The 288358-nt window shown below is 40.1% G+C and overlaps 1 protein-coding gene across 3 annotated transcripts; it reads right to left on the bottom strand.

The window, feature by feature from the left end:
• Nucleotides 1–72550: 72550 nt before the first annotated feature.
• zfpm1 (zinc finger protein, FOG family member 1) lies at nucleotides 72551–287895 on the bottom strand. Of its 3 annotated transcripts, none has more exons than XM_072279737.1 (10): nucleotides 287656–287895; nucleotides 232507–232638; nucleotides 216020–216115; nucleotides 130309–130445; nucleotides 107796–107898; nucleotides 93486–93731; nucleotides 91774–91998; nucleotides 85746–85841; nucleotides 78625–78768; nucleotides 72551–78330 (listed from the first exon to the last, which is right to left on the bottom strand). In XM_072279737.1, exons 1-10 carry the CDS (start codon nucleotides 287693–287695, stop codon nucleotides 75827–75829), a joined length of 3723 nt encoding a protein of 1240 aa, XP_072135838.1. In that variant the 5' UTR covers nucleotides 287696–287895; the 3' UTR covers nucleotides 72551–75826. The 3 variants fall into 3 exon arrangements, with proteins under 3 accessions (XP_072135838.1, XP_072135839.1, XP_072135840.1); XM_072279738.1 differs by lacking the exon at nucleotides 287656–287895 and adding an exon at nucleotides 235726–235785; XM_072279739.1 differs by lacking the exon at nucleotides 85746–85841.
• Nucleotides 287896–288358: the final 463 nt, after the last annotated feature.

The raw sequence follows: 288358 nt of genomic DNA, 5'->3' as shown, positions 1-288358 counted from the left end.
TTTTTGTAAAGCTAATCATTTTTCCATCTACCTCTTAATGACTCTTTTTATCTTTCCTTTAATGCAGACTTTAATTTCTGCACTTTATTTCCTTCTCTGTATATAATTTGACACAGAGCCCACCATTCTAACTTACAATTTCTTCAGAGTCCTTGTGTTGTTAGTTTCACACATCTTCAAACTGATTGGTTGTGTAGAGACATATTAGACACTAAGTTTGCGCAAGGCTCAGAGTGCCTTCTATTCTTGCTATCTCAGAATTGCACCAATTTGTAGGACAAAATATCCTGACATTCAGCTGGGCAAGGACGAATGCACTGAACAGCTTGACTCAGCAAATGATCCTTGTATCCAAGAGTGTGTAGCCCACAGATTTTACTTGTGCTATTTCATAATCACACGGTGACAGGCCTTGTGCTGAAGACTGATTCACATGGTGCTATGTCCTTACCACAATGGACATCGTGCAGACTGTAGCAAAGAAACTGAGTTAGTAAGCCTGAACAGAAGAATTTAAGAATAGAAGCAGGAGAAGCCTATTTGTCCCTTTTTGTGTACTTTGTCTTTTGATAAGATCATAACCGGACTTCATTCTCATGAAACAATTTCTGTATTAACCCACATAATTTAATTCCCTTAATATCCAAAAACCTCTTGAGCTCTGAGGTTCACTACCAGTTGGGTGAACAAATGTTTTCTCCCAATCCTGAATGGCTGGATATTAATTGGGAACACTTAGAGCATCTGCAGTCCCTTGTGTCTCCAAGGAAACAGTTATCCCTATATTTATCCTATCAAGCCCTGTAATAACTTTGTATGATTCAATGAGATTATTTTAATTTCTAGAGAGTGTAGGCTCAGCCTCCTTAATTTCCATACGAACACGATTGTAGCCATTATCTATACATGACCAATTCTGTTTAGCTTTTCCTTGTCTTAGTCGGGAAGCTAGATATTTCTCTTTCACTCATATTGTTAGTATTTTTCTTTAGTGATATTAAATATACAAATGAATTGGTTCAAGCTTTATGAATGACCTTTTAAGAGTATAGTGGAAGTGTGTCTGATGATGAATAGATCAAGGACAGGGGTTTTGAAGAGATGTGATTATATTATTAGGAACAGCCATTTTCATATTATGAAGTTTTGGATCGTGAAGCCTACAGCCATAGTTTTACCTATTCGAAGACATTGATAATAAATTATTGAAATCCACTGGTTAGACATCTTAATGCAATGAAAATTCATACCCATTAAAAACATGTATTCTCAATAATCACACAATGTAGTTCCCACCCACTCACCACCGATGGTTAAGATCTTAAAACTTGTTTGATTTTGCTCAAACAACCTAAATATCATGTGTAATGGGAATAGAAGCGTATGATGAACATGAACGTGAACTCTAAATTACTAACAGCACCAGCATCTACCAAATTAGTATATTTATCATGGTTACCATGGATACCGTGATTAGGACAATAAAAAAAATAAAGGAATCATGCTTTGCTAGCAGTAGAAGTGTTTAATACTTAAATATTTGTTTTTGGTTTTCTTTGGATCTTAATATTATTTCTCTGAAAGATTCTTCAGGCTCACATTTTAAATCCTATTATTTCCAAAGTCATTTGTATGTCATAGAGTTCTACAGCTCAGAAACAGGCCCTTTGGTCCAATATGTTCACGCCTACCTGAGCTAGTCCCACTTGCTTGTGCTTGGCCCATATCCCTCTAAACCTCCCCTATCCACAGACCTATTTAAATAACTTTTAAATGTTGCTTTTGTACCTGCCTCTACCACTTCACTGAAAGCTTCTTCCATGAGGCCACCATTCTCTGCATGAAAAGTTTGCCCCTCAGGTCCTCTTTGAAATTTTTGCTTCTTACCTTAAAGCTAGTTTTAAAGTGGGGAAAAGGTTGTAACCATTCACCTTATCTATGGGCCTCATGATTTTACACTCCTGTCTAAGGTCACCTCTCAGCCTAAGAAACCAGTGAAAAAAAGAACCAACCTGCCCAATCTCTGCTTAGAGCTCAAGTCCTCCAATCCTATTTGCATCCTTATAATCCTTTACTGCACTTTTTCCAGCTTAGTGATATCCTTCCAAAAGCTGTTACCAAAACTGCACACGTTACTTCAAGTGCACTCTCACCAATGTCTTGTATGTTATAGTAAGACATTGCAACTCTTGTACTCTCTGCATTGGCATTCATCAACTGTGAGATTGAGTTCAAGAGCTGTGACGTAATATTACAGCTATATAAGACCTTGGCCAGACCCCACTTGGGAGTGCTGTGTTCAGTTCTGGTCACCTCACTATAGAAAAGAAGTGGATACTATAGCGAGAGTGCAGAGGAGATTTACAAAGATGTTGCCTGGACTGGGGGCGTACCTTATGAGAATAGGTTGAGTGTACTTGGCCCTTTCTCCTTGGAGTGATGGAAGATGAGAGGTGACCTGATAGAGGTGTATAAGATGCTGAGGGGCATTGATCATGTGGATAGCCAGAGGTTTTTCCCTAGGATTGAAATGGCTAACATGAGGGGGCATAGTTTTAAGGTGCTTGGAAGCAGGTAGCGAGGGAATGTCAGACAGAGAGTGGTGGCTGCGTGGAATGCATTGCTGGCAGCGGTGGTGGAAGCAGATACAATAGGTTTTTTAAGAGCCTCTTAGATAGGAACATGGAGCTTAGAAAAATAGAGGGCTATGCGGTAGGGAAATTCTAGGCAGTTTATAGAGTAGGTTACAGGGTCAGCACAACTGTGTGGGTCAAAGGGCCTGTAATGTGCTGTAGATTTCTATGTTCCAAGCTCCAATCAAGCATGACATATGCCTTCTACTTGTGTCAAATCAAATCAAGTTTAATTGTTATTCAAACCATACATGGAGACAACCGAATGCGTCAACATTCATCTGGAGCCAAGGTGCAAAAACATACACATGCATTCAAAATAGCAAGAAAAGGAAAAAATAACATAGCCACGTAAGAAAACACATTTTTAGTCCAAGACCCTGAATGACAAGTCTTGCAAGTTGATGGATCCTGGCAGTCCAGTGTGTAATTCCCCTGACACAACACTGGAGGGCAGCACTGATGGGTGAGGCCACCCCGCTACCCCCCCCCCCCCCAACCGAGCTGGAAGCCTCACTACAATGCAAGCCCACGGCTTGAGGCCTAGTCCTTGCTACATCTGAGGCGACACTGCTGCCTCACCACCTGACTCCCCACCAACCAAGGGAAGAAGGCCTGCAGCAATCAATGTCCAGCAGGATCTTGCGATTGCAAAAGAAACATCCAAGACAGTCACTCACAGTTTCACTACACGCCACGTTCAGCTTAGTGATATCCTTCCTATAGCTATTACCAGAACTTCACCCAGGTCAGCTCTTCCGAACTCAACCCGACTTCACCTGCAGCCCAATGGCCTGACTCGAATCCTTGGCCCAACGGCCCGAGTCAACTCCCTTGGCCCAATGGTCCGACGTGACTATCTTGGCCTGGTGGTTGAACTCGCCTTCTCTGAATCACCAACTGGCTCCTATAACACCCTAGATGCCTACTCCACATATTTACAGAGAAATAAACCAAGTATTGCTTTCATGAACTAAAAGTAAGCCCATCATTTCTGGAAACAGAATGGAACTGATAAAAATAAAGCTAACTCTATGTCCGTAAGAATGGATTCTCCATTGTCCAGGAGGATACCTTCCTGTCAGCACCACTGCTCTAGTTAATCTTTTACTTTAACCCTTTCCTTACTATTTCCACATCATAGTTTTGGCATAATGACCAATACCCCACTTCAGAGTCTGAGCAGTTACTCTCACAGGTTATTCTTACTGCAATTACAATTCCAAGGACCTCAATGACCAGGAAGGACAAGGACAGTGGGCAAATGGAACCATTACCTCTTGCGGGCCTCTCTCCAAGTAATCATTAGAAATATATTGCTAATCCTTCATCATTACTAAGTCTCAGCCCTGCATCTCCCAACCCAATGCCACAATGGGAGAATGTTCACCAGAAGGACTGGTGGTTCAAGAAGGAAGTGCATCATCAGCTTCTCAAGGGAAAATAGCAATGATCAATAAACATTGGCCAAAATGCATTCTACACACGCTTTAAACAAAAGGAATTTGGAGCATCACCACCCAGCCCGATATACCTGAACCCACAGGATGTACAGTAAGATCAGTCTTCTAGATTGAACCCCTGGAAAGTACCCGCGTGGGTCCTTAGATCGTGTGTAGATCAGCCGGTGGGGGTATTTGCAGATATTTTTAACCTCCCTCTGTTTCAATCTGAGACTCCTTCCTGTTATTATCTTCTTGGTACTTAAAAAAAACCAAGATAACATAGCTTAATGACCACACGAAGTGCTTCAAGATGCTGGATTAATTCCAGCCTCCCAGACAACCTCGATCCAATGCGATTTACCTACCGTTTGATGTAGCCACCATCTCCCTGGTTCTTACACTCATCTCTGGAACATCTGGATAGTAAAGGCTCCTACATTAGACTTCTGTTGATTGACTATGGCTCCACTCCAATACTATAATTCCAAGCAGATTCATCTCCAAGGTCCAAGAACTGGACCTTCAAAACTGGATCTTTGACTGCCTGACACAGTGAGGATAGGCAGCAATACCTCCAGCACATTTAAAACAGAGAACTTTCTTTAGCCAGGGGGTGGTGAATTTGTGGATTTTTTTTTACCACAGGCAGATGCGGAGTCCAGATTGTTGGGTATATTCAAGGAGGAGATTGAAATTTTCTTGACTGGCCATGGCATCAAAGGTTACGGGGAGTGGGATTGAGAAGGGGAAAAAAATGGTGATTGAATGGCAGAGCAGACTCAATGGGCTAAATGGCCTAATTCTGCTCCTACGTCTTAAGGTCTTATGGTCTAACTCCAAACACTGACCTTTTCACTGATGCAGAAGACCTGCTGTACTCATTGTTATTAGAGGCAAGAGTAGTGTTACTATGTATAAAAACACATTAACAAAAAAAGCATCTTTGGTAGGCCCCTGAGAGGCTGGCTGTGTGTGTGCATGCGGCCATCTTACCAGAAGTCACCACTCCAGGGAACTTTGTGCTTTTATCTTTGGGCCTCTCTGGTCTACAAACTCTTCATGGCCCTGCCATTTACTGTGTATGTCCTGCCCTAGTCTTTGATACCCATCAACACAGTGCAGTTTTAGTGACTTACTAACCACGCCAACTAGATTCTTATCCAAATAGTTAATATTGATGATGTACAACAGGGGACCCAGGTATACCACTGGTCACAGGATTCAATCTGCAAACAGTCAGTCCTTCATCACCATCCTCTTTTTCCAACCAGCAAGCCAAATCAGTATCTAGTTGGCATCTCATATAATCTAACCTTCCGGTCCCGCTTTCTATGCGGGACCTTGTCAATGGACTCAGTAAAGTCCCTGACATTTACTACCATGGTCTTCTCAAACTGATTGGTCACCTCTTCAAAAAACTCAAATTCATGAGACACTATTTCCCATGCACAAAATCACACTGACTATCCATAGCCAGTCCTTGTCTTTCTAAATGCTGGTTGATCCTGTCTCTCCAGGAAATTTTCTACCACTGACATCAGGCTCACTGGCCTACAGTTTCCTGGCTTGTCCATAAAGCCCTTCTTAAATAAAGGCGTAACACACTCCAGTCACTCACAGCAAACAATGACATAAATATCTCCATCAAGGCTCCAGAAATCTATTCCCTGGCTTCCTATAATGTCCTGAGATACCCTCATTTAGGCCCTGAGGATTTGTCTATCTTTGTACTCTTTATGCAAATACTTTCCCTTTTGTAACGAGGATGTGTTTCCTGACGTCAAAGTGTCAGCCTAGTTTTCAATATTCCTAAACTGGAAGACGACACAAACACAAGAAAATCTGCAGATGCTGGAATTCGAAAGCAGCACACACAAAATGCTGGTGGAGTGCAGCAAGCCATTCAGAATCTATGGAAACAAGTACACAGTTGACTTTTCGGGCTGAGACCTGCCATCAGGACTAGAAAGAAAGAGAAGTTAGAGCAAGAAGAAGGGGGGAAGAGAGGAAGAAGTACAAGGTGGTAGGTGATAGGTCAAACTGGGAGAGGGGGAGGGGTAAAGTAAAGAGCTATGAAGTTGACTGGTGAAAAAGATAAAGGGCTGAGGAAGGGGGAATCTGATAGGAGAGGGTAGAAGACTATGGAAGAAAGGGAAGGGGGAAAAGCACCAGAGGGAGATGATAAGAAGTTATGGTGAGAGAGGGAAGTGGGAATGGGGAATGGTGAAAAAGAGTGGAAGGCAATTACCAGGAGTTAAAGAAGGTCAGAGGCTACCTAGATGGAATATAAGGTGTTGTTCCTCCAACCTGAGTATAGTCTCATCATGACAGTAGAGGGGGCCATGGATGGGCATGTCGGAATGGGAATGAGAAGTGGAATTAAAATGGATGGTCACTGGGAGATCCCACTTTTTCTGGCAGACGGACTGTAGGTGCTTGGCGAAGCATTCACCCAGTCTACATCGGGTCTCACTGATATACAGGGGGCCACACTGGGAGCACCAGGTACAATAGATGACCCCAACAGGCTCAGAGGTGAAGTGTCATCTCACCTGGAAGTACTGGATGTGGGCTTTAATACTAGTGAGGAAGGAGTTGTAGAGGCAGGCGTAGCACTTGTTTGGCTTGCAAGGCTAAGTACCAGGAGGGAGATCAGTGGGGAGGGACAAGTGGACAGGGGAGTCACCCAAAGAGAAATCCCTGTGGAAAGTGGAAAGTGTGGGAGGGTGGGTGTGAGGAAAAGACATACTTGGTGGTGGGATCCCAATGGAGATGGAAGTGGTTATGGATAATTATGTGCTGGACGTGGAGTCTCGTAGGGTGGTAGGAGAGAAATTGAGGAACCCCTATCCCTGGTGTGGCGGCAGGAGGATGGTGTGAGGGTAGACACACGCAATACGGAAGAGATTCTGGTGAGGGCAGTTTTGATGGTGAAGGAAGAAGGATGATATCTCAGTAGATCTGGAATAAAAAGCCTCATCCTGAAAGCAGATGTGGCGGAAGGGTGTTGTCCTGAAGCATCGACTGATTACTCTTTTCCATAGATGCTGCTGAGTTCCTCCAGCATTTCATGTGTGTTGCAAGAGGTCACATACCTAGTTTTTGCTTAACATGAAAGCTGAAGAGATGGATCACATCTTAATTCCTTCCTGAATCTGCACATCTACATTTGATGTGCATTTCTTAACTGCCATGCTGCTGCATTTAGCACATTTTATTTTCTTAATCTTCTGATGGGGCGGCATAGTGGTTTGCACAATGCTTTACAGTACCAGGGACCTGAGTTCAATTCCTGCTACTGCCTGTAAGGAGTTTGTATGTTCTCCCCGTGACTGCGTGGGTTTCCTCTGGGTGCTCCAGTTTCCTCCCACAGTCCAAAGACATGACGGTTGGCAGGTTAATCGGTCATTATAAATCGTCCTGTGAGTAGCCTAGGGTTAAATCAGAGTTTGCTGGGCGGTGAGGCTCAGGGGACTGGAAGAGCCTATTCCACTCAGTATCTCAATAACTAATATCCCTCTTTATTTCAAAGATGTGCATTTACTTCCTGTGTCTACAACTACGCTTTTGCCTGTTGGATACTCTAGTATAGTGATAGCAAATCTTTTTGAGAGTGTGTGCCCAAAATCAGCAATAATCTTCTGGAAAAAATTTTCTTGTGTGCCATGGTAATTTTGAGCAGAGATTACCATTAATTAACAAAGAATTAGCAACATTAATTGTGGACTTTAAGGAAAAGGAAAACTCCTGTTGCTTATTTACAGTACTGTTCAAAGGTCTTAGGCACATATACACAGTTAGAGTGCCCAAGGCATTTGCACAGTACTGTATTTGTCAACGTGGAGTGGAGAGCAAGTTTGTAAATATGGCGGGAGCGAAGGATGTTGGGAATAGTGAGGGTGGAGCACCACAGGAGGGGTGTGGGACAGGGGGACAGGCGACAGAGAAGGGGTGCCAGGGGTGCCAGGGGTAGGGGTGGTACAGCTGCAGACACACCTAGCCCTGAGACACCAGGCAAGGTCATTTAATTCCAAACAATTGGTTCATTGATCATTACAGAATGCCTCTCTGGTGCTTCCCACTCTCTCCCCTCTCCCTTCCCCTTTTCCCAACCATGATTCCCCTCTCAACCATTGCAGTGGTTAAGGCGTTCGTCTAGTGATCTTAAGGTCACTAGTTCGAGCCTTGGCTGAGGCAGCATGTTGTATCCTTGAGCAAGGCACTTAACCACACATTGCTCTGCAACGACACCGGTGCCAAGCTGTATGGGTCCTAATACCCTTCCCTGGGACAACATCGGTGGTGTGGAGAGGGGAGACTTGCAGCATGGGCAACTGCCGGTCTTCCATACAACCTTGCCCAGGCCTGCACCCTGGAAACCTTCCAAGGTGCAAATCCATGGTCTCATGAGACTAACGGATGCCTAAAGAAAAAGATTCCCCTCTCTCAGCCTCTTCCCCACTCTCAGTCCACAATAGAGATCCATATCAGAATCAGGTTTGTCATCACTCATATATGTCATGAAATTTGTTTTTTTTTGTGGCAGCAGTACGGTGCAATACATAAGATTGCTACAGTACTGTGAAAAAGTCTTAGGCACCTTAGCTATATATGCTGTATGGGCCCAAGACTTTTGCACAGTACTGTTTGTGTATTCATTATTTTCCTGTTAATTAAAGTATAACAGAACAAGATTGAAATAAATGAAGCATTTTAGAAAATGTTTCAAAAATTATTAATTACCAGCTCTTTCTTATCTGTCTCTATAGATGTTGCCTGACCAGCTGAGTTGAATAGGTTAGGACTTCATTTCACAAACAGTAGGAAAATGAGGGGAAATCTTATAGAGGTTTACAAAACTGTGAGGGTATAAATAGGGTGAATGCCTGCAGGCTTTTTCCACTGAGCTTAGGTGAGACTAGAACTCATAGTTTAGGATAAAGGGTGAAATATTTAAGGGGAATCTGAGGGGAAACGCATTCACTCAGAATGTAGCACATGCGTGGAATGAGCTGCCAGTGGAAACGATAGATCAACGTTCAATTGTAACATTTAAGGGAGGTTTAGATTGGTATATGGATGAGAGAGGTAGATAGGTCGAGGCAGAATACCAGAACTGCATGGACTAGATGGGCTGAAGGGTCTGTTTGCTCTATGTCTCTATGATTCTATGATGCCTGTTTATCAAATTGGCTCATTACATTCCATTCCACTACCTCACTGACAACTGATTAAGTTCAACCAAATCGGATAACTGAAAATGATTGGCCCCTGATTATGCCCTGGCTTGCTCCAATACGTTGTCTTTCACAGAGGAGGTATTATTGATACATCAAACATTTAGCGGCACGGTAACGCTTTACGGTACCGGTGACGCACCACTGCCTGTAAGGAGTTTGTACGTTCTCCCCATGACCATGTGGGTTTCCTCCAGGTGCTCTGGTTTCCTCCCACAGTCCAAAGATGTACTGGTTGGTAGGTTAATTGGTCATAGTAAATTGTCCTGTGATTAGACTGGGGTTAAATGGGGCAGTGTAGCTCGAAGGACTGGAAGGGCTGTATCACAATAAATAAATGAATAAATAAACAAACAAATAGATCATGACTCACAGTGATTCAAATTGACTGCAGAAGAGAATTATTGTGGTACTTGTTGAGATTTCAATGATACCAGTGCCTTTCCCCAAGCACTGTGAAACTCTATTAAGTTGTCTATTAAGTAGACAGTTATCTAACAGCAATTGAGTACTGAGCTTCTATATAGTTTGACATTGAGTTTTCATCTCAGATCAGTAGAGAGTAGAGATGAATCTGTTGTTCAGTGGAGAATAGAGATGAATCTGTTGTTCTACAGCACACAAACTAGAGGCCAGTACCTAACTTGTAAAGAAAACCAGAGAAAGTTAGAAACACACAACTGGGGAGGCAGCGTCAGTGTGGAGAAGAGATTCATGTCAGGGACCCTTCATCTGAAATGGAAAAGCAGTAGATAGGAGAAGGCGGAGAGAGAGGAAGCAATGTCTGTGACATGGTGCAGATCAAAGGTGTATGGGTAACAAGTACTTCACAATCTGTACAGCAATGTCTGTGCACAAAATATTGAACTTAGCGTTAAGTCTCAAGAGTTGTAACATGTCTAATCTGAACATGAGGTGCTGTTCTTCAAGCTCACATTGGGCTTTGTTGGAGCAACACAGATATCTGAAGACAGAGAGGTCAGAGTGGGAGGGTGGCAGAGAATTAAAGTGTCAAGTGTGGGTGTGGAGGCTCAGGATGGCCCTCGCTTACTGCAGGGGGTGTTTTGCTGTGCGGTCACCCAATCTGTTTCCAGTTTGTTTATTTTTCATTTATGGAGGAGACCAGATTGTGAACACTGAATGCATTATGGTTAACTGAAAGAAGTGCAAGTGAATTGTTGCTTAATCTGTCAACGAATCACTCACTTACTTACGAACTTACTTACTTAGTGAGTGTTTCCTGATACCTTCACTAGTGTGGAAGCTTTCCTTTTCAATTTTTGCCACAATGTTTGGTATGAAGAGGCATTTGTGGATGTGCTAGGCATTTATTTTTATGTGTTATTCAATGTTTAACGCATTGTTGCTTTCCTCAGACAAGAACGCTCTCTTGTACAATATGTCAAAAACACTTGTGATTGAGGCCTAACATATGGCACACACCTAGATTTTTAGGCCAAAATATTTGGAATGCAGGGTAGCTTAATCACAAATTCTCTGAAATAGAAGAAATAGACATTTATGACTTTAGGTCAAAAGCTTTAAGTTCCTCAGGGTCAATATCACAAATGACCTGACCTGGTCCAACCAAGCAGAGTCCACTGCCAAGAAGGCCCACCAGCGCCTTTACTTCCTGAGAAAACTAAAGAAATTTGGCCTGTCCCCTAAAACCCTCACTAATTTTTATAGATGCACCGTAGAAAGCATTCTTCTAGGGTGCATCACAACCCGATACGGAAGTTGTCCTGTCCAAGACCGGAAGAAGCTGCAGAAGATCATGAACACAGCGCAGCACATCACACAAACCAATCTTCCGTCCTTGGACTCACTTTACACCACACACTGTTGGAGCAGTGCTGCCAGGATAATCAAGGACACGACCCACCCAGCCAACACACTTTTCATCCCTCTTCCCTCCGGGAGAAGGCTCAGGAGCTTGAAGACTCATACGGCCAGATTTGGGATCAGCTTCTTTCCAACTGTGATAAGACTGCTGAACGGATCCTGACCCGGATCTGGGCCGTACCCTCCAAATATCTGCATCTGCCTCTCGTTTTTTTGCACTACCTTACTTTCCCTTTTCTATTTTCTATTTATGATTTATAATTTAAATTTTTAATATTTACTATCGATTTGTAATCCAGGGAGCGCGAAGTGCAGAATCAAATATCACTGTGATGATTGTATGCTCTAGTATCAATTGTTTGGCGACAATTAAGTAAAGTAAATCAAAGCTTTGTGACTATTGATTCCAAAGCTTTGGATAAAGTAGTAATATTGAGATATACTGTATATCCTGAAAAAAAACTTCACAAACAAAACTGTTTAATTAAAGTGGGTTCCCAACCTGTTTTTATGCCATAGACCTACTGCAAACCATTAAACAAGGGGTCCATGGACCCCAGTTTGGGAGCCCTTGATTTAAAATAATTAAAATTAAAGTTCTCCCACAGAATACAGCCTGGCCTGCTGAGTACTTCCATTAATTCATTTTGGCTTTTGCAAAGAGAGCTCTATTTTGAGGTGGATATCAAACTGTCAATGTTGAGCAGCCTGGGAGAGAGGATTCTCCGTGCTAATATCCGAGGGGCCTTGGGAAGGCTTCTGATATGTTGATGCCTTTACAGAAACCAACATCTTCCCAGTCCACTGCTACATGCCTGTTGCTTGGAATAAACTTCCTGGTATTATTCTCATGTTGTGATGCATCCTTTTCTGAGGCCATTAACACCTTGTTTGTAGCTTTACTTATCCATTCTCTCTCCTTATCTGTGAAACCCCCATGCCCTGCACTTTCAAGAAAGATGATAAATGTTAACACGAGGAAATCTTCAGATGCTGGAAATTCAAGCAACACACACAGAATGCTGATGGAACGCAGCAGGCCAGACAGCATCCATAGGAAGAAGCACAGTCGAAGTTTCAGGCGCCCAATACGCCAGCTGTGCTTCTTTCTATGGATGCTGTCTGGCCTGCTGCATTCTACCAGCATTTTGTGTGTGTTGCATGATAAATGTTAACTTCATTCTGAAGCTTTAAAACGACCAAAACATATTTTTTCATTATCAGTAGCTATTTAACCTTAGATGAAACCCCTTTTTCCTGGGCGTGTTTGGAAATGCAGCCCATTAACCCCTCGCTGGACTCCGCAGCGAGGAACCCACCCTTCTCAGACTCTACTATGTAGGGTGTATACTTTACTTTATACTTTATACTTTATTGTCGCCAAACAATTGGTACTAGAATGTACAATCATCACAGTGATATTTGATTCTGTGCTTCCCGCTCCCTGGATTACAAATATTAAATATTAAAAATAGTAAAAATTAGTAAATATTAAAAATTTAAATTATAAATCATAAGTAGAAACAAATGGAAAGTAAGGTAGTGCAAAAAAGCCGAGATGCAGGTCCGGATATTTGGAGCGTACGGCCGGGATCCAGGTCAGGATCCGTTTAGCAGTCTTATCACAGTTGGATAGAAGCTGTTCCCAAATCTGGCCGTACGAGTCTTCAAGCTCCTGAACTTTCTCCCGGAGGGAAGAGGGACGAAAAGTGTGTTGGCTGGGTGGGTCACGTCCTTGATTATCCTGGCAGCACTGCTCTGACAGCGTGTGGTGTAAAGTGAGTCCAAGGACGGAAGATTGGTTTGTGTGATGTGCTGTACAGTGTTCATGATCTTCTGCAGCTTCTTCCTGTCTTGGACAGGACAACTTCTATATCAGGTTGTGATGCAACCTAAAAGAATGATTTCTACGGTGCATCTATAAAAATTAGTGAGGGTTTTAGGGGACAGGCCAAATTTCTTTAGTTTTCTCAGGAACTAAAGGCAATGGTGGGCCTTCTTGGCAGTGGACTCTGCTTGGTTGGACCAAGTCAGGTCATTTGTGATATTGACCCCAAGGAACTTAAAGTTTTTGACCTGTTCCACTTGCGCACCACTGATGTAAATTGGGTCGAGCGGTCCGCTACTCCTTCTGAAGTCAACAACCAATGCCTTCGTCTTGCTGACGTTGAGAGATAGGTTATTGTCTTCGCACCATGCCACCAGGTTCTTAATTTCCTCTCTGTACTCAAACTCATCATTACCCGAGATACGGCCTACAATTGTTGTGTCATCAGCTAACTTATATATTGAGTTTGATGTATTGAGTATATGACTTTGGTTCCGCCAAGCCCGTGAGGTTGGGATGTCTCATTCATCCAAACCCCGGTTTGTGTGAATGCTGTGTGATTTACAGCCGCTGCAATTGCCCGACGGCAAGAAATAAAAGATTGTTCATTGCATATAATTATAAAGAAAATATATTCATGGATGTTAACTTAACCAAGCAGTTATTAAAGAAAAGAGAGAAAAAAAAGCAAAAGTCATAACCAAACAGAATTGTAAGTTGGAGCTCATCTTGCAGTTTTCATTAACTGACGCGCTGGACCCTCGGTCTGCATGAAAACGCACACCACCTTCTGAATGTCGCTCGAAATCCACCTCAAACAAACGGGCTCTCTCACGGGAGTATTGGCCCTTCCTCTTTGAAGCCATTTATCTGCACAAAGCACCTTGTACAACAGGGATGGCATCCTCAGCCAGTTTCCCTTGTCTTCTCCCTGCTCCCGCCAAAAAGACCAGTGTCCCTCACGGAAACCTCTCCACCCAGGATCTTCGCCCAATTCCACCATCCTGATTGGTTGAACAACAAAGCCCGTTATCTCATCTCAAACGCAAACAGGCTGAAAACAGAAAGGGCTTCTTTTCCAGAGCTGCTACAACGAAATACCTACAGCATAGTAGTAAAGCTGTCAGCCAGGGCGTTACATAAATATACAATGAAAAGTAGCATTTAATGTGAACACTACTAAGAGAGGAAGTGAAAAGGGAATAGAAGAGTTTGTGGATAGGTTGAGATGTTAAAGGAAGGGGTATGGTGGTCTGACCCAGTGCTGTAATTTGTATGTTCTTGAGTTGCTCTGTGCAGCTCTCAAATGTTTTTTTAACACACCTCTTTTGAGGCTGACCAGTGAGAAAGGCAAAGGCACTAACGTCATTAGATCACCATCATTACTGAGTCGTGTCCGGCAATGTGGAAAATTGCCAAGAAACAGCACAAGTCCAACCTAGCCAATTACTGCCCGATCAGCTACACTGAATAATCAGCAAAGTAATGGAAGGGGTCATCAACAGTGCTATCATGCAGCACCTGCTTGGCAATAACCTGCCTATGGATGCCCAGTTTGAGTTCCGTCAAGGCCACTCAGCTCCTGACCTCAGGAGAGCTAAATACCAGAGGTGAGAGTGATAGCCCTTGACATTGAGGCAGTATTTGACCAAGTATGGCATCAAGGTGCCCTGGCTAAAATGGAATTAATGGGATTTAGGGGGAAAACCTGCCGCTGATTGGAATCATACCTGACATAAAGGAAGATGTTTGTGGCGGTTGGAGGTCAACTATCTCATCCTCAGGACATCTCTGCAGGAGTTCCTCAGGGAAATATCCTAGGGCCAACCATCTTCAGCTGCTTCATCAATGCCCTTCCTTCCATCATAAGGTCAGAACTGGAGATGTTCGCAGATGACGGCACAATGTTCTGCACCATCCATGACTCCTCAGATAGTGAAGCAGTTCATACCCGAATGCAGCAGGACCTGGACAATATCCAGACTTGGGCTGACAAGTGGCAAGTAACATTTGAGCCATGCAAGTGCCAGGTCATAACCATTTCTGACAAGAGAGGCTCTAACCATCGTCCCTTGACATTCACCATCATTGAATCTCCTACCATCAACATCCTGGGAGTTACCATAGACAGGAAACTGAACTGGTCTAGTCATAGAAACACCGTGGCTACCAGAGCAGATCAAAGACTAGGAATCCTGCAGCATGTAACTCACCTCCTGACTCCCCAAAGCCTGCCCGCCAGCTACAAGGCTCAGGTCAGGAGTGTAATGGAATACTTGCCACTCGTCTGGATGAGTGCAGCTCCATCAACACTCAAGAAGCTTGACACCATCCAGTACGAGGCAGCCCACTTGATTGGTACCCCTTCCACAAGCATCCAAGCCCTCCACCATTGAGAAACAGTTGCAGCTATGCATCCTATCTACCAGCTGCACTGCAACAACACACCAAAGTTCCTAAGGCAGCACCTTCCAGACCTACGGCCACTACCATCTAGAAGGTTGAGAACAGCAGATACCTGGGAACACCACCACTTGGAAATCCCCCACCAAGTCACTCACCATCCTGACTTGGAAACATATCGCTGTTCCTTCACTGTTGCTGGGTCAGAATTCCTCCCTAATGGCACTGTGGGTGTTACCTACACTTCAGGGACTGCAGCGGTTCAAGAAGGCAGCTCATCACCAGCTTCTCAAGGGCAAGTAGGGATGGGCAATAAATGCTGGCTTAGCTGATGATGCCCATAACCTGTAAATGAATAACAAACAAGCAAACAAATAAATAAATAGAAGCAACAATCCTGATTTGGAAACAGAACATTCTTTTTCATTGAGATTTTTGTTTGAAGATTTGACAAGAAAGGATCCATTTATTTATTAGGCTTCAGAGTGCTCACTTGAAGATTGGTAAGGGAACCGAATCTCTACTCAATCTGAAGGATCTGAGACAGATTAGTGAGCAATGCAAAGGCTTCATTCAATGGTTCAACCAAACTGGTGTTAAACCCAGGTGATTTCTCCGTTCTAAAAAGGTCAAGGATTCATCTGATTCCTTTTCACTCCAATGTTCATTTGTTTAGCAGTTTAATTTGCCTGAAGTGTGAATTTAATACTGTTGAGTATAAATGGAAATTTTCTCACTCTTTCCTCAAATCTGATCATTTTCAGTAACCTTTATAAATAGGCTATCAATTTTACCTTTTGTCTTGTGATTCATTTTCTTACAGAATGATGGCAGAAGGAATCGAGAGAAAGATGTGCCATCTCTACAAGTTAGGGAGATACTTTGCTCTGTAAGGGTAAGGCATTTGTTCACTAATGATTGCTTGCACAGTGAATTTATTGAAATCAATATTGCCTGGAATAGTTCTGTTTGCATTAATTTCTTCAAAGATATGAGTATTTATACAGGACTGGCAGATAAATTATTTCAACACAAAGTGCTTTTCTTTTGCAAAAAAGGTATGTTTTATTTAAAATGTCTGATACTTGTGTCTTAACCTGTGACTGTATAGATAATGGTACAAGAACATGGATAGGAAATTTCAGAGGGATGGGGCCAAATGCAGGCAAATGAGGCAAGTTTAGATGGGAATCTTGGTCGAGATAGTCCATCTAAGCTGAAGAGCCCATTTCCTTGTTGTATGTCTATAAATAAAAGAGTCTAATGCAGAATACTTTCAATACATTTCAGCTATGTTGTTTCTGAATATCAGAACAACTGTATACTTATACAACTGCAGATTTAATCTAGATTAGATTAGATTATGAGGACACTCAGTCCTCGTTTATTGTCATTTAGAAATACATGCATTAAAAATGATACAATGTTCCTCCAGAATGATATCACAAGAAACACAGGACAAACCAAGACTAAAACTGACAAAACTGCGTAATTATAACATATAGTTACAACAGTGTAAAGCAATACCGTAATTTGATAAAGAGCAGACCATGGGCACGGTAAAATAAAAGTCTCAATGTCCCGATACTCATCATCTCATGCAGACGGTAGAAGAGAGAAACTCTCCCTGCCATGAACCTCCAAGCGCCACCAACTTGCCGATGCAGCACCCGACCGCAGCGGACTCTGAATCCATCCAAAAACTTTGAACCTCCGACCAGCCCTCTGACAGCCTCTCCGAGCACCATCCTCTGCCGAGCGCTTTGACTCCGCCCCAGCCGCCAAGCAACAAGCAAAGATGAGAACTCAGGGCCTTCTCCTCTGGAGATTCTGGACCACACAGTAGCAGCAGCGAAGCAGGCATTTCAGAAGTTTCACCAGATGTTTCTCCATGCTCTCACATCCATGTCCATCAAATCAGGATTGTGCACGGCACCCTACTTGACAAATAACAGACACCACCACCGGAGTGGCTGCTGCGAGCTGCATCGTGCCGCCATCTTCTCCTCGCTCTACACTGTTTATCAAGATAGCTGAGAAAGGTTACACTTTCAAAATATCTGTATTTAGTGTATTTTAATTGAAAGCTTTGTCTCAAGCCTGCTGATTTTTTGCTTTTAATAGTTGCAGAAATTTTACGCACCATAACAATTTATGTGTCATAGACTAGAATAAGGAGCTTTCATTAACACATAGAAATGCAAAGGTTTTCTCAGGACCAATTACTTAATTAGTACCTGTAGTTTGTATACAGTTTAAATATGATGATAGTTATTATTAAAAGTGTCAACTTTGTGTTTTTTCTAGATATGTTTGTCGTTTAGCTCTTTTATACCAAACAGTGTTAGATGCCCTTCCTGCAATTCTTTGGTTTTGCATTGGCAAAGCTTTAGAGAAAGTGTGGCGAAGATTTACCAGGATGCTGTTTGGCATTCTCCCAATACTTTCCACCAATCATCCTAAAATATGCCCTCTTGTAGTAGCCATTGTCGACCTCGAAGAAAGGTGCTGGCTGTCCACTCTAACTATCCCTCTTGTCATCTTACACATCTGTATCAAGTTACCTCCCATCCTCCTTTGCTCCAGAGAGAAAAGCCCTAGCTTGCTCAACCTTTCTTCATAAGACATATTCTCTTATCCAGAGGTAGGTTTTTACACAAAGATGGGTAAGTGCATGGAATGCATTGCTGGGGTGATGATGGAGGCAGATACGTTCAGGATATTTAAGAGATTTTTAGACAAATTCATGCATGAAAGAAAAATAGAGAGCTATGTGGGAGGGAAGGGTTAGATTGATTTTGGATTAGGTTTAAAAGTTGGCATAACATCATTGGCCATAGGACTTGTACTGTACTGTATGGTTCTGTGTTCTATGACGTGCAAAAGATTTCTAGTAAATTCAAAGAGAAGTTTGGTCTAGTTTAAAAGTAGATAGTGATTCATGATTCTCCACTCCAGGTGCTGTGTTGTTATATTTGTACATAATAAAGAACTTCATTTCCCAGGAGGCAATGTAGCTGCTTCCACCTGGAAGCAGAAGTGAAATTGGTGATCTGGTAGTCCCACGCAATCGTGTCGAGCTGGAGGACATTAACTGTAAATAAGTGTGTGCTAGCACTTTTACCCATGCTGTTTGTTAAGAGAAAACATAACATGGTGTCAGAAGTGGGAGTGAGGTCTGAACACGGAGCGTAAATGAATACTGTGCTCTACCGAGAAAGAGACGCTGGTTCTGACGGGGGAAAGACAAGCTGCAGCAAGGAGGCGACAGAATACATTCTGTCCAGAAGTTCACTGGATTCACCAAAGGAGATGCAGGAGAGAGAGCCTGAAAAGACCCATAATTGATAAGCTCAGTCCTGCACTCATGCAGTTTACTGGCAATCTAACTGATAACTGGAAAAAGCTTCAAATAGCGATTCAATATATATTTACAGGTGAGTAGAGCTGGCGGGGCAGAGGAAAAATTGAAAGGGTTTATCTTTCTACATGTAATTGATGAAGATGCTTTGGACATCTACAGCAGCTTTCAAATTGATGAGACAGCCTTGACATTGGATACTCTGATGACAAAATTTGCAGGTGTTTTGTCCTAAATAAAAACATCAAGTTTGAAGGATGTAAGTTCTTCTCCTGTGACCAGAAACAAGGTGTTAGCTTTGGCCAAAACTTAGCTGTGCTTCACATGCTGAGTAATTCCTGTGAGTTTGGAGATTTGAGAGACTCAATAGTTAAAGACAAATTCAAACAAGAACTAGCAAGCGTGGAATGGATAAATATTAAACAGAAAATTGAAGAGCCAACAGACTGGGTGAGCTCACCAGTCAGTGTGCAAAAGCGAAATGGAGCATTGCAGATATGTCTAGACCCAAGAGATCTCAATAAAACCATCAAAAGAGAGCATTTTAAATTGCCAACATGGGAAGAGACCACGTCCTGGTTTGCAGGTGCCAAATGGTTTAGCAAACTCGATGTGTGTTTGGATTTTCGCAGATGAAGCTTGATGAGGCAAGGTCGAGACTATGTACTTTTAACATAGAAGAGGGAAGATATCAATTTCTTTGGTTACCGTATGGGATCCTGTCTGCACCAGAAGTCTATCATAAAGCCATCCACATGATCTTTGCGGGCATACCCAGTGTCGAGACCATGGTGGATGACATCATCGCTGGGCATTCACCAAGGATGAACATGATGCACGACTGAGACAGGTGCTTGATGAGACATGGAATGTCAATTTGAAATTAAATAAAGAGAAATGTGAGTTTGGTGTTAAGACACTGACTTTCATAGGAGATGTTATATTGGAAGAGGGTTTGAAACCTGACTCAAGAAGGACATCAGCATTGAGAACATGGAGAGACTCCAAAACAAAGCGGAGGCTAAGTTCATCACTCTACTGTGTCAGCACCACCTAGTTATTGCATGAGCAGTGAGATGAGTGGATTTGGTTTAGAACATAGAACAATGTTGTGCCGACCATGTGACCTACTCTAGAAATTGCCTAGAATTTCCCTGCCACATAGCCCTCTAGTTTTCTAAGCTCCATGTACCTATCTAAGAGTCTCTTAAAAGACCTTGGTTTCACAAGCATGAAGAGTGTTTCCAGAGGCTGTAAAGAATCCTGACTGAAGAACCCATGCTGAAGTTTTATGACCCAGAAAGGTGTACTAGGATCTTGGCTGATGTGTCCCTGTACGGCCTCGGAGCAGTACTACTGCAGCAGCACGATGACACATGACAACCTGTGGCCTATGCATCAAGAGCCTTAGCAAGTGCGGAAGCAAACTATGCACAAATAGAGAGCGAGCTTCTCGCCAGCACGTATGCATGTGAAAGGTTCTATCAGTACATCTATGGACAAGCTTTTGAAGTGGAGACAGACCACAAACCTTTGGTCTCAATTCTGTTTAAACCACTGACTGGCAATCTCGTGAGGATACAGCACGTGTTGATAAGGCTGCAGAAATATGATGTGAAGATGATCTACACAATGGGAAAATATATGTTTGCTGCTGATGTGTTGTCTCGAGCAGTCAACAAGAAAGAAAAGAGTGACAAAGAGATTAATGCTGATAAACAGGCCTATGTTGACATGATTGTCACCTCCATTTCAGTATCTCCTGATAGGACCAAGAAGATTAGGAAAACAGCTGGGACAGATGAAGCAATGAAAGCACTCAGACAGTACAGAAAGGATGGCCAGCAACTAAGAATGACAGTCCAGTGTTTATTCGGATTATTGGGCATGCAGAGCTGAACCGTCAGTAGTGGAAGATATGGTCTTCAAAGAGAACAGATCTGTGATTCCAGTGTTACTACACAAGGGCATACTCCAGAAGGGCATCTTGGTGAGGGAAAATGTAAACAAAGAGCTTATGAAGTGATGTGCTGGCCAAGAATGAACCGTAACATCAGTCAGACCACTGCTTCATGTAAAATACGTAAACCAAAGCAGTAAGCAGAACTGCTTACACTAGACCCGTACCAGACAGGCCATTGTTCAAAGTTGGAGTGGATTTGTTTGATTGTAATGGGAGGAGTCATATTATTGTAACAGACTATTTTTCAATTACCCTGAGGTTGCAACACTGTAATCAACATCCAGCAAAGTGGTCATCCTTTTTGGGCCACGTGAAGCAGTTTCAGATAATGGTCCACAATTTTTGAGCTGTGACTTTGAGTCCTTTGCCAATGATTGGTGGTTTCAATATGTAACTTCATGCTCACATCACCGAAAATCTAATGGCTTTGCAGAGAGTTTGGTCAAGGTCGTGAAGGGCCTCATAAAGAAGGTGAAAGGTGGATGAGAGGATTTCCACAAAAGTCTGATGATTTACAGAAGTGTGCCACTGCAGAATGGCCTTTCGCTAGCCCAAATGCTGATGGGTTAATGCATACACACTAACCCTCCAGTGCAGGAAAACCTCTTGACACAAGGTCAAATTGGCTAAAGAGAAGGGGAAAGAAAAACAGAAACAGTATCACAACAAGACTGCGAAAATCCTGCCGGTCCTAAAACCTGGAGATTAAATGTGAGTCTGAGATCATGATTCTGGCACATGGTCCATGTAAGGATATGTGCAAAAGGAAGTAGCTCCACATTCCTACCAGATCCAGAAAGAGCGAGGAACACCTCTGAGAAGGAACCATGAGCATCTACGGCCACACATTCAAACACATAATCGTGACATGTCATCTGTTAGTACACAAAAGGGGCCTAGCAGATGAGAAAATAAATTTGTTGGTCAGAGTTTACAAAAAAGCACTAATACTAACACAGGTAATGAAAGCAATACATCTGTTAAGACAAACAGCAAACCAAAAAAGCTAATCAAATCACCTCCGAGACTGACTGAAAGTTGATGAGGGAATAAAGGACTGTATTTGCTCATTTAAATTTGAAGTTAATGTAAGTATCTTTGTTGCAATGCATTATTGTTTCTTGCAGGTATATGAGGATACAGTACTGTGTTTGTTTTTTCTTTAAAGAGGAGAGATGTGTTATTATGTGTGTACATAATAAAGAACTTCAGTTCCCAGTGAGCAAAACGGGTGGTTCACCTGGAACCTGAGGTGGCATTGGTGAGCTGGTAGTCACATGCGCTTCTGTCGAGCTGGAAGCTAATAACTGTAAATAAAGACACAAGGAAATCTGCAGATGCTGGAAATTCAAGCAACACACACAAAAATTGCTGGTGAAATGCAGCAGGCCAGGCAGCATCTATAGGAAGAGGTACAGTCGATGTTTCGGGCTGGGACCCTTCGTCAGGACTAACTGAAGGAAGAGATAGTAAGAGATTTGAAAGTAGGAGGGGGAGGGGAGATCTGAAATGATAGGAGAAGACAGGAGGGGAGGGGTGGATCTATGAGCTGGAAAGTTGATTGGCAAAAGGGATACCAGACTGGAGAAGGGAGAGGATCATGGGACGGGAAGCCTGGGGAGAGAGAGAAGGGGGGAGGGGAGCCCAGAGGGTGGAGAGCAGGCAAGTAGTGAGAGGGACAGAGGGAGAAAAAAGAGGGGGGGGAATATATATTAAATAAATAAATAAGGGATGGGGTGTGAAGGGGAGGAGGGGCATTAACAGAAGTTAGAGAAGTCAATATTCATCAGGTTGGAGGCTACTCAGATGGCATATAAGGTGTACTGACCTCTACCATGCTGAGGCACAGTGTCAACTTGCGGATACCTCCTCTTATTTACCCCTCGATTGTGACCCCACTAAGGAGCACCAGGCCATTGTCTCCCACACCATCACCAATTTTATCAGCTCAGGGGATCTCCCATCCACTGCTACTAACCTTATAGTTCCCACACCCCGCACTTCCCATTTCTACCTCCTACCAAGATCCACAAACCTGCCTGTCCTGGTAGACCCATTGTCTCAGCTTGCTCCTGCCCCACCGAACTCAATTCTGCGTACCTCAATACTGTTTTATCCCCCCCTTGTTCAATCCCTTCCTACCTATGTTCATGACACTTCTCATGCTCTGAATCTTTTCAATGATTTTAAGTTCCCTGGCCCCCACCGCTTTATTTTCACCATGGATGTTCAGTTCTTATATACCTTCATCCCCCACCAGGAAGGTCTCAAAGCTCTCCACATCTTTTTGGATTCCAGACCTAACCGGTTCCCCTCTACCACCACTCTCCTCCGTCTAGCGGAATTAGTCCCTACTCTTAACAATTTCTCGTTTGGCTCCTCCCACTTCCTCCAAACTAAAGGTGTAGCCATGGGCACCCGTATGGGTCCCAGCTATGCCTGCCTTTTCATTGGCTTTGTGGAACAATCCATGTTCCAAGCCTATACTAGTCTCTGTCCCCCTCTTTTTCTTCGCTACATCAACGACTGCATTGGCGCTGCTTCCTGCACGCATGCTGAGCTCGTTGACTTCATTAACTTTGCCTCCAACTTTCAACCTGCCCTCAAGTTTACCTGGTCCATTTCCGACACATCTCTCCCCTTTCTTGATCTTTCTGTCTCTGTCTCTGGAGACAGCTTATCTACTGATGTCTACTATAAGCCTACTGACTCTCACAGCTACCTGGACTATTCGTCTTCTCACCCTGTCTCTTGCAAAAATGCCATCCCCTTCCCGCAATTCCTCCGTCTCTGCCGCATCTGCTCTCAGGATGAGGCTTTTCATTCCAGGACGAAGGAGATGTCTTCCTTTTTTAAAGAATGAGGCTTCCCTTCCTCCACCATCAACTCTGCTCTCAAATGCATCTCTCCCATTTCACGCACATCTGCTCTCACCCCATCCTCCCGCCACCCCACTAGGAATAGGGTTCCCCTTGTCCTCACCTACCACCCCATCAGCCTCTGGGTCCAACATATAATTCTCCGTAACTTCCGCCACCACCAACGGGATCCCACCACCAAGCGCATCTTTCCCTCCCCCCCCTTTCTGCTTTCCGCAGGGATCGCTCCCTACACGACTCCCTTGTCCATTCGTCCACCCCATCCTTTCCCACTGATCTCCCTCCCAGCACTTATCCTTGTAAGCGGAACAAGTGCTACACATGCCCTTACACTTCCTCCCTCACCACCATTCAGGGCCCCAGACAGTCCTTCCAGGTGAGGCGACACTTCACCTGTGAGTCGGCTGGGGTGATATACTGTGTCCGGTGCTCCCGGTGCGGCCTTCTATATATTGGCGAGACCCAACGCAGGCTGGGACACCATTTCGCTGAACACCTATGCTCTGTCCGCCAGAGAAAGCAAGATCTCCCAGTGGCCACACATTTTAATTCCACGTCCCATTCCCGTTCTGATATGTCTATCCATGGTCTCCTCTACTGTCAAGATGAAGCCACACTCAGGTTGGAGGAACCACACTTTATATTCCATCTGGGTAGCCGCCAACCTGATGGCATGAACATTGACTTCTCTAATTTCCGTTAATGCCCCTCCTCCCCTTCACACCCCATCCCTTATTTATTTATTTAATATATATTTTTTATTTTTTCCCCCTTTTTTTCTCTCTCTCTTTTTTCTCCCTCTGTCCCTCTCACTATAACTCCTTGCCTGCTCTCAACCCTCCGGGCTCCCCTTCCCCCTTCTCTCTCTCCCCAGGCTTCCCATCCCATGATCCTCTCCCTTCTCCAGTCTGGTATCCTTTTTGCCAAACAACTTTCCAGCTCTTAGATCCACCCCTCCCCTCCTGTCTTCTCCTATCATTTTGGATCTCCCCCTCCCCCTCCCACTTTCAAATCTCTTACTATCTCTTCTTTCAGTTAGTCCTTTCGAAGGGTCCCGGCCTGAAACTTCGACTGTACCTCTTCCTATAGATGCTGCCTGGCCTGCTGCGTTCCACCAGCATTTTTTTTGTGTGTTAACTGTAAATAAACATGTGTTGCTTTACCCATAGCAAGTTTGTCTTTTATCAAGAGCAAACATGGTGTCAGAAGTTGGCATGAGGACCAAACACAGAGAGTAAATGTACTGAAGTGTCCTGTGAATAAAATATGCTAGCATTTTTACCCACGCTGTTTGTCTTTATTAAGAACAAACATAACAGGTTTTTCAACTCTCTTGAAGTATGGACTCCAAGCACAAAAAAAAGTTCAATGGAACATCTGTATGAATTAATCAGCCATCTCATATCCTTGAGGAAGCCATTCTGAAGGCTTTTCAAGATTCAGTAGCACAGAAGGAAGACAATGCTTAGCCTGACAACAGTCACTGATATCATTGGGTTGTTGCAGGTATTCATCGTCAATAACAATAATTGATTAGACACAAACAGAATCTCAAAGAATATTAACTGACAATTACTTTTATTAGTTCATTTAACACAAACATGTAAGACATACATATCTCTGTGCACACTCTCTCAGTTTCCCTGACCCTGCCTGAACAGTCAAAGAATTGAAAAGGTAATACTGGGGAATAGGGGCCTACTCCAGCCAGGAGTTCCCCTTGATCCTGATGTCATCTCCACACTTCCAACATGGGGTCATCCACTTCTGCTATGGTTGGTCTTCAGGTTTGTTGCTGCCTCTACTCTCAAAACCCTCCATTCGTATCCTCTTTCTTATCAGATCAAACTGTTGTGTTTCCAAGCCCTTCCCCACCATGTATCTATCCAAACACCTCTTTATGTTGCAATTGTACCTTCTCCTCCATCACCATCCAGGGACCTAGACATCACTTCCAGGTCAGGCAACAATCCACAGGCACCTCCTTCAACCTGGTCTTTGATGTGGTATTTGACAAGTATTTGATGTTTGTGATGTGGTCTCCTCTACATTGACGAGATCAGGGGACTGCAAAGCACTTGCACTCCGCTCACAGTGGCTAACCTGAGCTTCTAGTTGCATGGCATTACAATTCCCCTTCCCCTTCCTGCATCAAACTGTCTCCTTTGGTCTTCTTTGCTGCTTTCAGTGAAGCCAAATGTAAACCAAACCATACCTCACATACCACGTGGGCAGCCTACACATCAAGGACACGAACATTGAAGTTTCTCTACTCCAACCAATCCTCTCAGGTTTTCTCTCCTTACGTTTACTTCTTCCATCCCTCTCTGTCTCCCCGACCCAGTTCCATCTGCCCCTGTCAGCCCCTGTCTCCCTGCACTTCTATGTACATTTTCCTCTTCTCTGCTCTGATTCAAGTTCTTAACCTGAAATGGCAACACCTTCCGGCACCTTCACTGATGCTGCTTGACTTGTGGAGATCTTCTGGCAGTGAGTTTTTTGCGTATTAATGTAAAACAGTCAGCTGTCATTTTTCCATAAAACAAGTTAGATTAAGTTGCCTTCAATACTACACGCAGTTGACCTCATTGACCCCTCTTACAGGTATGGAAAAAAAACTCACTGTTTAGAAAGAGCACACCAATTATTCATTGAAGTGAATAGGAAAAGAACTGAAAATGGACAAAGCTGCCAGTTTACAATTGTCGATGTTACTCAGGCTGCAAAGCTCAATTTCACTCCTTTCATCTTTTATATTTCAGTCAAAACTTCATATCTATTCTGAATATTCTGTATCTGATCATACCCAGATTTCCTTCCACTTTTTCAGTTGCAGCTTCTCTGAACTTTAACCAGTTGCACTGGGACATTGAAACTCTTGCAATGCTAGGTTAACATTGGGATTATTTGCATAGAAACATAGTGTTCCACTGAATAATTCAGCCAGTCTCTACTGAAAACATTTTTTGAAGACAGAATCAATTAATTTTGGAACCTGGATGACAAGTCAAACCTGCTTGAAGTGAAAGTAAAGTATATAGGAAATGTGTGGAAAATTATGCTGCCTTTTATGAAATCAAGTATCGTGTGAACTGTGTTTATCTCTTCCCATTCAGGACAAGAGAAATCATTAACAGCACAATCAGTCAAGTATAAAAGCAATCATTGCCAACAGTCATAACTTTTAATATATTTCTTTTTAGACTAGAGATAGAATAGGAGATGTCAAACTCAATTTGATGTACATACATCTTGATGTATCCAGAAGTGTAATCATTTTAACAAACTAAATAGACTTCACACTGTGCTATCCATATTGCCTTTCTTACCCCTCTGTAATGTTTCACTTGGGTAATCACACGTACACTTTGATCCACTGGTGTACCATTGACTTAGCTTCTTTTTTTATCTTTTTCAATGCAGCCAGCGCACCACTTACAGAAACTCCTCCTCTCACACAGAATGGCATAGAAACCACAACAAGCGGCTGCTCAGTGCAATGAGTCAGGCCAGTGCTTTATCTTCTGAATGTTTTATCGTTGCCTTTCACTTTCTCCAAGTAAGTGTTAGCTGCATAATTTTCTGGTGCTCCCTATGCGGCCTCCTCTACATTGGTGAGCCCCGTTATAAATTCTGGAAGAAGATGGCACCAGCAAACAACGTGACCAAGGGCGACACCCTCCATTATGTTCATGAAACTACTTTCATTTCTTTTACGTCTTCTTTTTCTTTCAAATGTGGTTCTGCTCCTGTTGGAGCATGAGGTCTACATTTTGGTGGCGTGTTTTCAGGCCGATTGAGGGATGTGGCGCTCTGCTGTCTCTGAGGGTGTTTAATGAGGCTTCAAGCAAAGGGATGTGGCCTTCAGGCCAAGAAGGCTGGAGACGGGGTGCAAACCCATGATTGACTCCTTTTCTCACCAGTCTTGCTGATTAAAGCACTGAGAAAGATTGAAATCATCGAGGTGAGTGCAGAGGACGAGCAGGTGTTCAGCATCATCTACCGACCTCTTGCTCGCTGTTACTGGAGGAAGATATCTGTCTCTGCATGTGCTGGGCTGTTTTTTTTACACAATTAGACCATTCCTTGCATTTTTTTTAGTTCAAACATTTTGCTGCACTTCAACAGGTTGATAGTTGTCTCGGGTTTATTTTAAAAATACCTCATTGCCAATGTTATGTTTTGCAACTTCAAAACTTTAAACTAATTCAAAGGAAGACACAGGAGTTCAGGATTGTGGGTCTAACTTGATGTTTACTTTAAGTGAAGCATGCACATATCACCTGGTAGCATGATGATGTGTGCAAGTCATGTAAACATTTGTATTTGAAATATAGCCCATAATTAATTATTTAAATGAACAAGAATGCTTAATCAAGCTATATATATAGGCATCCGTTAATCTTGTGAGACCATGGATCTGCTCCTGGAAAGACTTCACTCTCCAGGGCGCAGGCCTGGGCAAGGTTGTATGGAAGACCAGCAGTTGCCCATGCTGTAAGTCTCCCCTCTCCATGACACTGATGTTGTCCAAGGGACTTTCCATTAGGACCCATACAGCTTGACACCAGTGTCGTCGCAGAGCACTGTGTGATTAAGTGCCTTGCTCAAAGACACAACACGCTACCTCGAACTCACAACCTTCAGATCGCTAGTCGAATGCCTTAAGCACTTGGCCACGTGCTTGGTCATGGTCAGAATTGTTACAGAGAGTAACAATTCCCTGATCTAGGAAATTCCTTCCCTGATCTAGAAAATTATAAGGCTAGCAGGAGGGAGCTTAAGAATGAAATTAGGACAGCCAGAAGGGGTCATGAGAAGACCTTGGTGAGCAGGATTAAGGAAAACCCCAAGGCATTCTACAAGTATGTGAAGGGCAAGAGGATAAGATGTGAAAGAATAGGACCAATCAAATGTGACAGTGGAAAAGTGTGTATGCAACCAGAGGAGATAGCAGAGGTACTAAATGAATACTTTGCTTCAGTATTCACTACAGAAAAGGACCTTGGTGACTGTAGGGATGACTTACAGTGGACTGAAAAGCTTGAGCATATAGACATTAAGAAAGAGGATGTGCTGGAGCTTTTAGAAACATAGAAGCATAGAAAACCTACAGCACAATACAGGCTCTTTGGCCCACAAAAATGTGCCAAATATGTCCTTACCTTAGAACTACCTATGCTTACCCATAGCCCTCTATTTTTCTAAGCTCATGTACCCATCCAAGAGTCTATTAAAAGGCCCTATCATTTCTGCCTCCACCACTGTCGCCGGCAGCCCATTCCACGCACTCAGCACTCTCTGCGTAAAAAAAACTTACCCCTGACATCTCCTCTGTATGTACTTCCAAGCACCTTAAAACTGTGCCCTCTCATGCTAGCCATTTCTGCCCTGGGGAAAAGCCTCTGACTATGCACACAATCAATGCCTCTCATTATTTTGTACGTCTCTATCAGGTCACCTCTCATTCTCCGTTGCTCCAAGGAGAAAAGGCCGAGTTTACTCAACCTATTCTCATAAGGCATGCTTCCCAATCCAGGCAACATACTTGTAAATCTCCTCTGCACCCTTTCTATGGTTTCCACATTCTTTCTTGAGTGAGGCAACCAGAATTGAGCACAGTACTGCAAGTGGGGTCTGACCAGGGTCCTATGGAGCTGCAACATTACCTCTCGGCTCTTAAACTCAATCCCATGATTGATGAAGGCATATGCACCATATGCCTTCTTAACCACAGAGTCAACTTGCGTAGCAGCTTTGAGTGTCCGATGGACTCGGACCCCAAGATCCCTCCGATCCTCCACACTGCCAAGAGTCTTACCATTAATGCTATATTTTGCCATCATATTTGGCCTACCAAAATGAACCACCTCACATTTATCTGGGTTGAACTCCATCTGCCACTTCTCAGCCCAGTTTTGCATCCTGTCAATGTCCTGCTGTAACCTCTAACAGCCCTCCACACTATCCACAACATCCCCAACCTTTGTGTCATCAGCAAATTTATTAACCCATCCCTCCACTTCCTCATTCAGGTCATTTATAAAAATCACGAAGAATAGGGGTCCCAAACAGATCCCTGAGGCACACCACTGGTCACCAACCTCCATGCAGAATATGACCCATCTACAACCACTCTTTGCCTTATGTGGGCAAGCCAGTTCTGGATCCACAAAACAATGTCCCCTTTCTTGAATAAGGGAACAACATCCGCAACCCTCCAATCCTCCGGAACCTCTCCCGTTCTCATTGATGATGTAAAGATCATTGCCAGAGGCTCAGCAATCTCCTCCCTCGCTTCCCACAGTAGCCTGGGGTACATCTCATCCGGTCCTGGTGACTTATCCAACTTGAGGCTTTCCAAAATCTCTAGCACGTCCTCTTCCTTAATATCTACATGCTCAAACTTTTCAGGCAGCTGCAAGTCATCCCTACAATCGCCAACATCCTTTTCTGTAGTGAATACTGAAGCAAAGTATTCATTAAGTACCTCAGCTATCTCCTCTGGTCCCATACACACTTTTCCACTGTCACACGTGATTGGTCCTATTCTCTCATGTCTTATCGTCTTGCTCTTCACATATGAGGGGTAATTGATAAGTTTGTGGCCTAAGGTAGAAGGAGTCAATTTTAGAAAACCTAGCACATTTATTTTTCAACATAGTCCCCTCCTACATGTACACATTTAGTCCAGCGGTCGTGGTGCATACGGATCCCTTCTTTGTAGAATTCGGCGTCTTGTACCTCCAGAAGTGGTTGACAGCAGGGGTGATTAATAAGTTCGTGGCCTAAGGTAGAAGGAGATGAGTTATTAACTTCAAACTTTCTGCATAGTCACTCAAAGAGTTGAACTGCACGTGCATGCATCGAGAGCTGTATAACTCATTTCCTTCTACCTTAGGCCACGAACGTATCAATCACCCCTGCTGTGGATCACTTTCTGGAGGTCCAAGACGCTGACTTCCACAAAGAACGGATCTGTATGCTCCACGACCGCTGGACTAAGTGTGTAAATGTAGGAGGGGACTATGTTGAAAAATAAATGTGCTAGGTTTTCTAAAATTGATTCCATTTACCTTAGGCCATGAACTTATCAATCACCCCTCCTACTTGTAGAATGCTTTGGGGTTTTCCTGAATCCTGTCCGCCAAGGCCTTCTCATGGCCCCTTCTGGCTCTCCTAAGTTCATTCTTAAGCTCCTTCTTGCTAGCCTTATAACCTTCTAGATCTCTATCATTACCTAGTTTTTTGAACCTTCCGTAAGCTCTTCTTTTCTTCTTGACTAGATTTACAACAGCCTTTATACACCAGTGTTCCTGTACCATACCATCCTTTCCCTGTCCCATTGGAACGTACCTATGCAGAACCCCACGCAAATATCCCCTGAACATTTGCCACATTTTTTCTGTACATTTCCCTGAGAACATCTGTTTCCAATTTATGCTTTCAAGTTCCTGCCTGATAGCCTCATATTTCCCCTTACTCCAATTAAATGTTTCCTAACTTGTCTGTTCCCATCCCTCTCCAATGCTATGGTAAAGGAGATAGAATTGTGATCACTATCTCCAAAGTGCTCTCTCACTGAGAGACCTGACACCTGAACAGGTTCATTTCCCAATACCAGATCAAGTACAGCCTCTCCTCTTGTAGGCTTATTTACATGTTGTGTCAAGAAACCTTCCTGAACACTCATAACAAACTCCACCCATCTAAACCCCTCACTCTAGGGAAATGCCAATCAATATTTGGGAAATTAATATCTCCCACCACAACAACCCTGCAACAACAATTACTCCTTTCCAGAATCTGTCTCCCTATCTGCTCCTCGATATCCCTGTTATTATTGGGTGGTCTATAAAAAACACCCAGTAGAGTTATTGACCCCTTCCTATTCCTAACTTCCATCCACAGAGACTCAGTAGACAACCCCTCCATGACCTCCTCCTTTTCTGCAGCCCTGTCACTATCTCTGATCAACAGTGCCACGCACCCACCTCTTTTGCCTCCCTCCCTGTCCTTTCTGAAACATCTAAAGCCTGGCACTTGAAGTAGCCATTCCTGCCCCTGAGCCATCCAAGTCTCTGTAATGGCCACAACGTCATAGCTCCAAGTGCTGATCCACCTCTAAGCTCATCTGCTTTATTCATAATATTCCTCACATTAAAATAGACATATCTCAAACCATCGGTCTGAGTGTGTCCCTTCTCTATAACCTGCCTTTCCTCCCTTCCGCACTGTCTCCAAGCTTTCTCTATCTGTGAACCAACCTCCCTTTCCTCCGTCGGTTCCCACCCACCAGCAATCCTAGTTTAAACTCTCCCCATTAACCTTTGCAAACCTCTCCACCAGGATATTGGTCCCCCTCAGATTCACGTGCAACCTATCCTTTTTGTACAGGCCACACCTGCCCCAGAAGAAAGCATCATATTGGATATGTCACCGGGTCTAGACGAAAGGTACCCCACGCTACTGTGGGAGGTGAGGGAGGAGATTACTGAGCCTCTGGCAATGATCTTTGCATCATCAATGGGGATGGGAGAGGTTCCGGAGGATTAGAGAGTTGTAGATGTTGTTCCCTTATTCAAGAAAGGGAGTAGAGATAGCCCAGAAAATTATAGAGCACTGAGTCTTACTTCAGTATTTGGTACAGTAAGTTGATGGAAAAGATCCTGAGAGGCAGGATTTATGAACATTTGGAGAGGCATAATGAAGGTAGAGCAGTAGATGTAGTGTATATGGATTTCAGCAAGGCACTTGATAAGGTACACCATGCAAGGCTTATTGAGAAAGTGAGGAAGCATGGGATCTAAGGGGATATTGCTTTGTGGATCCAGACCTGGCTTGTCCACAGAAGGCAAAGCATGATTGTAGATGGATCATATTCTGCAGGGAGGTGAGTGACTAGTGGTGTGCCTCAGAGATCTGTTCTGGGACCCTTTCTCTTCTTGATTTTTATAAATTACCTGGATGAGGAAGTGGAGGGATGGGTTAGTAAATTTGCTGATGACACAAAGGTTGGGGATATTGTGGATAGTGTGGAGGGCTGTCAGAGGTTACGGCAGGACATCGATAGGATGCAAAACTGGGCTGAGAAGTGGCAGATGGAGTTCAACCCAGATAAGTGTGACATGGTTCATTTTGGTAGGACAATTATGATGGCAGAATATAGCATTAATGGTAAGACTCTTGGCAGTGTAAAGGATCGGAGGGATTTTGGAGTCCCAGTCCATAGGACACTCAAAGCTGCTGTGCAGGTTGCCTGTGTAGTTAAGAAGGCATATGGTGCATTGGCCTTCATCAACCGTGGGATTGAGTTTAAGAACCAAAAGATAATGTTACAGCTTTATAGGACCCTGGTCAATCCCCACTTGAAGTACTGTGCTCAGTTCTGGTCACCTCACTACAAGAAGGATGTGGAAACTATAGAAAGAGTGCAGAGGAGACTTACAAGGATGTTGCCTCGATTGGGGAGCATGTCCTATGAGAGTAGGTTGAGTGAACTTGGCCTTTACTCCTTGGAGAGTCAGTGGACGAGAGCTGACCTGATAGAGCTGTACAAGATGATGAGAAGCGTTGATCGTGCGGATAGTCAGAGGCTTTTTCTCAGGGCTGAAATGGCTAACATAAGAGGGCACAGTTTTAAGGTGCTTGGAAGTGGGTACAGAGGAGATGTCGGGGTAAGTTTTTTGCACAGAGAGTGGTGAGTGCATGGAATGGGCTGCCAACAATGGTGGTGGAGGTGGATACGATAGGATCTCTTAAGAGACTCCTGGACAGGTACATGGAGCTTAGAAAAATAGAGGCTCTGGGTAACCCTAGGTAATTTCTAAAGTAAGTACATGTTTGGCACAGCATTGTGGGCCGAAGGGCCTGTATTGTGCTGTAGGGTTTCTATGTCCTATGTTCTAACCCTATGGTAAGAACATTAAATATTCCATATTCTTGGTAAACCATACACCTAGTGCTCCTTTCGCTCAATTCCCTTCTCCTCCCCAAGCCCCCAGACCCATCTCTCAGCCATGTTCCACACTTCACCTCGTTCCATCTGTCTATCACCCACACTCTATTCCTTCTGGTTTTCCTGCCCCCTCTCCACATATTCCATCTGCCCATCATTCCCCACTGTCTGGTTCAACATCAGGTTCCTTACTTATCAAAATCTAGCATCTGCAGCCTTTCTCCACTTTCCACCTTCTAGTCTTTGTGTCTACCTCCATCCTCCTCTTCCTCACTTGGCTCCATCAGCATCTTTTTTTCTTTCCCTCTTTTACCTCTAATAATAATTACTACTTATAATTATTATCATTAATCACACACAAGCCACCATCTCCCAACACCAAATCCTTCCACACCTGGTTCCATCACTCCCCTCCTTACCTTGTTCAACCCATCACCTACCAGCCCCCATCTCACCTCTCCTCCTTACCTCGTTACATTGGCTATCTATTCTCTTCATGTTCATTCCTTTTGCCTCTTCAGATGCTGCCTGACCTGCTGAGTTCTTCCAGCAGTTAGCATTTTTGCTCCAGATTTTCTTCCCTGGTGGATGTTAGTGGACCAGTTAGAGCTTTAAAGGACCCTCTGGTAATTCTCTGGATACTATTGCAGAGGATACTTTTCCTTAAGATTCCAGATTTATTTAATTATTGGCATTTACATTTCCCAGCTTCTGTCATGTGTATCAAACTATACCTCCGGATCAATGGTTCAGAACTATAAGGCAGTAAGACACAGGGAGTAGAATTAGGCCATCTGGCACATGAAATCTGTTCTGCTATTTCATCACAGTCCTAGTTGTTGGCTTAGTAACTTAACCACTCTGCTTCCATATCCCATCCTTGATGATGCTATGGGTCAGTTCTCAGACCGAGACCTCAACTTTAACAGCTCTTCAGGGAACACAATATCTTAGTGCCTCACTTCATGCTATTCCCCCATAGGGTTTGGCAATGCACACTACTAAATAATTAAACAAAATGTATTTTTATTTCATTCTCTGAGCCAAAACAAAAGAACTAACATATTGGTTTGATTCTTTGACTTCTACATCATTTAATGCAATGACAGTAACATAATTTTTATTGTTAAACTACAGCGGTGAAATAACAGTGTAGGAGGATTTTCGATACAAAAATAGGCTTATATTATTACTTTTTGCAAAAACAAAGGAGCTGGTTGTGGGCTACAGGAGGAATGGAGACAGGCTAACCCCTATAGACATCAATGGATCTGGGGTTGAGAGGGTGAAGAGCTTAAAGTTCCTCAGCATAACCATCACTGAGAATCTCACGTGGTCTGTACATACCGACTGTGTGGTGAAAAAGGCACAAGAGTATCTCTTTCACCTTATACGGATGAAGAAGTTTGATACAGCCCCCCAAATTCTAAGTACTTTCTATAGAGGCACAATTGAGAGCATCCTGACTGGCTGTATCACTGCCTGCGATAGGAACCGTACTTCCCTCAATCACAGGACTCTGCAGAGGGTGGTGCGGACAGCCCAGTGCATCTGTAGATTTGAACTTCCCACTATTCAGGACACTCACAGTGACAGGTGTGTACAAAAGGGACTGAAGGATCATTGGGGACCCAAGTCTCCCCAACCACAAACTGTTCCAGCTGCTTCCATCCAGGAAACGGTACTTCAGCATAAAAGCCAGGACCAACAGGCTCCAGGACAGCTTCTTCCACCAGGCCATCGGACTGATTAATTCATGCCGACACAACTGTATTTCTATGTTATATTGACTGTCCTGTTGTACATAATATTAATTACAAATTTCTATAATTGCACATTGCACTTTTAGACGGAGACATAACGTAAAGATTTTTACTCCTCATGTATATGAAGGATGTAAGTAATAAAGTCAATTCAATTCAATATAATGGGTTAAAACATTTTTATAGCGGTTAGATCTCTGCTATTTCTCAGTGATGACTATGAACTGACTGAAGCTCAGTAAATAGACAACAGTGAAACAGTATATTAAGTCTGTAGCTTCCATGGCCATGATTGAACTGTGACCAGATCTGCTTGTCTCTTGTTCCATACACTATTGTGCTATTAATGTTAATGGGGCAGCTGTGAAGAGGGTGGGAAGGGATGGGTAGGGAGGTGGCAGACTGCTGCTTTTCCCTAGCAGGGAGAATGTTAAAGGAACTGATTGTTAGCAGATAACTTTAATATATTTGTTAACTACCAGTTTAGGAAAATAAAAGGTGGATACTTCTAAAAGAAATGGAACACACTGGAGGAATTCATAGCTCAGGCAGCATGTATGGAAGGAATTGGGGTCAAGGCTCCTCATCTGGACCTGCAACGTTGACTGTTCATTTCCCTCTATAATTGATGCCTGCCCTGCTGAGTTTCTCCAGAGTTTTGTGTGGGATTCCAGCAGCTGCCGTCATCTGTATCTTCAGTTTGCAAGGAGGTACTAATGATGATGTAGATCCAAGAAAAACAGTATTAACTCAGTGAAACTCATTACGTCCACCGCAGAAAATAAATATTTGTGTAAAACTAATCAGTGTAGAGTATGTGGACCATTTACAATTCCATCATTGTTTTCTTCATCCACTAAAATCCTGAACAATAGGGATTAATATCTCTATCTGGAACTTTTCTGTGTACAATTTGGCTGTCAGGTTTTCTACATTACATTTAAAATATACTCCATTAGCTCCAAAATATTTGGCACGTCTAGACATTGACAGAAGCTCTAAAATAAATGCAAGCTCATCCTTCGCTGAATTAAGAGTCAATATTCTGGTACTTTCCAAATATTAATCTCAATTTCTATCTAGCAAGCAATGAGTGAAAAAGTTTTGTATTATGTCTGAAAACCTCTGTAATATTAGACCAAAAGGATGGTTAATTATTGCTCACTATAAAATAGACAGAGTCTTAACCGTAACAAAGAAATAATTATTGCACAATTATTTCAAGTTCCGTACTGCTTAACATTTCTGTAGGTACCTTTGGTGTTACAGTGGCAATTAACAACACCGCAAAAGAGATGAGAGAGTAAGAAATCAAACAGCACAGTTGTGCTTCAGTGATTAGTACTAAAAGCCTTTGGCTAAGCACAGAGATGGTCCGGGTGTGTGGATTCTGCATTTAATATCACTTCCTTGGATTTACATGTTTTTTTCCCTCAGTATTCCCAACTTTTTTGAAATCTGCATTGGTGCCTTTACTTTATCAGTCCTGATGAAGGGTCTCGGCCTGAAACGTCGACTGCACCTCTTCCTAGAGATGCTGCCTGGCCTGCTGCGTTCACCAGCAACTTTTATGTGTGTTGGTGCCTTTACTTTCAGTTTTTAAATTGAAACCATCTTTGCTTTCTGTGTGGATATAGATACCTGTAATTTCTATTTCACAACATGAATCAGAAAACCCTTCATAAATTGAACCCTCTAAGCTCCTCACCAGTCTTTTGTTCTAATCAGCAGCATTAAGCCCTCAGAATGGTTTTATAAACTGTTTTTTAAAATTGCATTCTGATATCTTCTATCACATCCAGCAGAACCTTGATTCCCCAGTAAAGTTCCCTTCAACTATTTTTGGATTGACAATAAATGAGAGAATGAGCAGACTGCGTCAATGATACAGCCGATGATGAAGAAATAACAATCGGCAATGTTCAAACACACACTGTAAACGTATGAAGCAATTACAGATCAAATTGCACTAATGTTCAGTGTTTGTCTCAATCATGGGACGTGTAACCTGCCCTAAGATGACTGAGTTAAACCCAGGAATCTTCACAACGGATATGGGCCGATTTTGTATCAGCAAAATGAATTATTTTCTTTTCATTTAGAAGTACCTCTGATGGAAAGAGACTTCTTAAGGAAAAACAGAAAGAGATAAATCTCGAACTGAGATATAATCGATCTTCTGTGATCATCCTTGAGCAAAGGGCACAGGATTTTTTGGACATTTAGGTACTTGGTAAATTTACTGAGTACAAACTCTGACATTGTGTGCTTTAATTCTATAGGATGATAAATCTAATGCACAAATTAATTTTATGCAGAGTGGAGGTACCTGCGCCTCTTCTCCCGGAACCGTGCATAGCAGTGTCGTTGTTGGAGGATGCCCAGTCCACATCCCATGCACTCACCCACGAAGGAAGGCTCCTTTCCAGGCCGTCCGTGAGCCAACTGCCTTTGAATAGATTTCAATCCTATTACAGTATTTGGTTCCATTTTCATGAACATTTATTTTGATCTTGGAACTTAAATAATAATAATCCTATTTAAATGTCAAAATGTCCATGATATCAAGTCAACGGTGAATTGCAGTGCTTATATTAGGATGTCTGTTCTGTGTTTGATGGTGTTACTGCCAGAATGATAGGATACTAATTATCTAGACTCTTTGGATTAGTTTCATGTGACCTTTACACCTACCTCTAGTACTTCATAATTAACATTTCTGGATACAAGTAGTGAGAACATTACAATGATATTTTAAATGGAATCTCCTGGCTGCAAGTATGCACAGTGTGAATGTGTGGGCCAGGTGAGCAGTGAAATTCATTGTTCAGAACTGCTGTCGGCATTATTCAGTGAAGTGCTGACAAGTTTCAAGACTCCCACACAAAAGTCCCCCAGTCTAGGAGGCAGTGTTGAAGCTTTTGATTGGAAAGATGCTGCTTCCTGCTCTCCCTCTGAACCAGGAAATTTTAATCCTTTGCTGCCATTTTTTGCCCTGAACTCACTTTTAACTGCTTCATCTCATGATTCATCTCATCTGGTTCACGGTTCCAAGGAAAATTGCAACTGTCACTCCACTCTGCAAGAAGGGAGGGAGGCAAAAGACAGGAAATTTTAGGCCAGTTAGCCTGGCTTCAGTGGTTGGCAAGATGTTAAAAGTCTATTATTCATGATGAGGTTTCGGGGTAGTTAAAGACTCACGATAACATAGGCCAAAGTCAGCATGGTTTCACTAAGGGGAAGTCCTCCCTGACAAATCTGTTGGATTTCTTTGAGGAAATAAAAGGCAGGGTAGACAAAGAAATGGATGTTGCTTACTTGGATTTTTAGAAGGTCTTTGACAAGGTGCCACACACAAGGCTGCTAAACAAGATAAGAGCCCATGGTATTACAGGAAAAATACTAACATGGGTAGAATATTGGCTGACTGGTGTCCAATTGGCATCTGGAATTGATTAGCAAGAGCAAGTTAAAGGAAGGCAGGGGCAAACGCAGCGGCTATTGGTGGAGTGGACATAGTTACAACGGTGATCTTGAGGCTTTAACTCTTCAAAGCTTCAGTCAGAGAAGGACAAAAATAGAAAAGCTCCAGGTAAAGTTTCCTTTTCCCTCCCTTCTTTACACCGACTCAGTTAGGGCAGTAGAGATGCCAGGCGGGATATCTGAATGCTCCTCTTGCGGGATGTGAGAAGGCAGGGAGACCTCCAGTGTCCCTGATGACTACAATTAGGAAAAGTGGATCCAGCTGCAGCTTCTAACAATCTGCGTTAAGGAGTTGGAGCTGGAACTGGATGAACTCTGGGAGGCTAAAGAGGTGATAGATAGGACATATAGAGAGGTAGTTACACCCAAGGTACAGGACTCAGGAAACTCAGTGACAGTCAGGAAGGGCAAAGTTGTTAAGGAGCCAGTGCAGAGTGCCCCTGTGGCCATCCTACTCAACAGCAGGTATATCACTTTGGATACTGTCAGGGGGATGACCTAACAGAGGAAAGTCACAGTGGTCGGATCTCAGGCACTGGGCCTGGCTCTGTGACTCAGATATGAAGTGGGGAGAAGAGGTGCACTGTTCTGATAAGTGATTCATCAGGTAGGGAAACAGAAAGGAGGTTCTGTGGGTGAGAAAGAGATTCCTGGATGGCATGTTGCCTCCCAGGTGCCAGGATCTGGAACATCTTGGATCAAGTCCTCAGCATTCTCAAGTGGGAGGGTGAACAGCCAGGGGTTGTGGCCCATGTAGGTACCAATGACATGGGTAGGATGAGTGACAAGTTTCTGCATGGGGAGTTCAGGGGCTTAGATGCTAAGTTAAGAGAAGAACCTCCAGAGTTGTGATCTCAGGATTGCTACCGGTGCCACGTGCTACTGAGACCAGAACTCAAAAGATTATACAATTAACATGTGGCTAAGGAGTTAGTATAGGAGGGAGGGTATAAGATTTTTGGATCATGGGGTTCTATTCCAGGAAAAGTGGGACCTGTACAGAAGGATTGGTTTGCACCCAAACTGGCAGAATAAAAGGTAAACACAACAAGCGTAGGGAACCTTGGTTTTCAAGAGATATTGAGACCCTGGTTAAGAAAAAATAGGAAGTGCACAGCAGGTATAGCAAGTAGGAACAAATTAGGTACTTACGGAGTATAAGAAATGCAAGAGAACACTTAAGAAAGAAATCAGGGTGGCTAAAAGAAAGCATGAAATCCTAAGCGATTCTGCAGGCATGTTAAGAGCAAAAGAATTGCAAGAGACAAAATTGGTCCTCTAGAAGACCAGAATTGTGTGGAGCCAAAACGGATGAGGGAGATCTTAAATAAATTTATTGCATCTGTATTTACTCAGGAGATGGACACAGAGTCTATAGAGGTGAGGCAAAGCGGCATCAACTTCATGGACCTTGTACTGATTACAGATGAGGAGATGTTTGCTACTCTAAAGTAAATCAGGGTGGATAGATCCCAAGGGCCTGACAAGGTGTTCCCTCAGACCCTATGGGAGGCAAGTGCAGAAATTACCAGGGTCCGAGCAGAGATATTTAAATCATCCTTAGCACAGGAGAGGTACCAGAGGACTGGGGGATAGCCAATGTTGTTCCACTGTTTAAAAAAGTCTTTAAACATAAACCAGGAAATTATAGACTGGTGAGTCTGACATCAGTTGTGGAAAAGTTATCTATCAACCTTTGCATTATCAAGACTATATCAACCTCTGTATTAAATCTACATAACTACTTGGCTTCCACAGCTGCCTGTGGCAAAGAATTCCACAAATTCACCACTCTCTGGCTAAAGAAGTTCCTCCTCATCTCCATTCAAGGCTGTGTCCTCTGGTCTTAGACTCTCCCACCGTAGGAAACATTCTCTCCACATCCACTCTGTCAAGGCCTTTCACCATTCAATAGGTTTCAATGAAGTCACCCTCATTATTCCAAATTCTTGTGAATACAGGCCCAGAGCCATCAAATGCTTCTTATGACAAGCCATTCAATACTGGAATCATTTCCGTGACCCTCCTTTGAACCGTCTCCAGTTTCAGCACATCCTCTCAAAGCTAAGGGGCCCAAAACTGCTCACAATACTCCAAGTGAGGCTTCACCAATGCTTTATAAGGTCTCAACATTACATCCTTGCTTTTATACAGTAGTCTAGGCCTCTTGAAATGAATGCTAGCATTGCATTTGCCTTCCTCACCACAGTCTCAGCCTGCAAATTAACCATTAGGGAATCTGGCACAAGGTCTCCAATGACCTAGCTTTGGGTCCCAGCCATGCCTGCTTGTTTGTCGGCTACGTGGAACAGCCTATGTTGCAAGCCTACACTGCTGACTGTCCTGCACTTTTCCTATGCTACATCAACAACTGCATTGGTGCTTCTTCCTGTTGAACTTGTCGATTTCATCCACTTTGTCTCCAACTTCCACCTGGCCCCCAAATTCACCTGGTCCATTTCTGACACTTCCCTTCCCTTTCTCGATCTCACTGTCTCTGTCTCTGGAGACAGCTTATCCACCAATGTCTATTATAAACCAATGGGCTCTCACAGTCACCTGGACTATATCTTGTCCCACCTTGTTACTTGTAAAAATGCCATCCCTTTCTCTCAGTCACTCCTCCTCCAAGTTTCACCTGTCACCTATCATTTCTCTCTCCCATTCCTCACCTTTCAAATATACTCCTCAGCCTTTTTTCTCCAGTCCTGCTGAAGAGTTCTGGCCCGAAACGTCGACTGTACTTTTTTCCATAGATGCTGTGTTCCTCCAGCATTTTGTGTGTGTTGCAAGGTCTGCAAAATCTCTTTTCACCATCAGAATTTTGTATTTTCTCTCCATTTGGAAAATAGTCAACCCTTTCATTTCTTCTACCAAAGTGTATGACCATACACTTCCTGACACTGTATTCCATTGGCCATTTTTTGCCCATTCTCCTAATGTCTCTAAGTCCTTTTGTAGTCTCCCTGCTTCCTCAGAACTACCTGACTCTTCATCTATCTTCATATCATCTGCAAACTTTGCAACAAAGCCATCATCCAAATTATTGACATACAGTATACTGTAAAAAGAATCGTCCCAACACAAACCCCTGTGGAACACCACCTGTAGACAGCCAGAAAAGGCTCCCTTTATTCCTACTCTTTGCTTCCAGCTGAACAGCTACTCCTTTATCCATTCTAGAATTTTTCCTGTAATACCATGGGCTCATAGCTTGTTAAGTAGCCTTATGTGTGGCACCTTGTCAAAGGCCTTCTGAAAATCCAAGTACACAACAACCAATTCTCCTTTGCCTATCCTGCTTGTTATTTCTTCAAAGAATTCTAACAGATTTGTCAGGCAAGATTTTCCCTTGAGGAAACCATGCTAACTATGGCCTATTTTATCATGTGCCTCCTAGTACACTGAGACCTTATCCTTAACAATCAACTCCAACATCTTCCCAAGCACCGAGGTCAGACTAACTGCCCTATAGTTTCCTTTCTCCTGCCTCTCTCCCTTCTTGAAGAGTGGAATGACATTTGCAATTTTCCAGTCTTCCAGAATCTAGTGATTTTTGAAGGATCATTACTAATGCCTCCACGATCTCTTCAGCCATCTCTTTCAAAGCTCTGGGGTGGGTGTACATCAACTGGTCCAGGTGACTTATCTACCTTCAGACCTTCCAGTTTCCCAAGAACCTTCTCTCTAGTTGTGGTCACTTCACACACTTCATGCCCCCTGACACCTGGAACTTCCACCATACTGCTACTGTCTTCCACCATGATGGCTGATGCAAGATACTTATTCAGTTCATCTGCTATTTTGTTGTCCTCCATTACTCCTTTCAAGCATTGTTTTCCAGCAGTCCGATATCCACTTGCGCCTCTCCTTTACACTTTATGTGCAGTTTTGGTCACCTACCAACAGGAAAGATGTAAACAAGGTTGAACCAGCACAAAGAAAATTTACAAGGATATTTCTGGGTCTGGAGGTCCTGAGTTATAAGGAAAGATGGAACAGCTTAGGACTGTATTCATTAGAACATGGACGATTGAGGAGAGATTGAGGTACACAAAAATTAGGAAGGGTTTTGAGAGGGTAAATGCAAGCAGGCTTTTTCCATTGAGGTTGTCAGGACTACAACCAGAGGTCATGGGTTAAGCGTGAATGGAGAAATGTTTAAGGGGAACATGAGCGGAAACTTCTTCACTCAGAGTCATGAGAGTGTGGAATGAGCTGCCAGCACAATTAGTGCATGCAAGCTCAATGTCAACGTTTAAGAGGTTTGGTTAGGTACAATGAACGGTAGGGGTATGGAGGGCTATGGTCCTGGTGCAGGTGGATAGGTGTAGGCAGTTTTAATAGCTTCAGCATGGACTAGATGGGCTGAAGAGTCTGTTTCTGTCCTATACTTCTCGATGACTCTAAGGCAGGAGAATGGGGGTTGAGAACGAAAACAAATCAGCTATGATCAAATGGGGAGCAGACTCAATGGGCTGAATAGCCTGTCTGCTCATACAGTATGTCTCAATGGGCTGAATGGCCTGTCTGCTCATACAGTATGTCTCAATGGGCTGAATGGCCTAAGTCTGCTTCTACAGTATGTCTTATGATCTTCTCTTCAACATTTCCCTTGCTTTCATCAAGTTCTCTACACTTATTTCAAAGTACAGCGTGGTCTCCAACCTTAGTACACTTAGTAACCTTAGGTTCACTAATATACACAGTAGATTAATTAGACCTCCTCCCACTCTACTACCCACTAGAGCTCCATTCTTTCCATTTCCGCCTCTCTGCAGTATAGATGTTTTGACAATACCTTCCACACTGTGCTCCCAATACAACTTCCTTTGTATTCAATTGTGTACTCCCAGGTTAGGGCCTGAGCTATGCCATTTCCATTCCCGACACTTGTCACCACACTCTCCTCCCAGCCAGAATTCCTATTGGATTATCCTTGTTCTCAGATTCCAGCCCAGCAGCCTCCACTCTCAGTGCATCATTACTGCAATGTCCCCGTGTCCGAAAGGTCGACTGTTTATTCCTCTCCATAGACGTGGGCTGATTGGCTGAGTTCCTCCAGCATTTTGTGTGTGTTGCTTTGAATTTCCACCATCTGCAGAATCTCTAGTGTTTATGATTTGTACCCATGATATATACCTCTCTTTCCTCTTCCCATTTTCTAGGCAATTGCGACCTTTCCAGGCAAACAAATGATTTGCCTTTACTTTTTTTCCCAATGTCATCTCTTCTACCTGGCCGAAATCAAGTATGGAGGGGGTAACTTCTGTCGTTCAGATTGAAAACTTTTCCAAAACTTGCAATTCACATTGCTGGCGCTCACAGTTACTTTGTTGTGATAGTTTTACTTGATAGTCTTCTCCTCCCTTTTTTTAAGCTTTCTTTAGTCACTAATCTCTAATTACAATCCATTCTCCCCCTACACAACTCACCCCTTCGTCATTTAATTAATCCTGTTTATTTATTTAATGCTGATCGAGAGATATATAACTCCCAGGAGGTGGGGAATACCTCCCGTGCCTTAATTTTCTATATCTCATCTAAAGAAATTACACCTCCAACAGTGTTTACCTCCCTCAGAGCTGCACTGTTTGAGCTCAGCTCAAATCACCGGGGAGATACCTCTGACTCAGAGACCAACCAAGCAACAACTGATAACTGTCTGTAATTTCAATTCTATAACCCAAATCATTTTCTGACTTATGCATATATTTTATGTCCATTTTTGAGAACCATTTTTTTTGTGAGATGATACAATGCTGGCTTTTGTAAGTAGCAGATCCTTCACAAAAATGCATACAGTTCTATTCCCTTGTCAGTATGTGCTCTGCTAATTAAGGGAGAATCCAACAGGAAAATTAGACTGTGGCATGCTGTGTGTAATTGAGACCTTGCTCTCTGGGGAGTTTTTATATTCCCCTAATTAGTCCATCTAATTAGCACTTTTACTTGTAATTGAGGGGCAGGGATGCAGGAGATCTTGAATAAATCTTTCCTAACCAGAATGAATACATCCTTTAGCAGTGATTGCATTGATACTTAATTACTTATGATTCAGTCATTCTGCTTTTTAAATATATTTTTCTCAAAGGACAATCAGACGTTATTTATGAAGGAAAAACAATATAAATATTTCTTAAAAATAAGGAATATGACATGAGAGAACACGAGAAAGTCTTAGGATTCTGTGTTCAGATATGTGGAATGAGCTGCCAGATGAGGTGGTAAATGCGGGTTATTTTTTAACATTTAAGAATAAATTGGACAGATACATGGATGGGAGGTGTATGGAGGGATATGGTCCGTGTGCAGGTCAGTGGGACTAGGCAGACAATGGTTCGGCACAGCCAAGAAGGGCCAAAAGGCCTGTTTCTGTGCTGTAGTTTCTATGGTTCTATGGTTTCTATGTCATTCTTGTTTCAGTCTAAACAAGAATGAAAGATCAAAGTAATAGAAGTATGTTATGCCAGGTTCTGTTTCTGAGGTAGACTTGCAGTAACCCAGGTTATTAGGATATTCAAAAACTGTACTTTAATCATGAACATATGTACTTGGGTAATTTCATGAACACATATTCTAATGGTCATTATTTACATTTACTTATTCATATTTTTCTTTTTGCAGAGGTATTACACTGCATGATTTGATGACTGTTTTTACAACTGTTTATATTTTCACCTCTCCTCCCTGAAGGCAATGAATTAGGTTAATGCTCCACATCTGTTGGCCAGCCTCTACTAATTTACCATATGGCAGCCCGTCATGTTTTGGTCTTAGTAGGGAAGGTTAGAGGGCTGCTTGTTTACAAACACTATTACAATACTTCTCTGCCTCCCCAAGGTGGCTTGTACATACGTGAAACTTTTCCTTTTGTAATCCAGAGCCAGTGAGGTCAATGTTATTCCAACCATGATCAGTGAATTCAGCATGGATGATGCTTCAAAACTTTAATCCCTCCCATCTGTACTTGTCAGTTATAATTAGATAATCTCACTGTGGTTCCTGAGGTTGTCATAGCCGGGGATAAGCTCCCACTACCTATAAAGTGCTCCAAATGGCACGCAACTGTAGCAGCCTGTGACAACCAGTTCTTGGCCTTCCCATGTGGCTTAGCTACTAGGCCCAGCAGAACTGTTTCACAGTACTGACCAGAGAAGGGGCAAAGGCAGATCGCTGGCACTTCAAAACCAGTTGCTTCCGGCAGGTGGGGCCTGTCAGCCTTGGACAGCAGCCCGCCTAGGAGAAGGAAAACTTTGATTTTAAACCTCTGCTGCCTTGCGGCCATACCCCCCCCATAGGGAAGGATTCAGGAGTAAACCCCAAGGAAGAAATCCTGAGCCAGGGTCCTTAAGGCAGTTTGATGTTGTTTACAACTTCACTCTGGCAACCTCTGTGACGACACAGGTGCTGAGCTGTATTGGTGCTTGCACTACATCAGTGACGTGGAGACGGGGAGCCTCTGCATGGGCAACAGCCAGTTCTTCAAATCTTCCCACCCAGGCTTGGGCCCTGGAGAGGACACAGTCCACCGGATGCGCAAACCCATGATTCCCTAGGATTGACAGCTGCCTACTACTAAACTCACTGAGTTATCAAAGCAGGTTAATAGATAGTTTGCTATGTCCCGATGAATAACTTTTGGCAATAAATGACTCAGCAATATTGGGTATCTTTCCTAAACCTAGGACATCCTAAAAGTGTGCACAGTGAGTGACATCCTATTGAATTCTAGCCAATGCTGCAATACAGTGGGGAAAAACAGCTAGTTCATATTGGTTGTAAAAAAGAATGTACAATTTTACAGCATCTATCTCTTGCAGTAAAGTGGCTGATTTCTGGGTTGACATCCTGTTTACAGAAGATAAGGAAGTGGGCTGAGGCAGTGAGAACTGTAGAGAAAGTCCACGGAGCGGAAATTGGTTTCTGTGACGAGCTGAGCAGTGGCCACAGCTCTCTGTGCTTTTGTTTTGGTGGTCATAGGCAGAGCAGCTGCCATACCTGGCTGTGATGCATCCAGAAAAGATGCTTCCTATGGTTTATCAATAAAAATTGGTGAGGGTAAAAGGAGACATGCCAAATTCCTTTAGTCCGCTGAGGAAGTAGAGGCATGTGCAAGCTTTCTTGGCTGTGGCCTCAACTTGGTATCTGATCTGATCATCTGAACATGTGGCCTGTCTATAGACTGGGGTGAGTTGTGTGGAAAATCTGTGTGGTTATTCCTGGAACTCTTCAAGGGTGGAACTTAAGTAATCTCCATGCCTGCTATTTTGGTCTGTTACATATACATATGCTGGAGGTAGTATCTGGGTTTGTTTACTAACCTGGAGTAGACCAAGATATTGAAAACATGGTTAATGCACGTTCAGCTTCACAAAATCTGAGGAGCAGGTGACAAGATAAGAATGAGGCAAGGAAAGGACATCTGAGTGAGATCTGGGAGAAATGATTGAAGATGAATTGCTGGTGGAGATCATCTGAAACTCCAAGAAGGTTATTAATTACTTGTACTTGTCTCTCATAATGTAGAACTGGTTACAACCTAAATCAAGTCACTGAAGATGCTAAGGAAGGTGTGATGGTCAAACACTGGTAAGTTGTACACAATGTTATGATTGGGAGATGGAGACCGATTAGAGTGAATCCTAGGGTGATGGTCAGTCAGCACCTAGGCTCAACGCCAGAGACACCTCGGCCACATTGACACTGCTGAAAGCGTCAGAGCCAGGGAGGACATGTGCTGAACCAGGACATTTGTAAACACGTTCTTTTAAGTTAAAGGGCAGCAGAGTGCACATCTATAACTAGTTGAGATTTTAAGGTGGTGACATCCTTAATTAGAGTGTCAGGTGGTTGATGTTACTCTGAGAGTAACATTGCTTTAAGTGCTTCCCAACATGCTCAAGAGAAGCCACTTTAATAGGCAATTGTATTCACTGGAGACTCTCCCACACTTCACATTTTGGTCAGAGAACTCAAACACCTTGTGATCTATTTTTACTTTATTGGTTGTAGGATCAATGTTGGTCAGACCTCCAAAGGGAATTCTGTTGCTCTTCTTCCAGAGGGGGTATGGGTTCTTAGTCAAGGCAGGAGGAGTTTCTGTTAACCAGATCATTGGAATTTTTATAGCTCTTTTAATAAAGTGCTGCTGCATCACTTCTCTGAAAACTCATTCATGACCTGACTCAGAAATGATAGTGTCCCTCTGAACTAAGGCTGATACTGATAATTAATTATTAATTAATTAAGAAACCCTGTTTTTAATTTAATAAAACTAAGTAATTCTCTTGATGTGATTATCCATTTTCTGTTCAATATGGTATTTATTAAGACATATGAATGTAAATCATTGGTTGTTCAGCTTTTTGTACAAGGTATATCTTTTCCCTTCACATACAAAGAATACATCATTCTGAGTTTCAAATCTTCTCAAACCTGTGATGAATATACTGTACACCTTTCGTTTTCAAATCCCATTTTAGCTCATGGGGAACTTTGCTACTACTCCCTGCTTCAGTTTTCTTCATTTCGATATAACTTCTGTGGAAATCCGAAATGTGAAGGGAAAGTGCTGGAAGTAGTCAGCAGACCAGAACCATTCTTCGTCTCTACAGACAGTACAGTCCTGGCACTTTCTGTTTATGTTTGATCGAAATAATTATTCACCTCCCGATTTCTCAATCTCATTCATCTGTGCATCTCCAGATATTCAAAGCTGAAATTAACTCCCGTGTTTGATCTTCACATGCTGAAGCTCTTACTAAGCTAAAAAAAAGGGCACTTTTAATTCCATGTACTGTACATACTTGTTACTTAATTCATTTTCTAGTGCAGCTTACTTGAGTGCTGAATGGAAGTGGTAATAAATGTCATTTGTGTGCTTCCACTTTATCACATTATCTCAGCCTTCTCGTCTTTGGAAGTATCACGTGGCTGAAGAGTTCTGCAATTAGATTCAAGCACGCGGGCAGCATAATCTTATTACCAAGCCAACTGAGCTTGTATAAAGCATGGGCTACATTAATATTTATGTTCAATTTCAGAAATATATTATCTTATCAAATAAAAATGATTTGTACTGAAAAAAATGAACTAACTGTTACCCATGTGTTTCTTCTTATCTTTTCAGAGTTTTGAACCAGGAAAATGCAGCGGCTCAGAAATCCTTACAGCTCCCAGGTAGACATTCTCAATGTGTGATACACACAGCCAGGCAGAGCTACTGCTGCAAAATCCAATTCCAGGCGAAGCGTGTGGAGGAGAACAGATAAGTCATTGAGATGGTGGCAGCTTGAAATGGTGGGGAGGGGCAATAGTGAGAGGGCTGAGTGTCACCTAAGTGAGGTTTGCACTTTTGGGATGGGATGTGATTGGGTGGAGAGGGACGTCGAGTGGGCGGGTGTAGTTGTAAAGTATGGAGTGGTTGGGTGGAAGCGAAGAGAGAAAGGCATAGTCTTTCACTTAAAGTGCCCATGTCAATGGCCAGCACCGAACTCCAGAATCCAGGGGCTGGTCCACACTCACATAAACCCACCTCCCATTTGCTGCACTGTATTGGTGCCTCATTCCAATGATAAGGTGTGGTGCAGACTCTGGGAACAGCACAGATGTCAAACTGTCTCCTGTGGGCATTGTCTGAAATGATAGGGAATTAATTAAGAAAAAACTGCCAGTCAGGTTCCAGGAATCGGACCATACTTGAAAACACATCTTAAAAATGGGCCATTACGTTCAGAGGTAAATCCTAAGGGTAGCACTCCAAGACCACATGCAGAAGAAAATAGAGAAACAACTAATTTTTTAAAAGTTGGCTGTTTGCACATTTCCTCTCAGTGACAAGCACTGCCCTAAGTCAGGAAGCTGGAGGCATTTTCTTCCTGTATACCCTCAATAACCATGACAGCTCTTAGCACTGGCTTTATCTGGGAATTCATCCCGTTTAAATGCATGTCCGTCTGTAACAACAGTAAAACCAGGAGGGAGGTTATCAAAGTATTTTCGAGCCCATTCTTCGGTACCAGCCCTACCTGAAGAACACTGTGAAATTTCAGTTGCTTCTGGCAAGAGACTGTCCCCTTTCCCCTACACCCCAGGATATCAGGTGATCAATTTGGCAACTGGCACTGTATTGTACCATCTGGTGACCATCTGGTACGCTTCAGAATGATGGCATTGTATATTTACACCAGGGCAAGACACCTGCTTCTAGACTTGGTTATGGATATAGATGCAGGTTCAGGCCAAAATAATACAAATGGGCACCCAACTAAGTTTGGGTGCACAGGGCCTCCCTGAGTTTGGGTGCATAGGACCTTCTTGTGTCTGGGAGCACAGGGCCACACCTCTCTCTGTGTGGGAGCACGGGGCCTCCCTGAATTTGGGTGCACAGGGGAAGCCCTGAATTTGAGTGCACAATACCTCCCTGAGTTTGGGTGCACAGGGGACACCCGGATTTGGGTGTGCAGGGGAACATATCAACACCTTTCCCAAGCCCAAATTGTCTTCAGATCTTTATAAAGCTGATGATTTGACTTTTGCTCAGTCCATTTTGGAATACTCTTCAGGCCCAGCCAATATGAATAGACCTGGATTTGCACGAACGAATCAGGGCACTGCTGATGAGCCACATGACCAGTCAGGGAGTGGGTTGAAGATGATGGAATAGGATCCAGCATGCTTTGAGGCAGGTAATCAGCCTACGTACTTTAAATTCCCTGTCCATTTAGCATTGGTGAGAGGAAATAAATCATTGTGAAATCCATGAATGCAGAAATGGATTGATCCATAAAGACATAAAGTGGATGTGAGCTCGGTAAAGGAGTCCTGTTGAAAGGCCACAGTCTAGAACATTGCTGCCATTTTGCTCCTTAGCTGCCTGACTTGCTGAGTTCCTCCAGCATTTTGTGTGTGTCGCTCAAAATTTCCTGCATCTGCAGAACCTCTTGTGCCTTGGTAAAGCTGTCAATATGCTCAAAATTGGAAGGTAGGAAAATAGTTTTCTCCTCTGATCTATTAAGACTTCATCACAATTTTGGTGTAAGCACAAACAAAAGGAACTTACTGCCCTTGACATCAAGTCCTTGGTCGATTGAGTGTGGCTTCAGGATCTTAGGTGAAACTAAATTCAATAGCAAGCAAGGAGAAAGCTGTCTGTTGTCTTGAACAGGGGTTCCCAACCTTTTTGGACTCCTCCCATTAACCGAGGGGTCTGAGGACCCCTGGTCTGGAATCATATCCAGCACATAGGTGTTTGTGGTTGTCAGTATCCTCAATCTTCCTCGCCTAAATTTCTCAGTGAACGAATATTGAGCTACAAGAGCAATGGAGAAGTGAACGACTTTACACAAGGCACAGGCCAGCAATTGAATCTGACCACTGTCAAACCTCAGATCCGAGTTGAGAACTGAAAGAGCAGGCAGAGGTAAACAATGAGAGAGTCAGGAATGGTTGGGAAGGTGGGGAGAGAGAAGCAGATGATGGGCTACCTGAGTAGTGGGCATTGCGAGGAATCTGTAATTAAACAGACAGGTGGACTGAGGGAAGAACTTGAAAACAAAAAGGAACTCTGGAAGTCTAAAATGAAAATACTAAAAACATTCAGTAGTCAGGCGGATTGGCCGTTTCTTGATGGTGCTGTTGGACCTGCTGAGTGTTTCCAGCATTCTGTGTTTCCCTCTAAGTGAAGTGCCACCATGCTGCTGCCCTAAGTGCTTCACTGAATTCCTGCCCCTGGAGACGAGAGATCGCCCAGCACGGTGAGCTTCAGACAATGACACAATAGCATTAATGTACAAATAAGCCTGTACGATACTTAACCCTTGAAATAAAGTTGCTGTTCTTTCCCCAGTAATCAAGCATCAAGAAAGAAGAATATTTTAAAACTAAGAAATAGTTCATTTTGCAACAGGTAATAAAGTAACCAATATTCAAATTCTTCCAACATTTGCAGCCATGGCTATGGACAGCCACAAGTTGTCAGTATTTGCTCATTTAACAGCTGTCTCTCACCTGAAACTTATGTCGCTTATCAGTTCAGTGCAGGCAAAGGAACAATAATCCCTAGTTCACGTGGGTTTCTAGACGTGACGTTCACCGATTGTTTAAATGGTGAAATGCCTCCTCAGAGCCATTCTGTGTTCTCACTTCGGTTTATCAACTGGCTGTTGACAGTAATAGTGTGATTTTATTTAGGCATCCTGTGGCATGGACTTTATTAGACACAGGTGCTAATGAACATTTATCTCAATATACCCAGCAACCACTATGTTGTGTTTATTGTCATCCTTGCTGAAGATCATGTTAAATTTTAGACAATTGCATATAAATGCTCTCAAGTTCATTCCATTATTTCGATTGCTCAGTCAACATTTTTAAAACTTGTTCTGGAGAAATATCTGTGCAAAACTCTTTTATTTGCTGCTGTTTGTTTGGGTTGTCCATTTGGTAATACAGGTGAAGTGTCAGGATCACAATCTATAACTGTGGTCTCATCAACAGGAGAGAATCAGGACATACCTGGAGCAGCTGAAATTCGGCAATTGTCTCGTTGACCTGTTCACAGTCCGGTTGATTCACACTATCAGAAAGGGTGACACTCTGTTCACATTGACTGTATTTTACTGATAATTGATGGGTACATGTATGTATCTGCAATACCACAATTTGGATGAGCCATCCGAACCACGATCGATCCTCATGCTCAACTATAATTCTCTTATCCTTTGGCAAGATCATGAGTGGTGGAGAGTGAAAAGCTATAAATTACTGGAAGTCTGATATAAAAAAGGAAAGTGATATAAAATCTCCTTCTTGGACAGCCCCTGTGGATTGAGGCTGACAACACTCTGCAGGACAGGGAGTAACTATGGGAATGAATCAACAGTCGATGTTTTGGGTCAAGACCCTTCTTCAGGACTGGAAGGGAAGGGGAACGACACCAGAATAAAAAACTTGGGGGGGGGGAGGGGAGGGGAAGGAGGACTATCTAGAAAGTGATAGATGAAGCCAGGCAGGAGGGAAAGGTAAAGGGCTAAGAAAGAAGCAATCTGATAGGAGAAGAGAGTGGACTAACTACAGACCTTTCATCTACAGCTGAAGTCTCATTGACGAGTCAGAATCATGTAGCTCTGATGAAATGCCAATGACCTTTCTATTATACAGAGTCAAAGAGTAACACAGCACAGAAGTGGTCCTATTCATCAACCATCAGTCATTTACTGTAGTTGTACATTAATTCCATTTTTAAAATTCTACCACACTTTCATCAATTTTGCTCTGATTCTATTGTGACGGTATTGGGTTTGCTGATCGCGAAGTTCTAAACTCAGATGAAGACATTAGGCCCTATCGGATGTAAATACCCACAGGTACTCTCACTGAAGGGAGATTATACTGTAAATACCCAATCTTCGCAGACCAATTTACTTCCCTGTTTATTCTCCACAGAAACATTCCCTCTAATATTTTTTACTGCTGCAAGGTCCAACCATTGCCGTACATTGAAAAGTTTTACATGCATGGCACTCTAATTTTTTTTTTAATATAATATGCATACTATGAATATTCAGAATGAAAACTGGAAAATCACATACCTCTGATTTTATTTATTAATTGAAAAGTACAATGAAATACAGCACAACAGAAATCTTTCACCTTTCATAAATTTTTTCTCATCTGTCTTTATCACAAGTTCATTGTCTATAAACACTGTCCAGGTTAATTTTGCATCCAGATTTCAGATACATTTTAATCCTCATTGGATCATCCAAAAGTTCCATTTCTGGTCTGCTTCTGGATGTACATTTGATTGAATTCATAAAACTGAATTCATGTATGCATTCAGCACTAGAAGCTTGAAGCGTCAACAAGAATTCTCAGTTCTTCAAATTCTTTGTATCTAAACATATAGTTCAATGTGAATGTCTTAATTGACCCAGTCTTAACTTTAACAGAAAGGACAGATTTGAAATCACAGTATCCTTGCAATATTTTTGAGGCAATGCTTTCATCATAATTCGTAATAGTAGCCGAGTGTTTTTTGTCAGTTGTACAAAATTCTCTTCTCCAAAATCAAAACTGGTTGTGTTCACAATAGCAGCAGCGTCAAAAGCTTGTCATTCTCCTAACTCATCATACACGTTGAAGGAATCAAATAATAGGCACAGTATCAACATCAGAACTTATACATGCAAGCAGAATTTTCACCTTGTCCCTCCAATAAACTGTATCGCCAAGATACTGTGACCGTGACTTGTTAATTTGTGCTTTTGCACGCTGCAGGGCTTCAACTGCATTCAAGCAGCTATTCTGAAGTAAATTACAGAGAGATGCCAAACCTTCTAGAACATCATCAAGGACCGGTAATGCTACTGGATATTGTGGAAAGGCCAAAATCTTCAGTAACAGAAGCAGATTTAAGTTTTATATCACCGGAAAAGTCATGAAATTTGTTGTCTTTGAGGCAGCAGAGCAATGCAATACGTACTAATAGAAAAAGGCTGTGAATTACAGTTATATATATATATATATATATATATATATATACACACACACACACACACATATATATATATATACACTATATAAAATAGTTAAATTAAACAAGAAGTGCTAAAAAAAAAAGTAAGGAAGTGGTGTGGTAGTGTTGATGGGTTGAATGTATATTCAGAAACTGGACGGCAGAGGGGAAGAAGCTTTTCATGAACCATTGAGTGAGTGCCTTCAGCTTTCTGTACCTCCTGCAACGAGAACAAGGCATGACCTGGGTGAAGGGGGTCTTTGATGACGGATGCCGCCTTTTTGAGGCATCACTCCTTGCAGGTGTCTTGGACACTACGGTGCTAGTGCGCATGAAGGAGCTGACTGAGTTTACAACTTTCTACAGATTAATTCAATCCTATGCAATCCACCCCCCATACCAGACGGTGATGGAGCCTGTCAGAATGCTCTCCATGGTACATCAGTAGAAATTTGCGAGTGTCTTTCGGGCAGGTGGGGCTCGTCAGCCTTGGACGGCAGTCTGCCTCGGAAAAGAAAAACTCTGATTTTAAAACTCCACTGCCTTGCAGCCAGGCCCACCCAGAGGAAAGTTTTCGGGAGTAAACCCCGAGGAAGAAATCTGGAGCCGGGGCAGTTTGATGCTGTTTACAACTTCACCCTGGCAACCTCTGCGATGACACTGGTGCCAGGCTGTGTCGGTGCTTGCCCTTCCCTTGCACTACATCAGTGACGTAGAGACGGGGAGCCGCTACATGAACAACAGCTGGTTCTTCAAATCTTCCCGCCCAGGCTTGGGCCCTGGAGAGGAGACAGTCCACCAGAGGTGCAAACCCATGATCCCCTGGAATTGATGGCTGCCTACTCACTCACTTTGGTGACATACCAAATCTCCTCAAACTTCTAATCAAATATAGTTGCTGTTGTGCCTTCTTTGTAGCTGCATTGATATGTTGGATCCAGGTTAGATCCTCAGAGATATTGACACCCAGGAACTTGAAATTGCTCACTCTCTCCACTTCTGATCCCTCAATGAGATTTCATGTGTGTTCCCTCTTCTTATTCTTTCTGAAGTCCCCAGTCAGCTCTTTGGTCTTACTGATATTAAGTGCAAGGTTGCTGCGACACCACTCAATTAGCTGGTATATCTCACTCCTGTACGCCTTCTCATCTCCATCTGAGATCCTGCCAACAATAGTTAGACCTCAGCAAATTTATAGATGGTATTTGAGCTGTGCCTAGCCACACAGTCATGGGTGTAGAGAGAATGCGTGGATCATTACCTTCATTAACTTGCTCTTTGCAATACTGGATCAAAACTTAGTAATTCCTCATTAAATCAGTAACAGCAAAATGTCTTGACAGCCATCTTACTGCATTTAGTGGCCTAAATGACATTAACTAATTCTTTGAGCATTCAACCAGACGTGAATAACCATGAATACAACCAAATGAAAGAGTGTTCCTCTGGGGCCAAGGTGCAAAACACAACACCAACAGTCATACACAGTACGAGGGGTAACATCATCATCATTATGTGCCGTGATGTACGACAATCATGGTTTTCCATCCGTCTTTAATCTGCCTGTGGGGAAGATCCCCTTCATGCTGTTGTTCTAACTCTTTTCGCTATCCATGGTCATGATTGTTCTTGGCAAATTTTTCTACAGAAGTGGTTTGCCATTGCCTTCTTCTGGGCGGTGCCTTTACAAGATGGGTGACCCCTGCCATTATCAATACTCTTCGGATATCGTCTGCCTGGCGTCCGTGGTCGCATAACCAGGACTTGTGACATGCACCAGCTGCTCATACTGCCTGCTCCCTTGGCTTCACGTGACCCAGATCGGGGGGAGGAGGGTTGGTGGCTAAGCAGGTGCTACTCATTGCCCAAGAGTGACCCGCAGGCTAGTGGAGGGAATGAGCGCCTTACATCTCCTTTGGGTGTGACATATCTCCGCCCTGCCACCCGAACAAGGCACATATAGCACATATAAGATAGCAAGTAAAAATATGGTCACACAAAAAATATATATCCAGCTCAAGTCCCTGAGTAACACGTCCTGTAAATTGATGGTGCATGGGTGTTATCGGCAAGAACAAGCGGTTCTCAGCAGTGCGCAGACGAACCTACACACGCATACAATCCAGCATGTCCTCCACCGAGTGAACATTGGAGGGCAGCACCAATGGGAGTGGCCAGCCCCCAACCCAGCATGGATGCCACACTACACCGCCTCTGGCGTCTTCTCTCCTGAACTGCAGCAATAGGCAAGCCCGCGGCTTGAGGCCCAGTCCTTGCTACAAACAAGGCCATGCAAGGCTCCCACTGCCTTTCTCTCCAAGAAACCAGGGAAATGGGTTTGCAGTATCATCAATGTCCAACAGGTCTTGTGATCACAAGGGAAACATCTAAGACAATCACTTGCTGTTAGACTGCCCTCGGCTTTCGATCACTGACTCCAATGTCTTCCTGTAGCAGGCAGTAACACGACCCGCACCATGTCCAGCTCCTCTGCCAAAAAGCAGCTCACTGACAGGGTAGACCTGCAGGACTTGAAATTTTTAATGTCCAGTGTTGTCTTGCGATCATAAATATGGCATGTAAAAGAGACAAAAACACTTTGGTTGGCCCCTGACTCAGGTGGCCAAGTCGTCTTTTTCCTGGTCCTAATTTGCATGTTTGTATAAAATGTGAAAGACAATGATATATAGAGGAGAAATAGCTTAAATATTAACTGCAAGCTGTTTGAAGTTTGACATCTTGCTCTTATTAACAGGTTTTTCCACAAGAACTGCAGTAAGTGCAGTTTAATTTTAATAGAACATTGCAATTATTTAAATAAGTCACTATTTTAAAAGTTAGATAACATAATGAAATAAAAATAGTGAAGATAAAATTGTGCTCTGCTGTTCAACTTTCTATGAAAAAACATTTCTGAATTGAATTAATCTTATACTGGAATATTGGTCTATTGAAATAATCTAAAAGAATGATTAGTGGGTGTTAATTAAAGTTCAGAATTAGAGAAAAACAGAAAGTAAAAAGGTCAGCTTGCAGCTCTAGTGCTAATCATTTGAAGAATTATTTGCCGCATGTACAAAAAAATTCTGTTTTCCTTCATGTTATCAGTCTTCACTGTGGAAGACACCAACAGTATGCTGGAAGTTCACAAGTGTCAGGGGGCAGAAGTGTGTGAAGTTGCCTCTACTAGGGATAAGGTTCTTGGGAAGCTGAAAGGTCTGAAGGTAGATATGTCACTGGACCAGATGGTGTACACTCCAGGGTTCTGAAAGAGGTAGCTGAAGAGACTGTGGAAGCATTAGTAATAACCTTTCAAGAATTGATTGATTCTGGCATGATTCCGCAGGAGTGGAAAATTGCAAATGTCACTCCGCTCTTCAAGAAGGGAGGGAGGCAGAACAAAGGAAATTATAGGCCAGGTAGTTTGACCTGAGTGGTTGAGAAGATGTTGGAGTTGATTGTTCAGGATGTGGTTTGGGGGCACTTGGAGGGATGTGATATAAACAGGCCGTTCAGCATGGTTTCCACAAAGAAAATCTTGCCTGACAAATCTGTTGGAATTCTTTGAAGAAATAACAAGCAGGATAGAGAAAGGAGAATCAGTAGATATTGTGTTCTTGAATTTTCAGAAGACATTTGACAAGGTGCTTAACAAGTTAAGAGCCATGGTTTTACAGGAAAGATACCTGGATGGATAAGCGAGTGGCTGATTGGCAGGAGACAAAGAGTGGGAATAAAGGGAGTCTTTTCTGACTGACTTCCGGTAGCTGACAGGGATCTGTGTTAGGACTGCTTTGTTTTATGTTACATGTCAAAGACTTGGATGATGGAATTGATAGCTTTGTGGCCAAGTCTGCAGATGATACAAAGGTAGGTGGAGGGGCAGACAGTTTTGAGGAAGTAGAGAGGCTACAAAAGGACTTAGACGGATTTGGAGAATGTGTAAAGACATAGCAGATGGAATACAGTGTTGGGAAGTGTATGGTCATGCGATTTGGTAGAAGAAATAAAAGAGTAGATAATTTTCTAAGTGGAGAGGGAATTCAAAAATCTGAGGTTCAAAGGTACATTTAATGTCAGAGACATTGTTAAACGTAAGAACCCCAAAGTCTCCCCCCAGCTCCCCTCCCTCCCATACATATGCGGCAGCAAGCAACGATACCCCCTCCCCCCACCGGCAAAAAAAAACATCGGCACCTGCCACCAAGCACTCGAGAGTGAGCAAAGCAACAGCAAGGACACAGACTTCACGTTTCACCTGGCACTCGACATACCACAGGCTCTCTCTCTCTCCCTAATAAGGGAGAAGGAGGTGTCTTCGTTTTTCCCAGTGAGACATAACAAGGAGACATAACAAAAACCTCGCTGGTTTATGATGTTAAAAGCCTATTACATCGCTTTTTCCAAGCTCTGTTCCCAAAGAGCTCAAAGGTCACAGGTCTTTGGGCACACAGCAGTAGATTTTTCGACTCCCCCAATGACACCTGGGTCTCCTGCTGTGACACTGGCCCTCGATCTGCCCATCTCCAGAGCCCCGAGATCTTAGGCTTCCAAATCCGAGTCGGACTCTCAGGCTGAACCCTTCGTGAGCCAAACAATGGCCAGTCCCGAAACCCGGGGAGCAGGTCCCATTACTGCAAAGAACTGTAGTCAGCGAGTAACTCCAGGTCAGGGTCTTCAAAAGAGCTCTGAAAGGGAAAAATAAAGATGTTAAAGATGGAAATAGAGCTGCTTCTGAAGATGCAAGCAAAAGAGTCACCGTTTAGTGTCATCTTAACTTCGCTCTGCCTCGCAGAATAAGGGAGGTGCAAAGGGATTTGGGAGTCCTCGTTCAGATTCCCTAAAGGTTAACTTTCAGATTGAGTTGTTGGTGAGGAAGGCAAATGCAATGTTAGCAATCATTTCAAGAGGACTAGAATATAAAAGCAACGATGCAATGTTGAGACTTTATAAAGCACTGGTGAGGCTTCACTTGGAGTATTGTGTGTAGTTTTGGGCATTTTATCTAAGAAAGGGTGTGCTCTTATTGGAGAGGGTTCAAAGGAGGTTCACAAAATTGATTCCAGGATTGAAAGGCTCGAATTATGAACAGTATTTCATGGCTTTGGGCTAGTATTCACTGGAATTCAGAAGAATGAGAGGTGATCTCATTGAAACCTATTGAAAGGTGAAAGGCCTTGACAGAGTGAATGTAGAGAGGATGTTTCCTATGGTGGAGGAGTCTAAGATCCAGGGACACAGCCTTAGAATAGAGGGGAGTCCTCTTAGAATGGAAATGAGGAGGAATTTCTTTAGCCAGAGAGTGGTGAATATGCGGAATTTGTTGCCACAGGTAGCTATGGAAGCCAAGTCTTTAGGTATATTTAAGGCAGGGGTTGGTAGATTCTTGATTAGTCAGGGCATGAAGAGATACAGGGATAAGGCAGGAGGTTTGAGCTGAGAGAGGAAATGGATCTGCCATGATGAAATGGCGGAACAGACTTGATGGACCAAATGGCATAGCCTAATTCTGTTCCTATATCTTATAGTCTTATGGTCTAAACAAATATAGTTGAGATTCAGGAAACTCAACAATTGGTGAGCAATGTTTCCTAAATCATTTAACTTAATTCAATTAAGTATTTTAACATCATTCCCACTTACATCTTTCATGCCTTTATAAATAGCAGTTCCTCTGAATGACAAAGTCTACCGATTGCTGATTTTTTTGCACAGGTTATGTGCTGCTGTTCAGAGAACCGAGTGCCAATCCCTGGTCCCAGCTGGTTCAACGAATTGCCCCATGGATTGTGGTGGAGAAGCTCCTTCTGAGGACCAGTCCAGTGGTGTGGCCGCTCATCGCCGAGGACCAGTCCAGCGGTGTGGCCACTCATACGGCTTAGGATTGCTATTTATTGGGGTTTGCTGCTCTCTGTGTTGACAGCCTGCTTAGATCCCACTGGCTGTCTCCCTCACCACTGCTGGATGTGATGGGAGCAGCTGTCTAGCTCTCCCTGTCTCAGTGTATGAGGTTCAGTGGAGAGCTATTTCCCTCATATCCAACAGGGAGAGTTCAGGATCTGAGGGTCCAGCGCTACCAGTACTTCACAATGGTCCCTGCCAGACAGGGTGCAGCCCTGAGACCCCACTTTACTGCTGCCCAGACGGGCTTGCCAACGGTAGCCCCTGCACAACACCGCCGGGGTGGATGGGGGGGTGGAGGCAGAGGTTTAGCACAGGTGCTTGACAGAATAGCATTGGCAAAATCATTAAACCGGTTTGTTTTTGTCACACGTATCGAGGCACAGTGAAGATCTTTGTGTCTGCATGCAACAGTGCATTGAAGTAGGACAAGGGCAATCCCAGTACAGAATAAAGTGTTACAGTTACAGAGAAAGTGCGGGGTGGGCAAATAGTAAGGTGCAAGGTCGTAATGAGGTCTATCTCATCAAACCAGGGGAATATTCAGTAATTTTCTAACAGCGGAATAGAAGCTGTCCATAAGCCTGGTGGTATGTGCTTTCAGGCTTTTGTATCTTGTGCCCAGCGGGCTGGGGAAGAAGAGGAATGTCTAAGTTGGGTGGGGTCTTTGACTCTTTGGTAATGTTGGATGCTTTACCAAAGAAGCAGTAAGTCTAGACAGAATCCATGGAGGGGAGGCTGTTTTCTCTGCAGTTCCCTGTGCTCCCAGGCAGAGCGGTTGCTGTACCAAGCCAAGGGGATGTCAGTAACATATCTCTTTACATTTCTACTATTATAATAACCCCACCAGTTCACTCACTCCTGGGAATGTATCCCGAGTGCCAAGTGAGCTAACGATATATTTTGTTCCAAATCCCAGCTCCTTGAGCCATGTTCAGATGAATAGATCGGTGCTTTTTATTTCTGTATTGCTCTTTTCCATGTTATATTTGAAAATTTTGTTCGTATGGTCTTTGTTTCTACTACAGGATTGAATTTATTTTTATAGCTTTACAATGAAGTTAGTTTTAGAGCTGTTCTTGGCAGCTCAGATAACCTAATTGCAATTGTTCCATTTTACTTATATCAGTCATAACCAAGGTGAATTTGGAGAAATATTTGGTAGCGGTATATTTGTCACAAGGTGAAGGAGGTGAGTCACAGATGGTCTCACATCTTCCTCTGATGCCACTCCACCGTTGTGCCTGTCAGTGCTGTGATAATGATATGCTCCTCATGTCATACAGTATTGTACCACCAGAGGGCAATGTTGCACCACAGGCAGAGATTTCTCACTGGAATACACTGTATCAGAGGTGCACACAATTTCCTTTGGTTATTAACTTTACATTATTAACGGCTAATGTGTAGCTACACCAGTTCACCACTAGCTCTCGCAGGGGCAGTGTTCAATGTGCAGCCATGGAACAGTTAGTACACACGACGGTAGAGAAGCTTCCATCCTTTGTGGTTTTGCAACCAGTATTTGCATTTACGTGGAGGCTTTAACATTGTCTAAAGATACTCCACAGAATGTTATCAAAATGAAACCCAGATAATGAGATATAGGACAGGTGTACAAAAACATACACTGGCTTTAAGGAATGCCGTGAAGGAGGGTAGGAAACAAAATCAGAAGGAGTTCCAGAGGGCAGGGCCAAGTCAAATGAAATCAGTGACAGTGTCACAGCAAATGTCTGATGAAGTAATATACTACTGAGCCCATGAGTTAAAGAACAGTTCTCCATTCTAACCATTCAGTCTCTAGCCCTGCAGGCCACGGCTCTTCAAATGTACATTCAGACATTGTTTTCTTCCTCTTCCAGACGTCCCACCTTTCACAGAAGTTCTGGGAGCCTCCTGCATATTGATAGTGGCTCCCTGACGCCTGGAAGTTATATACAATATCCCGGAAATCGATTTTTTTGAGAGGGAGAGCGAGAGCGAGCATCTTGATTGGTCTCTCTTCATGCTAAGTAGACCTATCAGTTTTCTCTGTGGGCGGGCTTTACAGTCAACCTCAAAAATAATGACAGTGTTGCTCGTTGCACTGTTTGCATCAGTGACTTTTCTATTGCCCATGGTGGGTTAAAATGTAGAAGACATGTTGATGTGAGTTTAACAGGTGTCATTGGTTCATTAGCGTAGCTAACGTTATTTAAACTAGCTGGCTAGCTGCCAAGGAGCTACTCTATTGATGTCCTACGTGATGAGGCCAAACTCTCTGCAGACTTGCTTAAAGCTATAATAGAATAAACATAATAATATAAGTACATATTTTAAAGTCCCAACTTGGTTTGCAGATTAGACAAAATCACTAAACAAAGTATTACATACACTCTTAGAGGTCGACCGGGGTGGGGGGGATATGGGGTTGCGGGGGGGTGGGGGTGCTACCTCCCTGAAATGAGTTTTTGCAGGGTGGGATGTCTGCTCTTCCCTCCACTCAGGTAATATTTTTCAAGTCCTCACCTCTGGTCCGTGAAAACATCCCTCAGCACTCCTTGAATCTTTGGATCCTTCCTATTATGCTTTTTAGGTCCTTCATAATTTTAAACAGCACAATTAGGTCTCAATTCATATTCCCCTGTTCCAAAGAAAACAACCTAGTCTGTCCTGTCTTTCCTCAGTGCTGATGGTGGAGTGACTTAATCTGGGGTTACATGGAGACTGGGTTTGGAATAGCTTCAAAATTAACATTTCTTTTAAACAGACATACACGGCTAGGGTGGAACGATAAGTGGGGGCATAGGTTATTTCATATTAAATTAGAAATTCATTGAGATTTTATAAACATGAGTCCACATATATATCCCATAATATTAATGACGTCACCACTCCCCTTCAACGGCTGGCAATTTAAAACACCACTGCCCACCGCAACACACACAAAACGCTGGAGGGATTCAACAGCTCAGGCAGCATCTATGGAAACGAATTGATAGTCGATGTTTCAGGCCAAGATTCTTCTTCAGGATTGAGAGGGAAGGGGGAAGGCGTTGGAATAAAAAAGGTGGGGGGAGGGGCAGGAGGTTAGCTGGAAGGTGATAGGTGAAGTAAGGTTGATGGGAAAGGTCAAGCACTGGTGAAGGAGGAATCTGGTTGGAGAGGAGAGTGGACCATAGGGGAAAGGGAAGGAAGAGGCGAAGTGATAGGCAGGTGAGAAGAGGTAAAAGATCGGAGTGGGGAATAGAGGAAGAGGTGGGGGATGGGACATTAGTTTACCGGAAGGAGAAATCGATATTCATGCCATCTGGTTGGACGGAATATAAGGTGTTCTTTCTCCATCCTGAGGGTGGCCTCATCTTGGCACAATAGGAGGCCATGGATTGACACGTTGTAACAGGAATGGGAATTAAAATAGTTGGTCACCACAAAGTCCACTTGGGGCAGACGGTGCAGTGGTGCTCGACGAAGTGATCCCCCAACTTACAATGGTTCTCATCAGCGTAGAGGAGGCTGCGTTGGGAACAGTGGACACAGTAGACGTCCCCAGCAAATTCGCAGGTGATGTGCTGCCTCACCTGGAAGGAGTGCCTGGGGCCCTGAATGGAGGTGACGGAGGAGGGTGGTTGGTTCTTTTGTCAAGAAAGAAGTGGAGAACTTTGAGGCCTTCGTGATGGGGGATAGAAGTGCATGGAGACTAAATGTCCGTGGTGAAAGTGAGGTAGTCAGGGCCAGGGAATTGAAAGTTACTGAGGAGATCAAGGACATGAGAAGTGTCACGGACGTAGGGACTGAACCAAGGGGGACAGAATGGAATCGAGATATGAGACCCGAGTTTAGTGGGGCAGGAGCAGGCAGGGACAAGAGGCCCACGAGGCCCACCAGACAATCCGGTTTGCGGATCTTCGGTAGGAGATAGAAGCGAGCAGTGCGTCTAAGGGAACTATTTTCTGTAGTAAAGGAACATCATTTATTGATTAATATCTGAGTTTAAATTGCACATTTATAAGCTCATGTATATTGTAGTAAACATGCATCGTAAATCCTGTGTTAGCATATTTAGAAAAATGATATGAATTTTTAATATTTATCTTCTAATTATTTTCTTTATTATATTAAAATAGTATCAAGATTACTTGCACAGCTTCTTCACATTAACTTAATTCTGCTCTTTTTTCCAAGAGGGATCTCCACTGATTTTACGAAACTATTAACAGGGAGTGAATCATATAGTTCTGCTGTATTAGTCATGAATATAAATAATATTTCCACATATTTCTTGTCCTCTAGAGTCAATGTGTTTTAGAAAAGCTGATATTCTTCTTCATAATATATTGCAGTACTTCCTAACTCATTTTCACAAATGTATTATTGTTGATTTGGTTATTTGCCGTTCACTCAGAGCCCATTGGAAATCAGGCTTAATAAATGGCAAGTTTCCCAGGCAATATTGTTTGAATAGTTCATTATGGGTTATAAGTAAAAATACATAAATCGCATATGTCGTGACAAGGCCATGTCATACGTACGTGTCTTGCTTAAAGTAAAAACAAAGTTAAACTCGCATTCTGGGCCCAGTGTTCTCCTTTCAATTAGTTTTTATGTTTTTGAGTTTCAAAACATAACATAATTGTGGCCACTCTTCTCTTGTACAACCTAATCTCCTTGTCTATAAGGAAGAGGAGTGCGCCAATAGGTTTCCTCATTGTCTGCCAGATTTGGTTTGATTATAACTTATTCTTTCAAACCGAAACAAGGATCATTTTAAAGGAATGGAAACTCTGGATAAACTTTTATCAAAACTAACACCTGCCTAATTCCATCTGGCTTGCACAGCCATTGTAATGACTGAAGCCCTTCAAGCAGAAAAAACATTAACGGCTTCTCAGGAGCAAGCAGCAAGTTCAGCTTTGGCAGGGTCACAAGTGGAGATGTTGACGGTTGGAAGTTGTAACTTTAACGAAAGGTCAAAAGAAATGACAAAGAGAAAGAGAGATAGATGCAAGGAAAACGATGCTGTGTGGATGAGCAAGAGGACAGGAAGACCTGGAGGTGACAATGCAAGGAGGAATGAGAAAGTGAGAAGATGCATTAACTAGGGTGAGATAATATTGAAATCATGCTTTCAAAATAGATGACAGAGAAGAGGCAATAGAGGATAGCAGGATAAACAACATGTTTCACAGTATGTTTCAATGTATGTACATGTGAAAAGTAAATCTAAATCCTTTTCCATTTCTTTATTGACCATTTCTAGAACCCCATGTTGGCTGAGATCATCAGTGATTCTCTGTTCTAGAGCAGCATTAATCTTCCTTTCAAAATAAAAAAAATCATAACTTCCATACACTTATATCTTTCATCCATTCCCCATTAATCTCCCTTTGTACTTAGCTCATTGAATGTAACATTTTCAGAGTCTGCATCCTTGTTTTTCAAAGCTCCCTGATATATTGGTCCAATCAGGGTACCTTCTTCACTTGCCTTTGTAACTTTTCAAGCTAAAGTGATATATGACAAATTTTGTGTCTTTGGCTCTGTTTATCCTCTGTGTTTATACAAATCTTCCCTCAGATGGCCCTGCAATTCTCCACCATCATCTAATTGTATAGTCCTGACCTCATATGTTCCAGATCTTACCTCAGCACATCATCAGTCATTATCTATGCCCGCCTGCATTGTCATCTCCTGAGGCTCTCAACAACAATCATCCCTTTCCTCATTAAAAAAAACATCCAGCAGCATCCATTGGCCCACCGTTAATTTTAAAATGTATCCAGCTCTCTCAATCTCCCAGTGTTTCTTTTGGCTCTTTTACTCCCTGTGCCATTACCCAGGATCTAATGATGGGCAAGCTGACTGGAACAGACAGTTCTTCCAGTTATTTCTCCCCCTTCTACTCTCATTCCAGTCCAGACCCATCTCACAAATTCCCCAGGTTGAACCAGAATTTATGAAGACTTGGTGCTCTGCCTGGATTGAAGTGGAACTTTACATTTAACTGGGAAGAAAGAACAGACACTTCCAGCTTAATAACAAAACCAGCACTCACCACCAATAACCTCTTTATCCATGCCTCTCTCCGCCTTACGGGAACTATCAACCAGCCTGTTTCATGTCACTTTGATCCTTATTGAACAATGTAGGGTTCCCACACCCTTGTGAATTAACCCGTCACTGACAGACAACACAGGAACACCCAAGGAAGTGTGCTCTCTACTCTCTCTACACTCCTGACTCTGTGGCATAGGACAGCTCAGAAGCCATCTGTAAATTTGCCAACGGCATCGCTGTTGTTGGTTGAACCTCAGATGGCGACCAGGAGGTGTACAGGCAGACGATTGGCTGAGTGATGTCAAGCAACCACCTCACACTCATCACCAGTGAGACCAAGGGATTGACTGTGGACTTCAGGAAGGGAAAGTTGAGACAATACACAGAGGGATCAGTGGTGGAAAGGGTGAGCAGCTTTGAGTTCCTGGCCATCAACTTCCTGGAGGATCTTTCCTGGGCCCAAGTCCATTGAGGAAGGCACGCCAGTGTCTCTACTTCATTAGGAATCTGAGGAGATTTGGTACAACACTGACGACTAGCAAATTCCTATATATGTACTATGCAGAGATTCAGACTGGAGGCTTCGATGTGCAGGATCAAAAGTGACTCCGGAGGGTTGTAGACCCTGCCATCTCCCTCACGGGCACAACCCTCCCTGCCATCAAGGACACCTTCAAGAGGCGATACTTCAAGAAGGTGGCATCTATTACTAAGCACCCTCACTATCCAGGGTGTGCCCTCTTCTTGTTACTACCATCAGGGAAGAGGTACAAGAGCCTAAAGATCCACAGTCAACAATTCAGAGATTCCCCTCTGCCCTCAGATTTCCTAATGGAGTATGAGCCCATGAGCAATACTTCACTATTCCTTTTATTACCATATTTGTTTATGTTTTGTAATTTATAGAAACTTTGTCTTTGCACTGTACTGCTGCCACAAAACAACAAACTTCACGTAGCCCGTCAGTGATAATAAAAATCTGACTCTGATTCCCTTTCCTCTTGCTGTCTTATTTGCTCCTTTTAACCAAACCCAAGTGTTGCCCCTCTTACAGCCTCTGGATTTGTTGCTGCTTAAATGAATTTTAAATTTAACTTCTGTGACTTTGGTTATGGAAGCAGGTTTTTACCATTTCTACTTCAGGCTGTAGTGGGTCATCCGAGATCTACCAAGTACAGAACTAATGGGTAAACTCCTTCACTACCCAGCAATCCTCCTGGGATCATTTTTCTCTCTGTTACAGGATGATCATTCAACACACCCAAGAATAGGAACATTATTTACAACTAATTTTATGACCCATTTCCCACAATTTGCTCCTTTAACTTAAGATATATATTTCTGAATGGCTATCTCAAGCACTAAAAATCTAATAATCTGTCTCAAATACCTAGACCGAGCTGCCATAGTCCTCTTATTTGGAAGATTCCAAACACTTAAAATCTATTGAGTGATGAAATTTCTTCTCCTCTTGGTCCTGAATTGTTAATGTCTTATTTTGAGACTGTAATCCTTGGTTCTTGTTACCACAGCTCAGGGAAGCTTCAACTCCACATCTTCTCTATTAAAACCTTCAAGATTTTATTTCATGTTTTAATGTGAACACCTGTCACTCTTCGAGATGCAAGAGACAACAGGCTGGCTCTACTTCAAAACTTTGCATTGGACAAATGCACTATCCCTGGAACCAATCTAGTGAACCTTGGCTGCACCTCCTCCATTTTGCATAGAGAAACCAGACCTGTACATAACATTTCAGACGCAGTCTCATCCGGGTTCTATAGAAATGGAGCAAGATATCTCTTGTATTCTAATTCATTTGCAGTATAATCAACAGTTACTACATGAACTTCTATCCTCCTAGTGATTGCTTTAATTTACGACTTTGATTTTGTTATTCCTTTTTAAATTTATTAGCACGGTCACTCATCATTCTGTCTCATTGACTTAAATATATCTAAAAGCGCCATCCCCTATGTTAACTAAATTTAAAAGTAGGTTGAGATGATGCTATTGTACCTTGGACATCAATCTGTTCCTGGGACGTGTCCAATGAAAGTTTCTGCAACTTTTGTTGCTATTATTCTTTGACAAGTTTTGGTTTCATTTTTAAAAGGCTTTAGCTCAGTCTCGCTGAATGATGTTAAGATAAAGGCTCTTCAAGTTAAATTTTTAATTGTCTGTTCCTATGTGCATCTTCCTATTCTATAACAAAAACAGAACTGTAAGATGTTTTTCTGAAGGTGATAACCAAATCTTGGTGAAGACAAAACACTTCATTGATAGAGAATTATTCTTTAAGAAACACAGAGTAAAGCCGGATTTAATTTGACCTGAGGAGAACAATTGGCAAGGTCTGCTGCATTAGATTGGGTGGGATTCTGTTGCAGAATGATTTAATCCTTTCTTGCTGCCAAGAAAATCAGTTAGCCAAAAATCTTCTTGCTCGAATGAGAAACAAATTAATAACACCTATAAATCTGTTGCTTAAATATTCTGCAGTGTATTTTTAAATGCTTCAAGTCCCCTTTTAATTACCAAACGGCATCATATGCACACAGTGTTCATTACAATCAGATGTTCAATTACATGCAGTCAACACAATGCCAATTTCACAATTTGACTGTTGTATGGAAATCCAGGCCTGAGCACGTGCAATCTGCACCAGAAAAGATGCTGCAGTGGTCCTAACTGGAGGATCATCAATTCTGTTGTATTAGCTGCACCTTTTGCTCAGAAACGTTACTGTTGCACTCTGGTTAATATTTGCACAATAAACAATACTGTTTGACAATCGTAATGGAAGTGTTGCCGTGAATGTTATGTCCTCTCACTGGAGTGGTCTCGTATCAATATACTGCAGCCTCCCCGGGTCACGATAGCATGATTCCAACCAGGCCCAGGGCTGCTTGAGGTTGTCCTTCAAAACTATCTCCCCTCTCCTAGCTTTCATGAGCTTTGATCCAGCCAGCATGCAATGCTCCCCAAGTAGCCGTAGCACCTCAAGGCTGCTGACTTTCAACAGGCCGGACTGAAGATGCCATTGCAGGGCAGGCTGAGGATGGATAGGAGGGTGCACCGGAGAGATCTACAGTCAGACAGGGCTGGGATAGAGGCAGTGCACGATACGTTTGAGTATGCAATCATGATTAGATATGGAGTAAACCTCTTAATATAGCCCAAGGATTTGGAGGTGGGGCATAGGGAGAGGAAAATAGGTGATTGTTGGGGCAAGTGAGAGAGAGGAAATCCGATTACGACTAGCAGGAAGGGAAATCATGTACATTTTAGGGGTGTCCTACAGAAATCTGTACTATTTATAAATGTGAGGAGAACTCGCTGTGCAGAAAACATCCGATCCAGCGATCCCAACCTGGGGCACAGATCCCTCAGTTAATGGTAAGGCTACATGGTATTAAAAAGGTTGGGAACCTCTGCATTAGAACTATTCAGATGTAAAGAGTTACACTTCCACAGCCTTTATACAATAATCTGATCCCCCTATTTATTTTGCATTGCTTCTGGAATCCTAAAGACCTAATCTCAATCATGTACATGTACAGTACAAAGTATGTTCTAATATACAAAGCTACTAATATCTCCTTCTGTACTGTTATTATGCAGCAAACACTAAAAACCAAGCTATCACTGAGTGGTAAACGCACATGATTACAATCTTTCTGTCCTCTTTTCTTCCTCACGTTTAGCACCTAGACTCATTTTTGAAGACCTGGTACCACTGACGTGACCTGAGCTTATTACACAGCCCTAATAGCTTCTGAAAACACAATAGCAAGTTTGAACTGCCAGAGGTCTTCTGGTGAAGGTGCAGTTGGGTAGGGAGCTCCAGGCACTGAGACTCAGCAATATCGAATAAATGGTGATATACACAGTGCAGAGAGATCTGCAAGTGGTGATATAAAATTTCAGCCCAGATGGAGGCCATTCAGCCCTTTGAGCTTATGCTGGCCCTAGATGAAGCTCTTGAGTCCTATTCCTTCCTTTTACCCCCGTGCAATCAATTCTCTGCGAATGCCCACCAAGTTGCTGATTCTACTGTCACTCACCAATGCTAGGGATGATTTAAAGCAACTGATTGATCTGCTCACGTGTTTTTGAGACGTGTGTGAAAACCAGAAAACATTGCTGGGGGGGGGGGTGTAAACAGTCACAGAGGAATTGTGCACACACATTGCTCAAAGGCAGCATTGGTCCTGAGATGGGACTGTGAAGCAGTAGCACCAACCACTGTGCCACTATTTCCTTCTTTGGGGTGGAGTGCTACAACAGGCAAGTTAACTGCAATGCATTTCATAGCTGGCATCTAAAACAGTTACTGTGTCAATGAGTATTTAGTATGGCAGAGGAGGTACCAACTAAACAGACAACTTTTTGAGAAGTTTTGTTTTGGCTAATAGAGCTACACTATTCAATGGAAGTGAAGGTAAGTCTTGGGGAGATGCTCGACTCAAAGCTCTTGTTGATGGTGCTCATTGCCTAGCAATTTTGTAGTGTGAATTTTACTTGACATCGTCAATCTGGGCTTGAAAGATACCCAGATTTTACTGTGTGAGGACAATTCTGTTCCTGAGGAGTTGTTAATGGAAATGCACCGTTTGGGAGTATCTGTGAATAACCCCAGTTCTGAAGTAATGGCAGAAGGAAGATAGGTTGATAGATAGATGTACTTTATTGATAGGCCATTGACGGTTGGGTCCAGGACGCCTACAGTAACATCCGAGGCTTGATCTTCAACAGCTGGAACCATGTTCGGCGAACTAACAAAGAAAGTCATGCTGGATATTTGTGATTACTGATATTTACAGATGGAAAGTAGGGCCCTTAGGATCCCTCCCACCCATTCCACAATCCCTACCAGCAGGCAGGAGGTACTGAAGCATTAGGGTAAGGACGGGTAGGATGGGAAACACCTTCTTTCCCCAGGCCATGAGACTACTGAACTCCCTGCCAGCACCCAGGTCTCATCACTTATGAAGCACCAGTAGCATTATACGGTTTACTTTTTGAGTTGTGTCTAAATGCATCTTACGCTAAGTGTCAATTTCCTGGAATACATTTTATTATTTGTGGTAATATTACTTTGTGTTGTGTCTGAGTTATATGTATTGTGACATGCACCATGGTCCAAGGGAAATTTGTTTCATTTGGTGGTATACATATATCTGGTTGAATGCCAATAAACTGGAACTTGATCATTCACTCAACAATCAAAATGGCCATATGCTTTAGCTGTCTTTTGTTTTCACACGCTAGGCCCGTCATTGCTGACAGTGGGAGGTTCTTGGATCATCCTCCTGCTACCCCCCCCCCCATTAGCTATTTAAGCATTGTCCACCATTTTATGACTGGATGAAGACCTGAGTACTGAGCTACGTCCTGGTCTCTTTCTGCATTGTGTGTGAGTCTTGCCCAAAATCTGTTCATCATGATCCCCTAAGTAAATGCAAAGTTGCTTGAATATCAGTACTGTAACCACAAAGTTACTGACACCCATAAAATCTTAAATCTTATAATGCATGGAAAGAACATCCAGGACTGTTTGGCTTATCCAACAAATGACCTCAAACAATGTAAGGTGTTAAATGCTTGCTATACATCTGCCACTTGAGGGAAAGACGTGGTGCAGGGACCCATGCACGATCCTGACCTCAACTGCTCGCTATGTGGAATTTCCCCGTGACCACATGGATTTTCTCCCGCTGTTCCAGTCTCCTCCTACATCTCAGAGATGTGCATTGTTGGTAGGTTAATTCACTGTGTGAATTGCTCATGGTACAACCTGGAGGGGTTGAGGGGAATGCGAAGCAAATTAAATAGGATTTAATGTAATATCGGTGTAGCTTGATTGTCAGTGCAAACTCAATGGACTAAAGAGCCTGTTATTGTGCTCAACGACTCTAACACCGATCACAATGAATGCTATTTTTAAAAGAATTAATATAGGAGTTACAAAGACACTGAAGAATAATTCCATTTCATAATATACTTACACATCATTATCATAAACAGGAAATTTATGCACCAGGAGGGAGGGAATTCCAACCAACTTTCAACAAAGGAAAATGTTATTGAAGAATACTTATGAAAACAAAATACAACACTGCCATCTTAAAAATTAATTAACCTATGGTATATAGGATTAACTTTGACATTAGCTGGGAAAATATCTGTGAAATTAGTCGGAAAATGTTCAAAGTTCAAAGTACATTTATTATCAAAGCATGTATACATTACACAACCTTGAGATTCATCTCCTTACAGGCAACCACTGAGTATTAAGCTATAGAATAATTTTAATTAAGACTCATTTTTTGAAAAGTGGAATTCTACATTTAAACTGCAGGTCAGTGCAAACCCATTATATCACTGAGAAATTTTAATGTGTTCTCCACTTTTGCCATAATTGTAAATTTTAACGCTCACATGTTGACATTTTTAAACATGTGATTTAATGTCGTCTTCTGAAAATCATTTTTGAAACATGGATCCAATAGCAAAACTGTTTTCCATTCAGAACTTTGTTTTAAACCAAAATTTAAACCTATTATTCTCCACCGAAAAATAATTGTGCTATTCTTTGTCTACATAATGTTCTTTAATAACTACATATGAAACTAAGTCTGTGCATAGTTTCCAGTAGCTGTAATCAATATGAATCATTTCAAAGCATTATTATGTTGTCACTTCACTCTTTTTCAAAGTATGGTGGCACAAACAAACTTATCCATGCGATCCATCACCAGACAGGGCTTACTACAGAGGCTGCATACATGAAAATGTCCAGATTTATTGATGTGACGTAGTTGCAATGATCTGCTTCTAAGTAATTAGATTTTTGCTCTGAGAAGTACACCAATTCAGAGAAAAACACAAGAAACCAAAGGACACACACAGACAAGGGAGGCAGAGTAGTGCTTCAAGATGTCCCATGGGACAATTTATTAGCATGCATAGCTCAAACTAGTGTGTAGTGGGTCAATTCCCAATTGGAAATTAAGAATGACATTCACTTTAATAGCACGATCATTTTCAGACATGGTTAAATCATCGAAGGCCACTTTCAACTCAAAGTTGAAAGTTATTGGTCACTATAGTAGGCAAATTCAGAGAGGTATAAAATTGGTGAATTGAAACATAAATATTCTGTAAATAGCTTCTAAACTACATCATTCAGCAGAATTTATACAATACAGTGCAAAAAGTGTAAAAATGGATTTATTAAACTGAACATCCATTAGCACTGCTTTGTAGAGAGAGGCTTATGCCAAGATTTATTCCACAGATCATAGTAAACACTGCTCTACAATATAAATAAATTAACAGCACCTTCTGGAAAAGTAAAAAATCTTGTATTTCATAAAGTTGTAGAAAGACACACATGCAACCAAAGCCTAGCTTTTCCAATTACATAGGAACAATCATGCAAACAACAAGAGTTTCAGAGACTATATACCTTTTGTTTGATTCAACTTCATTTAAATGTCATTGCTTTTATTTTTAATAAAATATTTGTAGTCTACAAACTGTATAGTCGCCCATTGAGTTTTATTAAATTTAGTGATGTAACAATGTTCTTGATGAATAAAGTCAAAATGATATTTAAAAATATACCACAATAAACCTTCAAAAAGACTAGCAAGGCATTGCAGGTAACAGTCTACAAATGTAATATTTGGTCAGTAACATGTTTTGACCCTCAAGAGAGAACGTATATCTGCCAGTGTGTGGATCAGATATTTGCATGACAACACTGCACCCTTTGGTTCAAGTACCAGTATTGCCTATTACTTTCATTCAGAACAGGAATAAATGTGTTTCTTAAGGTCCAAACAAGCCACAACATTCATGGGCAGAAATTGGTTGAAGAAAAGGGGAAGCAATTAAAAAGAGAAATTAAGGTTAAAAGCTATTGCTGGCAATCTGTTTAGGTTGGATAGTTTAATCATGTGCTCCATCTTCTATGATACTTATTCAAATAGAAATGGCAGAGGCAGATTGCTAACATTCTCTCCCTCCTTCCACATTGCTTTTCTCCCTCCCAAATTTAAAAATGTTAAATCATTTTTAACTAACATGAATTCCCTTGAACATTGTGACTTGCTCCTCTCTTCTAACATTACACCTTTTAGATGAGTATTATTAAATATAGTAATGGTGAATGTTATTCCTGAAAAACACCACATTGATAAAGATTAGGAATCATTCACATTTAAACACCAAGATACCATTTGATCCATTAAGCACATTTAATGTGCATTATAGCAATAAGCTACATCTACAAATAAAATGCAAAAAGGGGAAAGGGAATTAACCGCAGGGGGATGCATTGAACTTTGAAATCTTGTACAATCAAACAATTCAAATTACTGATTGATCAGAGCCCTGTTTTTAGTAAAATAATCTCAAAATTAAAAGAAGATGCATTTCTGTCAGCACTTTTAAAAAAAATTAGTGCTGGGTTTGCACATAAACCCTCATAATAAATACAACACTAATAAATAAAAATTAAAGACATTTCTATGTTTGAACTAAATGCACTGGAACAGAAGTCAAGAGGATTAGCATGCACTAAACAATTAACAAGATTATTAAGTCTACACGAACTAGCTTTAAATTATTCTACCCCCCCTAATTACTTGTTAATATCTCAGTAGTATTCAGCCATCAGTTTCATGCGATAAGTATTGCATGAAAATGTGAGCATACTTTTTTGGCATCACTGCCAATATTTTGACATATAAATACTGAATTTGTAAGTTCTGCCCATTCTGTGACAACCATGCCCATCTGAAAATTAAACTACATTTGATAACTAAAGTAGTTTGAAATTTATGGTCAGTTAGCTGTTTTTAATGATTATTAGGACTTTGTCAAGGCTGAAATAAAAATAGGAAATAGAGACCCTCTGTTAATAAATCCTCTAGTAGAAAGAGGTTTAACCACATGTACTGAGGATTTAATATAAATGTTTTCAATGAAAAAAAATTAGCGGGATATCTCAACTAACTAATCTTAGGATTTTCTTCCTAGTTGCAAGATCTGCAGGCTATTCTCCTAAATGGAAGACAAAAAGTGGATGCCAGGTTGTCAGAGTGATGAATTTCTGATATTTGTTTTATTTTATTGACTTGCCCAAAGGCCGCAAATGGGTATTTTGAAAAAGAGAACTGATATAGCAAAATTGCTTTCCAAAAGTTTACTAATAAAATTAAGTTATGCAACTAGTAAACACACTTTTTAACATGAGAGACGTGTTAAACCAAGCACATAAACGGAAAAACTATTTTGTTTTGGTGAATGAAATTTATCATCTAAGCATGAAGTTTCAAACTAATCCAATTTAAAGACAGCTTTGAAGCAAAAAAAAATCCTTCCACCCTGGGTCAATTCCACCGTTATTAAAATTGGAGTTTGGTTAACCTTTGAATGTGAGAAACCAATGTGTTTTCATGATTGTTTCTAAACTGCACGAAGGTATTGAGGTGTGAGATAATTTGTGTCAAACACCACAGCAAACATTTAGGATATAGTTCATAGCTGTAAAAACTCATTTAACATGTTCTGCAGTATGTGAAGAACAGTAATACTTCTTGTGAGCTATAAAAGTTGAAAGACTACTGAACTTGATGTTACACAAGCGACAGTATCTGCTGTTTCCATTCTGCACAGGGCTTGGGACTGACATAGCTGTTTGAACAGATTTGTCAACGTTATTGTGTGGACTGAGGGATTTGAAGCCTAGATCCCTGGGGCTATCAGGCACTGGTGAGATTTTAAGAGCAACATTAGGGGATGGCATTATGGAAGGTTTAGGTGAGATATTCTGCAGAGGAGATTCAACTGAAGATTGGGACGAGACAGATTCTCTTTGATCTTTGGCATTTGGGATATTCTTCTGTATTTGAGCACTCAACTTTGGAGATAGAGCAGGAACCCTTGAGTTTTGAGGACTGCTTTCAGAAATACTGTTTGTCATGAGTTTACCTTGTGATACTATGTCCTCCATTGCACCTTCTACTGTATACCCAGGTGAAAGTTGCTTGGTCAACAGCAAATCATGTGCATTTTTAAAATGCTCAATAAGGTCTCCTTCAATTGGTCCATTGAGTGGGCAATAAGGACAGATGACTGAGTGAGTACGCTTAGGTGTTGAGAAGGTCTTAAAGTGAGACGATAACTGAGGCCCAGCTTGCAGAGTATCTGGACTGCAATGGTACATTCCTGGTGAGTTGCTTGGAGTAATGGAGGCATTAACTAAGTTTGGACTTTCTGGAATACATTTAGTGCTTGTTTCTTTTTTCTTCAATTCCTCTGTTTGTACATGAGGATCTGCAATTTCCATCCTATTTTTCTTAGCTTTCACTGATGCAGGACTCTGCATTTTCACCCTGGCAAGAAGATCCGCCTTATTATGCTGAAGGGCAGTAGCAGAACAGTAATACTTCTTGTGAGTAAGATAATTTTCCACACTGTTAAAACTAATTTTACAGGACGTACATTCATGATAGTCTGTTGAAAAACGCAAAGCTGGAAGCAAAGGGGTAGTGGGAATTACTGGTTCTTCCTTAATACGAGGCTTTTTGCTAAGATCAATTGGTCCATCAACATCAGAACTTGAACCTGGTGATGAAGTTGCACTGGACTGAGTAGTTAACATATAACTTGTTGACAGGGAAAGGGATTCATTTGACCTTGAAGAAATCGAGAGTGTTTCCTGTTTTATTTTCAAAGCTTCTACATTGTTAGAAGCTCCAGCATTTTGAAGAATGCCAGCTGAGGGACTATGAATAGGCACTTCACTTGGAGAGGGAGGTGGAAGCGGCTGGTGGCCTGAGCCATGAATCTCATACAGCTTTCTACGTCTGCGTGTACGTACAGTTTGCTGAAGGACTGCCACTTTCCCACCATTTGGCCTCCGCAACGGAGGGTCATGTCTTGAAGCGCAATACAAACGTTTGTGCACAACATAGGTTTCATGACGTGTAAACCTTATATTACAAGCTTCACAAACAGTTTTTGAAGGGTCCAGATCAAAGTCTTCAACAGAGTTGCTAGGACTTCGGCTACCTTCACTAATTCTACTCACACTTTCTCCTTCAGAGGAAGTATCCTTCATTCCAATGTCTTCCGATTTGATTTCTGGTACTTTATTCTCCACAAGTGGAATCCGTACGTCTCTTTCAGAGTCTGTCTGTGAGGAGGAAGCAGCATGCTGATTTTCCATGACTAAAGTTGGACAATGAGATGTCTGTTCAGTTTTGTTTATTGATGCAGAATCCTTCCCGGTCTCATCAGCAGCTGGGTTATCTACCTGTTGATGCCTACTAGAACAATACAATCGTTTGTGTGCCAAGTAGTTGTTAATATTATTGAATGTAATGTCACATTCATAGCATGTGGCTCCTTTTTGAATGGGCGCTCCTGCATAAAGGATTGGATAGTTGTTAACCCCTTGTTTCAGTCTGCTATGGACCAGCTCAGACATTTTAGCTAAAATTTCTGAAGCTTGTGGAAATGAGGAGGTATCATGACTGAACATGTATGGAAGCAGAACCGTCCCTTCAGACATAATTGAGCCAGTCCCAGAATGGACCGGGCTAGAGGCTGGTGTTGGGCTTGAATGCTCTGACTTCACTTTTACTAATAGGGTGCTCCTTGGGGACAAAACGCTGGAGGAATGATCAGGGGTGCGATCTGCTTGACCTTCCATAGTTCTATCAACTTCAACATCAGCTTTCAGATTGAGGGGTTCTTCTTTGATTTTCACCATTACATTGAGTTCCTCAGGAATGTCTTTATTCACAGAAGGAGAACCTCCATCTTCCTTGCCCCTCGTTTCCTCCATATTGTGCTGTAGCTCATTGCCTTGGTGAATATCCATGTGTTTGACTAGGTCAGCTGAATTTTTTAGCTTTTCGTGACTTTGATTACATTGAAATGTATCCTGAGCTGCATGCAATGAGCTGTGTTGCTGTAAGCTTGATTCGGAATCCCCAGTGTACTCACACTGGTTACATTTAAAATTCGGGAAAGGGCTTGGGACATTCCCAACTGCAATGAAGAAATTACAAATAAAAATCAAAAAATATAGCATTATTTCAGTTTGGTTATTATACAGAATATCTCAAAACCATCAATTCTACACAGCTGGCACTACATGCAAGTGTGATGTCTTTTAAAACCGATCTCAGTATTTACAAATGGTTTTCCTTAGAATATGAAAACATGATTCTTTTGAAAGTCTATTTTATATAAATATTATATCAGATAGATCTATTCTAATGCAAACTTTTCCCATTTTCCACCAACACTAAGAGATGCAAATTTAGGATGATTCTTACTTACCTGTTAAAGGTAGTGCTGGTACTCCTGGCCCTGGAGAGTGTGCTTCACTCTTTGAACCGGGCTGGCATACCATATGATTGGTAACTAGATGACTATACAGGATGTCTCTTGTGGTAGAGACAAATCCACAGCCATGACAAACACCTATAGTAAACCACAAGAGTTTTAGAAATATTGGAAATCTATACCAACTCTATTAATTTTATATACAAAATATGCTATTTTGCCTTATGTACAGTATTTTAGAACTGATACCTTTTTAAAAATTAAGTTTACTGATGTGTTAGCATTAACAATTACATAGAAACATGTATGGATCATTGAGCTCCTCAAACTTTCTCTCCCATACGGATAAACTGTAGATAAATTATCTGTGCATAACGTAAATTACCTGACTTTTGGGGATGTCACATAACATATCCTGCTAATTAACCATTTCTTTTATTGCAACACTGTATTGCTTGTCTTCAACTAATCACAGATGCACACTTCAAAGTTATTTGCTATTTGATGAGTTCATATTTGAAAATTCCCCCTAGTACAGAACCACTCCACGTTCACTACCTCCATGAATACTTCCCAATTCACCATGCTAATAACTTTCTTAAAACAGTAATCTTTCTTTCCTTGTACAATACTCCTGAATAGAAACAAAAACAGAAATGTTGGAAGAGTTCAGCCGGTGAAGGGTAACATCTGTGGAAAGAGAAATCACTTAGCATTTTGGGTGAGGGACCCTTACTCAAAACTGGGGGAAGGGAGGAGGGTTGTCAGTTTTGAAAGCAGAACTGATAGGAGGAATGGAGCGCAAAACAAAAGAGTTTATGGAATTGATTAAGTCAGATCAGGTGATAAGCAGCACAAGTACTGATTGTCAGCAAGACAATTTATAGAAACAGTGAAAGGGACAGTGAGTGAGCTGTTTTGGTAGCGAGCCATCAGACAGACTGGGATAACGGACCCCCACCGTGCTGTAATCACTCTATCATTGTGTGCATTCACTTCCCTGAGTAATAAACAGTACTCTGTTAGGTCTCCTAATCTTACTGTGTTTTGATTTTGCCTGATTACATTGATTTTTTTCCTAACTGTCCAGGTATAAGATCCTGTTTCCTCTCGGATGTATTAAATTCGCCTAACAACGTTGACAATTTCTGAAATAGTCTAGCAAGCTACTCAATTCAGTGCATAATTAAAGAGTGACAATAAATATTAACCTCTCACAAATGACTGAATCATGTAAATGAATGAAAACTCTACTTGGAAAAAAAATCTGCTTCGTCTCCTGGCCTCAGTCGACTATTTTATATCTGAGAATTGGATTTTTACTTACAGATCTGCCATTGAAAACATAAATAGTAACTGTTTTCTCAAAAGTCAAAAATTGGAATGGAGAAAACAAGAGGACGATAGTCAGTCTGAGAGGCCCAATACAATCATGAGAAGAGATTAGCAAACACTGTTAATTGAAGTTATGCAATTCATTTATGCAGCTAGTCAAAGGGCTATTGAAGGGATCCATTGAGCAACTTTGTAAATGAGCATTTTTTAAGGTAGGCCAAAATGATCTATATTTACACACACGCATATTATATATATTATTATGTGTATGTATATATGTGTATATATATATATATATATATATATATATATATTTGCAAACATATATACACACACACATGCATACATATATAAATATTTTTATCATCAATTGTATCACAAATGAACTTTGTACAGGTATTTTAGTACCGTGTTCAAGATTATAAAGTATTATTTCATAAACATCAACTTAACTCTAAGGCAGCAATATTGTCTTGTCACATCTTGCCTTTAGACTGGAAGAGATCAGTTTATATCCCAATTCCCAAGGAGGGAAATGTAAAGGAATGTTCAAATTACCGAACAATTTCACTAATTGCACGTGCTAGCAAGGTAATGTTAAACATCATGCAAGCAAGACTCCAGCAATAGATGGAATGAGAACTGCCGGATGAACAAGCTGGTTTCGCAGAGAGGCTGAGGTACCAGAGAACAAATTGCTAATATATGCTGGATAATGGAGAAATCGAGGGAATACCAGAAGAGTATTTCCCTGTGTTTTACTGACTACGCTACAGCCTTTGTCAGTGTGGACCATAATAAACTATGGCAAATCCTTAAAGAAATGGGGATACCTGGACATTTGATCTGCCTTGTGAGAAACTTGTATGAAGATCAAGAAGCAACAGTTAGAACTGAACATGGAACAACAAACTGGTTCAGGATTGGGGAAGGAGTACGACAAGGCTGCATATTGTCACCCTACTTATTTAAGCTATAGGCTGAACACATCATGAGCAATGCTGGTTTAGAGGACTGAAATGGAATTAAGATTGCCGGATGAAATAATTACAACTTCAGATATGCAGATGATACTACTCTAGTGGCTGAAAGTGAGGAAGTTTCTAATCAGAGTGAAAGAAGAAAGTGCAAAAGCTGGCTTGTTGCTCAATATTAAGAAAACCAAGAATACGTCGATCAGCCCATTAACTCCGTGGAAATAAATGGAAAGGAAGTGGAAGCAGTGACGGATTTTGTCTTCTTCGCTTCAAAGATTTCTATAGATGGTAACTGCAGCCACGAAATTAAACTGCGTTTACTTCTCAGGAAGACAGCAATGGCAAATTTAGATAAAATACTGAAAAGTAGAGACATAATGTGTCTACAAACATCCGTATAGTCAAGGCTATGGCATTTCCACTTGTGATATACGGCTGTGAGAGCTGAACTATTAGTAAGGCTGAATACAAAAGAATCAACGCCTTTGAACTTGGATGCTGGAAAAAAGTGTTAAGAGTTCCTTGGACAGCGAGAAGATCCAACAAGTCAATACTTGAAGAAATACAGTCAGACTGCTCACTAGGAGGCTTGATTATGAGACAAGAGCTCAAACATTTTGGCCACATCATGAGAAGACAGGATTCCTTGGAGAAGACGCTCATGTTAGGTAAAACAGAAGGTAAAAGAAGGCGAGGACGACAGAGGCTCCATGGATAGATAATATTACTCAGACAATGCGTATGACCTTAGGGGATCTTAGAGAGGCAGTTTCCAACAAGAAGGCTTGGTGTGCAGGAGTCCGTGAGGTCACAAAGAGTCAGACTCGACTTAACGACTGAACAACAAACAATATTGTCTCCAAGTTAGAACACTGTGTGTTTGAAACTTAAGCACAAATGTAAGCACACATCACACACATTGTAGTACCAGAGGCATGCAACATTTTTTAAAGTAGACTCACATCATAAGATCTCTAAAGCTGACTTTAAAAATTCAAAGAGGCTACAATAAGCAAAGCTAATTTTTGTTGACATTGGAGAGAGTTCAAAGGAGGTTTATGAAAATGACTGGGATTAAAAGACTTTGTCGTATGAGGAGCGTTTGATGGTTCTCGGCCCCTACTCACTTGAATTCAGAAGAATGAAGGGTGAACTCATTGAAACCTATCGAATGTTGAAAGGCCTGGAAAGAGTGGATATAGAGTAAATGGTTCTTATGGTCGGGAAGTCTAAAACCAGAGAATACAGCCTCAGAATAGAGGGGGGTCCTTTTAGAATGGAGATGCCCTTGGAAGGGCTGCTGGTTGGTGTCACTGCCTTTTGAGGGTCTGCTGGTTTGAGTTGTTGCCCTCTGAGGGGCTGCTGGTTTGTGTCGCTGCCCTCTGAGGGGTTGCTGGTTCGAGTCGCTGCCCTCTGAGGGGCTGCTGGTTTGTGTCGCTGCCCTCTGAGGGGCTGCTGGTTTGTGTCGCTGCCCTCTGAGGGGCTGCTGGTTCGTGTCGCTGCCCTCTGAGGGGCTGCTGGTTCGTGTCGCTGCCCTCTGAGGGGCTGCTGGTTTGTGTCGCTGCCCTCTGAGGGGCTGCTGGTTTGTGTCGCTGCCCTCTGAGGGGCTGCTGGTTTGTGTCGCTGCCCTCTGAGGGGCTGCTGGTTTGTGTCGCTGCCCTTGCAGAAGAAGCTGGTTCGTGTCGCTGCACTTGGAGAGGCCTCAGGTTCAGGTTGCCTCCCTGGGTCCTGATGCTCTCGGAGGTGTTATCAAAATTCTGAGATTTATGGATCGGACTTTAGTTCAAACTAACTGTAGTTCATTTTGGTCTCTTTCAGTTCTTGTTGCCGGTTGGCTGGCTGGGAGTTTGGGGTTTGATGTTCTTTTTTCTCCACGTAGGTGATCTGTTAACTTTTTTGTGTGAGGGAGGGGTTGGGGTTTGCAAGTTTTTGTTTCTTTTTCTTTTTCATCTGGGGCAGGATTGATGTCTTTCTTTCAACTACTTCTATGGCTTTTTGTATTTTATGGCTATCTGGAGAAGACCAATCTCAGAGTTGAATTTTGCATACATACTTTGATAAAATAAACCTTTGAATCCTTGAAGATGTGGAGGAATTTCATTAACCAGAGAGTGGTGAATTTGTGGAATTCGTTGCCACAGGCAGCTTTGGAGGCCAAGTTATTGAGTATTTTTAAGGCAGAGTTTGATAGATTCTCGATTAGTCAGGGCATGAAGGGATATGGGGGAAAGGCAGGTGAGTGGGACTAAGAGAAAAATCGATCAGCCATGATGAAATGGCAGAGCAGATTCAATGGGCCAAATGGCCTAATTCTGCTCTTAAATCTTATGATCTTAATCTTTTGATCCTAATATCCCCAAAACAAAATAAAAACAGACTCATCATTCATCACATTACTAATTTTACTTATCTTACCATTTGCTAATATGCTTACTAAAGTAACCCTATTATGCCTACAATTGTTGCATATTTGCCGAAAATGAGATTGAAATGTCACAAAGGAACGAATAGGTGCTATATAAATAGGGTTTAAAAAATAATAAAGTTTAAATGTGGTGAATTATCACCTCCTTACTGCATAGATGAGAAATGGGAATTAGTCACTTTTGGTGACTAAAGCAGGCTGAGTAGAATAGGCATCAATAACTCATTCACTGAAACCAATGTTTTACAATTGTGGAAAATAGAAGATTATGAGGGAATACTGGATTGAACTAAGAGATTCCGTCATCATAACTCTATAAGCATTTAATTATTTGGTAACTGTTAAAGCAAAACTCTAGTTCAAATTTAAATTCAGATGACCACAAACCTGAATAATCTGTTTCTACAAACATGTCTTAAAAGTAAGCATATTTTTACCTCCTCCCCCCTCCCCATTTACTGCAGGAACCACTCCCACTGTGATTCCTTTATCCATTTGCCCCTCCCCACTAATCTCCCTCCAGGCACTTCTCTCTGCAAGTGGCTAAAAGTGCAATACGTGCCCATTCACCTCCTCCCTCACCTCCATTCAGGGGCCCCAAACAGTCTTTCCAGGCGAGGCAACACTTCACCTGCGAATCTGCTGGGGTCGTCTATTGTATCTGGTGCTCCCGATGCGGCCTCTTCTATATTGGTGAGACCCGTCGTAAATTGGGGGACCGCTTTCTTGAGCACTTCTGCTCCATCCACCAAAAGCGGAACTTCCCCGTGGCTCAACAATTTAATTCCGATTCCCATTCCTGTTCCAAAATGTCAGTCCATGGCCTCCTCTTGTGCCACGATGAGGCCACCCTCGGGGTGGAGGAGCAACACCTTATATTCCATCAGGGTAACCTCCAACCTGACGGCATGAATATCGATTTCTCCTTCCTGTAAAAAAAAATTCCTTTCCCCTCTCCTCTTCCTCTGTTCCCCACTCTGGCCTTTTAACTCCTATCAACTGCCTGGTGTCTCTCCTTCTTCCCTTTCCCCAATGGTCCATTCTCCTCTCCTATCAGATTCCTTCAGCTCCAGTCCTTTACCTTTCCTACCCACCTGGCTTCACCTTCTATCTATCCTTCTTTGCCTCCTCCCAACTTTTTATTCTGGCATCTTTGTCCTTCCTTTGCAATCGTGAAGAAGGGTCTTGTCCTGAAATGTCGACAGCTCGTTCATTTCCACAGATGCCACCTGGCCTGCAAAGTTCCACCAGCATTTTGTGCGTGTTTCTTAAAACACATCCTAGGTTACTAAAGTAGATGGAGACATGAGTACTTGCATAAATGACCAATTTAGATCGCGTTTACTTTGGACCGGTCTAAATCAGAGTTAAGAGTAGCAACTAAAATAGCTGTAAATTGAGATTTTTTTGCTTGGATAATCTGGTTATATGCCCACTGTTACTGATTTACATCCTTGCAACCCTATATGTCGTTCTATTGATTGTCTAGGACAACAATTAAATGGCATTCATTATTTTCTCTGATCTGTGATCCTTCAATTAAAAAATGCAAAAATTGAAGAAAGTAGAAGAAAAATTCAAGATTTTATATGGATTTCAACAAACAAAAATGGGATTAATGTTAATGTTAAGCATTTATGTCCCAAATACAGAGGTATCTTAATCTATTCCAATTACCACTGGAATAATGAAAGCTCTCAGGAAAAAAAGGACAAGAGCTCTAATGTAAATAAAATGATAGCACTTTAAAATTATCTGAGCTGTACATGTGGCTTGGGGTTCTCTAGAAGACCAACCAGTAAATAAAATCACTTGCCTCTCAGTTAGGGCAACCAACTTTTGATCTCATGCCTGCCCAACATATAAAAATGGTAGCTTGGCCAGAGACCACTGGCAACTAACTGAATCTTCATACTGAAATTCCATCATGAAAAGCTACACCCTATGAAATATGTAATTCTTTTGTCTTTGGATAGTTGGCAGAGTGCACTTATGCAAAATATTAAAAGTTATACCACATTGTATCCTATGTTATTTAGCAGTTTTAAAAATGTAGAATATTTACTTAAAGTTTTAAATGAATGAGCAGTTTAAATACCAAAGCTTTAGGAGGCTATGGATCAAGTGTTGGTACATGTGAGAAGTAAAGATGAGTACTAGATGGTTGTCTTGAATATAGTAGTCAGAAAGGCTTATTTCTGAGCTATATGACTATATAAGTATATATACTTATATCCTAACATCTCCTAACATGCTGTTTTTTTTACAGGGCTATATACTTAGTTACATTGCAAGAACTCACAAGAAAGCCCTACATTACATGTGGCGAATTTTATCCTAAAACTTCTTGTAGACTCTGAGGTTAAAAGATAAATTACCATTCAGGGTGTCCGTGTGCACTTTCAAGTGTCGCTCACAGTTTGCCTTTGTTGTAAATGCAGACAAACAGATTAGACATACAAACGGCCTTTCACCTGGGCAATAAAAGAACATCGATCAGTCTGAAAACCAAATCATTGAAAGGAATCACTTTAAAGAAAAGTGAATATGGAATGATGCTGTTCCCATCTCTGCATTTTTACTTTGTGCTTTGATAATATTGCAAATTGGCAATGATTAGCCACAGCCTGCCTATTTAATTCAGTTCATTCTGAATCGATACAGCCAAACAGCAGGAATATATTCCAATTTAACTTCTTTTCTGTGTTATCTCAGCACAATGCAATTGTATATAGATTCTCTTCATTCCCCTCATCCCATTCTCTCCCTATGGTAAAATGTAATAACTTTCGTTGTCATATTGTCTTGCCTCACATCTCAGAATTTTGAGAGGGCAAATGCAGGTGTGAGTATGGTGGGCAACTTGACCATGAGGTCCACAAACAACAACTAAAAGTCTATTAGGTTTACTACACGGCCAGACTCTTGTTTTCTTTAGCATTTCTCTAACACCTCACTTCCCATCTTGAGCCCTATTGCAAAATGGATTTTGCTGCCCCTTGCTAAACTCCTCTAACATGCACACCTGAGTCCAATAGAAATTCTGGACAAATTATACCCAATTCAATGTTTCCAGATTTTCCAATCATTGTGGGGAGAATAAATGGCATTAGTGTAATGCAAAAGTTCCCAACCTGGGATCAATGCTTAACGGTAGGGGTCCACAGCATAAAAGATCATGGGAACCGCTGACGTAATGGATAGCTGATGGTTGCATGGGCTTAGTGAATCACAGGGCATGTTTCCCTGCTCTCTAACCCTCAATATTATGAGAACAATTTGAGCTTTCTGCAACACCATGTTTGTCCACATCAAATGTTCTGCTATTGTTACATTATATTCTTTCTGCCTACGTCATCCATGCATATTTGTACCCTCCCTTCAATCATAAATTGTTTTAATTGGTCTCTCAAACACTATCCAACAATTCTTCTAGAAAAACTTGAATTAAAAAATTGCTGTAGGTAGACGTGATACAGGATTAATCCCTTGGATATGATTCAACTTCCCCGTTTGAAACTAAGGATTTCTTGTCTAAACTGAGGATGTGGCTTCCCTAAGGAAAATGATATCCTGATTATTGATGCATTTCCAGATGTAAACACTTCATTTTTACCAAGAGAAAGCTACAAGTATGAGCTATTCATTGATATTCTTGTTACAATTATAAACATAATTAAAAAAACAAATTTAAATAAAGACTGTATCAAATATAAATATTTCAATATATCAAAGCAAAATGTCCAGGTTTCCTTCAATGTTCAGGTATCAGATCTGTACCATAACACCTCGAATCCTTGGGCATTGCTACGATGAACAGCATCCCACTTGTTGTGCCCACTATGACTAATTTCTCAATGTTTTGACCATCTTTTTCAAACGTAAACACTAATCTGAAAGCAAGGAACTGCAGATTTTGGAAATTCGAAATGAAAACCAGAGAACACTAGAAATACCTAGAAGGCCAGGCAGCTATGTAGAAAGAAACAGAGCTAGCATAACGCTTTACAGCACCAGCGATTGGGGTCCAATTCCCACTGCTGCCTGTAAGGAATTTGTACCTACTCGCCATGACTGTGTAGGTTTCCTCCCACATTCCAAAGGCATACGGTGTAAGCTGTGGGCATGCTACTTTGGCACGGGAAGCACGGCAATACTTGTGGGCTGCCTCCAGCACATTCTTAGACTGTCTTGGTTGGTGACACAAATGATGCACTTCACTGTATGTTTCAATGTTTTGATGCACATGTGACAAACAAAGCTAATCTTTAATTTTCAGTCTGATGAATTTTCGAAGTTCCTCGAACACTAACTGCATCACTCTCCACTGATACTGTCTGATCAGCATTGCTCTAAGCTCTGATCTCAGACTAGCTTTTAAAAACTGCTTGAGAGACTGCTCCACTTGCTGTGAAATTTGTCTGAGATTATGTAAATGTGACTCAGTGTGGAGAGGCTACCTCTGAGAGGGGTGAGTGGTTTTGACCCCAGCATCTGCAGAGTATTTTGTGTTTACCATTGTAAGGTGAGGGCTAAGGGCTGGAAACTGGATGGCATGGATTGCTGATGGGCTGATAGTCACTGCTTCTCTCCGTTTCATGGCACAGCTCAATATTCCTGACCCAAACATTTCTTTTTAGCCCTGAACTCAAAAGTGCTTGGGGAAGCTACGTACAAAGAAGACAGTGGCAAAGTGTCAACACAACCAACATGTGGCGATGAGGGAGACAGTAGGTTTGGAGAGGTTTGTGAACACCTGGAAGAGACGTTCCCTGTCTCTAGCAATGGATGGCATACCGTGCCCGTCAGAAAACAACTCCAAGCTTCACACCTCACAATACACCAACATGCAGTAACAAAGAGGGCAGGAATTCACACCAGGTTTCTGGCACAACACGAGTGAATGCCTTTGAGGAACACGGGGTACCTACCGGCGAGTGCTCAAATTGGAGAGCACAGCCACAATCATGAATCGGTACTCTGTGGGCAGTCCTAAGCAGAGTACCAGAGTATAAAGAAAACACTAAAATATTGATACCTACAAGAATTTTCTTTTAAAATTTAACAAGTTTCAGTTGGGGGAATAAGGTTCAGGAACTCTGTGATGAATGAATGACTTGCATCAGGTTACAGGATTGTGCCAGCTTTCTCTGCTCTTAAACACAGCTCCATTTGATGCATCTTACAAGATTGCCATAGCAATCCTTACTAAGGGATAGCAATTTTTTCCAAAACTGCTAAGTTGAATTTTCAAATCAAATTTAATTTGGGTGAACAATATTTGAGTGTTTTACATCATTTCATTTAGAATTTAGATGAGTTCAGGATTGACTGTTGTTCAGCCTGAGAGCCCAGCTCAAATTCGGAAGCTTAAGATCTCGGGGCTCTGGATATGGGCAGATTGAGGGTCGGTGTCACAGCAGGAGACCTGTGTGTCATTGGGGGAGTCTGGATATCTGCTGTGGGCCTGAAGACCCAAGATCTTTGCAATCTTCGGGCACAGAGCTCGATAAAAGCAACGTAACGGACTTTTAGCATCGTAAACCAGCGAGTTGTTTGTTACGTCTCCCGGCTCGCTGGGAAAATGGAGACACCTTTTTCTCCCTTATTAGGGAGAGAGAGAAGCTGCAGTATGTTGAATGCTAGGTGTAACGCGAAGTCTTTGGGGTAACTGCAAGTCTGTCTTTGCTACTGCTCTGCTCATGGTTGAGTGCTTGGTGATGGTGCCGAAACCTGTTTTTTTTTGCCGGTGCGGGGGGTGGGGAGGGGGAATTGTCGCTCGCTGCCACTTACATGCGGGAGGGAGAGGAGCTGTGGAGGGGACTTTGGGGCTCTTACGTTTATCTGATGTTCACTCTTTGAGGCATTTCTCTGTCTTCATGGATGTTTGTGAAGAAAAAGCATTTCAGGATGTATATTGTATACATTTCTCTGACATTAAATTGAACCTTTGAACCTTTGACTGCTAATTCTTCCTTGTCAGATTTTCTACTTTTAGTGGTGAAATCTTTAAACTCTTTTCATGAACACTGTTCGGGCAATTGTAATTCCACCAAGGAGTGAAGCAAGAGAGCACAGTTTTGATTTCTGTAATGGCACAATTGATACATGGGGAGAGATTAAACAGACTAAACTTATTGTTTCTTGAGGTTAGAAGTGTGAAGGGTAATGTCATGGAATCATATAAAATTCATAAGGAGCTTGATAGGAAGCTGGTGCTTCCTCTTGGCTGGCACGTCTCAAAACAGAGGGAATGGTCTCAAAATGAGGTCTTCAGAGATGAGATAAGGAGCTCTTTCTTTACCCAGACAGAAGTGAATTTATGGAGCTCTCTACCCACGAGGACAATGGACATTCAATCACTGATTATATTTTTAGCTATTAAGAGAAACAAGGGACATGGGGAGGGAATATTATTGCAGGAAAGTGGAGCTGAGGTAAAAGGTCAGTCATGATTTTGTGAACGATTAAGCAGGCACCAGTGTCTAAATGTTTGACAATTTGTTACATTCCCATATCTATACCAGATGCCATCAACTTAGACACCTGTTCACAGGAAAGAACTCAATAATCTCTGCATTTTCTTCCTGGAATATTATTATTATTATTTGTGGGCACAGCAAGTGCACACAAAATTACCAGATAATCTTGGTTATGTTGATAGATGGAAAAAATGTTGATCAAGAACTGGGAGAATAACTCTGCTGTGCTGTATAATATCGCCATGGTTTATTTTTATACCCATCCAACAGAGGGACAGCTTAACAATTTAAAACTTCATTCATCAAATGGCACCTTCAACAGTCAAGCTGTGCTAAATTATTTTTACAAAGAGCTCTGTGGCTGACTAGAATTAGATATCTATGAAAAGACAATTACTGAACATTAAATGAGTAAGAAATAAGATTTAAATTTTAAAATATCTCACAAATACAATAGTTGATGGAAACTATTTGTGGACAGTTTTGGAAAAGTATGGCCCTGCATGTCCGTACGTATCTGGGAGCAATTTCATGAGTATCATATGAACATGGAAGTCAATGGCATGATCTGTAGTTTGCTGTCGTTTGCTGAATGCACTCTTGTACAAGGTTGCGATGGTTCCCTGACATTTATAGTGGGGTGTTCATGGGAATACCCTGTACCAAGTTAGATGGCGAAAAAGGGGCTAACATATACACAAGTAAACTGTAAATACTTCTAATACTTTTTAATATGTTGTTTTGTACAACCAAGACATTTAATTTTACAAATCTTAAATATTTGACAAGTATGACAATTCTGGTTAAGGAGATGATGTAGGTGGGGCTTGCTCTGCCACCCAGGTGAAGTCATTACATTACATTCTTTGATGATCGGGCTTGCATCCCCCACCTTCCCCAAATTCCCATGAACAGATGATAGTTAAAAGGAAAGTAAATCACTAGTTCTGCCTGAGCTTCACAATAGGTCAATGGTAAGCACAGTTCCACATTGGGTCAATGCCACAAAAGTTTCTATTGAAAAATAGGTAAATTGGAATTAATTTTATTATTTTAATTGTTAAAAGTGTGGATTCAGAAATTCTTTTACTGAATGATAACAAAATTGGATTAATTGTTTCAAATACTGTTAATGTTTAACTTCATATGGTATAATTTAACCATTTGACTTTATTTAGAATACAGGAAACTACATTATTCACAAAATCAGGAATGATTACTATGAAGACAGCATAAAAATTAAAAGGGACTTAAAATGTGTTTACTGTTGTGTACTAACTGCAATCTAGTAACACTTAGAAAATAAATTAAAGACAAGCATAACGCTAGCTTTAAATCTAATATATTATTATACGAAACACTCAATCCTTTCAGGAAATCAGTGTAATCCAAAGCACGGATTGGCTGCTTGTGAGAGAATTCTCAGTCATTCGGAATGTGACTGCCATTTTCTGATCTTTATTCATTAATCCCAGTATATTCCAGTGACCGTGGAGCCACCATGGGTTGCCAGAGTCTATGCCTCTCACTTATACTGGACATATGTCAAGCGCACTAATAAACCTGTATTTGGAATTTGGAATTTATGCTGTATTTTGGTCATTTTTAAATGGTCTAATTTACTGCATGCATTACAGACACAGCTAGCATCCTTCATTTCCTAAAGCAAACAAATTCTGGTTTGATAAAAATTCCCTGCCTGTCATTTTTGACTAGGCACGATCTGGCAGATTTCAAGTTGCAAAACTGCACAACAAACAATTTCATACTATCAATATGGAATAAAAGTACCCATTTCCTCACATTAACTAAGTGATCAGATTAGGTCTGCAATCTGGCTCCTTGACAGCACTGCTACTGGATCCATTTCAAAATGAAGCCTACTGAGTGAAAAGAACTTATTCACTGATGCAAGGCAACTTACCACTGTGACTACGCACATGAATCTCCAGTGAACTAGCACTGGGACAGCTTTTGTTACATTGTGGGAAGGGACATATGCGCTCGTGTGGGGATGGTTCCTTCAGTTTGTCTTCCTTGGGTGTGGATGGAGACTTCTGTCGACTGGCACAGTAGTACATCAAGTGAGCCTGAAGGTTCCTTTCACTCCGATACCAAATCCCACAAGATTTGCAAGGGAAGATGTCCTCTAGAATAATCACATTTAAAATAAATATTCAGAGGTAGCATGAAGACTACAAATTAAGCAGGTAATTAAATTTGTTTCTGATTGATTGTTTTTTTTTGTATTCTCCTGGTATTCTGAACCCAGAAACAGGACAAGCAAGTACAATGCAATATAAGATACCAATTAATGTTAAGTTCTTATCAGATGTGAGAAAATATCCTGTGCCACAAATATCCTATTCATTCTACATTCCAAGTAGATAGGCCACAGGAAGTTCAGGTAAGTGAATCCAGGATTGAACAGCATGTCATATGAGGAGTGTTTGATGGCTCTAGGCCTATATTCACTTGAATTCAGAAGAATAAGTAGTAACCTCATCAAAACCTATTGAATGGTGAAAGGCCGTGATAGAGTGGGTTGGAGAGGATGTTTCCTATGGTGGGAGAGTCTAAGACCAGAGGATACAGCCTCAGAATAGAGGGGCATCCTTTTAGAATGGAGATGAGGAGGAATTCCTTTAGTCCGAGAGTGGTGAATCTGTGGAATTTGTTGCCACAGGCAGCAGTGGAGGACAAGTCTTTATGCATATTTAAGGCAGAGGTTGGTAGATTCTTGGCTGGTCAGGGCATGAAGGGAAATGGGAAGAAGGTAGAAGATTGGGGCTGAGAGGAAAAATGGATCAGCCATGATTGAATGGTGGAGCAGACTCAATGGGCCCAATGTCCTAATTCTGCTCCAATATCTTATGGTCTTATGTTGGCCTTATGTAATGACTGGAATTCAATTCAATAACAGATGATCTTATTGATATACTAGATGGACCAGGCAGATACGGAGAAGATGTTTGCCCTCTAAGGTGAATCTAAACATAGAGGATGTACATGTTCAGAATAAGATATGGCCAATATAATTAAATGATGAATAGCAATCTCTTCTATTGGAGGATCATGAATTGTTAGGTATTTACAAAACAGGGAGCTGTAGAGACCATATAATTAAATGTTTTTTTAAGCCAGAACAGATAATTAGTGTAAAAGGGAGTCAAGTGTGAAGGAAAGCAGAAAGGAATGTGGAATCAAGTCCAACGTTAGAATAGCCATGATTTTATTTAAAGGTTTAGCAGGTTTGAACACTACATCACCTACCCGAGATTCTATTTCTATAAATTCAGACTTAAATGAGGAAGGGAAAGAAAGAAAAGCACTGGGTAAGGTATTTCATATTCAACACCTTATCCATACTTTAATTAGTTTTCTAACTTTCCCTGCTGAAATTTTTACCAAATTCCAGAACTTCTACTCATCCAGATTACTGTTTCAGTATCAAAAGATTGCAGACTATTGAAGGCAGCATTTCTTAGGACATTAAATCAAAATATTAAGGCAACAATAATCAGACATCAAGAATAATTATATTTTAGTTAAGCTTTCCTGCTAAACATTAAAACACTATACGAATATGTCAACCACAGCAATCACAGATTTTATTTTTATTTTACTGTAACTTACTGTTGACGACTGCGGTGGCTAATATTGCAGCCATTCCTGCCTGCTGGGGAAGCAGCTGGATGTCTGAATGCATTGAAGCTGGATACGTGGCTGCCTGCTCTGAGCCCTCTGCCGACTCCGCTGGCTCCACCTTAACACTGAGATTCAACACAGGAGTTTGGGTACTCTGTTCTGAAGGATCAACAGTTGCTTTTAAACATTCCCCTTCTACGATGGGCTTTGTGGTTTTGCACCAGATCTGATCATCTGTAGGAGAATACAGTATGCTTCTGTGAAATAAATTCTAAAAGCTTTTAACCATGCTGCTACCGAACGAACACAAAACACAGTCATGATTCCATAATCTGCAGCAAGTTACTCCCAAGAAATGCACAAATACTCTACAAACAGAATTATGTTTTAACAACTTACAAAGATAATTTTCTTTTTACGTTAAAACTTGTAAATTTGTTTTCCTTAGTTTCCACATTAAGACTCATTTCACCTTTACTGACTCACTATCAGCTGTTCTTTTCTTCTCAAAACATTTTTTTAAGAACATGGCCAAAAGTTTTTTTTTCCCCACAACTTTGTTACCTTTTGCTTCCCGATTTCACTCTGAAAATTTAAGATTATATTTCAAATAGTATTTCCTCATCCAGATTATCCAAACAGGAGAAAAAGCTTTTCCATATTTACTATAAAACCAAAACTACAGTTATGTAACAGTAATTTGTACATTGCAGCAATGAAAATTTCCAAGATCCAATTACACAGATTGCTAAAGTTATTGAATACCAACCTCAGGAAAAATGCACTTATAACCTCAATCTTTAAGAATTCTAAGGTCAAAATACCCTCTCTGAAGTTTGGTATAACTAAGAATAAAAATTATATTCCAGTTTCCTTGACATAAAGGTGATATCTATAATTATTATCTTTAGTCCCTCTGTAGACTAAACCTATGACTCTGTGTTGGTTAGCTCTAACGGCCGTCTAAAAATTTGCTGATGACACTATTGTCTTGGCAGAATCATAGAAGATGACAAGGAAGCATACAGGAGGGGTATGAGGTGTATTGTAGGGTAGATGCAAGCAGGCTTTTTCCACTGAGATTAGGTGGGACCTCAACCAGACACCATGGCTTAAGAGTGAAAGGTGAGAAGTTTAAGGAGAACATGAAGGGGAATTTCTTCACTCAGAGGGTCATGAGAGTGTGGAATGATCTGCCCCAGCCAAGTGGTGCATGCGAGCTCAAATTCAACGTTTGAGAGAACATGGATAGTAGGGGTATGGAGGACTATGGTCCTAGTACAGGTCATTGGGAGCAGGCAGTTTAGTTGGTTTTGCCATGGACTAGATGGGCCAAAGGGCCTGTTTCTGTCCTGACTCTATGACTATGACTCTAGACATTAGATACCGTAGACCAGTTGGCTGAGTGATGTCATAACAGCAATCTTGCACTCAAACATCATCAAAACTAGAAACAGACTGTGGACTTTAGGAAGGGGAAGGCAGGCAAATCAACAGCATTGTCTCATTAAAGCACCCGTGGTGGAACGGATGAACAGCATCAAGTCCCTGGGTGTCAACATCTAGGCCAAGCACATAAGCGCAATCATGAAGGAGGTCTGGCACATTTCTACATTCTTAGATGTTTAAGGAGATTCAGCAGGTCATCAAAGACTCTGATAGAGCTCTAAAGTTGGGCACTGGATTTCCTGCACATCTGTAAATGTTCATCGCCTAGTATGAACACTCCAACGCACAGGACTATTACAGGCTACAGAGAGTGGTAACTCAGCCAGTTCCATCATTGCTCCTCCCACCCCCTCAAGGATATCAACAAGAGGCGACATCTCAGGAAGCCGACATCCACTGATAGGACCCACCGCCTGGGTCATGCCCTCTTCTTATTGTTGTCCTCAGGCAGGTGATGGAGGACCCTGAAGATTCATGCCAAAAGGTTCAATAACAGCTCCCCCCCCCCCCCCCCCACCGGCATCAGGTTCCTGAAATGACTTGTAAAAACCTACTTCCTACTTGGACTATATTTCATTCGACTCACTAATGTCAATATGTTTATGCTTGTTTATTCATGCAATTTATGCATAATTTATGCTAATTTGTGTAATTTATATTGTCATATTTATAATATACTGTGCAGCTGCTGCAAAAAGCGTCTATAGACCATGACAATAAACCTGGTAGCGTCTATAGACCATGACAATAAACCTGAAGTTGAATCTGTGCACATAGAAAGATAATTGTGATAAAGCAAAGCAATTTATCTTAATGTTCTTAATTAGATTTAGGACTGTGAGTTGTTCAGAATTAAACTGTTTTTCAATGACACTTACAACCACTTCAATTCAAAAGGCTTTGACAATAGCTGGTGGTCAAGGGCTATTTGAGTATACTGGGGTAAGATTCTACTCATAGCCCACTCTGCCTCACATGACAACTACCAGTATATAAATCAACTCGGCTGGTCCCCATCGGGTTAAGAGTGGGCAGTTGCTGCAGCTGCTGTGCAGTGAGCCAACTTCAGGACAATCTAGCCCATGACGTCAACACGCAAAATAGTCTTGAACATAGCAGAACTCAAAGATTAGCTCTAATATCCCCCACATTAGTAATTGATGTATTCAAGTACATTGAGCGGCTTAGCAACTAAGCCCAGCGAAGCCATTTCTACCGACAGGAGAAGGGGCAAAAGCATGTTACTGGCACCTCAGAACCAGTCGCTTCGGGCAGATGGAGCTCATCAGCTATGGTTGGCAGCTGATCTAGGAGAAGGAAAAATCTGATCTCAAACTCCGCCGCCTTGCGGCTGTACCCACTCATGCGGAAGGCTTTGGGAGTGAGCCCCGAGGACAAATCCGGAGCTGGAGTCCCTAAGGCAGTCCGACATGGATTTCAATGGCGACTGGCAACTCTGGAGACACTGTAGATGCCAAACGGTATTGGTCTCTGCCGTTCTAATGGATTTATCAGCTGCATGGAGAAGGGCAGCCTGCTGCATGGGCAACACTTGCTGTCCACATTGTACTGCTCTAGCTTGCATTATCAGGTAGACAGCAAGAATGCAATATTCAGGGTCAAACCCGACCGAAGGAGTGCCCCCCACTAAAGCATAAAAATGAACCACTTTTGCTTTTAGCTTCCAGAACATGAAGTCCTTTTGCAAAGCCTGGAACATTCTGTGTTCTGCACTGTGTGGATAAGCAGCTACATTGGTGCTCATCTATTACCGGAATGTACCAGCGACAAAATGTACAATTACAAATGCAATTAATACAATAAAAGTAATCGATTAAACTGCTGACGATAAAAAATGAAAACATTGGGTTCTAGTTAATTTTGTTCATCAGCTCAAAGACACAAATTATGAATATAGACATTTAATGCTGAAAAAAAATTACGATTGCATGGAAGAAAACTATAAAGCATCGATATAAGTTATTGGCAGAAAGCATCTTGAGGGTGCTCATGTTAGCCACAATAGCAGACAGCAGGAACCTAGTTGCGAACAAGGTTTAAGCTGCTTTGCTGTGGGGCAGGGCCAGGAGAAACACAGAAGTCAGGGTATGTTGAAAGGAGGGGAAAACAGAGACAAGATCAAGGAAAGATGAAAGTAAGGGAAGAAAGAGGAGAACCACAGATTGTGGGGAGGCAGCGATCTGGTGAGGAGCAGATACATGGCAGACTGAAATGCCTATAGCAATGGATCAACCAGGGAGTAAGAAACGGCAAACACTATGCCACATGGACCAAGCAACAATATGAAAACACTACAACTATACAAAATTACAGCCAGACCACATCACACACAAATTTTCAATTAGGAATATTTTAATCTGAAATATTTTCTACCAATGTGAAACCCTACTCCTGCACAAAGAATACATTGTTTTTTCCCCCAAAACATCGTGACTGGAAATTTATGTTAGCAAACAAGGACCAAGTGTTTACATAAATTAAGGGATCTGTGGTGAGACAGTGCTTTTATAATAGGGAAGGAGAATGCATTCATGGGGAGCCGTGAGGGACAGAACTTTCTATTCAAAGTGGCATCCTGAGGCAAATGTTTAGCAAGAAGTTGTGTTGGGAGGGGGAGTCCATCTTCAAAGATGCTGACCTTGATTGGCTGAGGAACAAGGGAAACAAACTGCTTTCCAGTTCAAATAGCCTTCTTAATTGATGAAGGATTAATGAGAGCAGACCAAATCTCTACCACTCCATTTTAAATAAAGTAGAAAATTAGTTGTCTTTTTTTCCCTAAATAATTTCTTATCAGCCTGCTGACTGAGAAACACATTCGGCTTTAAGGAGAAACGGGAGGCTGGTTTGCCTGGAACCACACCGTGGTCATCTGTCATGTCATCCACACCTATAGTTCCTGGATGTGAAGACCCTGAACAAGCTAGCACTCTGCAACCAATTGGAACTGGTGAGAAGAAGCTGATCCTATGCCAAGTAGGCCCCAGGTAGCATATATAATCAAAGGGATCACACACAAACTTTAGAATTAGTGACCGTCGCTCTAATGAGTCATACCAGCCCCCGCTGTTCATAAAATTAAGGGATACAAGTATATCTGGACCCTCTCTTCAGCACATCACTCTCTTGTCACTGAGCTCAAAGGCAAGTCCACTGTCTGAGGTCTGATTGTTGGCTTCTGACTTTCAGGATGTTTTGGACATGTGTAACAGGCAGACGTGCTCTCTGTGAGAATTTGAGGCATGAACTTTTCCCTTCAGCTATCAGCTAGCAAGTCTTAGAGCTTGAAGTCTTAGGGAGATAACATTTGATAAATTTCACCATGCAAATAAAAAACTTTTTTTTTCTATGGGAACCACTATGGCATAGTAATGCAACTACAACAGCAAAATGACCACAGACAGTTTTATTCTGATAAATCATTATTAAAATCCTTCTAACAGACATCACATTATTGCCACTAATGAAATTACAGCTCAGGGCATCTGAGTTTGGAGTTCAATTCTGGCATCCTCTGTATGGAGTTTGTAAGTTCTCCCTGTGAATGCATGCCTTTCCTCCGGGTGCTACGGTTTCCTCCCACAGTTAATGTACCAGTTAGTAGGTACATTAACTGGTCATTGTAAATTGTCCTGTGATTAGGCTAGGTTTAAATAGATGGGTTACTGGGTGGTGTGGTTCATTGGGCCAGAAAAGTCTCTTCCATGCTGTATTTCTACATAAATAAACAGTGGTTGTATGTTTTTTTGTTCTCTGTAGGTCTGAACAGAAATCTTATTAAACAATAAGGAATCTAATATCCATTTTGTTAAATAGTTCTATAATCAAATTGAATCTATACTTCTTGTACATTTATATGATGTTTATACTTTAAACATTCAAATTGTGCTATTTATTTATTGCTGAAGCCGATTTCCTGTTCACAAAATGGTATCATTTTAATATTCTCCTGTGTCACTACTACCTTTTTATAAAGCACAGGATTATTTCTTTGAAATTTATTTTTATATATTGTCTTTCATAAAGCATTCTTCATGACATTGGCAATATGGTACACTGGCCTGTGGGTTATTATTGGAACAAAAAAGCTTCTCAATTCCTAAGGTCCACTGATTACACGGGGTAATTTCTCAGTCCATCAGGTCAGGGACCTTGTCTCCAGCTCTGAAAGTCTGCAGTGTGGACTACAACCTTGAAAATATAAACCAAGTACAGTTGTTAAAAACCTCCTGGTGGTACACCATGGGTGATCTTGGTCTGTTAAGCTTACTTGGTAAAATTAATGGGATAGAGAGTTAATTTCCCAAAGCTCGACTCCTGAAACTGGTCCAACATAGTTTTGCCTCCCTAAAGAGGCAATACATATTCTGATTAAATATTGGTTGCAGGAACTACCATGCTGCAGGAAAAATAGTAGGCCTAGAAAATGTTAGTTTCACCATTTGGGGGTTTCTCCTTTATAGAAGCCCTGTCACAACACATCTAATTTATGTCAGGAGGTAACCAAATTCAGAAAAAGGAATTAAATGGCTATCAGCTTCACAGAAACAAGTGTACTGCCCTATTTATTTATGTGACATAGCAGTGCCAGAATACCAACCACAGCTCAAAGCAATCTACCTCTGAGTTTCAGGTTCAGGTAATGCTGTGCTGGCCTAGCTCAGTACTTTACTGAGGACAGTTTGACTCGGTATCGGCAGGTAGAGACTGTGCCGAACTGACACTTCACTAGGAACTGGGCATGGGAATTGAGCAAGGGTTGAAGCATGATTTTGAATGTTGATCTTAAGGTTGGCCTGGTATTAACAACAGGATTTGATACTTGTCAAGAGACCGGACAGAGAACAGTGGCCAGGCTTTGATGAGGTTTCAGATAGACAGGGGAGCTGTGGGTCTTGGAGTTTACAAGGAATGTTTAACACCTTCAGAGTACTTTACAGTTTGGCTCAGTGCTGGTGGCAGGACGTGATACTTGGTGAAGGAGTCCAACTGTTACTTTGTTTGGAGCTTGGGGAGCTTATCCTTGGATATTAATCCATGCTTGTCCCAATACCACAGTCAGGTCGAGGGCTTCTCCAGGGATTGGATAGAGAACGTGCCTAGGGCTGGGGAGCAGCTTTCTCAGGGCTGGAATCATTTGTCTGAGTTCAACTGTGATCACATAATGGGTGGCAGCAAATCTTTTCACAGGCTCAGAATGTGGAGGTGGACATCAACCCCAACTCTGTGTCAGTGTCTGGGTGTGATGTTCTGCAAATGTCTGCAGGCTGTCAGGTATGGGAATCAGTATGGGTCCCTAGATTAGGGAAAGATTCAGATTGGCTCTGGTGGAGTTAGGTTTGGCTTTAATTTTGATCCATATCAGGCTGTCGTAACACAGCACTGCAGGCCTACAACAGATGTATAAATCCTCAGAAAAAATAAACAGAAAATGCTAAACACACTCAACAGCTCTTACAGGACCCATGCAAAGAGAAACAGAGTTAACATATAACGTCAAACACTTTACATCGGGAGCCAATACGTCAGTAGAGAAGGCGGTGAGAGGGAAAGACAGGATAAAGGGAATATATTTGGTATGAAAAACATTTTGGTTTGTATCAGAAATATTACAAGTCTGGTCTCTTTACCCAAGGAATGCAAGAGAGATTAACATTATTGTTTTCTGTGATGAGAGGTTTGCCAAATGAGGTTAGATTTGAGTAGATTGAGGTTGTATTCTATTGTCTTCAAAAGGAGAGCAGACCTCACTGAAACATACAAAATTCTTAAAGGATCTCACAGGCTAGATGCAGGAAGACAATTTTACCCTGACTGAAGAGGCACAGTTTTAGAAAAGGGATAAGCCATTTAGGATTCTGAAATTCTTATGTTCTTAAGTAAATAATACCTGAAGGTTAAAAGTGAACTTTATTCTTACTCCTAGATTTGTAAACTTAACTTCTCCCCAATCTACATCTCCTAACTATTGAGCTTTCCCCTAAATGAAGGGGGGTTTTTGTGTTAACTCTTTCTATGAGTTTCATAATTTCTTTACACCTTAATTAAACAGGTCTCCTTTGTTTAGAAATCGAGACCTGTTCCGGCAATATCTTCTCTCAACTATAACTCTCTGGCCGTCTGTGTCAATTCCCTCTGTGTCGTCTCTACCATCCCATTCTGTAGATTTTGCTGGGCCGAATTAGTGTTGCAGGATTCTAGCATGAGCACTCTGCTTTAGCATTATAAGCCTCAGTCAGTAAAAGTAAATATCCTGTATGTCTTCCTCACATTTGTTTATTCACAGAAAAACAAGGGGAATACAAATAAAATGTAAACTTGCAAGGTTACACCCGCTCTTATTATACACTGCATGGGACTTACTCCAAGTCAGTGAGAGTAAATGTCTTAATGCTAGAACATATCGTACTTCCAGTCAAACATATTCTGGTGCTGAAACCTATGGATGAGCAATCTCTTCCCTTCAGATTTTAATTATTGTTGGTGATTTTAAAACAATAGATTAAAAAGTGAATACCAGAAAATGCTGGGTTTAGTCACCAATTCAGGCAGCATATGTGAAGACAGAAACAGGTTTGTTCTTTCATGTCAATAATCTTTCATCATTATCTTTAAATCAATGACCTTTAGGTTACAGGAGGCAAGGTGGGTTGAATAGAACAAATGAGATATCTGTGATAGTGTGAGAGTTAGAAGTGTCCAGGTGATACAACTGCTGTTCATAGCATTTGAGAGAGTGATGAATGCATGTTAATCATAGCTGGTCTGTCTAGAGAAGTGCACAGAGGTCAGCGAAGGCGAAGAGTAGAAAATGCCAAAATAGAGGCGCAGAGCAAATAGTCGCTAGAAATCTGAAATAAAAGGGAATGCTGAAATTAATCAGATGAGGCAGCATCCATGAAGAGATAAAACTGAGCTAATGTTAGAAGTTGGTGACCTCATATCACAAAATTGTCAGTTCTGACACAATACAGGAAAACAATGTTTATCTAAAATTGTTGAATTTAGTACTGAGTCACAAGTACTGATAGACATGCCTAAATGGAAGATGAAAAGCTGTTTCTCAAATTTATTTGGCTTTGGTAGGATCATGCAGGAGGCCAAAGGCTGAGTTCAGGGTTGAGAGGGATAACAAATTACATTGAAAAGTAATTTGAAGCTTAGGGTGACCCTTTCAGACTAAATAGAAATATTCCTTTTCATAACCCTATACTTCTTTCCTGTGTTTCCTTTTCTACGCTTAATCTGTCATTGTTTTAAATATTATGTTAATTCCTAATTAAGTAGCATTTCTTCAGGATGACTAGCTAAGGAAATAAATGGTAGTATTTCCTTCCCAGTCCTGTTCAACACAGCTCCATGCATTCCATCCTACTAATCATAAAGTGACTCTGGGACAGTATATGTGCAATGAATGCACAGACTGTTGTCTACTGAGAACAAAAGCCAACTCAACACCAAATTCAGTCTGAAAGACAGAAAGGTGGAAAGAAAGAATGGATTGAAGGAGAAAATAACAAGCAAGTTAACCTGAAAAGAATAAAATCTACATATGATAATTATGTTTCAATTCACAGCAGTAGGAATGGCAATGATCAATGCCATCAAACTGTTAAGTATTTTTCCAAGTTGAAATGAAAACTTTCTTTGGCAAGTTTAGCTCATTCATAAATGGATAAAGACAAGGATTAAGTTTCTTTGTCATGTACATTGAAACGTACAGTGAAATTCATTGTTTTGCATCAAATCAAGTTTGCAAGGAGTGTGGCCATTGCATGCCCGCTGCTTACTGACCCTAACCCGAACTACATGTTTTTTGGAATGTGGGAGGAAACCGGACCACCCAGAGGAAACCCACGCGGTCACGGGGAGAGCGAACAGACAGCGGTGGGAATCAAACCCCAAACGCTGATTAGTGGCACTGTAAAGCAATTGCACTACTGTGTCGCCTGCAATGTTATATCATTCAAGGGGTTTCAAATGCGAAGAGAGAAAATAACAAGGTATTTCATTGAAGAAAATGGTGCACTGAAATAACAACTTTTTGATGTTTATAGCCAACAGTCCCTTGACCCAGCTGTGCGGTTTTCATATTTAGAATAGAGAGTGCTGTTTGCATCTGATTTTTCAAGAGCAAGATTGATGCTTAAAGCTAATGTTTTGCAGATGCAGATTTGAGAATAGAAAATTCCCTTTTCTGTACACAGGATTACAGAATATTTGGATACAATGGATTCTGGTTAATTCGGCCATTGGTTAATTGGGACAACTTATTTGGGACAACTCTTAAAGAACAAAAAACTAGGTAATGATAGAGATCTAGAAGATTATAAAGCTAGCAGGAAGGAGCTTAAGAATGAAATTAGGAGAGCCAGAAGGGGCCATGAGAAGGCCTTGGTGGACAGGATTAAGGAAAACCCCAAGGCATTTTACAACTATGTGAAGAGTAAGAGGATAATGCATGATTAGGACCAATCAACTGTGACAGTGGAAAAGTGTGTATGGAACTGGAGGAAATAGCAGAGGTACTTAATGAATACTTTGATTCAGTATTCACTACTGAAAAGGATCTTGGTGATTGTAGGGATGACTTACAGCAGACTGAAAAGCTTGAGCATATAGACATTAAAAAAGAGGATGTGCTGGAGTTTTGGGAAAGCATCAAGTTGGATAAGTAACCGGGACTGGACGGGATGTACCCCAGGCTACTGTGGGAAGCAAGGGAGGAGATTGCTGAGCCTCTGGCAATGATCTTTGCATTATCAACGAGGACGGGAGAGGTTCCAGAGGACTGGAGGGTTGCGGATGCTGTTCCCTTATTCAAGAAAGGGAGTAGAGATAGCCCAGGAAATTATGGATCAGTGAGTCTTACTTCAGTGGTTGGTAAGTTGATGGAGAAGATCTTGAGAGGCAGGATTTATGAACATTTGGAGAGATATAAAATGATCCGGAAAAATCAGCATGGCTTTGTCAAAGGCAGGTCGTGCCTTACGAGCCTGATTGGATTTTTTGGGATGTGACTAAACACATTGATGAAGGTAGAGCAGTAGATGTAGTGTATATGGATTTCAGCAAGGCATTTGATAAGGTACTCCATGCAAGGCTTATTGAGAAAGTAAGGAGGCATGGGACCCAAGGGGTTCTTGCTTTCTGGATCCAGAACTGGCTTGCCCACAGAAGGCAAAGAGTGGTTGTAGATGGGTCATATTCTGCATGGAGGTCGGTGACAAGTGGTGTGCCTCAGGGATCTGTTCTGGGATCTCTACTCTTCGTGATTTTCATAAATGACCTGGGTGAGGAGGTTAGTAAATTTGTTGATGACACAAAGGTTGGAGGTGTTGTGGATAGTGTGGAGGGCTGTCAGAGGTTACAGTGGGACATTGACAGGATGCAAAACTGGGCTGAGAAGTGGCAAATGGAGTTCAACCCAGATAAGTGTGAGGTAGTTCATTTTGGTAGGTCAAATATGATGGCAGAATATAATGTGAATGGTAAGACTCTTGGCAGTGTAGAGGATCAGAGGGATCTTGGGGTCCGAGTCCATAGGACACTCAAAGCTGCTACGCAGGTTGACTCTGTGGTTAAGATGGCATATGGTGCATTGGCCTTCATCAACCGTGGCACTGTGTTTAAGAGCCGAGAGGTAATGTTGCAGCTCTATAGGACCCTGGTCAGACCCCATTTGGAGTACTGTGCTCAGATCTGGTCGCCTCACTACAGGAAGGACGTGGAAACCATAGAAAGGGTGCAGAGGAGATTTAGAAGAATGTTGCCCGGATTGGGGAGCATGCCTTATGAGAGTAGGTTGAGCGAACTTGGCCTTTTCTCCTTGGAGCGATGGAGGATGAAAGGTGACCTGACAGAGGTGTACAAGATAATGAAGGGCATTGATCATGTGGGTAGTCAGAGGCTTTTTCCCATGGCTGAAATGGCTAGCATGAGGGGGCATAGTTTTAAGGTGCTTGGAAGTAGGTTCAGAGGAGATGTCAGGGATAAGTTGTTTTTATTTTTACACAGAGAGTGGTGAGTGCATGGAATGGGCTGCCGGAGGCAGTGATGGAGGCGGAAATGATAGGACCTTTTAAGAGACTCCTGGATAGGTATATGGAGCTTAGAAAAACAGAGGGCTTTGGGTAAGCCTAGGTAGCTCTAAGGTAAGGACATGTTCCGCACAGCTTTGTGGGCTGAAGGGCCTGTATTGTGCTGTAGGTTTTCTCTGTTCTATGTTCTAACAAAAACTAATTGATAAAATAGCCAGGATTCCCTTCATTTATTTGGGACAGGAGACTGTTGAACAGTTTCTTACTAGCGTCATTCGCATGCACTTGTGCAGCCGTTAGACCCTTTGCTGTGCGTAGAGCCACCAGTTTATAAATAGAGTCAGTTCTGTGTGTTTGTGTTCAAAAAGCAGTGATTTTTGTCACTGATAGTTGGTGAGAAATAAGCGGTCAGGCAATTCAGAACTTTTTTTGCTCATTGTGGTTTCAAGTGGAAGGGCATTCAGGACATCACCAACTACTGGACAACACCACCTGCCTGTGCTGGTCATGCCTCCCTCCCAGATGCGTTGAACAACTTCAACGCTCATTTTGAGGCGGAAAACGACGTGTTGGCCTTCCAGCCTTCCTCCAAATGACCAGGTGCTGTGTCTTATCGTGGCCGGTGCGAGGAGAACCCTATGCAGGGTCAACCCACAGAAGGCTGCTGGACCAGACAATATTCCTGGCAAAGTACTTAGAGGATGTGTAGACCAGCTAGTAGATATTCTCACTGACATCTTCAACATCTTCCTGAGCAGCGCCGTCGTTCCTACGTGCTTCAAGGCCGCAACCATCGTCCCCGTGCCGAAGAAGTCTTCAGTGTCCTGCCTCAACGACTACCATCCCATCGCACTCACATCCACCATCATGAAGTGTTTCGAGAGGCTTGTCATGAAGCACATCAAGACCCTGCTGCCCCCCTGCAGTTCACATACCTCCCAACCGTTCAACAGACGACACCATTGCCATCACCCTCCACCTGGCCCTAACCCACCTGGACAAAAAAGACACTTACGTTCAAATGCTGTTCATAGACTTCAGTTCAGCATTCAACCCAATCATTCCTCAGAAACTGATTGGAAAGCTGAGCCTACTGGGCCTGAATACCTCCCTCTGCAACTGGATCCTAGACTTCCTGACTGGGGGACCTCAGTCAGTCCGGATTGGAAGCAGCATCTTCAACACCATCACACTGAGCACGGGGGCCCCCCAGGGCTGTGTGCTCAGTCCACTGCTGTTCACTCTGCTGACCCACAACGGTGCTGCAACACACAGCTCGAACCACATCATCAAGTTTGCCGTTGACACGACCATGGTGGACCCCATCAGCAAGAACGATGAGTCAGCATACAGAGAGGAGGTGCAGCGGCTAATGGACTAGTGCAGAGTCAACAACCTGTCTCTGAATGTGAACAAACAAAAGAGATGGTTGTTGACTTCAGGAGGACACGGAACGACCACTCTCCGGTGAACATCGACGACTCCTCCATTGAGATCGTTAAGAGAGCACCAAATTTCTTTGAGTTCACCTGGTGGAGAATCTCACCTGGTCCCTCAACACCAGCTCCATAGCCAAGAAAGCCCAGCAGCGTCTCTACTTTCTACGAAGGCTGAGAAAAGTCCATCTCCCACCCCACATCCTCACCACATTCTACAGAGGATGTATCGAGAGCATCCTGAGCAGCTGCATCACTGCCTGGTTCAGAAATTGCACCATCTCTGATCGCAAGACCCTGCAGCGGATAGTGAGGTCAGTTGAGAAGATCATCGGGGTCTCTCTTCCCGCCATTAGAGACATTTACACCACACGCTGCATCCGTAAAGCAAACAGCATTATGAAGGACCCCATGCACCTCTCATACAAACTCTTCTCCCTCCTGCTATCTGGCAAAAGGCACTGAAGCATTCGGGCTCTCACGACCAGATTATGTAACAGTTTCTTCCCCCAAGCCATCAGACTCCTCAACACACAGAGCCTGGACTGACACCAACCTACTGCCCTCTACTGTGCCTATTGTCTTGTTTATTATTTATTGTAATACCTGCACTGTTTTGTGCACTTTGCACAGTTCTGGGTAGGTCTGTAGTCTAGTGTAGTTTTTGTGTTGTTTTACGTAGTTCAGTGTGGTTTTTGTATTGTTTCATGTAGCACCATGGTCCTGAAAAAAGTTGTCTCGTTTTTACAGTGTACTGTACCAGCAGTAATGGTCGAAATGAAAATAAAAAGTGACCTGACTCAACTCGAAGAATTCAGACTTGGCAATGCTAGAAATGGCCAGGAGTGTGATTTCACTACTTCATCAAGTTAGGAACCATGAAGAATTTGAAGGTAACAACAATCTTCTTGAAATGAAAACATTGTATGAAGGCAGCATGAAGATATTTGCACTGATTTTGTTCGTTTACAGATAGTCAGAAGAACACGGCAACATACACTGGATAAGTTCCTCTGTTGATAACTATTAGGAACTATTAGTTTTATAGTCATATAATTGTATTGGTAGTGTTCTAATTTGTTCTGTATTTCATTTAAATAGATAATTGTTATTCAAGTAAATGGTAGATCATCTTTTTTTAAAATACTTTTTTTAAGCATTTCCATGAAACCACTAATTGGGTAGCCACTTAATTGGGTCAAAATGTACTGATCCCAACGTGTCCCAATTAATCAGAATACACTGTGTCCTTGCTTAATTAAACGAAAACTGCCCATTTTCCAAGCAGGAGACATGATAAATTTAAAACAAAATTATATTAAAAATCTAAAAATTATGTAAAATGCACATACCTTTGCAATAGACGGTACAATTGGCTGTTTCTTCATGCCCTGTTATTTTCAGTTGCCCTAGCCAGCAACGTTCCTCTTTTAAATGCAAAGGTGTAGTAACAGGCTGTGACGAGACAAAGCATCCAGTTTAGTAAGCTGTTTATTATTCAACCATTCTTTCTTCACCTAAATTTGATACACTGCAAAATCAATTCAAGATTACACCAAAGCTCGAAAAATATGGTTAACAGTTCTGATTCATTTAAAGCTAATGACTCTGTTGCAATCAGTGCATCTACACATCTCTCATCTATGAGAAGAAACTTCATTTGCACAATTCCAAAGTTGTTATACTGAGTTCTGTTTAAGATAGAGATTCAATTGGTAAACCAAGAGGGATTATCACTCTGTTGCAGAGTGAATCTTGTTACAGATTTACAAAGCTAACATTGCTGTTAAGAGGAAATCGTTTTGTATCATCGTCAAATTGCGCAAAAAATGCACACTTAAATATATAAAATGCAATAAAGTAGTACATTTCTAATTACACAAATATTTTTGACAAAGAAAATTCATTTATACTATATTTTCTTAAGATTTTGTTCAGTCAAACCTTTTAGTAATAAATGCAGAATCTCATAAACTAGCACTTTGAAATGTGCAGAAAATTTAAGTAGGCACGTCGTAAGAAACATTGAGAAAATACTGGATTGTAAAACTGAATTATATTAGTATTTCACCTTACGTATGAACAAGTGGTTATCCAAACTTTTTTTTAAAACAATCATTCTGAAAAGTGCAGAAAGCAAACACTCTACGAAATCAAAATACGCTGCTGTTGAATGGAGACCCGGAGGTGGCCTGCTCTGTGTGTGAGAGTGAGTGGGTGGGGAGCTTGTTTTGCTGTTGTTGTCTTGTTTTGTTTTGTTGTTGCTGCTTGCGTTGTTCTGCTGAGTATTGTGGGTGTGCTACGTTGGCACCAGCATGTGTGGCAACACTTGTGTGCTGCCCCCAACATGTCTTTGGGTGTGCTGGCTGTTATGCAAATGAAGCATTTCACTGTATGTTTCAATGTACGTGTGATAAATAAATCTGAGCTTGGTTGAAGTCCCACGTGACGATCGGGAAGGCATCAGGGTGCACTGTCTCATGGCTTCTGATCAGTACTCAGTGCCTCTAGTGGCACCATTGTTTTAATGGGTTATTTACTTACAAGGTTATTCCTTCATCATCACTCCAATTTTAAAGAAAAGTTGTTGGCTGTTAGACATTACTAATGGAGTCTGCAGCTTGGTGCTAGTAAATGGTTATTAACCAAAGTTCCCACATTTTAAAAATAAAGCATGTTACAAAGTTTGTGATATTCTTGACCTTCCTTTGATAAATACTATAACCAAAAAAAATCCTCACTGTGTAAAATAAGCAACCAGCCACAAGATGGTGCCAGTGACGGACTTACCCTTGTACCCATTTCAGAATTTCTTTTCCTGTCTAAGCAACGTCACAAAATGTATAACTCAAAGTACAGTTGGAGCAGACCCAGATTTAACAATGAATTAACAACAGACAAATCATTTTTATGTTTAGACTATCAAGCTGGAATGATTGCTATGCAGCCAGATTTACTAAAATCATTTCATAGTAAATTATTGCACACAAAAAAAAAACTCAACATGGATTTGAATGGTACTGCTAATAAAAAATGCTGGAGAAACAGTGAAAAATGTTATTGCAAGAAAGTTATACAATAGCACTTTTCCTGGAGTATTCTTGCAACAGTAGTTCCATTGCAAATGTATTTAGTCATAACTAGATCATATCCTGGATCTATATTTGCACTGATCACAAGTGACGCATTAAAGGAAGTGACAGACAATATTCTTCAGGAACCATAGGGTGGCTAAAGTGAAATTGGCAGCATATCAGAGAAAACAGGGATGCTTGTAAGTGAGTGAGTTTGTTGCCATCAATAATATTCTAGGGAAAAAATATATTGTTATTCCACAATTTCACATTCTGCCTATTCCAAACCAAAGCAAAAACAATTTAGCTTCCACCTAGACATTTTACAACCTTTTTTCATGCCAATGAGTCTCATCATTATTCGAGGGGTCCGTGAACTCCAGGTTGGGAACCCCTGCTCTAAAATGAACATCTTATTTTCCACCCTCAGTGAAATTGCTCTTTCCTAATTTTTCATTATGCTAATGTGCTCTTTTCACCAAGTATCTTATTAACAGTCAGCTTTCATGCTCCTCATTACGAGATCATTCCCAACCTCTCTCATTACAGGCTCTGCTGTAAAACAGTAATCCCTACACTCTTCCTCTCCCCCACCATCGCACTCAGTTCTGAAGAGAGGTTGCTGACCCAAAATATTGACTGGTTGCTCGTTCCACAGCTGCTGCTTGCCTGGCTGAGTTCTTCCAGAATTTCCATTTTTATTTCAGGTTCCTGCATTTGCAAATCTATTTCTTTTTCAACTGAAATGCAAATCTTATGACACAAATCCTAAGTGCTAGAGGTTAAAAGGAAAGTGCAAGAAAACAAAGTTAGGCTCTTAGTGCTTTCAGAAAGTCAGTAAAGACAAAGAACTGCACAGCCCTTTGGACTATAAAATTTGACGATTCCCAGTGATTAGTGCACTAAATGTCTCAAATTAGTAGAATCTCATTAGTTATGAAGAACAGTCATCAAGAGAAGTTGCCTCTCCAAAATGCAATAATTTTTGCCTGTGCACTTGGCAAAAAAAAGTTTTAGTCCCTAGTCTTGCTGTTATATCTGCTTCTGAAATTACTCAATGCTTGACAATGATGCTGATGTCTGCAGTACTGAAATCTCTCACATCCTTTTCCAATGAATGTTAATGATGGTGAAAATTTTAATCTGGGATGATCCCCGAGCTGTTGCTGAGCTGTTGATATGAAATCCAATTATTCAGCCTCAAACCAAGAATTACAGTCATCACTGAGAACTCATCAGTGCAGTAGCTGGTGTTCAAATCCCGATGCAATATCCAACATTCACAGCAAAACCCAAGTTTAACCAAAAATAAAACATCTTATTTATGCATAGGAGAAAGCATGTCTTAGATTTGATATGCTCTAGTCAGCTAAATATGATTATATTTCAAGCTGCAAATTAAAATATATGGCCACCAAAATCCTTTTACTAAATTTGATACTAAAACTTGGTTAGAAAAGTTAGCAACTTTGTTTTTCTTAACTGTTCATCCATTTTGGGATGGTAAAGTGGGGAGAATGGAATTCAGTTGAAGAGGACTTTCTTGTAAAGTTAGATTGTTATTTATCTATTATGAGAAACCTCAAAAGCAAAACCAGTATAAGTACACTACATGCTACAGCAGTTAGTAAATATAGGTTGCATTAAGATCTATTGATAATCTGAAATCTGTGGAAGATAAAACTGAAACCAGACCCAATTTGCATTTTACGAATCCCATCCTACTGCTGGATTACCAAAGGTTGTCAGATTCTAGCCATATTAATTAACAATTCAGATGCTCCACTTGTAGTTACATTATGTAAATTTTCTATCCGATGAATTTCCCAATCTTTTTATGTTTGTTAACAGGCATGATTATGTTGTCAAATAGCAGAGTAACTGGATAATAGGTTTTATTATCACCACTAGAAATGGCTTCTCTCAATTTTTGATTTCAATTTCCACACTTCCAGCTTCTAATATTTTTCTTTAATTGCCTCTTCATGTGATCTTGTACAGTTACAGGAGCCAATAAACAAAACTGTGTCCAAAATGGGAATCCATGGCAAGCTAAATGAGCCACTGAACTAAAGAAACTTCTTGTAATCCAGCAAGTTTTAAAAATAATAAGAATGCGTGAGTAAGGGGGAGGGCACAAGTAAAATATATTTGCAGAAAAAAGATCTAAGGAAAGTACTAGAGTAAAAAATTGCAACTAATCTTGCTGGATCAAATATACTACAAGTGGATGGTTAGAGCAGTACAATTGAAGAGAGTGCATCTTTGAAAAACTGAATTTTAAATTCAAGTCAGCATACAAATGCAAATTAAATTCTTTGTTCAACATATGGGATAATGGCATGTTCAATCAAGATTAGAAATAACTCTTTAGAACCCAGTTTCAAATATGGATGCAACATATAGCTGCCTAAATAGAATTAAAGATTCAGAAAGAACAAAATATTCACTAGAATTCTAATACAGTATCATGTTTTCAAGATCACAGCACAAAGAAGCTTGTATAATTATTACAGTGCCGTGTTTTAAGAAAACAAAGCTGATTACTAAACCAGTGAAAGTTATCAACAATTGTCCATCTAGTAAAGTATTTGAAATACCAATTCCACATACATAACAACATTAGAGAAAATTATTCAAAATTTACTTTGCAAAAGTGTGCTCTCCTGAGTAAAACATACAAATTACACACTATTGGCAAAGTACATTTCGTTAACTATACCTTTAGTTTTGATATGTATTTTGGAATTTCTTGTATATTTGAAATTTAGAAACTGATCATTAAAATACTTGAGTATAAAAAACATGGTTCTGGTATCTCAACTTACAATGTATACCATACTTTTACAGAGATGAAGGAAAACTATGACAAGAGCTTAGCGCTGGTAATATTAACCAGACTGTCTCAAATACATATCATACACAAACATGTTCCATACCACATCTTTATCATCTACTTATCACTAATTTATCGGGCTTCTCCCCAGCGCACTAGAGGCTCAGATACTTGAAGCTTGCTGAGCTGTTTAATTTATCACACTTTGTAGTTCTGGAAAACATCCATCAAACTGTTGAGTTTCTTTAGAAGGAAAAGAAATTTTAAGAGTTTTTAGGAAACTTCACAGATAACATAAACAGAACACATAACTGCAGTGTAATATCAGAAAGTTTTAATACAAGCAACCAAGTTTAATTGCACTATCAAGGAATTCTAACAGGAAAATAGTTTGCCAAAAATACAATCTGATAATTGGAGAGTTTTAAATTCTGAACATGAAAAGAATTGTACATTCAAAATAGGCTGCTATAGAAACAAATATAACATGTGGAATAAGATTTACATAAGATAAACATTTAAATAACCTTTAATTATCTTGTGTCATTTTCAAGGGATTAAAGTCTCGGCAAAAGGTGCTATCATTAAATTAATGCAAGGTACTGTCGTTTTCCTTGTTTTGAGATTGCACGTTCTTTACAATAATCTATTGCCACTTGGTAGTCTGGCACCAAAAACAATAAAACTACATGAAAATGAGTCAATTTAAAAATATACATTCCTGTAAAATTCATAGTTCAACTACCTACCAGCAAAGATCGATCAAATTTTTAGAAGATGGCTAGCTGAAGCTGCAATTACACTATAAACCGGTCCCACAACCCACACAGAAAAGGGTCAGGACATTTTACAATGAAGTGACTATTTAAGCACAGCAGTGTTCCCTTCTTCCTTGCCATCACAAACTGGTCTTAATCACAAGCAAATACACAATGAACCTTAATGTGAAACTAATTATCTGCCTCCACAATGTTCAACCCATGATCAGTGAAAAGGAGAGAGAAAAAAATCACCCATCCATACTTGCATTAGCATCAGAGTTGGAGAAGCTCTCCTGTGATTTCTTACACTTCTTCACCTTTTGCTCTCAGTATCCTGCAGCACACTCAATTACTCTCTTTCCTGACTTTTACTGTTCTTCCCCCCCCCCACCCCACCCACTGATCTTCCTTTTGCAAATGACTTTGCCAAATTATTTTCAGGTCTTCCTCATTCTGCTAAGCCTGCCTTGCCTTACAAGTTCACCCTCTCCCCTGTTTAACAATGAAGACAATGCTGCATCAATGGGTCTGTTAGTTTATCCAACATGTGCACCAGGTACAGAAATGAGAAAATGTCACGGTTCAATCCCCTGCCTCTGCTGTGCTGCGTGATAGCACCCAGAGAGGGAGTTGGTATGATACTATTAGTATTATTACATTGGGGTTAAAAGTGGAAAATAGGGCAGCTGTCCTATTATTGATCATCAGGACAGTTGCCCATTTTAATAGTCTATTAAATCACTTTTGGAAGTATCTTGCAAAATCAGTTTTGATTGGTAGTTCTGATTAAATGTGAAAGTGACTTTTTGCAAGAAAAATAACAAGAGCTTAAATGCTAACAGTGGGCCCCTTTGTTTTTAAATTTCTTTTTCCACTGTGCTGTAATTCTGATCAGTGGCAAGTGCAAGCCTTGGTACTGTTCCCCAGGATACAAACGACATGGAATAGACAAATAAACTCCATCTCTAGTTACCCAGGAAGGGACTTCCTGCTGAAATTCCAGTTCTACCACTATGACTATAAGAACTACAACAGCAATACTTCAACATATGACACTGGACTCAGAGCAGGAGTGCCATCATGTATATGGATGACAAGCTTTAAAGAAAACCATACTGCCTGCCATTTCACAACTCATAGGGAATCATGTCTTTCTTTTGCATCAGAAGATCAAAATTGCGTTTGTAAAGTTGTACCATAACCAATGCAAAAGTAGCAGCTTCTTTCCATCTGCTGCTATGGTACATGCAGAGGATGGTCACATCAGCTGAAGGTACATAAAAATAGGAAACCAGGATATATAAAGGCAAATTATTATGGTTCTCAGAAAATGAGCTTCTCATTGTAGCTTCAGTTCTTTTAATTGCTTAAATAGCTACCAACTTAGTTAACATGATTATGATAATTCATCCAGATATTATGAATTTAGTCAGATGGTCATCTCTGAAAAGGAAAGCTTAGTTACCGTTCCCAAATTTTAAAAAGTATTAACTGATACAAAATAATCATACTACACCGAAGCAATTATTTTTGTTTTTAAATGTTTACATACTATTTTAAATTATAATAATGCAAATTCTTCATACATCAGGAAAAAGAAAATCCCAAAAGAATTACAGAAATTTAAGACAGAGAAGCAAGGTCATTCAGTCCAATGTGTCCATGATGGTCAAAGAGGTTTGATGTAGGATCATCTTTGTAGCACCCAGTTAATAGTCTCAAATAATCAGCTGGCAGCTGAAATTAGAACTTCCTATAGTTTCACTGTCATCATCACTAATACAAAACTTCTATTCCCAGTTTATTTAAATCCCCCAGCTGCAATGCCAGGGTTCAAGCTCATCACTTAAATTTGCTGGTCAGTTTTCCTTCAAGTAATAAATTATTTTACAACTATATAGCTTCCCACACTGATTTTATGTAGAAACTATTTTACAAAATGAAAAAGAGAATCCTTAAATTGCAGCATTACAAATCCAGTTAATGGTAATTATAACACGAGGCACTTTATCAGCTGCTTTAGAAAATCAAACCTTACTTTTGCTTGTTGAAGGTTGCAGATTTTAGTCAAATAGCTAGGTTAAGAGGAAGAGATATCATTACTTCAATTTGGCTCATCTTGGCATATTGAGGACAATGAGAAATATCTTTTTTTAAACCAAGATGCTTAATTCTTCTTTAAAATCCAACAGGCTATTTCATCAAAGCTTGTTTTGTTTCTAAACAGCTTATTTTTTCCCCGTGGCTACGCAGGCCTATTGACTCTTGCCCTTGACCCAATGATTTTGCAGTGATAGTTTAGAAACTTTCAAGTAGCTGATAAGGATTTGTATAGATTAACAGAACCTGTTATGACTGAGAGTAACACAGACCAAGCAGGAATGACGGCTTTATAGAATATTTTAACAATTGTAGAATTATACCATGAATTAGGCTTGCAGTAATATCTGGATCCAATAAATTGTTCAGGACTAACAGTCCTTTTAAAATACCATTTTCTACATAAAGAATATGCTGGAATGGTTAACACAAAAATCCAAAAAGAATTCCAAAGACTCCCTTATTTTTAATATTGAACAATTAATGTATTTACATTCCAGATATTGTCAAAACAGCAATTTCATTACTTATTTTTAAATACAACATTGTATGGCAAATACTCTACAATCAAGTCATATAGGGATTAGGTCAGTTCACACACTCTAATTACAGAGATTTGAAGTCCTAAAATAGAACGCATTTCACAGCTTTACAACAACCCAACCGATTCTCCAGTCATGAAGTTGTTTTAAAAGCCCAGTTTCTGTAACATCAGTAATATTTTAGTAAATATATTAGACCTTTTTTAATCAATTGTGATAACTTCACTTCAAAGGCAAGTACTGCATTAGAAATGCATTTGCCAAATTATGAAGAATTTTTACAGATTTTTGCTGCTTTGTTAATTGACTGATTAATGAACTCCTAATTGAGAAACTGTTGCATCTATAGTGAACTGAAATATTCTTCTGCTTATTATATAGCGGGAATGATAACCCTGCTGCCGGAAATCAACAAATATGTAGATAGAAGTCTAAATCTTGGAAATGAACAAGTATCAGCCAGAAATCAATCATTTTTGGACTTGGTGTACCAACAGCCTCCCAGAAGCATGGCGCCTGAGTGAGATAAAGTACAGACTAGAGAGATAAGGGTTAATCTGTATTTAATTCAAGGAGATGATGAACAGGACATTTAATGAACCCAGAAATATAGATGCTTTTATGTAATCATGCTATGTTCTCACAAACCAGACAACCATATAGTTTTGTTAATTACCAGTTTAACTATTTTCTCTTATCAGAAACATTTGTATGGCCAAAATTAAATTCAGAATGTCACCAAATCATACAAGTTTGTAAAACCCAGTTCTAAGTTGGTCACACACAATAAACATTACCAAGTAATCTGTTTATAATTTAAACTTGAAATGTTATATCCTTTCTTGCATTTGTACTGTATATTGTCCACAAGTTTCCAAAATTCTAATATATATGCAAGTAAAAGTGATTGTAATCCTGTGTGGAAAAATACTGTTATAAATAAAGATTTATTTATACAAAACCTGCTTATTAATGAAAACAACTGCTGGCTTTTCACTTTTAGAAACTGGGTTTGAAACTAAATCAAAGGAGAATAAATTTCCTCCCACCCTGGATGAACACACTCTGATAAGATTTCTTGATGTCAACATTGGTTCTCCAAATCAAAAATGTTCAATGTCTAATTCTAACAAATACATTTTTTAATAACTTGAGTGATGAAAATTGACTATGCAATATCTTATGTTAGATCTTGAGAGAAGATAGATTTCAGTTTCTTATTAAGCAGAGTGTCTTTACAAGTACAATTTATTCTAAGGGTTATTATCAGTCTGGTGAGAATACTAAGGGGGGTTGATTCTCAACCACCATTAACATTTGGTTAGTGGAATTTCATGGAAAAACAGACCAACTACCAAAAAACACTTTTATTCTCCTCTGTATAGGTAGCACATCTCAACTGGTCTTTGATGGCACCTGACTATATTCAAGATTATATTTCCAAAGTTTGCCATCACTTCAGTTATCTATCCCAGTCATATTCCCAAACTGTCCCAATGAAGCATATCAAGTTTGTGGAAAATTATCTCAACTTTCATGCAGCCACATTGCAATTTCAGATAACCAGCCTTTCCAGTTTGCATTAGAACGGCCAGTTTAGATGAAAGGTAATTGGTCTGAAATATTATCTCGGTTTCTCGCTCCACAGATGCTGTTTGACTTGTTAAGCATTTACAGCACTCTCTGTTTTTATTCAAGATGTCCAGTGATTCAATTTTATGTATTACTCAGTTCCAGCATCATTTTTCCATCTCTTCTAATTTTTATTCATCTCTATTTATTTATTTCTCTCTGAGATGGATTTTCTGCAATTAGTGTGATTGTGTGACTGTGGTGGCAGAGCCTGTTTCTGCTTTTCTTTTTACTTTCCACACTCCCTCTTCCCTGCAACATAACACTCACTTGACTTTAACCTTTTCTCAGTTCTTTGAAGGTCAATGTTTAACAGTATCTATCTCAATTGATACTGCCTGACGTGCGACAATTTCCAACATTTTCGAAATTGGGGGCATAAGAGTATCTGAATGCAGCTCCAAGGGTACAGCACAAATCTGTTGTAATTCAGACTAATTGTCAATCTCAAAGAATCGACAATATGGCTTGCATGGAATAACTTCATCACATTAATTAACATTGAGGATGTGGGAAGGACTGGTTAGAGGAACACAGCTGGAGTGAATTAAAGAAACCTTTACTCTTAGTTTTGCTTTCCTTGATCTGGGAGCAGAAGATACCCACACTGAACCATACCCTAGCATAACATACCTCACACTGATAAGCACCAACATGCTAGAATTGAATTGCTTTATTATTGCCACAGGTACTGAGGTACAGTCGTGCATACAGATCAAAAGTTTGCACAGTGCATCGAGGTGGTTCGAGGTAAGACAATAAAAGAATTCAGATTAAAGTGCAACAGTTACAGAGAAAGTGCAGTGTAGGTAGACAATAAGGTGCAAGATCAAAACAAGCTAGATTGTGAGGTAGAGTCCATCTTATCATACTAGGGAACCGGTCAATAAATTCACAATAGCAGCTAGTAGATGTCTGGTGGTATGAGCTTTCAGATTTTTGTATCTTCTGTCCAATAGAGAAGGGAGACAAGGGAATGTCGATGTGGTTCATTTTGGAGTTTACATAGATTGGCTCAATATTTTCAGTTAGGTGAGCTGCATGCACCCAATTTTTGACCTGCTAAAAGTATTGCACAGAGCAAGGGCAGGAGCTTGCTGATTCCAACAAGATGGGTTTCCTGTGATACTAATGATATCACTTTGATAGAGGGGCCATAATAAGCCCTGCTCTTCAATCACCTGAAGGGAACGAGCAGCTAACTAAAAAACATGGGAAAGCAAAAAAGCTGCCAGTGTAGGAAAACTGAAATAAAAATTGAAGCTACTGGAAAAACTGGGCTGGTCAAGCATCATCTGTAGAAAGTGAAACAGTTAACCTTTCAGATCAAAAAACCTTCAGCAGTTGAGATTTTACATTTTCTATTATGCGCAGGTTTAACAATTTGTGGAAGATGATATTCAGAAATATTCAGTAACAGTTTAAATCAAAAGTTTATACAAGTTATTAAAAAATAAAATATTTTCCATATATGCACTCCCCTCTGAGTGAAGGAAATATAACACAACTCCCTTTTAAACCTATGCATACTTACTGCCCGTTATGTCGCTGGTGCCGAGGGCAGCAATGAAGGTCCTCCCTCTCTGTCTGCCCTCAGCCATCTTCTCTACTGTGCCACAGCTGTGGGTCAGGGTCCTCATTTCTGCCCCTATGCTATGGCGCCATAGACCAAATTGTCTTTGATCTCCCGTGTTTCCTCGGCCCTTCAGGGGTCCATTGAAGTGCTGCCTTGATGATTGAGTTGGCCTCTCTTCTTATCACGTGCCCAATCCATCACTAACGTTTCCTTCCGATGGTTGTGGCCATGCCACTGAAGGAGTAGGGCCAGGCTAGGGACTTTTCTTGGCCAGAAAATACAGAGGATCTCCTGGAGGCTCAGGGTATGGAATGACGACAGTTTGGCAAGGTCACTCTCTGTCCTGCACCCGCATTCTGACCCATACAGGAGTGTGGAGAAGACGCAGCTCTGGCAGAGCTTCACCTTGGTGTGGACGCTGCACCTGGTTGATATCCATATGTTACTCATTGATCTGAAGATGTTTCTAGCTTTGTGAGTTTGCACTGGATGTTGTCCTTGGTCCCACCATCCTGTCGAATGATGCCGCTCAGCTAGGTGAATCTGCCAGTGCTGGGTAAGTCGACACCATATGCCTTGACGGGAGGAAGAGACTCTACATTGAGGGTCATGGTCTCAGTCTTTCTCTGGCTGACTCTGAGTCCAACTAAAGGAATGCATGTGATAGTAATCTGAGGTCACGTGCAAAGTCAATGTCTTCTAAAGTTGAGAATGTACCCTCTAGTATTTTAAATCCCTTTCTCTGGGAAAAAGTCTGTGTGCACTCACCCTATTGATACCCCTTATATCTCCAAGGTAATCCCTCAGTCTCCTACACTACAAGGAATCATGTACTAGCATATACCAGATTTTGGAACAAGCCATGAACCCATGAACACACATTATAGCTTTTCCACACTATTTACTTATGAAATTTATAAATGTTTATGTCTGCACTGTATAGCAACAAACTTTGTGACATATATCAGTGACAATGAATCTGAGTCAGGTTCTGAAATTATCCCAAAAATCAGGCCCTTTAGTCCGTGAGCCAGGACCCCAAATTTGGGCACCGGTACCAGCTGGGGGGAATAATTCTTATAGTGATTTTTGGCAAGGTATACACCCCTACTGCTAGAAAATATGTGATAGCATTGCAGCGGTGGTAGCTTTCTTGCTTGTAAGAAGAACCTGGTGTGGACACTTGGAAGGCGAACAGATCTAGAGAATCAGACAATCCCAAGCTGGACGGGTTTTAATATCAGCACCAGGGACCAAGAACCAATCTCACAAGACATGGTTGAGCACCAGCCACACAGCTGACCACAGCATTTGAAATCCTGAACCAATCAGAGCTAATCAGGAAGGAACTTCATCTAGAAACAATCGTGGTAGTCATGGATCAAGCACTCTATGCAAAAGCCACTGAAATTTCCTGGGAGCACAAAGAGCACTTCTCCAACATTCTTCTCAGGATGGGGACATTCCATACCATATGTAATGCCTTAGCCATCCCAGGAAAGCGATTTCGGGATGCTGGTCTAAAGGACGTATGCATAGAGGCTGGAACTGTCGCAGAGGGGTCCATCAATGGAGTCCTTGATGATAAACACTACAATCGTGCTGTCAGGGTCCACAACTACATCTATGAAGCACCGATGAGACTCGCATGGGCAGAGTTCATACCATGGGTTGAGGACAACGTTCCAGAGGAGTGGGATGATCAAATCATTCTTAGACCATGTGAACGACATGGCCAGTGACTTGATCCAACAGAAGTTGAACAATCTGCTGCAAAGTCCACTCTTAGCTGAGCTGATAACCCTGTGGACAGACTTTCTGGAACACCTCCGTCACAACAATGGAGAGCTATCCGCATTCTGGATATCATACGTATATGGTAGAGAACGTAGTACTTGGGCTTCTGCGCGCCTCTCGTGAGGGGGACTGGGTGTTGCACCTCCATGCTATAAGAACCATGATCCCATGGTGCTTTGCCTATGACAAGATGAATTATGCCAGGTACCTGTCCCTTTACTTTGCTCAGATGATGAACCTCCCAGAGAAGAATCCTTCTGTGTATGAGGCCTTCAAGACAGGCCAATTCTCAGTGCAGCTGTCAAGTAACAACCCCTTCGAGCAGATCTCTATAGACCAGGCTATTGAAGCCACAGTGAGCAAAAGCACACAGACTCCTGGAGGCACATCACAGTTCAGCCTGAAGGCTGGAGCTATCAAGCGTCACTAGTAACAGCTGAGCACCGCAGTGCATTCCTGGGACAGTTAAGGGAGATTGTGCAAGGCAACAAATCGGAGCTTTGTCATGCGGAGCTACAGCAGCCAAGAATCCAGAAAGATGAGGAAGCAGTCTCAGCAGTGGTTAGCCTCATACATGAATGGGTCAACCCATTTGCAGAGAAGCGGGACCTCATTAGCATCTCTACGGCAAAGGCAGCCCCCAAGGACATTGCCTCCGACCTGATGAAGACATATGAGATTGGTGAGCAATGCTATGCAACTTTCAATGATGCGAGACTAGAGGAAGACCTACTAGCAAAGAAGACGCGAGACTAGAGGAAGACCTACTAGCACGACCCAATGAAAACCAACAAGCTGAAACCATTCAGTGATATGTGTAAGAAGAGAGAAGTGAAATCAAATGGGAGGGCGATCATCTTGAAAGCAGACAGGTCTTCATTTGGACACATCATAGTGATGGCGCAAGGGCGCAGTCTACGTATGGAGGATATTCTTTCTCTCTTGTATGCCCCAAAAGCATCGACCACCAAGGTCAATAAGCTCAGGTATCACCTTTTCCGTGCCAAAAAAGGTGAAATCGAAAGTCATCAACTCCCACCATGCAAGGACTGCTTAACAAAACATGCACAGTGAGCCAACTACCAGGCTGGTATATGGAGAAGATGTTTGGAGAAGGACCCACACGTGCCAAGCCCTGTTGGTAGAGAATAGAAGATGGAGAGAGAAGAGGAAGCTGAACAGTTGGTGGTGCACTGGATGGAAGGCCAGCCAGCACCCGATGCTGTTCTGGATCTACTGGCCTGTAACTGTCCAAAAAAATGTTCACTCCCAAGATGTATGTGTGTTGCAAATGGCCTCAGGTGTACTGACATGTGTAGACTGGCAGACTGTGAGAACCAGGCATCCACCTCAGAGTGTGGAAAGTTCAGGTGAAGACGTGGAAGACTTGGAAAATTATTATGATTATCAATAGGTTATGAAAGTATGGAAAACAAAGCATGGAAAGCAGTCTTTGATTAAATATATTCACTTTACAACCAAATGGGGCCTAGGTTATGGCCGTGTGGAACCCCACATTTGAATTATTGTACTGTAATTCTGTATGCTATCACAAAACCTTAAGATTGTTTTGATTTGATAGAACAATATGGAAAATATCATGACATTGATAAAACTCCAGAAATCTCTCCAAATGAGGTTTTTTATATTTGGGGAGGGGGGTAACAATTTCGGCTGTACTGATGTTAATATGGAATATATACAAAAAGTGATTACTTATTTGAAGTAATAAAGCTACCACTGGTGCAATGCTATCACATATTTTCTAACTCCAGAGATGTACAAAGGGTGATTGATAAGTTTGTGACCTAATATAGAAGGAGTCAATATTAGAAAACCTAGCACATTTATTTTTCAACATAGTCCCCTCCTACATTTACACACTTAGTCTAGCGGTCGTGGAGCACACGGATCTTGGACCTCCAGAAAGCGTCCACAGCAGGGGTGATTGATAAGTTCGTGGCCTAGAGCAGACGATGAGTTATTAACTTCAAACTTTCTGCATAATCACTCAAAGCGCTAACCTGCATGTACATGTAATGAGAGCTGTATAACCCATCTAGTCTGTGCTGACCCAGTCTTCTGCCTAGTCCCATCCACCTGTATGTGTACCCTAGCCCTTTATTCCACTCTTATCCCTGAACCTATAAGAAACTTCTTATAAATGCTAGAATAGAACCCATATCTACCACATCCACTGTCAACTTGTATCATTCTCACATCCCCCTGAATGAAATAGATTCCTTCTGGTTCCTCTTGAATATTTTACCTTTCACTGAAAACCTACGACTTCTAGCTAAAGTTTCACCCAACTTGAGAAGAAAAAGCCTGCATGCATTCACCCTATCTATACTCCTTATAATTTTCTATACATCTATTAAATCTCCCCTCATTCTCCTGTGCTCAGAGAGAATAAAGTTTGAACTTACTTAGCTTTTTCCTATAACTTGGGTCCTCAAGTCTAGGCAACACCCTCGTAAATTTTCTCTGCACTCTTTCAAGCTTATTGGGATCTTTCCTGTAGATAGGTGACCAGAACGGTACTCAATATTGCAAATTTAGCATCAACAATGTCATATACAATTTCAACATAACATCCCAACTCCTGTACTCAATGCCCTGATTTATAAAAGTCAACATTCCAAAAGCTCCATTTACTACCCTAACAACAGGAATTCTGCAGATGCTGGAAATTCAAGCAACACACTTCAAAGTTGCTGGTGAACGCAGCAGGCCAGGCAGCATCTCTAGGAAGAGGTGCAGTCGACGTTTCAGGCCGAGACCCTTCTACCCTGTGATGCTACTTTCAAGGAATTATGGATCTGTATTCCCAGACCCCTTTGCTCCATGGCACACCTCAGAGCCCTCACACTCACTGTCAGTTTTACCCTGTTTTGTCCTTCCAAGTGCAACACCTCACACTTGCCTGCAATACAATTCCATCTGCCATTTTCCCAGCTGTTGAGATTATGCTGCAGGCTTTAATGGCCTTCCTTGTTGTCCACCATGCCCCCAGTCTTGGTATCATCCACAAAGTTGCTGATTCAGTTGACCACATTATCATCTAAATTATTAACACAGATGATGAACAACAATGGACCCAGCACTGATCGCTGCAGAATATCACTAGTCAGAAATTTCCAGTCAGAGTGGCAACCATCTGATACCATTCTCAGACCTGCCAATAATCTAATTTATTACTTCATCCTGAATGCCTACATTCTGGACCACACAGAACTTTGTCAAAGGCCTTACTAAAGTTCATGTAGACAATGTCCACCACCTTTCTTTCCTTCAACTGTCTTGCTAACCTCAAAAAACTATAAGGATGGTTAATCACGACCTACCTTGCACAAAGCTACATTGACTATCCATAATCAGGCTCTGACTATCTAATACTTATATATTCTTTTCCTTAGAATACTTCCCAATAATTTAGCCATGACTGACATCAGGCTCATGGCACTGACCTATACTTTCTTGGCTTATGTTTAGAGACTTCCTCATTGTCTTTGAACAATGGTAGAACATTAGCCATCGTCTATCTAGAGCAGGGGTTCCCGACCCTTTTTTTTTGCCATGTACCTTATCATTAACCGGGGGGGGGGTCTGCGGACTACAGGTTGGGAACCCCTGATATTTTGGATATTAGTTCGCTTGTCATCTAGCATCTCACATGTGCCCAAGGATGTTTAAAATATCTCTGCCAGAGCCTATTATTGTGTAATGAAACATTATTATTTTCAATCGAACTAACCCAGAGAAACAAGGATGCCTCTGACTAGGAGTAGTGGGTGGATATGGCCAGAGTGACAATGAAATAGGTCCAGCTGTTCAATTATGACTTTCTTCAATCTTTGTTTAGTGGTGTTCAGCTAGCTCAAATATGAGATACAGTTTCACATATGCCGTCAAGCAAGCATTGCACTCTGTTCAGTTTTAGTAAGCATATCTAGTAGTGTGTGTGTTTGTGCACAAGCTGATAAAGGATTCACAACAAAAAAAACATGTGTCTTCATACTATATAAAATGGTCTATTAATTATCATTTTCTTTCTCATTGTACAAATATCTAAGTCTCTGCTATATATCTGTTGCCCCAGGAATAGCACCTTAAAACTTTAAAAGCATATGAACCACAAGGAGCCAGTCTTTGGTCAACTTTTTAAAAATGTTTCTCTTGTTTTCATGGCACAAAATATTTCACCACTCATTCTATACGATGACTACATTTCAAATTAGGACATCTCTAAGGAATTGGCAAAGGCCCCTCCTGTAAAATAATGATTAAAATCTGACCTGGGGGCCTCATGGTGGTATTTCTTTTATAAGACAACAGCAAACTGCTCTATATTCATCAGCAACTTTAACTTAGATTTTGAATGTAACACTTACAATTCTTAGAGCATCAAGTCCGTTTTGTAGATTAACAGCAATGTGACACTTAGGAGAAGAGCTGTTCAGCTTGCAAGCAGGCCATCATATTCATGGTCACCACTGGACACTCGCTTGTATTAATCATAGCTTCCAGCACTTGATCCACAGTATTCTCTGCGCAGATGATACAAGCCCTCTTTCTAGATACGTCTTAAATATTAAATATGATTTTCTTGAACCAAAGGGGATAACTTCAATCAGCTTCACTTACCCCATAACTGAAATGGTCCCACAACCTATGGACTCACTTTCAAGGACTCTTCATCTCATGTTCTCAATATTTATTGCTTAGTTATTTATTATTATTATTTCTTTTTTTTTGTATTTGCGCAGTTTGGTGTCTTTTGCACACTGGTTGAATGCCCAAGTTGGTGTGGTTCATTGATTCTGTTATGGTTCTATGGATTTATTCAGTACACCTGCAAGGCAATAAATTTCAGGGTTGTATATGGCAACATATGTAGTTTGATAACAAATTTACTTTGAACTTTCAACCACTGTCTCACATGGTGTACTCAATCTCTGGAGGAAAAAGGTCCTCTCTCAGATCCCCTCTGAATCACTTACTCCTTAGTCTAAATCTATGTCTTCTGGTTTTATCTACCTCTAATCTGTGCAAGTGTTCCTTGAATATACCCCACCTATATCCCTCATATTTTACATAATTCTGTCATGTCCCTTCTTAACCTTCTCTGCTCCAGAATACACAGACCCAGCCTCTCCAGTCTCTGCTCACAACTGAAACACTCCATCCCAGGCAACATCCTGGTGAATCTCTTCTGCACCTTTTCAGATTCCTGGAGATAGTGGAGAAATGCATGTCAAGAAGAAGATAAAATAACTAGGCAATTAAGACAAGGGAGTTGATGCTTCCAGTTTATAAAGTTTGGTCAATGCGAAATGGAATCAAATATATTTATAAAATGGAGAAAAGATTGATGTTGAGTTATGAGCTGGTTTACTTAAAGTGGGGAAGAAAGAATCACTCAGGTTGTTCATCAATGATTACAGACCACAATGAAGTTCTTCTTGATCAAACAGCACAGTTATAAATTAACATGATGCTGTCAATCACCATCAGCATCCTTCACAAAAATATTGCTTGACACTGAAATCCACCAAAAGCAGTTTCTGAATCCCTAAACTTCGTACTGAATTATAATAATGGAACTATAATACTTCGGTAAATTTCAGAAACAGGAAAATGATCGCAAATAATTGAATTGTGTATCAAATTTATGCTTGGGTCTAGAATGCAGCTAGTTAGTAAACCAGTAAAATGAATCATTAAATTAAACATGGCAAGAAACCAGGGACGGAGTAAGGTCATCAACAACGGGATTGGATGAGGGCATAACAACTGATGCAGAGACTGAAAAATAACCTTGCAGTCATTTTTGATTAAGTAGTTACATACTTGATCTGGAAATAGAACCCATTTTACTAACTGTATTTATGTCCAACAGCTGCACATTTATAGTAATCAAGGGCCTAATAAGATGCACATGAGGATCTGAAAACTGAAACGCAATTTTCAAAATTCTATCAGTAATGTAGTGTATGGGTAAAAGGCAAGTACTGCTCCTATTGAGAAAAAAATACAGAAATTGTGAAGCAGTGAACTACAGACTGGTGATTTTGATATAAATCATGCATAAAGCACTGGAAAACCTGACTCTGAGAAAGAGCATGAAGCTGCTGAAACACTTGGTAAAATAGCAATGTATTCATTGAAATCATTTGCATAGAAATAGTCATAAAAGCCATCCAAAATAAGATTATGACAAGGTAGTTTTGTCAGTCTAATTTACTGGCTTACTTTGAGGTTGTGATAAAGGAGCTTAATAAATGCAAGGCAGTGGATATGACCCACTTAGATTGCAGCAATTCCTTTGAAGCAGTTCTCTGGAAAAGCTGGCAACAAAAATAATGAAAATAGAAAAGTGGTAGCATATTGCCATGGATTTGTCTTTGACTGGAAAATTCAACCCCAAGAATGCTAGTATCACATTTTCACCAATTGTTTAATAATTTCATAATCATATTCCAAGATCAATAGCCAAAGCTTGAGAGTACTAATTCAATGTTACCACACCCACCCTTGTAACACCCACAATTATACAAAGTTAATGAAGCAGGGAGGCTGCAAAGCTGAGGAAGATTTCACCATTATTGGGAGCAGAGCAAAGAAAAATATCAATACAGAGTGTGTTAAAGTACATCAGATAAAGCAAAATATCTAGGAAGGATTTATTAGTTAAATAGAGAAAAATGTCCCTGGATGAGCGTTCAAATGAAGCTTAACAGCACCCACGGTCAGTCATTACATTAAATATTCATTCCCTCTGTCACCAGCACATTCTTTGCAGTATGCACATCATGCACATCAATTACTTGGCAACGTTTCTCCCTTGTCAAGCAGCTTCCACACCTACAACCCAAACCCCATGAAGAATGTTGAAGGCAAAGTTTTAGCAACAGCACTTCCTGAAGTTTCTGCTCCAAGTCACTCTTCACCCTAACATGGAAATAAATTGTTGCTTCTTCATAGCTGGGATTAAATTCTGTAATTTCCAAATGAAAAACTTAGTGGGAAAACTTGGACCCTTAGAAAGATTCAGGAAGGCAGGTTTCCACCAACTTCTCACGTGATACTTGGGATGAGAAATAGACCTCAGCCCAGTCAATGATGCACACATTCTCTAACTTAACATCTATAGTATCCCTACGAACATAAAGACAAAAATTGTGTGTGTCATTGCACTGTTGACACAACTTGGGTACTAAACTCAGAAATTATTTGCTAATTCCCTGGAATGATGAAAATACATTAATACTTGCACTTCAAATGGCTACCAAACCTCTCCTCTCAGAGCATGGTGAACTGCTCAGCTGTATATCGGTGAGACTCGTCATAGATTGGGAGACCGCTTCACCAAGCACCCACGTTCCATCTACCAGAAAAAGCAGGATCTCCCTGTGGCCACCCATTTTAATTCTACTTCCCATTCTGATATGCATATCCACAGCCTCCTCCACTGTTGTGATGAGGCCACACTTAGGTTGGAGGAACAACACTTTATATTCTGTTTGGGTAATCTCCAATCTGATGGCATGAACATCGATTTCTCAAACCTCCTCCACACACCCTTCTCCTTTACAATTCCCCATCCCCTTTACCCTCTCTCACCTCATCTCCTTGCCTGCCAATTTCCTTCCTCTGGTGCTCTTCCCCCCTTTCTTTCTTCCATGGCCTTCTGCCCTCTTCTATCAGACTCCCCCCATCTCCAGCCCTGTATCTCCTGCACCAATCAACTTCCCAGCTCTTTACTTCATCCCTCCCCCTTCACGTTTCACTTGTCACCTTGTGTTTCTCTTTCCCCTCCCTCCCACCTTTTAAATCTACTCCTCAGCTTTTTTTTTCTCCAGTCCTGCAGAAGAGTCTCCACCCAAAATGTCAATTGTACTCTTTTCCATATGTGGTGCCTGGCCTGCTGAGTTCCTCCAGCATTTTGTGTGTGTTTCTTACGCTTAGTGACATTTCTATCCCCTAATACATACCCAACAACTTGTCCACACTGGAGCAGAACACGTGGATCCTTAAACAGCCATTACAGCCAGCTGAGGACCCACCAATAGACAACCCCTTAGGACAGGGGCCCCTAACCTTCTTGATGCCATGGACCAAGATTATTGAGCAAGGGGTCCATGGATCCCAGGTTAGGAACCCTTGCCTTAGGAGAAATTCATACTTGACTCGAGTGATTGCACTACTACTCAAAAGTGAAAAAGTTGGCTAGGCACATTGATCACATTATACCTGCACAGATATATTTATTCATCCAATCAACATCCTCTCCTTAAGTGGGACCATGGAGAATTTTACTGTTCAAGTATTCAAGGATGTATCATTTTTAAAAGCAATGAGTTGTATCATGCAGATTCACAGCAACCCAAAATAAACAATATCTGTAAATTACACCTGCTGGTACAGGTCAAGGTTGTTTTTTTTTCTCAGAAATTCTGAAAGCCATCCCACAATCAAATCCATCACAATATTTCTAGCATCCAGTCCTATTAAATAACTGCGATTTTTCTAATTCCAATTCAAAGGAATCTGTACCCCATAAGATGAAATGCACTAATAGTCCCTTGACCAAACAATTCAACGGCTTCACAACACCTGACTAGAAATCAAGTTTTTGTGCTATAAATCTGCATTCTCATTACTATCACATCAGACTTTTGAGACTGTGGTGTTATCCTTTTTCCATTCCAACACACCTAAGCAACGTCACTGGCATGGCCGTATAAATAAATTGCATTTGCAATTGAATATTATTTATATGAAGATTAAATCCATCCATCCTTGCTTTAAAAAAGCTTAGAAAGTTAGCTAATAATAATAATAATTTAAAAATACATATATCACCTGAAGAAAATGAGTCAAAGATGATGCTAAAATTTCAGGAAAGGATGTGATTGTTGCATGGCTGCAAAATCTGCAGCTTTATTTATTTGAATGAAAATCTCACTACATGCTACTTTATAAGCTCAACCTTAGAAAACAACCCTCTCACCATGAGCACAATTTCTGTGCCCTTCAACTGCAAATAAGTGCCAAATTGTGAACAATTAAATGCTGTGAAGCAGACAATTGGAACAAAATTGAAAGCAATACAATTAATTCAAAAAAAATTTAAACCACAACATAATCCATCTTAAGTACAATGAAAATTCTAACACTTTGAGCACCTTCTTTTAATTGAGAAAAAAACCTAGGTACGACACCAACAATGTGTTGACCATAGTGCTCATATATATCCACTGTCTTTGTGAAATAGCTTAGGAGTCATATTTACATCTAGAATAGTCATTGCAAATTATGTTATGGAGAAAGTTTTGAGAGCCCTCCAAAAATTGAGCATCTCCATCAGTTGCTTGACACACTCAACTTATGGAGATACAAGCAATTATTTTCTTAACCTGATTTGCAATAATCATACTACATACAGTATAAATCAAAGCTCATGCATTCAGAATTACCAGGTTGCCAGATAAGCACATCAGCATTATTCAGAAAGGAAAACAGAATATAAAAAAAAACCTACCGTCTTGTCACTTTCTGGAGTATTTTTGTTACTGCTGTTCATCGACCCCTCATATGGACCCCACGATAATCCTTTTGCCAGGTTATGACACGCGCGCACTTGCACTTCACTATCCAGGTGATGTAGTTCCAAAGACTCTGATGAAATGAAATTTAAATAGATTCATTTTAACATGTCTCATTTATTAGATGCAATCTACAAAAAGTATTCCTTCAAAGCAACACAAAATTGAAAGAAAGTCGGAAGATACTTTATAACAGTTTTCTACACCGCTTAAAAACAGCCTGAAACAAAATACTATTTTTGAGCTACCACAAGTAGAGACAGCATTTTAAGTCTCTCTCCACACTCTGCCATAATCTAATAATAATTAATGGGAATGGGTCATGTACTGCAGGTATCATACCTCCAAACACGCTTTAGAAAATGAAGATCGAAGGGATGAATGGCCTATAAATGATCACATCATTGTTTATTTCCTTTTAAACACATCATTAGAATTTACTACAAGATTTTGCAGTGTACGGGAATTTTGTTTGCTGTTGTATCCTGTACAGAAAACAGAGATTTAAGGATTGTTCAACTTTCATTCATTGAATTCACTAGAGACAGAACTTTGCTCTATACCAGTTTTGTCTGTTTTATATAAAAGAGAATACTTAGCATTAGTCAATAACATTTGCACCAGTTACAGAACCATTATGGCACAGAAGGAAGTTATTTAGTTCACAAACATAAGAGATTCTGCAGATGTTGGAAACCCAGAGTAACACAGACAAATTCAGGAACTTAGCAGGTCAGTCCGTAGAGCAGCCTTGTCAATCCCATCTCCCTGCTTTATTCTCAAAGCCCAGCAAGTTTAGTTTGTCATGCCCATCCTATTTTCTTCCAAAATCATTGATAATCTCCACACCCAACACCAAGTTCTAGATCATTACCACTCACTGCACAGAAACGCTCTTCTGCACTGTATCACTTCCCCTAAATCATGACAGCAGATCTGCTTTTCCTACTTTAGTTTAACTTATCAACCCACCCATTCCTCTCCTACTTACCACCCCCCACCCCTCCTCAATGTTTTCTGTTTCAAGAAGAACCAACCCAGCCTCTCCAACCAAACCATAGATAAAATCCTTCAACACGGGAACCCTTTTGGAAAATCATCTTGGGAGCACCTCAAAGATCTTCCTGGCGTTCCTAAAATGTGCCAACCAGAATCGTGATATAACCAGATCTTTATAACGATTTAGCGTAACTTTCTTGCTTTTCCATGTAATACCAAAATTACAAAGCCAAAGATGCCATACACACTGAGAACTAATATGTCCTGCCACCTTCAAAGACATAATTCATATTAACATTGTTACTGTTCCCTCAATAGGATTGTTTTATAGTTTATGACGGCTCGTTCAATCCTTTCTTCCAAAATGCATCTTTTTCACAATCTCTGTATTAAATGCTACCTGACTGCCATTCTGCTGGCCTATGCCATATTGTAAATCAATTGTTATCTTCCTCAATGTCAGTCAAAACTTTGATAGTATATTTTGACATTTTACATCTAATTCTGAAATTCACCTTATTTAGGTAAATATGCAAGAGCAGTGGACTGAGCAATAATTGTTGGAATTATACTGACCATCCCTCCTTCAGTCCACAAAATATTTTCAACTTCTGATTAAGGGTCTTTGACCTAAAATATTAACTGTTTCACTTTTTACCGATGTCACCTGATTACTGCCATTTTCTGGCTTTAGTTGAGATTTCCAGCATCTGCAGTATTTTTGATTTACATTTCCCACAGCTTACAACCTTGTGGTTAAGCCAATTTTTTTTTAATTGAAATGAATTAACTTTATTACTTACAACCTCCACATACAAGTAAAAATCTTTACATTGTGTCTCCGTCTAAATGTGCAATGTGCAATTTATAATAAATAATGTGTACAACAGGATAGAACATAGAACAGTACAGCACAGCACAGGCCCTTTGGCCCACAGTGTTGTGCTGATCCTTAAGCCCTGCTTCCCATATAAACCCCCGCCTTAAATTCCTCCATATGCCTGTCTAGTAGTCTCTTAAACTTCACGAGTGTATCTGCCTCCACCACTGACTCAGGCAGTGCATTCCACACACCAACCACTCTCTGAGTAAAAACTCTTCTTCTAATATCCCCCTCGAACTTCACACCCCTTACTTTAAAGCCATGTCCTCTTGTATTGAGCAGTGGTGCCCTGGGAAAGAGGCGCTGGCTGTCCACTCTATCTATTCCTCTTAATATCTTGTATACCTCTATAATGTCTCCTCTCATCCTCCTTGTCTCCAAAGAGTAAAGCCCTAGCTCCCTTAATCTCTGATCATAATACATACTCTCTAAACCAGGCAGCATCCTGGTAAATCTCCTCTGTACCCTTTCCAATGCTTCCACATCCTTCCTATAGTGAGACAACCAGAACTGGAGACAGTACTCCAAGTGTGGTATAGTCAATATAACACAGAAATACAGTTGTGTCAGCATGAGTTAAGCAGTCTGATGGCCTGGTGGAAGAAGCTGTCCCGGAGCCTGTTGGCCCTGACTTTTATGCTGTGGTATCATTTCCTGGATGGTAGCAGCTGAAACAGTTTGTGGTTGGAGTGACTTGGGTCCCCAATGATCCTTTGGGCCCTTTTTATGCACCTGTCTTTCTAAATGTCCTGAATAGTGGGAAGTTCACATCTACAGATGCGCTGGGCTGTGATTAAGGGAGGCTCCCATACCAGGCAGTATGCAGCCAGTCAGGATGCTCTCAATCGTGCCCCTGTAAAAAGTTCTTAGGATTTGGGTGCTAACACCAAACTTCTTCAATCGTCTGATGTGAAAGAAGCACTGTTGTACTGAGTATTGCACAAGTGTATTGTACAGACCAGTTGAGATCCTCTGTGATGTTTATGCCGAGGAACTTAAAGCTGTTCACCCTCTCAACCCCAGATCCATTGATGTCAATAGGGGCTAGCCTGTCTCCATTCCTCCTGTAGTCTACAACCAGCTCCTTTGTTTTTGCGACATTGAGGGAGAGGCTGTCTTCTTGACTTCACTGTGTCAGGGTGGTGACTTCTTCTCTGTAGGCTCATTATTATTTGAGATTTGGCCAATCAGCGTCATGTTGTCAGCAAATTTAATTAGCAGATTTGAGCTGTGGATGGTGACACAGTATACAGAGAGTAAAGGAGGGGGCTTAGGACACAGCTCTGAAGGGCACCTTTGTTGAGGGTCAGAGGGGCAGAGGTGAGGGAGCCCACTCTTACCACGTGCTGGCAAATCAAAGCTTACACAGAATCCCCTCTTCCATGAATATACATTTCTTTTGGTAATAACTCTTAAGTAAAGAGTGAAAGGGGATGAAAGTTTTATAATGAAACTTCTCTACTCACTATTCAGATATTTATAATGTTTGCATTGCTTGGGTTGTTTTCTGAACAGCTCTGATTATTTTACAGAAATCACTAAGTTTTACTGAATTTGACAATGGCTTCAACAGTATTTCTATTATAGCACTTGCTTTCATTTCATTCTTAAAATAGACAGCTGAAGCAACTATGAAAATTTGTTAAAGACTTCATGTTTATTTTATTGTCAGTCACTTGGGTACTTAGGTTACCCATTTCTCACAAGATGTGATAGGGGAAATGGTTCAGTTATGGGACCAGCAGCCAGAGTTCTGGGCCACTGATACTCGAGAAATCAGTTTAACTTCCACCTAGGCAGCTGGGGAAGTTTAAATGAATTAAATAAACCAAGGATTTAAAGAAAAGATTGGTGGCAGTAACAGTAAGTCTACTGAACTAGTGTTTTCACAACATTTAGGAATGGAACTCCGTCTTCCTTACCCACTCTGGCCTATATCCAAAATAAAAACAGAAAATACTAAAAAGCCTTCAGCTGGGCTGACCTGTGCTTCCAGTGTTTTCTATTTTATTTCAGATTTCCAGCTTCTGCAAATCCTTTATGGACTCTGCATGGACTAACGTTGTTGACTCCTTGTTGACTCCTCATTGTAAGGCATCTGGGAGCGGGTAATAAATTCCAACATTGCGAGTGACACACACACGTCAAGAATAAACAGCTACAAATATACCTTGTATGATAAGTGTAACACGCTGTAAGGTTTCACTGCTAATATAATGGCTTCTTTGTAATGTTCACTGCTGTGGTAACAGTTTCTCTGTAGCAGCAATGTTTGGGTTATGGCTGGAGATAACGGGATGCATGTTAGCCAATAAGAGATTGTTGCTGTGTCTTGTGAGTCTGGAAAGTTATTTTCTCGTGGTCTTTTGTCGAAAAGAGATGAAGAGGGAAGACACGTGTGGAGAGAGCTGGTAGACCACCAGACAGAGTGGACTGGGATCTGAGGGTCCGAAGGTCGGTGATGCTCGGAGGAGATCGATGGTGGAAGAAGGACTACTGAGTGAGCTCCAATGTGACTTTGAATTGAATTGGGACTTTTTTAAAATTTTTATTACTAACCCTATATTCATATTAAGATTCATAAAGTTCACTCATTTAATTGCACATGGTGTACTGTTTGATATTTTGCATTGTGCGTTTGTAACTAGGGGTACATTACACAGCATCCACACAAACGTGATTACCCAGTTTGGCAGGGCCGAAGGCTGATTCCCCTAGACGAACATGAGCTGGGCAAGCCTGAGGGTTAGATAAGGAAGTCTTCAGAATCTATTTATAAAAACTGAACCCCTACAAGGACACTAGTTTATAAGGACCCTTTGCTCCCAACAATTCTTACTTCAATTCGTCCCATTTCTAGGATAGATGTATTAACTTAGTTCTCAATTTAAAGTACCTAAACTAGAGATAGGAAGATACGACGTAGGAATAGATAATCCCTCCAGAAAGAATGAACAGAGTTCCTGGTAACAGGTAGCAGAGGTTACAGCTTTATTGTCGCTTGATAGAACTGCAACCACAGTTTGTTAGCCTATTTGACTCCAACAGGCAGCAATTACATTTCACAGGCCAATCGGAGGTATGATTGGGAAAGAGTGAAACTCACTTAACTAACATTTGAAAATGCAATCCACATGAACGGGACAGTCTTTACAATGCAGAACTTTACTGAGGCCTGATTTCAAGGTGGAGACAACTTCAGAAGCAGCTGCCACTTAAGGGAAAAAACTTTTCCAGTTTTATCTGCTATAAAATTTCTAGATGGTATTTCTGCAAGATTTACCACCCATTTCCCTTTAAAAATATAACCACTCCCTGTACAGCATTACATTTAATTCAAATGTGGAATTCTTCCCAGTTGAAACACTGGCTGAAAAACAGCCAGATTTACACTGATGAAAACAAATAGCCATCATGCCAGAGAAATGCAATGAATCAGGAATCGTTAGTCATCTCTAATCTGGTGCTTCAAAATATAAGTTTTAGGTTTTAAAGAATACCTCCCAATATTCTGTTCCATTTTAGATATGAGACAATTATTTTAGCACAAGCCCTGTTAGAATTTGAATACGAGCTAGGTGGGTCATAATGTCAAGGCTTTACTTTTGCCAATATGGCCGTGTTTCTGTCTTACTCTCTGGCACAAATGTCGTGTTTGATGTGCAAAGCCACTGCTTTTCAATGCTTTACAAACTATACCCAACACAAATGAGAGGACAAAGCAGTGCAAAAATCATGAACAGCTTCGATCAGATGCAGACGCAGGAGCTTTACCACCAAATGAACTCTAATCCATCAGCAGGAACGGGTAAGGACTTTACCAACACACTGTGAACAGCTATTTATTTTCAGCTACTTGGTCCAGTACGATACATAGCTTGCTCTACCTGAAGTATTTTAGTCGTTCTTTAAATAGCCCTTGCTTTTTGCTCCACTCCTGCTCTCAGACCTTGACCTTATATCTGATCCACTCCTCAGCCTGCACTACTATGGAAAATGAGTCAGCAGTTTTTTTAAACCAAATATCTTTTAAACTCACTGAAATGAAAGGAATGCCGTACTGACATAATGCTATTGCTACAGGGAACAAAAATAACTTGCGGCAGTTCATTACTTCACTGGAACAGCAACCACATGTTTCATTTTAGCCTTAAGTGCCTCAATGATAAACAGCGGAGACTGCATCACCCTGCAAGCCAACTATTAGAAATAATGTGCAAGGAATTGCAGGGACCCATTTTAATTTTAAGAGACATGATTAACTCTTTCTAAAGAGCTCCACTAAGTAACATACCCTTGAACTGATCACAACATCTCCTCCCGTGCTGCACCTAGTCCTGTCCTTAGTTCATCACTCATTTCAGGTCAGGATACTATGGTGCAGAGATAAGAATGTTTGTTCGACATGCTCCATGTCAAAACACTAATCTATCTTCCATATATCAAACCCCACCAGAGCAAAATGCTCTGTTAAAGATAAACAAGCCTTCCTGGCCAACAGAGAATGGTTCTCCTGCTACTGCAATGACACTTTAACCACTTTCCCCAACTGAGTTGTCAAACTGTTTTATGACCACTTGTGTGTCTTTGTTCTAAGAAAGCAAACAGGATAACTGTGATAAACAAATGAAATTTTCTAATGTGATCTCAAAATATTTTCACTGGCATTAATACAAAACTGAGCTAACAGTATTTTTTTTTGCAATGAAACAGCTCTCCATATTGTGCATTAGCTACAAACGTCAATTGTCACGTTAACAAAAATCAGCATTTGCAGAGGTGTGTTAACCAGTGTATCGACCACCATTTTGGTCACAGATTTACTGCTTCCAAATCAGTAGCAGCTAGGGCCCGACTACATCAGCTTTACACAAGAAAAGGCCAGTTGTGTGTGCTGCAGTGTTGTTAAACAGGTATGTACAGGGTCTACAGCTTACTTTGTACTGCTACTTGCATTAAAAAAAACAGAGGCAGAATTAAAATGGAGGATATCCTTTAATGAAGGCCATAATCTTCTATAAGTAGTGTTATTGTATCAAAGTCATAACTCATATTTCACTCAATTCTTAAATGCACACTGTCACGTGATAATATATAATGCTGCTTCACATTTAAAGATAAATAAAGTCAAACACAACATTAACTATAAAACTTGCATCACCAAGCTGTGAATTCCACCAGCTGTAAAGTCACTTAACCTTTTAACCACTTGGTTCATTGATCTCTTCTCCACAAGCTAAACTTGACTTCCCCGAGGTATCAACTCCAGGCACTGCTAAATCCAGTGGATCGCTTCCTCAGACAGACCTCATGGACATCTGGCTTCTGTTTAACAATCGCTGCTTCAACCTAACTGCCTGCCCAAATATTATGTTCTGAACTCTTAGCCATCCTGGATGTCATCTACTTGCACTAAACTGTCCACAAAAATTTTATGCAGAGACTCGTATCCCTTTACAACTATTCATTTTACCTGCCATGGTACATTAAGCAATACCATCAACTCAACACATCTTTCTTGCCTCAACAGAAAATAGATGTAGGAATTTATGAAGCACATCTTGGTTTACAAAAGACCGACTGTAATATTGATACAGGTATTTAAAAATTGCATTTTAAATATATTGACACTTTCTTCTACCGGGGTGTGTAACAGAAATCATTTAGCACTTGTGTTCCCACCAGCTCACAGTCTTATTCTACATTTGTATATGATATTCCACTAGTGCTGTTCTATAACAGTGCTCCGTTTGCTGAGCTATCTGGGAATGATCATGGGCAGTATGGTAGCATAGTGCTTAGCACAACGCTTTACAGTGCAGACGCAGGTTCATTTCCTGCTTGTGCCTCTAAGGAGTTTGTACCTTCTCCTCATGACTGTGTGGGTTTCCTCCCACAATCTAAAGACATATCAGTTGGTAGGTTAATTGGCCATTATAAATTGTCCTGTGATTAGGCTAGAGTTAAAGGTTGGGGATTGCTGGGTGGAGTGGATCGAAGGGCCAGGAGGGCCTATTCTGTGCTGTATATCAAAAAATAAATAATAAATAACATCTTTACTGGCTGTTACCTTCCTCAGGAAATATCACCCTTGTGACACATTCCCTACTCTGTGACCATTGTAACACTGAACCATCTTGAATGGGCGACTCTTGCAAAATCTCTGGAAATTCCTCCCATCTTTTGTACTTGCAGTATGACATAATGGTTTTCTTCTCAATCTACACAGCAGCTGTGTGAATTGGCCATAAAGATGTATGATCACACCCTCCTTACAGTCTCTCATTTTGTTCCCTGTTTTTACCTGAGTGAAAAAGATTGTGTTCCTCAGTGCTACCTCCAAACTGATGCCTGTTTTGTCTAAATTCTTCCATCTGTCAGTCAGCACACAAAGCAATCCCCTATTACCCAATCTAAGGTGGTTGAAAACTTCATCTTTTCATTACTTTGCCCTTTTTTTAGCCCAGCTACATGTATAACAACTATTTTATCTGGTTTGTGGTTGCATGCGCCAGACTTTTAGCTGTAAAAAAAATCTCTAAGGTGTTACATAAAAATGTCTCTTTCAAAGTTTTAACCATATCCTCATACAAGATCTGTAATTGGTATGTCATTAGACTCACAAACATCCCACATCTCTCTGGACCTACCTCCAGCATCTTTACTGCCTTTTCTTTGTTCTGGCCCTCCCTCAGGATTTATGATATCCTTTAATCTCAGGAACATTTCCATTTGTTCCACAGACGGAGCAGATGACCAAGTCACATATTCCCTGTCCCATCTAACACATCCATTACCAGCGCCTAACATGGGAAGTCAAAACTAATTTATCCAGTGACTGCTCGTTTTTCAAATTTGAAGGGACCAAACATAGCTTGCATAATTCTTGCAAAAATAACATGGCAGCTACTGCATACATTTTACATATTTTTGAAGAAAACAGCCATAACATACATTTCAGGTCAATTAATCAATTAAAAGCTAATAATGCCTGCCAATTTTAGGAAATGAAGCTCAGTTTCTCAGAGTAAATGAATGACAGAATGATTCAGATTACATGCAGATACAATGTGCCTCAAACAATTAAAAAGGCATAAAAGCTTTGTGTTTATATTAAAGGTCTTGCATTTCGCATTTAATATACAATCGTCTACTAAAAGGATGACATCTTTCAGCTCATCCTTATCATTTGTAGAAATTATATGAGGAACTTCTGCATCCATTAATAGCTAGGTGGTTGTCCATTTTGCTTGCAAAATAATGGGTCTTACTCTGATAGTATACGCTAAAGGTATATTTCATATCAGAGGGAAGAGAAGAATGTTTGAAGATTCAATAAGAATGTTCTGGAGTCACTCTCCCTTTGCTACATTTGCTTTCTATATAACCTGATAGGATATTTTATGAAGTGCTGAAGAAAAGACAACATGACAATGCTAACTGTACAAATTATGACATGTAAGACCTTTGTTCTCTGAAAGATTTGCAAAGGCAATGTCACCCCATTTTATATGTGAAGATTTGAGGAAGTAGATGAGATGAATTTTTTTCCCAAGAAAACTGTTGATTCTCTTTACTAGAAAACACTGTAAAATAGTCTGATCTTGGGAGATCGGGTGAATTTCTACTTTGTCTTAAAAATGATTGCCATGTTTAAAAGATAAAAAACAAAGAATGGGTAGAAATTTTCAAACAATTACCAGAAAATGGAAATAGATTTTTTAAAGTTCACACAAGCCATACATGCCTCAAAGTACTCCTGTGAAAGGATTTTCAGTTAAGTTATTTTCTGCATAGAGGAAAGAAAGACACAGGATGAGTGGAAATGTGAAACCAGAACTAGGGATATAATTGAACTTTATGCCATACACTGAGTTTTAAAAGATATGTTAACAGGGTCATGGAACTGCTGAAGGCAGCAAGAAGTCAACTGAAGTACAGATTTAAGAGAGAGATTGTGAGCAAAGGCACTGTGCTACCAGAGACATAATACTTATACATAATGTAATTTTAATTCCAATCAATGTATCTTACAGCACATTGTTTATTAATGATTTGTTGTTTTATTTTAAAAACTTTTAATAGTGAGCTTAACTGTACATATGAACACACACAGACTGAAGCATGAGAGTTAACAAACGAGGTAATATAAACCTAATCTAACTTTACAACTGGATGTTTTGCAATATTGTTTGTATAATATTCTTAAATTGTGAAATTGTGACTCGTATTCCTTAGAGGCAAAGTAGCGAAGCCATGGAAAATGAGGTTTAGTGTGCACCAGAGGTCATCAGTAACGTCACTATTTTATTGGTCCATATGATGAAATCACCCTGATTCCATCCATACTGAGTTTCTAACTCCCAGAGTGGCATCATTACTGCACAGCCCAACATGGAAAGCGGCTGTTCAGAATATTAACAATTTGTGGCAGGATGCACATGGTTCCTTATTTACTGTGGTGCTAATTCACTTGCAAACCAGTGCAATTGCATTCCATCTCAGTAATAAATGCAACATTTGAAACAGCAATGCAACTGAGTATTTGGGCCAAGGTATTTGGTATATGATGGCAGCACATTGGTTACTTCAGCAAAGCAGTTTCTGTCTGAGTATCTTTGCAGTTCAACGAATTATCATTGTGCAAATCCACCACGTCTTTCCAATGATCATCAGCATTTCTTTCAGTGCTTTCTTTACCTGAACATGTACAGTATGTTTTGTATAAAAACACAAGAGATTCTGCTGATGCTGGAAATCCAGAGCATCACGCACAATATGAAGAGGAACTCAGCAAGTCAGGCAGTATCTATAGAGGGGAATAAACAGGATGTTTCAGGCTGAGGCCCTTCATCAGGATATTAGGATGCATTTATTTCAAATTCTTATAAGATGCCAAGCCATGGCATCCAAGCATGCTTTGGGGTCAAAAGTAAAATTACACCAATACACAGTTCCTAATTTCACGATCCAATAAAGAGAGAGTTTCAACAAATACTGGCCTCCACACCAGATAATGTAACAGTGCCTTCAAAATGTTGTGATCATTGTTTCTAAAATTGAGGGCAGTGAACAATGCTTCTCCCAAATCCAATACAATACACTACAACAGGAATACAACTATGTATTCCACCATTTTATGATGCAGGAGGATTCAAACTATCAGGACAACCATCTAGTTGACAAGGTAAAAAGTTCTTAAGCTGCCTGTTCTGATAGAAAAATAAGGCGAATGCCACAAACATAAATCTCAACTTAATGAAAGCCGTTTGGTGGAAATGCAATGTTAATGCAAACATTCCGATTAAGATGATAAAGAAGCCTTGCTGTTGTATTATCTTAATTCTTCTAAATCAGTCCATAGGTTTGCTTGTCCAAGGAGTGTCAATTACTGATGAATATACATGTCAGCCTAACCTCTTATTTCTAATGGGAATGACACTTTGGAATGGCTGTAAACAGACCAACTTAACTTTGGGAAAGACTAACTGCTGCAGTCTGTTGGCAAAGACTTCCAGAGCTGGGAAGCTTTTATTTTGCTTCTAGGCTTACGAAAGATACCACACACAAACCAATGTAACACTGCAAGTTGTACAGCATCGCTCCCCCATACCACCAGAAAGACTAAAGGGGGGGGGGGGGGAGAGAAAAGATCAAAATGCCGTAATTTCCATCAAGAAAACTAAGCCTCAGCTTTTGATGCATCTTTCAAATTTCATCAAGAGTGTTCCAAAGCACTCTGCAACCAATCAGGTACTTTTGAAGTGTGTAACTATAATGCATAAAACAACAGAATCCAAAAATGAGCTTGAATTGATACAAAGTCATATTTTAGCAATACAGATGGAAAACTTTGTGTAGATAACTCCCCTGCACTCTTAAAATAATGCCTCAGAGACACTTAGATTTACTTGAGTGATCCATTGGGACTAATATCTAATACCTCATCTGAAAGATGGAACTTCAATATACCACATTGATAATATTTCACTGTAGTGAGAGCTCAGATATGTGTTCTGGACCGAGACTTTTAGCTTGTAAACATCTGACTCACAGCAAGTGCATAATCAAACAAGTCTTGCTTAACTTTTTTCCCCCTGAGAGTCAACTATACGTGTGACTGGATTTGTGCTTGTTACAAATATTACACAAATACTAAACTTTCAATTATCTTTATAAAAAGAAAGTTTGGGATTTAATCACAGACTTTTCCTAGTTCCTGACAGTTAAATCAAGATTTGCAGTTTTACAGAATAAGTTATGTAAAATTTTAAGATTTTTGGAAATAAAATGTTGATAAATAAGATTCCTTTATTAAACTCAAAAGATTTTTAAAAGTTGCTAAGGTATGAAATTATGTTTAAATTATGTTTAAGGAGAAAATAGGAAAAACTCATATTTTCAACATGCATTAAAACAGTGTACCTCTCCAATTACAGCATGTGTTGATTAAGTTGCAAAATCATAAATGCAAGTTGGTATTAACATTAACATCAGAATGCACCACACAGGTCTACAGATTTCATTCATTACTCAGTTTCCCATTATTATGTTCATATTCAATATGCTAAAACTAATAAACAAAACTGCTTAAAGAAAATGATGTATTAAACATGACATCCGGACAATTTCCTTTCGGGTAGCATCAATATCATTAGAGACAGAGACTTCTAAGTAATCCTGGAAGGCTGACTACTTTCATACCACCTATTACACAATCATCTCTGCAAGCCAGCACTACAGTCTGAACACTAGACTAAACTGAAAGGTCTCTTGTCAGACTTGGAAAATTGTTTAAGCATCTCCAATCAATCATACGTTGAACCACCCATCCCTTAATTTCCTAAGCTTTCCAAATTTCTACAACTGGTCAAACCCAGACTGCCCTTTCAAAGTGATTTAACAACTTTATTTTCCTGCTTCAAAAATCAAAAGCTCAGGTCAGCCTGCCAGATAAGCCTTCGCATTTTGCTGTAGGATTTAAAAAGGATATGATGCTTCTGAAGGTGCTATCATGTGGTCTAAAATTAATTTTACGTAACTTTCTCATTGAAAGGCGGCAATTACCTTCTTTGGTAATACACACTTAAAGTCAGCATGTTCCTGGCCTTTCCTAGTCAACACCCATGTTGTTTCAGAGGTCATAAGTTGTCAGAGTCCAAAAGGAAAATAGTAGACACCATAAAATAAACGTTTAATTGAGGTGTAACAGTTCATGAAAGAACCTTCCAAGAAAAGGACTCAGGAAGGAAGGATTTGACCCCAACAAGAGCAAGAATTAATATTAGTAGAATTCATAAACTAGCTATCAGAGAAAAATCAGATTTTATTAAGCATGGCAAGGATCAAAGCTACTAAGAGCATGAACCAACCAAGGAAAAATAAGACTATGGAATTTTGCAAATGGCTATCAAAATAATTCAGTAAATAAAATAATTATCTAAAAAATAAATATTTTCTAACTACTGTACTGCTGTTCAACATGGATGCCTGGCAAGCAACATCTCAGCACCTTTCACTGTTTCTATGCCTCACTATTCTCCAGAAGCGAAACTCAATGATCTATTAGAGACTAATAGTTCAAATGATCTTTCATTATCAGCTGTAACAAAGTCCATACTCCTGCCTATTCTGGTATCTATAGCAAGGGTGCTTTGTTTGCTGCTGTATCCACGTTAATGCAATTTGATTATCTTATCTTCACATCAGCTTGAGTTTCTAAATTTGATTGGACTTAGCTTGATCACATGACCTCAAATTTATCAGAATAATTCCTATCTACAGGATCATTAACCAAATTCTGTGAGGAATCCAGGCTGTTTGCTTTTGATAAAGATACAGAAAATAACAGTTGCTGTCAGCACCATTTATCTAACAAATGGATTTCTTTTGTTCCTACACAAGTTCAGCTCTCTACAACAAAAATATTTCAGATAAGTTCACTCAAAATCATTTTAAGGTACTTACATGAAGAAAGATCCAGGGACAAGATTAAACGGGGCACAGTGATCTCAGGGTCAGGCCAGATAGCACTTAATATGGGTCATGCCTTTTACAAGGGAAACAACTAAAAAAAACTACCATTTCAATAAATTTTTTCATGTGTCTCATAAAGCATTGTCACCTTCAGTCATTCTAAGTAATATATTTACTTTTATACCTTGCTCTATATGCCTGTGATAAAGATCGGAACTATAGTAATTACCCATTATTGTTTCTCAATTAGAAAGCATTATTGCAAGTGAGGGTGTGACAATGTCTCCAGGATAGGAAAGAGGGAAAGAACGTTAAGGTTCTATGTCACTATTGTACAAAGATTTCAGAAGGAAGTGCGTTTAGAATTTGGTGACTCACTGTAATACATCCTGTGGTCAAATGTCTTGTTGACATTCCCCATCTAACTCTCATATAAGCTACTTTTACATCATCAGTGTGAAAGGTAGCTCTTTAAATCAAAGGCATCAATCCACGGGTGAAGTGTAGAAAGGATTTTAAAAATATGAATACATAAACGTCTGAAATTGTTATTGATTTATGAAGTCGATCAGCATTTAGCGGTCCGTTTCCTGATGGGTTCAGCCTACTACCCACATTCCCTGATCACCGGCTCTCAGCTGGAAAAGACAGAGAGCTGATCTCCCTGACGCCTGTCTGCTATAGTCAGGATTCACGGCCTCAGTGATGATTAAGGCTCAGTTAGTGCAGTCTAGAGCTTCTAACAAAAAACATCCCTGCTAGGCTCGGATAGAAAACAAAAGCTTTGTCTCATCAAGATTTTTTACAGTTTAATTAAACGTTGCTAGCATTAGGGTGACATGTAAAACTATAAAAATCTTGTTACTAAAATGCAAAATTAAAAATAATCCAAAATATTAAAGTACAGCAAAATAAATAATAATTAGTTTCGCCTCCACTTCCTAACCTGTAAACCTAGAATTTGCATGGAAATTAATGGGGTCTGACTCAGTTCGAAGATAACGAGGCAACTTTTCCAGCATAGTGCTGGGGAACCCTGGTAAAACTGAGCTTCCAATTGGTGTGCACATGGAGACCAGCCATGGCACTCAGGGATAGTTGAGGCACCGTCCATCACTCAGTAAGTTTCAGACTAGAGTGTTGAACAGCACAATGTGAAGAAGCCCAGGACTAACTGAAGTTTAAACAGATGGACAACAGTTGCGATAGGAAGTGCAGATTCCAACCAGAAGAATTTCCCCTATTATCGATTTCTACACACTGTGCAGCTGAGTTATGCTGATGTTTCAGTTTATCTACAAAACAAATCATTGCACTTCACAATAATTCAGAGCTTGCGAAGCACTTGTGATACTTTGAAGAGACAACATAGCATGCTAGACAGCTGTAAAAGAGCCATTAATCAGATAGGTCCCAGGCTTTATCCTGGCTGTACTGATTGGCTGATATTACCTTTGAAGGGATATAGACAACACTACTGAAGAGTATGCCCTTGGAAAGGCAGTGGTCAGCCTCATGATACTCAGGCAAGACTCTTTCACAAATAATAATTTTATCGAGGCACTTGAAGCTGTAGCTGAGAGTCATGGACCAAGCAGGTGGATTGCATAACTGTATAAGGGGCTGCAATTTCAATGAAAAAATCATTCAAAAAGAAAAACATTGTGGATACTGCAAACTCTGTGAAACCTATGATTTCATTTCAATGGCCTCCAATACCCCTACGTTTATTTATTTATTCAGGGATACAGCACGGAATAGGCCCTTCCAGCTCAACGAGCTACGGCCCCCAGGAACCCACCTATTTGACACCAGCCTAATCAAAGGTCAGAATCAGAATCAGGTTTATTATCACCGGCATCTGTCATGAAAGTTGTTACCTTAGCAGCAGCAGCTCAATGCAATACAATACATAAAATAGAAAAAATATATAAATGTAAATAAGTAAATAAATTACAGTATATGTACACTAGAGATTAAAAATCATGCAAAAACAAAAATAATATATATTAAAGAAGTGAGGTAGTGTTCATGGGTTCAATGTCCATTTAGGAATCGGACGGCAGAGGGGAAGAAGCTGTTCCTGACTCACTGAGTGTGTGCCTTAAGGCTTCCGTACCTCCTAGTGAGAAAAGGGTATGCACTGGGTGCTGGGGTCCTTAATAATGGACTCTGCCTTTCTGAGGTGCTGTTGCTTGAAGATGTTCTCAGTACTTTGTAGGTTAGTCCCCAAGATGGAGCCAATTTACAATGACCAATTAACTGACTAACCGGTAGGTCTTTGGACTGTGGGAAGAAACCCATGCTGAAATGGGGAGATCGTACAAACTCTTTGCAGCTGGCGCCTGAATTGAACTCCAACCTCCAACGCCCTAAGCTGTAACAGCATCATGCTAAGTGCTATGCTACCCTAGTGCCACATGTCGATATACCATTTCAGACATGCGCAACATTTCTAGCAGTCTGCTACTTTCGCACTGAATACCAAAACACTGCCTGAACAGCTTTTCATCTGGAGATCAGCACTGAACACGGAAAGGTGGAGCTTAGGAGAATCAATGACGCCTAACGGCAACTCCTTTGCTTGCATCTTCGGAAACAGCTCTAGTTCCATCTTTAATATCTCTATTTTTCCCTTTCAGGGGTCTTTTGCAGGAATGGAACCTGCTCGCGGGGTTTCACAAATGTTGGTTATCCGGCATGGCAAGGGGTCGGGCCTGAGAGCTCCGCTTGCCTTCGGAGGGCTGAGATTCTGTGGCTCGAGAGACAGGGGGTTCGGAGGTCGGTGACAGGCGGGAGATTGCTGTGTCATGGGAGATGGAAGATCTAAGACCCAAGATCTTTGGGCACAGAGCTCAGAAAAAGTGACACAACGGACTTTTAACATCGTAAACCAGCGAGTTGTTTGTTATGTGTCGCCTCTCACTGTGAAACGGAGACATCTCTTTCTCCCTTATTAGGGAGTGAGAGAGCCTGTGGTATGTCAAATACTGGGTGAACAAGTAGTCTTTGGAGTACTGCAAGTCTGTGTCTTTACTTTTGCCTTGCTCACGCTGGAGTGCTCAGTGGCGGGTGCCGATGCTTTTTTTTGCTGGTGGGAGGGGAGGGTGCTGTTGCTTGCTGCCGCTTACACACGGGAGGGAAGGGAGCTGAGAGGGACTTTGGGGTTCTAACATTTAACTGTCATTCATTCCTTAGAGGCACTCCTCTGTTTTTCGTGGATGGTTGTGAAGTAAAAGCATTTCAGGATGTATATCGTATACATTTCTCTGACATTAAATGTACCTTTAATACCATTGTTCTGGCTTCAGCCCTTGCAGCCTTGCACGAAGTCCTGCCCTGGCTCCTATCAAAACCCTCCTACTGATCACAGACCCTTCATCCACAATCCCAACTTCAAACCAGGCTTACGAGTTTCCGACTGGGCCCTGACCATGGCTATGCCCCCCCATTGCCCAAATCCTTTCTGTTCACTGTTCAACCCTCACTTACAGTTTACTAATCCCGAGCAACCAGACCTTACTCCAACACCCCCACTGATCCCCACCTGGTCCTTTCTCATCTTCCGCATTGGCAGTGGGCATGAAAGAAATGCCTGTGATTGTACAAGGTCTGTTCAATGTACGAAAGAATAGATCACTCAGTCCCTTTCCTCCTCTACCCGCCTTTATTGATCTCTGTCTTGAATACAGTCAGTGACTGAGCTCTGGAGCCTCTACATCAACTCCTTATTTTCAGATCTTACCCCATGCTTTTAGACTTTCCAATGAAATGAAACATCATCCCTATCAAGTCCAGTATTTTGGGCCTAGTGCATAAATTAGAATTTGCTGTATAGCCATATTAAAAAAAATGTCATTATGTCATTCAGTAGCCGCTGAAAATGCCTATGTGGGCACCTGGGCGAATGCAGTCTGAGGAAGCAGTGACAAATTGACAAGAAAATATTTAAAAAGATCGCGAACTGAGAAGCAAAGCTTTCTAAAATTCAGCAATTTAATTTCATTCAAATTAGTTTCTACTATGCTTGCATGCCACTTTTACATTTATCACAAATGACCCCTGGTTTGACGCCAAGTTTTCACTAAAATATGATTTGATGCCTGATTAAAGATAGAAAGTTATTAAAATTCCAATACTATTTATTCTACAGATTTGCAAGTCAGATGTTAAAAACATGAATATCCACAGGCAGGCCTGTAAAGAAACTGTTCCTGTAAGGGCACATGTTTACTGACACTGTTTACTGAATGCTGCCAGTCCACATGACAATCAGGCACTCCTAGATCTCCTGCAGCTTAATGCTCCCAATGTACATGGAGGAAGGAAAGGGCATTATATTTGAATTTCCTCGATTTGCCTTTATATGGCAACTAACAATTCCTATGGCAACTAACAATTCCCATGGCACTTCACAGTTTGACAGCAAATCACAAAAGGAGAAATAAGAGGTAACCGAAAGCATGGCACTAAAGGTTTATAAGATGATCTTAAAGTGAATCGTGGAGACAAGAGTTGTGCAAAATCATCTCAACCTCAAAAAAACCTTTTTACGTCTGCACCTCTCCAAATATACTTTATCTTGCTGGGATCTGCTGTTGATACTTGCTTGGCAACATCTTAAATTGAAATGAATTTAGTCATTGTACCTTCCCTCATGGGTCCTCATTACTTATACAAATTATACATTTTGCTGCCTCAGATGCAACTAACAAAGCACTCTGTTCAGCCCCAGCTTCATCATTGGTTTAATTCACCTTCCATGCATTGAGCATTCCTGTCGGTAAAGCTGTTTTACACTGTCATCCTGATGTGCATCAATGGTCTCTCTCGCAGCTTCTTAACGCGTATGGTCATTTTAAAAAATGGAAGCAGTTTATATTCAGTATTGTTTGTACACATTGCTTGGTGGCAAATTACGTTATGCACTGGTGGATAAAACAATTGAGGTAGGAGCAGCCATTCACAGATTTACTCCACTCCCCCAAAAATTCTACCACCACCAGGCATCTGAAAAGGTTTTAAACATGGTTTGTGACACAAAGTAGAAATCCAAAAATAGGAGGAAATCATGTATTTCGTATGTTTGTAGGTTACATTCGGAATTACACTTAAATTTTTGTTTTGATATGACTTCACAATGAGATTATAAGAATAACTTTGTGCATTTGAGTTCAGAGTTCAAATCTCATTCCATGTTAAGAGAGTTTGTTTGTGTACAAGTTGAAGGACGTGCTACAGGGATGTGCTGGAATTGTCCTCCCTCATGATAAGTAGCCCGCTGGCCCTAATCAACACTTCTATATCTGCACATATATCTGTTGGTTGCCATTGGTGTTCATGATGGACAGAGACCAGCCTCTGCACACTGGCCAGGCCTAAATTGTGTAGACCTCTAGAGCTTTACAGCATAGTGGGCTGTGTACCCAGGCACACCTGGTCGTCAGGACGTGGTATTATAGATACTCAAAACTAATCAGAACTTAGATTTATGTATTATTAAAAATACATTTTTTCAGTTTTACATTTTAATCATTTATAATAATTAAAGCTGGTGAAAACAACAATTTATATAAACTTGTTAATGTCACTAATTCCAAAAATGACCTGAATCTAGTTTCTTCCAGATTGGTTAATGCCCAACGAAATGCAGTTACTGAATTACATTTAGCTTTCGTGATTCTCAATGCAAATGTTGAGGAAGTACATTTTCCACTATTGGACTCTAGTAGGAATTAACTTCATAGCACAGTGAGATTGAGGTTGACAACAAACCCTGCAAAAAGTTCAAGACTTCCATGTTCACGTGACAGGCCTTCGCATTTGTTTCAGGTTGTTACTCAGTCCCTCCCATATAAAAGCAGTGTCTCAATGTTCTCGTGGGTCACCAGGATAGTGGAACAGGTTACAGAAAAGCAGAAAGTGCTTTATCTGCCTGATTGGAAAACTAATAGAAGTTTGATTAATTGGTCAATTATCCCACCAGCTCTTCATAGGACCACCAAGACAACCGGCCTTATTGTTTGTACAGTGCATTCTAGTTAATTAGTCCATTGGTTTATAAGGGCAGCTACTGATTTGGGGTAACTCTTAAAGAACAAAAATTAATCAAGAAAATAGTGGTTTATTTGGGGCACCATACTACTTAATTGGGATAGGAGACTGATGCTGACTGGTATCGAACTAGCATCAGTCATGTAACTTGTGCGGCCTTTAAAACACTACACCATGCTTAGTGCGAACAGTGCGCCAGTTGTGTGTGCTTGTGTTCAAACAGCTGTGATTCTTGTCACTGAAAGGTGGCGAGAAGTGGGCAGCAAGACAACTCAGAATTGATTTGCTCACTGGGGCTTCAAGCATTCAGGCCTGGAATTACCAGAAATGGCTAGGAGTGAAAATGAAACAATTTTACTGCCTCAAAAAGTTAGGCACTATGAAGAGTTTGGAGGTATTGGCAATCATCTTGAATGTTACAATGAAAAATGAAGATCTGGAGGATGCAATCGTTGAAAGCATTGTATAAAGGCAGTCCGTTATCTGCGTGAGGTGTCTGAACTAATTTTGTTTATTTACAGTCAGTCAAAAGGCCACAGCAGCATGTGGGTTGTCCACTGTATCCAATGATGACAGTGAAACCTGTGCGGGAGAGTTTTTCCAAGTGGAGAAACCACTACATTGGGACAGTTCCACTCCTTTGACCCAAGTCCAGGTCCAATGTACAAGTAGTCGTCACAAACTGGGTTCTTCCTTGGTTGCACAGATGACTATGACTTCTTCTGTGCCTTATCATGGCCTTTGGTGTCCACGAAGCATTGCAGAACCACCTTATTGGTCCAAGACTCTCTAATAAAGCTAGGAAATCCGGTCATAGTGAAGACTGGCAAAAGTTTAAATCCTTGCACCGACTTATTGATAGAAACATCAGGAAAGCTTACCATCAGTATGTTAATGAGATAATAAGTGAGAGCTTAAAGAGTGACAACACCAAACCCTTCTGGAGCTTTATTAAATCTACAAGGCAAGAAGTTTTTTTGGAATTTCTTCTCTCTCATCCGGGGGCCACGTTGTATCTCTTGCTGCAGACAAAGCACAAGCACTTAACCAGCAGTTTTGCTCTGTGTTTACAAGGGAAAATTTGAATGAACTCCCCACTTTAGACCCCCGCAATACCCCAGACTTGCCAGATCTCATTATAAATGTAACAGGCGTTAAGAAGCTTCTCGAGGAATTACAGCCTAAGAAAGCACCAGGACCTGATCAAATACCAGCTATGGTTCTAAAGAGTTGTGCTTCCAGTCTAGCTCCCATTTTGCAAAAGATATTCCAGAAGTCTACTGATAGTGGGACATTACCGGGTGATTGGTTAATCAATAACTTAGCAAAGATCCTTGACCATAGAAGCCAAGCAGACTTGATCATGCTTGACTTCGGTAAGGCATTTGACACGGTCCCCCACCAGAGATTGCTACGTAAGCTTGAACGTGGGCATTAACAACAGCCTTCTACATTGGTTAAACATGTTCCTTAACAACAAACAGCAACGTGTGCTTCTTGAGGGGGCAGAGTCCCCTGAATCTCCAGTAACATCCAGAGTGCCTCAGGGGACCGTGTTGGGACCCTTACTTTTTCTCACTTACACCAACAACTTGCCAAATATAGTCAAGTCCAAAGTCAGACTTTTTGCAGATGACTGCATAATCTACTGTGAGATAAAAAATGACCAAGATGCTCGGCTGCTACAAAATGATATGTCAATGGTAGTCTCAATGGCAAATGTCCTTCAACTCATTTAAATGTTATGCTATGTATGTTAGTCACAAAGTTAAACCAATCAACACAACATATAACATGAATGGACAGATTCTTGAAACAGTCACCCAGCACCCACATCTTGGTGTTGAAATTAGCAAGGATCTTTACTGGGCATGCCGCAGCAATCAGATTACAGTCAAAGCAAATAAAATGCTGGGTATCCTGAGAAGAAACCTCCGCTCATGTAGTAAATCCGTCAAGGACACGGTATACAAGACACTCATCCGTCCAAAGCTTGACTAGTCAAAAAAGCTTATTTTACAATTTAACTTCCACGCCGTTCACACCAACTGCATGTTATAACAGCCGTGCGGCAGTGCTTGCGCAGTACCAAGCAGAAGCAGAATCTCACCATTATTTATTTATTTGGAGATATATGTGGAGGCCCATTGCCCATCAATCCCCAACTTAGCCCCAAACCTAATCATGGAACGGTTTACAATGACCAATCAATGTATGAACCAGTATGTCTTTGGACTGAGGGGGAGGAGAAACAGGAGTACCTGGAGGAAACCCACAAACTCCACGGGGAGGACATACAGACTCCTTGCCAAGGATGTCAGGATTGAACTCTGAACCCTGATGCCCTGAGCTGTAAGACCGTTGCACTAACCTCTACGCCACTGTGGCTGATCTCATTCGGCCAGGCTGTCAGAGCTGATTTAGCATGCTAGGAGAGGCCTGACCCTATTTCAATGCTGTACGAAGCCCACCGGCCACCCTCACCTGGTTTAACCTGCCTGTCGAAGTGGTGTACAGGGGTGTGGCAGTTGGGGCAAACAAACAGCTTCTTTGATTCACAGGTGAGAGCTGAATGTCGAGTGGGGACTAAAAGCGAGCATTCTCAGAATGGACATGACTAGCCCCCTTCAACAGAGGTACTACCCCTCCCTGGACAACCCATACACAGCGGTGTACACCAGATGAATTGCTCCATCGATAACTATTAGGAACTAATACGGAGTTTTACAGTACTGCAGTGGCATTGGTGTTGTTCGATTTTTTTTCTGTATTTATTTAAATACAGAATTTGATACTCAGTTAAACAACAGTTTATCTTATTTATACCTTTTTAATTATTTCCATTAAATTTTGGCTAATTGGGGCACCAACTTAATTTGGCCAAAATATACTGGTCCTGATGTATCCCATTTGACTGGAATCCACCGTACATGAAACACTTCAATACAACTTGAGGAAACAAAATTTAAAGTAAATAAAAATTTGTCTGTTTATGCTTAATCAAAAAGTCAATTTTAGTAATAAACATAAGGAACAGTCAAAGAAGCGGAGGTATGTAACCACACTTTTACTGATATGAGCTATATGTGGTCCCTCGTTCTTCCGGATAACATCGTAGCATCATTAACACACATAAAAGAACAGAGGAGCTCTTGGTTCATTGCCTGATTTGAAGGACATCTCCAGCAGTGCAGCACTCTCTCAATACTGCAGTGGAATGTTTTGTGCACAAGTTCCCAGAGTGGAACTTGAACCCATAACCTAACTCAAAGGTCAACTTGATACAAAGAAAACAAAATGTCAAAGTTGTTTAAAATGCATCAGTCTTCTTCTGATAAAGTTCAAATTCCTTTTTAAAGCAATGCTCCAGAGATTTTCCCCCCTCCCCACTCCCAGCCAGAGATACCAAATCACTTTAGTTTTAATCTGTCAATGATAACACACTCCAAGATACTCCTCCTTTTCCCAAATCATTTAAGAGCAAGATATGTAAGGAAATGCTTGGATGCCAATCAAAGAGCTCAAAAATTAACCTCAACTTTACACAAGTTGAATATTGCAAGCTGTAGCCATTATTGTAAAATGACAGGTAGGAATAACAACATTTCTTGTCTATATTTGGAACTCCTTCCTATCTAAGACAAATCAGATGATGTTAAGTAAATGGAATGAAGGAGCAGGTCCTTTTTAAAGCCATCTTGTTGATTAATCTGTGCAAATTTGAACAATACCCATTAGCGAACAAAGATATCACAGCACTGAAAGCACAACCTTCCAAACCTTTTATAAACTTAAAAGAAAAATACAGCACCTACATTGACTTTGTAATGACTATAATTACCAGTCAGTTAGATTAACTATTAACAGAATATCAAAACCATGAAGGAAAATTTACTTTTTGCAGGAAAAGAGATCACAAGCATTTCACACATTGCTACACATGACAGGAAGCAGGTCATAATTCTGCTGAAAACAATGATTTATATTTTCTCAATTCATCAACCCTCTCTAATTGCTATATTCTGTGTTGAATTTAACTTAATGGGTGATTTTTTTCCCTAATTAAGAAAATAATCTTTTTAAAAACATATTTGTACCTTAACTTTCACAGTCCCAGTCTGGATTTTGACATGACAACCTCCGCTATCAACAAGTGAGGCCCTTCTCTTCCAGCCTCACATCCTTCCAAGCTATTTTACAGCTGAGTCACTAAAGTTAATGCAAACTTTATCCCAAAATTCAGACATATTTTCAACAGTATATTCTTAGGGAGCAAATGCTAATTTCATCTTTCTTTTCCCTTTGCTAATGCCAATTGACCTTGATAGATACAATGAGCATTTCCCTTCCTCTGCATTATTTGAAGAACCATACCTAGAATTAATCTATTTAGCACCTTGTTCCTCAACCATAACCTTATCAGATAGTGGCGGGCTTATCTGCAACATTGCTATCATGAGAAAATAGAACTACCAAAAAATATCTTACTCTGGGAAGGAATCTCATCTGCCATCCTCCATAAACTTAAGTTCCTAAAATTGCAATTAATTGAACTTTAACTTGCAACAGGTTTTGTTCAGGCAACAGCTCATCTACATACAATTTCTTTACTTTTCACTGCTATGAATCAGTGAGCCTTTTTTAAAACAGCAAGCTGGCAAGGGAACAAGTACAAGACTAAACAAACTGTTCATAATTCTACACTTCAGTACAAGGTTCAACTGTAAAACTCATTTCATAAGAATATGGATTTCTTTTCTACCCAAAAGTTTGATTAGCTTTTGAAATGTTTGCAACCAAAGAATTCACCTTTCTTCCATTTCCCTCACTTACAGGGGAAAAATGATTAATCATCATTAAATCTTTCCTTTGTTATTTTCACTTGCAAGTTACAGTTCAACCAGTTGAGGAGCCAAAAATACAACTCAGAGCTAAAAAAAAGTATATAATCTATTTATGCCTTCTATTACAGACAATTACTTTTCAATCATATCAGCAAAAATTTAATCACAATCATCACCACGTAAAGAGTTCCTGATATTTTTTTGACTACCCTGCTGCTGATGAATCAGACAAGAGCAAGATGTACAGTACTGCTCAACAGATGACTGAGTCTGTAAACCACTGCAAATCATGGTCAATGCACAGGCATTTTTCTTGTGTTGTGGAAAAATATCAGATGTTAAGACATCCTTGTGCCAGTTATGACATAACGCAAGATTGTCTGGGGTCTTGAGATCACAAAAAAAACAGGAAATGGAAGATAAATGTTGCACGTCAAGGAAGGAAGAGATAGAATGTCAATGGGAATAAAGGAAAAGGAAGAAAAACATAATGCAAGAGATGAATACACATTTATAAATAAACTAATTATATCCATTTTTCAATTCTATTTACAATTTAGGAAAATACCTTTGAGTCTCTTTGAATAACCAAATAATTCTTCTGGATAAATACAATATAGTGGATGGCACAATAGAAAATTAAAATTTTTTTTTATCATGCCTTTAACTGCTTATCTGCTCCAACAGGAAGCCAATTGATAGTCACTTAACATTAAAATTTATCGTATTTTTTCTCACATTATAAACTAAATAAAGGTTATACTGCTCTACTCTCTAAACAATGATTTTTTTAAAGTCATGAACATTTTGAAACTCAAACAGGGAACATTTCTTACGAAAGTAGGCTGCATTTTAAAAATTATTATATAATACATTGGCAAGATTATCAGAAAACGTTGCCACTAAAACGGAAGTATAGAAGATAAGAGTTACAATCGTTTCAATATTATAATTAAAATTCAAACTGCAAAATGAAATTTCCATTTCATTCTAAAATGTGATGCCTCCTTACCATTCAAAATCTATTTTAATCTACCCAAAATGGCATTTGTTTTCTAAATCGCTGAGTGTATACTATTGTTTAAAGCATGTGGTGGTTCAAAATTTATGTTAATTAATTTGTACAACTGAAGGAATAAAATGAGTTACATATGTAGTATATATCTATGGTACTTTTTAAATGAGAATTTAGCAATGTGTCCACAAAATGAGTTTTAAAAACCCTACAAAGTACATGCAATAGAGATCTAAAGGTTATTGAAAATTCTTACTTTTGAAATTAGCAGAACCCTTGTAATGAAATCATGTACTAGGGTACGCTGCTATTTTGATCTCATTCAACACAAAATGGAAGAATGTTTTCTTTGTGTCTTTGTCCCTGTCTGTCACACAATCTCTTAATGTAGAGAAAATTGAACCTATATCCCTAGAACACATTAAACAACAGAAGCATTATTCCCAAACCTTATCCACTGCTTCTCATCTCTAACAGTTATCAAGTTTCAGACCCAGTCCCTCTCAAATTGAAACTAAAAATGACAGATCTATAATTTTTATTCTATGGATCTTTTCTTCCCCACCTTATCAACAGTTATGAATTCTAGATTGACCATTATATATAAATTTGAACGGATCATCAAGTCTCACTGCAAGCATACATCCGTTGCTACCATTGCTTAATATATGATCACCTGTCCCGAGAAATTCATCTGTTCATTCAGTGCTAGCTAGCACAGCTTCATCTCACTGTTCCAATTACCACAATACCTCAAAAAGATGGATCTTTGCAGCAAGGACTACCCCTCACTCAAATGGCAGGGCACTTTGCTCAAGAGATCAAATGCACTAAGTGAGCATCACCTCACTGAAGGTAACACTACCAAGGGCTTAGTTGAGACTACAGTCACCATCATCATTACGTGCCGTGTCGTATAACATGGATGATCATGGCCATGACCATGATTATTCTTGGCACACTTTCCTACAGAAGTGGTTTGCCGTTGCCTTCTTCTGGGCAGTGTCTTTACAAGATGGGTGACCCCAGCCATTATCAATACTCTTCAGAGATCATTGGCCTAGCATCAGTGGTTACATAACCAGGATTTGTGATATGCACCAGCTACTCATACAAACATCCATCACCTGCTCCAATGGCTTCACGTAACCCTGATCGGGAAGGGGGGGGGGGGTGCTAAGCAGGTTCTACACCTTGCCCAAGAATGACCTGCAGGCTAGCAGAGGGAAGGAGTGCCTTCCCTTCCCCCTCCTTTGGTAGAGGTGTATCTTCACCCCATCACAGTAAGCTACTGAAAATGTGCTTTCACTCTACGCTTTGCTTTGCACTGCAGTGCATTGCATAATTTGACCTATAGACAGATCCAGCCATTATCTCACAAGGTGAGCCATGTGAGAGCTCAGCGACTAAGACACCAGGATCTGCAAGTAAAGACAATTTCAGGATGACCAAGATCTGCCGGAGAGGAGGAGGTTCTCTATGTAAAGATGGGAGAAGCAGCCATTCAGTCCATAATTCCAATAGCAGGAGCTCCATGCCTGTCACTGAATGCCAAAGAGAACAACAATGTATCCAGTAGTTGCTCCAATGGCCCAGATTCAATCCTGGCATAATTTAGTACATCTCCATCAGATCTCACTCAGCTTCCTTAACACTATATAAAATAAATGCAACGTACCCAGTCTTTCCTCCTAACTAAAATGCTCCATCTCAGGCAACAAACTGGTGAATTACCTATGTACCTTAGCCAGTCGTGTACTTCCTCTGCTCTTTATTCTATTCAGAAACAGTGCTGTGACCCATGCCAAACAGCAATCCCCCAACTTTAATCCTAGCCCAATCACAGAACAATTTACAATGACCAATTAACCTGCCAACCGGTACATCTTTGGACTGCGAGAGGAAATTAGAGTGCCCAGAGGAAATCCACAGGGGTCATGGGGAGAACATACAAACTCCTTACAGGCAGCGGCGGGATTTGAACCTGGGTCACCGTGTGTACTGTAAAGCTCCTACGCTGCTGTGGTGATCGTGACTTCATACAATACTCTTTCAGCTGTGGCCTAATCGATCTTATGACATTTGAAAGGACATTATGGAATTTGCAGCTTTTCATTTTTTACAAAGCTACGGGCAATCAGCAAATGGGCCACTTTAGGAAACACGTACATCAATTACACCGGTGGATATTTCGGATGAAACACAAAACACTAGGGCTACTCACATGGGCATCTTACACCCCCTTTTTTGTTCAATGGATGGAAATGGTCAAGACGTATACACTTAAACCTTGTGATATTACTTGAAATCTCTAACAATGGCACACCAATCTATTCAGCTCAGAATTAATTTAATATTTTGACTGCGGCTCTCGGGTCGCAGCCCAGGAAGACTCTGTGAAGAAATGACACTGTAGTGGTGCAACAATGTGCTTCAAGCAGATAAATCTGTTTCTGGCTTTCTGTGATTCTTCAAGCAACAAAGAGTATTCCATGACAGACAGTTCTTGGACAGAAAGGCAAGAGTCACGGCTTGACTTTCTGTTTGATATCGGTCAGTCAATCACTAAACTGAGATTATCCTCCTTTCTAAAGGCACCTTAACTCACTGGCTACTAGCTCTGCATGTGGGACTACACTTATAATGATATCACTCCATACAACTTCAAAGGCATCTCCATGTAACTTGCCATCATCAGCCATTAAATTGCCCACGTGTGTCCACCGGTATTATTAATGTAAAACATTGTGCTGTAAAAGAGATTTAAAATAGCAGGCTGCAATTAGTAGTGTTGATTGTTCTCTAGGGTCAGAGCCCATAAAATAGCCCTGGATGTGACTTCATGACACACCACCTCAGATTGACCCCACACAACTTGAATCACTTACTTGTCAAAGCTGTGCAAGGAATGGAAAAAGATCACACAACAATGAGACTTCATACCTTTGTAGGTTGCATCTACTAAACAAGAATTTATCTTGTCCTGTGAGGTGACAGCTATGTAAAGGGTGTAACGTCTTGTGAAATCATGATGCGCTTACAGCGTTGATCAGCAGTGTGGAAAGTGTGGCTCCCTGGCATTTCCTGTCAGTATCGCCTGCAGGTGGCCCTGAAGGAACTTTGCAGTCCTGTCACAAACAGTGCATTCCCCTGCAGGTGATCTGGTTCACAATCCCCTCAAGACAAGCCTTGGATCATGTTCCCTGCTCTCAGGAACAAATGATTGAGCCTCAGTGAATGAAATAGCAGAGTCCAGCAATGGGGAGTGGTTTGCTGATGTTGTGCCTTTAAGGGCTGGTTGATGAATTCTCAGTTCCATGGCCAAGTGCCAGCAGCTACAACAAATTCAATTAGAGCTTGACAATGATGCCAGCTGTTTCTAAAACAATGTGATGTTACACAGGGGAGATCAACAATGCCAATATAAAATAGTTCCATTGAATTTCACAATCTTTTTAGATCTTTTTAAAATAGTGTTAAAGAGACATGGAACAATGTTTTAACACCAAAAGACATTAATAAGCCTTGGTGATTTTCAATGTTTGGATCCAGATATATGAAGCACCAAGCCTAAATTGTCCTTATTGGGTTTAGCCTTCATTTTTTTATTGCCAAAATAATACTGCTACACTGCACAAGGAAATCTAAGAGTTTCAGGACCTGGCGTGACTTCAAAAGATTTGCTCAACTGCACTTACCTCAGAGATCACATCTAATTACTTTTCTATTCATTTACAGAATACAGGGCCTACTGATAAAGGCCACATTGCCCATCCCTAATGCTTCTCAGTAAGGTGCAGGAAACTACATTCTTGAATTTTAAATAGTCTTTTTGGTGAATATGTTCCCATTGTTGTTGTGTGGAGGGTTCATGAATTCAGAACCAGTGATGAAGAAGCAATTTGTTCCTATCAAACTGCCAGTGTTACACACAATGGAGGAACTCAGCAGGCCAGGCAGCATCTACGGAAAAGAGTAAACAGTTGACATTGAGGGCCAAGACCCCTCACCAAGACTGGCACAAAGAGATGAGAAGTCAGAGTAAGAAAGTGTGGGAAGAGGAAGAGGAAGAGGAAGTACAAGGTAGTGGGTGATTGGTGAAACTGGTAGAGGGGGAGGGGTGAAGTAAAGAGCTGGGAAGTTGATTGGTGAAAGAGATAAAGGGCTGGAGAAGAGGGAACCTGATAGGAAAGGACAGAGGCCATGGAAAAATGGGAAGGGGAGGAGCACCAGAGGGAGGTAATGGGCAGGTACAGTTTACTCTTTCCCATAGATCTGCCTGGGCTGCTGAGTTCCTCCAGCATGTTGTGTGTATTATTTTGATTTCCAGCATCTAGATATCTTCTCTTGTTTGTGATTCAAAACTTCTAGTGTTTCCCTTTTTCTCACACATCTTTCATCTCTTTATAGCTTCTCTTATACTGTACATTCACTCATGGCCTTTCTGAAAGCATTTAGTCCAAGGGACTCAGTAGGTGCAAACTAAATCTTAATCTCTTAAATACCTGATCACCTCACCTCTTTGTGAACTCCACATTACTGATGTAAATTACTTTCTTTACTCACTCTCCTCATCTGTTTTAAATCTGCCAACATCATCCCATATCTCATTATACATGTAGTCTCTACATTCAGTAAAGCTGTTGTTTGTAAGGCAATCTCTTTGTAATTCAGAAACATCCATTTTCTATAGCTACCCACATCAGATTACTCCGTGTGCACAGACTACAAATCTTTCATTTCATCACCCTAACGCTACCCATATTTAAGGTAATGGAATATATAGTGTACCCAGGAATAAATGAAGACCATGAAGCATTTTATTATTATTTACTAGCTTGGAAAAACTCATTTTAAAAATGCAGGGGAGAATTTGTGTGAAGTCAGATTCCTGTAAGTCAGGTCAGTTGTGATCCGGGGAGCCCATGCTGCAGCCAAAAGCTGCCCCAAAGCCCCTGAGAACGTATTGACCTCACATGGAGTTCTGAGTTAGTTACAACTTTCTCAGACTTGAGCAGTCAATCTAGTGGAGGTCTGAGGGAGTGTGGCACCTTCTGGATGATTGAAGTGCAGACTTGTCCAGTCCTGCAGATGGATGTAATTGAAACATAGTTTAAGAACAAATAGAGACTATTGCCCCATTTTCTGACTAATATCTATGGGTCCATCAGCATCAAAGAAATATTAAAAACTTTGCTTTTGGTTTTCCACAGACGTAGCTGTACCTGTTTGTCCTTCTATCTTCAATTGCCAATTTTAAAAGTAACTGCCACTTTGACAAATTTGGTCTGTGCCCTGTCACAGAGATTCCCTTTGTTCTCCTGACACTGACCCCCCCACCCCCGCCCACCTGCCATAATCACAAGTGTTTTATAATTTTTCTAGTTCTGATTGATTCAGCTGTGCTCCCACTAAACATTATTTAGTCATGATCACATTTTTGGTTTGTGTGAGCTTGTTGTGCTAAAATTGGAATGTGGTAAATAACGATTTAGTCAGAAATGAGTGTGTAGATCCTTCGATGGAGAAGATAAAGGGCAGATGCAGTTGCGTGACAAAATTGGTGGAACGAATGATTGCTTCAAACAAAAAGGAGAAAATGTCAAATGTGGCATCATGTAGTGGGAATTACAAATGATAATAAATTCAATGTGGAGGCTGGTAGGGTGGAAGATCAGGACAAGAGGAATGTTAACCTTGTTCTGGAGGGAAAAAAGGGAATCTTAGAAGTACCTGTACCGCAGAAGTGAATGGAACAGGTATGATTGAGCTGAGGAAGTTGAATGAATGGAATGAAATCCACACAGGAAGCAAGGTGGAGGGCAATGTCATCCAGATGTATGTGGGTTTGTAATCGATATTGGTCACTCATCTATCTCCTTAAAAAGGGAAGGGAAGTATCAGAGATGGACATTGCGAAACTTCAATCCGGATGGAAGCAAAGGTAATAAAAAATATCGGCCAGAACAATGGGCATCAATGATCTGTTCATAATGAAGCATCAGCTGGACACCTGGTGAGTGGAAGCCCTCAAGAACACGGTAGAGGTCACATACAGTCATTGGCACTTTACGCTGTAAAAAAATGACTTCACTCTTAAAGCCACAATAGAAAATTAGAGTTAATTAGTTTTGAGTAGGGACTGTCTGTGACATTCCTTGGTCAAGTAAACGACAAACAGTCAAATATTACAAATATCTTTACATCGAGCTGGGAAGAACCCTGACGTGCACAAGTTAATCTGATGTTCATTGGACAGTTGCTGGCAGTGAGGCTCTTCACCTGCTTTGAGGTTGAGGAGTCTAGCAGATTGCAGAGAGATCATTCCTACAAAAGACAAACATTGCATTCTCATTGCTCTTAAAGGTTCAGGTCCAAGAATTGTTCTCCAAACACCCTGGCTAGGAACTGTTTTCTGCTAAGGTCTTCTCAGTTTTTTTTTCTGTCCCTTTTCTAGTTAGTAGTTTCTCCTGCTCTGCCTGTCCTCTTATCCTCTCAATCTTAATGGATTCCAAGGAAAATTCCTACTTTTCCAACTGCAGATTTTGAAAGCCTGAAATATAGATTGAACAAGTTCCCATTAGCTCTGAACATTAGGCCCACTCTTTTGGTAAGTTTGTGGCTGAATTTGGGAGTTGGAGACTGCGGCTGGGAGCATGGCAAGACGGTAGGCAAATGGACTGAGATGAAATGGGCAAGAGCACCTGAACACACATGTCTTATGCAAGTCTTATGAGTCCACTGTGTGGCCATTAATACCCAAGTGACTAAGCCTGATCTCTAGTGGTCTGTTTCCTCTTGTCACAGACCTTGGTCTCTGAAGCCTGTGTGCTAGCTACTGTGCAATGGCCACCCCATGTTTAAAAATCAATACAGGCAATTTCCATTTCCAAAATGTAATACAAGATCTAGAATGCCAGGACCCTCATGGAAGGAGAAAGAAACAGTAATGTTTCAGATTTCACCACACATTTCAGCAATGCTGTCTGACCCGCTAAATATTTCCAGTATTTCCTGCTTCTATTTCAGAATATTTTATAAAATGAAGCCTTGGAAATTCTGGTATAGCCCTTAGTTTTGCTGTTTAAATTATAACTTCATGCACCATTTGCACAACATTTTAATTTTCACATTTATAAACATCAATTCTAGTTGCCAGTACCACAAAACACTCACTCGCTTGTTGCTTTTTTGGAAATGGATAGATTTACAAGCTACAAGCAGAAGCGGGAATTAACAATCCAGAACTCAGAACTTAAATTCAGTTAATAAGTACAAAGTAAATTTATTATCAAAGTTCATATAATGTCACCATATACAACCTTGAGATTTATTTTCTTGCAGACAAACTCAATAAATCCAATAAGCATAATAGAATTAATGAAACATTGCACCAATAGGGCAATCAACCAGGGTGCAAAAGACAACAAATAGTGCAAATAGAAAAAGAAAAATAAATAAACAAACAGATAAATAAATAAATAAATAAATATTGAGAACACGGGACGAAGAGTACTTGAATGGGAGACATAGGTTGTGGGAAATTTTCAGTGATAGGGCAAGTGAAATTGAGGGAAGTTATCCCCTTCAGTCAATCGGCTGATGGCTGAGGGGTAATAACTGTTCCTGAACCTGGTGTTGTGGGTGTTGTGGGTCCTGAGGCTCCAAAACCTTCTTCCTGATGGCAGTAGCAAGAAGAGAGCATGACCTGGATGGTGGGGGTCCCTGATGATGGATGCTGCTTTTCTGCGACAATGCTCCATGTAGATATGCTCAATGGTGAAGAAGGCTTTATCTGTGACGGACTGGGCCATATGCACAACTTTCCATTCAAGGGCATTGGTGTTTCCATAGCAGTTTGTGATGCAGCCAGTCAATATACTCTGACAAACTTCTATAGATGTGTGGTAGAAAGTTTTAGATGTCATGAACTTAAACTTGAATAATCTTAAACTTGTAAAAGTATTCATTGGAAACAATTCAAAGGTTCAAAGGCTCATTTTATTATCAAAGTATGTATGCAGAATACAACTCTGAAACTTGCCTTCTCCAGATAGCCAAAGAATACAGAAAACGACATAAGTAGTTGAAAGTAAGACATCAATCCCCATTGCATAAAAAGAAAAGAAAAACTTGCAAACCCCAAACACCCCCAACCCCTCCTTTGTACACAAATAAAGAGATCGCCCAAACCCCCCAAGCCTGCCAATCCGCAGCAATTACAACACTACTTGAAGTCATATTAAAAAAAATCATCTGATTCACTAACGTCCTTCAGAGCAAGGAAATCTGTTGTCCTTAGCCATGTGAAACTCATTCATTCAATCTCTCTCATTCTAGTGTTTCCTGATTTTATTTCAGATTTCCAACATCTGCAGTATTTTTGTTAGACTACTTTTAAGATATAAGCTAGCTTATAAAGCAAAATCAGCTGAGAAAATATATAAATGGATTTATGCGAGATATTAAAATAGTATAGTTTTAATATAACATCTTACTTAATATGCAAAATAATACTCAAACACCATTTGTTACCACAGTGTAACTCAAGACTTGCAAACAAGTTTATTAGACTACATTTTGAAGTCAGCAGTGGAAGATTAACCAGTCCATGGATTTTGCTGCATTTTGCCTATGGCTTGTAGCAGAGAATTTAAAAACTTGGTCTATATGGAATCTACATGAACAGCTCAAACAACATCTCATTGATCCATTGTTGAAATCTTCAGTAAACTACTCATTTTTTAACCAGGAAGCATTAAGCAGAATAATACAATGCAATATCAATGTCCATGCTTGATTTTAAGTGGGAAAGAAAGACTGAGAGATGCGACAAAGTTTAAAAAAAACTTAATTTCACATATCCAATAATTATTGCAATCTCGAAGTATGAAACCTCACTTTTAAAGGTAGGTTCCCAGAGGGTTTACTTTAAGTGGCAAACAAAATCATGACCATTTAAAATTGAAGTGCATATAATATCCTTTACAACACTCAAGTTTTTACAAAATATAGCATTTCCATTGAACCATGCCAGCAGACATTAATTCACAGAAGAATAAAAAAAAGTTACCTCAGTTAAACTCTACACTGAAAGAGAATTTGAAATAAAAACAGGAAATGCTAGAAATATACAGCAAGTTGCTTAGCATTTTTCAGCAAGAAACACACAGTTAATATTTCATGTAAATAAAGAGCGCAGATTTCTTCCTCTGAAGAATATTACTGAATGAAATAGTTTTTATGACAATGCGGTATGCTCCCAACAATTGTATTTTAATTTGCGGAAATCCATGACCAAACAATTAAGCTTACCAAACTCAGATTGAATTAGGTTTTATGACCTAAAAGTATCTAAAGTAAACCTTAAAACATTAGAACATGCATCACTGAGCACAATAAGCTGCACTTATAAAAGATCGTTTACTAACTTACAGGGAACAAAATCACAGGAGTTAATGAAAATAACTATATACACCTTTTAAAAGTTACCTTCAGTCATATATTTCAAATGCAAATTTGTATTAAACCTGCTTAGCTTGCTCAATTTATTCATAACACATAATTACAAATTACAGGGTGAAAAAATTTAAACAAAAGAAATATGTATTAATACGTGACTTGCTAAAGGGTAAATCAAGTTTGAGTACTGTTGGGGGTGGCAGCCTACCTGGGGTAAGCAACAGTGGCCATGCAGGTTCTGGCCCTGTGGCTCAGAAGGGAAGGGAAAGGAAGGCGGCAGCAGTAATAGGTGACTCTATAGTTAGTGGGTCAAATAGGTGATTCTGTGGACACAGGAAAGAAACACAGATGGTAGTTTGCCTCCCAGGTGCCAGGGTCCAGGATGTTTCTGATAGCGCCCATGATATCCTGAAGTGGGAAGGTGAACAGCCGGAGGTCGTGGTATACATTGGTACCAACAACAGAGGTAGGAAAAGGGAGCAAGTCCTGAAAAGAGACTACAGGGAGTTAGGAGGAAAGAAACTGAGAAGCAGGACCTCAAAAGGTAGTAATCTTGGGATTACTGCCTGTGTCACGCGATTGTGAGTTGGAGGATAAGTGTGTGGCTGAGGGATTGGAGCAGGGGCAGGGATTCAGATTTCCGAATCATTGGGACCTCTTTTGGGGCAGGCATGACGTGTACAAAAAGGATGGGTTGCACTTGAATCCGAGGGGGACCAATATCCTGGCAGGGAGGTTTGCTAAGGCTACTGGGGAGAGTTTCAACTAGAATTGTTGTGGGGTGGGAACTGAACTGAAGAGACGGAGGAAGGGGCGGTTGGCTCACAAATAGAGAAAGCTTCTAGGCAGTGTGAGGGGGAGGAAAGGCAGGTAATAGAGAAGGGATATGCTCAAACCGATGGTTTGAGATGTGTCTATTTTAATGCAAGAAGGCACATGAAGAAAGTGGATGAACTTACAGCGTGGATCAGTACTTAGAGCTATGATGTTGTGGCCATTACAGAGACGTGGATGGGTCAGGGGCAGGAATGGCTACTTCAAGTTCCAGGCTTTAGATGTTTCAGAAAGGACAGGGAGGGAGGCAAAAGAAGTGGGGGTGTGGCACTGTTGATCAGAGATAGTGTCATGGCTGCAGAAAAGGAGGAAGTCATGGAGGGGTTGTCTACAGAGTCTCTGTGGGTGGAAGTTAGAAACAGGAAGGTGTCAATAACTCTACTGGGTGTTTTTTTTATATATAGACCATCCAATAGTAACAGGAACATTGAGGAGCAGATAGGGAGACAAATTCTGGAAAGGTAATAATAACAGGGTTATCGTGGTGGGAGATTTTAATTTCCCAAATATTGATTGGCAGCTTCCTAGAGCAAGGGGTTTAGGTGGGCTGGTGTTTGTTAGGTGTGTTCAGGAAGGTTTCCTGACACAATATGTAGATAAGCCTACCAGGGGAGAGTCTGTACTTGATCTGGTATTGGGAAATTAACCTAGTCATGCGTCAGGTCTCTCAGTGGGAGAGCATTTTGGAGATAATGATCATAATTCTATCTCCTTTACCATAGCATTGGAGAGAGATAGGAACAGACAAGTTAGAAAAGCGTTTAATTGAGTAAGGGGAACTATGAAGCTATCAGGCAGGAACTTGGAAGTATAAACTGGGAACAGATGTTCTCTGGAAAATGTACAACAGAAATGTGGCAAATGTTCAGGGGATATTTGCGTGGCATTCTCCATAAGTACGTTCCAATAAGACAGGGAAAGGATGGTTGGGTACAGGAATTGTGTACAAAGGCTGTTGAAAATCTAGTCAAGAAGGAAAGAAAAGCTTATGAAAGGATCAAAAAACTAGGTAACGATAGAGATCTAGAAAATTATAAGACCAGCGGGAAGGAGCTTAAGAATGAAATTCGGAGAGCCAGAAGGGGCCATGAGAAAGCCTTGGCGAGCAGGATTAAGGAAAACCTCAAGGCATTCTACAAGTATGTGAAGAGCAAGAGGATAAGACGTGAGAAAGCAGGACCAATCAAGTGTGGCGGTGGAAAAGTGTGTATGGAACTGGAGGAGATAGTGGAGGTACTTAATGAATACTTTGCTTCAGTATTCACTACAGAAAAACAACTTGGCAATTGTAGGGATGACTTACAGCGGACCAGATGAGATGTACCCCAGGCTATTGTGGGAGGCAAGGGAGGAGATTGCTGATCCTCTGGCAATGATCTTTGCATCATCAATGGGGACTGGAGAGGTTCCAGAGGATTGGAGGGTTGCAGATGTTGTTCCCTTATTCAAGAAAGGGAGTAGGATAACCCAGGAAATTATACAGCAGCGAGTCTTACTTCAGTGGTTGGTAAGTTGATGAAGAAGATCCTGAGGCTCAGGATTTATGAACATTTGGAGAGGCATAATATGATTAGGAATAGTCAGCATGGCTTTGTCAAAGGCAGGTCGTTCTTTACAAGACTGATTGAATTTTTTGAGGATGTGACTAAACACATTGATGAAGACAGAGCAGTAGATGTAGTGTATATGGATTTCAGCAAGGCATTTGATAAGGTACACCATGCAAGGCTTATTGAGAAAGTAAGGAGGCATGGGATCCAAGGTGACCTTGCTTTCTGGATCCAGAATTGGCTTGCCCACAGAAGGCAAAGAGTGGTTGTAGATGGGTCATATTCTGCATGCAGGCCAGTGACCAGTGGTGTGCCTCAGGGATTGCTTCTGGGACCCCTTCTCTTCATAATTTTTATAAATGACCTGGATGAGGAAGTGGAGGGATGGGTTAGTAAATTTGCTGATGACACAAAGGTTGGGGGTGTCGTGGATAGTGTGGAGGGCTGTCAGAGGTTACAGCGGGGCATCGATAGGATGCAAAACTGGGCTGAGAAGTGGCAGATGGAATTCAATCCAGTTAAGTGTGATATGGTTCATTTTGGTAGGTCAAATATGATGACAGAATAAAGTATTAATGGTAAGACTCTTGGCAGTGTGGAGGATCAGAGGGATCTTGGTGTTTGAGTACATCAGACACTCAAAGCTGCTGCGCAGGTTGACTGTGTGGTTAAGGCGGCATACGGTGCACTGGCCTTCATCAACAGTAGGATTGAGTTTAAGAGTCGAGAGGTAAATGTTAGAGCTATACAGGACCCTGGTCAGACCTCACTTGGAGTAATATACTCAGTTCTGGTCACCTCACTACAGAAAGGATGTGGAAACAATAGAAAGGGTGCAGAGGAGATTTACAAGGATGTTGCCTGGATTGGGGAGCATGCCCTATGAGCATAGGTTGAGTGAACTTAGCCTTTTCTCCTTGGACCGATGGAGGATGAGAGGTGACCTGATTGAGCTAAAATGATGAGAGGCTTTGATCGTGTAGATAGTCAGAGGCTTTTTCCCAGGGCTGAAATGGCTAACATGAGAGGGCACAGTTTTAAGGTGCTTGGAAGTAGGTACAGAGGGGATGTCAGGGGTAAGTTGTTGTTTTTTTTTACACAGAGAGTGGTGGGTGTTTAGAATGGACTGCCGGCGACGGTGGTAGAGGCAGACAGGATAGGGTCTTTTAAGAGACTCCTGGATAGGTATATGGAGCTAAGAAAAATGAAAATGAAGATTTGGAGATGTAATTGCCCAAAGCATTGTATGAAGAGGGCTATGGATAATCCTAGGTAATTTCTAAACTAAGTACATGCTCGGCACAGCATTTTGGGCCCAAGGGCTTGTATTGTGCTGTAGGTTTTCTATGTTTTTCTATGTTCTAAGTAAGAGCTGTCACCACAGCAATGGAAAAAAAACATTCGAAGTTAAGCCAACAAAATATCTCCAATTTATTTGGAAAATACTTTCTGGAGTTACTTTGCCTACTCCATGAATCTAATGCATTTGGAAACAGAGCAAATTTCAACATGTAACAGAAAATGATTAACCTCCAGTCCCCAACTGTACTTTGCAACCAAAATGTTTTAAATAATATCTTACATCAAAGACATGGCTAACCTGCAGATAAATGAAAATTTTGAATCCATAAGCTACTGTTCCCAGAATACTTCTAATAATGTACTATGACAGCGTTCAAGGTTGTAATGTTTGTAAGATAAAATAGAACCTCCTTAGTAAAACTAAAAAATTCAGGTCACCAAACTGAAGGCTTTTTCATAATTTACAGAAAACAAACTGAACGTCAAATGCCACATTTCAAAATGGAATTGTCCCATTAATAATGCAATCATTAATAGTTACAAAAGCTTGCTACTGGGTTTGGTATTCCCTTATACCAAGAACTCAAAGCAATTACAGTGGATTCCGTTTAATTGGGATACATTGCAATCAGTACATTCTGACCCAATTTAGCAGCTATTAAAAGGTATATATAAAAAAAGAGTCAAACTCTTTTTGTATGATGGACAGCCTTCATACAATGCTTTGGGCAATTACATCTCCAAATCTTCATTTTCATTGTAACATTCAGGATGCTTGTCAATACCTTCTAATTCTTCGTAGTTCGTAACTTGCTAAATTAGTGAAATTGTTTCATTTTCATTCCTGGCTGTTTCTGGTCTGTCTAAGCATGAATGCTTGTAACTGCAGTGAGCAAAAAAAAGTTCCGAAATGCCTTACTGCTCACTTCATGCCAACTAGTGTATCAGTGCCAAAAATCACTTTTTTGAAATATACATATATATATCTAGAGAAATACAGTGCACAATACTGTATTTCTCAATGTGGAGCGTAGAGCAAGTTTGTAAATCTAGCGGGAGCAAAATATGTTGGGAATAGCAAGGGTGGAGCACGGCAGAGGGGGAATGGAACAGGTGGCAGAGAAGGAGTGCACCCAACTCAAATTTGTATTAAAAAATCCTTTAAGACCCCAATCATCTGTGAATCCTCAATATGAACCTGAAGAACCCCCTTTCGGAAATTATTTCATCAAGATGTATAGCTATACAGTCCCTAATTTCATACAATGATGTAATAGAAACATAGAAAACCCACAACACAATACAGGCAATTCGGCCCACAAAGCTGTGCTGAACACATCCCTACCTTAGAACTACCTAGGCTTTACCCATAGCCCTCTATTTTTCTAAACTTCATGTAGCCATCCAGGAGTCTCTTAAAAGACCCTATCGTTTCCGCCTCCACCACCGCCGCTGGCAGTCCATTCCACTCACTCACCACTTTCTATGTAAAAAACTTACCCCTGACATCTCCTCCGTACCCACTTCCAAGCACCTTAAAACTATGCCCTCTCATGCTAGCCATTTCAGCCCTGGGGAAAAGCCTCTGACTATCCACACGATCAATACCTCTCTTTATAATATTTGGCTCACAATGTGAAATTTGAAAAAAATGAACGTATGAGCAAATAATGCTCAAAATATTCCCTCCATCTGAAAAGTGCTATTAAACTTTCTCTTAGCAAAATAGTGGGGATAAAGTATCAAAGTTGTGAAATTGGTGTAAATAAGAGAGTGGAGACACAGCTGGAGAGAAAGGTATTAATACTGGAAATGATAAACACAGTGTGACAGGAAGGGATAAGGAGTACAAATCTAAGAGAAAATCAGCAGATAAGGTTTGAGGTTACAAAAGTAATAAAGGACAAAACTAAAATCTCTGTATCCGAATACACATAGCATTTAAAATAAAACAGATGAACTGAGAGCACAAACAAACGAAAAGTACATGATCTGAAAGCTATGACAGAAAAGTGGCTGTGGAATGTCGTAGATTGGACCTGAATATTGAAGGTTATATGATATCTTAAAAGGACAGGAAGCCAGGAAAGGTTGGATTTGGGATCTCAACACAATAAAAATAAGAATTTCAGAAAACTAGGCTGCAGAGGTGGTATAGAAAAGGATGAAAATAATAAAAACAATGTGTTAATTATGGAAATGGTGTTCTGATACCTCAAGGGTAAATATACTTAGGATGAGGTATAAAAGAAATAATAGGCAATTGCCAGAAAGATAATGGTGATAATCATGGGGTATTTTTATCTACATAGAGGGGGAGGGGGGAAATTGCAGGAAGAGAAGGACAACAGTTACCCAGAGGTAGATTTCAAGTCATTTTCTTAGAAAGTCACATTCAGAAGCCAGAGAACAGGTTATACTAGCCCCAGAGTTATGCAATGAGGTAGGATTAATTTACAACTTCATAGTGAATGAACATTACAGAGTAGCAATCACAATATGATGATCATTCACATTCAACTTGAGGCAGAGAAGAATTGGTTAAGGACCAATATTTTAAACTTGTACAAGGGCCATTAACTATACAATCATAGACATAAAAGGGATGTTTCAGATTGCACAAGAGGAGGACCCACTATCCATGGGTAATTGAACCAGAAATAATATTAAATTTAAAAACATATGATTGCAGTAAGACAAGTGGCAAGTTATAAGATTGGACAGAACGTCAATAAAGAACGACCAAAAATTAGATAAAACTAGATGGAAATGCAAAAATGCAGTTTTTAACATATATTTAGAAAGGTATTTTACAAACCAATGATAGTCTTAGAGGGAACCTAGGAAATTAATAATGGAAAATAATACAATGGCTGCCAAGTTAAATGGGTGTTTGCATTACTACTCACAAATATTTGGAAGTCACATCCCAACAATAATTGTAGATAGAGATTAGGAGGAGGGGCTGGGGAGGACATGTGGAAGATTACATATCAGAAGCAAGTCATACGGAGCTAATGGTAGGAGTTCTTGGAAGCGAGTTCCCAAATCCAAAGACACTTAAATTTTGGGTCTTAAAAAAAGAGGCTGGTAAGATGGTTGATGCCCTGGCTTTAATTTTATAAAATTCCCTTGATTTGGGAAAATTCTTTCAAACTGGAAAATAGTAAATATAGTTCCTTCATTCAATATGGGAAAAAGAATAAAAACAGGAAACAGCCAAATAGCTTTACATATATCAGATGGAAAATATTACAACTATTTTTCTTAATGATGATATATCAAGACAATTATAAACATTCAAGGTAATCATGCAAAGTTCACATGGTAAAAGGAAAGCAGCTTTCTGGAGTTCTCTGAAATAGTAGCATGTGCTCTAGATAAAGGGGAGCAGGTGCATGTGCCACAGTTAGATTTTTAGATTAGATGACACTCAGTCCTCGTTTATTGTCATTTAGAAATGCATGCATTAAGAAATGATACAATGTTCCTCCAGAGTGATATCACAAAAAAAAAGGACAAACCAAAGACTAACACTGACCACATAATTATAACATATAGTTACAGCAGTGCAAAGCAATACCATCATTTGATAAAGAACAGACCGTGGGCACAGTAAAAAAAAAGTCTCAAATTTCCGATCGACTCCCGATAGTCCCGATAGCAGTCAGCAAAAGGGAGAAACTCTCCCTGCCATAAACATCCAGGCGCTGACAACTGCCGATAAATTGGAAGCACCCGACCACAGCCGACTCTGAGTCCGTCTGAAAATTTCGAGCCTCCGACCAGCCCTCCAACACCGAGCACCATCTCTGCCAAGCGCTTTGACCCCACCCCAGCCGCCGAGCAACAAGCAAAGCCCAGGACTTGGGGCCTTCTCCTCCGGGAATTCTGGATCATACAGTAGCAGCGGCAGCAAAGAAGGCATTTCAGAAGTTTCTCCAGATGTTCCTCCGTGCTCTCATGTCTGTCTCCATCAAATCAGGATTGTGCACGGCATCCTACTTGACAGGTAACAGATATTCATCACCGGAGTGGCAGCTGCGCGCTGCATCGCCCCGCCATCTTCTCCTCCTATTTCCAGACATTTGATGAAGTACTATATCAAAGGTTATAGGGGAAATAGAAGGTCACCATGCAGTAGAAAACAAATTGACATGGATGAAGGATTACCTAGCTATTACGAAACAGCAAGTATCCATAAATGGCTACCGGATGTCAAGGTATCACGAAAAATGTGCCACAAGGAAGTATGGCTTCTAAATTCATTGAGACGAGGGTAGGTAAGAAATAAATCAGGAAGACACAAGGTTGTTGCAAAGTGATATAGATAAAGGGCATGGGAAAAGATCTGTTGTAGATGAAATATAATTCAGGAAATGTGAAGTTTACCATTTTGTCAGGGGAAGTAAAAGTATTTATCTAAATAATGAGTACCCATGATAGAGTGAAATCTGAGTGACATGGTGTATGATTTATAAGGGACTAGGTATAAGTACAGTACAGCAAATATTTAGGGAAACTGGCAGAATTTTTATTTCGGGAACTGAATACAAAAGTATTGAGATTATACTTAAATTATATGGGGATCTGGAAATACCACATCCTAAGCACTGTGCCACCTCATTCATGGAAGAATACAAACGTTAAAAATTGTTCAGAGAAGGTCGATTAAATCAACAAACACCAGCAATAGGCAAGATGTGGAAAAGCTGAGAGACCAGGGTTATAAATGTTGAGAATTTTGAATAATTATTATAATTTATAGAGCCATTTTCATACAAATAATGTAGTTCAAAGTACAAACTTTGTAGTTTACAATAGGATAAATGTACAAATATGACAATAAAATAAAAATAAAAGACAAAAAGATGTTAGTTAAAAGCAAGGTTAAATAAATATACTTTGAGCTGGTGTTTAAAAGAGTCAACTGAGTCTGCACCCCTTATAATTTTAGGAATTGTATCCCACAGTTTAGATGTGTAGCTAAAAAAAACTGACCTGCCAATTATCTTTTGAGAGAGATTGCTTAAATTTAAGAAAACAGAGGCAGAAGATCGAGAGCTTAAGCAGGATTATAAAACAAAAATGATTCTGTGATGCATTCTGGTCCCAGAACATTAAGAACTTCAAAAACAAGAGGCTTAAAATCAATTCTAAAAGATATAGGAAACCAATGTAGATTAGTTAGTACAGGAGTGATATATTCCCTCATCCTGGTTTTGGTTAAAAGTCTAGCAATGGTGTCCTGAATGAGTTGAAGTTTGTCAATAGATTGCTTTGGAAAGCCAATAAAAAGTGCATTGGAGTAATCCAGTCTATTTGTTGTAAATGTGGTAAACCATGTATCTATGTTGTAACTCGGTTACCTGTCTGGACACACCCCTCTGCTGACTGCCCCTGTGGCTCCTCCCACAGAATCCTGTATAAAGGTGTTCGTCTTGCCCCTCCCCCTCAGTCCGGGGCAGACACTCACTGTGGAGGTCGTATGGTCGTATTGTACAGCGAATAAAAGCCTTTCAGTATTTTTACCAAACCTCAGTCTTTTGGAGTAATTGAAGGTGCTTCAATTTTATTCGCTGTACATTTTAAAACATGGAACAGGCCCTGAGACCAGAAAAATTAGACCTCCATCCACAAATGCCTGACGCTGGAAATGCTTTCGAACTCTGGCTGGCCTGCTTCGAAGTGTATCTAGAGGAGATTAAAGCGACCGACCCCGTAGCGAAGCGCAGAGTTCTACTCTCCAGGGTCAGTCCACGGGTTTATTCGCTGATCAGAGACCAGCCGAACTACGACAGCGCGATGAACGCACTCAAAAGACAATATCTGCGGCCGATAAACAGCGTCTATGCTCGGCATCGCTTAGCGACACGGCAACCACGGTCCGGGGAATCGAGTGCTGAGTTCGTCCAGGCCCTACGGACGCTCGTGCGGGCCTGCAATTGCCAGGAGCTGATGGCGGCGCAGCATGCAGAACTCCTAGTGAGAGACGCCTTCGTTACGGTGACCAGGTCAGTGTACGTGCGCCAGCGGCTGCTGGAAAAAGCCGATCTTACCCTAAGTGCGGCGATCAAGCTGGCTGATACGTTGGAGGCCGCTCTGCATAACTCCGAGGCTCTCCAGGTGCCCGATCCCCCGATGGCCTCGTGGGTGCCGCAGACCCCGCAACCTGCCGGCGAATCGACCTCGGCTGCCGCCAGTCGTGAGTCCGCGAAGTGCTACTTCTGCGGACTGGAGAAGCACCCCCGGAAACGCTGCACGGCCCAACAAGCTACCTGCTCCAGCTGCGGAAAGAAGGGCCACTTCGCCAAGGTCTATAAGTCAAAACCGCGAGCGGGATCGAGCAGCGCCACGTGCGAGACATGGGGTCGCCATCTTCCCTGCACACTGCCACCACGTGCGAGACATGGGGGCCGCCACCTTGCCTGCCGCCATCTTCCCTGCACGCCACCACCACGTGCGAGACATGGGGGTGGCCATCTTGGTCGGCGCCACCTCCCACCGCCTACGACCAACGGGTGCTCACGGGGCACCCCACTACGCCGGACCAAGACAGCGACGCCACCCTGGCTTCCGTGACCCTCGACCAAAGCGCTCCCCACCAGCTCGCAAGGTCAATGATGGACATCCTGGTGGAGGGGCACAGGACAAGCTGCCTGTTTGACACAGGCAGCACGGAGAGTTTTATCCACCCGCCCACGGTGCAGCATTGTGGACTCATGATACGGCCGGTAAGTCGGAGGGTCACCATGGCCTCCGGGTCGCATACAACAGACATCCGGGGGGGTTGTGTAGCGACACTAGTGGTGCAGGGCACAGAATATCGGGACTTTACGTTACTGGTCTTGCCTCAACTGTGTGCCCCTGTGCTGTTGGGGTTGGACTTCCAGAGCCACCTGAAAAGCGTGACAATGAAGTATGATGGGCCCCTCCTGCCAATTACTGTCATAAATCCCCTGTTTTGTAGAGATATGTCACGTACCCCGCTACTGACCACACACACACACCGACCCGCACATCCCACCCAACATCATGCCAACTGCCACACTACCGACACCACTTGCGGCCTCTCCACCCTCAGGATCCCTCCCCCACCGCTGTTCGCCAACCTGACCCCCAACTGTAAACCTGTGGCAACTAAAAGCAGGAGGTACAGCGCGGGGGACAGAGCTTTTATTAAGTCGGAGGTGCAGCGGCTGCTCAGGGAGGGGGTCATTGAGGCAAGCACAGGTCCTTGGAGGGCACAGGTGGTCGTTGTTCAGAACGGGGAGAAGAATAGGATGGGCATGGACTATAGCCAGACCATCAATAGGTTCACGCAGCTCGACGGGTACCCTCTACCCCACATCGCGGATATGGTCAATCAGATAGCACAGTACAAGGTGTACTCGACCATAGACCTAAAATCCGCTTACCATCAGCTCCCCATCCGCCAGGAGGACCGCCCTTACACTGCCTTCGAGGCGGACGGCAGGCTTTATCACTTCCTGCGCGTCCCCTTTGGTGTCACGAATGGTGTATCTGTCTTCCAGAGGGCAATGGACCGGATGGTGGACCAGTGCCAACTGAAGGCCACGTTCCCATATCTGGATAACATCACCATCTGCGGTCCCGACCAGCAGGATCACGACAACAACCTCCAAAAATTTCTCCAAGCGGCCAAATCTTTCAACCTCACCTATAACAAGGACAAGTGTGTATTTGGGACCACCCGACTTGCTATCCTTGGGTGTGTCATGGAGAATGGAGTCATTGGCCCTGACCCCAACCGTATGCGCCCCTTGTTGGAACTCCCTCTTCCCAATACCCTCAGAGTCCTCAAAAGGTGACTGGGCTTCTTTTCATATTACGCCCAATGGGTCTCTAACTATGCAGACAAGGCCCGCCCCTGGTCAAGTCCACCACATTCCCCCTCTCTGACAAGGCCCACGCGGCCTTCAGCCGCATAAAAGGGGACATTGCCAAAGCAGCAATGCATGCGGTGGATGAGGCCATTCCCTTCCAAGTAGAGAGTGACGCCTCCGACTTCGCACTGGCTGCTACCCTCAACCAGGCAGGGAGACCAGTGGCGTTCTTCTCCCGTACCCTTCAAGGCCCTGAAATTCGGCACTCTGCGGTAGAGAAAGAGGCCCAGGCCATAGTGGAAGCTATTAGGCACTGGAGACACTATCTCGCCAGCAAAAGGTTCACCCTGCTAACTGACCAGCGCTCAGTCGCATTCATGTTTAATAATTAGCAGCGGAGCAAAATCAAAAATGATAAAATTCTGAGGTGGAGAATCGAACTCTCCACCTACAACTATGACATCATGTACAGGCCTGGGAAGCTCAACGAGCCCTCCGATGCCCTATCCCGGGGAACATGCGCCAGCGCGCAGATCGACCGGCTATACGCCCTACATGTAGACCTTTGCCACCCGGGAGTCACCCAGCTTTTCCACTTCGTGAAAACCCAGAACCTGCCTTACTCCCTTGAGGAGAACAGGATGATGACCAGGAACTGCTAAGTCTGTGCACAGTGCAAACCGTACTTCTACCGACCCGAAAAGGCACCACTCATCAAGGCCACCCGCCCCTTTGAGCGACTGAGTGTTGACTTTAAGGGCCCCCTTCCCTCCACCGACCGCAATGTGTACTTTCTTAACGTAATTGACGAGTACTTGCGGTTTCCCTTCGCCATCCCCTGCCCCGACACCACTACCACGTCAGTTATAAAAGCCCTGCGCAAGCTCTTCACTCTGTTCGGATACCCATGCTATATCCACAGTGACAGAGGGTCCTCGTTTATGAGTGATGAGCTGCACCAATATCTACTGGCTAGGGGAACTGAAACCAGTAGGACCACGAGCTATAATCCCCGGGGGAATGGACAGGTAGAGAAGGAGAATGGCACGGTGTGGAAAGCCACACTCTTAGCCCTCAGGTCAAAGGGACTGCCGGTCTCCCGTTGGCAGGAGGTCCTTCCCGAGGCACTCCACTCCATCCGCTCCCTGTTATGCACAGCCACCAATGCCACCCCTCATGAGCGGCTCTTTTCTTTTCCCAGAAAATCAACCACTGGAACCACCCTACCATCTTGGCTGACGTCCCTGGGGCCAGTGCTGCTCCGGAAACATGCGAGGAGCAATAAATACTCCCCGATAGTCGAGAGGGTTCACTTACTTCATGCGAACCCCCAGTACGCCTACGTGGTTTTACCTGATGGGCGAGAGGACACGGTCTCCATCTGCGACCTGGCGCCTGCAGGAGCTCCAGGCCCCTACCCTGAACACTCTGTGGTGACTATTGACCCCGTACCCACCAATGTATGTACCTACGAGACACCGTGCACCCCAAACCCTATACAGACACCACACGACACTCCCATACTGGGCGCGACGTACACGCACGAGGGATTACCGACGCCTAACGTGCTGGCACCTGAAGTCAGGCCGGAGCCAGCACAACCGCCATCGCCGGTGCAATCACCGCCGGTGCTATGTAGGTCACAGCGACGGACTCGACCGCCTGATAGACTTAACTTGTAAATATACTTCTTGTAAATATTGTCAGTCACTTCACCCCGTGGGACTCTTTTTTAAAAAAGGAGGGGTGAATGTGGTAAGCCATGTATATATGTTGTAACTCGGTTACCTGTCTGGACACACCCCTCTGCTGACTGCCCCTGTGGCTCCTCCCACAGAGTCCTGTATAAAGGTGTTCGCCTTGCCCCTCCCCCTCAGTCTGGGGCAGACACTCACTGTGGAGGTCGTATTGTACAGCGAATAAAAGCCTTTCAGTATTTTACCAAACCTCAGTCTTTTGGAGTAATTGAAGGTGCTTCAGTAAAGGCATGAATTAGTTTTCCAACTTCATTACATGACAGAAATAGACATACTTTTGAAATATTTCTTAAGTATAGAAATGAGGCTCTGTTTTATGTGGGATTTAAAATTCAAATCTGAATTAAGGATAATGCCCAGGCTAGTTATTTCTGACTTTACAAAGGGAGTCAAGTTTCCAAGTTTATCCACAAGTTTCTCTCTTTTGCCTTTGGGATTAACTGGAAGTATTTCAGTTCTATCTATACTCGGCCAGGAACACTGTCTGGGCTAGATGCTTACTATGGATTCAGCCTCTTAAAGGATGCTCTCACACGGACTGCAGGGACTGAAATCACAGTGTCATTTGGGGCTGTGGGACTTTTGTGAAGGTTTTGATGGTCAAAGCATCTCCTGGTTCATCCAGGGCTTGTCCATTTTTTATTTAACTGCCATTGCAATGCTTGCCTTCTTCAAGCTCAACTAGAGACTGACCAAATCATCAATCCTAACCCCTCAGTTCAAACCCTTCAGGGTGTCATCCCTAAAGGCTGATCATCCCTCTGCCTACACAGATGTTGCCTCACCTACTGAGTTCCTCAAGCTTGTATTTTTTTGTTTTGCCGAATTCACTGTTTCATTTAATTTTCATGACTTTACTGCTGTTAAAGCTACTACGAACTTTTCCACAAACCAGTCTTCATTCCGCCCCTCACATACCATTTTTGTTAACGTTCTGAAGTATCTCACTCAAATGATAGATACAGAAAGAATTCAATTCATCACAGCTACTTCTTTTGGAAGCTCCAAAACAATGTCAGTCTAATAATTTCCCAAAAATAAGAGTTTTTAAGAGTACCCTTAAAGGTACCCCAGAGATCATGATAAGCAGTGGTCGAATTATTGAAACAACAAACTGGTCTTCTGGATCGGTAATGCAGAGATCATCATTAGACTCACATTCCAGACTCCCATGTATTCCTTTGAAATAGTTTGTTTGGAAGTTACAAATCATAGCAATATTGAATTAAATTAAGTAAAGTTGAAATTTTAAATTGTTACTAACCATAAACATGAAACTACTAGATTGTTATAAAAAAATCCACCAGGTTCTTTCAAGTATCTACCAATTTGATTGTCTCTTCTGTCCAGCAGATAACAAATACTGGCATTAATGAATAAAGTAAATTGGATTTACCCTTCAGTAGCACACTAAAAAAAACCCATATATAGTGTAATTGGATTTCCTGCAAATAAATTATGAAATTAGCCAAAAAGCATTAGAAAAGATGCTATGATAATTTACTCCCAAGATCACATGCTTCAACAGAACCTCACCCATCAGCACGACCAGAAATAACTTGCAATGCAAAAAACAAATCTGTCCTCAGAAGGCACACTCCCCATAGCAGCAGCAGCACCTTACAGCAACTGTGCGGTAGGGAGGTGCCGCAGAGGAGGAGGGAGATTCTCTCAAAGTGACGTCCTAGCGAAAGGGAGAGAAACACAGTGGAAGCTCACAGAGCCGAGGGTTCAGGAGACCTGACATTTGAAGAGCAGTGTGTTTCTTGTGATTTCCACCAGGAGTGAAAATCCCAGTTCAACAGAGCAATACTGGAAGAGATTGCGTTATCTCATATGACTAAAAACAGAAAGAGTCCAGGTTAGAGACCAGACCCTTCATCATAATGTTCTCATTAATGGGTTCTGAGCAGCAGCATTCATTTTATTTTTTATTCCAAAGATGCTGGCTGACTTGCCGAATATTTCCAGTACTTTCTGTTATTTTAGATTTTCAGCAACTGCATTTAAAAAAAAAATCTCATGAAACATCCAGGCATGCTTTGAACATCGAGGTAAACACTAGACTAGTAAAAATACCGTTCTCTCTCTCCCTCATACATATACAGAGATGTGACTGCACACATTGGAATTAGAACTGGTTTATTGTCTAATGGACTGAGATACAATGAAAAGCTTGTCTTACACATTGGTCATGTAGATCAAATCATTATACAGTGCATCGAGACAGAACAAGGTAAAACAAGGAATGTGGAATAAAGTGTAACAGCTGCAGAGGATGTCCAGTGCAGGTAAACAATAAGGTACAAGATCATAACAAGATAGAATGCGAGCTCAAAACTCCATCTTATTGTAATAGGAAATTATCCATTAGTCCTATAACAGTGGGGTAGAGGCTGTCCTACACTATCATCATTCCATTTCCTTTTCCACTACTACAACTCAACTCCACCAGACACACACAAAGTCAACATTCTAAACCAGGTTATTTGCCTCAAACCTACTTCACCTTTCCCGGTCGGCAATGAAGGGAATAAGAAGCAGCCTCTGCCTAGGACAGGGAGATCTTCATAAGTGGAATTGGAATTAGGTTATTACTGTCACATATGCCAAGATATAGTGAAAAGCTTGCCTCACATACTGGTCCTACAAATCAAATCATTACACAGTGTATTAAGGTTGCACAACGTAAAACAATAATGGAATGCAGAATAAAGTGCACGGCTACAGAAGAAGTGTAGCACAGGTAGACAATATGTTATTCTCATAACAAGGAAGGAGTGTGATGCCAGGAGTCCATCTTATTGTACTAGGTAACTATTTTATAACAGCAGGGTAGAAGCAGTCCTGGAGACTGGTGGTACAGAGTGCATGGAAGGGAGGCTGGCTTCTGTGATGTGCTGGGCTGTTTCTTGAAGGGAGGTTGGTTTCTGTGATGTGCTGGGCTGTTTCCACAGTCCATTGCAGTTTCTTGTAGCCACAGTCAGAGCAGGTGCCATATCAAATCCTGATACATCCAGATAGGATGGCTTTCTATAGTGCATCGATAGTAAGGGTTGACAAGGATAACAAAGAGTTTAATATGGGCCTCAAGGACAAAGGTTTCATTAAAACCACTAGATGAAATCCACAATCTGCCAGGAAGGGTCATCAGCAATGTTTCACTGTGATCACAACATTCTCTTTGACCTGATCACCAGCTGACATCTATTACCATGATACAGTAAGATAAAAGATACACTTAAGATAATTCTTACAACCAATGTTTATTTTTGTAATGTCTTAGGTTAGCCTACATGAACCCCTACCCAGAAACAATGAGACAGAGCAGGAGAGAATACAAGTGAGGAGGGGAGCTGGGAATGGTGGTAAGCAAGGGATATCATTGTACCCGCAGTATGTCAAAAGGGACTAGTACAATGCGCATTCTAGGTTTGAGGAATACAGGTCACTGGGAGATACAGCAAATGTGAGTAGATTACAGTCTTGCACCAGTAACAACTTCGGTTGTGCAGCAACTTGTACCATTGAGATCAGGGTGATCTTGGTTCTGAAGTAGAAGAGGTTTTCAGATCAAAGTTCAAAGTAAATTTATTATCAAAGTACACACGTCAGTATATACAATGCTGAGATTCATTTTCTTGCAAGCATACTCAATAAATCCATAGAATAATAACCATAACAGGATCAATGAAAGAGCACACCAACTTGGGTGCTTAACCAATGTGTAAAAGACAACAAACTGTGCAAATACGAAAAGAAAGAAATAATAATAATAATAATAAAAAAATTCGAGAATATGAGATGAAGACTCCTTTGAAAGTTAGTCCTTGGTGGTGGGAGCTTTTCAATGATGGTACAAGTGAAGTTGAGTGAAGTTATCCCCTTCAGTTCAAGAGCTTGAAGTTTGAGGGGCAGTAACTGTTCCTGAATCGGATGGTGTGAGTCTTGAGGCTCCTGTACCTTCTTCCCAATGGCATCAGCGGGAAGAGAGCACAACCTTGGTAGTAGGGGTCTCTGATGATGGATGCTGCTTCCCTGCGACAGGTCCACCAAATTAATAACACCAAGGAATTTAAAGTTGCTGACCCTCTCAATCTCTGTTGAGGACTGACTCATGGACCTCTGGTTTCCTCCTCCTGAAGTCAATAATCAGCTCCTCGGCCTTGCTGACATTCAGTAAGAGGTTGTTGTTATAGCATCACTCAGCCAGATCGCCCTCCTGTATGCTGATACTAATAAACAAAATCTTGACCATGCAATTTACCTTGCAACTTATTGTTTGCCAGTACAGTACTACATTTTCTCTGTAACTGTAACACCTTATTCTGCATTGTTATCGCTTTTCCTTTGTACTACTTCAATGTACTGATATGATGAAATGATCTGTAATTCGGCATGTAAAACCTAGTTTTTCCACTGTTTCACACTAAATGTGACAATAAACATAAAATCCAATAAACAAAACCGAGATTAAATCAGTGACAAAGGTGAGAGAACTGCTGGCATCACAGTAGGTCCTGCTATGCCACCGATGGAAAGAATGCAACACTGCCAACAGTTTAACAGTGGGGGATCCTGGCAGATAAGCATCACTTTAGGTAAATTCTGAAACAAAAGGTCTCCGCTATGAGTTGTGAAGCTGGACACTTAGCTCACAAACACGAGAAAATCTGCAGTTGCTGGAAATCCAAGCAACAGACAAAATCCAGCATCTTGTACGTATTGCTTGGCCACTTAGGTCAACCTGATGTCAGCACAGTGCTCCATTAAATGGGCAGAGACACAACAAGATAGCGCAATGTACTCCTAGTTGTACTTAAATTATTTATCAAAGGTTGCATTCATAATCTCCGATTTATTTTGGTAATAAAAAAATATGCAATATGTGACTTAAGTACATGACTGATAGTGGAAAAAAAACAACAGATGCACTAAAATGAATCTAGCCTGTCTATGACTATCTTTCTATTTGTTTTGCTGCATTCTATATATCAATTATCTTGCATTTAAAAGTCAAAAGCATTTTAATTTTTGTATGATCATCAATGAATTAAAGTGCCACCTGATATTGCAGAAGTTCTGCAGATGCACAAAAGACATCTCTCTTGCATAAGCAGAACTACTGTTTAAAAAAAAAGATGCACATTATATTCTGCTACATTCTACCTAAATGTTAGTTTACTAGCATAAAGCCAACCATCTCAACGTATGGAGCTGATAACATTTGTTAATCTGTTGGACCTTGTAACTGGAGTTGCAGCTTTAGATTCATTTAACCTAGCATTTAGTAAAGGCTGAAAGGTAATTAAGAAAATAAATTTGATGTAAATGATTATGAAAATATATGGCATTTTACAGAAGAGAAAAATGACATTCAGGCCTCAGCTTGTAATTATATTTTGAAATATGCAAGCAAAGAGCTCATACAGCATTATTTTATGCAAATCTTAAACACAGCAAGAACATTTTTGGCAGCATCTGTTAAGATGTTTCTGCTTCTTCAGAAAAGACTAAGGCAGCTCAATATTGCATGAGCACAATCTGTAGACTAAAGCTGCAATATGCTTTTGAGTGGTCTGGCAAGAAAATACAGTTGATTTCGGGGAGACACCATTTTCAAAATTTGATTATTCCTTGTATAATCAAGAACTACCATCACATTCAACCAATGACGTTGAAAAATCATGCGTAAGGCAAAAAGTTTCAATATTGCTGTTGTCACTGGAGTGAATTTCACCCCATGACTGCATTTCTTGCACAGATGAAAATCCTAATGGACATTAGGATCATATTTCCAAGACACCAGTTAGAGGTAGGACCAACTGGAGAACTTTGTGCTGCGCAGAACTTTACTGTAGGCTGAATCTATGTTCAATTGCATAACACTTATTTCAGTTAACCGACAATAAATTTCAGATACAAATGATTGCCTGAAGACCAATATCAATAAAATTTCTTGTTGTTGCTGGGCATCTAGAGCCAAGAAGGGGCAGAAAACTTGCAGGAAAGATAAAAACAGTGGGCAAACTCTTTGATAAACATATTACTGCAACATTTTTTATAAAAATTTCAGCACACCAGCAATTATTCCTTTAACCCAGAAAGCAAGAGGGCAAAGCCAATCTATTCCCTTTCAGCATGTTCAGCCTATTCTCTTTTCTACGGTAAGCAGTATGTATGAAATTACAAGCGAAAACTGAATTCTACATTAAATGAGATTGAGATGTTACATAAAGTAGAATAAAATTTGTACTGCAGTGTATTCAATTCAATTGTACTTTACATATGATCCAAGATAGAAATATTTTTCCACTCTACAGTTATGATAGTGGCTATATTTCATTAGGAGCTTGAGATCTAGTATGTCACCAAAGACACTTGCTCATTTCGACAGATGTACCACAGACAGCATTTTAACTGGCTGCATCACCATCTGGTATCTGGTATGGAGAGGGGCGGGGGGGGGGGGTGGTTGGAGGACTGCACAGGATTGAAATAAACCGCAGAGAATTGTAAACTTAGTCAGCTCCATCATGGGCATTAGCCTCCATCGTGTCCAGGACATCTTCAAGGAGTGATGCCTCAAAAAGGCAGCATCCATCATTAAGGACTCCCATCACCCATGTCATGCCTTGTTCTCATGGCTTCCATCAGGGAGGAGGTACAGGAGCCCAAAGGCACACATTCAATGATTCAGAAACAGCTTCCTCCCCTCTGCCATCCAATTTCTGATTGGACATTGAACCCATCAACACTACCTCACTACATTTTATTTCTATTTTTGCACTACTCATTTAACTACCTAATGTGTTAAATATTTGCTGCAATTCATGTTTGTTTTCTATTAATTTCTATTATTGTACTGCTGCCACAAAGACAAATTTCATGACATATGCCAGTAATATTAAATCTGATTCTGATCAATACTTATAGTTTTGATCTTTACCAATGTCTCCTTAAATTGAGAGTGCTACATAGAACAAAAAATGGATCTTTGTTGCAAGTATACAGTAAACAATGCATTTATAAAGATGCAGCCAACAGCTCCACTATGAGTAATGCCACACACTGCTGCCCATGACTGTGTGGCATGGCTCAAAAGTATTGATGAAAGCATATTGATAACATAAATTATTTAGAAAATATTGGCTTCAAGCAGAAAAATACAAGCTGCAGATTTCTAGAATTTGAGATAGAATTATGATCTTATAAACAAATGTATTCAGAGATCACTTTAAAAATATGCTTTCCTTTCTTGTCTGACAGATGGGACGTTTCATGCCATCACATTCATTGTTTAGTTCCAGGCATTTACTGGTCATCTGTAGTATTTCCCACTCTTAATCCATGTTGGTTTGAAATGCGTATCAAAAAATTTTGGTAAAATCTCCTGCAACACATGAGACTACAACATTACAAAGGAAAAACAAACTAACTGAAATTGTTTCCAATTGAAAATATAAATTACATTTTTGGTTAATCTAAAGCCAATAATAAAAAAAGCAATAGGAAATAGTATAGGAGCAGGGATGTGATGTTGAGGCTCTCTAAGGCACTGGTAAGACCTCACTTGGAGTACTGTGTGCAGTTTTGGTCTCCTTATTTAAGAAAGGATGTACTGACGTTGGAGAGGGTTCAGAGAGGATTCACTAGAATGATTCCGGGAATGAGAGGGTTAACATATGAGGAACGTTTGACCGCTCTTGGACTGAATTCCTTGGAGTTTAGAAGAATGAGGGGGGACCTCATAGAAACATTTCGAATGTTGAAAGGCATGGGCAGAGTGGATGTGGCAAAGTTGTTTCCCAGGATGGGGGAGTCTAGTAGGAGAGAGCATGACTTAAGGATTGAAGGCGCCCATTCAGAACAGAGATGCAAAGAAATTTTTTCAGCCAGAGGGTGGTGAATCTGTGGAATCTGTTGCCACGGGCGGCAGTGGAGGTCAAGTCATTGGGTGTATTTAAGGCAGAGATTGATAGGTATTTGAGTAGCCAGGGCATCAAAGGTTATGGTGAGAAGGTGGGGAGTGGGACTAAATGGGAGGCTGGATCAGCTCATGATAGAATGGTGAAGCAGACTCGATGGGCCAAATGGCTGACTTCTGCTCCTTTGCTTTATGGTCTTATGGTCTTTACAAATTCCAATTCAATGTGGATCAAGTGCACAGTGCAGCTGTCAAACTCATAGCAATTGTTACATCCTGAAATTGTATTAGTTCCTGCAGCTTCTTCTGGTTATTATTCTTTAGAAGCTTTGCTTTATTTGTTTTGGAAGCCAATTTTTGAATTTGGTTTATAAACTATATTTTAATTCAATGAGTCATGATGGCAGAGTCTAGGCAGAGAGCAAAATTACCTTACTATGATATTTTATCATCAATCTTTTCTTATAGAGAGAAAAAAATCATTAACAGCTTTGGTGAAACACTGTAAGATTATACTGGCCAGGAAATGATTTGGATGTCGCTCTTTTAAATCTCTTTTACCCTTCCCCACCATTCATCTTCCTCAAAAGCCCCAAACTCAATGAAAGCATTTCTGTGTTGTTTTACACCATACTGAAGTTCAACCAGGCATTTTCAGATATGGCACCAAACATGGTTACAATGCCATTATCCTGCTCACAGAAGCTCCACCAAAGCCCTTTTCAATTCTACCACGCTCTCCCCCACCTAATCATTATTGAGCTCTGGATTCCTAACCACATTGATCTCCCTAATCCAGGGATTCTCGCGCACTCCCTGGTCCACTCCATATTGCTATCCTCTCCCCACTGATAACCACCACCACCTCCCATTTGAATCAGAGTGTAGGCCCAAATCAACTTGTGGTTTTGGTCACCCTGAACAAACCCTCCAAGCACAGTGTTAAGGAGAACATTATTGATAATGAAAAAAGTATGAAACAAAATCAGATGCACCAAGGGTTTTGACAAAACTTAAGTTTGCATCAAAAGGCAAACAACTGAAAAAGCCCCTGAGCATAACAGAAAAGCAGAATATTTGCATAGTGAGAGACCAAGTATGGGTCATGTTTCAAGGGACAAGATTGCTTGCACATATTGGCAAATCCCAACATGCAAGTTCAGCAAACAATTCAGAGGGCAATGGTACATTAGTCTTTAGTATAAGGGAGTGTGAGTGTCAGAGCATGATAGTCTGTTACAATTTTCCAGGGTCTTGGCAAATCCAAGCCTAGTACATTGTGTGCAGTTTTGGTCTCTTAATTCGAGAAAGAGAAGGCAGAGAAGATTTCCTGGTCTTGTTCCAATGAAGGATGGTTTGATGCACAAGAAATTGAGAAGAATGAGACTGCATGCTCTGAGACTGCGTGCTCTGAGATGCCTCTTTTGAAACATACAGAATAGTCAAATAAATTAACAGACTAGATGTTGAAAAGGTCTTTCTTTTTCTTGGACTCTTGGGCCAGATGACATAGTTTCTGCACTTTAGGACTGAGATGATGAAAAACAATCATCACTCAGACAGTGATGAACCTTTGGAATCCTCTACCCCGGATGGCTGTAGACACCAAGTCTCATTCAAAACGTCGACAGATTTTTGAAGATTAAGGGAATCAAGAGATTTGGGGGAGGGGAATGATGCAGGAATAAGGGGCTGACATGAAATATCAGCTATGACCTTAATGAATGGAAGAATAGGCTTGAAGGGCTGTATGGACTATTCCTGCTCCTATTTCATATTTTCTTACACCCATCAGTTAAACGGATCTTCCTGAACCTCAGCACATTCTGCCATGACACTTAAAACTTGTTTCGTATCTTTTTCTATTTATTACATACAAGGTCAGGAAATAAAAACTTTAACTCTGCTTCTTTCTTCAGATGCTGCCTGGCCTATAGTTATTAACACAGATTTAGATGCCTTTTTTCTGATTCAAATATACCAAAATATTATAATAACCTTTGCAACATTAATGCCAAATGAATAAATTAAGTCAATTCTCTTTCAGTGCAATAATTATGAGGTAAAAACATGCAATGTGATAAAGAAATCCTCACATATAAAACATTTGTTTTGAAGTACAAAGTAGCATTGAGATTATGGCCAATAGATAGATTTTTTTTTTATAACTCTTAAGCTCATAATAATGAAAACTAAAAGATAAAGCTCCGAAAGAGAAGCTTTTAATTTCTGCAGACTGACTCTTATTTAAACCCCCACTCTTGATGAAAACAACCGTGAAATGAAAAGGAATTACTTCACTGATTTCTGTCCCACACATACCATGCATCTGGCAATGTATAAACGAAAAACATCTGAATAATCTAAATAATTTATCCCTCCTGCTGCATCAGAACAACAAGTACTACCACAGACTAGTGCTCACTGTGATAGCAGACCTTGGGCTTCAATTGAAAAAATAATGATTCAGACAGAACCTTATGGAAAAAAGAAGGGAATAGTAATGACAAAGTGAAAAATAATTGAATTTCATCACTCAATAAAATTTCTGTAGAGCTCAATGAATAGAATATTTAACATCTTTGAATATGTCCTAGAGAGCTTTTCCAACATGCAAATTGTTTTTTTAAAACAAATTGATTATAACAGGAAATGTGAATTTAATACAAATAGAAATTTATTTATTTGCTCAAAGTTGACCAACCATACCTGTTCCCTCAATTATGATAGTAAGTGATATGGTTGGGTCACAGATATTTTGGTATTCCCTAATGAATAACATCCCATTAAATTGGAACTGATTCTACTTCTCTCTTTTTCCAGACTGAGCTGAAAAGATTACAAGTTTCTGAGTTTCCAATCCAAATTTGAACCTAGTGGATAATTTTTGTTTCAGTGGTTGAAAGAATATAAAATAATCTCAGCCATGCATGATATATTGGAAAGAAAAAATAATCTCAAAGAATTGCCATATGTGTTTGTACAATAATGGAAAACAACGGTAACATACTGGCCCATTGGTTTGGAGTTTATCATGCTTGTTCAGAAAAAATGTTCAGAATGACCTATATGCTTGCATATTTCACAACCTAGTTTAAGTCATGACAGATTAATATTTGTGAATGGAGCAAAAGCAGATGCTCGCTCAGCAATGAAAATTTCCAGCATATGTAAATTTTACACTGAGTAGTTGGGACTCACTTCCAAATAATTATCAAGATTGAAGCAAATGTGTAATTATGGATAAAAGATACAATTTTTAATCCAAATTTTTCATCTCAACTTCACCCATTCAACACCTTAATATTTGAAAAGAAAAAAATTACATTACACATATATTTCATTTTACATATTTTCAGAATAGCCCAAAGCATTTCATAATCTTTGGATTACTTTTGACATGCACTGACTCTTATTATGCAGATAAGATATAGCAACTAATTTTGTATATCGCCAGGTTCGACAAAGCACGAAGGATTGAGTAACACTGGATTATTGTCGTGTAAGTTCAGAAAGTACTGTTAGGCAGTTAATAGTCCCTAATTTCATACACTACCCATGAACACACTAAAAATATATAGTTAGTCAATTCTAGCAAAGAATAGTGTAATGTTCACAGTGTTATGAGTTTATTTTGTTATTCCTAGACAACAGTAGCTGAAATCAGTAACTCAGAAAACAGTAGAAGAAAAGTTATCTGATACACGTGTTCCCTTTTACAGACGCTCTATAGAAGGAATGAGATTTTAGTGCAAAGTATTCTCATACCAACAACTAGAAATCAAATTCTAGAAGTCAGCACACCTTGTGTCTTAAACAGGAAGCATTACTGCTTTGTGGAATATAGGAGCAGTGATGTAGAATCAAACAAACTCAGTTCCTTTGCTGGAAAAAAATCAGTTTGGGTAAAAGCTAACATTAACCGCCAACTAACCAGTATTGTACTAGGATCTTAAAATTTATTCTATACTTGATACTGAACTCACAAAAATATAGACTGGAAGTTCAAATTGACTTCTAATAACAAAATACAGATGAAATTTACTAGAATGATGCCAGGGATGAGGGACTTTGTTTATGTGGAGACACAAAAGTTGTTAAAGCAGAGAAGGCTAAGAGTCAATTACTTTATTCAGAATTACGGAGAATTTTGATAAAACAAATAAGCTATTTCTAAAAGCTGCAGGGTCAGTAACCAGGCGGACATAGACTTCAGATAATTTATAAAAGAGTTAGGGAGGAAAGGAGAGGAGGCAGGATGCCTAACGAGATATAATGATTTGGAATGCATTGCTGGATATAGTATATGTAAAAGCAAGAGTAACTTTTAAAAAGCAATTGGATATACATTTGAAAAGGAAGTTATAATTGGACTACAGGGAGTGAGAGGCAGTGGAGCTTGTTGAACGAGTCCTTTAATGAATTGGCACAGACACAACAGACCACTCGGACTTCTCATGTTACATCTGTGATCGATTTTGATTTGAGTTGTACATGTCAACACATACAGCAGCATGCAAAAGTCTGGGCACCCCAGTCAAAATTTCTGTTACTGTGAATAGATAAGCAGGTAAAAGATAACCTGATTTCCAAAAGGCATAAAGTTAAAGATGACACATTCCTTTAATATTTTAAGCAAGATTACTTTTTTATTTCCATCTTTTACAGTTTCAGAATAACAAAAAAGGAAAAGGGCCCGAAGCAAAAGTTTGGGCACCCTGCATGGTCAGTTCTTAATAACACCCCCTTTGGCAAATAACACAGCTTGTAAACGCTTTCTATAGCCAGCTGAGTCTTTCAATTCTTGTTTGGGGGAATCTTTGCCCATTCTTCCTTGCAAAAGGCTTCAAGTTCTGTAAGATTCTTGGGCCATCTTGCATGCACTGCTGTTTTGAGGTCTATCCACAGATTCTCGATGATGTTTAGGTCAGGAGACTGTGAGGGCCATGGCAAAACCTTCAGCTTGCACCTCTTGAGGAAGTTCACTGTGGATTCTGAGGTGTGTTTAGGATCATTATCCTGTTGTAGAAGCCATCCTCTTTTCATCTTCAGCTTGCTTTTTTTTTTTAAACAGACAGTATAGTGTTTGCTTCCAGAATTTGCTGGTATTTAACTGAATTCATTCTTCCCTCTGTCAATGAATCGTTCCCTGTACCACTGGCTGCAACACAAGCCCAAAGCATGATCGATCCACCCCCGTGCTTATCAGTTGGAGAGGTGTTCTTTTCATGAAATTCTGCACCCTTTTTTCTCCAAACATACCTTTGCTCGTTGCGGCCAAAAAGTCCTATTTTAACTTCTTCAGTCTACAAGACTTGTTTCCAGAATGCATCAGCCTTGTTTAGATGTTCCTTTGTAAACTTCTGATGCTGAATTTTGTGGTGAGGACACAGGAAAGGTTTTCTTCTGATGACTCTTCCATGAAGGTCATATTTGTGCAGATGTCGCTGCACAGTAGAACAGTGCACCATCACTCCAGAGTCCACTAAATCTTCCTGAAGGTCTTTTGCAGTCAAACGGGGGTTTTGATTTGCCTTTCCAGCAATCCGACGAGCAGTTCTCTTGGAAAGTTTTCTTGGTCTTCCAGACCTCAACTTGACCTCCACCATTCCTGTTAACTGCCATTTCTTAATTACATTACGAACTGAGGAAACGGCTACCTGAAAACGTTTTGCTATCTTCTTATAGCCTTCTCCTGCTTTGTGGGCATCATTTATTTTAATTTTCAGAGTGCTAGGTGGCTGCTGATTGTTGGGACAAGGTTTGAAGAGTCAGGGTATTTATAAAGCTTTGAAATTTGCATCACCTGGCCTTTCCTACCGATGACTGTGAACAAGCCAACAAGCCATGGTCCTAACAAGCTAATTAAGGTTGGAGACCTTGGTAAAAGTTATGTGAGAGCTCAAATCTCTTGGGGTGCCCAAACTTTTGCATGGTGCTCCTTTCCTTTTTTCCCCACTCCAAAATTGTACGAAACAAAAATAATACACTAATCTTGCTTAAAATATTGAAAAGAATGTTTCATCTTTAACTTTATGACTTTTGGAGATCAGTTCATCTTCTACTCACTTAACTATTCACAGTAACAGAAATTTTGACCGGGGTGCCCAAACTTTTGCATGGCACTGTAAATACGGGAATTAATCTCCTGAAGACAACCTACTTATATTCCTTCTGATTATAAATTAATGAACAATCTCAAAATTTTTTTAAAAAAAAGAGCAGTACAGGAATTAGAGGAATAACCTTAAAAGCGTCCCAAAAGCACCTTTGGTTCAGGATACCAAAATTTAAAATATTTTTTGTATGATTACATTTTACTATACAGGTGCAATTTAATAATAGAACGCAGTGGTTAAATTATTAAATCAGTAGCATTTTAAATAATTACCTAACCTGTTGCAGTTAAATGATGTGAAAAGACAATGTAACCTCAACCAGTGTGGGAAATGTGGTTATTGTATTTCCCTAGTTAACTCACTGCTTTCTGAGGATGATTTTGAATTGTTCTTCTGTAAAACATACAAGGTGATTAAAGTTTCTAATATAGATCAGGCTTGTTAAAAAGAAAAAAGTACTGGAGAAAGTGAAATTACTGTTGTTTGTGAGTGATGCAGTAATTAGTGGTTGAAGTCCAATTGAACTTAACAAAAACTGTCTGTAGCTGTCAATTAAAAATTTCACCAAATACAATTAAGGGACGATCTTCCTAAGAAACATACAGCACAGTTAGTTTATGAGAGAGCTACTTTCTTTGACAGTGATGTAAACTGGGAGCACTGAGTTATATATTTCTGGTACATACTGCTTTCTAATCAGTGAAAAGCAGAGCTCTGTGCATGCATACTTAAAGAACCCCATTCTTGGCTGTCTGAATCCCAATTAAATTTTCATATTAACACCCATTTATAATACCACTTAGCCATTTAAAGAAGTCAGGTTGTACAATGGCCTGAATCCCAGTTATCCAACAAGAACGCACAGCTGTCTTGCTTCTTTGCATGGTGCATATTTTTCAATCAGTGCTCCATTATCATTGAGCTATCCACTCATTAGACTATCCTGGAGCTTTCTTTCAAGGTAGAACAATTCAAGCATGAGTCATATCATACAGATCTATTCAAGATAATTTGTTTTTGTGAATCAAAGGGAAAAGAGTATGCAGTTTTCGTGAATAATGCAGATCAATAATTCATTCTGTGAAGGTAATATCTGAACTGTTAAAATAGCACTGCATTTAATTTTATGAGAGCACATTTTCATTAAAGTGGTTTCTCTAGTCTTTAATTTAGTAGATTGCTAAATTATTTAAAAAAGCACTTCAATAGAATAATATTACAGTGAAGAACTTTGCATTTATCATTAAATGCCTCCTTTACTATTGCTGTTCCCATCGTCTTTAATCTACGTAATGAATCTTGGAAACAGAAGTTCAAAAGACAGCTAATGAATATTAATACATCGATTAATGATTAGAAAATGTAACAATAATTGATTTGCAAATAGTCATACTATGGTACAGTTCTTTTTGTCATTTCCATCAGGAACTCAAGAGTAGTAGCTTTCGCAGTGAAAACAGATGTACCTGGATGCAACCCATGTGAGACTGGAAATATTTCCCTCCCTTGGTTGCAATTAGAATATTTCATATTTTCATTAAAAGGTCCATATGTTTCTAGGTGTGCAGCTTTGGTTGTTTAGAAATACAACCAAGACTGAGTCAAGACCTCTCCAATTATAAGCGGTTTGCTAGACAGATTCTCCAAGTCTAATTGAAAGAACCATTATTATAAAACATCTGAAGAAAACAGAAGCTGAAAGAACAATTGTGCTGAAGTCAACTATATGATAAGATTCTTCTTTACCCTTTTGAGTGCCTGTCAATTCTTTTAACTTTGCTACATAAACAAAGATATACATTTTGAGTAAATTGCATTCAAACTATTTTTCAGATTACTCCTTTGTTACTTTCACCTGCGTACAAGCCTCAACCAACTATTCAATCGGTAAACATGTTTACAATGAACAATAATTACTTTTATCCTTAATGCTAGATATTTATTTTGAAGTAAATTTTTTGCAGATGAGAAACAGCCTAACAAAAAACTGCCAAAAAGATACGTTTACACAGAAGATAATCACATGATATAAGTATATCAAATTCTTTTCTGATAAGGATTACTTTGTTCTAACTGTTTTCCTGTACAGGCCAAAAGAGCAGGCTCAACGGCCCAAGATACAAGATGGTCTTGAAGGCCGCTTCAGTTCTCTCACGGTGCTGATTATACTTATCAGTTTTTTGCATATCAAAGTTCTGAAAAATATTGAACCCTCTGGCATACAAGGTTATTTTGAAGATTAAAAGGAATACTTCAACTCCGTTTGCATAACTAAGCTAATATTTTCATGGATGCATACAGAGACTGGATTATTCACTCAGTCTCAATCATACTTCAACTTTTGTGTTGCATTGCTTCAGGGTTTTGGTCTTCAGGAAACCATCCTGCTTAAACAACAGAGCAAACTCAATGACAGAAAACCTGATGTGCGCTAGGGAAAATAGGCTGCACATCGGCCTGAAACAAAAAAAGAAACACTTATTTGACTATTTGGAGATTTTTGATACCTTAAAGGATAGAAAATATCTCAGCTTGTAATACCTATACCACTGATATGAGAATACATTCCAAGGTCTACTAACAACTCAGACCTTTGGAAGTGCATGGCAGTATCTTGTCCACTTCTGCAGATTACATAGTTTTTAAAAAGTAGACAAAGAGACTTAAACTTCCAGTCTATATCTCTCCCTCTTTGACTTAATCGCTCTAAATTTATGCCTTGGCCCTCCTCTGGCTGACAAGTAAATGGATCTAATTCACTTCTTTCTTCAACTTTAAATTCTTAATCCTGGAATTTAATTCACGCTGTGTTGTCACCAACTTCCCAAACCCCAATTCTCCGGCCTTCATTCCATCACTGACTGTAAAAGCTCATTCTCGAATTTTCACCCTAAATACCTTGATTTCAGTAGTATTCTTATACCTCCCTTTGAAAATTCTGCTTAACCTCTGTTCATTGCTTAAGCTTCTGGTTACCTCATTACCCATTTCTTTGATATCAAACTTCTGTTATAAATGTGGAACTCTCTGTGCTTGTTTACATCTAGCACCATTTCTTTTCTCTACTGCTTCCTTTTTGATTTAATGTTCAGTTTCTTCTCCTTCTGCATCTCCTATTTTGACAGCTTTCCCACTTCTTCTCTGTACTTATCAATGTTTATTATGCCAAGCAAATAAATAAATTTGTTAAATCCTGTTAAACCCTTGTGCCACAGCCTACTGGAGAAGAATTGTATCCATATCTTAACTTTCTACTTCCCACACCAATTATGCCAGGGTACCATTGACATTGCTGATTCATCAGTATTTCATACATGTAAACTCAGACAACTGACACCCCACAAAGCAATGCTTAACTGAAAAGTTACCAAATGGTAGGGGTATCAAAAGCAATATGATAAAGGTTTAAGGTGAAGGCAAGGAGCTTAAATAGGATCTGAAGGACAAGTCACACAGAGTGGCTTATGTTTGGAACATGCTGCCGAATGAAATCGCAGAATCAGATGCAATTAATGTTTAAGAGACATTTAAACAGACACCTAAATAGGCAATGCACAGATGGATACCATCCTAATGCAGGAAAGTAGGACTCATGTAGAAGAGTAAAGCTGGTTAGCATGAACTTGATGGGCTGTAGGGCCCATTTTTCTGCTATACAGCTCTATGATTCTAAGTGACCAAGATTATTGCTGTAATTAAATTAATGTTAAATTCATTGTGACTTCTTATGTTCCTAGGTTTAGGATATATTCTGCAAATAAAGTTCGTTCTTCCAGGTAAACTCAAATGCATGACAATAGATCAAATTAGTTCTAATAGGATTCTGAATTCATGAATGGAACTGTAGCCGAGGACACTGTATAGTTCTGGTATTTTTTACACTGCATACGCAATTCTGTCCATACAAGAGGGTGTGGATCGAAAGTTAAACTGAGATCGTAACTGCAAGAGCTGGCTGTAAATCCGTTCGTTTTATTTTGCGACCCTCTTCTGGCACTTAAACATCTAAAACAGATAAAGGAATTAAAACCCGAAAAAGTATTTGTTGTGTCCTGAGTGTGTACTTTTCCCCAGGCTACAAAATAACAATGAACTTTTTAAAAGGTATAATCTACCTGAAAGACAACAGATGGCAGACTCTCTGGCAAACAGACAGAATCAGGGGTCTGTAGGTATCACTGAAACAGGCCACAATCTTCCAGTTAGCACCTGCTTCAATATTCAGAGATACTCTCAGACCACAAACGTACAAACATTTGACTCCTTGTATAGGGCAGTAACCTTTATCATTGTCCACTCATAAGGAAAGAGGAGCCGATGAAAAATCTGTAAGTGTACTAGTGATGTACAAAGTTATCATGTTTTTTTAAAAACCAGAAAAAAACAAAAGCAGTGCTACAAGACAGAATTTCTCAGCCTTTGCAGAGAATATGCAGTATTACTGTGTAACACTATCCTAACTAGACAGCCCCTCCTGTACTGATAGCAAAAATGAAGCAGACGGATGCTGAGTATTTATTCTCTTCCTTTAAGCACTTTTATTCATCATTTTACAGTAACAGGAACAGATCTGTAGTTGGAATAAATGACTTTTCTAGCCATGATGGAGCCAGCCACTCTAAGCATGGCCCTGGTGATTCAACAGAGTATTGATATGCACACCAACGATTCCCGAGTAGAACCAGGTCATGGTAGGGACAACACACTGAGTCATTAACTGCCTTCTTTGACATGTAATGATTGACCTTATACAGTTTTGAAAGTTAATGCTGTGCATACAATTTGTTTGCCACAGTGCTGGGAGAGTAGGGAACTCAAGGATGCTCATCTAGAAATCCTATACATTTTGATTTTCCATTATGACCAGCAATTTGGCCACACCAAGAATTTACTAGATTGAGATTTATTGAGAGTTTGGTCAATATGGTTGATGTAATATCATTAATAATCAAAAGTGCAAAGAGATGTTGCTTTTTAACATTGGGCGCACTTACTTCCAGGCTCAGTGTGTCCAAGGCAATTGTGTCTGGAACTACAGACATCAAAGAAATTAAACTCATGGTTCACCATTATCAGAACCCAGCCAAACCATACTTTCCAAATCCAGGACTTAGGCTGATCATCTTCTGAATTAATAGTGTAGCTGCCGACCAAAGAATTGAGAATTTTATTGTCCATAAGGAAAGGCCTGAAGTGATAGCAATTTGATTTGACCTTCCAGAATATCAAGTATTTTCATTTTGGCTTTCGATATAAATCGGAATAAGTACATTGAATACTCAAGTAAAACTCAAATTGTTTATAAATTATAAAATATAGACCATAAGACACAGGAACAAAATTAGGCTATTTGGCCCATCGAGTCTGCTCCACCAGGTCCTTCAGAAGAGGTGCTTCATAATAAAATTAACTCTTCAAGTCTTCAATGTGAATCAGTATTCTTTGATAACTTATCATGAGCAGCTGCTTCATAAATTAGAAGTTACACAAGTTATTACCAAATTTGGGTCTTTTGTTTATGGACCTATGCATATTGGGATCTGAACTGAAGTTCATGAACCTCGGGTCAGATTATGATCTTTACAATCAGCTAAAGGACTTTCACCCATTAGGCTGAGCTGAATTCAAACTGTTAGCACCTTATCCTATTTCCAAATGTGATAAGGAGCGTAGGTAGTGACTTACAACAGCACACACAACTGCATATTGAATCTTGAACATTAGGTCCATTACAAAGGATGCAGTTAAGAGGTAACATTAAACACATACTCCAAAAAGTAATGGCTGAGATGTACTAGAGCAAAAGAAAAACTGACAGTCTAAAGCCACTTATAATTCGACAAATATAATTTAAACTTTTGTTTTGAGTAACCTTTCACTTTTAGCTCCTGATGCAAACCAAAAGATATGACCTTTCTAATAAGACAGCAATGCATGTTTGATAGCAGCGGCTTCCACAGTGTTACCGTCCTCTTAAAAAGTGTTTTTTTATAATCTTAAGACCATGCTGAACTTAAAAGTACTGTAGATCTACCCCATCAGTGAGATGCCCGTTGGTGGAGAAACCGAAGGAGCTGGACTTGGTGCGGATCGTGCTGCCACCTGCATCAGAGAGGTGTTGGAGATGTCAGGGTGCGGCCTAACTGCAAGTGATTATCTTAAGTCGCTTTTCTTGTGATCGTAAGACACTGTTTGAAATTGTTAATGTGGAATGCTGCAAGTCTGACTCACTAATTTATTGGCGGGAGGCAGGGGCGGATGGCAGGGGAGCTGTATGACCTCAGTTGTAGTGAGGACTAGGCCCCAAGCAGTGGTGTTGCCTGTTTACTGTTGCCCAGGAAAGGGGTGGAGTCGGTGCGCTCCACTGGAGGTGATGTGGCACAGCATCCAAGCTGGAGACAGCACTGCCCCCAGTGTTTTCTCAGCAGATGACGTCATATTGTGTCCTTTTGCAGATTGCTGCAACATTCATGGACTCAGGATCTTAGGCCATTTTTTTTTATGTGACTGTATTTTCCTTGTGCTAGGTGTGGCTGTTGACACCTTGGCCCCGGAGTAATGCTGTTTCATTTGGCTATACTTGGACATGAACTATAACATGAAAAGAACCAATAGTTACAAACTAAAAGAATTAGGATACAATAATATTGATCCAAGGGGTAAAAATCTATAATTCAGCATAGCAAACATGAATTTAATTGAATCATTAATAAAGAAAAGCTTCTGGATTTAACAAAGATTAATAATATAAACATTAAGTATTAAGAGAGGAAGAAATATTCTATAAACATTCTAAGTAATATCCTATGAACAATGAAGTGAGCTAGAAAGTAAGTCACCTGTAACAACGCTGCTATAATTTAGAGCAACACACAAAGTGCTGGAAGAACTCAGCAGGTCAGACAGCATCTACAGCAGGACATAGACAACTGATGTTTCAAGTTGAGACCATTCATGTTGACCGAAAAATCAAGGAGAGACAGCCAGTAATTTACCCTGGCCAACTTGTATCCATGTTCTTGGAATGAGGCAACTTGTCATTTTGTCTGGGACCTTCTATACCTTTTTGCAACCACAAGATATACCATAGCTCAGAACAGCAAACAAACTACATTTGCAACATAGGAAATGGGGCAGCCAATTTGTGTAAACACCAATGTAACAATGGCCAGATAAATCTGTTTCATTGATGGTGGGAGAGGGAACATGAATGAACAAAATACCATGACATGTTAAGACAAGGCTCTAATTGATTCATTTTCCACACAAGTACACTATTAAATTGAAGGAAAAATATAGTTGCCCATTTCTAAACTAAGTCTTCTAATTTTGGTAAATGCTGCCAAATGTCCGTACATTACAACACAAATGATATTAAAATATAGTACTTGCATAAAAATACATATTACATACATTGAAATAATTGTGATTTCCATAGATGTTGCCTGACCTACTGAGTTCTTCCAGCATTTTGCCTGTGTTACTCTGCAGAATCTTGAGTTGAAACGATATTTATGGCACCAGTTGCAAGGTACAATTTCTGTCTACAGGAAAATTGCTCAGTTTTCATCACATAAATCATTGTCCAAGTTATTTAGACCTGCAATGTGACAACTAATTCCAGTTCATGCTCCATAACTGCAAAGTAAAGCAGAAAAGCAGTTCTACAGCGATATGCTATACAAATGGCACTTACTCAAAGTTCATTTTTAATCACTGTTTTTCTGCTCTTGGCAAGGAGCCAAACTGTATCACAGGGCAGAGGTCCACTTCCTTACCTGAAATCAGTTCTTAAGTTATATTAAGAGTTAGGACTGCAAACGCTGCACCATTGTCAAACTGCTACTCTGCTCAAGCTGAGGGCAGCTCAAACAGGGAGATGTACAAAACAGTCATCAATGGAAAAGAATCAAATACACTGGAATGCAAAAGAAATACCATTCCTGAATGACCAACTTTAACAGTTAATATCCACAAAGCAGGAAGAGCAGACCTAAACCAAAAATGCTTCCACTTCTGTATGGGCCGGCTGGTGGCGCAGTGGCATCAGCGCCGGACTTTGGAGCGAAGGCTCCCGAATTTGAATCCAAGTCAGGCCACCCCCCCGAGCCCGGTTAATCCGAAAGGAGACCAATCCTGACACTATGTGCCAGACAAGAATGGCTGACTGTCTGGTGCTACATGCTAGGAAGGGACTTCTGTCTATATACCTTGTGGTCACGACAAACAGTAATCGCATTGCAATCTTTCAAAGATCAACACTTCCAAAGGCAAAGGAAATGTAATCTCTCTCTTCACCCTCCTAGGTACTCTTCTTCTTGAAGAACTCTATCATCCAGTCTTTGAAGTGGGATTTTTAATGCTGATCATCAATCTAAGGTGATTTCCATGCCTATTCACAGAGTAATCCCAATCTACCAATAATTTTCCTCATTACTTATTCTCTCTACATTCCCATCAAACCTCCCCCCGGCCACAGATTTTATCATTTACCTATATACTAGGTGCAATTTAGAATTCCTACCTTACCTCCCAAACCATGACTTAGGACATGGGATGGAATCTAGACAGCTACAGGATAAATGTGCAGTCTTTACTCAGACTGTTGGACCTGTTAGCCTGACATCAGTGGTTGGAATCGATTGTTAGGAATGAGATTATGGCGTACCTGGAGGCACATGACAAGATAGGCCAAAGCCAGCATGTTTTCCTGAAAGGAAGATCCTGCCTGACTGACCTACTGCAATTCTTTGAGGAAGATACGAGCAGGGTAGACAAAGAAGATATAGTAGACGTGGTGTACTTGGATTTTCAGAAGGCCTTTGACAAGGTGCCGCACATGAGGCTGCTTAGCAAGATAAGATCCCGTGGAATTACAGGGAAGTTACTAGCATGGGTGGAGCATTGGCTTTTGGGCAGGAAACAGAGAGTGGGAATAAAGAGATCCTATTCTGGCTGGCTGCCGGCTACCAGTGGAGTTCCACAGGAGTCGGTGTTGGGACCGTTATTTTTCACAATGTATGTCACTGGTTTGGATTACGGTATTAAAGAGATTTGTGGCTAAATTTGTCGATGATACAAGGATAGGCGGAGGAGCGGGTCATGCACTTTGGTGGAAGAAATAACTGGGCAGACTATTATTTAGATGGAGAGCGAATTCAAAATGCAGAAATGCAAAGAGACTTGGGAGTCCTTGTGCAAGATATCCTACAGGTTAACCTGCAGTTTGAGTCAGTTGTGAAGAAGGCGAATTCAATGTTGGCATTCATTTCTAGAGGTATAGACTACAAGAGCCAGGATGTGATATAGAGGCTCTATAAGGCACTCGTGAGACCACACTTGAGGTATTGTGTGCAGTTTTGGGTTCCTTATTTTAGAGAGGATATACTGACATTGGAGAGGGTCAGAGAAGATTCGCAAGAATGATTCCAGGAATGAAAGGGTTACTGTACGAGGAACATCTGGCAGCTCTTGGGCTGTATTTCCTGGAGCTCAGGAGAATGAGGGGGGAATCTCATAGAAACATTCTGAATGTTAAAAGGCCTGAACAGATTAGATATGGCAAAGTTATTTCCCATGGCAGGGGATTCGAGGACAAGAGGGCACGACTTCAGGATTGAAAGACGTCCTTTTAGAACTGAGATGCAGAGAAATTACTTTCGTCAGAGGGTGGTAAATCTATGGAATTTGTTGCCACGAGCGGCTGTGGAGGCCAAGTCTTGGATATATTTAAGCAAAGACAGATAAGTTCTTGATTAGCCAGGGCATCAAAGGGTATGGGGTGAAAGCAGGGGAGTGGGGATGACTGGATAAAGTGGATCAGCCCATGATTGAATGGCAGAGCAGACTCAATGGGCCAAATAGCCTACTTCGCCTCCTAAATCTTATGCTCTTATGGACAGTATCAAAAGTCAGCATCAACCCCAAATCATCGATGCATTGAGAAAGCAGCTCTAATTGCTGCTTTTTGTACCACCCACTGTGCCAATGTATGGGCTTATATTACTGACATTTTATAATCACATAAACACAAAGAAACAGGACCATCTAGGAACTTTTTGGAAGCACTTAATTTCTGTAGATGCAACTTACTGAGCATACTTCACCATGTCTTCAACCTGAGCCTGAGTCTCCAGAGGGTTCCTGTGCTGTGGAAGACGTCCTGCCTCGTCCCTGTGCCGAAGACACTGTGTCCCAGCGGCCTCAATGACTACAGACCAGTGGCTTTGACCTCCCACATCATGAAGACCCTGGAGAGACTTGTTCTGGAGTTGCTCCGGCCTACGGTTAGGCCACACTTAGAACCCCTCCAGTTCGCCTACCAGCCCCGACTAAGAGTGCAGGTGGATGCTTTCCTGGATTATTGATTACCTGACTGGCAGTCCACAGTACATGTGCTTGCAACACTGTGTGTCCGACAGAGTGATCAGCAGCACTGGGGCTCCACAGGGGACTGTCTTGTCTCCCTTTCTCTTCACCATGTACACCTCAGACTTCAACTACTGTACAGAGTCTTGCCATCTTCAGAAGTTTTCTGATGACTCTGCGATAGTTGGATGCATCAGCAAGGGAGATGAGGCTGAGTACAGGGCTTCAGTAGGAAACTTTAACACATGGTGTGAGCAGAATTATCTGCAGCTTAATGTGAAAAAGACTAACGAGCTGGTGGTGGACCTGAGGAGGGCTAAGGCACCGGTGACCCCTGTTTCCATCCGGGGGTCAGTGTGGACATGGTGAAGGATTACAGATACCTGGGGATACGAATTGACAATAAACTGGACTGGTCAAAGAACACTGAGGCTGTCTACAAGAAGGTTCAGAGCCGTCTCTATTTCTTGAGGAGACTGAGGTCCTTTAACATCTGTTGGACGATGCTGAGGATGTTCTACGAGTCTGTGGTGGCCAGTGCTATCATGTTTGCTGTTGTGTGCTGGGGCAGCAGGCTGAGGGTAGCAGACACCAACAGAATCAACAAACTCATTCATAAGGCCAGTGATGTTGTGGGGATGGAACTGGACTCTCTGACAGTGGTGTTTGAAAAGAAGATGCTGTCCAAGTTGCATGCCATCTTGGACAATGTCTCCCATCCACTACATAATGTACTGGATGGGCACAGGAGTATGTTCAGCCAGAGACTCATTCCACCGAGATGCAACACTGAGCGTCATAGGAAGTCATTCCTGCCTGTGGCCATCAAACTTTACAACTCCTCCCTTGGAGGGTCAGACACCCTGAGCCAAAAGGCTGGTCCTGGACTTATTTCCTGGCATGATTTACATATTACTATTTAATTATTTATGGTTTTATATGGCTATATTTATACTCTATTCTTGGTTGGGGCAACTGTAATGAAAATCAATTTCTCTCGGGATCAATAAAGTATGACTATGACTATAATTTGGAAGGAATGTTCAAGAAGAAAGGAAGGCAGTAGTAGCAGCAAAGCTTAAGCCTCATTTCAACCAATCACCAAATCTCAGAGTCTCAAATCATTAAAGTGGGTCATTTGGCCACCAGCTCTATGCAGGAACAATAAAACCAATCTCATTCCCCATAAGCATTCCATTTTTTTCCCCTTTTGGATGTACATCTAATTCTCTTTTGTATGCTCTAATTGAATCTACCACTGCTACCACCATTGACAGTACATGTTAAAAGAATCCTTATGTTAATTTATGATCTTTTTGCAAGTCACTTCTTTTTGAGCTATAATCCACACACGGGAATGTATTTTTTCCCCTCCACTTATTCTGTCCCTTGCCTAATATCTCTATTAAATATTGTGTACGCTCCTCTGTCCAAGGAGAACAATCCCAGATTCCCCAATTTAGCCACGTAATTTTAGATGCATTTCCCAGGAAATATTTATGGTAATTTGTTTCTGCACTCATTTTATATCCTTGGATCTTTCCTAAAGTCTGGCATCCAGAACTGAACAAAACTCTAGCTTTGACGTAACCACTACTTCCCTACAACCAATTGGTTCTTGAATCACCAGCAAAACCTTAATCACTACATTTTAGAACACTATTTCTACTTTAATCACTTTGTGTTAAAATAGACTTTGTTCTTGTTTGATCCAATTGTATTACTTATTGTAAAAATTGGGTATAATTTATGATTAATTTTTTTTTCTTATGAATGCTGTTAATATAATGCTATGTGACTGCAATGCTGCTGCAAGTAAGATTTTCATTGCGTATGTGCATTCATGGACGTGCATATGACAATAAACTCAACTTTTGAACCAGTGTTTTACAAGGACATCATAATTTTCTGCCCCTTCTTCTTCAGACTTCTATTTATAAAACTAAGGATCCAACTTACTTTTTTCAGAAACAATTTTTCTCAACTTGCTCTACCATTTTCAGTGAACTGTGCATTTATACCTTCAAGAAGGGGTCTGTTCTTGTCCTCCTTCTTAGCCTATCTGCCTCTTCTCATTCTTCCCACTAATATATAATTGAACTACCTATCTGCCATTTCCCCAGCCTCTACATCCAAATAAACTTCTAACAGATATAGTGAATTAATGAGCCACTTGAACTTTGTTTGTGCTAATTGAATACACACGCTGAACAATGATGCAAACTTTCAAATATTAAACTTTTTCAAATATTCTTCAAGTATTAAAATTTGTACCATAACACTTGTTCCCGCGAGATCATACAAAAAACAATGAATGGAAGCTAGAGAAAATACCTAAACTTCTTAATTTTTATTAGTATTTTGAACAGGAACCAAAATGACAAAAGAAAGAGAAAAATGTCTGCAACATTTAGACAACAAAGTGTCCTGGCCATATCCCTCCCATCTCTGTGGTTATCCAGTTGACAGCTGCAGACACTGAGACAGCTACCTCAAAAACGCCAACTCTTGCTTCCCCGAATCTCTTTTGCTGATAAGCAAAATAGCTGGAATGTGTCTGATAGTCAGTCTATCACAGAAAGGAGTTTCGAAAAACCCATAATCATCCCACGTATCGTCATCCTGCCATCAACTCCAGACCACAGAACAATTAATATTCTCAACAATTGCTGCTCCAATGACAGCCTGTAAGATAGTGATAGGATTCTGCAATACAGTATCTTATTAATAAACACTACTCCTTTCACTGCCACAGTTCTTTATGATTGCCTTGGAATTCCATTCTGATTGCTGAGAAACGCCAAACTTTCATTATGTGTGAACCCAGTGACTAAAATTAACAAAGTTGATTACCGAAATCAATGTGTAACACAGCAAAAGCAAAAGGTAAAGAAAATGCAAAATTCAGCTCAGAATCTTACAAATAAAAATGATTAAAAGTTAAACTATATTAAAAAGCAATCATGCCAATTTAGATGTAAATTAAATTCTAAGTTATAGTCTACAATCAAAACTAAACTAGAGAATATGCATGTTATATATTATTAAAGTACAGTAAAAAGGTAACAGTGTAATTAAACAAAGGATTTGGTAGACATCACAAAGAATCCTGCATTTCTGCACAAAAAAACTACTTAAAATGAATTTTACCCTTACTCAAATAAATGTCATTTGATAACCATGCCATTATGTCTCCTGGGAATATGCCCAATGCAGTTTTAATGCAGAAGTTCCTTGCATAGAATCACAAAATGTGGAGAAAATAGCTTAGTTTAAATGGACTCAGTATCCCTCTACACACAATGATGCTGTTAGCAAATACTTGACATGGTCCTGGTGGCATATATAACTTTATACAAAATCCACTCTACCCTTCCGTGTTGGGAAGTTTCCAAATACCATTCATCAACTCCTTAATGGGAATGAAGAGCAAACTGATGTGACTTAGTAACACTAAAGTTTTCTTTTATTGAAGCATTCATATTTAGCAACATAATGGGCACAACAAAAGACTTTAGGCCAGCCTTTAAGCAAGATGTTGAACTTGCTTCACGTTGCTAGTGAAGTTTGTTCGGCATTGTACCCACCGAAAATATAGCGCAGTATGGAACTTCAAACCACACATCTTGTCAATATGACTCCGTTTTCACGTTTATATCATTATACCTTGCAAATTTCTGTCTTAATTTCTTGATTAGATGACAACTCATTCAAATCACCACTATCCCCACTATGCCACAAAATCATTTGAGTGCATTCCAGCTCTTCACCATACTTTTGTGTATCCTACTACAAACTAATGACACTGCAATTCGGATTTGCCATGTAGTTGATATTTGCAAACTTCACCACACCCCAATTTTACCCAATTCAAACTCACTTTACACTGCACTTCATCCCAACCATCAAACCTCATTGCACATGTTATTTTGGTTAATTCTCCAAATACTGTGGAGAAACACAAAGGTAATTTGTAATTAAATGAAGCTTTTAGCTCTGTGCTGTGTAGTAGTTTAAGCTACATATACCTTGCAAAGGCACCATGGAGAAAAAATTGAAGGTACTGATATTAGATATAATGTTTGATTATGTGGAATAGAAGCCTTTTGGCTGCAACACACCAAAAACCATATGCAGCCTCCTTATAACTCCTGCAAAGACCAAGCATCCACCATGAGGAAATCTATAAGTGAGGAAATAGAGGATCCAGTTGCACAAGAAAGTATTGAGGCCAAAGTCTTGAAGCTTATTGATTAGTTTTGAGGGGATGATATAATTGAATGCTGAGCTGTAATCAATGAAGAGCTCGCTCTTCAGATGTTCCAGGCTTGACTGAAGAACATCTACTGTTGACCTGTTGTGATGGTAGACGAATTGGAGTAAATTCAAGTTGCTTCTCAGGCATTAGTTGATGTGGTTCATCAACAAATTCTCAATGGACTTCATCAACTGTGTGCAAGTGGATAGTCACTGAAGCAGGTTACCATGCTCTTCTTAGGCACAGGTACAATTAAAACCTGCTTGAAACAGCTGGGTACATCAGATTGCCAGAGCGAGAGGTCAAAGATATTGGTGAAAATCACCAGTTGATCAACAGCACAGGTCTTTAGTACTCAGCCAGGTACACTGTTTGGGCTGGATGCTTTCCATGGGTTCATCCTCCTGACTGATACTTTCATATTGGCCTCAGAGATTGAAATCACAAGGTCAACTGGGGCTGGGGGAGTTCGCTATGATTCCTCCATGTTTTGATGGTTAAAGTGACCATAAAAGGCATTGAGCTCATCTTGGAGCGGAGCTTGTTGTCACCCCTGTGACTTGGTTTCACTTTGTAAGCACTTCGCACACGTGATGGTTTTCAGAAGATTGCACCTGGACCAAGTATTTTACTTGGTCTCCAGACCTGAATGCCTCTGACCTGGCCCTCAAAAGTCTCATGGTTCATCCAGAGCTTCTGGTGGGAGAAAACTCAGAATGATTTTGTGCAGATACACGTATCTACAACTGTTTTAATAAAGTTTATGGCACCCATAGAGAATTCATTCAGATCCTTGAACGTGGCCCAATCCACCGACTCGAAGCAATCCCGTAGCTGTTCCTCTGCCTCCTGTGACCACCTGTTTGTTGTCCTCATCTGTGGAGCCTTGCTCTTCAGCCTCTATCTGCATGCAGGTATCAGGAGGACAGCCAAGTGATCAGATCTGCTGAAATGTGGTCTAGACATGGAGCAGTAGGCATTCCTGATCTTAGTATAGCAGTGGCTGAGTGCATTAAACCTCCTGGTGCTGTAGGTGATATGTATCCAGACCATGGCCTCAACTTGTGCAACAGGATCCTCGGTTTCCCTACTTGCAGAGCCCAGTCAGTTCAGATCAGCAACAGCATCTCCTCCACAATCTCCATCAGCACAGGTGCACCACAAGGCTGTGTGCTTAGACCTCGGTCTACTCACATTATAGTTATGACTATGACTATAGGCAAAGAAAGCACAGCTCCAATATTATAACACTAGCATGCTGATTTCAGCACTGTCGTTGGCTGAATCAATGGTGGTAACAATTCAGCATACAGAAGGGAGATTGAAAATCTTGCTGAGTGGTGCCACAACAACTACATCTCACTCTGTGACAGCAAGACCAAGAAGCTGATGACTGACCAGGAGGAAACCAGAGGTGCGTGAGCCAGCCTCATTAGGAGATCAGAGGTGGAGAAGGTCAGCAACTTTAAATTCTTTGGTATTATCATTTCAAAGGATCCGTCCTGGGTTCAGCATGTAGGTGTCATTATGAAGAAAGCACGTCAACACCTCTACTTTCTTAGAGATTTGCAAAAGTTCAGCATGTCATCCAAAACTCTGATAAACTTCTATAGATATGCAATGGAGAATATATTGACTGGTTGCTTCGTGGTATGGAAACACCAATGCCCTTGTAGAGAAAAACACACAAGTAGTGGATACTGTCCAGTCCATCACAGGTAAAGCCCTGGCCACCACTGAGCACATCTGCATGGAGTGCTGTCACAGGAAAGCAGTTCCTTCATCAAGGACCTCCACCATCCAGACCACGCTGTCTTCTCGTGGCTGCCACCGGAAAGGTGGTACTGAGCCTCAGAACACAGGCCACTAAGTTATTACCGCTCAACCATGAGGCTCTTGAATCAGAGGGGATAACTTCACTTGCTCCATCACTGAACTATTCCCACAACCTGTAGACTCACTTTCAAGGACTCTTCATCTAATATTCCCACAAGTTATTATTTATTCATTATTATTATTTTATTATCTCTCTATAATTGCAGTTTGTTATCTTTATCAGATTAGCTGTTTGTCCATCCTGTTGGGTGTGGCCTTCCATTGATTCTATTGCGTTTCTTGCATTTTCTGTGAATGCCCGCAAGAAAATGAATCCCACTGTGGCATACATGTACTTTGATAGTAAATTTATTTTGAACTTTGTACTTTGAAGTGCACATTTACTTGAACTTTTTACTTTGAAGTGCACATTTACTTCAGCATTAGTTACAACCTTTGAGATCTTCGAACCATGCAAATGACACAGGAAATTCAAATGAATTTCAAAGCCATCATATTGAAAGCATCCCTGATTTACTGAATCAAAGGTAGCTTAGGTAGTGAGTACAGTCATTGCCAAATTTAATATGAAGAAAAGTTATAAGATGATGAAATGAAATCATCACCTGATCTGATAGAAAGGAGAATACTTCAGTAATAGAATACTGAGATGGAAGTGGTAAAATCCCACACGGGGGTGGGAGGGGTGCTGCAGGGAAATGCATCAGGTTTGTATAACTCTGGGAAGGTTGAGGATGATAAACAGAAAGACTTTCTTCACTAATTTTCAAATCATTAATACCTCACATAACCTGCAGGCACAAAACTATGAAAGTTTGGCAACAAACCTAATATACTAAGCTATAACTTAGTTGCATTACATAACACCACATTTCAAACTAAAACAAAATATTTTTTGATGCATTCCACTCTCAAAAGGTCACAGCTCATGAGCACCGGATTAAATTTGCAAGTTATTGATTGACTATTCAGAGTAAACAGCATTTAGATGTCCTTAGAGATGCAATAATGGTTCTTTTGTTATGTCAAAAAGAAATCAAGGTGACATTTCTCCTGAAAAATTAATTTTCTATTAACTTTGTCAAACATAAGATGTTGAAAGTTACAAGAAAGCCTATGCCAACTTGTCCCTTAGATGAAAATTAATATGCCGTGCACCAGAAGTGTATAAGCAATTTAAGTGCACAATGTATCACAAATAGTAACCATAATCCATAAAATAATTTATAGTTTTTAATGCAACATTTGAAATAAATAGCTCTCCTTCTGGCCAACTTCAGCATGTGTTGCTTCCCAAGCTACATTAATATAATTAATTGCAATGCTTATCAATATCTTAATCTATAAAAGCAACAGCAAACACATCTAGATCCAGGTACTACATTTGTTAATAAGCATCTGTTGTTTTCTTTTCATCCACCTGTTTTCCAGCTAATCAGTTTATTGGAAAACATGATAGCTCTGTTGCGAACATTGCACACAATCCACAGCAGCTCTGCATAACAACTTGGCAATATTTCTGAAGTTACTTTATGAAGCCATATTTTCAATGGAATACAACTATCTGCTCAGTGGCCCCAACAGTACAACCAGCAATATTGTTAATATAACAACACACACACACAAAGTGCTGGGGGAACTCAGCAGACCAGGCAGCATCTGTGGAAATGAGTAAACAGCAGACATTTCAGGCCAAGACCCTTCATCAGGACTGGAAGGGAAGGGGGAAAGAGTTACACCAAGAACATGGGGGGAGGGGAGGAAGTCATACAAGGTGTTAGGTGATAGATGAAACCGGGTGGGGGGGGGGAGAGAAATAAAGTAAAGAGCTGGGACGTTGATTGGTGAAAGAGATAAAGGGCTGGAGAAGGGGAATCTGGTAGCAGAGGACCGAAGACCATGGAAGAAAAGGAAGGGGGAGGAGCACCAGAGGGAGATGACGGGAGGTAAGGAGAGAAGGTGTGATTGGGAAGGAGGAATGGGAAATGGTAAAGGGTGGGGAGATGGGGAGTTCAATAAATCGATATTCATGCCATCAGGTTGGAGGCTACCCAGGCAAAATACAAAGTTGGCTTCTCCAACCTGAGTGTGGCCTCATCATGGCAGCAGAGGAGGCCATGGACTGATCTGTCAGAATAGGAATGGGAAGTAGAATTGAAACGGGTAGCCACTGGGAAATCACACTTTTTGTGGCAGGCTCAGCACAGCGGTCTTCAAATCTACGTCGTGTCCCACCGATATACAGGAGGCCGCACTGGGAGTACCAGATAGAGTAGATGAACCCAGAGCCACAGGTGAAGCGTCACCTCACCTGAAAGGACTGTTTGAGGCCCTGACTGGTAGTGAGGGAGATGCGGCACTTGCTCCACTTGCAAGGTTAAGTGCCAGGAGGGAGATCAGTGGGGAGGGACAAATGGACAAGGGAGGCACATAGGGAGTGATCCCTGCAGGAAGTGGCAGTGGTAATAAATTCACTTTGAACTTTGATTTGACATCAGACCTTGAGACTCTTAGCAATAAAATTACATTTACTGCTCCTTTTATTCTTTCTTAATATTAAAAAATATTATTCATAATTTCCCCATTACAGGAAGCAGATTTAAAAAAGGGGACAAAGCTTTATCCTTTTCTACATTTATGTACTTCAGACAACATTTGTACCAAGATTTAAAACTAGAAAATTACCAACTCCTTACAGTATACAGTCGATTCCGGTTGGGCCATTGGTTAATTGGGGCAGCCTCTTGCTTGGTCCAACTCTTAAAAGAACAAAATCTAATTGAGAAAATTGCTGGGATTCCCTTCATTTATTTGGGACACTATTCCCTTTAATTAGGGCAGGTGACTGTTGCTGAACAGGCTCCAACTAGTAACAGTCACATATGTGGCCATTAGATGCCACACTGTGCTTCAGGCGAACATCTTTTAAATCGCGTCTATTGCGTTTGTTTGTTTTCAAAAAGCAGTGATTTTGTCACTAAAAATTGGTGAGAAATAAGTAGTAAGACAACTTAGAACTGTCTTGCTCACTGCAGTTTCAATCATTCAGGCTTGAAGATGCCAGGTACAGCTGGGAGTGAAAAAGAAAGGATTTCACTACTTCAACAAGTTAGGGACTATGAAGAACTTGAAGGTATCGATGAACATCTTGAACATAACAATGAAATTGAAGATTTGCAGGATACAAACAATGATAGCATAGTACGAAGACGGTCCATTATCTCCACTAGGTGTTTGTGCTTATTTTACTTATTGCGTACACTGGATGAATTTCTCCGTCGATAATTATTATAAACTAATACACAGTTTTATAGTACTGTCATACTATTGGTAGCGTTCATTTAAATATATAATTTGTTACTCAATTGGTCTTATTTTATACTGTTTTAATTATTCCCATGAAACTTCCGCCACTTGAGCCAAAATATACCACCCCCGAGGTGTCCCAATTAACCAGAATCCATGGTATTTGGCAATTTTAAAATGGCAGCTTTGAATCTATTTTATAAACTATAAAAATACATCAACACTGTTTACTAGCTAATGCGAAGTCTTTTCCTATCTCCCAAATGTCAACAATTCCCATCTTCACATAAGGAATGCAAACTTTATAGACGAGTAATTCAAAGTGTGGCTAATGAAGCTGTATCTTATCCGACTTAAATAAAAGTCAAGACTTTCATTTCACTACTATGAAGTCAAATAGATATTTTCTACATTTGAAATTAAATTTATATTTGTTTCTTCACATTTTTCAATTTATAGAATTAAAAAAAAAAGATGATTTTCAAAAACTGAAATTGTTAATATATAACATTTCAAGTAGTTTATAAATTCAGCTGATATCCAAGATATTTATTACTCAAAGTGGAACTATAGAAAAGGCCAAAAATCAAGGGTATCTTGTAAAGAGCAAAAGCAAATATTTTAGTAATAACAATTTAAAAATTACCAAAATAATCTTTGTGAATACTAACATATTGCTAGGATACTAAATGTTGTGAAAACCATGTCCATGCTGAGATTTGATGTTTTGTTTTAATTTAAATACAGCCAAGAATCAGAGTGAATTTAAGTTGACACCTTTTTTGTTAAATAACGTTAAATATTACGGATAATTGGTGGTTTAAAACCCTGGTGAGTAAGCTTTATCTTGGTCTTCCCCTATCACTCCCAATCTTTTGCTCACAGCATATGCTTCCTTTGAGCAGTGATACATCACATGATTTAGAGAATGGCTGATGCTGTGCAGAGAGCATTGACAGAATTTTCAGCAAATTGCAACAGGGGCTAAGATACTCCAAGGGCAACAGAATTGGAAAACATGAAGGTTCAACATAAGACCATAAGACATAGGAGCAGAATTAGGCCATCTGGCCCATTGAGTCTGTTCTGCCATTCAATCATGGCTGATCGTCTTTTCCCCTCCTCAGCCACACTCTCCAGCCTTCTCCCCATAACCCTTGATGCAGTGTCCAAACAAGAACCTATCAAGCTCTGCCTTAAGATCTGGCCTCCACAGCTGCCTGTGGTATCAAATTCCACAAATTCACCACCCTGTGGCTAAAGAAATGTCTTTGCATTGCTGTTTTAAATGGACACCCCTCTATCCTGATGTTGTGCCCTCTTGTCCTAGACTCAACTACCATAGGAAACGTCCATTCCACATCTACTCTGTCCAGGCCTTTCAACAGTTGAAGGACTCCCCCCACCCCCCCCACCCCCATCCTTCTAAATTCCAACCAGTACAGACCCAGTGCTATCAAATGTTCCTTGAATGATAACCCTTTCATTCCCAGAATCATCCTTGTGAACCTCCTCTGAACCCTCTCCAATGCCAGCACATCTTTTCTAAGATAGGGAGCCCAAAACTGTTCACAGTACTCAAAGTGAGGCCTCACCAGTGCCTTACAAAGCCTCAGCATCACATCCCTGCTCTTGTACTCAAGACTTCTTGAAATGAACACTAACATTGCATTGACCTTCCTCACCATCAACTCAGCCTGCAAGTTAACCTTCAGAGTGTTCTACACAAGAACTCCAAAGTCCCTTTGCATCTCAGATTTTTGGATTTTCTCCCCATTTAGAAAATAGTCCACACACCTATTTCTACAACCAAAGTGCATGATCGTGCATTTTCCAGTATTGTATTTCATTTGCCACTTTCTTGCCCATTCTCCTATTCTGTCCAAGTCCTTCTGCAGCCTACTTGTTTCCTCAACACTACCTGCCCTCCACCAATCTTCGTATCATCTACAAGCTTGGTAACAAAGCCATCTATTTCATCATCTAAATCACTGATTTACAGCATAAAAGGAAGCAGTTCCCAACACCGACCCCTGCGGAACACCACTAGTCATTGGCAGCCAACCAGAAAAGGATCGTTTTATTCCCACTGGCTACCTCCTACCATTGAACAATTACAGAATGATTTTAGAAAATTTTTAAGAATAAAGATGAGAAACTGAGGGAGGCTGGTTAACTATATTTAATATTTGGGTAGTTGGGGAACAAAATGGCATGGTGGGATCAGGGCTTTGGTGGGCTGTCCACATGGAACTTGCGGGTTCTCTCGGCGAGTGCGTGGGTTTTCACAAGATGCTCTGTAGAAGTGCCAGTAGATTAATCAGCAGCTGTAAATTATCCTTTGTATAGGTTAATGGCAACAAGGTCTAAAGATGAACAAGTGTGAGACAGAGCTAATGGGATTGCCTGCTTGGTAGGTGGCAGGGAGCGGAATTGCCAAATGGCTCGCTCTGTACTAACACACACAAAACGGTGGAGGAACTCAGCAGGCCAGGCAGCATCTATGGAAAAGAGTAAACAGTCGTAATGAAGTGGTCTCGGCCCGAAACATCGGCTGTTTACTCTTTTCCATAGATGCTGCCTGGCCTGTTGAGCTCCGCCAGCATTTTGTGTGTAATGCTTGGCTGCTCTCTGTATTACTTAGTTTATTTATTGACCGATACACTATGGAGTAGGCTTTTCCCTCCCTTTGAGCAAAGCCGACCCAGTGACCCCCGACAAACCCAACTTAACCCTAACCTAATCACGGGACAATTAACAATGGACAATTAACAATGACCAATTAGCCTATCCGGTACATCTTTGGACTGTGGGAGGAAACCAGAGGCTCCGGAGCAAACCCACACATTCCACAGGGAAGATTTACAGAGACTCCTTACAGAACAGCACTGAATTGAACCCTGGTACGGCCCAAGCTGTAATAGCATCGTGCTAACCACTAAACAACCATGGTACCAGATACGCATCAATTTAAAATTTGCTGATTACCAATACAGGTTAATGGATTACCTAGTCTGGCTAAAAGCAAGATGGAAATTTATTCATCAGGTGTTTAACTACCAATCACTTGTACTGCTTCACACAAGTTTACACAAGTCCATACACAAGTTTATATTTAATTCCACCAGGCTTGCATATTCTCCATGGAACTTTGGCAAGAAATTCCCAAGATGCAAGAGTAACATAAGCAAAGTGTAGGATATATACCTCAGTAGGTGCGTATAGTATGTACCTAATAAAATGGCCACTGAGTGAAAATTCAGACCATAATTGGCACTCCTTTCTGTAAAAAAAAACACATCACAGTTACCTGGCAGGTGCCATATTTCAGAATTCTTCTGATCATCTGTTGGGTACTTTACTTCCGTTTCTTCAGGAGTCTTTGGTACATCTTGTAACCATTGGTCTAAAATGGCAAAAAAACACCTGTTAATGGCAAATTCATATAAAGCAACCTTCAAGCATGTATTAAGAGAGACCTAATACTTAGGATCTCTGCATATCTATCAGTACTAATTTGCTTAAAGGCAGATTGCTACATGACTAGAATATACAGCAACAGAATGGGAATGAAATTGAAATATTTAAAGGAATTTGTTGCAGAGGTCCTAGAATTGGTAAAGCACAGATGGATGGTATTTCCTTTTTGCAAGAACAAACTTACAGCTGCATTCCCCAGGTTTTTCCCCTGTGGCCCGGTAATTCAACTGGGTATCCAACTTTTTGAATTTTTGAAACCAACAACTGAAGCTACATTCACCAGCTTCTCAAACAGTGAATGCTATTCTCAGAGTACTTGTTGCATGAGAAAGCTTTTCCTGTAGATATTTTGCAACTAACCTAAGCTAATGTCTTCTGACTTTTGTTCTCATTCTTCCAATGCTCCTTTTTATTTATTTTGCCAAGAATCTTAACGATTTGAACACTATCAAATTGTCTCTCAAATTTTGATAAATATTTCATATTCATCAACCAACTGAACAAAGATAATACCATGCTAAAATCCCCCAGTCAAAGATCAGCAATCCTTTGACGGTATGAGCATTTAACAACTAGACCCAAGCCTCAACCAGCTCAACCACATTTAGAGGTCATGTATCACAAAAAGTTTGTACGTCTTAAGGCACTGGTCAGACCATACAGGTTCCACTTCAATGTTTTGGGATGTTACTTACATTAAAGCTTAACCTATGTAGCCAGTAAACCACTCAATTTAGAGAAAACCAGGGTACCCACGGAAAACCCATGCACTCATAAAATGAATATTAAATCTCTTTGCAGGGCAAACCCAACTTCATGGTTGAGCATAGGTCCCCAGAGCTGTGAGACATCATCCTGAAGTACAGTGAGCGCTGCCCTGTCACATTTTATGTTAGTAGCTGAGTTGAATTTTAGCAGCTGCATTGCAAGCAATTTAAGCAATTGTGGAACACAACAATCATACACAGGTACACATGAATTATGAATGGTTTTGTAGAGAACTGAAGACATTACTTGATTACTGTCCTTGGGAATACCCGAGATTTCTAGGAATATTTCAAGTTGAGACTTTAGAAAATGATGAAAAGTAAGTTAATATTTGAGACTGAAATTAGATATTGATGACCATGGAATTAGAATTGACACTGGTTCCAAACTTTGGCTGTCCTGCATTGGAAGATCAAAACCATCATTAAAGAGAGCAAAAAACAAACTGCTGGTGGAACTTGACAGATCTCAAAGCCTCTGTGACCGCAAAGATATAGTCAATGTTCCACATCAAGATCCTACAAATGGTGTTCTTTTAGTTTGCATTTGCACAACCTAAGAAAAATACACCTCATATTCCACTGATAGCTCCCAACTCAATGGTATGAACATTGAATTTCCCAACTTCAGGTAACCCATGTTTCTTTCTCTCTCTTGCTGATCCACCTAGGCTCCTTCACTCCTCATTTCTAAACCCTCCCTGCCCCATTACCTAATTCCATTCCCCTTACCTACCTGATTCCATCTGTCTGTCACCCACACACTTATCCAACCAGATCTCCTAGCCCCCTCCTTCATCTGCCCATCATCCCTCCCTTACCTCATTCCAACTATCACCTTGCTTATCAACTTTCGCATTTTTACTATCTCATGCCTCCACTCTTCACTTTTCAGATTGTCTTTACATTGCTCATCCTCTCACCTTACCTCATTCCATCTACTCTTTAATTTCTCTCCTCATCTGTCTCTGCTTACCATCCACCAGCTAATGTCTCACAACTCCATTCTTTCATCCTCTATAAGACCATAAATTCTCTCTCATCCACTTCCACCTATTGCCTGCCAGCCCCTGCCTAGCCCATTCCTGTCATCTCTATAGCGGCTACCTCCCCTCTACATTGTCAATGCTGATGGAAGCTCTTGATCCAAAACACTGCAATCCCTTTTCTTCTACAGATGCTTCATGATCGGCTAAGTGCATCTAGCAGGGTTTTTTTGCTCCAAATTACAGCATCTGCAAACTCCAGAAATACTGAGATTTGGTATTCAGCTTTATTCTACAATAAATCATTTCTGCAATGAAGTACTGAAAAACTATATTTGAATTAAAATAACTTCCTCTTTAAGTGCAATATTACATCATGTCTCAATGAAAAAATGCTCATTACATCCTTTAATACAATTTTTAAAAATTTTTGCATGACTGAGATTTCTTCTGCCAGATATTGTAGAAGAGAAAACAAGGAATGCAAGGGAATATTATTGGGTGTTTTGTAAACTGCTACCACAGTCCATTAATACACAATTGTTCTTTTCAGAGTATGCTTGCAGAAAAAAAAAAGTTTAGGAAAATTATTTGGATGTGGTCCAAAAAAGGCAGCTTGCTTCACCAGACTTTGCCCTCATTGTATAAAAGGGAAGTGTATGCTTATCAGATGTGAGCTGGGATGGGAATTATGCTTAGGGAGTTTGGAAGCAGAATGTATGTTACACCTGGTACTGGCTTGTTTGTCAAAATGATAAGTTGATAAACAATATTAAGGTTGGACAAGGCCTATATTCCTAATTGACTATTTCTTTTAAAAGGAAAAGATAAGAATTTGAAGGGAGAATAATCTTGTTTATTACTACCTCTATAGCTATATTTTGAAAAGTTTTCTATCTTTATTAATATGATTTTGTTATCTTCACAATATTGATAATCTAAAAGTTAATGACATGGCAGAATAGAGGTGTATGACAGTTAATGATTTGAAATATTAGTTATCACGGATTCAATATAAAGACAAACATGTACTTTGGGCAATAACTTGTAACACTGTCATACGGAAAGTAAATAGGTAAACTTATCAAATAAGTCTAGCTGCCATAAACTTAGGAAAATATCTTTATCAAATTACTATGAAACATATGTAACAGTTAAGGCACATCAGTGTCTGTCATACAAATAATTCTAGCAATATATTATATGTATTTTCAAACAGAGACAGGATGAACCCATTGACCCATTGTGCTTATAATTAACTGGTCATTGGTTAACAACATGGCCCCAAGTTTTCTGCTTTTGGTTTAACTAATTGGATATCCAATCCATTTCATTTAACTTCACAAAGTTGTGTTCCAGCCCAGTCTTGCGTACTTGACAGAGAATGGGAAGTAAAAGTTAATTTCCTTTTTTAATTCAGTTTAATTAAATGTATTTCATTGTCTTTGTCAATTAATTTATTCATGAATTTAGCTTTCAGCAGTGTAACTGTCATCCAAGAGGACCTCAACCTTGTCGTAGGGCTTAGAGGCTTGTGTATCTCAGTGACCTATGTTGGCTGGAGTCAGAGCTTTGGCTCCTAATAGGGTCACCCATGCCAAACAGGTCAAAAGGTAGAAGCCAGACTCCAGGTTCAAACTGGTATGTATTGCTTAACTCAAACTACCCTTGAGAAGACACATAGATAATCTTCTAGAATTTTTTTGATCCAAAGATGAAGGAGGAGGGGCAATGGCATATTCAATTAATATTCAATTGCTTATCAGATTAGTGTGTGACATTTATACAATGTTTTCTTGAAAACAATCTGTAAATTATTATTAGATTGGAAAATTACTCTTGCATGCATCTGCTCCTCTTCTCAGAGGCAACAAGATTATGCGTTTGTTAGAATTGGTATACACTTGCACCATGAACACATCATTGGGCGCAGAAGGTATGCAGGGTGCAGACGACAATGTGCATTATAGTCACGATGCTGCAATGTTTGACCATGTCTGCAGGGATCAGAATCATGTTGAGTGGATTAGGGACAGGGAAGTGGGGGAGAAACTTGGGGTATAAATATCAATAGATCATGCTACAAACAAGAATCTACCAATCGTATGTGGACACAGTAATTATAAATGTTCTTAACAGTAGATTTTAAAATTTACTGAAATCAAGTAACATGCTCACAGATTTGACTGTTGTAAATATGAATCATATTTTGAAGATAGAGCTACTGTTAATGATCTTAAGTTATATAGCTCTATGACATATTTCAATTTTGACCAAAAGTAGTGATCGCCTTGATCCAGTCAGGAACCCTTAGATTAACATAGGGTTTCTGAATTCTGGCTTTTGTTGGGTTATAAATCTAGCAGATAATGCTTAAGCAGTAGATATTACTTACTTCAACTTGATAAGGCATTTGCCAATCTTCCACATAAAAGCACAGAGGATGACAAAATATTAAGGCTGCATCGATGCATGTCTGCTGGTTATATAAAAAGCCTTAGAATGTAAACCAATTTTACTAAAAAGCTTAAAAAAGTGAATTAGATGACTATAGGGTTAAGTCACACAAGGATCAATGATCAAACCCCGTTTGTTATTTTTATAAATTGCTTATTGCTTTTGGAGGGCAAAATTTTTCAAGTTTGCTGATGACAAAAGGTAACTCACGGTGTTGATGAATTTCTGAATACTGTATTGAGATAAATCTAAACTGGTGGTGATATGAACAGAGAGATGGCTTCTCTGTGAAGTGTGAAAGCATGAGAGGAAACAATGTGGAACACATTAACTGATAATGTAGTTAAGGTTACAGAGCAGAAAAGATTGAGGCATTTTGTTACTTTATTATTTATAGGGCCAGTAGAAAACAAAGAAATTGTTGGCAAACATATGCAGGCCTTTAATTATAAGTCAAAATTGCATACTAATTTGGTACCATTCAGAAATGTATAATCAGATCTGGAATTGATTACAAAATGAAGAATTTTTACAAGGATCCATGCAGGCCTCATCAGTGGAAACATCACACTGAGGAAAAGTGATAATCATGTCTCTTCTCTAGAATACAAGTAATATTATAACTTGACATATGAAAGAGAAGGACTTTAGCATTTTCAATGGTATTGAAAATTAGTTTCCAGGGAAGCTTTCCTTGCGGCTATACAACTGAAAGATTTGAAAGCGGTTTAAAATTAAAAAAGAAAAACAAGAAATCTAGTTCATTTTCAAAGATAATAGGAAATTGGAATTATTGAAAACATAAACACATTGCAAAAATAATCATTGGTACTGGTTCTAAAACTGCATCAAGGAAACTGCTGGGTCACTTGAAGCTCAAATAACCGAAGTCTTACCCTGCTTGGAAAATTGTGATACTACAAGGCTCTTAAGATCTGATATTTTATCTTCATCTTCTTAACCTGATTATTTAGATTTTTAACCTTTACCCTACAGAAAGTAAAACAATAATATATCAGATACATTTTGAACAATCTAAGATGCTTCCAATATGATTACTGACTCTAAACATTACGGACCAAGATGAGAAATTGAATTAGCCTGTACAAAGAAATGCATGTTGAAATATAAAGAGAGTAATAAAATCACACAATGACTACCCACCACTGAGACAAAGATCGGACAGATAGTCAATCTTCTTTCCTGTGGTGAGGCATAGGTTTAAAGTAAGAAGGAGTTTTAAAGGAGTTTTGAGGGGAATTTTTTTTTTAAATAAAGAGTGCCTTTGATATCTGGAACGTGCGATCAAAGGAAATCAGATACAATCACTACATTTAAGAGACATTTAGACACGGACTTCACCAGGGAAGGCATAAAAGATGCAGATCTAATGTGGGCAAATGGAATCTGTGCAGATGGGCAAGGTGGTTGGCATGAACATCGTGAAGCTAAGAGCTCATTTCTGCACTGTGCGACTCTGATCCCTCACAAAACATAACAATCATGGACAAAAATCAAGAAGCGAAACAAAGACGATAAAATGCTGGGTGATCCAGATGAAACTGTCAAATCAACACAAGGGTCCTTTCCATGGAATTTTTGGTCTGCTAAAATAATAAAAACTGATCAACTAAACTCCAGTAGATATGAAAATCAAGAAGAAAAGTTTTATTTGCATATTCAGATTCCAAAGTAAATGTCCATACTTGTTGGGTCATTTTATCCGAACTGAAATGTAATATCCTAACTAGAGAGAAAAAAAAACCATCTAAATTGCCTTTGTTCAGAAAATCATTGAACCAAGCCTGATATGGATGCATGATGATATGCCCCGACAGAGCATGAAAGACGATTTCAGATCAAACATCGAATATAGGCACAGTGCCAATTTATTATGTACCTCCTGTACCTAATAAAGTGGCCACTGACTTTTTGTTTATGGTATTGTGCTGCTGTAGCCCATCCACTTCAAGGTTTAAAGTGTTGTGTCTTCAGAGATGCTCTTCTGCACATCACAGTTGTAGCATGTGGTTATTTGAGTTACTGTTGTCTTCCAGTCAGCTTAAACCAATCTGTCCATTCTCTAACCTCTTTACACTTCATTGTGATTGCTTTACACTTATGATATACTTAAGTTTGCTGACAACATCACTGTTGTAGGCTGAATCAAAACTGGTGACGATTCGGCATATAGGAGGGAGAGGATCAGAGGTGGAGAGGGTCAGCAACATAAATTCTTCAGTATTATCATTTCAGAGACCCTGTCCTGGGCCCAGCACGTAGGTGCTATAATGAAGAAGCCACTGCAGCACCTCTACTTTCTTAGAAGTTTGCAAAGGTTCGGCTTACATCTAAAACTTTGACACACTTCTGTAAATGTGTGGTGGAGAGTATGAGGCTATATCAAAGCCTCGTGCTGAAGCACCAATGCCCTTGAACAGAAAATCCTACATAAAGTGGACATGGCCCAGTCCATCACAGGAAAAGCCCTCTCTCCACCATTGACCATATCGACTCGGAGCTTTGCTGCAGGAAAGCAGCATTCATCATCAAGAGCCTCCACTACCCAGGTCATGCTCTCTTCTTGCTGCTTCCATCAGGAAGAAGGTACATGAGCCTCATGACTCATACCACCAGATTCAGGAACAGTTATTATCCCTCAACCATCAGGGGCTTGAATCAGATGGAATAACTTCATTCACCCCATCACTGAACTATTCAACTGAACCTACTGACTCACTCTCAAGGACACTTCATCTCATGTTCTTGATATTTATTGGTATTTATTTATTATTATTATTTCTTTATTTTCTTTCTTTTTGTACTTGCACAGTTTGTTGTCTTTGCACACTAGCTGTCTACCTTGCTGATGTGGTCTTTCATCGATTTGATTATGGTTATTGGATGTACTGAGTACATCTGCAAGAAAATGAATCTCAGGTGACACATGTACTTTGATAATAAATTGACTTTGACCTTTGAACTCATTAACAAGGCATTTTTGCCCACAGAACTGCTGCTCACTGGATGTTTTTTGTTTACCACACAATTCTCTGTAAACTCTTTGACTATTGCACATGAAAACTCCAAGAGATCAAGTTTCTGAAATACTCAAACCATACACCCTGGCACCAATCCATTCCACAGTCAGCGCCACTTAGATCACATTTCATTCCCATTCTGATGTTTGGTCTGAACAACAACTGAACTCCTTGACCATGTTTGCATGCTTTTAGGCATTTAGTTGCTGTCACATGATTGGCTGATTAGATATTTGCATTAACAAGCGAGTGTACTAGTGTACCAAGTATACTGAGTGTATACTTGTCTCTGGGCACAAGGGGATGATGTTAGTATTGAACATGCTGCATTTGCAGCAGGACTTAGACTATAAATTTTACAGCCAAGACCTTGGCAGCTTACTATAAAGCCATAAATATATAATGAATCGAGAAATTTCAGTTTCAGAGACCAGTAATGGAGAGGTATAGGCACTCTGGAGCATCGCCAAGCTAAAGGAGGTGGTAGTGAGATATAACTGGTTACTGGCAGCTTACAATGAAGAAAAGAATGCTGTTATCAGGCATTACTGATGGATTTGCAGATGGGAAATCAGAAGGGAGCACAAATCATGATTTAAAGAATAAAGGTAATGAGATGCCTATGGAAAATGCCAGAGACTCCTTGTTATGACTCAGTAATTGAGAATGGATCCAAGTGTGGTAATAGAGCTGGATAACGTCAAACAGAAGGATCATTTATTTTTATCAGAATTGCAGGAAGTGTCATTAGTAACTTTGATAAAGTGTGTTTTAATGTTGAGGACTGGAGACAAACTTAATGACCACGATTCATACATAGAAATTGAGAAAAAAAAAACAGCAGTGATCTTTGGGGCAATAGCTTACTTAAAGCTTCAGAGCAGAATACAAGTCAATGGATGATGATGTCACAGGACATTTTAATTGAGGAGAGGGATGATGATGATAGATTTGAGGCAATGGACCAGTAGCTCTCAAGAGAGAACTATTAAAAGCATTAGCTAACATTAAGATAATTGGATAGTCAGCAGTTTAATGGACTAGTGTAATAGAGTAGGAAGTGATTCTCGTGGGTAGTAATGAGGTCAGATGGTACTTGACAGGTGACAGCAAAGCTAGAGAAAGATATCGATTCAGCACTTGGGAAGTTTGGCCTACTGGGTCACACTAAGAAAGTGAAGCAGCATTGGAAGTTGATTAGGCAATTTTGATCTTATTGAAGACCTCCCCTCACATAAATTGCCAGTGAAACTGGAGGACCCAGGAAAGAAGGGTTTACAACAATGGCTTGCATCAAAAATAAAATGTTAACAGTTAATTCTGTATTACAGATTACACTATGCTGTTGATTGTAAGAGTAAGACCACAGTCCAGTACAACTAAACCAGTTGTTGACCAATTTTATTCATATATTAGAGCTCAAGGAGCAGATATGTACAGGAGGCCAGGTTGAGAGATGCCAATGGATGCTGCAGCAAAGGTGAGAAAGGAGCATGGGAGAGCAGATCAACAGCAGCTGTAAAGTTTCCGTGGAAGATGAAGCAGGATACGAGAGACAGGAGTACTCAAGGCTCAAGATAGGGATTTGGAATGGTAGAATTACTAAGTTAAGAAAAGTATGTTCATTTGTAGATTGGAAAGAACTCATAAAGTTAGAGAGAAAAGACGGTCTTTGGGAAAATGTGTTCTTTTAAAAAAAAGAATAAAAAATTCAAAGTAGACATGATGCGCCCATGACTGGAGTGATAGCAAAACCAACACAACAATAAGTACGGGGAAACTTAATAATTACATGGGTCTACTTACACAGAAGTTAATATGATACATATATCCTGAAGTAAATGGAGACATTGAAGGGAGACAATGGGAGATTAGGGTGAGAGGGAGGGAAGGAGGGGGCAGGGGAAGAGTACGGCAGGGAATTAGCTCCAGTTGCTTAATTTCTTCAACTGACCTTTTTGAAAGATATATTCATAGCTCCCATTCTATAGATTTCCTCATCCTTCTAAACAGAATGTGGTTTCCATGCTATCTAAAACAGCTTTATTCCCTATTGTTGCAAGATAAGCCGTGCCAGTCCAACATTCTTGACTGCTGCATGAGCAAGGAGGATACCATCTTAAAATAGAGTGGGTGGAAGGAGAACTTAATCACACAATGGACTTGAAGGGTGATTTAGTCAAACAGAGATATCAGGTGTCTCAGAAAAGTCGCTGATAAACTTTTCTTTAAAGGAAGTTGAATAAATAAAACATTATTAAATTAAATGAGAAAAAATGTAAACTACCTAATGCAGATATTACATTTAAGAAATAAATGTAATTTCTTAATTTAGGAGAGGAAATCAATGTGACAGGTAAGAAAATTGCCTCCAGACAAAACTGAGTACTTTTCTAAATATTGAATCATGCTACCATTCCCCATACTGTCTAAAGAATGCTTACAACAACCAAACTGAAATTCTATTACAATTTCAGAAAAACAGGGTCACCATAAGTCCATTCTTAAATGGTTCCATCGTTCCATCTACAAAGACACACATTGAAAGCCAAATGGTTTTCTAATATCTTTGCTGTACAATTTGGCTGGGCAAGTGTTCAGTTACTATCTCCCTGTGTGGCACAATTATTTCTCTGACTCTACTCTGCAGCCCCTCTCGATTCAGTAATATGGATGATGAATATTGACTCAATTTAAACATACACCGAGGATAACCAATTCCAACTTTCTGATATTATCTATTGGGCTGCTTTCCAAATAAAGCTCTAGTTGAAGGGAACAGTCTTCTAATTTAAATTCAAAGCCGTATAACTTTACTTTTCTCTGCACCACTCCACTTTTCAACCTTCCATCCGGACCATTTTAACTTGATTCTACCACCAACTGAAGTTCCCATTTCATACAGTAAACTCACCAGTGCACACAATCAACCTTCTGTGCATATTTCTTGTGGCTGAATCGGTTCACAAACATCTTACCCTTGTCTTTGTCACTCACATGTTGGGCTCTGTTGTTATTTAGGTTAAGAATAGCTTTATCCTCATTATCTCTTCACTATCACCTTCCTTCTGCCTTGTGCATTACTGCGATGGTCCCCAGAAAAGTAAAGCAAGAATCTATGAACAGATCAGTGCTGTCATTTCAAAATGAAGGATCCAAGAAGCGGAAAATTGCTTCACTATGAAGTTCACAGGAATGACAAAGTGCAAGTGTTCTGTCAAGATTCCACTGGCCCCATTATTTCTACAGGCAGACACCAAGTGACATGAGCTCACCTACACAGCATGTTTAATGTAGTTAATTTCCCTAAGGCACTATATTGAAAAATTATCAAAGCAAACAACATTTTGAGTTAAGACCCTGCCTCGGGAATGAAAGTGGAGAGGGGAAGTATTGGCTCAAAGAGGAGAGGGAAATTGGTGAGATGAGGATCAGCAGGACAGGTGGATCCAGGTGGGTGAAAGATGATGGCAATTAAGAGTCAGATTGAGAGGGGAGGATGAAGGTGGACACGCAGACTGGAGAGGGACGCAAAGGCTAGAAGTGCTGAAGTTTGATAAATAAAGGTGATAGTGGTATCTATTCAAGGGAGGGCTGGGCAGATGTTACCAGATGGTTTGGTTAAAGTGTATGGGTAGTAAATGGATGGAACCAGGATAGAGAGGGATATGAAAATGGGCAATGCGGGGGTAGAAGAGTGTGTGGAAAACAAACAAAAATGGGAGGAACGGTGGTAGATCAAAGAAGAGGGAGTGAGGGCAAGGTGAGGGTTAGCTGAAATTGGAAAGTTCAGTGGTCATACTATTGTGTGTAGACTACCCAGGCAGAACACAAAATGTTGTTCTTCCACTTTGCATTTTAGCCTTGCTCTGGCAATGGAAAGTCCAAGGACAGTCAGGTCAGTGTGAGAATGGAAAGGGAATTGGGAATGGCTTACAGCCAGGACTACTGGATGGTCATTGTGGACAAAGCACAGGTGCTCTGAAACTAGTCACCTAGTTTGTGTTTGGTGTTGCAGACGTAGAACAGGCTATGTCAAAAGAACCAAATGTGTGCTTTTTCTCCTTCTGATCCACGTCTGCTCCTTGTATTTTTGTTCATTTTCCCTTGCGCCCCTTCCAGCCTCCCTCATCCAGTTTCACCCCTCCACATTCTTGGTTCCTTCCACCTACTATCACATATACTTTACCTGCTGGATCCTTTCCCCGAGGGTAAATGGATCCATCAACTCATTTTGAATGGTTCCTATTATCACCTTGCTTATTTATCAGATACCAGCACTTCTAGCTCTTGTGAACCTGCTCATCGCCCTCCAGCCTCTGCTTCTACGTTCACCCTCCCCCTGTCCCACCTGTCTCTGCCATCCCTCCCTCATAAAATGAGAGTACAACAAGCTGAAGAATCTGAATCATGGCACGAGACAGGAGATGAAGAAATGTGCTGTGAGAAGTTTCCCAGTTCTGTAACGAATTGATGTGAAATGAACTGGCTAACCATTGTGCAAGGTGTAAAGTTGAAGTCCTCCTGAAGTAATAGGTTGACTTAGTTGAATGTTAGTTGCTGAGGTAAAGTTTAAAGATGACTAGGTCTGCAAAGTGGAAAAGAGTGCAGTCGAGAATGCAAACTTGTTTAAAATATGGAACTCCTTTCAGCTCTGCTCTACAATGCATGGGAGACTGAAGACAGTTGAAAAAAAAGCTGCTGGTGGAACTCAGCTGGTCAGGCAGCATCTCTGGAGGTAAGGGATGTCCAGCATCTTGGGTCGAGATCCTGCACTGTGTCAGAGTAGTCAGTTTGAACACCCTCCCAGCAACAGAAATGAACATTCCTGGTCATCAGATGACAGCTACATCAAGGGATTTGTTTGCTCCATTTGCAAAATATGAGCAGGGCTCAGATATCAGAATGAGCCAAGTTGAGCATTCTTTGTATCTAGCTAAATGCCATTGTTTTGCAGTCCTCTGGGCACAGAGTAGTTTGAAATGTTGTTTCATTCGAGAATATATTGCTAAGCCATGTTCCAAAGTTAACGGAAGGGGGATACACTGGGAATGTTGTTTCATTACTACACGCCTTCAGTCTGCTAGAGAGTGCAGACTAAAATGTCTAAAAGTTGCAAAGTCACCACGAGTTAAATTTTGTCTGGGGTTCTCTCTGCTATCACATGTTGATTATAAATTGTTCATGTCGAATTTCCAAAGATATGGCTAGGGAGCTGAAGCAGCTCAGAGGAAACTGTGTCCTCGTGCTTCTGCAAAGGAAATTCTGTTCCACCGATTAAAGCACCAGTAAGATATATCTTTTGATTTGCAAGTCTGACATCCATCATCCATAGGATTCAGAACAATTAAGGAAGTGACATTTTCAACCAAACCTCATGCCAACCAGTTCCTGCATAAATAAAAGGAAATGAGAACCTTAAACTATTAATAGACAGTAATTCACCTTAACAATAATCTTGAAATCTGCCTAAAATGTAATCTCTATAAGTTTGGAATCCCATGCATATAATTCTTCAAAAAAAAATACAGTAAAGAATGTAATTAAAGTGAACAAGCAACATTCTGTTTCCAGAAAAAAACAGTTTCTTATCTAGATTATCAAGAGATTATACACAATAGTTTAGAACTTTTCTATATAATCAGAGGACCCCTGATAAAAACATATGCTTGGATTTGATGTTGCAATACCATCCCTTCACCCTATCCATTACCTTGGCACCCTTTGTAAATGGTGGCAAAAAATTGTTTCAACTGTGAGACGGACAACCAATGATTTTGTGTGCTTGGCATCCTTTATTTGTTACTGTATTCCAAGCATGTACTTCCACAACACAGACTTAAGTATCTATCCATTGCTCACTGGCCTTCAAGGATCTATTCACTAAAATTGCTGGACAGCTTTCTTCTCAATTTCACTGAGTTTTTTTAAAAAATTTGGTGCCACTTGTATTATTTTGTTGTCAATGTTAGCTGGTCTTTAGAATGTCATTTGGATCAAGGATTTAAGAACCTTGGGAGCAGAGTAATTCACGTAAAACTCAGAATAAAGCACTGGAGAAATCACTCCGAGCACTCTTGACATTACGGATCAGCACTGATACATTGGCCATGAACCAAGTGCAGTGTGGATTTACCAGAATGAAATTGACTCCTGGGAATAAATTGCAAGGGTAGACAGTGCAACTTTGGATAAGACGGCAGAAGGTTTAATAATATTAAAATTATAATTAGGAATTATATCATTTCCTTCTGCTGACTCCCATCACTTATCATTAGCTAAGTTTGCAGATGCTTCTTTCAGGATTCAGCCAGTTTGATCAATAGTAGTACTTCTGAGGCTATTTAAATGATGATCGCTCTTACCCAACGTTCAAATATGTACTTGTTACTTTCAAGCTACCCCCAAATAAATGTTTGACATAGAGAAGTGCTGTTTCATCGACTGGAGGGCAAGAGGCAGAAATCAGCCAGAATTTTCTAGCTTTGTTTAACTTGAGCCATAACAATTCCTGATGCAAAGTCATAGACTCCCAAAGTCATTCCCATCTCTTATTACACCATCTCCTCTAGTGGCGACATTCTGTGAAATCATCACCCAATCTGATTTTATTCTCTTGAATGTAAAGGTGACCATATCTCAAGGAGAGAAAAATGTGCCCAGAGGAGAAATTTTGTTGAAGATTGCAGAAATTATAAAAGATCATCTATTGAATGTGCGGGCTACTGGAGTGACATATAAACTCCAGAAATAGAGGGTGTGACAGCGAAGTGTGGGAAACAAATAAAATGCATTTAAGAACTTTTTCAACTATAAAAGTAAGGAAGACATGGCCAAGTAAAAAGGAAAACATCTCAGACACACCTTTGTGATAAGACTCAATACATTTAAGAAGATGTGACAGAGAGGGAGTATTCGTGGAAAGCACTGTTGTTGCAAAAGTGGCAGGGATAGAACAATCCATAAAAGGAAAGAAAGAGTCAGACTTAGAACAAGAGAAAGTGAGAGCAGATGGAAATTCATTGCAAAAAAATCACAAAATTAATGAGTTGTGTCGCAGGATCAATGTATTTGTCAGTATACCAGAGAATAAGCAGAGGGATGGGGCTCAAGCAGAACTGAAACAATGAGAGTTCCATCTAACCCACTAAAAGACAGAGGGAAATTAGGCCCATGTGAGTTCCCATAGCTTTACATTTGATCTGGAGAAAGAGAGTTAAGTTCGTGGGCAAGTTGTTTAGTGTGAGAATGTCAACATACCCAGGCAGGCGATGAGGTGTAGTTCCTCTTGGAGTAGGCCTCAAAAAAAAAAGTTTAAATGATGGAAGTCTAAAAATACTCAGGCGGTTAGGCACCTTTCTCCTTCCATAGATGCTAAGGTTTCATGTCCAAGAACCTTTATCAGAACTTGGGGAGGTGAGGGCTGGATGGAAGACATTAGTTTTAAGTTATCTCATTTTACTAATGACATTTCCTCTGTCCTATGCTTCTCTCTCCCACCCTTTCTGCAATTTAAACGCAACTTCTTTTTCCCCTTTTTAAAGATTTGAGGAGAGTCTTCAACTCGTTTTTCTTTCCACTGACACCGCCTGACCTGCTGAATACTTCCTGTATTTTACACGTTGGACCTCAATGGAACAATATTGAATTTAACAGTTTCAGGCATCTCATTTTCTCTCTTGCTCATTTCTGCTGTAGATTATCCATTTGCAACTGCTACTCAGCTTTTTCTCTCTTCCCACTAATACCTGACCTGTTGAGCATTTCCTTTGCCTCTGACCTGCACTGCATAGCTTTTGCAAGTCCCTTTGTTCTCCCTCTCACAGCCCTCGTTAATCTATCAGCCAGATGACTTCATCAAGTGCTGATCACCACGGCAATGCTGGACCCACTTTACAGATATTCCCAAATCCTATTCATTCCTCCCCCACACTATTTGCAATTTAAAACTACTTTGTTTTCTCTCTTTTCCTGTTTTGATGAAGGGTCTTCAACCTAAAATTCAAGTTTTTTGTCTCCCACAGATGCTGCCTGACCTGTTGAGCTTTTCCAATATTTTGTTTTCTTTATATCATATTCCCTCCATTTTCAGTTTTTCTGTTTTCATCGCTTCTTAATATACATATTTTAATAAGTGTATGAAATAAGCAGATGTATTCAATATTTAATTCAGATTTTGAAAATTACGATGGATGCACATCTAAAAGCAATTCACATGTGAAAACTTTTTAAGGCCCTTTTCACTGCAATCTCCTCAGCAGGCATGTCACCATAATTATGCGCTGATTTGGCAATAAATAGTAAATGACAGTTTACAATCTTTCAATTGCTGCAGTAAATATTGCACTTCAAATACATTTATAGATTGCTGAAGAATCTATGTTCAAACCACCAAACTCTTTTACAGACTATGTAAAAATATTATTTAATCACTGTATTGGTAAATTACTTAAGCATGACATGAAAAAGATCTCACTGAAAATGAACAAAGAAATTCATGTAAGCAAAGGGAAAATATTCAATTAGTACATGAAGTAAATGTTGCTGAAAGTCTATAGATAATTTTGTGCTGATGTATTTAGTGTTTATTGTTCGAGTTACATGATGAGAAATCAAATGAAAATAGAACAGTTCCTTCTTGTTACTTCCAAACATTATCAAATAAAATATACTGTTCACAATTACATTCTACATACATAGCATTTGAACGTTGTTTAATTTTGATAAATAAATATGGTTGTAACCAAGATACTTGAGAAAGGCTTATGAAAGGAGCTGTGATCTTTGATCTCCTGGCAGTCTGAAGGAAGATGCATGGTTGGAACAACCTGCACTGTGTAAGATTTGCCTGATTAGAGCTCAGGAGCCATAGCGGTTTCAAATAGGAAAGGAAAGTATAATAAGTTGGTAAACCGATATGTTAAAACTTCTTGATTTTTGTAACTTGCTTATGACATCATATGTGGAATAGATGTATTAAATTTGGGATTTCAAGAAATATATGTGTGTCCCTAAATCCAACTTGCAACAAAAAGATGAAACTTGATAACCGTAACATCATATTACCTTCACTATAAAAAGAACTTGATGTATCACAGTCTGCTGATTCATCGTGGTTTGAAGCTACTGTTTCCCTTTCAGACATATTGTTGTCATCAGTTAGATTCTCCTCTCCTTTCTCCATTTCATCAACGGAACCTTTAAACAAAAATAAATTTCTTCACTAAATCAGAAAGAACATGGAGGGTGAGAAAGCTTTTCTATTTAACATCAAAGTCCTTTAGCTACAACTGTCTCCTGTAAATCCACATAAAAATTATTTCCATAAAAAATACTTTGCAGTAGTGTCTGATCATCGTGATTATGATTCTGAAAGGAAGCACAGAGCACATTAAATCTGAGTTTAAGCTAAAGTTTTCCATTGAATGTGTCAATTAGAAGACCACATGAATTTAATTAGTAGATAACTATTACTGTCTTTCGAGAATCAGGATTAGGATTGTATGAGAAAAACATTTACAGGTGTGTAGATGATTATGGAAGTATATAGCATTTATTATTTTTAACCAAAGTTATGAAAAATTAATTTTAGCGCCAAGAATTACATTTTCTTAATTTTGTACCAGTTCACTCAATAACATGGGGGGGGGGGGGAGAAGTTAACATCAGGATAATTTAACTATGCAACAAAACCTTTGTTTTTCAGCTAAGATTGGTCTACACACTTTATTAAGATTGTCAGAATCTCATGACTTTGGATTTTGCAAAGGATGACCAAGTTTTTGTCAGGCATTTAATTCCTTAATGTAAATTTCAAGAAAAATTAATTTATTTCTCATACCAATTTTAACTGAGATAATTGGTTGTACATGGTTTATAGCAGAAATGGAAAGCACAAAGGGAGTAGTGCAAAACAAGGCAACTTTGAAATTGCCATTACAGCAATGATTTGAATTTGCAATTTACACCAAATAAAAATCGGTTGTCAAATTAATGTAATTAATGCTCTTAGAATTTTCTATTCTTAAGATATGACTTAGTAGATTCATTTTGCAAACAAAAGTAAAGCTGCTGTGAGAGATTATGTGAAATACAATTTATATTTGTCAATTGAGGTGGTTTCCTGATTAAATAATTGCTTTAACAGGTATATTTCTGTCATCATGAATAAGGCAACTCTGCATCACTGCTCTGCAGCTCAGCTTGCAGAGAGCTGTCATTCAGTGCTGTTTGGGGTGCACCATTGAAGCTTGACCCTGTTTTCACCCGGTCAACTACTAGAACTTTGTGGCTGAACAGCAATCAAGCTCAGAAACCATATTTAACTTTCCCCACCTTCATTGCCCGAGAGGCAAAAGGGGCAAATGCAAAAACCCCGCTAACATTCAGATTAGAGCAGATAATTCATTTTCAACAGGCAACTAAACCTGCACCTTCCTTGCATACGTGGCGTAATGTTACCCCCAGAGGCTTTTTAAAGATTAATAAATTGCAATCTTGTTACATTTAAAATATCAAATCAAATAATCATTTTTACCACAGTCTTTGGGTACAAAGCCAATGGACAGATTGCACTGTGAAGAACATCAGATTGCTGGACAAGTCCCACAATACCGCTTGAATATTTCCCACAGTGCCATGTGGATTAGGTCCTCACAGGGCAATTACCCACAACATATTTTACAATGCATCGGAACAAAATACAAATACTAGTGGTGAATTCCCATTGATTTGCTAAGAATCAGTATTATTTTAAAATCACGTTTGCTTTTAGATTCAAAACTTGAACTAGGCTCTGCTTTCTGTTTGTATGGATATTGGAAGAAAGCCGTGGAATGTTGGTTGTGTGATCTGTCTATTTCAATCTACTCCTAACCAACCTCAATGAACATAAGCTTCTAAACCTCTGCACTTCTATCCTAACCACTATTAAATTCTTTTGCAGTGCAATGTCTGGTCTACATGGCCTCTCATTTAACCTATCTTTTTCTTTCAATTTTGGAACATAATTTCAAACCCTGACCTGGCTTTATCCCACCTCCTTTACTTCAGATAATAATCATCCAAAATATCTGTGCAAGTCAGAAACGCAAGGGGAAACAAAATTAACACTACTTGTTTTTCCTGTGGAGATCAAGCATGAAAGACAGATTTAATATAGTCCACCAACTATCAAGCTGATGGTTCTTTTAATTCAAAATCCCATCTCCAGTTCCATTCCTACCTCTCTTCCCTGAGCTTCTTACATGCTTTCAATGAAGTTCAACATCCCTTCTGCCTTAAAACATACCTGATCTTGTCTTTTCTTCCCTGCCTCAGCTTCCCTACCTCTCCACTTCCCTCAAAAATAAAAACACAAGAAATAAGAGCCAGTGTAGACTAATGAGGCCTTTTGAGCTCTGCTTGGGTATTTATCAAAATTATGACGAATTTTCTACCTCAGTGCTATATTCCTGTACTATCCCTATATACCCCCCGATTCCCTTGATATCCAAAAATCAATCGACCTCTGTTTTCAATGAATTCAGCAAGCCTTCACAGTAAGTGAAGTAAATGCTAGAAACATTGAAGACAAGCAGCAGATGTGAAAGGAAACACAGCTTTAACACTTCAGTTTGAAGCCCCTACATGAGAACTCTGCCTTCTCAACCTCAAGGACAGAGAATTCCAAAGATTCATCACCATCTGGCCAAAGAAATGTTTCAGCTTATCCCTCGGCATGCTATGTCTTGGTCTGCGACTGTGGCCTTGCTTCTAGAGTTCAGTCAGGGAAAACATCCACCCCATTTCCACCTTAAAGGAATTTTTAAAAACTTTAATGAGATCTTCTTTCATTTCCTCCAAACTCAAGAGAATTACATCTCCAATGTTTGCCAATTCCAATGAAAGGTCATTGACTTGAAACACTAACTTTATTTCCATTTCCACTGATGCTACTTGACCGAATGTGACCGTCAATTTCTCAGATATACTGTTCAAGCTGTACCCTGATTGGTACATATTTTTAAATCAATAGAAAGATGAGATTAATATAGATTTGAGTGGAACTGCACAATTTTGGCACTAAATTTGAATAGCTTCATGGAACCCATGTCACCTGGAGGAATTAAAATGTCACTGACCATTGGAATTTAAATTGGCAGAACAGCTATCCAGTTGTCAAACCAATCGGCACAATCCTAACCACCACAGTATAGTGAGCACTTTGGTCACTTTGCACTAAAAATGGATTGGGTTTTTTTGTCCTAATTGTGTTCTTTCTTGTAGAAACTTTGTACAACTTACATTCAGTGGCCACTTATAACAGGTACCTCCTGTACCTAGCAACGCACACAAAATGCTGGAGGAACTCAGCAGGCCAGGCAGCATCTATGGAAAAGAGTAAACAGTCGATATTTCAGGCCGAGATCCTTAATAAGGACTACCTAATCAGGTACTTCCTGTACCTAACAGTATGGCCACTGAGCGTATGTTCATGGTCTTCTACTGCTGTAGCCCATCCACTTCAAGGTTCGATGTGTTGTTCCTTCACAGATGCTCTTCTGTACATCCCTGGTGTAATGTGTAGTTATCCGAGTTACCGTCACCTTCCTGTCAGCTTGAAGTAGTCTGGCTATTCTCCTTCTCATTAACAAGACACTTTCACCCACACAGCTGCTGCTTGCTGGATGTTTTGTTTTGTTCTTCACACCATTCTCTGTAAACTCTCTAGACTTGTGGATGAAAATCCGGGAGATCAGCAGCTTCTGAGATACTCAAACTACCCCATTTGGGACCAACAATCACTCTATGATCAAAGGCAATCAGATCACATTTCTTCCCCATTCTGATGATTAGTCTGAAAGACAACAGAATTTCTTGACCATGTCTGCAAGCTTTCATGCATTGAGTTGTTGCCACATGACTGGCTATTGGCATTAACAAGCAGGTGTACAGGACTTCTGGATGATGTGGCCATTGAGTGTAGGTTTAATATATGTATTTCTGGCATATTTTGCGTCTAGCAGCTTACATCATGCTATGTGCCTGTGATACCACTGTAAATTTTAATTGCACCAGTGCACACATGTACTTGCGCATATGGCAATAAACTTGACTTTGTTTGAGAAACCAATGAAGTTTTTAGCACAACGATTTTCACACCATTTGATTTATCCTACCCAGCTACTGATACCTGTAAGTCTAGGATATGATTATTAATTACAATTTAACAGCCTGGGGGGGGGGAAGTAAAAACATTTTTTTGTGCAAGGCTTGCATACTATGCTTTAAAAAATACATATTATACTCCAATTTTCACTGGAATTTTATAAAATGAGGTAAAGGTGAACCTCAAAACATGCAAAATAATTAAGTTATTTATGTGGTTAAATTGTAAATTTCTGTATGCTTCAGGCATAAAATATCGCTATTTATCATAGTACATCAGAAATTACAGAACAAGATCTTGGTAAGATCTCGAACTGGAGCAACATAACCCAATATTAGTTTGGAAGAAGGGAAATTATTTTGTAGTTAGGAAAGTTAGACTGAACAATCCTCAGATATAAAATTTAATTTTCAAAACTCTCAAAGACTGTGGGGAAGTAGAGATCAAAAAAGGCGTTTTGAATGTCCTGAAGTGGACGTCAGAAAGATCTTTAATGGTCATGTCAGAGACCATTGCCAGGGAAAGACTAGAAAACAGAAGGTGGAGGACGAGATTAAAATTTGAAGAGCTGCCAGAATATAATATTAATTGGTAGTGTGGAGGATCAGCATGATCTTGGGGTTCATGTCCATAGGACACTCAAAGCTGCTGCGCAGGTTGGCAATGTTGCTAAGAAGCTTTATGTTGTGATGGCCTTCATCAAACGTGGGATTGATTACGTGAGGTAATGTTACAGCTACCTTAGTTAGACCCCACTTGGAGAACAGTACTGTGTTCAGTTCTGGAAGGATGTTGCCTGGATTGGAGGGAGAGTGCAGAGGAGATTTTCAAGGATGTTGCCTGGATTGGAGGACGTACCTTACGACAATAGGTTGAGTGAACTTGGCCTTTACTTCTTGGAGTGATGGAGAATCAGAATCAGATTTATTATCACCGCCATGTGACGTGATATTTGTTAACTTAGCAGCAGCAGTTCAATGCAATACATAATATAGAAGAAAATAATAATAAGTAAATCTTATTCTGTATACTTCATACAGTATACGTATATTGACTAGATTATGAATAGTGCAAAAATCAGAAATACTATATTTTTTTTAAACGAAGTGTGATAGTGTCCAAGGGTTCAATGCCTATTTAGGAATCGTCTGGTAGAGGGGAAGAAGCTGTTCCTGAATCGCTGAGTGTGTGCCTTCAGGCTTCTGTAGCTCCCACCTGATGGTAACAGTGAGAAAAGGGCATGCCCTGGGTGCTGGGGGTCCTTAATAATGGACGCTGCCTTTCTGAGACATCGCTCCTTGAATACGTCCTGGGTATTTTGTAGGTTAGTACCCAAGATGAAGCTGACTAAATGTATGACCCTCTGCAGCTTCTTTCAGTCCTGTGCAGTAGCCCCTCCCCCCCCATGAGGTGACCTGATAAGAGGTGTACAAAAGAGGCATTGATCATGTGGATAGCCAGAGGCTTTTACCCAGGGCAGAAATGGCTAACACAAGGGGGCATAGTTTTAAGGTGCTTGGAAGCAGGTACAAGAGGGATGTCAGGGATAAATTATTCCACACAGAGAATAGGGTGCATGGAATGCACTGCCGATGACAGTGGTAGAGGTGGATACAATGGGGTCTTTTAAGATCCTCTCAGATAGGTACATGGAGTCTGGAAAAATAGGGGGCTATGCAGTAGGGTAATTCTAGGCAGTTTCTAGAACAGGTTACATGGCTGGCACAATGTTGTGGGCTGAAGGACCTGTAATGTTCTGTAGATTTCTATGTTTCTATGCCAAGCAAGATCTAGCAGAAGTATGTGGCAGTAACCAGAGACTCACGTCCTGTAAAACTGCTGGTCAACACCAAAGTAATAAATATCCACATTGTCTCCTCTAAGTAAGTAAGCTGTCAACCCCTTGGGTGGTAATGAGGATAGGTCAGTTGAGAGAGGAGAAGGGGGCAAGGTAATGAGATACAGTGGGGAGAAGAGAAGAGCATCGGTGATGGATCGCAATGTTGAGAAACAAAATTTCAGAGCTACCAACCATGATCGAGAGCATTGTTGCAAATGATGGAGCAAGGCAAGAGGACCCTTGAGTCCTACAGTAGGACTGGAAGTTAAAGAAATTAAGGAGACGGGCAGAGAGTAAGACCACAGAAGGATTGAATCATGATAAATATGTTGAGTTGATCCAACACAAGTCACTTTAGATCAGCAAGCACAGTAATGGTGAATAAGCCACAAATGAACAAAGACCATTTATTCTGAATGTAGAATGAGGAATGGATGATTACCAGCAGAGCATCAGACCGATTAAATCAGGAGGGGAGCAAAAGCATTAATGAGAGTTTAAACAGTCGGTGGGTTGGGCCAAAGGCAAGGCTGGGACTTAAGCAGTGTTTGGGATGGAGCGTGAATCAGGATCACAGCTCAGGAAACACAGATTTGTAGGGTAACATCATTTGGTATCTCGAGAGAAGGAGAGGGAGCGTGGCAATTTGTTAAGACAGAAGGCCTGAAAATAAAGTTTTTGAAGTGACGTGGATAGTATAACGATGCTAGATTTCCGAAAAGTTGAACTACACAGCATCACTCAAAGTGTCAGCTGATGTAGAACCTGCATCTTCATTAGTTTGGTGGGAATAGGGACCTCGGTACAAAAATGGATTTGGTAAAGAAGATGGAAAGAGAGACAGGGGTGTATAACATGTGGAGGTGGGGTGATGCCGAAGAAACCTTGCTTGCTGGGTAGAGAGTTTGTTGAGATGGTGGGGGGGGTGACAAAGGCAGCCAATATCTTACAAGAGGAGAAATGTTGCAAGAGGAGAAAGGACGTTTAAAATAAATTTAAGATAATGAAGAGTAGAGAAATTTTGCAAAGGGCTTTTCACCTTCCAGGTTGTTTCTGGAACATTAAGCAGTTTTAATAGAGAATAGGCACTGATAATGTTTGATGAGGTCTAAGTAACATTGGATATTGGCTCATTGAGTTATCCCCTACATACATTCCAAATTTTCACTAGGGAAAACAATACCAAATTAACTTAGACTTGTAATGGATTTCCACCTGTGGTTTATTAAAAACATATGTTAAATGTGAAGAAAATCTCATGTACTAAATATGGAAGCAATCTTTTCCTGCTGCAGAACAGATAAAGAAAGTTCAAGGTAGCGGTATCAGTTGTTGGTTTACACTTATTAAAAACTCATATTTCTCATCATTGACCAATAGGGAGAGAATTGTTCAAAGAACCTGATATGATTCTAGTGTAATAGTGTAAGATCAATGCATTGGTATCTATTTGCATTAAACTCAAATATTAACCATATGGTTTGATCTCAAAATATTAGGGGGAAAAAACCTCTTCCTGATCTAATTTCACTCAGTTGGCTAAGCAGCATATAAAAATAGACCAGTCCACTCCCAAGTAGTGCAGTGTTGGTATCCTGGTCACGAGATTTATTCACTCATTTTTTTGTGCTAAAGCTGCATCATGGGTCTCTGGCAGATATATATTGACATGAGATGATGCATAATAGTTCTTTTATTTTTATTGTCAGGCAAATTTACAATTTGCAGAGTAAGATTTAGGACACATCAAACTCTAAAATGCATACTAATCAACAAAGGTAATTTCACTGTCCTCAAAGAAAATTTCATGCTCCTCAAAACTAAAACTTTACATTTGGTTTACTGTGCTTCAGCTATCAAATGAATGGTAGTGACACTACCTCTCTCAACCCCGTCATTGCCTTTAACTAGAACTGAATTACCAGTAACATATTCCAAACATTGGGGTCACTGGTCTCTCAGCAGCCTCTCCTACCAGTGCCTGCCTCTTGCACTCAACTCTCCCAAACTCCATCACATAATTTATATCATTTACTATTATCACCTCATTATTCCATGCTTTTATTTCATGCAAACACAACTACGTCAATGTGCTCCTGTTCATTATCTGACCCTCTAATTTCCATAAATTTGGCTCAAACTTTTAACCTGAAAAAAGCTAAACTCATCTAAATCCTGAATTGCAATTCCTGTGTCCTTATTGCACAAGTTCACTTGTTATTCCACGCTAGCTGACCTACGATGACTCACTGTATTCAAGTTTCTCCATTGCTCTACATTTCCCAACCATTGTAAACTTCCTTGCTCCTATAAAGTTCCAAATAGTGTTTCTGCCCTTCTGTGCTTGCAAATCCATTGACACCTGTGCCTCCATGCTTCCAATTTTCTCTTTTAAACCTCTTGTGAAACGTTCCTCAAAATTTGTTTCAAAAAGTAAACCTCAGTATCTCAGGACCCTTTTCCAGGCTAAAGGTGCCACACAAATACATCTTGACAATGTTATAAATATGTATTTTTATTTCACAACTGTTCTCAATGTCTAGTATGTTGAATAATGAGAAGATCAGTATTGATTCGTTTTCATTGGTTTGACAACAGTGTTTTGTGTCACCTGACTATCTAAACACAACCTAATCATGACAACAGCAATGCTAATCAGGATCCAATACAAAACAATCTCATTGAAGAATGATTTAAACTCCCAAAACCTATCTGAAAAGTTAACTGAATGAGTATGTCGCTTTGTGTTCTAGTGGCCGGATCCAAAGATCTGCAACTCATAAAATGGCAGATATCAAATATCTTCATTCAAAAGATTTCCATCCATCCATTCAAATAAAGCACATCTCGTAGTTTCTTTGGTTGCTCATAACCCCCATTGTTCAAATCATGGCACTTATTATAATTTTAAATGATGATGGTTTTTGCTTCCGTTTTCCTGACAGTATGTCTCAAGGTTTAATGATGCATTCAGAAATGTCTCTCATACCAGTCATAAACTTACCTTTTATTAATGTCCTGTTGCATCAATACAACATTCCAGGTGTACAACTTCTGTGCCAAATCAACATGACTCCAGATCTTGTTTGAGTAGCAGGCCAACAAAATCAAAGTTACCCACGATTCCTAGAACTAGCCAGTATCAGGAATTATCAGGTCAACCTCCAAGTGCACTGTTTAATATAAATTCTGTGTTTAATATTTTATATGGTTATTCACACACCTCCTCACCTTTCTTCATTTATATTTTCCAGCTGTCAAAAGAAATGAATGCAAAAATGGCAAGCTTATTTGCAATCTTGCCATTGCTTCAATTACATAGAAGTTCTCTCAAACCACAAATGGTGCAGAAGATGGTCACCTCAGCAGATGAGCTCCGCGAGTTTCAGTTACAGACTGGGAACTGGTCTAGGCAAAGTCTGGGGGATCTTTGAAGACAGGACAGTGACCGAAGGCCAAGTACTGGGTGGTGGGGCTTAGGAACTTGGGTCAGAAATAGATGCGGGTAGATACGGAATGAGTAGTGGTGGGTAGGTGGGAGTGGCTGATTAGGCTGGCACATGATACATAGCGCAACCTGGGGCCTGAGATCATCGATCAGGTAATTGGCTGAGATCAGCACTAGGTCAGGTAGGTGACTGAGGGTCAGCATGCATGGGATGCTGGAAGGATGGCAAGTAATGGGAAGGCCTAAAGGATCAAAGTTAAGCATGGATCTCAGTCTAGCATTCTGTTCCTAAAACATGTTTGTCTTGGGACTATACTGCTACAGTTGTTCCTGGAATCGCTCGAGTCAAGTTCTCCTGCAACACTCCAAAAGGAGCAATAATAACTTCCATGCATGTTGGCTGCAGGAATTTTGTGCAAGGGGTGACCCAATTCTAGAAATGGCTACACAAGTTTCTACCAACATAAAATGACATAGATATAGTCATGACTGACTGACTCTGGCCAACCTAAATTTTCTACAGCGTAATGCAGGAAAGCACAATGTTTCTGAACTTCTTGTTAAATGCTTCTGAGTAAGGATATGATAACCAATGCCTGTTGACTCAGAATACAACTTTACCAAAGGTTCTTACTTATTTGCGACTGCTGTATTTCTACAAGAGCGTCGTCACTTTGGACAATGTTTGCTTCTCCTGCAGGTACTGCAAATATCTGGGAATTACACTGCAATGCGTCACAGTCCAACTGACTTTAGTTACATATCCAGTAATGGAATAGACTCCTTTTCCAAATACCCCTTAACGCAAAAGCACTCTCTCTAAATTGGAGTTCAATTCAAATAAATATGAAGAAAATTTTAAATGACAAGTTAAAAATCCATTTTAATTATATTTAAATTATGAACATACGAATGTAATTTTCCAAAATCTTTAGTTAACTTAAACTTCAAAGGATTCAGAACTACTTTTTTTTTTCGTATTATTGAACTTTTTTGCTTTAATTTGTTGTCTTTAGCTCAGTATCTGCGGGCATATATATTTACAGCAAGAGAACAAAACAGCTGGTAATCTCTACATAGCACACAACAATATCCATGAATAATGAGGCTCCAAGCAAGAGAAGGTAATTTTTCTAATTCTACTAATTTCAGCTCGACTCCAATTAAAAGAATGCCTGATAATATTCTGAAACAATTGGCAGCTGATAAAGAGCCATCCTGTGCAAATGAAACAGCAATAGGCTCATCTGTCCTTCCACAGCTTCACAGCTCCATGTTTCCCAGATAAAATTAAGCCAGCACTTAAGACTGATTTGACTAGTGGCATCGTTTCTGTGGATTGCTGGAAGCCTTGCTTGGTTATCAAGTCGAACAGGCACGGCCAACCAGTCTGATCTTTCTATTCTTCATTAAGCAAATACGCAGGAATGGAAATGAAAACATAATAGCTATTTGATTTCCATCAAGATATTTTGCATATTGGTTCAGGACTGATAGTGGAATTTCATCAACTCTTTTCATGCTTTAAAAAAATATTGCATCACTGAGCGGAGGCATCTGCAGATTTTTTTACAACGCAAGATGGAGTATTTTTGCAAAAAGGACAACTTAATGATAAAATGCCCTTTCTAAAACACCTCCCCAAAATTTATAATTTAAGATCAATATAATTGCAATTCAAAAAGGTCTTAGGATCAAGAATAGAATTAGTCAAAATTAACAATTCTAAATGGAAAGGAAATATTTTAGGAAGAAATAATCTAAAAAAATATAATCTTAGCCAATAGCAAATCTCTTTTTAAAAATTAACTCGTTAATGGGCAGAAATTGTGAATTTTCTGAGGGAAAAGCTGTTAATGATAATATATCAGGAAAAATGATAATTAAAGCATTTTTTCCAAAAACATCTACTAAATTGAAATAATAAGCTTACAATTACAGCTTCACAGCAGTAATTTACTAGGTTCATACAGATTTGATAGTGTAGTAATGGTCATAATTCAGACACCCAAATATACAGATTGTAACAACGGTTCTATCACCATACCCAAGCAAACAAAGAACAATGCAATCATAAGTAATTACGGTAGCCATTTTGTCCTTTCTTTGATAAGAATAACATCTTCCCATCATAAAATTGAACTAAGTTTTCCAAAGAAAGCAAAATTTTACCTTCAGTACACCATTCCTTCCTGGAATAGCATACAAAGAAAGAATAAAAATACCTCTCCACTCCACTCCTTTAGCCTGCTCCACTATTCAATGAGATCATGGCTGACCAGTTTCTAACTTCAGCTGTTCACTTCCACCTGCACTCTGTGACTTTCCTTCTCTTTGCTCATCAAGTACCTCTGCCTTAAACCCATTCAAAGACTGCACTTTCGTGGTTCTTTGAGAAGAGCACCACAGACACGCAGGTCCGAAGAGAAATAACATGTCATCTGCCTTAAATGAATGACTCCTTAGATCTTTTTTGAATAGTGATCTCTGGATCTAAATTCTTGCACAAGAGGAAATATCCATACTATATTTACTTTATCAAGACTTATCATGACCTTGTACGTTGGAATACCTGATTAGGTATAGAATCAAAAAAACAATGAAAGAGGGAAGAAGTTCATAGGAACAGATGGCTTTTACTGGTAGAAGAATGCAAAACAAGACAAAATAAATACAAGCTTAAATACAAGGTACAGTATTCAATAGGTCCTGGAGAATATCATAGGTCAGAAACCTATAGGTAGACATTTCCATGAAATTGACAATGCAGGAGATAGGGTGGTTAAAAAAAAAAGGCATTTGGCATACTTGTCCTTATCAGTTAAGTCACTGAGTACAGAAATTGGGATGTCATGTTAGAATTGTACAATCAACAAGATCACTCCTGGGGTACTGTGCACAATTCTATTCACCCAGCAATAGGAAGGACGTTGTGAGGCTGGAAAGCATGCAGAAAAGATTCACAAGGACGTTACCAGGTCTGGAGGTTTGAGTTCCAACAAGAAGCTTGACAAGCTGGGACACGAGAAGTTGAGGGGTGACCTTATCAATGTACAGTATTTAAAATCACTTGGGGAGTAGATAAGGTGAATGGACACAGTACGTATTTCCCCGGAGATTGGCGAGTCTAAAACTAAAGGGCACTGGTTTAAAGTAAAAGGAGAAAGATTTTTAAATAATTTTCACTCTGAGGGTGGTGGGGATATGGAATGAGTCACCTGAGGAAGCTTTAGAGGTGGTACAATTACAATGTTTAAACACCCTTTGAAAAGGCACATGAATAGAAAAGGCTTAGATGGAGATCAGCCAAATGCAGGCAAATGGGACTGGCTGAGATAGACATCTTGGTCAGTATATACGAGTTGGGGCAAGGAGCCCGTCTCTGTGTTCAGCAACTCTATAATTTGCTTATACTGTATATACAGCCTGTACAGGAAGTGTGTTAAAATGCATCACTGCATCTCCAAATAGATATCTGAAGCAAGTTACACTGGAAAAGCCAATGGGAATGAGAAATGTATCAACTGGCTAAGCAGAGGATCATACTGAATGGTTATTGCATGAAAGATCAGTTTTGTAAAGTGTTCTTTCCATTTTTATCTGTATGTATTAACTTAAAGTGGAGGTTGATAGGTTCTTGATAAGTAACAGGTTCAAAAGTTATGAAGGCGCAAGATTGGGTCTGAGAGGGAGTAATAAATCAGCTAGGATCGAATAGTGGAGCAGACTCAATGGGCCAAATGACCTGATTCCACTCCTGTATATTATGGTATATCTACAATATTGTGGATATATATCCAGGATGGGTAGCAGACAAGGAGTGTTTGGGGCTGGGGCGGAGATGGGGTGTGGGTGCAGATACACCCAGCCCAGAGACACCAGGCAAGGTAATTTGTTTTCAAACAATTGGTTTATCGATCATTACAGAATGTCTCTGCAGTGTTTCCTGTTTCTTCCCCTCTCCTTGCCCCCTTCCCAATAAACACCCATGTCAGAATCAGGTCTATTATCACTCACACGGGTCATGAAATGTACATGTTTGTGCTCAAGATTCATGCACAGTACTGTATGTGGGGCATGATTACAGAAAACTCAAAATTTGTGAAATGGAGCAAATGGCAAGACAATGGACTGGTGAATCGTGTGTACACACAGCAAACAAAGCATGACAAAAGAGAATTTTGAAGTAAAGCATTTTGGAAGGAAAAACTAAGAGAGGCAGTATAACTTAAAAAGTGCTCAATTTTTAAAGGGTTGCAAGGACACAGAAAATTAAGAATCCAGAGCCAGGAAATCTTTCATGTTGGCAGGACTATTGATAAGGCTGTTGAAATGCACAAGATGTTTCTTTCTTTATTGAAGATATAAGTATTTTTAAAAAAGCCTTAAAATAATTTTCTCTTTATTCCAGTGCAAATTCCCCAAGGCGTCTGAAGCCAGACAGTTACATAACACGCTCCTCCCTGCTCCCCTGAATTTTGGGAAATAGCCTCAAATCAACATGTGACATTAGGGAGAGTTCAGCATAAAACTTATTTTTCTATCTGCCTTCAACCAAAGCTATACAAACAGAAGATGGAAAAAGCATACTTATAAGAACATTGGCTCAGCCAGTACACTTTGGTGCCTATCTAACAATATAGCTCAAGTCTTAAAGTGAAAGGAAATTGCAAGGGGGTAAGCAGGTGAAAAGGGTTGAGACCAGGAATGGGTCAAAAGTGGACATTCAAGAGGTAGTGGACACACTCACACACATCTCCACAAGCTCCTCTTCCTTCCTCAACCCCCATGTTCTCCTATTCCTCTCTTTTCCTCCAGCTCTCTCTTTCTCTTCCTTCCCTCCACTCTATACCCTTTCCTTCTCCTCTGCACCCCCTCCCAAACACACATTCTTCACCACACACTATCCTTTCAAGACAATCTGCGCTGTTACTCCATTATCGTTGCATTTAAAACCATGGATAATATCAATTAATTGTGATTTTTCCATAATCACTCGGCATTCCTAATTATACTGACATATTGTGACAAGCCCAATATAACTGTGCAATTATTTTGTTACATCACATACAAAGACGCTTAAAATTTTGTTGTTTAATTGATTTTGCACAGAATTTGAGAAGATGAGAGCATCTAATTTACTGAAATTTATCTAATTCACTGAAATTTATCTAATTTACTAATTTAATTCAGAGGAAAATTACAAAAACTAATCTGACTTTAACAAATCATCAAGGTTTCATTCAGTTTACAGATTAAGAGCTGCGGGGCTTTATTTCTGTTATTTTTCACAAAATGTTTAAGCTCTTTCGAATCTGATAAAATGTGTTATATAGTTGTACAAATAAAATAATGGCATCCATTCCTAAAGAAATTTCAAATGGTGCTTTCATGCTTACAAATTAAATACAAATCAAAAATTGTACAGATTAATTAATTAGTTTGCTGTCTGATTTCCTGAGGGTTAATATTTTTTCATCATAGTTAAACCAAATATTTCTCCAGATCTATTTTCACTACTCAATTTGTATACCTTGTACAGCTCAATTAAACTCTCCTTTGCATTGTTATTTTTAAATGTGAGATGATTTGCTAAGTTGTCCCTTTTGTCAGCTTTCCCACACACAATCTTACAGAATCCTGAACTATCCAAAAGGCTTAATATAAATACTGGGGATTACACGTGACTTGTCTGTTTAAGTAAACTTTAAACTCTGAACAGGCAGGCTTCACCTTGATTAGTACAGCAATCTGCTCCTTCTTCCACTGGAGGTACATCACCAGCTGTACATCATCAGTTTAATACTTTTCACCTAATTTTTCATCAATACTTTTCGGCAGGTGGCGCAGTGAGATCAGTGCTGGGCTCGGGAACGGAGGTTTCCGAGTTCAATCCAGTGACAGACCACTCCCGAACGTGCTCTCCATCCGTGCCGGGTTGATGTCGAGCTCGCAACTCGACCTCGTAAAAAAAAACACTGCCACCTCCAGTTTAAATTCCCACACGGAATATTGTGGAGGATCAAATACCCAAATACCCAGATTATTATCATTATTTCTTCTAAAGTATAATATTTTTCTGCAGTGAATTTAATTGTATACTATTACAATATGATTTGATCCTTGGCTACCAAGTCATATTTGATTGTTCAATTGCTTTTTACATGAATTTTGCTCAAATTAGATTTCATTTTTGAATTCATAGTGTTCATCTAGATTAGGGATTTCCAACCTTTTTTATGCCATGGACCAATACCATTAAGCAAGGAGTCTGTGGACCCCAGGGTGGGAACCCCTGATCTGGATCAGAAATACATAAATATCACACAAAGCATCAGGCAGTCTATTTCATTCTTGAATCTGTATCCATTTTAAACAAGTCCCTTACCTAGTGACAGCTTTTTATCATGCTATGAATATGTGAGCATCACTTCAGCAATTAAAAAGCAGCTGTTGTCCATGAAATGGCAAGTAGATTAAACAAGAGCAGTCTCACCTTCCAAAACAATACTAATTGCAAGTTAGTACAATTATTACCCTATTGATTCTACATTGGTTTATGGTGAAATGGATTGTAGAAATAGAAAATACCAATTAAGTTATTAAAAATCTTCCTTCACTTCATTCACGTTTCTCTCAATTTTCCCAAAATATGATCTTCATGGAATACTGTGGATAAGTGATACAGGAATTCAATAAAAATGTTTGACAATTAATCTTTTACTCTAACAAAAGAACAAAACCATTGCTCAATGTTCAATAAGCTCCACCACAAATCAACTTCACCATTGAAATTATAATGATGTCTTGATCACTATTTATCTGTCTGTCTTCAAAGTGGTTGGTTAAAGGAAAGCTTGAAAATAAAATGGAGACACAAAAAACTTCAGATGCTGATTCCAGAGAAACAAACAATCCTGCTCCAGCAGATGGGTTGCTTTTTGAACAAAATGATTTATCAATATTTTTTTAAAGCTGTACATAAACTTGAGGCTACTTCTCAAAACTTGGGATACAAAGAGAGTTATGTGAAATGTTGTCAGGAGGTGAAGAAGGTTTTTAAGCAGAGTGATGAAATGTGACAAGACATATCAATGATTAAATACAGAACTTGCTTCATAGTAAAGGGATACATTTGCTAAAATATATTTCCATCAACAAAAGAGAAATTTTCACTATTCAGTACTTCAGAAATTTTTATTCATCATGAGTTTTCAGGTAGATTAAAGCAAATAGAAGCAGAAGGAAATATGCAAATTCCTCTGAATTTATGTAACAGTTCCACTTCTGCCCCCTTGTTTTCTATTGGCATAGGCTTTCCACCAGACTGACATAAAATGAAAGCTTATTTCAGAGTTTACAGTTCAAAAGTCAGCTTATTTTTCAGGTAGATAAGAACCTGCCTTGCATTTCCTACCAGTTTATTATAAAATAGATCAAAAGGTTATATTTGGTCTAAATTTATATATACCATCATCATAAAGGATGTGACAATATGAATCTATATATTTGGATCTGGTAAGCTGACAATCCTGATAGTAAGAAAACATGCATTTTTGCTTTTTATCATACAGACAAAATATACACAAAAGCTTCAATATTAAAATACAATGGATTCTGGTTTATTGGGCCATTGGTTAATTGGGACAACCACTTATTTGCAACAACTCTTAAAGAACAAAAACAAATTGGAAAAATTGCTGGGTTGTTTATTTGGGACACTACGCCACTTAATTGGGGCAGCAGACTTGCTGAACAGGTTTTAACTGGAGTCAGTCTTGCACACTTGTGTGGCTGTTAGATGCTACACCATGGTTATAACGAACAGCTTCCAAGTAGCGTCAGCTGTATATGCTTGTGGTAAAAAACACACAGCGACTTCGGTCACCGATGGCCGTCATGACATACGACAATTCAAACCGTTTTGTTCACTGCAGTTTCAAGCATTCAAGCTTTGAGATGCCAGAAACGGCCGACAGTGAAAATGAAATGATTTCACTACTTCAACAAGTTAGGAACTACAAAGAATTTGAAGTTATCGATAATCATCTTGAATGTTACAATGAAAATTAAAAATTTGAAAGGTGTAATTCAGTCAATAGCATTGTACGAAGGCAGTCTAGGTGTCTGCATTGAATTTGTTCATTGCGTATACTAGATGCATTCCTCCGTTGATAACTATTAGGAACTAATAGACAGTTTTATTAACAATAACACTGTAGTACTATTGGTTGTGTTCTTACTTGTTCCTTATTTCATTTTTAATACATAATTCATTACACAGTTTGTCTTTTATATCTTTTTAACTATTTCCATGAAACTTTGGCTAATTGGGGCAGCAGCTTAAATGGGCCAAAATGTACTGGTCCTGATGTGTCTCATTTAACCAGAATCCACTATATTTATTTATATTGAGATGCAACATGGAGTAGGTCATTCTGGGCCTTCGAGCCACATTACCCAGCTCTCCCCAGATTTAATCCTAATCTAATCATGGGGCAATTGACAATGAGCAGTTAACCTACCAACCGGTACGTCTTTGGACTGTGGGAAGAAACCAAAGCACCTGCAGAAAACCCACGCAGTCAAGGAGAGGATGTACAAACGCCTCACAGGCAGCAGCCGGAAATGAACCTGTGTTGCTGGTACTATGCAATAGCATTGCCCTTATTATATTATAAAGGGGCAGGTAAGTGAGATTAACATTGAAAAGGGCAAGTCTCATGTGCGAGTTTCACTTGGGCCAGTAAGGAGAAGTTAGCAACACACATAAAAGTTGCTGGTGAACGCAGCAGGCCAGGCAGCACCTCTTCCAAGAGATGCTGCCTGGCCTGCTGCGTTCACCAGCAACTTTTATGTGTTTTGCTTGAATTTCCAGCATCTGCAGAATTCCTGTTGTTTAAGGAGAAGTTAGGCTTAAGTGAAGCAGACATTGTGAGAATGGCCATAGTAGACAGGGTTAGAGCAGGAAGCTGAGGCTTTGGCGCAAGAAGGGACAGAGGCCAAGATGAGCTTCTGGTACATTTATACTTTACACTTTATTGTCATCAAACAATTGATACTAGAACGTACAACCATCACAGCGATATTTGATTCTGTGCTTCCCGTTCCCTGGATAACAAATCGATAGCAAATTTAAATTATAATTCATAAATAGAAAATAGAAAAATGGAAAGTAGAGTAGTGCAAAAAAACAAAGAGGCAGGTCCAGATATTTGGAGGGTACAGCCCAGATCCGGATCAGGATCCGTTCAGCAGTCCTATCACAGTTGGAAAGAAGCTGTTCCCAAATCTGGCCATACGAGTCTTCAAGCTCCTGAGCCTTCTCCTAGAGGGAAGAGGGACGAAAAGTGTGTTGGTTGAGTGGGTCGTGTCCTTGATTATCCGGGCAGCACTGCTCCGACAGCGTGCAGTGTAAAGTGAGTCCAAGGACGGAAAATTGGTTTGTGTGATGTGCAGCGCCGTGTTCATGATCTTCTGCAGCTTCTTCCGGTCTTGGACAGGACAACTTCCATACAAGGTTGTGATGCACCCTAGAAGAATGCTTTCTCTTTCTTCCTCTACTATCGAACAGGTAAAGCAGTGAGAAAGGAACGCAGGGTGGCAGTGTGCTCCTCCGGTATGATGTGGGAAGTCAGAGGTGATCTCCAGTGCCCCGGAGGACTCTGTGTCCAGCTGCAGCTCCTTGCAGATAGAGACAGGAGCTGGATGACCTTTGGATCATCCAGGAGGAGCTAATAGATAGAAACTACAGGTATAGGGAGTTGTAGGGGATAGGTAACTGGGTAACTGTCAGGAGAGGGAAAGGGAACAGGTAGATTCCTAATATCCTGATATGAGAGGACATATTTTTACGGTGAATGGAGGAAAGAATCGGGGCAGGGATTTTTTTTTATTGTACAGAGTGCATGCATGGGACACACCGCTGGGGTAGTGGTAAAGGTAGATTCTTTGGGGGTACTTAAGAGACTTTTAGATGGATGAGAGAAGGATGGAAGGCTATGCGGGAGGGAAGGGTCAGTTTGATCTTGAAGCAAATTAAAAGGTTGGCACAACACAGTCAGCAGAAGGATCTATTCTGTGTGATACAGTTCCGTGCAAGGATAAACACATCTAAAATAGCTGGTCATGTAACTGGTTCGGCTGTAGTTACTTCTATAAGTCACGTGCACAACCATTAGATTTCACTAATTTTCACATCTTTTTGCAATCTACGAAGCCTTAAATAAATATTCACATATCAAGTCCAATTTTATTCTCAGTTTGTCGGATTTCTACTGCTTCTAAAAGTTCTGTCCAATGTTACATACTATGGAAAGAAATGCTAGAGTAATATTTTAGAGTTAGATTAACAGTGTTTTTGTTGGACATGAAAAAAAACTTATGTTACAAACAAGATGCTAGATCTCTAGCATCATGCTGAGTGAGATTAGTAGTGCATATGATGACTTTTGAATAGTTAGGTCCACAATGACATACATTAACTTACACTGACAAATCTTGGAAAGGCTGATCATAAATCGGAGTTAACTGCAAGATAAGTAATTGAACTGTTAACCACACTGGATCAAAAAAAACTAATGAATTTTTAGATGTTAAAGTTCTGTAATCCCAGGGGACTGAAAACAAAATCACACTGAGACCAAAGTCAATGCAATATGCATTGAAAGCAACATGGTTCCATTTATACAACCTAAAAAAAGAAAAAATAATTGTAAACAATGGGAATTCTGCAGATGCTGGAAACTGTAAAGTTGGTTCATGAATTAGAACTACATAATTTGCTGTGGTAAGAGGACTGAGATTTATCATGAAGACTTTCACAAATTATTGCTTGATTGTTTAATTTCAAAAGAGCTACAAATTAAGCTGACTTCAAAATCAAAAGGAAGACAGGTATGACTGGCATGACTCATTCCAGAAGAGAACCAGAGGTTAGGAGCAAGTTACTTCAGTTAATTAATCATATACAACATGCTTTTCTATGAGACCCAATGCTATTGAGATAACTGTCATTCTGCACACATTACTGATACCGACGATGTAGCAGAAAAAGCATTTATGGACCTTCAGAGGACCAACTGAAAGATGTGGCCCAGATGAATGCCAATCTTCACAAACAGAGAAGGTCAGAAGTTGATTGATTAATTGCTTCAAATCCTATGGGATTACAATATAATGAAATACAAATCTTTCTTGAAAAATTGCACTAGTGCAAGATGGCTTGAGACTGAGCCAAAGACTGGAGGTAAACAAATAAATTTTAACAAACTCATTTAAGCCCAATTCCATTTTTCAATTAATAAAAGCAAAAACTTTCAATATAAACTGAACAACTCCCCCTATGTAACAGGACCAAGTGTGGTTGCAATTACATTTTGTTTCATTACCTAGGTAGAGTTATTCATATTAGATTAAAAATCTTTGAGTTGTCTGATATTTTCATAATTATTCTCACTTGTTTAAGAAAACTCACATAAAATCTTCTAACATTAGTATTTTAATACTTAACTGTCCTTAACTATTTTAGTTTAATCACTAAAACAAAATAAAGTACACTTTGCCAGAACTCGATGCACGGACTAACCAGCCAAGTATGCAGACAAGAGTTCCATGATAAGCATCCTGATAACAGATAGAAAATAGCAGCATATTCGAACTTTCCCACAATCCAGAAATCTCGAGACAAGGCAACTGGCCTATCAGTCCACTAACCCCTTCTGAAAGTTTCCAGCCGCTCAACAGCTCCCTTCCTGAACTTGACCATGAAAGAGCAGGGGGAGTGATTATGATGGAATGAACTCGCCACAAAACAGGTCCCCCGCAATTCACTGAACTTGATATAAAACAGATAATCTCTTTGTCCTTCAGACTGTTATCTAGTCTATGACCCTGAATTCATCTTCAAAACTGAAGGAAAAATAACATACTGCAGATGTTTTTTATTACTTGAAAAGCTCCTGAAACCACAACATTTAATGGCACAAAATCAGACCCATTACCAAGGGAGGCTAGCCTGTCACAGATATGTCCATAGCCAAATGTTTTAACAGAGAACATTTTTGCAAAGCAACAGTAACTTTTGCCACTTGTAAACGGAGTCAAATCACATGACATCCATCTGAATGTGCAAACTACTAAAGAAATCTTAAACACAAGAGATCCTGCAGATGCTAGAAATCCAGAGGAACACACACAAAATGCCGGAGTACTCAGCAGGTCAGGCAGCATCTATGGAGAGGAATAAAGAACTGATGATTTGGGCTGAGACCCTTCATCAGGACTGGAAAGGGAGGGGAAGAAGCCATAAACAACGTGGGGGAGGGAGAAGGAGTACAAGTAGATAAGTGAAAAGTGAAACCAGGTGAAAGACAGGTAACCAGGTTGAAGATGTTAAGAAACAGGGCCCATAGGTAAAGTACATCTCTGCATGATAGAGACAGTGACACATAGAATTCTGAGGGAGAAACAGTCAATCGAACACAGGTACTTGTAAGGGACAGGGCCCGCTAAAGAAATCTAGTTTACTTAAGATAAACAAAATGTCAGGCATTTCAGGTTTCAACACCGCTGGTTCAGCATCAAATATTGATAAATTGATAACACAAGCCTAAAATTGTGATCTCTAAGCAAACCAACATTTTTCCCCCTAGCACTGCATGCAAGACAATTGATTCCCTCCACCTGAACCCCACCCCACCCAGAGTGAAACACAATCACAACTATCTGCAGGTCATCCAGAACCAATCTACATAGTAGACCATACGTTTCCTGGTATGAGGTGCATTGACACAATCAGATGGTTTCCACACAGATGCCCAGACATTCATAGCATGGTCATTGTCCGGGTTATGTTAATTTACAGCAGCATGAGGAAAATTAGTTTACACAGGAGATGGGGGACATCTACAGCACACCTGCCACTGGCATTCTCAACCTGACTGGATTTTCACAGCATTTTGCATTGCAGCAAAATCATAAAATGGGGCAAAAGAAACAACATTTCTGAGAAACTCCTGCGGTTCCTTCAGCAGTTTGTTTGTTGCTCCAGAATCCAGCACCTGCAGTCTACAAAATCAAGGGACCTCCCTGAGCTAGTCACACTTATTTACATCTTCACCAATTTAATTTCCTACCTGGTTTCCTGAGGACCCAATGTAGTGCTCACCCTTCCCTCAACACTATCACTTAACCACCAAAACTAATTGATTTCAACCTGATATCAACTCTCCAAACCAATTACCTGATCCAACCCACCATTTATCCAGAGCCATTCAACACTTGAAAAATCCCAACCTGACTCAAGCGCACAGGTCACAGACTTCCAACTCACCAGCGTTAGACTTTTACCCAAATTATTTCCCAGCCCATAATCCTACCGGATTCCTACTCCAGGCTTTAACTATTTTCCTTGTACACAAGAGATTCTGCAGATGTTGAACACTTTGAGCAACACACACACACAATGCTGGAGGGCTTCAGCAAGTCAGGCAGGAAAAATGGCGGGGAATAAACAATCAATGTTTCAGGCTGAGACCTTTCAACAGAGCTGGCTGATCTGTCCTAATGAAGGATCTCAGCATAACATTGACTGCATATTCTCCTCCATAGATAATGCCTGACCTGTAGAGTTCTTCCTGCATTTTATGTATATTACTCATGAAATTATGTATGCTTTATATGTTTATATTAAGATACCAAGGCCATATATTCATATGCATAAAATTGTACTCTGCAGTTCAAATTTCTGAATATCTTAACACACATTAGTACATTCAATTTCTGAATTTTCAGCAAAATTTTCAATAGCTCAAGCACTTCAGTGTAAAAGATTGTTACTCACAGAACATCCATATTTTACTTATCCTATCTCCCCAGTACTATGGTAGTTAAAGGGCCAACACTTGGACTGAATTCTTTGCCTGCTCTGAGATACATGACCTCCTCTACCCACAAAAACCACTGCAGAAGTGTTCATTAATGGCATTACCTGTGAAAGTTATGATCCACCTAGTTTCAGGATAATTCCAAGCTGCTGTTGACCATGTTCACTCTTGTTTTAGGGAGGCAAGGAATTAAATCTTCATCTGCTTTTCCTTCAGCGACAAGAATAATATGAATAAGTCTGCACTGCAGACTTGGATATTCTTAAACTGTTCACGTGCTCTCACAGAAATTGCTAGCAATCTCTTACCAAGAGTGCCTGGATACAGCCTAGAAGGTCCTGTGAATCCATTGCAAAGAACAACTTCATGAGTAAATATAAATTCCTGACTTCAGCCGAATTTTATTTCTCAAAGGGTGCTACAAAGTCCAGAATATGCACAAAGTGGTGTAATCTACAGTTAAGCAACTTCCAGTTGTAAAACAAGGAGGCAAGGAGGATCAAGAGCAAACAGAGGAAATGAGGAATATTGTGATGATGATCTAAACACTTGCAAATGAGAAGAGGTAAAACAAAAGAGCAGAAGTTCTAAAACTGCGTGCATGCAAAATAACCAGTTTTATTCCAGAAGAACCAGAAGAAAGGGTGGGACGTGAACTAGTCCACCAGAGGCAGCTTGCAAGAAGACAAAGGTGTACTAAGGAAGGGATTTGTACATGAGAATAAGGCCTTTAAGTTCAAAACAATGGCATCAAGGAAATGGCAAGAATGTCGATAGTAGATGAGATGCGAGATTTGAATTGTACAGAAGATATGAGGGACAACTTAGATAGCTCAAAGGATTCTGAAACCATGATGAATCTGAAGCACTTGTCCTTTGTCTTTGTTCACAGAAGCTGCCTGACCAGTTTTTATTGCAGATTTTCAGTTTTTACTGCAAATTTCTCAATTCCAATACATTTTTCTTGGTGTCTGCAGCACTTAAGTGAAAATGGATGCAACTCAGTGAGTAGTAGTGCTACAGAACAAACAAATGAACAATAAGGGAAAGCCAGTTTGATATTGTGGATAACCAGTCGTGCAAAGGAGAAAAAATAACAACAGTAGAGGAGAAATACATTTGTCAGTGACTGAAACAAATAGCAGGGCTGTTAAATCCAATGGATCACAAACTGGGAAAGAGTGGAAGAAAGCTGTCAATGGGGCAGCACAGTGGCATTGTAGGCTATGCAACTGATTCACAGCTCCAGCAGTCCAGGTTCAGTTTTGGCCACCAGTGTTGTCCAAGAGGAATTTGAATGTTCCACCCATAATCAATTGGATTTCTCCCCAATCTTCTGGCTTGCACCCACAGTAAATTGGCTACTCTAATTTCCTCCTGGTGTACAGTACGTGAGTGGTATGAAGATCAGAAAGCTGGTGTTGTAGCTGGTGGATTACAAAGGAAATATCTGAGAGAATAAATAATAGGGAAACAGTGGGAGAATGAGATTGATTGGATTGGAGAGTGGTGTTGATCCAATGGCCTAGCTTCTATCTCAGTCATAAGGGAAAAAGTGAAATAAAACAGAAGAATGTATGGGAGAAGATAAATTATGTGTATCAGATAACCTGCAGGCTGTGAAAAGAATGAAATTCAAGCTAAAATCATCAAACCATAGAACAGTAATCATTAAACTCTCCAGAACTTCAGCAGTAAATATAAGCTCAGAAATGTGATGGAATAATAAATGATGAGACCCGCGAGTTAGACATTTTAAGGACATGTAACCATATAACAATTGCAGCATGGAAACAAGCCATCTCGGCCCTTCTAGTCCGTGCCGAACGCTTACTCTCACCTAGTCCCACCGACCTGCACTCAGCCCATAACCCTCCATTCTTTTCCTGTCCATATAGCTGTCCAATCTAACTTTAAATGACAACATTGAACCTGCCTCAACCACTTCTGCTGGAAGCTCGTTTCACACAGCTACCACTCTCTGAGTAAAGAAGTTCCCCCTCATGTTACCCCTAAGCTTTTGCCCCTTAACTCTCAACTCATGTCCTCTTGTTCGAATCTCCCCCACTCTCAATGGAAAAAGCCTATCCACGTCAACTCTCTCTATCCCCCTCATAATTTTAAATACCTCTATCAAGTCCCCCCTCAACCTCCTACATTCCAAAGAATAAAGACCCAACTTGTTCAACCTTTCTCTGTAACTTAGGTGATGAAACCCAGTAACATTCTAGTAAATCTTCTCTGTACTCTCTATTTTATTGACATCTTTCCTATAATTCGGTGACCAAAACTGTACACAATACTCCAAATTTGGCCTCACCAATGCCTTGCACAATTTCAACATCACATAGAAAAGATGCCACAGCAGCTCTGAACACGAGTCCTGAGACAGTTGAATCATTGGGCATATCGGCAACCTGAAGTTTTCTGGAGCAGAATGAAAATACAGTCCTAGTCTTCTGAGAAAGATCAAACAGATAATGCTTTTAAATTGTATTCTTCATGTCCTCATGTTATTCCATGTGTCCTCACTGGGACATCTTGATGGGCAGCGTGATAGCATAATGGTTAGCACAACATTTTAGTTTGGGGATCAATTCTTGTTGCTTGTCTGTAAGGAATTTTTATGTTCTCCCCACACTATGTGGGGTTCCTTCAGGTGCTCTGATCTCCTCCTACATTAAAAAAAAATTACGGTTAGGGTTATTGAGTAGTGGGCGGTGAGTGTTGAAGTGAGTGAAGCTATTTACACTGGTTCAAGAGCCTGATTATTGAAGAGTATTAACTGTTCCTGAACCTAGTGGTGGAAGACCTGAGGCTCCTGTACCTCCTTCCTGATAGCATGCCCCAGTATTATGCAAAAGTCTTAGGTATATATGCCTGAGATATTTGCACACTGTAGTAATTTTATGCATTGCATTGTACTGATGCCATGAAAAAACAAATTACATGACATATGTGAGTGATGATGAGCCTGATTCCGATATGGGTCTCTATTGTGGACTGAGAATGGGAAGGGGGCAGAGAGAGGGGAATCATGGTTGGGAGAAGGGGAAGGAAAAGGGAAGCACCAGAGAGACCTGCTGTAATGATGAATAACCCAGTTGTTTGGAATCCTGGCCTTGCCTGGTGTCCTAGGGCTGGGTGTTTCTGCACCTGCACCACGCTCTGCTACTGGCATTCCTTCTCTGCCACCTGTCCCACGGCACTCCACCCTCATCATATATGTGCCTAAGACTTTTACACAATACTGTACAGTGGTGCTGGAAGCATGGCAACACTGCAGGGTGCCGATTTGCTGCAAACGATGCATTTTGATGTACGTGTGACAAATAAAGCTAATATTTATCTTATCTTTATCTAATAATCTACTTTTGAAGCTCAGTTAATCTAATAACTGTTCCTGAACCTGGTGGAGCATGACCCAAGGCCCCTGTACCTCCTCCCTGATGGCAGCAGCGAGAAAAGAGCACGTCTTGGACAGTGGTGTTCCTCGAAGATGGATGATGCTTTCTTGCGGCAGCACCCTTCGCAGATGTGCTCAATGGTGGCGGGGGGGGGGGGGGGGCCTTGCCTTACCTCTGATGGACTTGGCTGTGTCCGCCACCTTTTGTAAGCTTTTTGCTCACGGACATTGGTATTTTGGTATTGATGTAGTCAGTGCTTCTTAAGCAGGGGAGGCTATGATGCTACTTGTGCATTAGTTGAAACATTGCTCATGTTCCAAGCAAAAGAAAATATAGCTGAGAATCAAAATAGGGGCCAACGGATCCAGAAAAACATACCAAAACTGATATTTTCAATTATATGGAAAAAGTTGATACATTTCCCCCCAACAATCAGATGTGAAGATAAAAACGGGGCAAGTCGAAGAATTTGGAAACAATTTGCTGTGGAGAAGTTTATGAGTTTCTTTTCCCTTCAGAATGACAATTACAAATCATTGAAGTATTCCGTTTTACTAACTCTTGGCATTCTTAAAAATTTCTTCCAAATTTTCCATTCACTCTTTTCATAATACTACTAAATTCACGTGCCTCATTTGCTGTTTCCCTTCCTACAGGGAATCATCTCAAAACTGAACATCACTGATCAGTCAAGTTTTCAAGCTTTTCTTGTAGCTCTTTAACAATCACTTAAATGACTTTACCGTAACATTCCCTTAGTTCGCATATTCTTCCTGTAATTCAATGACAAGATGCTCAATTGTAACTAACCCATATTTTCTGGAGATTCAACACCTCCTCGCTTATTTAATGCCCCTCTATAAAATCATCACTCGATTATTCTTCTACCTGTAATCTATCTTGCATAAATCTCTTAATAATACCACTTGCCTGCTGTTTACTCATTGTGGTACAACCCTTCTCTCCACCCACAAAGCCTGTTTCAGATTTCTCAATATTTAAATGCACCAGTAAACTCTTTCCACCTAGCAACCCCATATCCTCTAAGTTTTTAAGCTTCTCTTCATTTTGTCAGAGTTTCAAATTTGATATTATTATTGACTCTCAATGTTATTCCTCAGTATTCAAATCCAAATGGTTTCTAAATAACAAAAATATAGGACATTTGTGCTAAGTCAATACCACCAAACATACCTCCACCATTAGAAATACACATATTAACTTTTAGTTTACCTATTTTTGACAAATCTATGCCCAAGCAGCATTCCCCTTAATATGACTAAATCTTTTCATTATCCTACACAAAACCTTAGCAAAATATTGAACAGCATATAATATTTATTATATTCTTCTCTCGTTTAGTCAAACAGACACACCTCTACTCAGATAAAATAAAATGGTCAATAGTTTATTGGCTCAGTCCCTTTCCTTGATCAGACTTGTAACATTGGCCATCCTCCAGTACTCTGACACAATTTCAATTTCCAAAGATATTTGGAAAATTATAGTTAGTGTGTCTGATATCTCCTCCCTAACTCCCCAAGTACTCAGGAATGTATTTCATTCAGCCTGACAATTTTCTTCGTTCAGTTGAACTAAGTAACTTTCCTTTCAAATGAAGTTTACCAGCCTCCTTAGAGATAACCTACTGCCTTAACTTCAATTCTGCCTGCAAGAGCATTGTTAAAATACCAACTGAATACCCTCACAATTCCTTTAATTTCATGTACAAAATGAAATACCCAGTTTTTCTGAGGACCCCCATCCACTTCCTTTTCTTCATCTTCTTATTTTTTGGATTTACTTGGTACGTACATGTCCATATGTTGACTGTCATTCTCCTCTCTTCATCCTATCTCAGCCCTTTCACCTTCGCTCTTATATTCCAATTTATACTTTTCAGTTTACTTCAGTATTGTCCATTTCAACTTTTATCATAAACTCCTGATAAAATGATTTTCCAGCCAATTATTTATTTTTGGAAAATCATTCTTTGATGCTTCTTCCTTATCCAACCTGCTACTCATAAATATAATAAAATACCTCCAACTGATAAATCACCATTTGAACTATTTTCTTCCATCCAACTAATCTGGATTAAGCATTCTTTGTGCCACTGAAAATAACTGATTTCTAATCCAACACCTTCATCTTGAAGTCATCTAGTTTTATTGATCAGAAGCTAATTATGTTGTAACTACTACATTTTAAATGTTCTGCAATCTTTATCACTCACTTATCCTGCTTTACTTACCAGAACATGCAACCTTTCTCGATGGACATGCAACATTTTGATTAACAAACATTACAGGATGTTGACATTACTTTGTTTATTCTTGTCAATGGATCTGGAGGATTTTCTATCTTTGGTATTTATTTTTCCAGTGCCTTGAGTTACCTGTTGCAAGTGGTCAGAATCACTCAGATGGATAAGGATCATTGCTACCCAAAAGATTATGAACATGTGCAGCATCAAAACTAATCAATAAGATTTAAGACCTTGGCCTTAATGCCTCCTTGTACAATTGGAGCCTTGATTTCCTTGCTTGCATGGAGATTAAAAATCTGGCTGAGTGGTGCCATAACAACAATCTCTTACTCAATGTCAGTGAGACCAAGGAGCTGATTATTGACTTTGACAGGAGAAAACCAGAGGTTCATGTGACAGTTTTCATCAGAGGATCAGAGGTGGAGAGGGTCAGCAACTTTAAATTCCTTCGTGTTTTTGGAGAACGTATCCTGGACCCAGCACTTGTGCAATTATGAAGAAAGCACAGCAACGCCTCTACTTCCTTAGGAGTTTGCAAAGATTCAGCATTACAGCTAAAATTTTGACAAACATCTCTACATGTGTAGTGGCGAGTATATTGACTGGCTGCATCACAGCCTGGTATGGAACACCAATGCCCTTGAATGGAAAATCCTACGAAAAGTAGGGGATATAGTCCATCACAGGTAAAGCCCTCCCCACCATTGAACATATCTGCATGAAACATTGTTGCAGGAACACAGCATCCATCATCAGGGACTTACATCACCCAGGACATGCCCTCTTATCGCTGCTGCCATCAGGAAGAAGGTACAGGAGCATCAGGACTCAGAACACCAGGTTCAAGAACAGTTATTACCCCTCAACCATCAGGCTCTTGAACCCAATGGGATAACTTCACTCAACTTCACTTGCCCCATCCTTGAATTTTTCCCACAACCTATGGACTCACTTTCAAGGACTCTTCATCTCATGTTCTCAACATTTATTGCTCATTTATTATTATTTCTTTCGTTTCGTATTTGCACAAGTTGTTATGGTTATTATTCTATTAGGAGTTATTGAGTATGCCCAAAAGAAAATGAATCTCACAGTTGTATATGGTGACATAAATGTACTTTGAACTTTGAGCTCTTGATCTTCGAACACTTTCTAAAATAGCTAAAAACTGCACAGCCGCACGGAGATGTGGAATACGGTAAATCCCAAGAACCCTTTCCATTAATTGTCTACGACAGTTCAAGGCAATTTTAATTGCAATATTACTAATCACCACAGTTATCCAGAATCTCACCTTTATTAATCTTTCTTTGCTTAAGGCTATGTATAATAGTGCTCCCAATGAGATTATTACTTCAATGTTTCTTAAGTTAAAAACAGAAAGAGCTGAATAACTCCACCAACTACGTAGCATGAATGTAAAGAGGACAGCACTAATATGTCAGATTGGTGATCTTTTGTTAGAACTGCAAAATGTTACAGAAGAACAGCCTATAAAGAGAAGAAAACCAAGGAAAAGGGAAGAGAAAGAAAAAGGTACTGCTGAGACAGAGGCTGTAAGATGACTAAATGACAAAAGTGATTATTTGTGAAAGATGGGTCAAACCACAGAGGATATGCAAATCCTCATAGTAGAGGAGGGGGACATGTGGTAAAGCAGGAAATACAGAAAGCTACAGTGAACCGATCGTATTATAGAACTAAAAAAGCAAGTGACACCAGAAAGCAGATCTCTGAAAACTATAGCTGTGCAGGTTCACCCCAAACACTTGCTCATAAGAGTTATTACATTTCTAAAAATAAGGGAACCATCCTTTACCAGATGTTTTCCATGTAAAACAGTTCTATCAAACGTGCCCATCAGCAGTGCTGGATTCCTATCAACTGCTGTCTGTCACACTCCTCTAACACTGTGATCTTTAAATGGCATCACTTCATTCTGAATGCCAACTTCAGTTCAAGTCCTCTTTACTGAAATAAAACTAAAGATTCACCAGAAGGAATGAGGAGAAAATTGCATTTAGAATCTACATTAAGGACCAGAACACAGATCCTGAGAGACATGATCCATTTAAGAGCTGGACCTATGGTACAACAGTTAGTTAGAATGTACACATTTAAAGAACAGAAAGAAAATCCTTTTCCAGGTAGCAGTTCACTTGCAGGTGGTCAGTAGTATTTAATACTAATCTGACTTTCTTGTTTTTTGTATGCCTGTGATATTGCTGCAAGTACGTTTTTTTCTTGCACCTACATATGACAATAAACTCAGTTTTGTATACAGTTGATACATTTCACATTATTTTTAGAATGCATGCAATTGTACATTCTCTCATTTTGGTGATGATTACAAAATAAAATTCCAATTGTTATGTAATTTTTCAAATTAATCTGACACCCACCCTTATGGCCTGAATGAAGTTGAAGCTTCAGTGGGAAGCTTGATATTGTGCATTCATCTTAATGTTAATCATGAAATGCTTCAAATTTCATTTCTAGCAGGATACTCCAAAATGCTTGGTTAATTAATCTTCAAATATCAGATGTCACCAAATGGTATCTATTGAATACCATAAAAATTTCTGGACCACTGCACCAAATGGAACTAATGGTACTAATAAGATGGTGTTTGTTGCAATACTTTGTGGCATATTAAATGATGTTAAAATCCCGATGCCTTGTATTATGAAGGAAACTATTGCAATGAAGATCTGAATTAGATAAACAGATAATTTTATTTTCAAAGTACCTTTCCTATACAGTCTTCATAAAGTGAAGACAGTCAGAAAAGGGAAAGGGAACAGGCAGAGCCTGCAGAGTACCCGTGGTCATTCCCCTCAATAATAAGCATACTGTTTTGGATACTATTGGTGGACAGACAACCTGCTGGGGAGAACCATCGTGACTGAGTCTCTGGCACTGAGTCTGGCTCTGTGGCTCAGAAGGGAAGTGGGAGAAGAGGAACTTAGTAGTGATAGGGGATTCCAAAATTATAGGAGCAGAAGACAGATTCTGTGGATGAGAAAGAGACACCCAGATGGTAAGTTGCCTCCCAGGTGGCAGGGTCAGGGATGTCTCCGATTGGGTCCACGGCATTCTAAAAGGGGAGGGTTAACAGCCTGAAGTCACGGTACATATGTGTAACAATGACATAGGTATGAAAAGGGAGGAAGTCCTGAAGAGAGAATATAGGGAGTTAGGCAGAAGGCTGAAAAGCAGGACCTAGATTGCTGCCTGTGTCATATGCCAGTGAGGGTAAGAATAAGATGATTTGGCAGAGGAATGTGCAGCTGAAGAGGGGTATGGGGCCAGGTTTCAGATTTCTCATTCATTATGGCTCTTCTGAGGAAGGTATGACCTGTAAAAAAAAAGGACAGGTTACACTTGGACCCAAAGGGGACTAATATCCTAACTGGCAGGTTTGCTAGAGTTGTTTGGGAGGGATTAAACTACTTTGCAGATGGATAGGAACTGATACGATGGGGTTGAGGATGGGTTGGTTGGTTGGCATACAAGTAGGTGGAGTGTGTAGTGAGACTGTGAGGAAGGACAGGCAAATGATAGGGCAAAAATTGTAGTCAGTGGGATGAGTTAAAGTGTAAAAGGGGGCCAAGATCAAAAAGAGTGATGAACACTGGACTGAAGTTGTTATAGTTAAATGCACACAGTATATGGAATGTAGCACAGTTAAAGACTGGCAGGTATGATATAGTGGGTATCTCTGAGTCATGGCAGAAAGCTTATAGTTGGGAGCTTAACATCCAACAACACACATTGCATGCAAAAGACAGGCAGGTAGGGAGAGGTGGTGGGGTGGCTCTGTTGTTTGAAAATGAAATCAAATCTTAAGAAAGAGGTGACACAGGGTCATAAAATGTAGAGTCTTGTGGGTGTAGAGATAAGAAACTGCAGGACTAAAAAGACCCTGATGGGAGTTATATACAGGCCTCCAAACAGTAGCCAGGAAGTGGGCAACAAAGACAATGTTGCGATAATCATGGGGGATTTCAATATGCAGGTAGATTGAGGAAATCCATTGGATGCTGGATACCGAGAGAGGGAATTTGTGGAATGCCTAACAAATGGCTTTTTAGAACAGCTTGTGATTGAGCTTACTAGGAGAATGGCAATTCTGGAGTGGGTGTTACATAATGACACAGATTTGATCAGGAAGCTTAAGGTAAGGGAACATAATATGATAGAATTGATCCTACAGTTTGAGAAGGAGAAGCTAAAATTGAATGAATCAATATTACAGTGCAGTAAAAGGAATTAGAGGAATGAGAGAGAAGCTGGTCAAAGTTTATTGGAAGGGGACACTAGTAGGGATGATGGCAGAACAGCCATCAGTTGTTTATGGGAGGAAATTCCGAAGGCAGGGAAAGATACAGCCAAAAAATGAGTATTTCTAAGGGAGGTTGACGCAACCACGGCTGACAAGGGAAGTCAAAGACAGCATAAAAACAAAAGCGAGGGCATATAATAAAACAAAAGTTAGTTGAAAGGTAGAGGATTAGGAAGCTTTCAAAAACCAACAGAAGGCAACTAAAACCCCCATAAGGAAATAAAAGTTGAAATATGAAGGTAAACTAGCCAATAATATAAAAGAAAATATAAAAAGTATTTTCCCAATATACAAGTAAAAGAGAGATGAGAGTGGACATTGGACTGCTGGAAAATGATGCTAGAGGTAGTAATGGGGGACAAAGAAATGGTGGACAAGCTTTAAGTATTTTGCGTCAGTCTTCACTGTGGAAAACATGAGCAGAATACCAGAAATGCGAGAGCGTCAGGGGACAGAAGTGAGTGTCGTTGCTATTATTAAGGAGAAGGTGCTTGGGAAGCTGAGAAGTCTGAAGGTAGACAAGTCATCTGGAGCAAATGGACTACATCCCAGGGTTCTGAAAGAAGTAGCTGAAGAGATTGTGGAGGCATTAGCAATAATCATTGAAGAATCACCAAATTTTGGAATGACTCTAGGGCTGGAAAATTCTAAATGTCACTCCACTCTTTAAGAAGGAATGGAGGCAGAAAGAAGAAAATTATAGGCCAGTTAGCCTGACTTCACTTCAGTGGTTGGAAAGATGTTGGAGATTATTATTAAGGATGAGGTTTCAGGATACTTGGATTCACATGATAAAATAGGCCAAAGCCCGCATGGTTTTCTAAAAGGGAAATCTTGCCTGACCAAGTGGTTGTTTTTTTTGGAGGAAATAACAGGTAGTATAAACAAAGTAGAGTCAGTAGATGGTGTTTACTTGGATTTTCTGAAGACCTTTGACAAGGTGCTACGGAATAAAGGGGGCCTTTTTCTGTTTGACTACCTGTGATTATTGGTATGCTACAGAAGTTGGTGTTGGGGCTGCTTCTTTTCACGTTGCATGTCAATGATTTGGATGAAGGAATTGATGGCTTTGTGGCCAAGTTCATGGATGCTACAAAGATAGGTGGAAAGGCAGGTAGTGTTGAGGAAGCAGGGTATCTGCAGAAGGATTTTGGCAGGTAGGGGGAATGGGCAAAGAAGTGGCAGATGGAATATAAATGTAGGGAAGCGCATGGTCCTGCATTTTGGCAGAAGGAATAAAGGCGTGAACAACTTTGGAAATGCGGAGAAAATTCAACAATCAGAGGTGCAGAGGGACTTGGGAGTCCATGTGCAGGATTCCCTAAAGGTTAACTTGTAGGTTGAGTCGGCAGTAAAGAAGGTAAATGCGGTCAGCATTTATTTCAAGAGGACTAGAATACAAAAGCAAGGGTACAATGCTGAGACTTTATAAAGCACTGACCAGACCATACGTGGGAGTATTGAGAACAATTTTGCATCCCTTATCTAGGAAAGGATATGCTGGCATTGGAGACAGTCCATGGGAGGTTCACAAAAATGATCCCAGGAATGAAACGTTTAATATGTGAGGAGCGTTTGATGGCTCTGGGCTTGTACTTGTTGGAGTTCAGAAGAATGGGCGTGGGGAATCTCATTGAAACCGATTTAATACTGAAAGATCCAGATAGAGCGAATGTGGAGAGGACATTTCCAAAAGTGCAGGGGTCCAGGACCAGATGGCACAGCCTTAGAATGGAAGGACACAGATGAGAGAAACATTTCTTTATCCAGACGGTGGTGAATCTGTGGAATTCATTGCCACAGACGGCCATGCAAACCAAGTCATTAGGTGTATTTAAGGTAGAGGTTGATAGGTTCTTGATTAATCAGAGAATTAAATGCTACAGGGAGAAGGCAGGAGAATGGGGTTGAGAAGGATAATAAATCAGCCATGATGGAATGGCAGAGCAGACATGATGGGCCAAATTGCCTAATTCTGCTTCTAGGTCTCGTGGTCTTAAAATATTGAAGTTAATGATAAGTATCTCAACTCTTAACAACTTTACTTCCATTTGGGACTTTTTCATATTCTTTACACATACTTTTATTGTAACAACAACAAGTTCAACAAGAAACATAATTTTATAAAATAGTTTAAAAGGCACAAAGGAATACAAATTGAGAAAATGTTTCCAGTTTATTCAAAAGAAAAATCAAAAGGCTCATGTGAATTCTACATTTCACCCTTTGTTCTCCAGTAAAATTAATATCTCAGGTTGATTATCATAACCATACCATCTGTGACTTTGCTAATATTCCTATCACAATTACTCTTTTTCCATGCCTTTATTTAAAAGATGAGCACTCAGGAAATAAGTAACAATCTTACAGTATCCTTTTGGAACAAGTTGTGCAACAATACTAATGTGCTTTCAATCAGAAAAACAGGTAGGTGACTAGTATGTTCAGTTTCCCAGTTTATTTGAATGGCTTGCAACCAAAATCCTGGGGTGTAACATGCACATAAACCAGCATGTACCAATCCAGAAACCTGCATTATGCATGCATAATGTACTGTACAAACTGCTCTGAAAGTAAATTAAAGACTTACACAACAAACGATTTCTTCACAAATTAGAAAAAAACCACACAACATATTCATCTGCAATAAAAATCTGTTCCAGTTCACTACTTTTTGACCTTGTAATCTTCTCAGAGCAATTTCAACATCAGATTTCATGAGTTTTTTTGAAGCATTGTGAAACAATACAGGAGCTATTATACTACTTGGTACATAAAGGAGATAGAGACACAGAATTATTGAGAGATGGAAATACAGAAAATTATTGATCTGAGAATTTAAAGGGGACTGGCAGATGTTAATCTACCAGGGCAATTGTCTAGAAGCCTGTGCTTTTAATTCAGAAACAAGTTTAAGCTCACCATGGAAGCTAAATAATTTAAAATCAAAACATTAAATATGGGCACATGGCCAAGTGGTTAAGGCATTTGACTAGCGATCTGAAGGTCGTGAGTTTGAGCCTCAACCGAGGCAGCATGTTGTGTCCTTGAGCAAGGCACTTAACCACAGTGCTCTGCGACGACACTGGTGCCAAGCTGTATTGGCCCTTGCCCTTCACTTGGACAACATTGGTGTCGTGGAGAGGGGAGACTTGCAGCATGGGCTACTGCCAGTCTTCCATACAACCTTGCCCAGGCCTGCGCCCTGGAGAGTGAAGACTTTCCAGGTGCAGATCCATAGTCTCGGAAGACTAACGGATGCCTTAAATAAAATTCAGAAGCACAGCTGATTGGCAAACTATCAGATTGTCTCAAAAACTATCCAGCTCATTTAACTTCATCCAGCGAAAATATTTATTTACTAAAGTAAGAATGTGTTTGCAGCACCCACTAGAATGTAAACAAATAACTGTTCTGCACTAATGTCTAATAATGTATTGATTGAATTATGGAGGAAAAGATTTCAAGCATATTTGAGAGTATACACTTGATTCCAGTTCCCATAAGGGAGGGAGCTCTGCAAGATATAATCGAAGTGAATGAGATATAGGATATCCTAGTTAGAGCCTACCTAACTCAGGAATAAAGGAGGAGGTCAAGATGCCATTTAAGATGATAAGAGTTAATTAAAGGAAAACTAATATCAGTAAAATCAGGAGGGCTTTTTTCCCAACAAAATTGATTCAAAGACTATAAGGCAGAAATATAATAGCACCATTAAACATAAAAAGGATAGTTCGGATACAATATAAAAAGAATCCAACAAGTAGAAAAGGAAGGGAAGCCAAAGCCAAAGATTCACGGATGAAGAATTTGGAAAAGCATGAAGGCAGGCTGAATATATAAAAAAACACAAGAGTAGGAAATTGAAGAGATTGAACAAAATTAGATTCAAGCACCTTCTAAAAGCACGTGAACAGTTGATAGAGGACCAATAGATCGTAATGGAGGAAAAAAACATGGTTTAGTATTTTGCATTGATTTTATTGAATGGTGGAGCAGGCGCAACAGGCCAGATGGCCTATTCTTGCTCCTATTACTTCTGTTCATGTATCAGTGATTGCTATGGAAGAGGATTTGCTGAAGTCTGAAGGCAGGTAACTACAAGCTGGTTTGCATAATGTCTTTCATCAGAAAAATGATTAAAGCTATCATTAAAGAGGAAACATCAAGTCATCTGGACAGAAATCATTCTATCAGGCAGAAGCAGCATGAATTCAGGATGGGCAAGCAAGTTCAACAATCTTATTAGAGTTCATTGAGAATATAATGAGCACAGTAGGTAGAAGGTAACAGATAGCTGCTGTTTACAGGTTGAGTAGCCCTTACCTGAAATTCCAAAATCCTAAACTTTTTTGAGCTCTGACATGTAACAAATGGAAAATTCTTCAAGGCACTGGGAAGGTTCACAGGCAATGTGTAGGCTTCTGTGCACCACAGGCAGTTCTAAGAAGTGACCTTACATATGTAATGAACAGAAGTTAATGAAAATAGAAGAACAATGTATAATCAAAGAATGAAGATCTTGACCACGTATTGAAAGAGTGGATTCGTCAACATCATTGAAAACATACACCGTTTCACTGTCTGCAGAGAGATATAGACGGTTAAGTGAGTGGGCAAGGGTTTGGCGAATGGAGTACTATGCTGGTAAATGAAAGGTCATCTACTTGGGAAGGAAAAATAGCATAATCAGATCAGTATTTAAATAGTGAAAGATTGCAGTATGCTGTTGTGCAGAGTCACTTGGAGGGCTTGTACATGAATCACAGGAGGTTGGCCTGCAGGTGCATTGGGTCATCAAGAATGCAAATAGAACACTGGCCCTCACTATTGAATTTAAGAGCAGGGAGGATATGTGGATTGGTGAGGCTATGCATGGAGTACTACATGCAGTTCTAGTTTTCTTACTTGAGAGGATTACTTCTAGACGTGGTGTAGAGGAAATTCACTGGGTAGATTCTGCAGATGAAGGGATTAGCCTATGAGGAGAGATTGAGTTGATGGAATTCAAAAGAATGAGAGGAGATCTTACAGAAATTATGAAAGGGACAGATAAGATAAAGGCAGGAGAGTTGTTTCCACTGACATATGAGACTAAAACTAAGGGTCATTGTCTCAAAATTCAGGGAGAAGACCAAATGGCAAAGCATACTTGGTGGGCCTACTGGCCTACTCCTGCTCCTATTGCTTGTTCACTCAACAAGAAGAAAAACGGAACACAGAGAGATAAAAGAAAATACAAAGCCGCATTGGAGGTGTTAATAGGTCACCCATTCAGATGAGATTCATCATTGGTTGCAGAAGAATGTAAAAATGGAAATTGTAGAGTTTTTGGCCATGGTCTCTCTAGAATTCTTAGATATAGTGTTAGTTCCAAAGGGCTGGAAGCATTCAAATGTGCATCCTCACCTTACAAAAAGGACAAATAAATTTTGTCAGTGAACCTGTTACTCACCAGAAAACATTAATTTTAACCTAATTATTGTTTCTTAATTACAATATGAACCAGCATAATCTTGAACCAAGAACAAACTATCCGATGCATGGTTTCATCCCGAAAGGCTGTCAATTCCTTTCCTCCCACAGATGCAGTTCAACCCACTGAATTCCACCAGCAAATTGTCTGTTGCTCAAGGACAAACTGTGTTTGATGAACTTGACTGAGCTACTTGATAAAATAATACAGTGGACTGAGGGCAGTGCAGCTCATTTTATTTTCCCGCATCATTTATTTTACGCACATACATTCCTAATTACCTGTGAACCACTGGCTCGGTAGACCATTCCTGAAGGCTGAAGGCAGAAGGCAGATAGACACAACAGGCCTATGTCTCACTACACATTATGGGTCGGGTGACACAAAGACCAGACCGAGTACAGATTGTATTTTCTTCCCTAAAGGAAATCAGTGAAGATGATGGACTTTTAAACAATAACTTTATTGTCTTAACAGATAAACCTTCCAGTCTAAATGTAATTGAATTTTAAATTTCCAGCAACCTTAAGATGATATGAATGTAAACTCCAAATTATTTGTCTAGGTCTCTGTATAGCTGATCTAGTAAGTTATGATGACTAGATTAATAAGATTAAAAAGTAGAACTGTTTTTTTTAAGATGCATAAACAAGATTGTGGTAAATTTCTCACTACTCCTAGGGCCATTTCTGTATTATATAATCATTAATTTTTTTTCACCATTGGTTAGTAATTTCAATTTGGGAACTACTAGGCACTATTTTGATGTTTTCCTAGAACACAAACTTAAAAATATTGCTAATAGTGAAGGAAAAAAAAGCCATTGGAATGGATGGGAACATGTCAGCTGAGATCTAACCGAAGAAAACATGGTGGATACAGGAATTCTGAAATAAAAAAATAGGTTGAACCCATGAACACTATCTCACTTTTTAAAAAATTGTTTCTGTTCTTGCACTACTATTTTTAATTTAACAATTTTATATATATATATACACACACATACACACACACAGTGTGATTTTTTTCTCTATACTATCATGTATTTCATGTACTGCTGCCGCTGTTAACAAATTTCACGACATATGCCAGTGATATTAAACCTCACTCTGAGGCAAGGTTTTAGAAATATTCAAATCAGACAAAACCCATGAAGAGAGAAACAGGTTTGATGGTTCAGGTCAGATATCCCATTAGAATTCGAGAAAGGTGAGGAAAAGGCTAGGCCTGAAGGGCAATGGCATATCTTTAATAGTTACGTTCCCATATTCCAGATACAACATTAGGAACAACAATTCCATATAATTAACATTTTCAACAATATTAATTTGAGACATCCGGCATTCATAGTAGTTTCCTCTGGCAAATTTGGACAATAATTCTGAATTCCTCACTGACTCCTCCTAAAAACTGACCATTTGTTCTCTTAGCTAATGTTCTCACCATCTGTTAAAATAAGCATCATCACTGCTCTCACATTGAATCACACCAGCATTTCATTCAAAGTTGACTTCTCAGGTTGCCAAGCATACATCAAATCTTTCACCAATTCTAATAGACTTGCAGCATTAACTATTTTCCACTCTCCACAGAGTTTGATTTACCTACTTTGTCCAGTCAGTATTTTAAATTTTTAATTCAGATTTCCAGCATCTGCAGCTGTTCGTTTTTGTGCAACCCCACGTTATCCACTGATTTTCATGTCTTTTGAAAAATATAGTTGCCCTTTGCAAGTTATATCAGATATTGAAAACAAGCTATCTCCATTAAAATAGTATTCTTGGTATTAAGGTCAATGGCTCATCCAGGATTGAATATCAGACAAGCTGTCTTACGATATTATAGGAATCACCAGAGACAATTGATGATAAATGGTTTTAGTAATTTGTGTATGTTGCCTTCTACATCTCTTTGCACTACCCAAGATCTTATTTTTATGTAATTTTAAAATACCCAAAGTCATACAAAAACTGGAAATTAGAAGCGTGAATCTATAATCCAGTTACCTTAAAAAGTGTCATTGAGAAAATCTCAGAAGCTATTAGGGCACTTGACAAATTCAGGTAAAATCAACATGGTCACATGAAAAGGAAATCATGTTTAACCCACTTATTGGATTTTATTGATGAAAAGACAGATGCTGTGGATAAAGAGGAGCAAATGAACATATTACAACATATTTAACTTTCTAGATAACATTTGATGAGATGCCACAAAGATTATTGTGGAAAATGAAAGCTCATAATATTATAGGCCACATTTCGGTAAGGCAAGCCATTAGGCTGACTAACAGGAAACAGTAGGTAAAATTGAATTTTTTTCCACTGGTTGACAAGATGTCCAAGATACCACAGGCATTGGTATTGTAGCCCCAGCTTCTTACAGCATATACAAATTACATGAATGATAGTACCAAAGATATGGTCGCTATATTTGGTGATGATGTGAAGATAAATTGTGAAGAGAACATAAGGAGGCTACAGATATACCAATGGGTTAAATGATCTTGTAAATTAAGTATAATGAGAAAAAAATTATGAAATTGTCCTTTTTTCGCAGAACAAAAATGAAGCCATATATTCGCTCCATAGCGAGATATTGCCGAGCTCCAAGATGCAGACACCTCCAGGGGCACAAGTTTGCAAGGGCTAATTTGGAAGTACAGCAAATCATTACACAAACTAGAAGAATATTATTGTTTGTTTCAGGGGAAATTAATTCTAAAGTAGGGATGCTAAGCTTCAAATTAAATAGAAACCTGATGACGTCACAGCTGGAATATTGCGTACAGCACTGGTCTTTTTATTTAAAGGAAGATGCAAATTTGTTGGAAGTTCACAGAAAGTTTTCTAGACTGACACCTAGAATAAGTAGCTTGTTGAATGAGGAGAGATTGAACAAGCTAGCCTATCTACTGAAGTTTAGGAGAGTGAAAGATAACTTGACTGAAATGAGTAAGATCATGAAAAGTCTTGAGAGGGTACATGCAAAAAAATGGAGTGATAGAATATAGAAACAGGGTTTAATTTAAAAATAAGGGGTTTACCTTATAACCCTGAGATAGGACAACAAAAATTCTGAGGGTTGAGACTTTGAAACTCCTCCTCAAAGGGCAGTGGAAGCAGAATCTTAATATTTTTAAGGGAGGTAGAATCTTGTTATGTGACAGGGCGAAAGGTTACGCAGGATTAGAGTAGTAATGATTTTACCAAATGGTGGAGCGGGGCAATAGCTAATCCAGCTCCTAACTTTTAGCTCACTTATCCTTCCAAGAATTAAATGATGTGATTTGTGCTTCACCTTGCTACATTTCATCCACTCACTTCATCTTAGTCCCACTGAAAGCTCTGCTCCCATCTTCTTGACTTAATGTTGCTCCTTTCACATAACTCAAATTTTTACAATCTGCCTCTTCTCTTCAGAAAATGTTTCAATCCAAGTCAGAAGATTACCTTGAATTCTGAATATACTTAGTATTATGTAATTTTCAGTGTGGAACCTCAGCTCATGCCTTCTGGAACCCTCGCAGGTAAGATTCACAGACACACTCTGAATTGCTGTCATCTTCTACTGAAAAGGATTAATCAGAGTCATTTGAGTGTTCTGGGAACAACATATAATTGTTAAGTGCTCAGGCAAACTCTCCATGAATTGAGTTAAAAGGATAAATTGTTAATGGAGGGGTTCAGATTGGTATAGATGTAAACAGGTACAGGGCTTTATGAATGAAACTCAGATGACTGAGGACTTGGCTGCCAATGGTGGACTAGGGAGAGATTTGCATGTGGCAGAAGTCAAATCATGTATTTTGGAATGACAAGCTTTAAAAGTGGACGCTACAGCAATACGATAAAAAACCATGAAAATTTAAACTTTAGACCACAAAACTCAAAGCTGATGTAAGTTAGCAAGATGTAAGAAGAAGTATGAGAATTGCATTGGAACAAGGTGGCTTACAAGGAGCAGAGATGAAAGCCATAATGAGTGGTATAGAATTGTTGTCTATTGTGCAGATCGATCCATGGTTGTGGTCATTAAGTAAATGCCACAGGTCAACAAGTTGGTAAGGAAGGGCAAGGGGTTTAGGAAGCAGTGAGATTAAAAGACAAGAACAGTATGTGGAGGTAGAGATTGAGATGACTACAAAGGCAAACAGCAAAATTCTCAGTTGGGAACTAACATGTTACAAGGAGTTAAATTAATTTAATAATCTTGCCAATATCCCTTTTGCTCGCAAAGGAAGCGTCACTGCCTGACTTTTGTAAAAGCATTGTCAGATCAGAATAGATAAAAACAATTAAGTGATACAAGATGTTTTTGCATCAAGATCCAATAAATAGCAGTAGGATGGAATTTCAGCCTCTCAGAGACGATTCTCCATGCTGATTTTTAGGAGGGCAACAACCCTCAGGCTACTTCTCCATAATGCCACTGTATTCTGAAGAAGAATTGCAAACACTAAGAGATCAAAAATTTGCCATTTCAATTACATTTTTTGCAGGGATAAAGGCAAACACTAGCAAAAAGTAACAAAAATCTGTAAGGGCTTTTAACAAATGCTGCAACATCCAAGTCATGTAAATGAAAAAAAAGGACATATTTTGATGTTCCCAAATTCTGCTATTGCTTTCCACCTGCTAAGTGCTATCCTTCTTGCTGAACGTAACAGATCTTCATTTTACTGTTGTAAATTTTAAAACGTACAGCATGAGGAAATCCATTAATTGCAACTGAAAAAACCTAACCGCTCTAAACCAATGGCTTAGAGGCAAAGCTGAGCTGAAAATCGCAAGCGCAAGAGATTCTGCAGGTGCTGGAAATCCAGAGCAACGCACACAAAATGCTGGAGGAGCTCAGGTCAGGCAGCATCAATGGAGATGAATAAACTGTGACGTTTCAGGCCAATTACGCTCACTACAAGGAAGAGAAGAGTGGAAAAAATTGCAAAGACGTATCCTCTGTCAAATTAAAAGATTTACGTACAAATACTCCATATTAAAATAAATGTAGAAAGCAGATCAAATCCAATCTCCAGATTTCTTCCTCACAATTCGAAAGACATCAATGGTTGATAGAACTGATTAAAATAAAGCTTCAGTGTTATTCAATAATACTAAAATAACAAAAGCATCATTAATTCAGTACATATGATTAATTGTATCTTATAAGTGGGATGTAAATTAAACATACTATTCTGCCAAATTTAATAGCAACAGTCATTTCACTTTTCTATTTATTTATTGCCCCTGGTCCAAAAATACTAATACAGTTCAAAGTAAAATTTACTATCAGAGTACATACATGTCACTATCTACAACCATAAAAAATATGGATTATTTTGCTTCAAAGAATGGACAGGCAGTTCAAACCAGTAACTGGTCACTTATTCAGATGACATTGGGAACAATACAAAGTCTCAAAGTGATTCCTGGTTTCATATCAATGGCATAGACTTATTGAAAATGAATTTAAATATGTGCTGAATTTTACAATTCTTTATATTTGAGCAATATATGCAGTCTAATAAGCTAGCAACCTTTTATCTTGTGTGAATTGATATTTCCCCTTGTGAAGAGTGTGAAAAAGTGGCTTGTAGATAAAACCTTTTCTTGAAACAAAATGTATCTTCTGCACCTGTTTTAATTTATGCTTCACAAAGAACATTATTTTGAAGAAGTGTTTTTAAAATGAACTATTTCAAGTGATGTTATTCTGTATTATAAACAATTTGAGGTATAAAACCAAAAATAAATAATATACAACTTTTTTTTTAAAAAAAGCAAGTGTCCTGTTATGTTATGTTAAGCGGAACTCTGGATCTCTCAATTTAAAGCCCGACATATATCAAATGACTCATTTAAAAGCTAACATTAGGTGTGTTCAGTTTACTTGTACCTTCAGAGACTGCAGATAATTTTAATATTGCACTGGTGTGCATCATTGATAATGGGTAGAAACGCTGTTAGACTTTGCCAATCCAATACCTATCTCTAATTAGTAACTGTCTGTATCATGATAAGGCAAACTCAGTTTGACCTTTCCATCACGTATCTATAGCAACCCAGCCATTTAGTTTATTTTTTAACTGATTAAAGAGCAAATAGAAGGAAGATCCTTAAATAGATATGCTGATTTACACATTTTGATCAGAATAAATGTTTCTTCCGAGACTTGTTTGATTCAATAATGTTAGAGGGCTATTGTTGAGAGGAGCCCTGAGAAAACCAGTGATTAAGATGCAGAGTAGCTTAGTTTCAAATACCTAGTCCTTCTGCCAAGTCCATATCCTATCTAATGAGGGTGTAGTTACTTAACATTCATCACCAGTGAACTCTGTAACTTTATCAGCTTACAAGCATGGCGCCATTGCAAGGGCAGGCCATTTTCAGTTCTCAGATAGTACAGATAAAAGTGTGATAGATTACAATAGATTGTTTCACTTGAGAATATGTGGCTTCCAGAACACACAATATAACTCCCATCAGTTGTTTCAGAGAGAGAAACTGAATGACAAAAGACAACGTAAGGAATATGTGACATAAAAAAGCAGGTAAGAACGGATGTATCAAACTACAAAGAACAACTCAAATATTAAATTAAAACTGCAAGGATTAAAAGAAGCAGGGGACTTCCCTATTCATAATAAAATCTGTAAATGGAGAAGGAAAGCAGAAGAGGGAAAGAAAATGCAAAGAGGAATGAATGTAAATTAACCAGCTACAGGAAAACACAAGCTAAAGAATAATCACCAAAAAACAAGTTTCACTGCATTGATAGTACTTCATAAATCGGGTCAGCAAACCTTGCTATATCAATACTAAACAAAAATGTGAAAGAATATGAAAGAAACTCCTAACAGCACAAGTTAAATAGTAATTATAATTTCTTAATTTAACTTGCACCAGAAAACTTTAGGATATATCTTATTCATTGTTTGATAATAGCCTTTTTTTCATGGAGTATTTTGTTTCAGACTTTTTACAGTGGGAAACTGTACAGATGATGAATATTTTGTCAGGCTGAATACTATGTCAGAACACCTGCTATACTGACTATGTTACATTTATGAACTGCCTTATTCAATCATAAATCAATTATCCCCCCAGTTTAGTTTATGTTGCAGTGGAGAGCTAGGAAGTTAATTTAAGAAGTCAGTATTTTGAAACAAAGAACATGGCAAATCTGTAATGTACAACAACAATACAATATGGGCTGCTTACTCAATAGAGGCACACATTAGAAAGTCATAAATTAATAGCAAACGAAAGTTGGCTTTTGAAGAACAGAAACTTGACTCTTTGAAAGAGGATGATGGGAAGGTGGTAGTTGGCGGGAGGGGAAGTGAGTAGGTCAAAACTATCACTAGTAGCTCTCGTAAGATATTGTCCTAATATTGTGTCTTCAAAAGTAAACTATGGTCTCCACGATTTGGCAATTCAAGTCAAGCACTGCTGAAACTATACACATTTTCTGCGTCCATGGTGCAAGACAGAAACAGTATCTGTTGTTTGTGAAATCCCAAATGCAACCCTGCAATTGACCACATTCTTGTGCTCAGCTTTACAGCAAGTTTCTGTCTTGGGACGATTTGTTAGGCACTGGCCTTTCAGTGTGTACCTATCTATCTGTTTCCTTATCTTCCATGGCAGAGTTTGGAAAAGTTTTCTAGAGTTCATGACTTATGAACACTAGGAAAGATGGGATGCTCTGAAACCTGTTATTGTCTCATTTTTTAAACAGTTTTATCTAGTCTCACTTAAATGGAACTGAAACCCCATGAATGCATCGAAGAGTACAATTCCAAAGGGCCAACTGGGAAATGTGAACTAATACAGCATCCACTACCATTTAAGTAGAAATTTTCCTTCAGTTATTGGCTTAGTCTTGTGTCTACTGGTGATGTCACAGCGATTACTAGGTTGAAATCACTAACATTGAACACAATATTTCAGAGTAAACTATGTGAATGTATTTATTCTGAAAATAAAGCTCAAATTTAATCTTATTGAGAAGTAACATCACAATGACTGCTGAAGTGGAAGAATACAACAGCTGCAGAATAGAGCACTCTGTAACTGAGACAGAGAATCTTTTGTTGTCAACTACTTCTATTAAACTTGCCCTAGGAGTGCAACAGTGCACTGCAACAATTATAGAAAGATTTAGCTCCCAATACTGAATCGTACTTAGAGCCTAAGCCTCTATCATGTCTGTAAATGCTTTATTTTAAACTAATAATTGAAATACAGCACAGTATTCCATCCCCTTAGTCAAAATAGCAATCTGTTTTGATTTAGTATGTTAACTGGATGAACATAAGAAAGGACATTCAAGAAAAGAATTCAGAAGAATTCCTTCTTCTCCAGCCGTTTGCCTTTTCTACTCATCATCTCTCAGGTTCTTACTTCATTCCCCCCCCCCCACCCACCTAGCATCACCAGTCACTTTCTAGCTTGTCCTCCCTCCCCTCCCACCACCTGCTTATTCTAGCAACTTCTCCCTTCCTTTCCAGTCCTGATGAAGGGTCTCGGCCTGAAACATCGGCTGTTTATTTATTTCCACAGATGCTGCTGGACCTGCTGTGTTCCTCCAGCATTTTCTGTGTGTTGCTCTGGATGTCCAGCATTTGTCAGATCTCGTGTTCAGGAACAGCAGTGGGTCACACGGCCTTTCAGCACACCATTTTGTGAAATTATTGCTGATCCGAACATCCGCCTCAAATCCTCTTTCTTCCTCTGATTCCTGCAAGGCACTGTACCTCCTTTTCCCAAAGAAACTTCTCTCAGCCCGTGAGATGTTAATGATTTGGCATTGCTAGTCCTCTGACTTAAAAAGATTCATTATCCATAGAGAAGAACATCACCAGCATTTCAGCCTTAAATGGACACACCTTTATAAGGTGAAGCATTTTATGAGTACTAATGAGTACTAATGAGGCTAAGACATCCACCACAAATGTTAGGATCCTAGGGAGTATTGAGAAACAGAGGGACCTCGGTCTATGGTTAAGAACACGCCTTCACTTTCAGGATGTTGAGGAAAATAGCTTGGAGGTTTTGCTTCAACATGGTTTGGATCTTCGTTGAAATAGTGAAAGCATTTCTGGTTACTATAGGAAAGATGTAACAGTGCTGGAAAGAGTGCAAAGGAGAGTCGCCATGATATTGCCGCGAAGGAACTTCTCAGTTATGAGGGAAGTGGAGCAGAGGACTTTAAGAGTGGACAAGATTGAGATACGCTAAATTATGAGGTAAATGGGGGGGGGGGGGGGGAGTTGACAGCAGGAATTTTTCCCGAAATAAGAGGTAGATAAAACTAGAAGACATAGGGTAAAGGGCATAGAACGGATCTAAGGGGTACTCAGAGGACGGTGGGTGCCTGAGAAAATGGTGGAAGCTGAGTTGAGAATGCACTTAAATGCCCAGATGAGCACTTCGATCAACTCAGTATGGAAAGGCATGGACCAATTGATGGAAGGTAGGATTAATGCAAATGGGTACCCACATGGTGGACCAAAAAACTTGTTTCCATGCCTTATGACTGTAACCTTTACCCCAAGATCGTCCTCAATGCACCTCCACTATAAAACCTCTTCAGAAATCATATACAATTTTAGTAAGATCCCCCTACCTCATGTCTTTCTAACCTACAAACAATATAGCCCATGCTACTCAATTGTTCCACACAGGCCTTAATCCAAGGAGATTTGGTACGTAGCCAAAGCAAATGTCTACAGAGGCACCGTGGAGAGCATTCTGACTGGTTGCATCACTGTCGAGTGGAGGATTGTAAGAGGCTTCAGAAAGTCGTAGCCTTAGCCAGCTTGGTCACAGGCACATGCCCACTCACCATCAAAGCAGTGCTTCAAGAACACAGCATCCATCATGAAGGATCCACACCATCTGAGACATGCCCTCTTCTCATTATTACATCAGGGAGGAGATACAGGAGCTTGAAGACCCAAACCCGACATTCTAGGAACAGCTTCATCCCCTCTGCTGACAGATTTCTGAGCCATCTATGAACCCCTGACACTACACACTATTCCTCTTTTGTACTATTTTTATTGTATCTTTGTTAGTCCTGCATTGTACCATGGTCACTAAACAAATTCCATGAGTTATATCAGTGACAATAAACCACTCAATCACATGAACCTTCACAGCACTTTCTCGAGTACAGAGGCCCAAGCTGCACACAGTAAACCATGTGCAATCTCACCAAAGCACCGTCACAGTTGCAGGAAGAACTCCCTACTTGCGAAGTCATTACTTCTTATAAGAAGTGGCAATAATGAACGTACCTTCCACATTACTCATGGTACTGCCATGCACACCTTCTGGTGCTCTTACACACAAATACTAAGATCTCTATGAGCATCAACATTCATATTTCATCTCACTGGTTACACACAAGGTACAATCTATCCCTATCAATGACCTTATTCTGCTTTCTCCGTTAACTAATTGTCTTTCCAAGCTAAAACATAACTCTCAAATCATATGAAATAACTCCTTCTGTACCAGTTTATTGACTGTCTTTGCAAATTCAAATATAATGTACTTGTTCCTTTTTAACCACCTCGTTAGTTATATCATCAAGAATTAATATATCTTTCAAAACGGTTGTTTTCATAAAACCATATTGTTTTAGCCTCATTGCATTATGATTTTCTAGGAGGTGCTGCAACAACCTCCCAAAAACAGATAATTAGGCCAAATCCAAACACACACGAATGTGCCAACATAATTATGCTGCTTCCTCTATAGTGAACCATCTAGTTTCTAACAGTTCCATTATAATCCTGAACTACTCAGATAGTGACAGACCTTTGTCAGGAAATACAAAAATACACATTACTATTGAATAAAGGTGGACATCCCTCCATCAAAATTAATTTTAAAATAAAAATTATAATGTTGACCAGAACGGAAAGGTACACAGAGACAATATCATGCAAAATCCCAGAATCCATCTAGCATCCTACCCATTTAATTTTATTCCTATTACCAAACAATTCCAACAAGTGGATGTATAACCTAACTTGTACTGTAAATTTTTATTTTGTGCTTTCAGTAAGTCAGTGGTAACAGTGGTGACATTACTGAAATCATGCCCAAAGTGAATTGAAAAAGACTTGCTATGAAATCATCCAAATCATCCTACAAGAGACAAATCAGAGATGATTTGCTGGTTTTCTAGAAATGCTCATGACACTGTAAAATAGCATTACTCTTTTTTGCCCCCCCAATTTTTTTTTTGTTTTTAATCAAAACATTATAACATCACATCAGTTAATTAAGTCCCATTTTGTTTCTATACCATAATAAAGAAAATTCTGGATATTTTATTCTGAGTCATTTTTGGAGGAAAGACAACCAGGAATACAAAAGGAAGACTCCTCTTTTGACCATGAACAACACCCTGAAAGGCAGGAGACAGATACAGCCTGAGAAACAAGTTTCAAGTAGGAAAACAGAGTTCTCAGCACACAGGAGGTAGTAGCACTCAGCTCATGAATTTGAAAATACAAGTGGGAAATCACTTAATAATGCTACATGGAAAAATAAGACCTCACAAATGTATCAGGTTTCCATCAATCAGGAAGCCAAACTCTTCCAGTCTCTGAACCGGACACATCACTAAAACAGTCTAAAAAAAACTTACTTGTTTCGTTAAGGAAGAAATATTTGATGAAAAAAATGTCCTCATCATGATTATTCTGAAGAATTCCAAACCCTTAATTCTCTCTTTTTTTAAAGCTCTCATTCAATTAACATTTTCAGTACAAAATTAATAGTTTTTTCAAAAACACAAAAGGCATTGGAAGACTGTGTGCTCATTCTCCTGTGGACAGGCAGTCAATCATGCTGTATCTTATTGCAAGAACATTCACCTTGTTTGCTCAAACCCAATTTGAAAAATTTAATTTTATGTAAAAAAAAGATTAAAAAAATGTTATCATCAGGCAATGAATAATCCAGGCAGTTTTTTCTCCCTGGCATTTTGGTGGAGTGTGATAAGGCTAAAAACAACAGGCTGCTCAGTAAAGTGAAAAAAAGATAGATAACATTGATATGCACTCCTACACAAAACAGTCCAACACTTATCTTTGCTTTTTATCACAGTTTTTTTTTCACACAACCGGACTGGAAGCTCCTTTAATAAAACACATTGAGAGGAAAAAAATAGATGTGAAGTTTTAACTCTCCCCCTTTTTTAAAAAAAAGAAACATAATTTATCAAGGTATTATCGAGAAATCCAGACACCCTAATCAGCTCCCATGAAGTCAGTATTTCCATTCTTATCTACTGGAGGAGTGGAAATGGAGAAGTGATTGTCAGAGCTGTGCAGATTACTGGAGCGGAATGCTAATGGAGGACAAGGCTCGACCATTGGTCGCTTAGTACTTGCTATCTGTACCATTATCAAAGTTTATCAAGGCAACCATCGCTTCATAGTAATGGGGCCAGTTCAACTTTCTGCATTATCATATAGCAAACCTGCCCATGAGGCCTACACTAAGAGTGTGTTATGCAGCTTAGAGTACAAGAGAAGGGAAAAGCAATGATGGTAAAGGCAACAAAGTGTGGAAATAGAGAGGTCTGTATAGACAAAGAGAGGAAGAGAGAAATATATAGAACCCATTCTCCCTAACAATAACATAAAAGTATAATTAAAAAGAGCTGTGCTTGAAGTAAAGGAGAAACAAAAGGATAAAAGGTAACACTTGAAATGCATTGAAGAGAATGTTACAATGCCAGTTAGGGAAAGCAATGAGGCAAAAAAAGAAAAAATGAAAATTAAAGAAAATCAAGGACAGCAACCAAATACCCTGCAACCTTTGATAACAGACCACAGAAAGAAATGAAGCAAAAAGAACAAAGCAATAGGAAATGGGGGTTAAAAAACTAAAAAGACACATTGTAGAATTATGAAGAATGTATGATCTCAAGTACATTACATTCTTTGCTTTCACAATGTAGCTGATACAAGATATTCTTATATTAAAACAAAGTTTACAAGGTGAATATTAAAATACTTTCCAAATGATAAATGGGAACTTTAGTTATTATTAAATTATTTTCACAGAAGGACGCAGTTAAAAGCAAGTATATTCCCCAACTATAACACTTGGTACTTAGCAAACTAAAACCTTATCAATAGTGCACTAATAAGCATAATAATTTTACCAGGTAGCATTTAGCATTATCCTTGCAATAACAGAGAATAACTGTATTTCACACATGGGTCTTTAAGATATAGAAGGCAATATGCATTCAAAAAAATATATGCACAAGCAGCTGAGAATATTAAACAAACGTTCATCAACTTCTGTTTGGCCAGTGTCTGTTATTTTAAAAATCTGGGGGACAATTGGCAACTGTTTCAATAATCTGTGGTTAACAGACATTTTTACAAATTAGCACCAATCTATGTTTCTATAGATATCATTCATTTTCACTTTCATTTAACCTGAACAATATATAACTACACTAATTTTACGTGTGATTTTTTAAAGAAGTTGTCAGATTGTTTTAGTACAAGCCCCTTAGATCACATGTGCATAGAAATCTGTAACATAAATTCAGACTGACGTCCAATAAAGAGTAAAATTTCTTTTGCTTCCCAGAACAACCATTTCTTTCTACAGTAACATCTTGTATATCTGGTATTTGTGAATACATAATTATAATGCAACTGGTAAAAAAATGAATTTTAAGTTATTTTTTTAAATATGTAAAAATACGACTTTAGTTACATCGATACACAAGGACAGTGCAGTTGTTGGCCGATTAGCAGCGACAACCTTTTTGAAAATTTGGATTATATGTCATGGTGAGTAGTCATTCATTTGAGTTATTTGTGCTGCGGTTTATACTAATACTATTTAGTCTTAAAATATATTAGTGCAGTGTCAAACATAACAGCAATTTATTTAATGGTTTTTGCATTGAATTCAAGGGTATGGTTAAGAGCAATGTATTTTTTTTAGCAATTCTCATGCAACTGGTGTATTCCTCACAGATGCCGGATGGCTGAGAAAATACTTTAATTAGATTATAACACTTTAGTTAATTGTAGCATTCCCTGGCATCAGCTAGACTACAAGCTGCTCAAATCCAGCTCAAAGGTAACTTCATCAGACAAACAGAATATTAATCATAAAAAGCATGATATACATTTTCATTGAGTAGGGCAACACCAACAATCAAGCCTCGAAGCTCTACAAACTGTTATGAATCCTTTCAAATAACATGGTCAACTTGTGTCACGTGGCTAAAACAATGCTGCACTCTGCATGGAGACATGGGGAAAATGTGGCAGCTGAATTTTAACACTGAGAGATATGAAGTGTTGCAGTTTGATAGGAAGAATGAGAAACAAGATCAACCAAAGAGGGTGCAATTTCAAAATTGGTAGAAGAACAGAAATCTGTGTGCTCATAGGCATGTTCCATTGAGAACATCAAGTCAAGTTGAGAAAGTTGTTAAGGACCTGAGTTTTATAGAAGGGCAGTGATGATGGAACTTTGTAAAACAATGTTTCAATCATAACTGGAATATTGCACCAATAATGAGTGCTGCACTTCATGAAAGAAAATGTATTAATAATTTAAACTGGCTCTAAGTAGGGAAGACTTAAGTTATGTGTACAGAATGGAAAAGTTGGGTTGTTCTCCTTGGTAAAGAGAAGACTGCAAGGAGATCCATTAAAGATAGTTAAACTTATTAAGTGTATTAACAAAGTATACAGAGAGAAACTTCCCACTGGCAGTAAAGTCCAGACTTGGGGTATAGAACTGTGCACTAGATTTCAACATCAGTCTCTCCAAGGGTACAGGAAATGAAGGTGACTGGCAAAAGGACCAAAAAGGAGATGAGGGATTTTTTAAAGAGCTTAGAATGAACTGCTAGGGGTAGACGTTGGTGCCGATTTAATTGTAGCACTCAAAAAGGCACTTGGAAAGTATCTGAAAGGAATGAATTTAGATGTCTATGGGGAAAGGTGCTAGTTAATTGTTCTTACAGAGCTGGTACTAACTCAACAGGCCGAACGGCCTATTTCACATGTTCTGATCATTCTGTAAAACAACTGTCACACTGTTTTAAAACTCAAAATGGTAATCAAGTTAAAAACGTGTCTAATACATCGAAATCTTACTCATTCCGAACATTAATTGATCCGTTTTTTTATCTTCATCGCAACTATTTTTGTTGAAACGTTCTCCTGTCGATTTATTCCAATCCCGAATTAGTACATCGGTTACCAGCTAAATGCAAATACAGTTCGTACATTTTGGAAACTTATTTTTGCTACACGTAATGTTGATGACTACCAAGCAATTTTTGAAGAAAATTTAATTTACAGTACCTGAGACGTGGGCAATCCCATCCAAATGACCTGCTACATTAAACATTGCTTCAGAAAAGTATGTTCTGTTACAGCAAAGCTTCAGAACCCAAGTTATTTATCTTTCATAAAGTAAATTTCTTAATAAATTGCCAACGTTACGTAATATCCTACATCTATTTTCCCATATCGCTACATCAAAACAACTTCTTTCTTTAAAAGAAATAACCGGCACATGGATCCTAACAGCAGTAAACCAGTCTTATAGTCAAAGGTGTACAGTACTTAAGAAAATACCAAGTGAAAAATTGGAGTTTCGACTAATTCCAGGTGGTACAATATTTTTTTAAAAACTGAGACATTTGTATGTCTTTCCTCCCACCACTCCAATGAGCTCTCTATTTTAGATTTAAAGGAATCAATGGCATTAATAGCTTAACGATGGAATCGATTACATCAGCAGTCTTGTTTTCTCGCGTTTATATTTCTTTGTATTTGTATAACCGTCCCACTCGGTACCTCTCCAGTCTGGTTCGAACTGATAAGAACTGTTATCGCACTTGGCAATCTATATCAGGACCTAGATCAAGCCTCCGGCTTATCGTGTTTTCTCATCACCCAGTCTACAGTCAAACAAGCTCCACTTTTGTTCTATGTTTCCTCTACCAGAGAAAAAAGTCGTCATCAGTTTTTTTAAAAAAAACAGTTGAAAAGAAATGAAATTAAAATCATATTTAAAAATAAGAAAACTTAGTGTCATAATCTGGTGCTTGTTACTGCGATATATAAAAATATACTTGATAAGTAAATGTGCCTAATTATTTTTAGCTTGTATTAAGCAGGCATTGGTTCTCTATCGAGGTCGACTATTAAAAATATCCCGTGTTTCCTACTTCATATCTGAATTATGAACACCTGCCTGTAAACGAATGGTTTTAAAGCTCGGAAGGGAGACGGCAAGGCGTTGTTATAGTTGACAGACAGCGAGAGAGTTTGTAAAGTGATCAGAAGAGCAGAATCGAAGCAACAAACTCACGTTTAATCTGCCGGGGGTTACTCTGTTTCCTCCTAGACATTGTGGCTGTCGGTCGCCGTGGGAAGGGGAGGGGGGATTTACGGGTGGTCAACTGTGGCGTGCTTTCGTAGCATGGTATCTTCGCAGAACACAGGCTGAGTACGGAACTCAGTGACCAGAGCCGAGACAACCCGCTAAGAAACGTCCCATTCACAAGCACCGCGCTATTATCCAGCCAGCACTCACCCGATACACTGTATCCAATCCGACGTCTGACGTCATGCCGCACACGACAACCATGGCAACCCGGCAGCATTGGCCCGTACGTCAGTGCGCACCAATGTAAATAAAATTGGCCGCCTCACGCTCTGCACCTGGGTTCCCTCGCGGAAGCAAAGCTGGTGTTGAGAAGTGCGCGAGTAGCGCAGATGCTCGGTAAATCATTGACCTGTGTATTGTTTAAACATATTTTCCAGGTAGGCCAAATTTCACAGAGTCTATTACATGATGACGTATCACTCTTCACTTGGATGTTTGATGTTAAATATAAATCTGTATCACAGTTAAATCGGTGACGGGGGGTCTCACTGAACTCCCATCGAAGAGATTTAAACTTCTTCAGATAAGCACAAGAAGCTGGGGATTTGCTGCTGCACTGTGAAGTCTCGAAGAATCTCTTGTGTTTATGATTACTGTAGGTTTCGATGCACATGTGACAAATAAA

Source organism: Mobula birostris, chromosome 15, assembly GCF_030028105.1.
Source record: "Mobula birostris isolate sMobBir1 chromosome 15, sMobBir1.hap1, whole genome shotgun sequence".
NCBI classification, from domain to species: domain Eukaryota; kingdom Metazoa; phylum Chordata; class Chondrichthyes; order Myliobatiformes; family Myliobatidae; genus Mobula; species Mobula birostris.
This window is presented reverse-complemented; position numbering and strand designations above follow the sequence as displayed.

Excerpts from the sequence above, each read along its gene's own strand:
- zfpm1 (XM_072279737.1), bottom strand. The coding sequence starts at position 287,695 with ATGTCTAGGAGGAAACAGAGTAACCCCCGGCAGATTAAAC. Across the intron at positions 85,842-91,773 it reads TCATGTGCGTAGTCACAGTG|GTGAAAGGCCGTTTGTATGT; the intron begins GTAAGTTGCCTT and ends TTTATTGCCCAG. Across the intron at positions 78,769-85,745 it reads GCACACGGACACCCTGAATG|GTGTTTGTCATGGCTGTGGA; the intron begins GTAATTTATCTT and ends GGTTTACTATAG.